The sequence below is a fragment of the Hemitrygon akajei genome, chromosome 27 (genome assembly GCF_048418815.1).
Source record: "Hemitrygon akajei chromosome 27, sHemAka1.3, whole genome shotgun sequence".
Classification (NCBI taxonomy): domain Eukaryota; kingdom Metazoa; phylum Chordata; class Chondrichthyes; order Myliobatiformes; family Dasyatidae; genus Hemitrygon; species Hemitrygon akajei.
The window spans coordinates 32,065,037-32,353,394 of record NC_133150.1 but is presented as its reverse complement, the minus strand read 5'-3'; the positions used below and the strand labels follow the sequence as shown (position 1 = coordinate 32,353,394).

The 288,358-nt window shown below is 41.6% G+C and overlaps 2 protein-coding genes across 5 annotated transcripts in view; one reads left to right on the top strand and one right to left on the bottom strand.

Moving 5' to 3' along the window:
• Positions 1 to 86,834, top strand: part of wnt2bb (wingless-type MMTV integration site family, member 2Bb) — a 103,269-nt gene extending 16,435 nt beyond the window's left edge. The window contains exons 1-5 of one of the 2 annotated variants that reach the window (XM_073030581.1): positions 7,512 to 8,107; positions 26,241 to 26,461; positions 44,094 to 44,371; positions 56,242 to 56,506; positions 85,403 to 86,834. In XM_073030581.1, the coding sequence (XP_072886682.1) occupies positions 7,920 to 8,107; positions 26,241 to 26,461; positions 44,094 to 44,371; positions 56,242 to 56,506; positions 85,403 to 85,632 (1,182 nt within the window). In that variant the 5' untranslated portion in view covers positions 7,512 to 7,919 and the 3' untranslated portion in view covers positions 85,633 to 86,834. Of the gene's footprint in view, positions 1 to 7,511; positions 8,108 to 26,240; positions 26,462 to 44,093; positions 44,372 to 56,241; positions 56,507 to 85,402 lie in introns of those variants that run through there. The other variant, XM_073030583.1, reaches the window with a different exon arrangement.
• Positions 86,835 to 147,062: 60,228 nt separating this feature from the next.
• Positions 147,063 to 283,954, bottom strand: LOC140717236 (suppressor of tumorigenicity 7 protein homolog). 3 transcript variants are annotated; one of them, XM_073030578.1, is made up of 15 exons: positions 283,791 to 283,954; positions 237,478 to 237,560; positions 227,102 to 227,264; positions 223,766 to 223,820; positions 222,679 to 222,794; positions 218,814 to 218,892; positions 216,251 to 216,405; positions 213,685 to 213,782; positions 212,734 to 212,848; positions 211,013 to 211,085; positions 206,195 to 206,297; positions 183,822 to 183,972; positions 175,667 to 175,759; positions 165,931 to 166,070; positions 147,063 to 147,507 (listed from the first exon to the last, which is right to left on the bottom strand). In XM_073030578.1, exons 1-15 carry the CDS (start codon positions 283,942 to 283,944, stop codon positions 147,412 to 147,414), a joined length of 1,674 nt encoding a protein of 557 aa, XP_072886679.1. In that variant the 5' UTR covers positions 283,945 to 283,954; the 3' UTR covers positions 147,063 to 147,411. The 3 variants fall into 3 exon arrangements, with proteins under 3 accessions (XP_072886679.1, XP_072886681.1, XP_072886680.1); XM_073030580.1 differs by lacking the exon at positions 283,791 to 283,954 and adding an exon at positions 261,834 to 262,136; XM_073030579.1 differs by lacking the exon at positions 175,667 to 175,759.
• Between the last annotated feature and the right edge of the window lie 4,404 nt (positions 283,955 to 288,358).

Genomic DNA, 288,358 nt, shown 5'->3' with positions numbered 1-288,358 from the left:
GATTCATTTCTTTTTCCTGTAAATTTGGAGAGTTTTGCAGAGGCTACATCGGTGGCATTATTCCATTACCAAGTTTCAGAGCATATAGGAGTGCAGGCCCCTGCTATCCAGAGACCTTGAAGTTAATGCTTGGTTTGAAGGCTTGAACATCAGATACCCTTCTCTTCTTCCACTTTAAAGAAGTGCTGACTTTCTTTAAAAGGTGATTCAGTTCTCCAGATTGGGACAGCAGCTTGATTTTCCAGGCTCTCACTATGAACCCTTATTTTGGAGGACACGTGGTGTGGCAGGTTCAGGTTGACCTTGTGGGCATTAAATAGAAGGTTCATCTCTAATATTGTTCAGTAAATAAGTCAACTATGGTTTGACCTCTCAGCATGGGCAAATAAAAGTGCCACCTTCATGCTAGACTACTGACATTTGGGTGACCTTGGTTCTAGAATGAAGCTGCCGTAAACTGAATGGTTCCCCATTAAACCTTCAGAATTTATATTTTCTTACAAGGTTGTACAAACCTCAGATTAACACCACCTCTGGTGGATGGAATACACTAAGTAAATTTTCTTCCCCCAACAAGAGGAAATCTCTAAAGTTTTCTCCTGGTGTGGGTTTACTGATTTCAAAGCCCTGCCTCACTGAGTTGAACCATACTTACATCTGGAAGGACTAGAGTGGTATCATTTATCAGATCATTGGAGACTTATGTGCAACCCATAAATCTGATGACCGGTGAAATATTATTTTATTTAGGTACATCGAATCTATGGTTCCTGGCTCTTTTCTTCAGTTAGATATGGAAACACCAATGCCCATGATCGGAAAAGCCTATAAAAAGTAGTGGATATAGCCCAGTCCTTCACAGTAAAAGGTCCTCCCCAGCATTGAGCAGATCTTCAAGGAATGCTGCCACAAGAAAGCAGCATCCATCATCAAGGACCTTCACCATCCAGACCACGCTTCCTTCTCACTGCCACCATTGGGAAGGAAGTGCAGGAGCCCAAGGTCCCACAGCAGCAGCTCCAGTAACAGTTATTAACCTACAACCACCAGGCTCCTGAACCACATGAATGACTTCACTCAGCTCAACCCTGAACTGTTTCCACAACCTTTGGACTTTCAAGGACCTTGCAACCTATGTTCTCAGTATTATTTATACATTTATTTGTTTGTTCATCTGTCTTCCTATTTATTTATCACTCTCTCTCTATCTCTATCTTTCTATGTATATATCTATTTATTTATTTGCTTCTTTTTGTAATTGCACAGTTTGTCTTATTTTACACATTGGTTGTTAGTCTTTCTGTGCAGTTTTTTGCTAATTCTACTGTCTTTCTTTGTAAGAAAATGAATCTCTGGATAGTATATGGTGATATATACATACTTTGATAATAAATTTACTTTGAATTTTGAACATACACAGACATACTGTAAAGCAATGTTTGTGCGCTTACTAATATCTTTAATTCTTAAAACACATTATCTTTGAGTCACTTCTGTTTCAGAAACTTAAATTGTTATAGTGCCTTTCATGAGCTGCCTTTACAAAGCAGTTAATACCACTATCACTATCACCAGAAAATCAGTCAATCTGGTCACAGCAAACTCCCACGGAAAGTGGTGATCAGGTAATCTGATCTTTAGCAGTATTGGCTGAATAAATATTGGCTAGCGTGCTCTTCTTTAAGTTATTGCAATGGGATTTTTAAGGGTCCACCTGAGACAGTAGGCAGCAAATCAATTTAATAGCTCATATAAAAGACATCAGTCCAACAGCTCATCACCCTGTCTACATCCAGGGAGTGTTAGCCTAGAAGTCGCATGCTGATCTCAGAGGTGTGAATGCAACCCACTGAGCCACAGCTGCCAGCTTGAGAAATCTGTTAGCTGTAGCCAAGGCTGGTGGGTTACATTAGTCATAAACAGAGATTAATGATCTTCAGGGTAAGTTGCTAATTATACAGAAATATTCCTAGTATTCCACCCCCTGGTGTCTGGAAGAATACACTGCGGTTAGATTGAACAATCCTAAAACAGGTTTTGTTACGGTTCTATTCCCAGCAGACTTGACCAGCCAGGGAATAACTGCGTCCCTTTATTTGTATTCTAAGCTCGAGATCTCATAAGACTAACTCAGCAGCAGCTGTCTGCTTTGGCTGCGCCCACTCCTGCACATAATCTATCAGTTATTTGATGAAAGCTTGACATTGTTTTCAGTGCCTAGATTGTCCGTATACGTCAATCAGCTAAGTATGTCCATAGCATTAAATAGCTCAGCAATTCTATGCATCATTCATTCCCCTCTTTGGCTTTCCTTCTCAGATGGTCAGAACGTGGCGTCAATTTCATAAAATGTTACAAATAAGGATGTTAGAATCAGAATCAGGTTTAATATTACAGGCATATGTCATGAAATTTGGTGTCTCTGCAGCAGCAGTTCAATGCAATTCATGATAATAGAAAAAACTGTGAATTACAGTAAGTGTGTGTGTATAAATATATATATAAATAATAGTTGAATTAAATAAGTAGTGCAAAAATAGAAATGAAAACTTAGTGAGGTATTGTCCACGCCATAGCTTTTTTTAAGATTAGCTTTATTTGTTGCAAGTACATCAAAACATAGAGTGAAATGCGTCGGTTGGGTCAAATCAAATCAGCGAGGATTGTGCTGGGCAGCCCCCAAGTGTCACCATGATTCTGGTGCCAGCATAGCACGCCCACACCTCATTAACACTAACTGTACGTCTTTGGAATGTGGGAGGAAACCAGGGCAGCTGGTACAAACCCCTTACGGGCAGCAGCAGGAATCGAACCTGAGCTCAGAGCTGGCACTGTAACGCAATTTAGCGAACTGCTGCGCCGCCATGCCACCCACTGAGTTCTTTCTGAAAAGAAATTATATTCTTTGCCTTCGAGAGCTTGACTCATACACCGTCCCGGGTGTCCTGTACTTCCTTCACCCACAACTGAGTTACAGCCATTTTGGCTCCGGAAACTCCACTTTAAGACCATTTCCCCACCCAACCAGCTCTTCTTCTTTAAGCCCTATCCATTAAACACACCCTTATACAAGCTTTTAGTCACCCTGTCCTGTTATCTCCTTACCTGGCTTGGTTCCTTATAATACTGCCTTGGGCTGTTGTGATTTACTGGCAAGATCTTATCCTTGCTACTATGATAAAACAGCTACTTTAGCTTGGGAATCCATTGAATTGCTAAAGAACTCCTGCTCTATATCACAACGGTGATTACAAATCCGAGAGTGCATCTTCGGCTGTGAAACACTCCAGGACATCCCAATGTCAAGGAATATCTTAAAATTTGCAAGGTTTCTTTGTCATTATGGCAGTGAAAAAAAAGAAAGTATAACATCCAGTTTTATTGTACTTTTATACTGTTTGACTCTCCTGCCTGAAGCTTACATCAAGGACAATGTCTACTTAATGGATTCAACAAAACACACTGTAATTTCATAGGCAGTGCATTGGATGTGTGTTCAGCCATGTTTTTGAGAAACTGAGGTATTTTGTGCTTCCAAGGTCCTTGCAATCTGCAACAATTTCAACATTCAGATTATTAGCAGTCAAGTGGTAGAAGATAATTATATCTCTCTATTTGTTCCTCTAGATGTCAGTGTCATACAACGGCTGGCATTGTCTTTTAGGAATCAATAGAATCCTCTTGAGGGATCTGAGTATAACTTAATGCTGTGTCGGAGGAGGTCTGTATTGCCTTTGGCACAGCATTAGGCTGCTCACTTAGGCTTGAGATCCCTTGTCCTTTGTATACAGTGGGCCAAGTGGGTGCCAACAGCCATTGTTGGAAGTTACGCACAAAACCAGCACCTACCCTTTTCAGTTTAGGTTAGGAAAAACATCTGTTCAAGGCATATTGGGGAATGCAAAAGGTAGGAGGATGATCAGACCAGCAGTCTACATGATTGTTGAGAGGAGACCAGTCCAGAAGTTTGAATGATGTGGTTGAGATCAGACAGGAAATAGACTGGTGGCAATTGTGGGGTTAGAAGGGGGCAATTGAGACCTGAGATGCAGCTGGATGCGGGGGCCAGTAGTGAGGTTTGATGCTAGGGGTGAAAAGAAGTGGAGAGTTGAGATCCTCAGTGAAGGGCCTTAATAATTTATATTTCAGGTTGGCTTCCCAGTCCATCTGTGTTGCAGACACCACATTAATCTACAATAAACACAAGAAAGTCTGCAGATGCTGGAGCTCCAAAGAAACACACACAACATGGTGGAAGAACTCATCAAGTCAGACAACATCTTTGAAAATAAATGTATTCATATTACAGTGGAGTAAGGTGCATTACAAAGGCATGAGAAAGAAGTTGGCCAGAACTGATTGGAAAAGAACACTGGCAGGGATGACGGCAGAGTAGCAATGGCTGAACTTTCTGAGAGCTATTCAGAAGGCACAGGATATATATATCACAATGAGGAAGAAGTGTTCTAAAGGAAAGATGACACAACCATTGCTAACAAGAGAAGTCAAAGCCAACATAAAACCCAAAGAGAGGGCATATAATAGAGCAAAAATTAGTGGGAAATTAGAAGTTTGGGAAGCTCTTAAAAACCAACATAAGGCAACTAAAAAAGTCATTAAGAAGGTAAAAATCAATATGAAAATAAGCTAGCCAATAATATTAAAGAGGATACCAAAAGTATCTTCAGATACATAAAGTGTAAAAGTAAAGCAAGAGTAGATATCAGACCACTGGAAAACGATGCTGGAGAGGTAGTAATGGGGGACAAGGAAATGGCAGACAAACTGAATAAGTATTTTGCATCAGTCTTCACTGTGGGAGATACTAGCAGTATGGTGTAAGTTCGAGGTGTGAAAGAGCATGAAGTGTGTGAAGTTACCATAACTAGAGTGAAGGTTCTTGGGAAACTGAAAGGTCTGAAGGTAGATAAGTCACCTGGTCCAGATGATGTACACACCAGAGTTCTGAAAGAGGTGGCTGAAGAGATTGTGGAGGAATTAGTAATGATCCTTCAAGAATCACTAGATTCTGGAATGGTTCTGAAAAATGGGAAAATTGCAAATGTCACTCCACTCTTCAAGAAGGAAGACAGGCAGAAGAAAGGAAACTATAGGCCAGTGAGTCTGACCTCAGTGGTTGGGAAGATGTTGGAGTCAATTTTTAAGGATGAGGTCTCAGAGTACTTGGAGGGACATGATAAAATAAGCTGCAGTCAGCATGGTTTCCTTACGGGAAAATTTTGCCTGAGAAATCTGTTGGAATTCGTTGAAGAAATAACAAGCAGGATAGACAAAGGAGAATTGGGAGATGTTATATACTTGGATTTTCAGAAGGCCCCTGTCAAGGTGCCACACATGAGGCTGCTTAACAAACTATGTGCTATGGTATTACAGGAGATATTCTAGCCTGGATAAATCAGTGTCTGTTTGGCAGGAGACAAAGAGAGGGAATAAAGGGAGCTTTTTCTGACTGACTGCCAGTGACTAGTGGCGTTCCACAGGAGTCTGTGTTGGGACCGATTCTTTTTACGTTATTGTCAATGATTGAGTGATGGAATTGATGACTTTGCAGACATCATGAAGACTGGTGGAGGGCAGGTTGTTTTGAGGAAGTAGGGAGGTGGCAAGAAGGCAGATTAGGAGAATCTGCAAAGAAATAGCAGATTGAATACAATGTTGCACTTTGGTAGAAGAAATGAAAGGGCTGACTATCTTCTAAATGGAAAGAAAATACAAAAAACTGAGGTATAAAGGGACTTGAGAATCCTTGTGCAGGGTTCCATAAAGGTTAATTTGCAGGTTGAGTCTGCGGTGAGGAAGGCAAATGCAATGTTAGCATTCATTTCAAGAGGACTAGAATATAAAAGCAACAATGTAATGTTGAGACCTTATAAAGCTTTGGTGAGGCCTCTCTTAGGGTATTGTGAGCAGATTTGGGCCCTTATCTTAGAAAGGATGTGCAAAAACTGCAGAGGGTTCAAAGGAGGTTCACAAAAATGATTCCAGGATTCATGTGATGTGTCACACAAAGAACATTTGATGGCTCTGGGCTCTGGGCCTGTATTCACTAGAATTCAGAAGAAAGAGGGGTGACCTCATTGAAACCTATCGAATGGTGAAAGGCCTGATGGAGTGGATGTAGAGAGGATGTTTCCTGAGCCTCAGCTGCATCTGTGGGTTGGAAAGAATCATTGACGTTTTAGAACAAATACTGGATTATCAGTCTAGATGCTGAGCTTTGACCCGAAATGTTGACAATTCCTTTCCACCCACGGATGCTGCTCGACCCGCTGAGTTTTTCCTGCAGGTAGTTTGTTGCTCAGTTTCCACTATCTGCTTCCTCTCATGGCCCAGTGAAACACTGGAGTGACAGGAAACAGCCAAAAAAATTGTTGTTGTCATGACTCAAGTCTGGAAAACATCACTTTTCAAATGCATTAGACTGATAAAACAGCGCTCTGTGACGGAATTTCTAAGCAGGTGTCTGCCGCCTTCTTTGGATGGGAAGAATCCCATGTCACTGTTTCGAAGGAGAACAGAGGAATTCCCCTGTATCCTGGATGATAGTTATCCCTCAGCCAATGTCACTAAACAAAAACAGACCAGTAACCAGATTGTGCTTACTTTTGGGAACCCGTAGTCCCAAATTGTGTGTCATGTTTATTATAATGTAGTTTAGAAGTACTTCATTAGTCTGTAAAACACTTCGTGACATCCTGAGGTCATCTGATATTAAATGTAAGACTTTTAAATGTATGGAATTTTAAAAAATTAATGCCACATTGTTGGTTAGCAACTTTAACAAGTAATGTTTGTAATCATATAGTAGACAAAAATCAATGGGTCATATGACCCAGGTTTGGCAGTTTACTAGTTGGTATTTGATTACTATAAGCCTTTGTACATCTCCTGAACTTGTGTGTGTGTCTGTATGCTTGTGTGTAGCATCTGTGTATGGCTGTGTGAGGGGAAAGTATGAGGGAGTGTGAATGTGAGTGCTTGTCTGTAGGAAAGTGTATGTGTGCTTTTGTATCTCTGTGTGTGTGTGTGTGTGTGCAAGTATGTTATGTATACCTCTGTCCCTTGTATGTATGCATGTTGTGTGTGTATGTGTGTGCATGTGGTCATGCGTGCATGAGCTTGTGAGTGCATGCATGCGCACATGTGTGTGTGCATATTTATGTGCATGTGTGTGAGTGTGTGGCTATGCATCTGTGTATGTGTATGCGTGAGTTTGTGTGTGTCTGTGCATCTGTGTGTGTGTATGCGTGAGTGTGTCTGTGAATGTGTGAGTTTGTGTGTGTGTGTGTGTGTGTGTGTGTGTGTGTACGAGTGTGTGTATGTGTGTGTGTGTGTGTGTACGAGTGTGTGTATGTGTGTGTGTGTGTGTGTGTGTGTGTGTGTGTGTGTGACAGAGAGAGCGTGTGTGATTCTGCTCCAGCAGGTGGGGATGTGGTGCCTTTTGGAAGCTGCAGTTGAGCCCTGGTGTCAGTAAGTGAATAACCAGTCGACAACCGAGAGTGCCAGGACTCCTCTGTCTCACAGCACTGTTATTGGCTTGATCCAATAGGAGAGCAACGGAGACGGTTACTCCACAGCAGACCTGATCGAGGTGCTCCCAGTCCCCAGACAGCAAGAGCGCAAAGAGAGAAAGAGAGAGGAGAGTGGCAGAGAGCAAAGGAGAAAGCTTTCAGTTAAAACCAACCATCACCCGTCTCAGCTTTGACTTTACAAAGGGAATTTACAGATTAATTTGAGATGACACGGTTCAGGATGAAAACGCAGCCAAATTGGAAGATGGATTTAAGATGCTAGACAAAAACATGACCATTGACAACTAGAAGACACTGTGGAAGTATTGTCTGCGCACAAACCTTGTCAATTTTCTGCAAGACTGCCTTTCAATTTTTTAAAACACAATGTCCGGGCTGGGCAGAGCTGAAGAGTCTGGACTGTACTGTAAAGCATCCCATATCTCAGGCACGGAAGGTATAAAACAGATTAACAGGACAACCGGCAGCAATGGGACTAAAACCTGCTCCAGACTTTATCTTGCCTTTATATTAATACTACTCACATTGACACCACGAGTGGACTCTTCCTGGTGGTAAGTCTAATTCATTCAAATTCATCAACAGAGTCCTCTTTCACTTTTTTTTTAAGTTGACAGGTTTACAGGTAGACATTCCTATTACTGTAAAATGATCTCTGCATTATTAAAACTACTTCGAGGCACGAGTAAAGATGCCAAAGAGATCTGAATGGCTGATCCCAGACAGAGAAGTTTTACCTATAAAGACTGAATGGCTTAAGACTTGTCTTGACTGTGACCTGACAGAGTTCTTTAAAATTTATGAAAGGTCTCGACAGAGCAGACATGGAGATGTTTGCGTTTGTGGAGAAGAGCACCGCAAGAAATTGTGATTACAACAAGCTTTTCACTGATGAAACCAATGCAGAATTCTAAAATAACATCCTTACCAAATTTTTGGTCAAAGACATAAAACTTGCCAGTAAGGAGTTGTGGTGCATTACCTTTACGGGGAAGTCAGATATGTAAAGAGAAAGGAACTGATGATGATGATTTGTTGAAGTGCGGAAAGTTCTTTCATACAAAGTTTAAATAGAATAATTGATTCTCTTCCACTCTGATCCATGAACTCATAAACACTACCTCACTGTCTCTTTTGTTCTCTTTATTTATTTATTTATTGTTTGTTTGTTTATCTGTTTATATATTTATTATCTATTCATCAATCCATCTATTTATTCATTTATCCAATTAATTAATTAATTTTATTGTTATTTGTTAGGCCTGCACTGCACTGCTGCCACAAAAAGCAAATTTAACAAAGTAAGTCAGTGACAATAATTTTGATCCTGATTTAGACTGAACCAATTGGCCTGACCTCATGCTGTTAACTCAGGTGATTCTCTATAATGTTTCCAACTCATTGTTCAAAAATATTTTGATCCTCTGTCCACTGTGCTCAGCCCAGTGACATCTCAGGACAAAACCATAAATAGCCAATCTTTGACTGGGGACACGGTGCCTGATTCTCCTCATCCTCCTGAGCTTTTTTTTTCATGGTTTAGTCAGTAGCACGCTTGCCTCTGAATCGGGTCATGGGTTCAAGTGGCACTACTGAGACTCGACTGCATCAGCTGTGTTGATATGCCCAGTGCCATTCTGAGGGAGAGCTCTTCTGTTAGAGGTGCTGTCTATCTAATGCGTTGTAAAATGTAAATCCATTTGCCCTCTACATAAAAGAGCTCTGTTTTGAAGAAGCACAGGTAATTTCCTATAGATTCTTGCCCAATATTTCCTATAGATTCCTTCCCAATATCCTCACCCGGCATTCTTTAAATTTGATTGGATGATTATTTTCATATTGCTGTTTGTGGCAGCATGTCTGTACTGTTGGGCTTTGGGAGAGAGCTATGGTAATAAGGTTAAAACCCACACAAAGTTCTGGAAGAACTCTACGGAGACAAAAAAAAAATACAGGCAACGTTTTGGCCTGAAACATCAACTCTTTCTCACTCTCCATAGACGCTGCCTGACCTGCTGAGTTCCTCCAACATTTTGTATGTGTTGCTCTGGATTTCCAGCATCTGCAGAATCTCTTGTGTTTAAGTCTGTAGCCCACAATTTGTGGCCCCCAATGATTCCCTCACTTGCATAAATTAGAGTGTACACTGTTCACCCAGTAAGTGGACTTCCATTCCACACTTGCTCCTCGAGAGAGATCTTTCATTTCCAACACTTTTTTCTTTACTTTGAATTTGATTGTTTTAGCATTTTTCTTGGTTGGACCCTCTCCCCTCAACTGTTCCAATAGCACCAGGCTGTAGAGATTCCTCCTCCTCTCTGACTCACAGGAACACTCTCGTGCTCCTTATTCCTGATGACTCCCAGCATGCAAAAGTCCATCCACGAATACATTCAGTGGCCAATTTATTAAATAACTCATGTACTTAACAAAGTGGCCAGCGAGTGTACGTTCATGGTCTTCTGCTGCTGTATCCCAGCCACTTCAGGGTTCAACATGCTGTGCATTCAGAGATGCTCTTCCGCACACCACTATGGTAACTGTAAAGGGTTTCTTATGTTACTGCATATGTTAATCAAAATGGCTTCTTTGTTAAGTAAAAGTAGGGATACTTCTTTGTTATGGTAACTGGTGAGAGAGTGCTTTCTCTCGCAGCTTGTTTGGGTTATGATTACTGATAATGAGAATTGTATTCATTTGTTAACCAATGGGGATAGATGTTATTCTTTCTTGTGGGTGAGCTGTAGTTTTGCGGATTTTTGAGGAGTTGGAGAGGAGATTGCGAGGAAGGTGGACGGTGCTGGAGGCACTCTGGTTGATCACCGAGGGTGGTCCTAGGCACGTGGGTCATGGAGATCGGAGAAGATCGAATAGTGGACCGAAGACTTAGATGGTTGAGCTCCAACGATTGTGCACTAATTGACTGAACCCTGATAAATTCTGGCACCTTTTCTTTCACATATATTTTATTGCTATTAATAACTTAGTTCTAGTAAGATTTATAAAGTGTATTCTGCAAATGTACATGGTGTTCAGTTTGATATTGTGTGTGCGAGTTTGTATTAGTGTGCATTTCACAGCATTCATATATACGGGAGGCGCGATTTGGCGGGTGGATAAATTTTCCCCTAGACATACACCAGTCGATTGCATGAGCGTTACATTTGTGGGGGCTCATCCGGGATTGAATTTTCATTGAGCTGTGTAAATTGTGCATGTTTACTAGTGCAGAGATGGAACGAGATAAGATTGTGAACTGGTGTTAGTTAGAGAACGTACCGGTGAATTATGCATGTGTGTTAAGCGGGGTGGATTTCTGCATTTCGGAAGGTGCATTAGTGCGGGGGTTGAGTTTGGTCAAAGGTATGGGGCAGATAGAACTGGTGGCTAGAAGGTGCAGTAAAGAGGTGGAGACTAGCTGGGTGTTGGTTCATATGAGTGCTGACGTCATGACGTTGGACCTGCCAGTGACAGTCAGCATCCTGGGGGAGGCGAGGCCGTGGGGCCTCCACACCCTTCCAGAGGACAAAGGTGAGGAGACACCGGAGGAGGAGCTAGATGTGACCCCAGGGGAGGTGCCAGTAACCAGTAAGGGGGGGTCGGAGTGGGAAGGCTTGGCCAGGCCCCACCCCCTAGCTAGAGGGGAGGCCTCTGAGCTGGCCGCCGCCCTTAACTCCCTGGTGGGAGTGGCCGAGAGGCCACGGCCGAAGCTGGGGGCTTTCTCCGGAGCCACTCCTACTCCAGACGGGGAGGTTGGCTATGATACCTGGATCGAAAACATGTCCCTGTTGTTAGAGTCGTGGCCAGTCTCAGATAAGGAAAAGAGACAGTGATTGATGGGAAGTTTGAGGGGCGCGGCAGCCAGAGTAGTCCGGGAGCTGAAAGCTGAACAGCCCTTGGCTTTATTGGCGGAGTATTTAGAAGCTTTGGAGGGAGCTTTTGGGATGTCCGGGGATCCCTGGCTGCTTTTAGCAGAGTTTCACCACAAGGAGCAAGGGAGGTGGGTCAAACAATGTTATTGCCAAAACCTAATGAAATAGAAATTTTAATTCAAAAAGGAAAAATTTAAAAATTTATTTCTTGTATGTATAGTTTGATTCAAAAGCAGGCAATTAAACAAGGAATTCATAAGCCAAGACAAAAATGGGAAACTGATTTGAATATTAAAATTGAAGAAACAAATTGGTCAAGACTATGTCTTGACAGTATGACAAATCCAACAAATGTCTGGCTAAGACTAGTGCAATATAATTTTTTACATCAATTATATATTACACCACAAAAAATAAATAAATTAAACCCAAATTTATCTGATCAATGCTTCCAATGTAATCAAGAAATTGGTACTTTTTTACACTCTACTTGGTCTTGTTTTAAAATTCAATCTTTTTGGACAAATTTAAGAGTTTTACTGGAACAAATTATTGGAATACCACTTCCACATAATCAACATTATTTTTACTAGGCGATATTGAAGGGATAAAATCGAAATCCAATTTGAATAAATATCAGAAAGAATTCATAAAAATTGCATTGGCAGTAGCCAGAAAGGCTATTGCAGTTACTTGGAAATCGGATTCATACTTAAGTATAGATTGTTGGAAGAATGAAATTTTTAGCTGCATTTCACTTGAAAAAATTACTTATAATTTAAGAGATAAATATGAAATATTTCTGAAAATTTGGTGCCCTTATTTACAAAAGATAGGATTAAATATATAGGTGCTCCGAAGATAAAATTATTGGTTATCTGGGGAAAGAAATAAATATACATATTAAAGCTATTATGAATTCCATGGAGCATGTGGGGATCTTCCGATATCCAAGCATTCTTTCTTTCTTTCTTTTTTCTTCTTTTTTTTTCTATAGGGATATGTTAGGGGGGAGGGGTTAAGGGGAGGGGGGAAGGGTTGATAATTTTTTTTCTTTCTGTAATCTATTTGAAAATTCAATGAAAAAAATTTATATAAAAAAAGGAGCAAGGGAGGGGGGAAGAGCTCTTAGAATACATATTTTGGCTGGAGAGAATGCTTACTGGGTTGCGGTGCCAGGGAGTAGTGAAGGCAGATAAAATGGCGAGAGTGAGGATGAGTCAGATATTTAGTAGTTCCCTGGAGGAGGACAAGGTGACGTGGAGTCTCCAGCAGTCCTATAAAAAGAGCCCCCCTCCATCATTCAGGCAGCTGATTAGAGAGGTGTGGGAGGTGTGGGCCGAAAAAGGGGCTCGGGCCACGGGGAGTGATCCTCAGCAGTACAGAAAGTGATGGCTGGGTTGAGGACCGAGAAACCCAAGGGGTCCCAGGGGAGTAGGGACCCCCCCATTTGAGGGGATAGACAGGGAGAGTACCCTCTTCAGGGGACGACCCACGCAGTGGGCTGGGAGTGGCAGGTGTCCCGGGAGAGGGGGGGCTGCGGGTAGCGTGTGCTATAACTATGGGAAAGGGCCATTTCCAGTGGGAATGTGAGCAGCCAGGGGTGTGCTACAGCTGTGGGGAAGAGGGACACTTTCGGTGGGATTGTGAGAGACAAGGCATCCTGTGGAGGGCAAGCCCCCAGGTGACTAAGAAGGGAGAGGTGTCGGAAAACTTAGGAGAGACTCAGTGAGGGAACGGACTGGAGTCTTTGGAGGAACACGTTCCCAGAAATCAGCCAGGGGACCAGCCTTTATATTGGCTGGGCTGGGGGACCCCGTTCCAGCGTGTGCCTACGGATAGAGGGAGTTTATGCAAAAGCCATCCTCGACACAGGATCGCAGGTTCCTTATTGTACCGGTCATTCTACAACAAATATCTAAAGCACTTGCCCGTAACCCCATTTGAGGCACTGGAGATTTGGGGTGTGAGCGAGTGTGATTATCCGTACGATGGGTACCTGTCAGTGAGATTGGAGTTCTTGGAGGGCGATGTGGGAGTGTCTGAAGCCATTGAGACGTTGGTGTTGGTTTGTCCGGACCCGGTGGAAACGGCTGGCGCTGCCCTTCTGGTGGGGACTAACTCCCCTCTTGTGCGATGGCTCCTGGGAGCCTGTAAGGAGAAGGCGGGGTAGACCCTCTCAGTACACCCAGTGTTTTGAGTAGTGTTCAAAGAAGTGGGTGACACCCAAGGGCTGGATCCTGAGTGCAAACGAGGGACGGTGTGGTGTACTCAGGTGAGGCCTAAAGTGATACGGCCAGGGGAGGTGGCACTAGTGATGGGGACCCCCAGATTCCCCGGAGTGCCCTGTTAGTAGACGCCCCGGAAGATCTCGAGGGGGAGACACGATTTCTGGTGAGGGTGCTGGTGAGGCCCAAAGTGCAGAGGCCAGCGGTGGTACATGCGAGGCAGATAGCCGTGAGTGTCAGAAATCGCCTTTAAGAGAGGGATGCCGTTGGCACATTTGTTCCCGGTAATGGTAATATCCATCGCCCCTGTGAGGCCCACTAAGGGGGAAGGATTGGAAAACAATTGGAAAGCTAATCACTGAGGCCTTTAACTTTGGGGAATCTCCTTTGCCGCCGGAGTGGAAACGCGGGCTGGTGGGAGAAGATGTTGAAGCTGGAAGATGTTTTTTCTCTTGGCGAGTGGGTTGCTCCAAGAGCACTCGCCATACCATCCGAGTGACTGAGGACACCCTGTTCAGAGAGAGGTCACGGCGACTTGCCCCTGCACATGTGGAAGACGTGCGGCAGCACTTGTGCACGTTGAAGGAAGCTGGAATCATCACTGAGTCCCAAAGCCCCTATGCATCCCCAATAGTAGTGGCCTGGAAGAAGAACAGACGGGTACGCATGTGTGTGGACTATAGGACTTTGAACCGGCGCACTGTCCCTGACCAGTATACCGTCCCGAAGGTCAAGGACGTGCTGGCCTGTCTGACTGGAGCGAAGTGGTTTAGTGTGCTGGACTTGAGGAGTGGATATTACCAGATCCCGATGAGTGAGGCCGATGAAGAGAAGACGACCTTTATATGCCCACTGGGGTTCTTTCAGTTCGAACGAATGCCCCAAGGCATATCGGGGGCCCCAGCCACCTTCCAGAGGCTCATGGAGAGGACTGTGGGGGATATGAACCTGCTCAAGGTGTTGGTGTATCTGGATGATCTGATAGTGTTTGGATCTACTTTGGAGGTACTTTGGAGGAACATGAGGAGAGGCTGTTGAAGGTGTTCAGCCGGCTTAAGGAGGAAGGGTTGAAACTTTCCCTGGACAAATGCCAGTTCTGTAAGCCGTCGGTCAGCTATGTTGGCCACATAATTTTGCGAGAAGGAGTGGCTACTGATCCGGCTAAGATAGACACAGTGACCACCTAGCCGAGACCCCAGAAGGTTTTTGGGGTTCTGTGGGTGTTACCGGCGATTCGTGAAAGGATACGCTAAAATGAGTCACCCGTTGACCCAGCTATTGTGTGGCTATCCACCTGTGGGAAAGAAAAGGAAGGGGGACCGGGGGCAAGACGCAGGAGGATACTGGAACCCGGCAGACTCTTTTGGATTGAGATGGGATGATCAATGTGAGGAAGCGTTCCAATCTCTGGAAAGAGCGCTGACCCAGGCCCCGGTGTTGGCTTTTGCTGATCCCCAGAAGCTGTATATGCTGCACATTGATGCCAGCCAAGAGGGTCTAGGGGCTGTCCTGTACCAGGAACAGGGCAATGAATTGAGACCAGTGGCGTTTGTCAGCTGAAGCTTGTCGCCATCTGAGAGAAACTATCCCACTCACAAGTTGGAGTTCCTGGCACTGAAATGGGCGGTGGTGGACAAGTTGAGCGGCTATCTATATGGGGCCAAGTTTGAGGTGAGAACAGATAACAATCCTCTCACTTATATCCTGACTTCAGCGAAACTGGATACCACAGGCCATTGGTGGTTGGCAGCTTTGTCAGTATATGATTTCAGCCTGAAGTACTGGCCAGGAAGCAGGAATGTCGATGCGGATGCTTTTTCATGGCGGAAGCAAGGGGAACCGGAGACAGACAAGGAGTGGGAGAGCATTCCTGCCCTTGGAGTGAAAACCATGTGTCAGTTTGCTATCACCGTGAAGGCCAAGGAAAAGGGGAGGCCGGAGTGAGCAGTGGACCCATTGGGGGCTTCTGATGACGCCCTGCCCCTGGTTTACTGTGACCTGACTGCACTGAAGACTAAACAGTTGCCGAAACTAAGTCCGGGGGAAGTGGCAGCTGCTCAGTGAAATGATCCGAGTATTGGCACTGTGTGGTGGGCGGTGGAGAACGGGGATGTGGCGTGGACAGAGAAGACAAAACACGCTTCAGTGCCTCCGTTATTAAAGGAATGGCCTCGGTTAAAGTTGAAGAACCAAGTCTTGTACCGGGTCACGTCACCCCCGGACCACCCCCGGCGTTGGCAGCTGGTCATGCCTGAGAAATGTCGGAAGACTGTGCTCCAGGCACTGCATGATGATTCCGGGCACTTGGGGGTGGAAAAGACCTATGGGTTACTCAACGACCGGTTCTACTGGCCCCGGATGAGGGGGGAGGTTGAAGAATGCTGTAAGAAGTGCAGTCGTTGTATCAGGAGGAAGACCCTGCCTGCGCCGACGGCTCCTTTGTCACTCTTGCAGAGTGCGGGACCCCTGGACCTGGTGTGTATGGATTTCCTGTCTATTGAGCCAGACACCACCAACACCGCGAATGTCTTAGTCATCACTGATCACTACACTCAATATGCTCAGGCATTTCCCACTAAGGATAAGAAAGTGACTACCGTGGCGAAGGTGTTATGGGAGAAGTATTTTGTTCATTTTGGCCTTCCCAGGCGAATCCATAGTGATCAGGGACGGGACTTCGAGAGCCGGCTTATCCATGAATTACTGGGTATGCTTGGGGTTGCAAAATCCAGGACCACACCTTATCACTGGCAGGGTGATCCTCAGCCCGAGAGGTTTAACCGGACCCTGTTGGATATGCTCGGAACTCTGGAGATTGGTCAGAAAAGTAAGTGGAGTCGGCACATCGGGCAATTGGTTCACTGTTACAATTGTACTCGCAATGACGCTACAGGGTACTCGCCTTATTATCTGATGTTCGGGCGAGAAGTGAGGTTGCCCATTGACTTGTGTTTTGGGACTGAGGTGGGTGAATTACCTTCGAAGCCAAATCTGAAGTATGTGTCCGATATGAGGAGAGAGTTGAAAAGGGCGTACGAGTTGGCCTAGGCGGCGGCCACCAAGCAGAATCAGAGGAATAAGAGGAGGTATGATCAGAAAGTGAAGTTCGCTCAACTATTGCCGGGAGACCGGGTCCTTATACGGAGTTTAGGACTCCCTGGTAAGCACAAGTTGGCGGATCGATGGGCGGCCACCCCCTATGTAATAGAGAGCCAGATGCCGAATCTACCTGTTTACCGAGTGAAACCCGAGGATGGGAAGGGGCCTGTCAAGGTACTCCATCAGAACCACCTGTTGCCCCTGGGTCAACAAGTGCAGGTGGATAAAGAGCCCGAGTGGGAGGTTACGCCTAGTACGAGGACTCTGTGAGGGCACGGGGCGAGGGGAGAGCCCACTGCGGAAGAGACGGGACGGGTCCTCACCCCGGAAAGGGATACTGCTTCAGACGACGATGATCAGATGTGTGGCACCTGTTTCCATTCGCTAATTCCCCAGTACCAGAAGAAGAGGCTCCTGGCCCTTCCCCCACTGAGTTAGGTGAGAGGAGGGAGGGTGTTGAGGGGCAGACTGAGGAGGGGCAGACTGAGATACAGCCGGCATTGGGGGGAGAGAGGGTGGAACCCGAACACGAGACAGAGGGCTCCCAGATGAAGAGGGATCCCAGTGAGGGAGAGGATGAGGGTCCGACAGGTAGACCCGGGGTGTCCTTCGTGGTGTCTGAGCTGGAAGGGTCGGCAGAGGAGGTATAGAGGTCTCAGAGAAGTAGGCACCCCCCCCGGAGCGATTGACATATGCAGCGCCGGGAGAACCAAGTGTGATCTCTACCACCCTGGGAAGTTACATCACTGCTTTCTGCACCTGGGTTGGGTTTTGTGTTTTGCAAGAAGCATTGGACCGAAGACTTCGATGGTTGAGCTCCAACGATGTGCACTAATTGACTGAACCCTGATAAGTTCTGGCGCCTTTTCTTTCTTTTCTTCCATATATATATTGTATCACTATTAATCACTTAGTTCTAGTAAGATTTATAAAGTGTATTCTGTAAACGTACATGGTGTGCAGTTTGATATTGTGTGTGCGAGTTACGGGAGGCGCGGTTTGGCGGGTGGACGTATACGGGAGGCGTGGTTTGGCGGGTGGACAAATTTTCCCCTAGATGTACACCAGCCGATTGCGACAGTGTTACATAACAAGTGGTTATTTCAGTTACCGTTGCCTTCTTGAAGATAAATATGCCACCTGGACCAGCTGGACTACACCCCAGGATTCTGAAATAGGTAGCTGAAGAGATTATGGAGGCATTAATAAAGATCTTTCAAGAATCACCAGATTCAGGAATAGTTCCTGGGGAATGGAAAATTGTAAATATCACTCCACTCTTTAAGAAGGGAGGGAGGCAGAAGGAAGGAAATTATAGGCCAGTTAGTCTAAGCTCCATGGTTGGAAAGATGTTGTGGTCCATTGTTAAGGATAAAGTTTCAGGGTACTTGGAGCCACATGATAAATTAGGCCAAAATCAGCATGGCTTCTTTCAGAGGAAATTTTGCTTGACAAATCTGTTGGAATTCCTTAAGGAAATAATAAGCAGGATAGACAAGGTGCCACTCATAACAAGATAAGAGTCTGTGGTGTTACAGGAAAGATACTAACATGGAGAGAAGATAGGCTGACTGACAGGAGGTAGAAAGTGGAAATAAAGGGAGCTTTTTCTGGTTGTGAGACAATTTCTTTTTATGTTTTATGCCAATGATTTGGATGATGGACTTGATGGCTTTGAGACTAAGTTTGCTGATTATACGAAGATAGGTGGAGGGGTAGGTAGTGTTGAGGACTCAGGGAGTCTGCGGAAGGACTTAGACAGATTGGAAGGATGGGCAAAAAAGTGGCAGATGGACTAAAGTGTGGGGAAGTGTATAGAAAGGCACTTTGTTAGAAGGAATAAAGGCATAGACTATTTTCTAAATGGGGAGAAAATTTTTTAAAAATCAGAGATGCAAACAGACTTGAGAGTCCTTGGCCAGGAATCCCTAAATGGGTTCCTGCCAGGCACCTCTATGCCGCCACCCAGCTAGCAAGAATTACCTGCCACTCATTTCCAAGTCATTACCTGCAGCCTATTTAAACCCAGCTCTCATCCACAACCCTTGTTCACTCACTTGAACCAGCCAGCTTCAATCAGTTGCTCTTAGACTTCATTTACCTTGTTGCACTAAGTATTTTGGGGCCCCTTTTGGCTTCTTATGTTTCAGTTTATTAATGACATTATCACTCACCACTAAATCATCTCCGCTGCATTGTTTTGTCAGGCCCTTGCAGGGTGGAGTCAGTGGTAAGGAAGGCAAATGCAATGTTAGCATTTATTTTGGGGGGGCTAGAATATGAAAGCCAGGATGTAATGCTGAGACTTTATAAGGCATTGGTCAGACCAGACTTGAATTTTTGTGAGCAATTTTGGGCTCTTATTTGAGAAAAGATTTGTTGGCATTTGAGTGTCCAGAGGAAGTTCACAAGGATGATCTGGGGAATGAAAGGGTTAACATTTCAGGAGTGTGTGATGGTTCTAGGCCTGTGCTTGGAGTTTAGAAGAATGAGGGGAAACTTCTTGAAACCTTTCCAATTTTCAAAGTTCTGGATGGTGGATGTAGAAAAGGATGCTTCCTTTAGCAGGGGGAGTCTGGGACTAGAGGGCACAGCCTCAGAATAGTGATGTCCATTTAGATGAGGATGAATTTATTTAGCCACAGGGTAGTGAATTTGAGGAATTCATTGCCACAAATGGCTGTGGAGGCCAAGCCATTGGGTATAATTAAAGCAGAGTTTGGTAGAGTCTTGCTTAGTCAGGGCATCAAATGTTATGGGGTTAAGGCAGGAGAATGGGGTTGAGAGGATAATAAATCAGCCATAACGGAATGGAGGAGAAGACTCAATGGGCTGAATGACTTAGTTCTTATCCTACGTTTTATGGTTTTAACATATTTCATCAACCTACTATTGCACTTCACCTTAAGTTTCTTAAAGTGCATATAATCACCAAAGCTACCACGTTCGTTTGACTTCATCTGCTTTACTTTATGCTGTATTGCCTTATTTCATTTTCCAAACGCTACTATGGTCAAGATTCTGATAGTTAAAGCAACAGGAAAATTCTTTTAATTAAAGAATATATTCAAACCCTCAAGGGTTCCTGCTCGTAGGCTAGTTTAGGATTATCAATGACACAGCCCTTAAGTGCCCTTGATGTCCTTCTGTTTGTGTATAATGCAGTATCCATATAACCTACACCCATGATAGGTGATTAACTTTCGGGTCATTTCAGAGATAACCCAGGCTCTGATATTGTTGATAGTTTCTGACCGTCAAATGCTTGGAGATCCCTTAAGCTGCATTGTCAGTCCTTCCTTCTCAAACCGTTAAGAAATCTCAACACTTTTCATTTATGCTCAAGCTGCTTTAATAGAGATGACAATTCTGGAAGTTTAATTTTATCTTCACTTTATCTGATTAAGTTTGTGTGTGTGTGATAAACCATGAAAACAGAATATAATACATACTCCAAAGTAATTTATAATAACTTACTATTATTATAAGTTATAGTCTACAAGGCTATGTCCATGTGTCAGAACTTCCATTGTTGGGGAATCATTTAAAGTCTGTATGTTGGGATTATTAAAAACATTTAAGATGCATTATATGTTTAAAATTATTCTTAGGAAGGGAGTTAATCCTGTACCTGATGGTCATAACATCTGCCTTTCCATAATGAGAGGGTTTGTTATGTTGAGAACATATTACACATTCCATATTTAGGCTTATTTTACATGCTGTCCTTGGTACAGTTGCTGTTTAGAATTTGTATGCATCAGTTATACTGGGTATCAATTTAGAATATTACATGTTGTACTTAAGGGCTAGGGTTTACAAGCTACACTTTGTTGCCACTTTATTAGGTACCTTCTTTACCCAATAAAGTGGCCACTTGGTGTATATTCATGGTCTTCTGCTGCTGTAGCCCATCCACTTTAAAGTTCGACGTGTTGTGCATTCAGAGATGCTCTTCTGCACAGCACCATTGTAAAGTGTGGTTATTTGAGTTACTGTCACCTTTCTGTCACTTTGAACCAGTCTGGCCATTCTCTTCTGACCTCTCTCATTAGCAAGGCATTTTCGCCCAGAGAACTGCAGCTCACCGGATTTTTTAATGTTTCTTTTTTGCACCATTCTCTGTAAACTCTAGAGTCTATTGTGCATGAAAATCCTTGAAGATCAGCAGTTTTTGAGATACTCAAACTGCCCCATCTGGCACCAACAATCATTCCACAGTCAGAATCACTTAGATCAGATTTCTTCCCCATTCTCCTGTTTGGTTTAAACAACAAATGAACCTCTTGACCATGTCTGCATGCTTTTATACATAGAGTTGCTGCATGCATTAACGAGGAGGTGGACCTAATCAAGTAGTAACAGGGTGTATTTTGACTGATATTAGAAAGAAGGAAAATGGGACTACCACATATGGAGCGGTTAGATAAAGCCAGCTATTAGTGAACAGTAGTTTTGGGAACTCGAAATGCTTTAGCACAGCACAATGTTTTTATCGATGCAGTGAGCTTCAAAGAAAGAGAAAAGCTTGTTGATGTGGCTAGTGGTCCAGAATATGGGTGAATTTCAAGGCAAGTATTTCTTCATTCAGAGTGTTCTCAATCTTTGAAATACACTGCTCACAATGTCTGGAGATAATCAGTTGTTTCAAGCATATTCAGAGTGGAGACTGATAGATTCTCATAAAAACATAGGAAGCAAGGAGAAGATAGTTGTGAGGGAAAAGACTGACCAAAATCTTAAGATTAACATAAAGTTAGTTTTATTTATCACTTGTACTTTCAAACATACAGTAAAATGTGTTTTTTTGGCCAAATCTTTGCATATATTTAAGGCAAGGCTTCATAGGTTCTTGATTGGACAGGGCATGAAGGGATGTGGGGAGAAGGCTGGATATGGGGACTGAGAGGAAAAATGGACCAGCCATGATAAAATAGTGGAGCAGACTCAATGGGCCAAATAGCCTAATTCTGATCCAATATCTTATGGTCTCTGGGTCTGCATCAAATCAAATCAGTTTGCTTTGTGCTGGGCGGCCCTCAAGAGCCGCCACGATTCCAGCTCCGGCATTGCATGCCCACAACTTGTACATCTTTGGAATGTGGGAGGAAACCTGGAATGCCTGGAGAAAACCCAGGCAGTCACTGGGAGAACGTACAAACTCCTTACCGACAGCAGCAGGAATTGAACTCCAGTCCTACGGCTAGCAGAGTAATAGCATTACATTAACCGCTACACTGCGGTTACCAAACGTCGGAGAAAGGTTTGAGTTCATTCTCATTCCTTCATCTCATCTTTAGTCTGGGACATTATGACAGGTTGAGCACTGGAGCTGTTTATTATCCTTCCTGGAAAGTTAATATCTTTCGTGAATTTGAAGTTTATGACCTTTGATTTTCAAAAATTTATTATACTAGATTTGGCATTTTTATTGCTAGAATTGTTGATAGTGGGGAGGCTATTCTTCAACCACAGAGCAACATTGGATCATTTAGTACAATAGTCAGAAAAATAGCAGATGAAATGTAATCATAAAAATAAGGGCTGATACGTTTTGGGAGGACTAATAAGGAGAGCAACTATAGGACCTGAAGTACTGAGGAACAGAGGGACTTATCCATGGTTACTGAAGGCTGCACAGGTAAATAACCGACTCACTCAACAAAACTGTCTTGTCCAAAAGCTCCCTTCTGGAAAGCACTATGGTCTATTCTAACAAAAAGTTCATGCAATCTTAAACGTTTCTTCCCTCAGCCGGTTAATCTGATCAACCATTCCAGCTACCCCTCCCCCGTTCCCCTCTATTACCTCAGTCACAGTACTGCATTGTAAACACTTAAAGCCAGTTTTATAAAGCTGTTTACATTTTAAGTACATGATGGTATTTATGTACTTATGCCCATTTTGTTCCATTTCCATATGTTATTTTCTAACTTTATATAATTCTCAATTCTTTATGATTGGTGAATATTGTTGGTTTCTTTTCTTCCATGTCATGCCTACACACCATAACAAATTCCTGACACATAGAACATAGATCAGTACAGCACAGGTACAGGCCATTCAGCCTACAATATTGTGCTGAACTAAACTAATCTTTTCTACCTACACAATGTCCATTTCCTTCTAATTCCCTCACATTCATGAGACTATCTACAGGTCTCTTAAAACTCCCTATCAAATCTGCCTCTGCCACCATCCCAGACTCCCACCACTCTGTGTAAAAACTTGCTCCTCACATCTCCTTGGAAATTACCCCCTCTCACCTTAAGTACATGCCCTCTGGTATTCGACCTTTCAATTATGGGAAAAAGAAATTATCTGTCGACTCTATCTATCCCTCTCTCAATCTAACAAGCCTCTGTCAGATCTCCCCTCAGCCTCCACCACTCCAGAGTAAACAACCCAAGTTTGTCCAACCTCTCATCTTAGCACTTGCCCTCTAATCCAGGCAACGTCCTGGAAAACATCTTCTGTATTCTCTCCAAAGTTTGACATCCTTTCTACAATGGGACAACTAGAACTGCATGAAATGAAATGTATATGGGGAATAAAGTTAATTTTTGATCCTAAGGTAGTTAAAGAGGCATGCGGAATGTTTGCCTTCATTAAGTAGGGCAGGGAGATTGTGATACAGCTACATAAATTATTAGTTGGGTTTTAGCTGAAGTACAGTGTGCACTCCTTGCCCCTCCTGTAGAAGGGGTGTGATTCTGTTGGAGGGGTACAAAGGAGATGCTCCAGTGTATTGCTTGGAATTGAGAGTCTCATTTATGAGGAGAGACAGGATCGGCCGGGTAGATCCTTGGAGGCATTTGTTGTTTCCAAAATTACAAGAGACGTGGATAGGATGAGATAGTGAGAAACATTTGCCTTGCCAGAGGTGCCAAGGACGGAGCTCTTGGGTTTAGAGTAAGTGCTGAGAATGTTCGAGAGGATCTGAGGAAGGACTTTTTCTTAACCCAGAAGACAGTTGGAATCAGAAGCTGTAGAGATGGTTACGTGGCATCTGGTGCAGCTGTGGGGATCGAAGTGGTAGTTCTGATGCTAGTGGAGGAACTAGGCTAACATAGACTCCTTCCACCTTGCTCTCCATCCACCGAACGAGAATTGATCTTTCCTGAAGGTATCTGAATTGTGAACCTGAGCAAGGAGCTTGGAAGAATGGTCCTAGTTTCTAATCTCAGCATTGGCTTTAATCAGATGCGGCACATTAGGTAGCAAGGAAGAAATAAGGCTGTTAGGGTTGAGCAGCAAACTGATAGAAATTATACAAAATGATGAGGGACATAAACAGGATAGGTTGTTTCTTTATGGAATTGTCAAATATCAGAAAGCATGGGTCTTCTAAGGTGAGAAGGGAGGAGTTTGCAAGGCATTGTTTTTTTACACAGAGAATGATAATTGCCTGGAATGCATTGTGAGGGGTGACATAGAAGCAGATGTGATTCCTATGTGTAAGAGGCATTTAGACATATGAACCAGCAGAGCATAGAGAGATACAGACAGATGGGATTTGATCGATTGGTGTTGTGATTGGCACAGGTATAGTGGCGTAAAGATCATGTTCATGGGCTGTACTATTCAATGCTCCATGATAACATTCTCATACTGCATCGCCTCTGCTGGGGGCAGGAAGGGGTTGGGGGGGGGGGGGGGTAGGAATCAGAGCTTGTTAACTTTTACCTAAAAGGAGGCATGAGAGATGAAAGTAGAAATCAGTAAACAAGAGCTTAAGAACTTTAAAATGGCAAGTGTTCCCTGGTAACAGCAGAGATCAATGGGTCAAGATGCATTAACCACCCCCACATCCTAAACTGCCTGTGTAATGGGCAGTTACTTCATTATCAACATCCTTTATTTGTCTGTTGAATATAAACATTTAACCAAGTGTTTTATCACAGTTTAGTTCTCCCTGAAACTAAAAACATTTTAGCAGAAGGTAAACCTTCTGATAAGAAGGTTTAGCCCTGGTACAGGTGGGAGTTACAAGTGCCAGTGATTCTCCAGGTCACCGGGGTTGGAGCCAAGAGGTCGAGGCCCGAAGGTCAAACCCGTGATTGGCTAGTCCAGATGCTGGTGAGGTCCAAGGGCAAAACCAAAGGTCAAAGTCCAGAGCACTGAGAATCCAGATGTAGAAGCCTAAATGTTGAAGACCAAAGGAGTCACCGGGTCAGAAGACAATGTAAGTTTGAAAGTTGAAGCTCAAAAGGTCAAGCTTGTGTTCGGAGAGCAAGGAATCTGAGCCTGAAGGTCAGGCCAGTGATTGGCGAGTCTTTGGAGGAAGCCCGGAGTTGGAGGTCCAACAGGGCCAAGTACTGGAGGGCTGAAGGTGGCCTGTCATAGGCTTGGAGACCTGCTTGTGTGTGAAAGGGACTTGCTTTCCTCGTGCTGTCTTGTTTTGTTTTGTTGCTGTTGCTATGTACGTTGCTGGTACCAGAGTGTGTGGTGACACTTGTGGGCTGGCCCCACACGCAGACAGCATTTCACTGGCTGTTTTCACCTACTGTACATGTGATAAATAAACCTTAATCAGAAGATTAAATGACTAAATAAATGGAACTCTAAATTGTGAAGGACTTAGACAGAGGAAATAAGAAGAATCCTTTCCAAATCAGAGCTTTCACTCGTCAGATATTTGACAGAAGGACCCGGGAAGTACTGAAGAGTGATTGATCTGGAATGCATGTCGAAAGTAAATTAGATTGTGTAGAAAGTTACACAGTAGAACTAAATAAATACTTACCAAAAGACATTTTGTAGGGGAAAGTGTTTGAGATTATTTATTCCATTAGTAATACTTCTCTCTCTCGTCGGGAAAAGAACTCTAGAACATGGAACAGTACAGCGCAGAAGAGGCCATTCAGCCCACAATGTTGTGCCGAATCAGATAAAAAGTAAATCAAAAACAAATTAACAATAATCCCTCCTACCTACACCATAACTATATCCCTCTATCTTCCTTACCTCTATGTGCCTATCCAAACACCTCTTAAAAGCCTCTACCACTATACCAGGAAGCGCATTCCAGGCACCCACCACTCTGAGTAAAAAACTTACCCCTCACATCCCCTTTGAACCTACCCCCTCTCACCTTCAATGTATGCCCTCTGGTATTAGATATTTTGACCCTGGGAAACAGATACTCCCTGTCTACTCTACCGATGCCTCTCATGATCTTGTAAACCTCTATCAGATCTCCTCTTAGCCTCTGACGATCCAGAGAAAACAACCCAAGTTTATCCAGCCTCACATGTCCTCTAAACCAGGCAGCATCCAGGTAAACCTCTTCTGCACCCTCTCTGAAGCCTTAACATCCTTCCTATAGTGGGTGACCAGACTTAATAATATTTCTAAGCTTCTGGAATCCACATGATGGATCAAAGAACTTACTTCATGCTTGTGTGATCCCAAACAATTTACTTGAAACTGTATTTGTGATAGTTTACTATGTGGATGCGATCTGATTGAGCTGATCTCTCCCACAGGTACATTGGGGCCCTGGGAGCCCGTGTGATCTGTGACAACATCCCTGGACTGGTGAACAAGCAACGGCAGCTCTGCCAGAAGCATCCCGATATCATGCAGTCAATAGGGGAAGGAGCCAAGGAGTGGATCCGGGAATGTCAGCACCAATTCCGGCACCACAGGTGGAACTGTAGCACCCTGGCCCGGGACCACACTGTATTTGGCAAAGTAATGTTACGTAGTAAGTTTTTTTTTAAAGAAACTTTCCTGGTTTAAAATGGTAAGGAAGTGAAACAACAGAAGGACTCCATAGCCGAATTGAAAAGGGATGCACATGCCAATTTAATGTGTTGCTTTATCCCATTTGATCTCATACGCACATTTACATAATGGTGTCAATAAGAGATAATGAGTTCCAATTGTAAATTTCTACTAGAGTTTTAATAATCAGGGTAGCTGCTAACCCTCAGAATTTTTATGGAGCCTCAAAGATGCTGAAGTATCTGCAAAAGAAAATCAAGTGGCTTTATAAACTGAATGTGCTTATTTAATTTCTTTGAGCATGATATGAATTGTATGCGGTGGATTAAAAGGCCATTTGTCTGTCAGTCAAGAAAAATGAAAGGATAAAAATATCCATTAATTTTCAAATGCCTAAGAGGCAGGAATTCTAGTGATGAAATCTTCAATCTTCATTGGAATCCATTGGATCATAAGATATAGGAGCAGAAGTAGGCCATTCGGGCCGTTGAGTCTGCTCTGCCATTCAATCATGGGCTGATCCAATTCTTCCAGTCATCCCCACTCCCCTGCCTTCACCCCATACCCCTTGTAGTGAGGTAGTGTTCACAAATTCAATGTCCATTCAGAAATTGGACAGCAGAGGGGAAGAAGCTATTCCTGAATCATTAAGTGCGTGCCTTCAGGGACATGTACCTCATTCCTGATGGTAACAATGAGACGAGGGCATGTCCTGGGTGACGTCGGTCCTTAATGATGGACGTCGCATGCTTGAGGCATCTCCTTTTGAAGGTGTCCTGGATGCTGGGGAGGTTAGTGCCCCTAATGGAGCCTGACTGAGTTTACAACTTTCTGCAGCTTGTTTCAATGGAAATGACTTGCAAATTTTTGGGAATTTGGAAGTCTTACTCTTTGTGCTTCAAGTAATTTGTCTTCTATGATAAGATGATTAGATTGTGCGCATTCAAAGCTGAGGAACACATTAATTATATAATTATCATGAATGCTTTGGAGCATTAAGGAAGGAATCTCTGCTCTATCATAGATGCTTTCTTACGATACCAAACCATAGTCTGAGTGTTCAGGTGGATGTAAAACATTCTATGGTATTAATTTAGAAAGGACAGAGTTCATCTGTTACCAGAACTGACTTTGTGATCACTCAGCTTGTTATTCTCTGGAACTGTCAAATGAATAACTGGAGGAAAATATAAATAAATACTTTACATCAAGATCATATCTGCTAAATGTTTTGAGGCAAATTATAACAATATTAAAAATGTTGTTATGCATCAGAATAGCTAGTATTTAAATAAAAATATTAATGCTGATGAAGTTTACAATGTGCTTGCTCATGTTAGCAGAATCTGACATTGAACCAAAGGAATTGGCATGAGGGTGTTTGAAAAGCTGTGTCAAAGTAGTTGCTTGAGATTAAGTTATTTGCTAAGGTTTGACTGGATCTCTAAGGAGGAATTGATTGCAGTACGATGTCCACGTCGAATGCTTGGAGCTACCTATCAAAGACGAACTTCGGAGTAAAAGAGCATCAGAGAGAGACTATCAAGGTCATAGGCCCTAGCTACATGAAGGCTTAACTGGTGGAACAAGGCAAATGTCCTCAGGGGGCAGGATGTGTAGGGAAGGAAGTTCCTGGGAGGGTTACAGGTGCCAGAGGGGAGATTCTGTAGAATGGATAGAAGTTACAGAGTTATGGATCAAGAAGCAAGACCATTCTGGTTACCATTAAAAAAATGTCAGTGATGCTATGAGAAGGAGAAGCAGAACCAAGATTAGTGACTCTACTTTACATCTCAGTTTACATCAAAGTGGGTGTCTAATTTTAAAGTTCCCCATGTCATGTGAAGGAAGAATTGATGGAACTTCAAAAGTAATTCATTATTTTTGAACACAATGGCATGTCCAGAGGAAGTGAAGGAAGTTACGTCAATGTACGAAGTAAAATTATTCGGATCTTCTAATGTGAATTTGTCCTGTAACCAAGGGGCTGGACCCCGTGCCAGCCCCAGAGACTGTAACCAACTGCGGGGCTGTTCATTCCACACACTGCCACAGACCTCCTGCAGTTAGAGGCACATTGCACAGATCCTTGGCTAGAATTGCTGTCTGTGCATTTTAAGTGCGGCAGCAAGAGCCAGCATTCTGCAGTATGTCAGCTTTCCTGACAAATCGCTGGGTGTTTAGTACTCGCCATCAAGCCAGTTCCTGGAAACTACTTTTGGAAAGATAACATCGTGAATTAAAGAGATCACACACACACACACACACACACACACACACACACACACACACACACACACACACACACACACACACACTCACACACACACACACACACACACACACACACACACACACACACACACACACACACACACACACACACACACACACACACACACACACACACACACTTTATTCATTATCGACGTATACAACTCTGAAACTTTTCTTCTCCAGATAGCCTCCAAAGCAAGAAAGAGAAGAATGGGAGCACAATCATCAACCTCCAAAACACCCCCCTCCCCACACAAAGAAATGAACGAAAATGGAACAGGCACACCGACTCCCAAATCCCCCGCCCTGCACACGAAAAGTGCACACATACTAAATATGCACTTTAGAAACTTGGTGGAATTTTCTGATTCATAACTGAGAAAGCAGAGCAAAGACCTCCACTTTGTCAAATGATCAGCGGGGAAGTATTAAAATGTTATTTTCAAAGGAAATTTCTTTATCTGGAGAATGGTGGAGCAAGGGGACTAAAGAAATAATGCTAAAGTGAGTATTTGAGAAATTAATGTGAGAGTATTTAATAGGAAGCTAGATAACAAAAGGGAAGAGAATGGATGAAAAGTTATTTTGACTGTCACACACACAAACTGCTGAAGGAACTCAGCAGGTCAGGCAGCATCTATGGAGAGGAATAAACAGTCAACGTTTCAGGCTGAAACCATTCAGCAGGCCCAGTGAGTGTGTTTATGAAATCTTGCTAAGCACTAATCAGCCTTTGTATATGCTATGTTACAGTAGTGACTTCACACAAGTAGTTCTTTATAAGTGTAAAAGACTTGAGTACAATGGCATGAACGGCACTATATAAATGAAAATCTTCGTTGTTTAGACCTTAAAGGGATCATGTTGCTTTCCAGAGGAAAGTCCAGAGACACAAAATGTTGGTTCCATGCATGGGTAAGTCCAGTGGAAAAAAACACCAAGAATGCCTCGTCAGTACTGTTTTGATCAACAACTGTAGTTTCATCACTGAGTAAACAGATCTGAACAGGGTAAGAGAGAGAATACATGCTTTGCAAGCGCTCAGGCAGAGGGCTCATCTCCTAAAGTCACTGGTTGGAGCATGCCTTTGTGTCGAGATGTGTAAACAGTAATAAGAGATGTAAATATTTCCAGAGGCAAACTGGTGAAAAGTCAAACAGAGATAATTCAAGCAGTAACTGGCTGAAGTGATTTGCATAGGACCCAGTCAGAAACCAAGAAGGAAAAGGCTTTTTAATGCTACCCCAGTGTTACTCCCCACTTTATATTTCTTTAAGGGTTGCTATGGCCAAGCACAGTGACATCTAAATCAGGCAAAATGGAAGTCTCAGATGAATCGAATCAAGTTGTTCAAAATGATAAAGGGAGTCGATAGTATAGATGATTTCCTCTCTGAGTGAAACTCACTCAAGGGACTACGAAAATGGATTTCCCAGGATTGAAATCACCAAGCACTTTCTTCAGAGAACGAGGTTTGGGAACCTGCAGCTCCCTCTTTCAGGTGGCTGTGCATGTTGGAGTCAGTCAGAATTTTCCAGCCTGGCATTTTTGCTTAAGTGGATATCTAAAGATATAATTCACAATCAGGTTTAATGTCACTAACATATGCCATGGAATTTGTTGTTTTGAAGCAGCAGTACAGTGCAATACATCAAAAATACTATGAAACAATAACAAACAGATAACATTTTTAATTGTTAAGTAATGCAAGAAGAGAGCAAAAATACTGAAGTGGTGTTCATGGGTTGGTTCATTGTCCATTCAGAAGTCTGGTGGTGGAGAGGAACAGGCCGTTCCTGTAACGTTGACAGTGTCCCTCCGGACTCCTGTCCCTCCTCTCTGATTCAATTGAAGAATGCTTAGAGCTTGTTCAAAAGGTGACTCTGACAGGAAGTGATAAGGTAGTGGTGGTGGGGTGGTTAGAGGGTGGAGGTGTTGATCAGCTTTACTGCTTGGAGAAGTTAACTGTTTTTGAGTCTGGTGGCTCTGGCATGGATGGTATGTCGTCTCCTCCCTGATGGGAGTGGGTCAAAGAGTCCTTGAGCAGGGAAGGTGGGATCATTCATTACATTACTGGCTTATTTCTGGTACCTTTCCGTACATATGTCATTGAAGGGAGGGGTGGAGGTGGTAGTAGGGTGGTGCTGGTGATGCATAGGGCAGCTTTGACTATCCGTTGCAGTGCTGTTTCCGTACCATGCAGAATTACAGTACGTTCCAATACTCGCTACTGCGCATTTGTAAAAAGACGTCAGTATGAAAGTGCATCATCTCACTTCCTTCAGTCTCCTCAGAAAGTAGAGATGCCGGTGAGCTTTCTTGATTGCGTAGGATGTGCTCCGGGACCATGAGAGGTTGTACGAGATGTGCACTCCCAGGAGTTTGAAACCAATGTAAAGGGTGGTGTGAGTGCTGAGAGTTCTCCTGAAGTTGGTAACCATCTCCTTTATCTTGTTAACATTGCGGAAGAGGTTATTTGCCTGGTACCAGGCCTCGCGCTCTTCCAGATCCTCTCTGTAGGCCATCTCATTGTTGGCGATGGTAGGAAAAAGAAGTGGTTTAAAATTCAGGTTCTTGTGTTCAATCCGCCCAGAGCCCCATCCCTCCCTCCCTCTCTGTAACATCCCCTTGCCTTGCAAATTTCCAAGTGCTCTTTTTTCCTCCAATCCTCTCTCCTGTCATAGAACATAGAACAATACAGCTCAACACAGGCTATTTGGCCCACAATGTTGTGTTGAACTAGTTAAACCAATGACTTCTAACTAATCTAATCCCTCGTCCCCACACATTGACCATATCCCTCCCTTCTCTGCATATTCATGAACTTTTCCTTCAATTCACTCTCCCTACACTAGTGGCCTTCCCTATAGTTGCCAGGACTCTAATTCCTGAATTTCCCTCACTAATTTATCAATCTCTGTTCCTTAGAAAACAGCTTAAATTTTGTTCATAACACATACAGTAAATGCAATTGGGATATGTTTTTCTCTACATTCATTGTACATTAATTCAATCCATTCATTAGCACCATTCACATGTCCTCTCCTGAAGGGTTTGAGAGGATATTACACAGAGCCCACTCCTTCTGTGTTTGTTGGTGGTGGGGTTCCAGACAGTGAAAAAGTGCCCTTAGGAAATGCCTTTTTAATCACTCCAACCCAATTTTGGCTAATGTACAACAAGCCTCCAGTTTGGGGAATCAGAAGCACCTACACTGACTATAAGTTGTATGTCTCAACCTACATAGAGTTATAGAGTCATAGAGCATTACAGCACAGAAACAGGCCTTTAAGTATACCTAGTCTGTGCCAAATTGTTATTCTGCCTCATCCCATTGACCTGTACCTGGGCCAAAGCCCTCCAGACACCTTCCTATCCATGTACCTATTGAAAATTCTCTTAAATTTTGCAATCAAACGTACAGTACATCCACCACTTCCTCCGGCAGCTGGTTCCACAATTGCACCACCCACTGAGTGAAGATGTTTCCCCTTCAGATTCTCCTTAAATATTTCACCTTTCATGTAGTACCTATGACCTCTAATTTTAGTCTCACCCAACATCAGTGGAAAAAGCCTTCTTGCATTTACCCTTCATGATTTTGTGTAGTACCTTCTATAAAGATCTTCCCTCATTCTCCTACGCTCCAGGGAATAAAGTCCTAACCTATTTAGCCTTTCCCTATAATTCAGGTCCTCAAGAACTGTCAACATCTTGCAAATTTTCTCTTTTTCAATCTTATTTTTCCAATCCAACCGTTGCCTGGAAGGGGTTTGTATGTTCTCCCCGTGACTGCGTGGGTTTCCTCCGGGTGCTCCGGTTTCCTCCCACAGTCTAAAGGTGTACCGGTTGGTAGGTTAATTGGTCATTGTAAATTGTCCCGTGATTTGCACGGATTAAATCGCAGAGTATGGGCAGTACGGCTCGAAGAGCTGCAGGGGCCTAATTCCAATAAATAATTAAATAAATGTATTTTCTGTAGGTAGGTGACTAGAACTACACACATCTCTTCTGCATTCCAATATATTATTACCTGAGAGAAACCTACCCACATATTTAAATGAAGCAATACTGTATTTAATTCCACAGACTGACCACGTTCCCACTCAATGACTGACTCTGTGGAATAAGTTTGAGTTTACTCTCCTTGATTGGTCAATGAACACAGGTACTGAGAATAAGTGACAATTTCTGGGTGAGAGAAACCTGTGGCCTCATAATGAAGGTTCCTTGCAAACAAAAAGTCTTTTGTCATTTCACTGTCGACAGCATCTCTACTTTCTTAGAGGTTTAAATTTTACAAACTTTACAACTCCTCCCTCGGAGTGTCAGATACCCTGAGCCAATAGGCTGGTCCTGGACTTATTTCCACTTGGCAATTTTACTTATTATTATTATTTAATTATTTATGGTTTTATATTGCTATATTTCTACACTATTCTTGGTTGGTGCGACTGTAACAAAACCCAATTTCCCTCGGGATCAATAAAGTATGTCTGTCTGTCTGGTTAGATTTGCCATGTCACCAAAAACTTTGATAAAGTTCTATAAATGCACAGTAGAGAGTATTCTAACTGGTTGCATCATGGACTGGTATGGAATCATCAATGCCCAGGAATAGAGAAAAAATCTGGTGAATATAGCCCAATCCATCACAGAAATCACCCTTCTCAGCACTGAGCACATTGACATGGAGTACTGCAAGCATCATCCATCATCAAGGACCCCCACCACCCAGGCCATGCTGTCTTCCCACTACCACCATCGGGCAGGAGGTACAGGAGCCTTAGATCCCACACCACCAGGTTCAGGAACAGTTATTACCCTACAACTATCAGCCTCCTGGATCACTGTAGGCAACCTCACTCACCACAACACTGAACTGATTCCACAACCTACAGACTTACTTTCAAGGACTCTACAACTCGTGTCCTTGTTTTTTTTAAATTTGTTATTTGCAAAATTTGTCTTTTGCACATTGGTTGTTTGTCAGAGTGCATTTATAGTTTTTCATAAATTCTATTGTGTTTCTTTATTTTCCTATAAATGCCTGTAGGAAAATGAATCTCAGGGTAGTATATGGTGACAAAGTTTGATGCCAAATTTACTTTTACATTAGCTATGTTGTCACACACAAGTGTAGAACAGCGAACTAAGTGAGGTATCGACAGGAGTCTGATAACACATTCAGAGGAAAAATGCTCTAAGTTCAAAGTTTATTAACAAAGTACATGTACGTCCCCACATACTACCCTGAGGTTCATTTTCTTGCAAACATTCACAGTAGAACAAAGAAATGCAATAGAATCAATGAAAAATTACACACAAACATAAACAAACGATCAATATGCAAAAGACAAACTGTGCAAATACAAAAAAAATAGACAGATAGATATATAGATCATAACTCTAACTCTAATTTTGGGGACATGAGTCGTAGAGACCTTGAAAGTGTGTCTGCAGTTTGTGAGGTGAAGGAAGTTATCTATGCTGGTTCAGGCGCCTAATGGTTGTAGGGTAGTAGCTGTTCCTAAACCTGGTGGGGTGGACCCAAGGCTCTGGTACCTCCTTCCCAATGGCAGTAGTGAGAAAAGAGCATGGCCTGGATGGTAGGAGCCCTTAATGATGGAAGCTGCTTTCTTACAGCAGCACTCCTTCTAAGTGCGCTCTGTGCCTTCAAAAGAAAATTCCCGTAGAACACAAACATAAAATAAAATTGGACAGAAGACCTGTTGTTTTCCATATGATGCAAAATAAGTTACTGTTTCATTGAAAGGCTTTTACATTAGGAATACAAGGTGATAAGAGAAAGGGGAAAGGGAAGATGTTAAAAAGGCAGTTTTTGCTGGTTCTGCGGCTAACACATGGAAACAAACACGTGGCAGCTACAGTATAGGATAGAAGCGGCAACTGAGAAGGTGATTCACTCCCTGAACGTTAACTCCTTTCGTCACCGATGCACCATGGGTGCAGAGGGCGCCATCTATAAATCTACTGCAGCAACCTCCCGGAACTTATTACTCAGTAACAACGCAGGAGGTGGGACCCTACCCAGGGCCCGTTTCAGGTTCACACTCAAGTCACCGCATCATAAGCACAAGAGATCCTGCAGATGCTGGAAATCCAGGACAACACACAAAAAGCGGGAGGAACGCAGCAGGCCAGGCAACATCTAGACAGGAAGAAACAGTCAATGTTTCGGGCCGAGGCCCTTTGTCAGGACTACCACATCACCCTGACTTGGGACAATTTTTTTCCTCCTTCATTGCCCTTAGGACTAAATCCTGGAATTCCTGACTGACTGCGGGAATATCCTCTCCAGATGATGTTCAATGGTTCAGCAAGGTGGCTCATGGATACTTTTGCAAATGCAATTAAGGATGGACAACAAATATCAGCCTTTTCCAGCGATCCTGCACATAAAGAGAGTGAATAAGGCAGAAAAGACGGTGAGAGGGGAACTGGGTGAAATTATAGTGTTAGCACAGTGCAGCAAAGCCCAGAATGCGATGTGAAATCAGAGCGTGACATAGCATGCCTCGCGGTGAATGAGGCACTGCCACAGATTTACTGCTGTTTACGTTTCCATGTTAACAGTTAGATGCCTTCAATAAATTATGTAAGTGCAGCTTGACACCCTTCATGAGAAAATAAATGGTAAAGCTCTGTGTGTGGGAAAAATGGTAAGAAATTAAATGTCCCTAATGCCCCAGTTTAAGTGCTGGTTAAAACAAATGCTATTAAACATTTCTGTTTATAGGCCCTTGTAGCGATGTGCTACACACGGTGCTGAAATAAGGACACGCAGTCGGTAAGACGTTTCGAGACTAGTTTATTCAAACTTCGCGGCGCTGGCATTTAATCCCTAGCGCCCACCCTCTCCGGGCGGAAATGACGTCAGAGGTGCATTACCAAAGTCTCCCCCCCCCCCGCGCGCTGGCTATTTGTGAGCCGGTTCACCCGCGCAGAAAGTGGGCCGCCACATAACCCCTCCCCCCCCCCAGAACCGGCGATACACCCCCCAATGTCCACAGTCTGGATCAGCCTCTGTGCCGCGGTGCCTGAACCTCGACCGGCTGCGCCAAGTCCACATAGGCTGGTTTGAGTCGGTCCACCGTGAAAACCTCCTCGCTCCCCCCCAATGTCCAGAACGTACGTGGACCCGTTGTTGTTGATCACCTTGAACGGCCCCTCGTACGGCCGCTGTAATGGTGCCCGGTGTCCACCTCTTCGTACAAACACAAACTTACAGTTTTGCAGGTCTTTGGGTACGTAGCTCGGGGTCTGTCCGTGCTGTGAAGTCGGTACGGGGGCCAGGTTGCCGAGCCTTTCGCGTAGTCTGTCCAGGACTGCTGCGGGTTCTTGCTCTTGCCCCCTTGGGGCTGGTATGAACTCTCCCAGAACGGCCAGGGGTGCGCCGTACACCAACTCAGCTGACGAGGCGTGCAGATCCTCTTTGGGCGCTGTACGAATTCCAAGCAGGACCCAGGGAAGCTCGTCCACCCAGTTAGGTCCTCTCAGGCGGGCCATGAGAGCCGACTTCAAGTGACGGTGGAAGCGTTCCACTAGTCCGACTGTGGGTGGTAGGCAGTTGTGTGGTGTAGCTGCATTCCCAACAGGCTGGCCACAGCCGACCACAGGCTGGAGGTGAACTGGGTGCCTCTGTCGGAGGTAATGTGGGCCGGTACCCCGAAACGTGCTACCCAGGTTGCGATCAGTGCTCGGGCGCAGGAATTGGCAGATGTGTCGGTGAGCGGGTCCGCCTCTGGCCACCTTGTGAACCGGTCTACCATAGTTAGGAGGTACCGCGCTCCTCAGGACACTGGTAGGGGGCCCACGATATCCACATGAATGTGGTCGAACCTCCGGTGGGTGGGTTCAAACTGCTGCAGCGGGGCTTTAGTGTGCCGCTGCACCTTGGCTGTTTGGCACTGCACGCACGTTCTGGCCCATTCACTGACCTGCTTGCGAAGTCCGTGCCACGTGAACTTGCTGGAGACCATCCGGACGGTTGTCCTGATAGACGGGTGCGCCAAACCATGTATGAAGTCGAAAACTCGCCGCCTCCAGGCTGCCGGGACGATGGGGCGAGGTTGGCCGGTAGCCACAACACACAGGAGGGTCCTATCGCCTGGACCTACGAGAAAGTCCTGCAGCTGCAAGCCCGAGACTGTGGTCCTGTAGCTGGGCATCTCGTCGTCTGCCTGCTGCGCCTCCGCCAGTGCTGCACAGTCCACCCCCAGGGACAGGGCCTGGACAGCTGGTCTGGAGAGTGCGTCCGCCACGACGTTGTCCTTTCCCGAGACATGCTGGATGTCCGCCGTGTACTCGGAGATGTAGGACGGATGTCGCTGCTGGCGAGCCAACCAGGGATCAGACACCTTCGTGAACACGAAGGTCAATGGTTTGTGGACGGTGAACGCGGTGAACAGCCTGCCTTCTAAGAAGTACCTGAAATGCCGGATTGCCAGATACAGTGCCAACAGCTCCCGGTCGAAGGCACTGTACTTGAGTTTGGGTGGTCGTAGGTGCTTGCTGAAGAACGCCAGGGGTTGCCAGTGCCCCTCGATGAGCTGCTCCAGCACCCCACCAACTGCTGTGTTGGATGTGTCCACCGTGAGGGCAGTCGGAACGTCCGTTCTGGGGTGCACCAGCATCGCGGCATCTGCCAAGGCTTCCTTGGCTTTAACGAAAGTGGCCGCGGCCTCCTCGTCGCAAGTAATGTCCTTGCCTTTACCCAACATCAGGGTGTACAAAGGGTACATGATACAGGCCGCTGAGGGGAGGAAACGGTGGTAGAAGTTCACCATACCAATGAACTCCTGCAGGCCTTTGACCGTGTTGGGCCAGGCAAAGTGACGGATCGCGTCTACCTTGGCGGGCAGAGGTGTTGCCCCGTCTTTGGTAAACCTGTGGCCCAGGAAGTCAATGGTATCGAGACCGAACTGGCAGTTGGCCGGGTTGATCGTGAGGCTGAAATCACTCAGGCGGGAGTAGAGCTGGCGGAAGTGGGACAGATGCTCCTGACGACAACTGCTGGCTAAAAGGATGTCACCCAAATAGATGAACGCAAAGTCCAGGTCGCATCCCACTGCGTCCATTAGCCGCTGGAACGTCTGTGCGGCATTCTTCAGGCTGAACGGCATTCGGAGGAACTCAAACAGGCCGAACGGGGTGATAAATGCTGTTTTGGGGATGTCTTCAGTGTGCACCGGGATTTGATGGTATCTCCGGATGAGGTCTACTTTGGAAAAGATTCTTGCCCCGTGCAGGTTTGCTGCAAAGTCCTGTATGTGCGGCACGGGGTAGCGGTCTGGAGTGGTAGCCTCGTTCAGTCTGCAGTAGTCACCGCATGGTCTCCAACCCCTGGCTGCTTTGGGCACCATGTACAGGGGGGAGGCCCATGGACTGTCGGACCTCCGTACGATCCCCAATTCCTCCATCCTCTTGAACTCCTCCTTTGCCAGGCAGAGCTTTTCCGGGGGGAGCCTTCATGCGTGGGCGTGGAGGGGTGGTCCCTTGGTCGGGATGTGGTGCTGAACCCCGTGTCTGGGCATGGCTGCCGTGAACTGCAGTGCCAGAATCGATGGAAAGTCCGCCAGGATTCTGGTGAATTCGTTGTCCGACAGTGTGATGGAGTCCAGGTGTGGGGCCGGCAACTTGGCTTCACCCAGGGAGAATGTCTGGAAAGTCTCGGCATGTACCAGTCTTTTCCCTTGCAAGTCGACCAGCAGGCTGTGAGCTCGCAAGAAGTCCGCCCCCAGGAGTGGTTGGGCCACGGCGTCCAGTGTGAAGTCCCACGTGAACTGGCTGGTGCCAAACTGCAGCTACACTGTGCAGGTGCCGTAGGTCCGTATCGTGCTGCTGTTTGCAGCCCTCAGTGTGGGTCCTGGCTTCCTGTTGCGGGTGTCGTACCGTGTCGGGGGCAAGATGCTGATCTCCGCTCCAGTGTCGACCAAGAAGCGGCGTCTCGACTGTTTGTCCCAGACGTACAAGAGGCTGTCCTGGTGGCCAGCCGCCATAGTCATCAGCGGCAGCTGGCCCTGGCCCTGGCCCTTGCAGGGTGGGCGACAACGGCGGGCTTTTGTGCCCCACTGCTGGTGGTAGAAACACCACTGTTCACTGGCCTCCTCACTCCTGCCTCTGTGTTGTGTGCGCCCCCCTGCCGGGCCTGGTCTGGTCCGCTGTTGGGTACGTGGCCTGGTAATCTGACTGACGGATGCCACGCTCTCCCTCTTGTCTTTCCACAGCACGTCTGCCCGGGCCGCCACCTTCCGGAGGTTGCTGAAATCTGCGTCGGCCAGCAGCAGATGTATGTCGTCAGGCAGTCGCTCTAGGAATGCTTACTCGAACATGAGGCAGGGCTTGTGTCCGTCAGCCAGGGACAGCATCTCGTTCATCAATGCTGACGGCAGTCTGTCTCCCAAACTGTCCAGGTGAAGCAGGCGGGCACCCCGCTCACACCATGAGAGGCCAAAGGTCTCAATGAGCAGCGCTTTGAATGCTTCATATTTGCCTTCTTCCGGGGGCGACTGTATGAAATCTGCAACCTGGGCGGCCGTCTCCTGGTCGAGGGTGCTCACCACGTGATAGTAATGCATGAAATCAGAAGATATCTGCCGAATCTGGAACTGGGCTTCTGCTTGGCTAAACCACACGCGTGGTCGCAGCGTCCAGAAAGTCGGCAGTTTTAGCGAAACTGCGTGAACAGATGAAGAGTCGGTCATCTTTGGTCCAAATCCCGTTTGGACCATCGGGGTCACCAATGTAGCGATGTGCTACACACAGCGCTGAAATAACGACACGCAGTCGGTAAGTCGTTTCGAGACTAGTTTATTCAAACTTCGCGGCACTGGCATTTAATCCCTAGCGCCCACCCTCTCCGGGCGGAAATGACGTCAGGGGTGCATTACCAAAGTCTCACCCCGCGCGCTGGCTATTTGTGAGCCGGTTTGCCTGCGCAGAAAGTGGGTCACCACACCCTTGTAATTCCAGTGTTAAATATTAAATTGCACCTTACTGTTTCTATGCTGGAAGATCTTGAATCTATAGCTGTGTTTAAAGCAAGCACTGGAGTCAGGATAATAGAATAAATAATCCAGATTAGCATTCAAATCCAGCCACGGAAACTGTGGAACTTAACTTCAGTTAATAACGTAAAGATCAGTTTTATTTGTCAGATATACAATGAAACATCAAAACTTACTGTGTCATGGGTCATTTGCACCAACGACCAACCCAGTCTGAGGACGTGCTGGAGGGAGACTGCAAGTGTTGCCATGTTTCCGATGTCAGTGTAGCATGCCCACAACTTACTAACCCTAACCTGTTCGCCTTTGGAATGTGGGAGGAAACCAGAGCACCCAGAGGAAACCACATAGGCATGGGGTGAAAGTACAAACTCCTTACAGACAGCTGGGGGAAATTGAACCTGAGTCACTGGCGCTATCATAGTGTTACTAACTGCTTTCCTACAGTGCCACCCATGGCACTTAAGAAGTAGCAACCCACACAAAACGCTGGTGGAACGCAGCAGGCCAGGCAGCATCTATAGGAAGAAGTAATGTCGACATTTCAAGCTGAGACCCTTCGTCAGGACTAACTGAAAGAAGAGAACATCGCTTCTTTCAGTTAGTCCTGACAAAGGATCTCAGCCCGAAACATCAACTGTACTTCTTCCTATAGATGCCGTCTGGCCTGCTGCGTTCCACCAGCGTTTTGTGTGTGTTGCTTGAATTTCCAGCATCTGCAGATTTCCTTGAGTCGTATACTTAAGAAGTAGTTTACTTCAAAGCTAATCATATGAAAAATGTTTTTTTAAAAAACACAATTGATTCATTAATGTTTTTCCGAAGAGAGAACCTGCTCTTAGTCTATTCTAGGAGTTCAAACGGATCAATGTAGTTAATTCTGCGATGGCTGACAAGATCAAGATCAAGGGATAGGCAATGGACATTGGCCTTGTCAGTAATGACTCAAATCCTGAAATGCAAATAAATAATAATGAGTTGCGTTACAGGTTTCTTTATCTCTCTGATCAGGAATAATTGGTCAAGGCCTTTGATGTTCAGTTTTCTGGCTTCTGTTGTGGTCAATATTTTTGTGATTTTGAAAACACTGTTGAAATCATTGCAGGTCAGGTTTAAATAGATAGAAGGAACCGTATCCCTTCTTCTGGTGTTAGCCACCTTTTTTAGGCCTAATGGCTTTGTCCTCCAGCCCTGTGAAAAGGAGACAGTACGATTGTGGTTAATGAGAACAAGAAAACGGCTTCACAGTGGCCATAACCTTGCAGAGTAATCCATCTATCCCCGTGAAAGTTTCACTTCCCTCCCTGTCAGAGGCTCTTTGGCAGCGCCTCTGAAATCCCTGACCTCTACCACAAAGAAGTGCAAGTGCAGCAGGTGCAAGGAAATATCATCACATCTAAAATAAAAACAGAGAATACTGCAAATACTCAATAGGTCAGATGGCACCCGTGGAGAAAGAAACAGTTAACGTTACAGGTTGATGACCTTTAAGACCATAATAAGACCTAAGAGTAGAATTAGGCCATTCAGCCCATCAGGTCTGTTCTGCCATTCCACTTAGTTGATTTCTTACCCTCTCAACTCCATTCTGCCTTCTCCCCATAACTTGCGACTTTCTGATTACTTAAGAATCTATCAACCTCCACCTTAAATATCCCCAATGCTCAGCTCTATGTGGCAAAGAATTCCACTGTTTCACCACCCTCTGGCTAAAGAAATTTTCCCTCTTCTCTGTTCTACATGGACATCCCTCAGTTCTGAGTCTGTGCCCTCTGGTCCTGGACGCGCCACCATATGAAACATTCTCTCCACATCCACTCTATCCAGACCTTTCAATATTCAATAGGTTTCAATGAGGTCTGCTCTCATCCTGTTAAACTCTAATGAGTACCAGCCCAGAGCCAAACATTCCTCAAATGTTAACCCTTTCATTACTGGGATCATTCTTGTAAACCTCCTCTGGGCCCTCGCCAACACATCCTTTCACATCTGTCAGCACATCCTTTCTTAGATAAGGGGCCCAAAACTGCTCTCAATACTCCAAGTGCTACCAGACCAATGCCTTATAAAGCCTTAGCATTACATCCTCGCTTTTGTGTTCCAGTTCTCTTAAAATAGATGCTAACATTGCATTTGCCTTCCTTACCACTGATTCAACCTACAAGTTAACCTTCAGGGAGTCCTGCACAAGGACTCACAAGTCCCTCTGCACATCAGATTTTTTAATTTTCTTCCCATTTATAATATAGTCCACATCTTTATTCCTTCTGCCAAAGCAAATCAACATGCATTTCCCTATACTATATTCCACCAGCCATTTCTTTGTACATTCCTCCAGTGTCCACATCCTTCTGTAGTTTCCCTGCTTCCTCAACACTAACTGTCCTTCTACTTATCTTCATATTGTCTACAAACTTGGCCACAAAACGATCAATTCCTTCAACCAAATCATTAACATCTAACGTGAAAAGAAGCAGTCCCAACACCGACCCATGTGGCACTACACGAGTCACCAGCAGCCAACCAGAAAAGGTCCCATTTCAATTATCTTCTTAACTCCAAGTGGAGTCATCGGGACGCCATCGTGACGGCATTTTTTTTTTAGAGGGCTTTCTTGTCTTTACAAGGCTGAGTTGCTAGCTTGATGCTCAACCCAGCACGGATGGAAAGTGTGCAAGGGAGCCAGATGGATTTGAATTCGGGAGCCTTCGCTCCGAAGTCCAGCGCTGACTACACCACCAGCTGGCTTCCCGTCCTCTGAGCCACTGAATATTTTGACATTGAGAAAGAGTCCCAGAATTCCCTACCTAACAGCACTGTGAATCATCTCACAAGTTGGGATGGTTCATTCTTTTGGATTATCTATAAGAACTGATGTCTTATCTCCAGTATGACTCATGATCCATATTGGCACAGAGGCATGGCTACCTAGTTGAAAATTACCGTCTTCCATAAAGAATGTTGTGTTTATAGTCTATTCTTGTCTCTTTACTTAGAGATGCAACAACACAAAAGAGCCCTGCCAACACTAAACCCAGGAGCGGGCAAAGACAATCCAGCAACTTAATCTTACACCACAATTCAAATAGATCAAGGCTGTTCTAGGCCTCCACATAGTTTCCCTGCCTTGGTTATAACCCACAAAGCAAAAAAATTAAAACAAAAACTAGGGAAGAAATACACAGCAGGTCAAACACCATTTGTAAAAGAAGAAAGGGAGTTAATATTTCAAGTCCTTAATCTTCCAAGTGTTCATTTTCCCTGGTCATAGTGTCATAAAGCATGGAAACAGTTTAATGTTTTGAAGTTACGAAACATATTACTGACCATGGTGTCTACTAAAGTGGTCCCACTTGCCCGCGTTTGGCCAATAATTTAATAACATTTACAAACGTAAAAGGCATTTGGATGTTAGAGTATATTCTGGATTTAGGGTGCATGGCAAAATATTAACTTCAGCAGCTAACTTCAGTAAACAATCTTTAGACCTAAATGTGGACTGTAGATTAAATTTAAGATGTAGTTCTGGACAGGTTCCTAGGGGTGTGATCAGCAGTTAATTGAAAAACTGGACTATAATGATTTAACATTCATTTTGGGTGTCTATAGTATGAGTGCAAAGGAGGAGGTATGAAACTTATATGCAATTCGAAGGAAGCATTGTAGATATATTGTAAATATAGAATTGTCCTTTGATCTTTAACATATAAAATGTCATGTAATGTTGGGTTGGATAGGCCTCTTCCTCTGAAAGGGTCTCAGTACCATTCCTGCTGTGTTTCCTTTTGTCGAATAGAAGACTACTTCATATCTACAAGCCGAGTCTCTCCAGTGACTTTGTTCACATTACGACATTAGATTGGAGGGGTTTAAAGGGATATGGAGCCAACCGAGAAACAAAGCCTCTTCTGGGATTGCTTCATTATCCCAACAGTTGCAGCTTCCTGGTGTAATGACAGATTGGTGTTGCTATAATTCTTCATCTTCTCACTTTTTACTTTTGCACATTTAGAAGTAGCCTGATCATCACTGGTCTACCAAGGCTTATTTACACTGTAACCAGCTGGATCAGATCATCTGACAAATGGCAGAAGTTCAAGAAGTCCCTCCAACATCTTCTCAAGGACTGCCAGGGATAGATAATACATGCTGACCTTGTTAGTGCTGCTCATATCTGTGAATAAAATAAAAGATAACAAGCCAGGTCTAATTGTTCCTCTGTCTTGCTGTACAGGAAGAAGGCATGGTTAATTGCTACAGTCTAAATCTAACATTGTTCTCACTATTTCCTCCTGTCCGCTTCAGGTAGCCGGGAGGCTGCTTTTGTCTATGCCATATCCTCTGCTGGGGTTGTGTATGCCATCACACGAGCCTGTAGCCAAGGGGATCTGAATACCTGCGGCTGTGACCCACGGAAGAGGGGCAAGGCCCGCGACCTGAGAGGGGAATTCGACTGGGGAGGCTGCAGCGACAACATAAACTATGGAATAAAGTTTTCCAAAGCCTTTGTGGATGCCAAGGAGAAGAAGGAGAAAGACGCCAGGGCACTGATGAATCTCCACAATAATCGATGCGGCAGGACGGTGAGTAGGTGATGAGCAAAGCCACGAAGCAACGTTAGCAGAACCAGTATTGGAACAATTCTAATATTGTGCTTAAATCCAGAGAAAAGTAGCACTGTGGCCCTGTGGTCTACTCGGCCAGTCTAATGATTGAAGGAGCCAGCTAGAGATTTATAATTTGTCAACCATTCAGCAAAAGTCTGTTTTCTTTTTCAGACCTTAACTCTTTCCCCATTTATTGCTGTGTTTTGTGGTACAAGCAAGTTAGTTATTAATGGAAGAGCAATCCTTGAAGTAATGAGATTAATAATTGATAGGAAAGAACTAATTATTAAGCAAATGGATTCATTATTGAGGAAAAGCTATTAGCTATCAGTAAAAATATATTAATTATTTAGAGTAATTTAGTAATTTAGAGTTAGATAGAGCTCTTATAGATAGCGGGGTCAAGGGATATGGGGAGAGGGCAGGAACGGGGTACTGATTGTGTATGATCAGCCATGATCACAGTGAATGGCGGTGCTGGCTAGAAGGGCCGAATGGCCTACTCCTGCACCTACTGTCTATTGTCTATTGTCTATTGTCCATTGTCATGATCTTAATTATTGATGGGTAGCTATTAGTTATTGATAGCAAGGCTTTATTTATTCAGAGAAGATTTAACTATTGATATAAGATTTAATTATTGAAGATAATTAATTATTGAGATAAGGCATGATTTAAAAGTTAGTTTTTTATGGAAAAACTATAAATGAACAACAGCATAAATAATTGATGTAATTAACATTATTAGAAGGTGAACTAGTATCATTTAATAGTTATTAGTATTCAGACTAATTATTTATTGATATCACGGCAATTAATTATCTGAAAGGTAAAATGCCATTGCTATAAAGAAAATAGCTATTAATATTTATTAGTTACAGATATACTGTAAGTGCATCCCTTAATGAGATAAAAGCATTATTTGCTGTTGGAAACACCAATCTGCAAATAATTTTCAAATCCAAGCTGAGACTGCATGTTGAATCATCGTTGCCTTCTTGTCCCAGTTTATCTCCCGTCTGTGTCTAATTTTCTTCTAATTGAAGGTTTCCTCCCTCAAGAGTTACACAATTAACATCAGATCAGATCAGATCTCTTATACTTGGCTAGTCCTATCTGTGTCATTGGTGCAATAGTGACAACGTATTTACACTCAATTTCCTTCACTTCCCACAGATGAATGTTCCCATTCTCCAACTGAACGCATATTGATAAAAAGGTTTGCTTACACGGTTTAATCATGATAGATTGTAAAAAGCTTGTTTGATTCCCCAGAGAATAAATAGCTGTAAAGTGATCATGTATTGAACATGATAGAGCCAAGACAAGGAGGGAGAGAAAACTTTTATGGGAATCCATTATATAATGAAACTTGACCAGCCCAACAGATACAATGGACAACCAATTACAAGGCACAAATCAGAAGCTTGATTGAATACTCTATTTGCCAGCATGACCACAGTTCCAACAGTACCTGTTATAATTGGCACCTTTAGGGGACACCTGATCAACTGTTAAGAGCCAAAAATTTAGCATTGCCTGATATGAAAACACCACTGCCCATGAAGGGGAAAGCCCACAAAAAGTAGTGGATACGGCCGAGACCACTGCAGGAAAAGTCCTTCTGACCATTGAGCATATCTACCCGGAGTGCTGCCACTAGAAGGCAGCATCCATCAGCAAGGTCCCCCACCGTCCAGACCGTGCTCTCTTCTCGCTGCTGCCGTCAGGAAAGAGTTACAGGAGCCTCAGGATGCACGCCACCAAGTTCAGGAAGTTATTACTCTTTAGCCATCAGGCTGCTGAACCAGCGTGGATAACTTCACTCACCTCAACACTAATTCCACAACTATGAACTAATTTTCAAGGACTCTACAGTCCATATTCTCAGCATTATTTATCTTCTACTTATTTATTATTTTTTTCTATTAGCACAGCGTGTCGCATTTTGCACATTGACTGTTTGGCAGTGTCTGTGTAGGGTTTCATTGATTCTATTGTATTTCTTTGTAGTATTGTGAATGCCTGCAAGAAAATTAATCCCAGGGTAGCATATGGGGACATAAACACACAGTGGCCACTTTATTAGATCACCTGTACATGTGCTCGTTCATGCAGTTCGTGCAATCTAATCAGCCGATCATGTGACAGAATCTCAATCCATAAAAGCATGCAGACATGGTCAAGAGGTTCAGTTGTTGTTCAGACCAAATATCAGAATGGAGAAGAAATGTGATCCAAGCAATATTGACTGTGGTGCCAGACGGGGTGGTTTGAGTTTCTCAGAAACTGCTGATCTCCTGGGATTTTCACGCTTAACAGTCCCTAGAGTTTACAGAAAATGGTGCAAAAAAAAAACATGCATTGAGCAAACTCGAGGAAATCTGCAGATGCTGGAAATTCAAGCAACACACACTAAAAATGCTGGTGGAACGCAGCAGGCCAGGCAGCATCTATAGGAAGAAGCGCTGTCGACATTTCGGGCCGAGACCGTTCAGCGCTGTTGACGTTTCGGGTCTCGGCCTGAAACGTCAACAGCGCTTCTCTCTATAGACGCTGCCTAGCCTGCTGCGTTCCACCAGCATTTTTTGTGTGTGTTACATGCATTGAGCGGCAGTTCTGTGGGTGAAAATATCTTGTTAATGAGAGAGGTCAAAAGAGAATGGCCAGACTGGTTCAAGTCGACAGAAAGATGACAGTAACTCAAATAATGACACTACAGTGGTGTGCAGGAGAGCATCTCTAAACGTACAACACGTCGAACTTTGAAGTGGATGGGCTGCAGTAGCCAAAAACTACGAGCATACACTCAGTGGTCGCTTTGTTCAGTACAGGAGGTAACTAATAAAGTGGCCAGTGAGTGTACGTATTTCGACAATAAACTTTCTTTGACTTTCTTTAGGGATATGTGCAAAGCTATGGAGAACAGTTATGACCTCAATAAACAGAGGGAGTAAATAGCCCCCTCCTGTTGCTGCACTACTTTGCCGAGAGACTTTGCCTGCCAATCCTTTAACATTTTGTCATTTAACAAGAGACAAAAATAGCATTTAACAGAATTAAAAGAAAAACAGCTGTTGATTTCTGTATCAGGCAACGCGCCAATAGAGTGAGATTGGTATCAGATGCAGAGGAGACAACAGACACATGTTCAAAACATGCAAAGGAAACACAACCCTCAAGGGGTTAATAACTTTTAAATCAATTTGCATCAGTTATCACAGTGAACAGTATTTCATCAGCAGTTTTATAGTGTAGGCCGTATATAAAATACTCAAATTAGTCTCAAAGGAAATATAAAGATATATTTCACTCACTCCGCTGTCCTGTTTGATTGTTTTATGCATTATTTTCAGGTAGTTGTTTTAAACTGGTGAAATATAACTCTAATAGATAGGGAAAGGCCTCCTTTCTGTTCCCCACATGGTCAGTTGTGAATTAATAACCAGGATCTGAATAAAAAGGCGACTATAGCCCATCAAAAGAGATGACTTCCTCTTTCATCCCTAATGATTTTTCTAGCAGAGATGGTGGGAAGGGGAAAGATGGCTGAAGCTGCAGGTTGGACTATTAGGGCCCCTAAAAATCATAAAGAAACTGCAGATGTTTTGAATCTGGAATAAAAATGCTGGAGAAATCCAGCAGGTCAGGTGGCATCCGTGGAAAGAGAAACATCATTGATCTCTGAGATTGAAGTTATAAGGCAAAGGTGTAATTGGGAGTTCAGCTAGCTTTTATTGAAGAAAGGTGAAACCACAAACCCTTTCATTCCTGGGATCATTCTAGTGAACATCCTCTAGACCAGCTCATTGTTTTTTTCAGATAAGAGGTCCAAAATTGCTCACAATACACCAAGTCCAGTCTGACCAATGCATTATAAAGCCTCACCATTACATCCTAGCTTTGGTATTCCAGCGCTCTCAAAATAAATGCTAACATTACATTTGCCTTGCGTACCATCAACTCAACCTGCAAGTTATCCTTTGAGGAGTCATATATTGGAACTCTTGGGAGACCCTCTACAGCCGTGATTTTTGAACGTTCTCCCCATTTACAAAATAGCCCACACCTTTATTCCTTCTCCCAAAGTGTATGACCATGCAGTTCCCCACATTATTTTGCACCTGCCACTCTTTTACCCATTCCCCAAAAATGTCAAAGTCCTTCTGCAACAGAAATTGTCCACCCCCTCCCCATCATCGTATAGTCCGCAGCTGTGGTCACAAAGCTGCCAATTCCGTAATCCAAATCATTGACATACAAAACATAAAGAGGCAGTCGCAACACCGCCCTGTGGCACACCACTAGCCACTTGCAGCCAGTCTCCTTTATTCCACTCATTGCCACCTGCCAGTCAGCCAATCTTCCGCCCATTCTACTACCTTTCCCATAATACCATGGGCTCCTATTTTGTTAAGCAGCCTCATGGGTGGGATCTTATCAAAGATCTTCAAAAAACCCAAACAAACGACAGCACCGACTCTCCTTTCTCTATCCTGTCTGTTATCTCCTCAAAGAATTCCAGCAGATTTGTCAGGCAAGATTCACTTTTAGAAAACCATGCTGACTTTGGCCTACTTTATTGTGTGCCTCCAAGTACCCCAAAACCTCATTCTTAATAATAAACTCCAACATCTTTCCAACCACTGAAGTCAGGCTAACTAACGTATAACACTGGACAAAGATTTTGTTTCCTGAATACTTCTGGGTGTATGTTATGGTATTTGGGCTGCTGATCATGAAAATCACCATGACATTTTGCTATCATGCATCTTTTTTTTGAAATCACCTATATTTTTAAATTTCAATTCATAATTCAAGTCAATTAAAATGTTGCCCACAATGTAAGCTGAAAAGTTTTCTATCTTGTCCAGGCATGCCAGGGCATGCTTAGGATGGATGAGTGCTGAATGGCAGGATAGATTTTGGAAAAACTAGGAGTCTGGAGGAGGCATACAAAGATATCATGATGCATGGGCCAAGAATGTAAAACGACACTGATACAGATACAAGTTTTGAACCCGTTATGTTAAGTGAGCCTCATCTGATTACTCAATCTGAGTTAAATGACCTGGTCAGAGCCTTGGGTTTGTTGAAGGCAAAAGAAGAATTATTGGGTTCAGGACTGCAAGGATGGAATCTGTTGTCATCGTCGTCATCATTAGGTTGCATCTGGAAATTCCAGTTGGCGGACGATTTCCCTCCACACCGCTCTGACATATTGGGAAATCATGTACATGGCAGGTTACAGCAGCGGTTTGCCTTTGCCTTCTGCCGGCTGAGTTTAAAGAGATCACCAGTTTTAAAGAGCGCCTTGTCGTGCTCTTAGCTCTCCACCAGTGCCTGTTGGCCTGCCTTCTTGACCATTAGACCATTTATCGATCTCCTCCACTCGACCCGCCATGGCCAGAATTCACACGCTGGGACAGACAAATCCCCTACCTCACCAAGGGTCGAAGACCTGTCAGCTACCCTCACCTGGTTTGGCCCGTCTGCCGAGACAGTTTACGGGGGTGTGGCTGCCGCGCGTGCTACAGCTACTTGGAGCCACAGGTGAGAGCCGAGCACCAGGTGGAGACCAAAGGCGGGTGAGCTGCCCTGAAAAGGGCACGGCCGGCCCCCCACCCTAGACACCCCATGCACCCCAATCTGTTGTCACCAGACACAAAACCTCCTGTGAAGGATTTTGATATTTGTGACAGATGTTTCCCAGAACAAGTGATGCCAAGATTGAGGAAGGCATTTTTGGTCCACAAATCAAGCAGGTCATCTTTGACAGGCAATTTGAAGAACTTCTAATGGCACCAGAGAAAATGGCATGGAAGGTATTCAAGGATGTTGCTGAAAATTTTCTTGGCAGCTACAGAGCACTAAACTACATGCAGCAGGTTGACAACTTGCTTCACGCATACAAAACCATGAAGCGCAACAAGTCACTGAAGATTCATTTCCTGCATTCCATTTAGACTCTTCCCTGCAAACCATGGCACTCCCAGAGAAGAGCATGGTGAAAAGTTTCACCAGGGCATTGCAGTCACGGAAAAACGGTATCAGGGCAACTGGAATCCATTATTGAACACTTAAGCGAGAAGCCTCAGACACTGAGTACAAATGAAAATCATCAATAAAACATTTTAGTTGAACTATTGCAAAGCGTCTGCACCATTATACAATTAAGAGCATTATATTCAATAAAAGTTAATTTCTTGTTTTTCCAAATTCTTACGCGATACAAGTAGTCTGTAATTATTTGTGTTCAGCTTCAAGCTATCATAAACAAAGAAAATTCTAAGGAAGCAACACTTCTGAAAAAAAATCTGTTGCCTGCTGTAATTTCCTTTCTTCCGCCTCCCTCATTTCATAAAGAGTGAAGTGACGTTTGTAATTTTCCAGGAACCATTCCAGAATCTAGTGATTCTTGAAAGATTATTACTTATGCCTCCACAATCTCTTCAGCTACCTCTTTCGGAACCCTGGGGTGAACTCCATCTGGGTCAAAGTGACTGATCTATCTTCAGACTTTACAACTTCCCAAGCACCTTCTCCTTAGTAATAGCAACCCCTCTCTCTCTCCTCACAATTACAACCTGCAAAGTAACTGACACCAATAACCCGATACAAGCATAGGCAGAAGCAGTCCTAGAAATGCTGGGCTACAAGATGAAATAAAGTGAAGAGCACTGTTATAATTCTTCTCCGCTCCCCATAAATGATGATTAGAAGCCAAGTTGAAATTCACAAGGGTGGAGGTCGACAGATTAACTGAGTTGTAGAAAGGTGGAAAGACCAAAGACTCATCTCAGTTACTAAGGAAGTACAGTGATATGCTCATAGCTGAAGCCCTGGAAACTACCCAGCAACAGTTAACAGCTCTGGATACCAAACTAGAGAGGGGCACTAAGGATGCAGAAGCCAAACGAATAAATGCTTTCTTCTCCAAGGAACCAGGAAAAGTATTCACGCCGTTCCAGAGCAACAGCATGCCATACCTGAACCAACCAAAACAGCAACTGAGGGGTACTGGAAGAGTATACGGGGGAAAGAAACACCACATAACACCAGTGCCCAGTGGCTGAAAGACCTACAAGCAAGCCTCTACACCCTCTCAGAGGAAGAGCCAGTCACCATCACTGCAGGAGATGTTCAGCGATGGGTAGTACGTATGAAGAACTGGACATCACCAGGGCCTGATATGATCCACACCTACTGGCTGAAGAAACTAACAACATTATATACATGGCTAGCATCTCAAATGAACCAGCTGCTTGAAGAATGCTCCCATCTTGACTGGTTAACTCAAGGGAGGAGAGTACTCATAATGAAGGACCCTCACAAAGGAGCAACACCATCAAACTACCGGCCTATAACCTGCCGTCAACAACATGGAAGCTCCTATCAGGCATCATAGCCACCAAGCTGAAGAAACGTGTGTAAATTCCTGAGCCCTGCTCAGAGGGGGATTGGTAATGGAACCAGAGGCTCCAAGCAACAACTACTGATAGACAAAGCAGTCATGCGAGACTCCAAGACCAGGCAAACCAACCAAAACACAGCCTGGATCAGCTACCAGAAAGCATAAGACTCAAAGCCCCACACATGGATCCTGGAATGCCTGTCTCTGTACAAAGTCAACAACACACTAAGGACCTTCATCAAGAACTCCGTGGGCTGTTGGAGGATAATGCTAGAAGTTAGCTCTAAGCCAATAGCACAAGTGTGATCAGATGTGGATTATACCAGGGTGATGCACCATCCCCACTGCTGTTCTGCATAGGCTTGAACCCCCTCAGCCAGATCATCTCAACGAGTGGACATGGGGACAGGTTCTAGAGAGGAGAGACCATCACTCACCTCCTGCACATGGATGACATCAAGGTGTATGCCAGAAAAGAAAGAGACTTTGACTCACTAATCCACCTGACAAGGGTGTACAGCAGAGACACTGGGATGCCGTTTGGACTGGAAAAGTACAGCCAGATGGTAATGAAAAAGAGGCAAATTCATCAAGACTGAAGGAGTAGAGTCACCTGAAGGCCTCATACCAGATGTACAGGACAGCTACAGATACCTGGGGATCCTGCAGGCGCACGGAAGCCACAATGAGGACACAAGGAAAGCTGCAACATCCAAGTACCTCCAAAGAGTGAAGCAGGTCCTAAAAAGCCAGCAGAATGGGAAGAACAAGATCAGAGCAAATCAACACATTCACCCTACCACTCATCAGATACCCAGTTGCAATAGTGTGCTGGCCTAGGAACAAACTAGAAACCACTGACATCAAGACCCGGAAATTACTAACAGTGCATGGAGGATTCCACCCGTAGTCCAATGTCGAGCGACTGTACACCCGCCAGAATCAAGGAGGACGGGGACTTGGAAGTGACAAGGCTACAGTCCTGGAAGAAATGCAAAACATCCATGAGGATGTTAGCAAGATGGCCCCTAAGGACGACCTGTTAGGAAAATACCTCAGACAGCAGGCAGGGAATTTGGAAATGTTATGCTGCTGGCATTTTGGACAGCAGTGAAGGTCCTCCATCTCTGGCAGTGTTCAGGGCTTCTTTCATCACGTCAGTAGCTTCCTCTTGGTTTTCACTACTGTCAGTCATGCAAGTCCCGGGTGGAGACTCAGGAATACCGTCGCACTCAGATGTAGAAGGATCCTTCATTGCTGTTTCCGTAACAGTTTTGTTTGACCAGTCAGGGTTGTTAGCCCTGAGCTGAACCCCTAAACCTGGAGGAATGGTGGACCACTCTTAGTCTGTCCTCTACCCTTTGACCTGTTTGGCATGGGTGACCCTACCAAGAGCCAAAGCATAAAGCCCTGACTCCAGCCAACATAGCTCTCGGGGTCATTGAGGCACACAAGCCTCCAAACCATGACAAGGTTGAGGTCCTCTTGGAAGTTGTCTCTCTTTTTCTTTTTATATATGAAAAAAATTATATTATCTTTTATATTATTGACTAGCTTACCTTCGCAATTCATCTTTTCTCTTTTTATGGCTTTTTTAATTGTCTTCTCTTGGTTTTTAAAAGTCTCCCAGTCTTCTACCTTCCCACTAATTGTTGCAATATTTTTCTTTTGCTTTCATGTCGTCCCTGGTCAGCCACAGTCAGTCTCATCCTCCCTTTAGAATACTTATTCATTTTTGGCATGTATCTTTCCTGCACCTTCTGAATTTCCCCCAGAAACACCAGCCATTGTTCTTCTGCCATCATCCCTGCCAGTGTCCCCTTACACCTCCTCTCTCATGCCTGTGTAATTCCCTTTACTCCACTGCGACACTGATACATCTGATTTTAGCTTCTCCTTCTCAAGCTGCAGGGTGAATTCTATTATATTATGATCACTGCCTCCGAAAGGTTCCTTTACTTTAAGCTTCCTAATCAAACCCGAGTCATGACCTAACACCCAATCCAAAATTACCATTCCCCTGTTGCCATGGTAAACACTGGCAATGACTGAACTCAGATGCGGAAGAATGGCAGACTCTGTCATGGTGAGTGTTGGCAATGACTCAACCCAAGTGTGGAGGAACATCAGATTCTGTCATGGTGAGCCCAGGCAAATGACTGAACTGAGGTGTGAAGGAATGGTGGATTTCAGTGTAGAGACAGAAACAAAAAACATAGGAATACCATCAGAGCATCGGTGAAACGACTGAGCAACACCACAAGACAAATATCTAAACCCAAAGATTCTGCGATCAGCGCTAAACAAAAGCCCACATAAAATCATAGAAAGTGGAAAACCCGTGCCAGTCACAATTAACTTGACAAGATTAAACAGAAAGCACATGAGCTTAACGACTCTAGTTAAGACAATTAGTAAACGGAGGTGCTCGAACAACTGAGAAACCCAAAGCTCTATGACACGCCACCAGAGGCCCACAGAGTTCATAACACCTATACGGTAGTTTATGCTTACCCAGGTCCTGGGCCTAGTCCCATCTGCCTGCACCCAGACCATTGCCCTTCATATCCCTCTTGGATTTAAATTTCTCTCAAATTCCACTGGCAGCTGATTCCACTCGCTCCTCCCTCTGAGTGAAGAAGATTCCCCCTCAGATTCTCACACCTGCTCCACTGTGGCTACTCATTTAACTCAATACCATTTTTATACAGCAAACCCTTATCCTTTGATTCCCTTCATAGGTAAAATTCTATTCCTCAGAAAATCTGTTATTTTAGAAACATTTATAGAAGGGTGAATATTAGGCATGATATCATAGATAATTCCCTGCTGTTCTTTGAAATGCTCCTGTGGGATCTTTCCTACCCACTTGAGAGACCAGTATTAGTTCTAAGTCTGACCCTAAAGTCAGCACTTCCTGTATTACAGCACCTGACAGCAGTGCATTAGGGGGACCAGAATGACATATGCATTCAAATATCTCGAATGAGACCTGAAATCACAACTTCCTGATACAGAAAAAAGAATGTTAGTCTGATATATGACATACTGACACATGATGTATACTGGAAATGGAGTCAGCGTGGCAAAGAGCAGTTGCTTAAGTTGTCCTCGGGCATTTTTGGTTGATGTTCAACTGGAGAAGAGTTCAAAAAGTGAGATTAGTGCAAAAAATCTACCTTAACACAAGCAGTACTTGATAGTTTCACAACACAGATGGTAAAGCCACAAGAAGCCAAAAAATTGCAGGTATTGGAAATCTAATATAAAGACCAAAAATTGAACCACTCAGCAAATCAGTCACAGCTGGACATGTCCTCTAACCCTAACTTTCACAGTTTTTACCTTCCTTTGTGTGCGTTCTCATTGCTAACTGCCCCCATTTCATAGTTCCTTTTCATCTCCTTCTAACTGCCCCATTAACCAATCCCCCACTGCAACTTACTCCCCTGACCTCAATATCAGCCTGTTTATTCCTCTCCATAGATGCTGACTGACTTGCTGAGTTCCTCCAGAATTTTGCTTGTGTTGCTCGATATCAGAGATATTGCCTTTGTCCTATCCAATGCTATCCCCCACCCCACCTTCTCGGCAAACTAAAACTAACTTGTTTTCTCTCTTTCCAAGTTCTGATGCAACCTGAAATTTTAACTACAGGTACTGCAGACCTAATGAGGATTTCCCGTGTTTCTGTTTATTTATTATTAATACAATTGCTCAGATGTTCTACCTGTTATAGAATTCATTCGCCTCTTGTCCATTTGATTTCAATTGGACAGGAATGAGATGGGATCTACAATGCATTGTGATCTGATCCCCAGTCCATCACTCTGGAAGGCTGGCTGAAAGTTATTCCCAATACTACTTGTCCTGTTCTTGATTGCAGTACTTACTACCCAAATTATACTGCTGGCATTTAGGGCAGCGATAAAGGTTCTCAATCTCTGGCCATGTTCAGGGCTTCTTTCATCAAGTCAGTAGCTTCTTCTTGGTTTTTGAAGCCAGTCATGCAAGTCCTGAATGGAGATTCAGGAATACCGTCGCACTCAGACGTAAAAGGATTCCTTGTTGCTGTTTCCGTAACAGTTTTGTTTGACCAGTCAGGGTTGCTAGCCCTGAGTTGAACCCCCAAACCTGGAGGACCGGTGGGCCACTCTTAGTTTGTCCTCTACCCTTTGACCTATTTGACATGGGTGACCTACCAGGAGCCAAAGCATAAAGCCTTGGGACATTAAGACACACAAGCCTGCAAACCCAGTGACAAGGTTGTGGTCCCCTCAGAGGATTAGTGATATATTTAGAGTAAAGTTCCACTTACATTGTCCTACCAAACACCTGGACAGGCCCACCTGTTAAAATAATGTACTCTTGAAAGTTATTTAAGTTGATGAGAGGTTCATTGTTATAATTCTGACCATCTTCTCCCTCATAGGCTGTAAAGCGATTCATGAAGCTCGAGTGTAAATGCCATGGAGTCAGTGGTTCCTGTACACTGCGGACTTGTTGGTTAGCCATGTCGGACTTTAGGAAAACTGGAGATTACCTGAGGAAAAAATATAACCTGGCAATCCAAGTTACTATGAACCAGGATGGGACAGGTTTCACTGTCACCAACAGGCACTCGGGCAGGCTGATCAAAAACGAGCTGGTGTACTTCGAAAACTCACCCGATTACTGTGTCATGGACAAGGCAGCAGGTAAGACCTGGACTGTAAACACAAAGGGTTCTGCGGATGATGGAAAACTTGAGTAACATAAACAAAAGGGGAAGGAACTCAGCAAGTCAGGCAGGACATGGGGGGGTGGGGGGGACTACGTGTCTGATGAAGGGTCTTGGCCCAAACTGTGAACTGTTTATTCCCTCCACAGATGCTGACTGACTAATGCGAGTTCCCCCAGTATTCTGTGTTTATAAGTCAGACAGCATCTATGGAGGGGGAATAAGGGTCTGATGAAAGGTCTGAACCCAAAACATTGACTTTTTATTCCCCACCATAGATGCTGCCTGATTTGCTGAGTTCTTCTAGCATTTCGTATGCATATGGTGCTCAGGTTCTAATCTGTGTCACCACTGGAGGGGCAGATGCCAGGCATGAACTAGAGCCTTGACATCATGGGGAAGAGCAGCAGCTGATGGAGATGAATGCAGAAAGAATAGAGATGAGACCAGGGGCATGTAGTGCTTATTATGAGGCAACTGTCTAGAGAGCATGGCAAAGCTGAAGACAGACCTTATTGCCAGAAACTGAAAGGAATGAAAATTGTAAAGATGATAAATACTGAAATCCAGGAGTAGAAGCAGTGGAGAAATATCATTGGTGAGAGAAGGTGGAGGAAGGCTAAGAGCAACAGTGACGAGGGTAATGAGAGCCAATTGTTGAATCAATGGTCAAAGTCATACCATTAAAGACTTACCCAAGGCAATGCATTCATCTAAGTCACTCAGAAAACTTCAATGCTGCAATGAAATGGAAATGAAATTGCAAAGGAAGGAACGGTGCAATCAAGCATCTTAACTGGTCAGATTCGAGGTGACTAGATTTCGAGAGAGAAGGACCCAGGGTGTATGTTTACCAGAAGGAATGAATGTTATTTTATATTCACATAGCTTCAGGCCCTTTTCAATCACCTCCTTTCCCCTTTGGCCATTTGTCATGAAAGCTACACTCAACCTCAATACACAGGAAGCCAATTATATACATTAAGAAAGTCTTCTTGCCTTTCTGTCAAGTCACCAATAGATATCTATGACTATAGAGATGACGGTGCCTGCTGCCAGTGAACACACTGGACTTTAACACCAGACATTGCTGAGAGGGGGTACACCCCTCCACTTGCTGTCCTCTTCTAGAGGAGAATGGGGTAGTGACCCATGTAGTTTGTCTCCCCGGCATCAACAAGATCACAGTGAACAGGGCACTGAAATACAATCCCAGCACATGTTAAAATTATACGGGACTTGAGAGTGATGATATTCATGAAATCACAGGTCCCAAGTGCTTCACAGCCAGAATTGCCTTTAAAAAAAAGTACCAGTGTTGGGGAATATAGCAATCTGACTAAACACAATAAGATCCCACAATCAATGCGATGATGAATTGATAAATAGTTTAGTTCATTTTGCAATAAGTGCCTCCCGTAACCAGCAAATCACAGCAGCTGCCATACAAGTGGGCACACCTTTTTAATCATGGCTGTTTCCTAATGCCATTTCAACTGCCCATCCTGTGTCCATTATACATCCATTGGTGTGATTGGTCTCATTTGCTGTTACCATTGAAGCTTGCTGCTGGAGGAAGTGGTTGAGGGAGATGCATAAACAACTTTTAAAAGGTACTTGGACAGGTATATGGATAAGAATTTTAGGAGAAGTAGGCAGCATTTATTTGTCTTCAAATTTCCAATTATCAGGTTTATTGTTACAGACGTATACAGAGCCTATAAAAAACATTCACCCCTCACCCCCAGAAGTTTTCATATTTTATTGTTTTACAACATTGAATCACTGTGGATTTAATTTAGATTTTTGACACTGATTAACAGAAAAGACTCTCTTGGGTCAAAGTGAAAACAGATTTCTACAAATTGGTGTAAATTTATTACAATTATTAAACACAAAATAATGGATTGCATAATTACTCACCCCCTTCAAGTCAGTAATTTAGTAGATGCACCTTTGGCAGCAATTAGAACGTTGAGTCTGTGTGGATAGGTCTCTATCAGCTTTGCACACCTGGACACTGTAATTTTTCCCTCCCATACTTCTTTACAAAGCTGCTCAAACTCTGTCAGATTGCATGGGGTTAATGAGCGAACAGCTCTTTTCAAGTCCAGCCACAAATTCGCAATTGGATTGAGATCTGGACTCTGACTTGGCCACTCCAGGTCATTAACTTCATTGTTTTTAAGCCATTCCAGTCATTGCCATTGCCTTGCTGGAAAACAAACCTTCTCCCAAGTTGCAGTTCTCTTGCAGACAGCATCAGGTTTTCCTCCAGGATTTCCCTTTATTCTGCTGCATTTATTTTACCCTCTACCTTCACAAACCCTCCAAGACTTGCTGCAGCGAAGCATCGCCACAGCATGAGACAGCCACCACTATGCTTCACGGTAAGGATGGTGTGTTTTAGATGATGTGCAATTAGTCTGATAAGCCAAAAAGCTCAATTTTGGTTTCATCAAACCATAGAACCTTCTTCCAGCTGACTTCAGTGTCTCCCGCATGCCTTCTGGCAAACTCTAGTAGAGATTTCATGTGAGGTTTTTTCAACAGTGGCTTTCACTTTGCCACTCTCCCATAAAGCTGTGCCTGGTTAAACAGCCAGGCAACAGTTGTTGTATGCACAGTCTCTCCCATCTCAGCCACTGAATATTGTAACTCCTCCAGAGATGTCATAGGTATCTTGGTGACTTCCCTCGCTAGTCCCCTTCTTGCATGGTCACTCAGTTCCTGAGGATGGCCTGCTCTAGGCAGATTTACAGCTGTGCCATATTCTTTCCATTTCTTGATGATTGACTTCACTCCGGGGATATTTAGTGAGATGGAAATTTTCTTGTATCCATCTTATCCACCTCCTGACTTGTGCTTTTCAATAACCTTTTTTGTGGAGTTGCTTGGAGTGTTCTTTTGTCTTCATGGTGTTGTTTTTGCCTGGATACAGACTCACCAGTAGTTGAACCTTCCAGATACCAGTGCATATTTACTACAATCAATTGAAACACCTTAAATGCACACACATGATCGCCATTTAACTTATTATGTGACTTCTAAAACCAACTGGCTGCACCAGTGATGATTTTGTGTGTCATATTATAGTGAGTAAATACTTATGCAATCAATTACAATGTGGTTTATATTTGTAATTAATTTGGATTACTGTGTAGAGATCTGTTTTCACTTTTACATGAATGTTGATCAGTGTCAAAAAGGCCAAATTAAGTCCACTGTGATTCAATGTTGTAAACAATAAGACATGAAAACTTCCAAGAGGGGTGAATACTTTTTATAGGCATTGTATATGAATTTTTTTGTTTTGTGGTAACTCAGAGTCATCGACTAGATGGTGCCAAGTTTGGGTGTATTATCTGTGCTTTAGCAATTAGCAACAAATATATGCAAAACATTAACAACATACAATGAGTCAAAACAAGAATTATAAAATAAATAGTGCAAAAAGAGACCAAAATAGTGAGGTAGTGTTCATATGTTGATGAACTGTTCAGAAATCTGACGGTGGAGGAGAAGAAGCAATTCCTAAAACGCTGAGTGCGTGTCTTCAGACTCTGATATCTCCTCCTTAATGGTACTAAAGAGAAGAAGGTGCAAGGGGTCCTTAATGATGGGTGTCACTTTCTTGTGGTACCGTCTTTTGGTGTCCTTGAGGATGCGGAGAATTGTGCCCATGATAGAGCTGGCTGAATCTACAACGTTATGAAGCCTCTTGTCATCCTGTGCATTGGCATTTCCATATTAGATGGTGGTGCGACCGGTTAGGATCAACATTTAAAAGATACTTGGATAGGAGGGTTGGAAGGAGAAGTAGATTGTCTTTCTTTGTCTTTAAATTTCTTCACAACTTTTATCCCCTTTTACCTCATTTATAATTGCAAAGTTCAAAGTACATTTATTATCAAAGTATGTATGCTGTCTACAACCCTGAGATTCATCTTCCAAAAGACAGTCATGAGAAAAAGAAAGCAAAGAAAACAACAAGCATGCAAAAAAAAAGAACCAATAGCACAAATGGCAAAAAAACCCTCAAACCACGGAATCTGTGAAACATCGTCTAGGAATGTTCAGCTTAGTTCAGTACATTTCTACTCAGCACTGTGTCATTCATTGACTGGAGGCTGCAGAGCCAGTCTGCTCCGATCCAAATTGCACAAAATAGCAATAAAAAATGGGGTAACCAGAAACACATCATAACATACAGAGCCCAATCCACAAACTGCATTGATTAAACCTTGTCCAAGACCCTGGCACCATCCTCTGGCAGCATCAAGCGAGATGGAGAGAGAGACCGATCAAACGCAGGCACCTTCCTCTGGGAGCAGTGAGCAAGAGTGAAAGGGAGACGGCCTCATTCGGACACCCTCCTCAAGCAGCAGGGATTGAGAGCAAGAGAGAGAGAGCCCGGTCGAACGCAGGCACCTTCCTCTGGCAGTAGTCAGTGAGAGGGAGAGAGAGACCAGTCAAACACAGGCAGACAGCAGTGAACACACGAACACACACTTGCCTACTGCTCTCGTCCACACTGGTTTAAAATGCCTTGTTTGGCAAAATTGGTGAGAAATGGAGTCGATCGTGGGCTCACGCCCCACCTCCAGGCCGCACGCTCCACTCTAAACCTCTCCGAACTCCCCCTTAGACAGCAAAGCACCATATCACTCACCCAATCGGCCCAAAAACACACCTTCAAAATGTAAATCCCAGATTCCATTAATAACTGAATCATATTTAAATGAAGAGGAAGAAGGGAAAAAGGAAGTAGTTTTGTGAACTGTCTGAAGAAAGTCACTTTTGGTCTCATTGTTCACTGGTGCCATCTTCTTTACCTCTTTGTTCCTCTTTTTTAAGTACTTTACTACAGTGAGCAAATTAAAATCACCATAGGACTGTTTGAGACATTGGCAAAATGAGTAAGTAAGAGAATAAAAGAGTGAACACTGAGCACTGCATGATAAATCCGAGGAGGGGGCAGCAAGGATTGTTATCATTGCAGAAGTTACCACACATGTTCAGTGCTGAGAAACGTATGGGCCTGTCTCTATGACAACTGGGCAGAATCCAAAATAGAAACTGGATATGCAGGAAAACACCAAACTGGTCAGGCTGCATCTGTGGTGAGGAAATTAGAGTTAATGTTTGAAAGCAGATATCTTCCTTCAGAAACATAAATGGAGATTTAACTAACATTAAACATGGATAGAATCAGGGAAGGGGGAGATTGGTTACAGGAGCACCCAAATGGGGATGGAGGTGTCAAGAATTTAAAAAAAGGGATGATAGTCCCAACACAAAAGTGGGTCGTGATAAGGCAAAGAAATGATGGATCCAGAATGTGTATAAATGGTTATAGAAACACTGCTTACAGAGAATAGCAGCAAGGGTTATCATCTGAGCCCACATTCCCCTGGCAAATTCCCCACAGAACACAGCAGCTGAAATCTGGTCTCACTGACTCTGCTTCAACTACCGGCTTCTTGGATAGAAAGTACTCTAAATGGACCGAGTGCGGTCAGATCAGGGCCGTCCGATCAAGGCTGAAGCCGAACAGTTGCAGCTAATTAATGCTCTCCTGGCTTAAGAGTCTTTGATTTAGTAGGCGTTGAATGAAATCCTTCTGCTCCCAAGCTGCAGGTCTCCCTGAGAATTAAAGATAGGGCAAAAAGTTAAACATAATTTGGAAATGCTTCCGCAAATTAAATACATTCTGTGCTCTCTTTCCAAACGCAACAGTAACTGAAGTTCACAATGCATGAAGCATGATTATGTTTCTGTGGTAAGGTTGGGCATGTTACACAACGACAATGACCTTGCAGCTGCTATGATACATCTCCAGGACCTTAATAAATCCTAGCAACACGCCATAGCAACAGCGTATGTCAGATCCCATCACTGGACTCTGTCAAGTTAAACTCAACATCCAAACAGAACTTGCAATGAAAAGCTTTTACATATCATTTTGGATTTTCCATCTAAAACTGGAGGATTAATCATATTTAATTAAACCAAATAATATTTCAGATTGTTAAGTCTAAAACTGTGCAGCTGGAAAGACTAATTGAGGTAACAGTGCTAAGTCTGAGTGTGCAGGCAGTATTTCAGTGATTACCAGACGCATGAAAAGGAATCCCACCGTATTACTTAAAAGATGTACAAAAAAATTCTCCCTGGTCTCCTGGCCATCATTTATTCCCCTATCAACAATTAAAATTAGAATCTTTAAACAATAAAACCAATGCTGTTGGGATCTTGCTGAGTATTATAGCCTATTACAAACCCAACAATGGTGACTGTACCTCATTGGATCTGAAGAGCTTTGTTCGTGATTGAGTTCTTACAGAAGTTCGAAGTAAATTTATTATCAAAGTATGTACACCAAGTGGTCTTCTCCTGCTGTGGCCCATCCACTTCAATGTTCGATGTGTTGTGCGTTCAGAGATGCTCTTCTGCACACCACTGTTGTAACTCGTGGTTATTTGGGTTACTGTTGCTTTCCTGTCTGTTTGAACCAGTATTTTCCACTGAGCTCTCGCATCAATAAGGTGTTTTCACCCAGAGAACTGCTGCTCACTGGATGTTTTGTTTTGTTTTGTACACCATTCAGAGCCACCTCTTTCTCCCTTGTTAGGGAGAGAGAGAGAGCCTGTGGTATGTCGAATGCCGGGTGAACGAGTAGTCTTTGGGGTAACTGCAAGTCTGTGTCTTTGCTGTTGCTTTGCTCATGCTTGAGTGCTCGGTGGTGGGTGCTGATGCTTTTTTTTTGCCGGTGGGGGGAGGAGGGATTGTTGCTTGTTGCCGCTTACGCATGGGAGGGACATTGGGGTTCTAACATTTAACTGTCATTCATTCTTTGGGGCACTTTTCAGTTTTTGTGGATGGTTGTGAAGAAAAAACATTTCAGGATGTATATTGTATACATTTCTCTGACATTAAATATACCTTTGAAACCATTCTCTGTAAACTCTAGAGACTGTTGTGCGTGAAAATCCCAGAAGGTTAGCAGTTACTCAAACCAACCTGTCTGGCACCAACAATAATTCCACAGTCAAAGTCACTTAGATCATGTTTCTTCCCCATTCTGATCTTTGTTCTGAACAACAACTGAACCTCTTGACCATATCTGCATGTTGTTATGTATTGATTTTCTGCCACATGATTGGCTGAATAGATATTTTCATTAACAAGCAAGTGTAATGCAACCAAAAGCATATAATAACAAATAAAATTAACTGAATAATCTTACTTATTAATTAACTTTATAATACCCTGTAGGTCATCCTTTCTGCACATAAGAGACTGGAGGATATAAAGTGAAAATACACCATAGTTTTCTGATGTTGGGAAACAATAATCTATGGAAGGAGACTATTTAAATTCAGAGCACAGACTTACATGGATCAAATTACTTGAAGATTTGTAGGAAAAGTATGCAGGAAAGATAAAACTGAGAGACACTAGAGAGTCTTTAAAATCTTCTAACCTTCTAACCTCCAATTGGAAAATGTCTTCTCTGGATTTATTTTCCATTCCAATGAAACGTACAATTTGCGATGCCACTTTCGGGTAGAGTAAAGGAAGATCCCACTAAGCATGATTGGTTTAAATAATGAAAATAGAGCAAAAGTTGTTTCTATTCACAGATGTTTGAGGGCCAGGAGTCATATATTTAAAGTGAGGGATTATTAACATGGGTAGATGTAAGGAAAACTGTTTTACACAGAGAGAAACCCAATTAATTTTTGGGCCTTAAAAAAGGCACAAGACTGAATAGTCTTTAGGGTTACGAGGAAAGAGCAGGCAAAGGGGACTGACAAGATTGCTTTGCTGGGAGTCAACTTAAAATCGATGGAGTGAACAGCCTCCTTGTGACCTGTACATAGTTCTCTGATTCTGTGGCGTCACCAATTACCGGCTAGGATTTTTTGTGAAATGATGAGGGAGATGTAAAGTAACTGAAGGAAATCAAAGAGGGAGAGCTGGGAGAGATCCAGGCTGTACTTTTACTTAAAGGGCTGTGTTTGGAGAACAGAGGACAATGCTAGAGAAGAAGGAATTGTTATCGATGTCAGTGGGCATTGAGCCATGGAGAAGTAGTTGAGTGACAGGTTATTGCACACTCTATGGATCTAGGCCAGATTTAGCCCTTATTTGAACAGGTCATGTGTACTAAAGCCGGGATTGGTTTTCAAACTTCTTAGTCATTAGAAAGTTCAGCACAGAGGAAACTTTCCCTTTATATTTCCCCCACTAATCCTGAGTTGGTGTCCCTTTGTTACTAATTCATGAACCAGAGCAAATAATCATATTATTATGTTACCATAGCTTATCCATCTAAAGGAATGGATTTTTAAGAGGGGTTTAATAAAGAAACTGTTCCTAGTGGCCCGAGGATCAATAACCTGATGACACAAATTAAAGATAATCTCCAAAAGAACCCAAGGGGAAATGAAGAGAATTCTTTCAATGTAATGTTATGATCTGGCGTGTTCTGCCTGAGAATGTAAATTTAAAAGGTGCATTGGATATAAATGCAAAAGGTAAACTTTTTCAGGGCCTTGCATGTGGGGCTATTAGATCGTTCTTTCAGAGTCAACCCAGCGCTGTCTGACAAAATGAATAATGTATTTATCCTCTCAAATTTTTTATTAAGTCTTAATGTTCATCCCTTAACCATAACTTTATGCACAGAAGTGATTTGGGGAAAATATCTTTGCTGTATTTTTACGTGATAGTGTTTGCGTATGTAAAATTAAGACAACACAAGGGTAGAAGGTGGAAACTAAGCTTTGATCAAATAATAAGCTATGAAACTTCCTGAGCAATCGCTAAGCTGCTCACTCCCACTGTGCTGTTAGATTCCAGCCATGAATAGGGAGCTAAGTACAAAGTGGAAGACTTAAAGCGAAGTCAGGCAAGACAGAGTTCACCTCATTTTAAAATGAAATCCAGCAATGGAATGGTTAGTTCACTTTTAGCAGAGGAATATAGAAAGTAGTTAGGAGTATAGTTATCTATGTATGTCAAACAACTATTGTGCTAGAGAAATCAGGACATTCAGGTATTTTTAATTAAAGGAAGGTTTTATTGGTAAAGTAAGTTTGATAATTTGTTGCCATACATTTTAACTTTCCAGGTGACACAACTATGCAGCAATTTATTACTAGTATTTTAAGTATTTTCTTAGTCCACTTTTAAAATATTGAAGATTTACACATACAAAAGTTTGAAGGTAGAAATAAGATCGTGTTTTTAGAGCCTGCATTGTGTGATGAGATCGCTAGGTTCCGGGAATTATAGGCACATCATCACACATAGGTCTGAAGGGCTGATAACAGCACTAGTCAAACCAGACAACTAATGAACCAGAGAATTTATCAGTTCTAGGTATAATGTACTGAATGTCAACTGATGTTTTGTAATATTTTATACATTGTAATCTTGCTTTTAAACACTTGTGACTCCTGCTTGAAGATAACTGTATCTGTTCTACAGATTACAGTGTTGGCGTCATAAAATCAGATTCTCTAAAGATCTAAATAAGAGGATCAGAGTACTTGCACCTCAATCAGAAAATCTACACCAGTAGATAAGAGCGCGTGTGCTCCCAGATCAGGGCACCAGCGCCTTTACATCAGGGCACTGGAGCCCTTAGATCAGACCATCTGAACCCCAAGCTTAGAACATCTTCCCTAGACCAGAGAGTGTGCAGCACCGTATCTCGGTCACCACACGCCAAATTCTGAGCATGTACTCAGGACACCAGCGTTTCTAGATTAGTGCATCTGAACCTTCAATTCAGGGCATTTCAAACCCGAGTTCGGAACACTTCTTTGCCTAAATCAGGTCACCTATTTCCTGTGCTCCTACCCAGCTAGGTAAAAGGATTTTCTCCTCTAGATCAGAACTATCTGCACTCCGGCTGAAGGCACCTGCAACCCAAGGTCAAAGTACTTCCAGCGGCCAATCAGAACACCACTCGGGTGCGCGGTCATGCAGTCAGTAGAGCCGCTGCCTTGTAGTGCTAGAGACTCAGATTTGATCCTGGCTTTTGGTGCTGCCCGTGTGGAGTTTGCATATTTTCCCTGTGACTCTGTGGGGGTTTTCTCTACTGTCTCTGGTTTCTGTTTGCTGCCCATAGACAAATGAAATGGTTCAAAGTTCAAAAGTTCAAAGAAATGTATGATCAAAGTTCATATATGCCACCATATACTCTCCTGAGATTAATTTTCTTGTGGGCATTCACAGTGAAGACAAAGAAACATTAAAAAATCAATGAAAAACTGCTCACAGCAGACAGGCAGACAGACATTGAAAAGACAACAAATTGTGCAAATACAGGAACAAAAATGATGATAATAAATCCATAAATAATACATATCAAGAACATGCATTTTAGAATACTTGAAATTGAGTCCATAGGTTGTAGAAACAATTCATGATTAGGCTGAGTGAATTTACTCCCTCTGGTTCAAGAGCCTGATGGTTGAGGGATAATAACTGGTTTTGAACTTGGTGGTGTGGACCTGTGGCTTCTGAACCTCCCAACAAGCTCACATTTTATTGCCCCCACCTCACCATGTCCCTTTGGTTCTATCATTTGCATTCCCAGATCGGAACCTCTGTACCATAGATCAGGTGTTTCTTCCCTATCCCACCTCGCCCAACGCTAAATCTAAACAATCCGTAACTTAAAACAGAACATCTTCTTCCATATTAGACTGTCGATTCTTCGAGATCAACAAAGCTGCACAACTGCTTCAGTGCTTGTCCCTTCCTAGATACAAGGAGTTGTCCCACTAGATCAGACCATGATCTCCCCACAATGCACCTGCATGACTAGGCTCACCTGAGGTCCTCACCTAGATACAGGAGTTGTCCCACTAGATCAGGACTTGATCTCCTCACAATGCACCCGCACTACTACGCTCTGATGAGGTCCTCACCTAGATACAGGAGGTGTTCCATTAAACCAGAACTTGATCTCCTCACAATGCACCCACACCACTGGGCTCAGATGAGGTCCTCACCTGGATACAAGGAGTTATCTCACTAGATCAGAACAGGAGCACCCCACAGTGCATCTGCACCATCTGATGAGGTCCTCACCTAGATCAGAGCAACTACACTGCTGAATCTGAGCATCTGAGCCCACAGCCCAGAGTATCTGCACCCCCGTGATTCCTACAGTCCCCCTCCTCTAGAACTGTGAACCTGCACCCAGATCAGAGGGGCTGGGGTCTGCTTCCCTGCTTCACATTATCTGATCCCCTGGATCGGACCATCGCCACTCCTAGATCAAAGTTCTTAATCCTTTTCCATCAGTGCAACTTCGTCCTTCAGCCAGAAGATCTACTCCACTGGTTCAAAGCACCAGCTCCACTCAATCATATCATTGTTTGCCCCACTGCCATCCATGCTAAGACCTGTGTGAATGCTCCTATCAGTTAGAGCATCTCAATCTAGCGCAATTGAGTTACTCTAACCGATGGAAGCATTCATTAGTTGAATGCTCCCATTCAATCTCTGATTAGTGTAATGCTACTACAGACAGTGACCCCGGTTTAATTCCACCACTATCTGCAAGGAGTTTCTACATTCTCCCCGTGACCACATGGATTTCCTCCGGGTGCTCCGTTTCCACCCTAATTCCAAAGATGCATGTGTTAGTAGGTTCATTGGTCACATTGATGTAATTAGATGCCTCAGGCTCTTTAGAGATAGCATGCTGTATCTCTAAAGATAACTAAAATAAAATAATCCTCTTTATAAGAGTTTCTACTACACAAGAACAAAAAGAGTGGTGTGTGGCCAAGTGGTTAAGGCGTTGGACTAGCGATCTGAAGGTCATGAGTTCGAGCCCCAGCCAAGGCAGCGTGTTGTGTCCTTGAGCAAGACACACTGCTCCAGTCCACCCAGCTGAAAATGGGTACCAGCAAAATGCTGGGGGTTAACCTCGCGATAGACTGGTGTCTTATCTGGGGGGGGTGGGGGAGTCTCGTACTCTCAGTTGCTTCATGCCACGGAAACCGATATAAGCACCGGCCTGATGAGACTATAAGGCTCAGGACAGACTTTAACTTTAACTCTAAGAACAAAAAAATATATATTTCCTTAGATTATAGGAGAATGAGGTGAACTTGTAGAGGTGTATAAAATCAAAGTGTATAAAAGGATGAACACACATGGATTTACCCCCAGTAAAGTGGAAAGTGGAACTAAAACCTAGTAAACTAGAAGGCATAGGTCTAAGGTGAGAGGTTAAAGATTTAAAAGTGAGGGGCAATTTCATGCAAAGGGCGGTGCATAATTGGAAAGAGCTGCCATTTAGGAGTTGAGGCAGGTACAGTGCAACACTTAAAAGATATTTGGATAAATACATGGAAGGGAGGGGTAAGAGGGAAATGGGCCAAATGCAGGTAAATACTGCCAGCTTGGTGGGCACCATGGTTGGCATGAATAAATTGGGCCAAAGAACCTTGAAGTCAGCAGCATTTTTCTGTCTTTAAATTTCTTCCCTAGAAAAAGGCACCCACACCCCAGATCAAGATATCGAAAGCATCAAAGAACGTAAACCTTTCGAGCAAAGTATCTGTAAATGTTGATCACAGAGCGTGCTCCCTTCAGTAAGAACACTCTAGATTAGATCATTGCTCCAACAGATCAGATTATCTATTCCCATGGATCAAAGCAGTGATACCCTTAGTAGTTGCATCCTAACATCAGGGCATTAGAACACAAAGTCTTCACCTGTAGGACAGAGAATCTGTACTCTGGATCAGAAAGTCTGGTTACAGATATCAGAGCATCTTCTCTCCTAGATGAGAACATTTGTTCCCCTTAGACTTTTGTCACTGCTCATCTAGCTTGATACAACTGTCTGCCTAGATCAGCTAATGTGTTTCTCTGTATCACAGTATCTGAACTTCTAGTGCCGAGCAATTGCAGCCTTAGATCAGAGTTTCTGCAAAATATGTATCCCGTCGATAAGACCACCGCTCCACAAGCTCTAAGTTTCTCCACTCCTTGATCGACCTGGAGACCCTCACAAGATCTCCTCAGCTTATCCCTGTATCAGAACATCAACTACACTTGATAGGAAGATGCGAACCCCTTAAAACAGAGAATCTTCTCCCTCAAATCCAAGAAATTACACCTTCACATCAGAGTAGCTGATTCCAAAGTTCACAGTGCATGCAGCCCTAGATCAGAATATTTGTATACTGACAGCAAGATATGTGCTCCTCAAGATGAAAGCATCTTCATCCTAACTCAGAGCATCTGTACATCAAGAGCAGTCCCTTCTCCATTATATCACAGTATCAGTGACACATGACCACATCATCTCCTCACCTAGCGTGAATCATTTTCATTGAGCCGTGCAGAATGGAAACAGGCACTTTGGTTCAACTGGTCCATGCTGACAAAGATTCCCATCTACACTAGTCCCATTTGCCCATGTTTGGCCAACATCCCCCTCAGCCTGGGGTTCATGGACACCTTGCTTAATGGTGTTAGTCCATGCACAAAAAAAGGTTGGGATCCCCTTCTCTAAACCTTTCCAATCTTTGTACCTGTCCACGTGTCTTTTTAAAAGTTGCTAATGTTGCCTCAACCATTTCCTCTGTTATCTCATTCCGTATGCTGAGCTCTGGCTGAAAAAGCTGGCCATATGGTTCTTATTAAATCTCTCAAGTCTCACCATAAGCCTTCTAGTTCATGATGCCCCAACCCTGGAAAAAAAAAGACCGTGCACACAAAAAGACTGGACATTTACATCATATTTACTTACGTCAGAATCTTTGCTCCCCGCCCCCCCCCCCACCCCGGGACACTTCCATCGGCAGACGAAAGAATCTGCACCCTAAAATCAGACAATGTCCTTGATCTGATAAAAGCATGTAAATGTGTGGATCAGAGCGCCCATTGGTTAGAGAACCCACTCATCTTTGTCAGATTGACTGATCTTCTACATTGAAGTGTTTGCTGTCTTCAAGAAGACCAACTGAACCTCTCGATCAAACCAAATGCTCGCATATATACGAGCAACAGCATCTCTGATTCAGAGCATCTTTGCCTCAAAGTCAGAGCGCATCATGTCATTAAATAGAATATCTGTCCTCATAAATTATAGCATCACAAATTACAAACATACTCTAAGGGAGTTGCACAGGGACCGTTTATAATCCGATGGACTCTCACAGTTGTCTGGACCATACCTCGTCCCACCCCGCTACTTGTAAAAACACCATCCCCTTCTCTCAATTCCTCCGTCTCCACCGCATCTGCTCTCAGGATGAGGCTTCCCTTCTTCCACCATCAGCGTTGCCCTCAACTGCATCTCTTCCATTTCACGCAAGTCTGCTCTTAACTCATCCTCCCGCCACACTACCAGGGATAGGGTTCCTCTTGTCCTCACCAACCACCCCACCAGCCTCCGCATCCAGCACGTCATTCTCTGAAACTTCCACCACCTCCAACTGGATCCCACCACCAAACACATCTTTCCCTCCCCACAACTTTCTGCTTTCTTCAGGGATCGCTCCCTAAGCAACTCCCATGTCTGTTTGTCCCTCCCCACAGATCTCCCTCCTGGCACTTATCCTTGCAAATGGAACAAGTGTGACACCTGCTCCCTCACCACCATTCACAGCTCCAAACAGCCCTTCCAGGTGAGACAACACTTCACCTGTGAGTTTGTGTTCAGTGCTCCCGGTGTGGTCTCTTGTATATTGGTGAGACCCGACGTAGATTGGGAGACCTCTTCGCCCAGCATCTACAGTCTGTCCGTCAGAAAAAGCAGGATCTCCTAGTGCCCACCCATTTTAATTACACTTCCCACTCCCATTTCGATATGTCCATCCATGGCCTCCTGCACTGTCGGGATAAGGCCACCCTTAGGTTGAGAAACAACACCTTATCTTCCATTTGGGTAGCCTCCAACATGTTGGCATGAACATCGATTTCTCAAATTTCCAGTAATGCCTCCCCTTCACTATTTCCCATCTCCTTTTCCTCTCTCATGTTATCTTCTTGTCTGCCCATCGCCTCCCTCTGGTGCTCCTCGCCACCCTTTTTTTCTTTCTTCAATAGCCTTCTGTCTTTTTCACCAATCAACTTCCTAGCTCTTTGCTTCATTTCTCCCCCTCTATGTTTCACCTATCGCCTGATGTTTCTCTCTCCCCTCCCCCCATCTTTCATATCTGCTCACTAGCTGTTTTCTCCAGTTCTGCTGAAGGGTTTTGGCCCAAAACATCGACTGTACTTTTTTCCATAGATGCTTCCTGGCCTGCTGAGTTCCTTCAGCATTTTGTGTGTGTTGCTGAAGATTGTTTAATGTCATTTCCTATACAGGAATGTAAGGAGAACAAAATATTTGGTCCTCTGAATCCGATGCAGCACAAAAAAAACACAAAAGGTGAAGAACACTATAAAATAATAAACAATAAATATAAATAAATATGATACCTTATGTACATAGATTAATTGTATGGCCATAAATTGATGCTCGGTTGTACGTAAGGTAGCAGACGTGAGATAATAAAGTAATGGTGGAGTTTGTGGGTAGAGGTGTTGATCAGTCTTGCTGCTTTGGGAAAGTAGCTGTTTTTGAGTCGGGTAGTCTGGGCATAGATGCTAAGTAGCCCCCTTCCATGATGGGAGTGGGAGAAACAATTGATTCCATTGCAAGGGATCTGGCATGCAAATGATGGGTGGATCTCCAATCAAGTTGTAGTTGTCTCATCCAATCACACCCCCACAAGGCTGGCCCTCCTGTTTTTACCACATACAAGATCAATGTGATTTGTTGGTTGTTGTATTTCATTTAAAAAATGTCATTCCAACAGGATTTATCTTTTTTTCCAGTGTAAGTTTTTGGTTAGATATCCGGAGGCTTCAGTTGAGTATCTTTAAAATGCCATTCAAATTCATTTTGTGGAATGACTGAAACAGCTGAACCAGTGCCTAATTCCATTTTAATTCATTTGCCGTTTACTTCTGGTGTAAGCCATATTGTTTATCTATTGCTAGTTTTCCTATTTTAAATCTCAAGCCTACTCAGTCCTGTGTCACTCTCATCATTATCAGATTTTTCATGAGGAGTGCGCAGATTACAATTTATTTTGAAGCTGCAACTTGAACTATTATGTTTTTCTTTTCTCTTAAATGTGCGGTTCAATTGCATCTCTAGCTGCTGTTTCCATTGATATAGCAATTTCAACTGGTCTTTTAAATGTAAGTTGTGCTTCTGTTTGGAAGCCAATTTTGACTGCTTCCTTGTAAGATTCCACAAACTAAATAATTTCTCACTGCATTAAGACCATATTTACCAAATTGCCAATGTTCAATCTCTACAATTCAGCCACGTACAATGAAATGGACTCCGCTTCCTTTTGATTCTGTTAGTGAAACCTAAAGCATTCTACAGTTACCAATGGTTTTGGTTCTAAATGTTCCTGCATCGCTTTCACGATATCAGCATAGCTCATTTCTGCTTGTTTCGTTGGAGCAGTTAAATTCTGAAGCTGTATGCTTTAAAACCCAATACATTCAAGAAACTTGGTATTTGTTTCTCTTTGGCTATTTCATTTGCTTCAAAATACTGTTCAATTAGATCACTATACATGAGTCAGTTATCCATTGGGCAACTGAACCGTCTATCTTTCTGATATAGCCAGCCATTTCTGCTCATTTTTTTGTCATTATCATCTGGTACTCAGTTTATGAACCCGTGAATTCTTCCATTTTCTGCCTTTTTTTAACTCAAGCATCTCTGCACGTGGTGTGCTTTGCTTTTATTTACGTGCCATTCCTCGCTGACTTTCAACAGGTTGGGTAGCCGTCTTGAGTTCATTTTAAAAATACTTCGTCACCACTGTTATGTTTTGTAACCTCAAAGCATTACACTTATCCAAAGGAAATCAAGAGAGCTGAGAGATGCAAGGCTTAAGTTAGTTCTTTAAGCGATGTGTGCATGTATCACATGGTATTGTGATGACGTATTTCAATTCACACAATCTGTGCATCTGTAGATTGTTGTGAATATGTTGTGCATTCAGAGATGTTCTTCTGCATCCATTGTTCTAGTGCTTGGTTACTTGAGCTACTAGAATCATAGAAAAATACAGCACAGAAACAGGCCCTTTGGCCCATCTATTCCATGCCAAACCCATTTAAACTGCCTACTCCCATCAACCTGCACCCAGCCCATAGTCCTCCATACCCCTACCTTCCATGTGGCTAGCCAAACTTCTCTTAAACATTGAAATCAAGATTGCATGCACCACCTCCACTGGCACCTCATTCCACACCCTCATGATCCTCTGAGTGGAGAAGTTTCCCCTCATGTTCCCCTTAAACTTTTCACTTTTTTCACCTTTCACCCTTAACCCATGACCTCTGGCTGTAGTCACACCCAACCTCAGCGGAAAAAACCTGCTTGTACTTACCGTATCATAATTTTGTACACCTCTATCAAATCTCCTCTCATTTCTAAGGAATAAAGTCCTAACCTTTTAATCTTTCCTTATAACTCAAGCTCTCTAGACTCGGAGGAGACTGAAAATCGGGCCAAGTGGTGGAATAGCAGATTGTGTATTGCTCACTCTTTCTCTGGGATTTCTATGTACTGATGAAGGAAACTTTCCTAAACTCAGTTGACAAATTTTATCCTATCTAGTCCTTTTACGGTATGGCAGTCCCAATCAATATGTGGAAAGTTAAAATCACCTATTATAATAAACTTATGTTTCTTGCTACTGTTTGCGATCTCAGTACAAATTTGTTTCTCTAAATCCCATTGGATGCTTTTTTTGTTTTTCGCACCATTCTCTGTAAACGCTGAGATACTCAAACCACTCTGTCTGATATCAACCATCATTCCACAGTCAAAGTCACTTAGATCACATTTCTTCTCCATTCTTATGTTTGGTCTGAACAATAACTGAAAATCTTGACCATAACTGCATTATTTTATGCATTGAGTTGCTGCCATTTTGAGGAAATAACAAGCAGGATAGAGAAAGAACAGTAAGTGGATTTTCAGGTCTTTGACAAGATACCGTGCATGAGGCTGCTAAACAATATAAGAGCCCTTAGTATTACAAGGCAGATACTAGCATGGATAGAAGATTGGCTAACTGGCAGGAGGCAAAGACTTTGAATAAAGGAAGCCTTTACTGGTTGGTTGCTGGCGACTAGTGAATATACAGTTTGGTAGAACGGACAAAGAAGTGACAGTTGGAATGTAGTGTAGGGAAGTGAATGGTCGTGCACCTTGGTAGAAGGGATAAAGACGTAGACTATTTTCTAATATTCAGAAACTATTGGCGCAAAGGGACTTGGGAGTCCTCATGCAGAATTCTCTTAAGGTTAATTTACAAGTTGAGACAGTGGTAGGGAAAGCAAATGCAAAGTTAGCATTCATCTCAAGGGGACTAGAATATAAAAGCAAGGTTGTAATGCTGAAGCTTTATAAGGCATTGGGCAGCTCACACCTGGAGTATTGTGAGCAGTTTCGGGCCCCTTTCATCCAAGAAAAGATGTGCTGGAATTGGAAAGGGTCCAGAGGAGATTCTCAAGAATTCTCCCAGGAATGTAACAGTTAATGTAAAAGAAGCATTTGATGGCTCTGGACCTGTACATGCTGGAGGTTAGAAGAATGAGGGCAGATCTCATTGAAACCTATCAAATTTTGAAAGGTTGGGATAGAGTGGATGTAGAGAGGATGTTTCCTACAGTAGGGAAGACTAGGACCAGAGGGCACTGCCTCAGAATAGAGGAGCATCCTTTTAGAACAGAGATGAGGAGACATTTCTTTAGCAAGGTGGTGGTGAATCTGTGGAATCCATTGCCAGAGACAATCTGAGGTTGCAAGGTTCTTGATTAGTCAGAGCATCAAATGTTATGGGAAGACAGCAGAAATATTGGGTTGAGGGGCACAATAAATGAGCCATGTTGGAATGATGGAGCAGACTTGATGGGCCAAATGACCTATTTCTGTTCCTATGTGTTATGGTCTTATGACATGGTCTTACACAATGACATCAAAGTAGTAACAAGACAACAGAATTTAGAATATAGTGTTGTAGTTATAAAGAAAACAAATAGACAAATAAAGTGCAAGGGCCATGACTGGTAGGTTTGAAGATCAAGAGTTCGTCTTTTAGCATTTAAAAGGTCCGTTTAAATACCTGATAACAGTAGCATAGAATCTGCCCTTTAGTTTGCTGATACATGCTCTCGGGCTTTTGTATCTTCTGTCTGACACGGGAGAAGAGAGATTGACCAAGGTGGGAAACATCCTTGATTATGTTCACTTCCTTCCTGAGACAGTGGGAAGTGTAGACAGAGTGAGTGAAGGGGAGGTTGGTTTGTACGATGGACTGGGCTACATTCACATCTCTCTGCAATTTCTTGTTGCCTTGGTATTCCAGGTTAAAATTGACAGTCAAGGTGTCATGGGGTATGGGGAGAGAGGGCGGCAAAATTTGGATTACCCTCGATGTTACTGAATGACAGAGGTGGATCAAAGAGTTGATTGGCCTGCATTTGGTCCTGTTTCTTATCTTCATGTGTTCTTATCTACACACCTAGATCAGAGCATCAGCCAGAAATTACTGGAACGCTGAAGAATTTGTGTTAGAATTATTGAGACCTACACTTCTATCTGCTTGATCGGTTCCATTCACGGCATCTGGCGTGTAACCTTTGTAATTTACTGGTTTTTATGATAAATTGGCACAAGTGCAAGAATTGGAGTCATTATGTTCACAGGACCACCGTGGGGAGCGTTTGGTATATCAAACAATTCCATCAGGGTTTGCAGGCTTTGAATGTAAAGCACCTTCTCAAGAGTGGCCCACATAGAGGCAACTGATCAATTCAAGTGTTAGATCAAAGATTTTACATCAGACAGAAATGCACTCAGCTCCAGATGTTGACTTTCTCATGTTCAAGTTTAAACACATGTTGCTTCAATTTGGAAAATGAGCTTTCAGAAAACATAAAAATGGGAGTCTGTGTGAATATTCAGAAATAGCCAACGAGTGCGCGAGGAAGAACAAAGCACGATATGAAAAAGAGTCTCTGCTCCCAGCAAACCTAGTCCTCCTACATGTGTCTCCATCCAGGGCTCTGCTCAGGCACTTTAATAGGTGACATAGGTTCTGGTTGGGAGATTCAAATGGCCAACAGCCAGCAATCCGTTTAGTTTATACCTGGCCCTGACTTTCTTTCCACACCATTAAATACATTGACAATTTGCTTTTGCGGAAAATTTATCGAACCTTACCATCTCAATTTTACAGTCCAGATCAATTACTTTCCATTAACAACACTTTCTAAAATGTCAACAGTATGGAGGAACCTTTACATCTGCAATCACTCCGATCGCTATCCCATTCCCAACCGTTCAACACAACATTAACTACAATCACCTCTTTAGATTTGATTAAAATCCTATTTGTACTTTCTCTTCATGTTACTTGGTTTCAGTCTTGAGTTCTTTAATTCTGCCCTCAAGTCACAATTAAATAAAAGTGAAGGGGAGAGTGTGAGGTTGATCTACTCTCAGTGGCCACTTTATTAGGTACACCTGCTCGTTAATGCAAATATCAAATCAGCCAATCATGTGGCAGCCACTCGATGCATTAAAGCATGCAGACATGGTCAAAAGGTTCAGTTGTTGTTCAGAGCAAATAACAGAATGGGTAAGAAATGTGATTTAAGTGACTTTGACCATGGAATGGTTGTCGGTGCCAGATGGGGTGATTTGAGTATCTCAGAAACTGCCAATCTCCTTGGACTTTCATGCTCAACTGTCTCTATAGTTTACAGAGAATGGTGCAAAAAAGCAAATAAAGATGTCCAGTGAGCAGCATACCTGTGGGTGAAAAAATGGCGTGTTAATGAGAGAGGTTGGAGGAGAATGGCCAGATTGGTTCAAGCTGACAGAATGACAGCAGAAACTCAAATAACCACGCATTATGACAGTGGTGTGCAGAAAACCATCTCTGAATGCACAAGTCAAACTTTGGAATGGATGGGCTACAGCAGCAGACCATGAGCTGCCTAATAAGATGACCACTGAGTGTATGTAAAAGAAGAATGGTTTTGAAATTTGTTCTTGAATCTGGAGCAGACTGCTGGTGGAATATTTCTTAGCTTGTGCATGCACCAGTTTTCCATTTGTAATAGCACTTAAAGGCAGCACAATAGCATAACAGTTAGTGTAACACTTTACAGTGCCAGTGCTTGGGTTTCAATTCTCACCCCTCTCTGTAAGGAGTTCTCCCCATGACTATGTAGGTTTCCTTTGGGTGCTCCGGTTTCCTCCCACATTCTGAAGATGTGCAGATCAGGATTGGTAAGTTGTGGGCATGCTATGTTGGCACTACAAGCATGGCAACAGATGCGGACGGACCCCAGCACATCCTCAGACTGTGTTAGTCGTTGACTTAAATGATGCATTTCACTGTATGTTTCAATGTTTCGATGTACGTGTGACAAAGAAAGCTAGTCTTTGTTTTATCTTTCTTTAGTTAATTAAAACAGAACATATGCATGATACTTAGACATAGAAACATATTAAATAGAGGCAAGAACAGGAAATTCAGCCCTTCTGACCTCTACCATTTTTTAGTATTATTGTGGCTAATTTCATGCCACATTCTGGTTCTCACTCCACACCCCTTAATGCCTTTTATGTCCAGAAATTTATCAATTTCCTTCTTAAATATATTCAGTGACTTGATTTCCATCACCTTCCATTAGGGAGAAAAATCCATATTGAAGAACTTTCTATCCATCTTGAGTTAAAGATTTCTAGTTCTAGATGCCCAGTTAGGGGAGACATCATCCCCCCCATCTAGCATGGCAATCTCTGTTACAATGGTGTTCTTCCCCGTGAGATCTTTTCTCCCATTCTTCAAAATTCTAGTGATTACAGGCATTGTTGATCTTATCATTCCTCACATGACAATCCCGTCAATCCAGGAATCAATCAGGTGAACAATCATTTCTCTCCCTCTATGGCAGAGGTTCTTAACCTGGAGTCCATGAACACCTAGAGGGCCTGTGAATAGATTCTAAGGGGTCCGCAAACTTCCATGGTTTTTCTGTATTTCCACAAACTTGGATGGGAAAATAATTACATCTTTATTTTCACTAACCTCTAAGTGAAATTTTGAATTTTCTTCCATTATAAATGTAGTTAACAAACCACAGAAGCATTAGCAGTACCTGTGACTTTGTCAGCAATAGAAACCACACATACTTTCATATCACATTACAGTTCAAAGGTTTAAAGCTTCATTTCAATATCAAAGTATTTACAGAATACATCTCGGAGATTCGTCTTCTCCAGATAGCCATCAAATACAGAAAAACCATGGAAGTTGGTGAAAGAAAGGACATCAACCCCACCCCCCACATCAAAAAGAAAAAGAAACAAAACTAGCAAACCCCAAACCCCCAAACCTCCCACACAAGCAAAAACGGCAACAGTTGTTACAAATATCTCAAAATATCGCTTACGACATGCTCAAGACTACTTCAAAATTATGGTAGTTATTAGTCACGTCGCTAGATTAAACTCATCACAATCTCTGTCTGCAGACGCTCGTGCGATGTAGCTGGCCAACTGTCAGGCAGCCCTGTAATTGAACGTCCGACATGACGTGTGTGTCACTTTGTTAAAGACCACCCCACAGTTTAAGGTTCTTGTTCAAGCGAAGCAACAACAGCCTCCACACTGATATGGCTTTAAAAGATCAATTTTTATTTTAACTTACCTATATTTTAAGTGTATAGTCTTGCTCTTTAATTTGTTAATAAAGAAGCATATACTGTATATGACTATCACAAATTAGTTAAAAATATTTTGATAACTGTATTTCAACATAATTGGTTTCTTTTGTAACCCTGGGTATTTTACTTTATGTATTTAAATTCATTATTTTGAAGTTGGACTGCCGAAGGGTTCCAAGGCATAAAAATGGTTAAGAACCCCTACACGATGGCAAGTATGTCCTTCTTAAGTGAGGAGGTCAATACTGCACAATATACTTCAAGCATGGTCTTATCGAAATCCAGAATAATTGTAGTCAGTCTCCCTTATTCATTTACTCTTGTAAATGTACAGTATATTAACCATTCAATGTATTGAGACCCTTATGATGAAGGGTATTCAGCCCACCACATTGGCTCTGTTTCTCTTCCAACAGATGCATCCTGACCCACTGAGCATTTCCAGCCTTTTCTGGTTTATTGTATCCACTATGTCATTTGCCTTCTTAACTTTCTTCTGCAAATTCATGTTTCCTTTCATGACTGGTATAGGACACTCGGATTCCTTTATACCTGCCACCATTTAAGTAATATTCTGCCTGTTTATACTTCCTGCCAAAGTGAGGAATTTCAAGTTTATGTATCTTATACCGCATTAGTCAAGTGTTTACCCATTCACTCAAGTTCAAGATTAATTGTTATTCAACCATACATGAATATGCCGGCTGGTGGTGTAGTGGCATCCTCACCGGACTTCTGGGTCCTGGGTGGTCCTGGGTTCGAATCCGGCCGTCTCCTTGCACGCTTTCTATCCTGCTGGGTTGAGCCCAAGCTAGCAACTCGGCCTCATCAAAAACAGACAAGCTTGCTGCCTGAGGTGCCACAAGGCGTGGGAAGGAACAAAACACATGAATACCCATGAATACAGCCAAATGAAACAGCATTTGTACAGACCAAAGGTGCAAAACACAGTACCAACAGTCAGACATAACATAAGGCACATATAGCACATATAAGAGAGCAGAAAACATACAGAGCAGAAAAAAAAGTTGTCTAAATCACTTTGAAGGCCCCAATCCTATGTGCATTAACTCTTAACGTGGGCCCTTTGAAAATGTAAAAACACCATTTCCATTGTTTTTTCTGTATCTGTTCTTTCAGTTACACCCTCAGAAATCACCAGCAGGTAGTATTGCATAAATCCATATCAATTTTGTCTAACCCATTTGATATTTGCTTGGTATTAGGCTCCTGAACCACCCCTACATAGAAATGCTTCCACAACACATGGACTCACTTTCACAGACTCTACAAATCATGTTCTCAATATTTTTTTTTTTTGTAGTTGCACAATTTGTTGTCTTTAGCAGATTGGCTGTTTGTCCATCTTCATCTGTGTGCAGTTTTTCAATTGATTCTATTGTGTTTCTTTGTATTTACTGGTAATGCTCACAAGAAAATGAATCTCAAGGTAGTATATGGTGACATATATGTACTTTGATAATAAATTTACTCTAAACTTTGATCACAACCTTTAAAATAGACATTATAATTTTCCTTACAACTGATGTCGAGGTAACCATTTTCTTTTTTCCTGATCTCTTCTCACTATTCACAATACTACATTGCTGGATATACAATTTAGAATATGTCATCTGAAATTAATAGAGCCCCTTGGCCTTGCTCTTGAATCAGATCATCAAGATTTCATTGGAATTCACTACTGTAAGAAATAATTTCTTCATACCAACCTCAAAGCATCCAATTTGAAACATCTCAGAGTGGCACAGTAGCGTAGTGGTTAGGTTAACACTTTACAGCACTTGTTGTAGGATGGAGGTTCAATTCCCATTGCTGTCTATAAAGAGTTCAGACATTCTCCCTGCAACCGTGTTGGTTTCCACTGGGTGCTCCGGGTTTCCTCTCACATCCCAAAGATGTACGAGTTCAGGTTAGTAAGTTGCGAACATGCTATGTTAACGCCGGAAGCATGGCGGGACTTGCGGGCTGCCCCCAGCACATTCTTGGTGCAAACGATGCATCTTCTGTAAGTTTCGATGCTTTGATGTACATGTGACAGATCAAGCTAATCTTCCACCTTTATCCGGTTTCATCACCCTTCTGAACTCACGCAATCTATCCTCAAACTTTGTATCTTTCTTTTGAAGCTCCAAAGTCCATATATCCCTCACAAAGAGCTTTCATTGTTAAAACTGAGCCCAGTCCTCCAGGTTCATTCTGCCCCATGAAAATGTTCTAATATTAAACTCAATGGTAAATCCTTCTTTCTTACCTGGTTTCTATTAGGTAAAACTGTGAAGACTGGAGATGCGCTATCTTTAGGAGCAGCAGTTCCCAGTCTTTTTTATGCCATGGGTCCCTACCATTAACCAAGGGGTCCATGGGCCCCAGATTGGGAACCCCTGTTTAGGGGGTATGATTAGGAAGAATGTCAATGTGAAAGTGTTGACATAATTAAATGAACAATTTATGAGATACAAAAGGATATTTGAAATGGAGATACTGTAGATATAATAATCAAATAGTAGGTGAATGAGGGGGGATTAGTTATGGGAGACGTAGCCTTTCTTGATCCTCCAATGTCATATACTTTCGTGTTCTGATTACATTTAGATCCCAGAGAAATGTTTTGCTAAGTACTATTCAGCCTTGACTAATTGCCAATGATGTTCCTGTGGATTGATGTTTAACAGAAAGTTTGCCATCCATATCAATGTTCAGTTATGCCCATACTGAAGAGCTTATGAAGTGTGGATACTGCAGGTCTACAGCACGGTATATTAACTTCAATGTTCTCTGCCTGTTTCTGTATCAGTAAATAAGACTCTTGCTCGGAATTACGGGGACTCAAGTATCCCCTCTCGAAAACTGGAGACAAATCCTGACCAACGGCAGTAACAAATGAGTTGCCTTTTTCAGTAATTAAACAGCTATCACATCTGTCCTCTCAGGTGAGAGTAAATCATCCCACAGAACTATTTCAAAGAAGGACAGTCCAGTTATCTATGGTGTTGTATCCCTCGGCTAAATTTAGTAGAGTAAATGGTCTGGTCATTATCAAGTTGCTGCTTGTGGACACTTGCAGTGCCAAATCAGTACCACACTTCCCTACATAACAATAGCGACTATTTAACTGGCTATTACCTCAACACGGGCTGCATACTGAGCCCATTGCTCTCACGTGGCTGCTGGGCCAAACACCCAAGCTAACACATTGTCAAGTTCACCAATGACGTGACGGTGGTGGGACCCATCACCAACAATGTTGAGACAGCCCACATACAGATGAGTTGGAAGAGCTTGTGGCCTGGTGTCAGGAAAATAACCTCTTCCTTAATGTCAACATGACAAAGCAGATAGTTATGGACTTCAGGAGAAGTCACACTGCCGTTTACATCTGGGCGACAGCAGTTTCAAACTCCTTGGAGTGCACATCATGCATAATCGCTCATAGTCCCTGAACACAGTCAAGAAGGCTCACCACACCTCTACTTTCTGATGAAGCTGAAGAGAGCTGGAGTTTGCACATCCATACTCACGTCATTCTACAGGTGCATACTAGAGTGCACCCCGACATGCTCGTCGCTGCTTGGTATGGAAACTGCACTGTGGCAGACAGGAAGGCTCGACAATGGGCAGTCAAAACTGTCCAATGCATCACAGGCAATGACCTACCTACCATCAAGGACATATGTACAGAAAGGTGCTGGAAAAGAGCCAGTAACATCATGAAGGATCCCACCCACCCTGTTCATGGACTGTTTCTTCCACTCACACCAAGGCCATCAGACTCAAGAACAGTTACTTTTCCCAAGCACTAAGAATAATCAACACCTCCACCCATTAACTCCACCATGACTTTATTATTTCCCACCGTTTTATCAATTCCTAGGAACTTTCGCGCTATTCTAGTGGTGGCTGGTATTGCAGTTTTCTGAAGATTTCCACAAATAATGCTGTGTAAGCCTAATCATTTAAAGCAATTGTGCAGTGACTTTGGGGTGATACCTGTTGTAGATATTACCAATGGGTCAGTCTATATACCCTGTTCATGTCCCATAGTCATTCCATTTCCTCTTTTAACAGCATATTTCTAGTGCTTTTGGCAAACGCATAATTCTCTGAAACTTCCACCACCTCCAACTGGATCCCACCACTAAACACATCTTTCCTTTCCTCCACCTCCCCTTCCCCCACTTTCTGCTTTCCACGGGGATCACTCCCTATGCGACTCCCTTGTCCATTCGTCCCTCCCTACAGATCTCCCTCCTGGCACTTATCCTTGCAGGCGGAACAAGTGCTACACCTCCTCCTTCACTACCATTTACAGCCCCAAACAGTGAGACTTCACCTCTGAGTCTGTTGGGATCATATACTGTGTTCGCTGCTCCCAGTGCGGCCTCCTGTATATCGGTGATACCCAACGAAGATTGGGGGACCGCTTCGCCATGCATCACAGCAGCATCTCCTGGTGACCACCCATTTTAATTCCACTTCTCATTCCTATTCCGATATGTCCTTCCATGGCCCCCTCCACTGTCGGGATAAGGCCACCCTTAGGTTGGAGGAACGACACCTTATATTTCATTTGGAAAGCCTCCAATCTGATGGCATGACCATCGATTCCTCAAACTTCCAGTAATACCCCCCCCTCCTTCACCATTTCCTATCCCCTTGTCCCTCTCTCATGTTATCTCCTTGCCTGCCCATCACTTCCCTCTAGTGCTCTCCCACCACCCCACTTTTTTCTTTCTTCCATGGCCTTCTGTCTCTTTCACCAATCAACTTCCTAGTTCTCTACTTCATCCCTCCCCCTCCCAAGTTTCACCGATCACCTAGCGTTTCTCTCTCCCTTCCCCCCACCTTTCAAAATTACACCTCAGCTTTTTTTCTCCAGTCCTGCCAAAGGGTTTTGGTCTGAAACTTCGACAGTATTTTTTTCCCATAGATGCTGCGTAGCCTGCTGAGTTCCTCCAGCATTTTGTGTGTGTTGTTCAGATTTCCAACATCCGCAGATCTCCTCTTGCTGTCTATCTATTTTATTGATTTCTGAATGTTGTGTGTGCTTGGAATGGCTATATCGTAAGTTCTTTACTGTTTATCCTTTAATATTTTATCTGGATGATTATTATGGATTGTCCTAACTGTAGTAATAGATCGGCCATAATATAATTTGTAGGCCTCTGACTGTAAAACTAGATCAGGCTTCTATTTATAGTAAGGTGTGGTGTCTTTTATGAGTTTGTATTTTAAAGCAACATCTTGGAGGATGATCTTCGCCACTTGATTGTGCCTGTGTACGTAAACAGATTGAGTTAAACTGCTGCAGGATCCTGTAATGTGTTGGATTGTTTCTGGTTTCTTCTGGCATTTCCTGTATTTATGGTCTTGAATTTGTTGGTCTTTTATTTTGTGTTAGCCACCTGGTCCTGCATTGTCACCTCTGTTCCTGCGAAGAGGTCTCCAACTCTGAGCCAGTCATTCGATGCGTCCTTGTCGACATCTAGTCTGCTCAGATCGTGGAGATGTCTTCCATGGAGGGCCATGTTGTTCCATTGGTTAACTTTTTCTTCTTTGGTGATATATCCTTCACTAAAATTCTTTTCGGGGTTGTGCTTTCATTTTAGTTTAGTGCTCTGTACTTCTTATCAGAATTCCAAATGCTTGCATGAAGTGCTGAATCCTGTTTTAGTTGATGAAAATATATCCTTAAAAGTTTTGTGTTGTATAGATTTATTATTATTACTACTATTGTTTTTATTTGCACAGCTTGTTTTCTTTTGCAAATTGGTTGTCAGTCTTTGTTGTTTTTCACTGAATGCCTGCAAGAAAATGAATCTTGGGCAGTGTATGGAGACATATACATACCTTGATAATAAAGTTACTTTGAATTTTGAATAATAAACTTGTACCATACCAATACCAGCTCCTCTATTTATAATAGAAATTCTGCAAAAGGGCTGGTTAGGAGTAACAGTAGTAGTGTGATACCAGTGCAATATAGCGTCTACCTCATTAAGACCTGCCCTCTAACGATCTAATCTTCACTGTCGTTTTCCAGGATCTCTGGGCACGGCTGGGCGAGTGTGCAACAAGTCCTCCCGTGGCACGGACGGTTGTGAGGTGATGTGCTGCGGCCGGGGCTACGACACGACGCGGGTCGCGCGCGTTACCAAGTGCGAGTGCAAGTTCCACTGGTGCTGCGCAGTCAAGTGCAAGGAGTGCCAAGAGACAGTTGACTTCCACACCTGCAAAGCACCGAAACGCGCCGAGTGGCTGGATCAGACTTGATGGCGGCGAGCAGCGCCGCCTCAACTGTGCGTGGAAGCGCGTGGCGTTTTGGGAGTTGTAGTTTAGCTGCATGGCTTGTCATTTTTTTCATTACAGTAATACTCTGCAAAGCACCAAAGTGGACTACACCTCCCAGGGGACCATTTTGAAACCATTGGACACGTTCAGTAAATCACCGCATATTCCTTATGAATGGGGGGAATGGCAGTCTAAGAGTAAATCCGATACAATTTGCGATACTATTTTAAGCGGAACGGTGCAACTGCCATTGAATGAGAGACTTTATAAAGTGAAGACCGTGGCCTCTATAGCTGTCGTAATGAGGACCGCCCTGTAGCATCCGCTGCATGCGACTAATATCTCCAGTCCGGTATTTCTTATTTTTTATTATTGGTATGTCAATGCCTTATTATTAAGTGGACAAGCTGCTGACTGCTCCTTAAGATTATTCAGAGGGATGTGAAGCTGTACCAGAAAACAAGGGCCTGCACTTTCTAAAGGCAGTTGTATAACTGTATTAACAAGACAACCTGCACTATGGACTTTAGCTACGTGGGGATAGCAGAGAGTGGGTGTGAGAGACAGCGGGAGAGAAAGAGACTTGCTGGGATATGACTATCTGTTGATTTGAATTCACGTCAGGAGCTACAGCCTTCAACTGTAAAGGGATGCCTGTGAAGACATTAGGGAATGAGGTTCAGCTCCGGCTTACTGCTGTTGGTTTCAATAGTGCAAACTCACCTGTACTTTTTTATGGTTAAATATTTTATAAAATATTGTTATAATTCTTACACTGCTACTGGTATGTTAATGTTTGGCAGACTTCAAGTGCTGTTTCTGCAGTCTAAGTTGATGCAAAAACTTGCATAATACACTGTACTGTACATTTCAATCACCCCACCTAAGTATCTTGTTTGTAATTCCACCAAGAAATGTTTTTTTCTAATTAAAATGAGAGAAAAAAATTGGGATGGACCCCCTGTTCTGATTATTTAAAATTCTGTGAGCCCTTGTAGGTTAGTCAAGGGAATGAACTTTAATACCAAGTGAGCCACATGAATGAAATAACAGAAGACATTTTCACAGAATGACTGTTGAAAACCTGAAACCTTCTCCCCCAGTGGTAGCCCGTAACCATCTGGCTGGAGTGATGGATCAGGAAGAAGATGCTAACTTCATTCCCACCAAAAAAAAACCCCTAATACTGTGCAAGACCTGGACTTTCAGAGAATGGCTGGAAGTACACAGGATTATTATTATTATTATTATTATTATTATTATTATTAATATCTAATCATTTTCATTTTCAAAGCTGGTTTCTCATAAAGAGGTCAGCAAGTACCATGAACTTGCCTCAAACATTGCTGTTGTCTGTTTCTTTCTTGCATTTCTGTGTAAATTTCAAGTTTGGTGCTTTATTGTGTATTTTTTTTATATGTTGTGTGCCATACTCTACCAGAACCTCGGTGACCACTTTTTTTTTCAAGTTGGTTGTCTTGGAGGGAAGATTCTGTGAGTGGTCCCCCAACTCCTTCTCACAGCACTGTTGTTTTTTTTTACGAGGGCGAGTTGCAAGCTCAACACTCAACCTGGCATGGATGGGAAGTGTGTCCGACTGGATTCAAACTCAGGAATCTTCGCTTCGGAGTCTGGCACTGATGTCACTGCGCCACCAGCCGGCCCATTATTATGTATATATTCTGTATAAAGATGGAGCTGCATATTTAATGGGTTCTGTCTTTGGGTGAAGCATCTAAAGGAGATCTTGGGGTGAAATGGTTTAATTAAAGGATTCTGAATTGGAATAATACTCTTCTCTGTTAGTATTAGGTAGGTGGCCCACTCCAAAGTTTCGTTGGAATGACCATACCAACCTTGGAAAGTAAGCCTGGCTTTTATACCACTGACATTCTGATTCCGAGGACACTGCTGCTGAGGTAATGCATCTTTTTGAAGTACAAGTTCACGGCCATGAATTTGGCCTTGCTCCTATATCATTTCATGATAGCACATCAAGGAGGTTTCCATTCCACTGGTGGGAGGCTGAATATAAATGATAGTGCTGGTGTGAACTTACCAAGTCTAAACACAATACAGAACCTATTAAATACACAGCTCCACTCAATATAGAATCTGACTCTTGTGTACTGATTTAAACCTGACACAGGGTGACAAGGATTTTTGCTGACGATGAACAATATAGTTATTCTGTCCGAAGGTAATTGAACCGAACATTGTCTCTATAATGCTACATAAAAATGCCAGTGGGTTGCCAGAGAAAGAGTAATTGCAGAGTGACTACAATTCTGAGGGTTCAGTGTCAGGAAGGATTGGATAAATAGAGAGCATCATGTCACTGGAAGAGAGATGATTAAGCTTGGTACTGAATAACTCTTTAACATAGCAGAGATGTTCAAAGTAAATTTACTCTACTACCTTGAGATTCATTTTCTTGCAGGCATTTACAGGATATAAAGAAATACAATAGAATTTATGATAAAGGATGACAAACAGCCATTGTACAAAAGAAGACAAATGTGCAAATAATAAATTAAAAAATACTGGGAGCATGACTTGTGGAGTCCTTGAAAGGGAGTCCATTGGTTGAGGAATCAGTGCAGTGTGGGGTGAGTGAAGTTATCCACTCTGGTTCAGGAGCCCAATATCAAGCAACTATCAAATGGACTAGACAAAATTGACATGGATTTCTGCAATATGATCTGGTGATTTTTGAAGATGTAACTGAAAGAACCCATACAGGAAAAACTAGTGCATATGGTGTTTTTTAAGAGGCCCATGATAAAGTCCCACATAAGACACAACCAATGTGTAAAAAGAAGGAAAATTCTGCAAATAAAAATAAGTGATACTGAGAACATGAGTTGTAGAGTCTTTGAAAGTGAGCGCACCGGTGATGGAGTAAGTTCATTGTTGAGGTGAGTGAAGTTACCCGCACTGGTTCAGAAGCTTGATGATTGTCGGCAATAACTGTTCCTGAACCAGATGGTGCAGGACCTAAGGCTCCTGAACCTCCTGCCTGATGGTAGTAGCGAGAAGAGAGCATGGATAATGGGGGGCTCTTGATGGTGGATGCTACTTTCTTGTGGGAGAACTCTGTGTAAGTGTGCTGAATAATGGGGAGGGCTTTGTCTGTGATGGACTGGGCTGTATTCACGACTTACTGTAGAATCTTCCATTTAATGGATGAGGGGGAACTGGTTCTCATTGTGATGGAATCCAGAGCCAGTGGTATTTAAATAATTAGTCACTGAGAATCAAATTTTAAAAGGGGTAAATTTCTTAATGCAGGAATTATTGAAGCAGAGAGCTTGATGTAGTTATGAGAGAAAAGTCAAGAGAAGGGCAGGATGAAGAGATAGAATTAGAGTGGGAAGAAGCGCGTCTGGAGTATAAACATTGGTGGAGACTAGTTGGACAAAATGTCCTGTTCCGTCCACAACAAAAACATAAAATTCTACAAACAATCTCTATGTCAAGTAGTGTCTGTGGAGACAGAAAGAGGGTTAACATGTCAGGCCAATGATCATTCATCAGATTGGGAAGTTGGAGAGATTTAATCATTTTTTAATTAAGCACAGAGCCAAGGAAAAGGTCAGGATGAGAGAGAAGGGAACAAAAGGGAAGATCTGGGATGAAATGATAAATGTAATTCTGTCCCACATTAAAAGTGCAGCAGGGGCTGAAACTGAAGTGCAGGCACGGTGGTAGGTGGTTGTTGTGACTGGAACCCAGTTGGAGATGAAGAAGCCTGTGGGCTTCTCATTCATTACTCTGGAGCACTCGTCTGTTGCTGATGGGGTCACGGTACAGAGGCACGTGCATTGTTTCAGACCACCCAGCATACATTACAACTTCTATTCTGGCTGCCTCGAGGAAAAATTCCTCCATCCATTCGCCCCTGGGCAGTGAAGGAGATTGTGGGGGGGTGAAAGGTTGTCTTTCTCGTCACTTTAACCCCAAACAGCTCTACGTTCTCCCTTCGCATCTCCCCAACACAATTACTATCGGCAGCAACACTCACCTCTGCTGTCCCCAACACAAAGCCACAATCATTTCTCCTGCTTATCCGTTCATTGTCTTTACACTGTGAGTGTTACCACTGTGTTCTTGGTAACAGTATCCCTGTCAGGTACTGCGATAGCAAAGGTTTCGTTCTGAAAACTTCTTATGACAGAGTAGTGTGACTGAAGAAAAGAGGGAGGATAATTCACAAACAGAAGTGAACTACATGTTATTGTAGAAATGATAGAAACCGCATCTGTATCTTTTTAATCATTTTAATTTCTTCTCTTTTTCCCTTATAACTTTCAATAGTTTTCTTTCATTATTTTAAGTGGCCCTGGCACACCCGTTTTTCTTTCCCAAGTTATGGGTTGGCAGAGATGTCTGCCTTTCAAGGAAAAGGAAACATTTATTGCCTAACACAGGTGGCTCCTTGAGACCGCACTTGGAGAATTTGACCGGTTTTGGGCCCTCTATCTCAGAAAGGATGTGCTGTCATTGGATAGGGTCCAGAGGAGGTCCACGAGAATGATACCAGGAATGAAAAGGTTAACGTATGAGGAGCATTTCTTTAGCCAGAGAGTGGTGAATCTGTGGAATCCTTTGCCATAGGCAGCTGTGGAGGCCAAGTCTTCATGTATATTTAAGGCAGAGACTGATAGATTCTCAATTGGTCAGGGCATGAAGGGATATGAGGAGAAGGCAGGAGACTGGGACGCAGAGGAAAACTGGATCAGCCATGATGAAATAGTAGAGCATACTTGATGGGCCAAATGGCCTAATTCTGCTCTTGTGTGTTATGGTTTTATTTGATGGCTCTGGGCCTGTACTTGCTGTAGTTTAGAGTAATGGATGGGGAATCTCATTTGAAAGCTACTGAATATTGGAAGGCCTAGACAGAGTAGACGTGGAGAGGATGTTTCATATAGTGGGGGAGACTAGGACCAGAGGGCACAGCCTCAGAATAGAGGGAATTTCATGCAGAATGGAGAGGAAGAAGAATTTAATTAGCCAGATGGTGGTGAATCTGTGGAATTCATTGTCACAGATGGTTGTGGAGTGTACTTAAAGTGGAGGTTGATTAGTCTGCAATTAGAAAGGGCGTCAAATATTATGGGGAGAAGGCAGAAGAATGGGGTTAAGATGGATAATAAATCAGCCATGATGGAATGGTGGAGCAGACTCAATGGGCCGAATGGCCTAATTCCGCTCCTATGTCTTATGATCTAAGTGTTGGTTGGCATGTCATTGTAAAGGACATTTGGAGGTCAATCACACAGCTGTGGAACTAGAGTCACTTATAGGCTATACCAAACTGGAGCATTAGGGCCCCTTTTTAAATCAGATCTTAACCTGAGTTTAACATCTGGCAGCACGGTAGCGCAGTGGCTAGCATAACGCTTTTCAGTGTCAGCAGTAAGATCGGGTTCAATTCCTGCATGTACGTTCTCCCTGTGACTGCGTGGGTTTCCTCTGGGCACTCCAGTTTACTCAAAAGATGTGTGAATTATGGTTAGTAAGTCGTGCGCAAGCTATGTTGGCACCAGAAGCATAGCTACACTTGCAGGCTGCCCCTGGCACATATTTTGACTGTGTTGGTTGTGGACACAAGTGCCACATGTTACTGTGTGCTTTGATGTTTCAATGCACGTACGACAAATAAAGCTCATCTTTGTCTTTAACATCTAAGGATTTGAATTAAACCCAGAAAATGCTGGAAACACTCAGCAGTTTATGGAAAGAGATCCAGTTAATGCTTAGGTGAAGGCCCTTCATCAGAACTGTGTGTTCTCAACATTTTCTGTCTTTATTTCAGACTTCCGGCATCTGCTATTTCTTTTATTTTTCATTTAAGAATTTAAATTCATATTGTTTGCATTAGTCAAGATTTGATTGATGATGCTGTATCACAACAAAGCAACGCTGCACAGTTCTCCCGGTTTCTTAATTGTTTCCTTTGCCAAAACCAATTCTTCTTGAAGTCTTCTGTGCAACACAAAATGTCCAATTAACTCCACTCAGACTTATTTTAAAAAAAGTGGAGAGAAAAGTTTCTTGGCCTAACCATTTTTCATTCTGTAATTATATCTGATAAGAGGCTGTTTTAATAGATCTTTTTCTGACAAAGTGTAGTTGGAACTTTTTCTCAGTTTATCACAGGACAGGCAAATAAAATAACCAAGTGTGAAATTGTCAGTCTTGTTAACTAATATAAAGTTCCAGATTAGGAGAGACTTTCTCCAATAGAATCCAATGGGAAGCCGAAGTCATTGCTTTGAACTACAGCTTGGAGCTTCATTATCTATCCTTCCTTCCCCCTTCTCTGACAGACACTAAGCAAAATTTTCAGTACATTGGTAAAGTGCTTGAAGCCCAGATATCCTTCCGACCACATAACTGTGTTATCACAAAGGCTGCTCACTTCATCTCCATACCATGCCCAATTTCAGCCTCTTCCTCGGTTCAAGTGCTGCTGAAACCCCGCCCACCCCCATCCATAGCCTTGATCTTTGCTGCCCGCACGTTAACTGTTCACTCATTACTTCCGTGTGACAATAGACAATAGACAATAGGTGCAGGAGTAGGCCATTTGGCCCTTCTAGCCAGCACCGCCATTCACTGTGATCATGGCTGACCATACACAATCAGTACCCCATTCCTGCCCTCTCCCAATATCCCTTGACCCCACTATCTATAAGAGCTCTATCTAACTCTCTCTTGAATGCATCCAGAGACTTGGCCTCCACTGCCTTCTGGGGCAGAGCATTCCACACATCCACCACTCTCTGGGTGAAAAAGTTTTTCCGCATCTCAGTTCTAAATGGCCTACCCCTTATTCTTAAACTGTGGCCTCTAGTTCTGGACTCACCCATCAGCGGGAACATGCTTCCTGCCTCCAGTGTGTCCAATCCCTTAATAATCTTACATGTTTCAATCAGATCCCCTCTCATCCTTCTAAGTGCACAGAATTACACTCAGGTTGGAGGAGCAGCACCTTATATTCTGTCTGAGTAGCCTCCAACCTGATGGCATGAACATTGATTTCTCGAACTTCTGGTAATTACCCACCCCTCCTCTTCTCCTTCGCCATTCCCCATCCTTGCTCTCCTCACACTCCTTCTCTTCTTACTTGCCCATCACCTCCCTCTGGTGCTCCTCCCCCTTCCCTTTCTTCCATAGTCTTCGGTCCTCTCCAATCAGATTCCTGTTTCTCCAGCTCTTTATATCTTCCACCAATCAATTTCCCAGCTCTTTACTTCACTCCCTCCCCACCTCCACCTCTCCCCTCCCCCTGTTTCACATCTCGCCTGTCACCTTGTACTTCTTCCTCCACTCTCCCCACTTATTCTGACTTCTTCCCCCTTCCTTCCCAGTCCTGATGAAAGGTCTTGGCCCGAAACATCGACTATTTATTCCCATCCATAGATCCTGCCTGACCTGCTGAACTCCTCCAACACATTGTGTGTAATGCTCTAGATTTCCAGCATCTGCAGTACCTCTTGTGTCTATAAAATCACCGTCCTTACTTTCAAATCCGTACCTTTGTCCTTCTTTCTCTTGTGGATCCTTCCACATCCTGGTAATACTCTAACCTTTGTGTACCAGCATTGGCCCTCTGGCATCCTGATTTTAATCACTGTCAAGGCTTCTATCGTTAGGCCATGTGTAGAAATCCCAAAACCTTGTTGATCAGCCCTTCACCTCGAAAGTTCTGGAAACCTGCCTCTTGCATCAAGCTTTGTTTAAAACATCTGCACCTGTGGCTTGAAGGTTAAACTATTTTGGGAATTATTCCTCTGAAGTGCCTTGGGAAAGTTTCCTAAGCATAAACCATTGTATGTACTCTTGTCTACTTTATTAGGTATACCTCGATAATGCAAATATCTAATCAGCCAATCATGTGGCAGCAATTCAATGCTTAAAAGCATTCAGACGTGCTCATGAGGTTCAGTTGTTGTGCAGACCAAACATCAGAATGGAGAAAAATTGTGATCTAAGTGACTTCGACTGTGGAGTGATTGTTGGTGCCAGACAGGGTGGTTAGAGTATATTAAAAGTTGCTGTTCTCCTGGGATTGTCATGCACAACAGTCTCTAGAGTTTACAGAGAATGGTGTGAGAAACAAAAAGACATCCAGTGATCCAGTGAGTGGCAGCTCCGCGAGCAAAATCCTTTATCACTGAGGGAGGTCAGAGCAGAATGATCAGTCTACTTCAAGCTGACAGGAAGGGGACAATAGCTCAAATAAACACGCATTATAATAACGGTGTCCAGAAGAGCATCTATGAACGCACAACACGTTGAACCTTGATGCAGATAGGCTACAGCAGCTGAAGACCAACGAACACACTCTCAGTGGCAACTTTATTAGGTACAGGAGGTGCCTAATAAAGTGTAAATACCAACTGCTGATTTTGAGAGGAAGAAATGTTGAGATTGGGAATTGTGATATGGGGATGATTTTTTTTGAATTGAAAGACCAACTGCTGAAGGAACTCAGCAGGCCAAGCTACATCTTAGGAGGGAGGTGGACAGACAGCGTTTTGGGGCTCATCTTGACTACAGCAGTAGACATCACAGAGGAGTAGTATTGAGAGAGGGTCTCACAGAACAACTATCAAAGTGAGCAGAAAACTTCTTAAAAGTGGGCATCCGGTCCAAATGAAGGGTCTTGACCTGAAATATCAACCATCGATGCTCCATAGATTCTACCTGACCCAGCAGTTTGTCTTGTGCTCTTTTGCTTCAGGTTCCAGCATCTGTGGTCTCTTGTAGCTCCAGTAATTTTTTGATAGCTGTTGAACTTGGACAAGGCAATTGCTCCTGAATCAGCCCAGTTTGATTCGAAAAATAACGGTACATCAGATGTCCGCTTCACACTGGAGCTTATCTGGTTAATGCAACCTCTTCCTATCCAGCTATTTGGATCACTCCACCAGACACTTGGACAATAAAAGCAATAGCACTTGTACTTAAGTTTGTATTTTCTTTTCTCAAACACAAGGTTCAACATTGGATCTTGTATTTGAGGACAAATCTACATTTACAGTTATTTGTCTGGCAAAAGATCATTGTATTAAATATTTTAAAAACTTTCGTCACAGCAAAGAGCAATTTGGACCTTCCAACAGTACATCACAGGATTAACAAGGTGTGAAATGGTCAGTCTCGTGATTTAACTCATCGACATAAAAGTAGATGGACAGAAACCTCTTCCAAACAAAAAGGTTTAACTCTGAACCCCTTCTCCATCAGTAGGAGAGAAGTTGAAGCCCCCTCTCAGCAAAGAAGGCAATTCGTCATAGAATGAGAGGAGTAGAACATCGCAAATACTTTCACACTTTCACAAGTGGTTAAAGGGATTTAATAGCAGTTGAGGTTTCTGCCACATCTACAGAGCAGATATTAAAGACGCGGACAGAGGTTTACTTGTCCAGGTGTTCTGATGAGGAAAATGTATCCAATCCAACCTCATCCCTACCCCCCTCAATTGAACATTGTTACTGCCTGACTTAAGTGAGTCAAAGTCCAACTAAATCTAGTATCAAAGTATGTGCATGTCATCAAATACTACCCTGAGGTTCATTTCCTTGCAGGCATCTACAGGAAAATAAAGAAATTCAATAGAATTTATGAAAAACTATACATGAGGACTGAGAGACAACCAGAAGACTAGCGTAGCTGGAATGTAGATTTGCATACTGCAATCACAGATGTAGATCAGATAGTCAGATTATGTAAACTTGGACGAATGATGAGCACTAAATAATATAAGTTGTTATGTGAGCATGGCAGTAGCAACCTTTGACAGATTACTCATCACACCCAAAGCAAAGCAACATATCAATGATTGGGTTACATTGGATCACTCTGAATCAGAATCAGATTTATTCTCACTGACTTTAGTCTAGAAATTTGTTGTTTGTGACGGCAGTACAGTGCAGACATAACAAATTATTATAAGTTACATTAAATATCTTCGGCTGTCCATCGATTTTCGATGATGACTGAGGCCTGGGCAGGGTTGTATGGAAGACCGGCAGTTGCCCATGCTGCAAGTCTCCCCTCTCCACATCACCGATGTTGTCCAAGGGAAGGGCACTAGGACCCATACAGTTTGGCACCGGTGTCGTCGCAGAGCAATGTGTGGATAAGTGCCTTGCTCAAGGACACAACACGCTGCCTCAGCTGAGGCTCGAACTAGCGACCTTCAGATCACTAGACCAATGCCTTAGCCACTTGGCCACGCGCCAACACTTACAATAAATAATAAATAGTGCAAAAGAGGAACAGCAATGTAATGTTCACGGACCATTCAGAAATCTGATGGCAGAGGGGAAGAAGCTGTTCCTAAGACAATGAGTGTGTGTCTTCAGGCTCCTGTACCTCCTGCCTGTTGGTAGTGACAAGAAGAGGGCACGTCCTAGGTGGTGAGTGTCCTGCCACCTTCTTGAGGCAGCACCTTTTGAAGGGCTCCTTCATGGCGTGGAAGCTTGTGCCAATGGAGGAGGGGGCTGAGCCTACAACTCTCTGAAGCCTCTTACGATTGGGGCATCTATACCAATGGTGATGCAACTAGTACAAATGTTCTCCACAGTATATCTGTAGAAATTTGGTAAAGAATCAAATCTCTTCTGTATATTAAAGTCGTCTATTTTCCAGTAAATTGGATTTATCCAATAATTTTAATTCTGGGAATTTGGAATACTGGCTAATCAAAATTGGTTAATTTTCAATTAGGGTCGGTGGACAGTGTCTGGTGTAATTGGAGCAGACTAGTGCGACACACAGCAGGATGGTAATCTAATTATGGCTTATACGTAGATGAACAGGTACTGGGGAGAAAGCTCTAGACGGAACAGGTTCATGGAGTTTATAATAATAACCTCAACATTTCATTCTGTCTCTTCAAAGTACCAGGTTCTTCACAGATGTGTTATGCGGAGAGTTAAGAGGACCAATGACAAGAAGACTTGTGTGTTTGGTTGTTTAGCAGTGGGGGGGGGGAGGAAGAAGTAGTTTGGAGACGGAATTCACAGGCTTCGGGCCTGGACTGTCAAAGGCTCGTGCCCCAATGCTTCAGCAACTGGGGGGGGGGGGAGCTTTGAAAAGACACCAGAAACGGTGCAGTGGACGGCTTAGAGGGACAGCTGGTTGAGCTGCTGACTCACAGTTGTGGTAGTCCAGGTTCAATCCTGACCTCTGGCGCCATCTCTGTGGATTGTCACATTCTCCCCGTGGCTGTGGTCATTTCCTCGTTGGGTGCTGTTCTCCCCTTCCCTAAAAATATGTGGGCCGTACAATAAATGAGCCACTGTAAATTTCCCATTTTATGTTGACGGGTTAAAGTCGAGGTGAAGAATGAGGAGAATAGGATCAGTGTAGGCCAGAGGTTCCCAACTCTTTTTTTTATGCCATGGACCCCTACCATTAACTGAGGGGTCCTTGGACCTCAGGTTGGGAATCTCTGGTATAGGCCGAGTGTAGCTTGACATTGACTGTCAGTGATTGGATTTGGTCGATCTGAAGAAGTTATAGGGAAAGGTTGAATAGGTTAGGACTTTATTCCCATGAGAATGAAGGGAAATTTGATAGGGGTATTCAAAATCATAGATCGGGTAAATGTTAGCAGGCTTTTTCCACTGAGGTTGGGTGAGACTAGAATTATTATTACTAGAAATGGGTGAGACTATAGGTCATGGGCTAAGGGTGAAAGGTGAAATATCTAATGGGAACCTGAGGAGAAACTTCTTCACTCAGAGAGTGGTGAGAGTGTGGATCCAGCTGCCGGCAGAAGTGATGGATGTGGGTTCAATTTCAACATTTAAGAGAAATTTAGGTAGGGGTATGGAGGGCTACTAGGTCGTTGGGATTAGGCAGAATAATAGTTTGGCATGGACCAGATACATCTGAAGGAGCTGTTTCTCTACTGTAGTACTCTATGACTCTAAAGCAGGGGGTTCCCAACCTGAGGTCCATGGACCCCTCGGTTAATGGTAGGGGTCCATGGCATAAAAAAGGTTGGGAACTCACGCTCTAAAGGGTCTGTTTCTGTCTATGACTCAGGAGCCTGAAATTCTCTGGGGATTGTGGACCAGCAAGGAGTTACAGAGATGAAGCCACTGAATATTTGCAATACAACGATTTGAATTTTAAGGCCAAGAATTACCTGAACTGACTGCTTTCTGCAATTCAGTGAGCAAGTTTTAAAAATGATAAGCAAACACCTTGGGTACAGAGGTGTCATTGACACCAATTTAAACTGTAACCACAGGAGTCAACCCTTCAAGGAGATTCTTAAAGCGGCATGATTTTAAGGTGATTGGAGGGAAGTACAGGGGGTATATCAGAGGTTTTTTTTTACTCAAAGACTGTTGGGTGTGTGGAACACCCTGCTAAGGGAGGTAGTAGACTCAGATATATTAGTTAGGCACATGGATGATAGAAAAAATGAAGGGTTATATGGGAAAGACTAGCCGCCCAGTGGTGTAGTGACATCTGCAACGGACTTGAAGGCGAATGGTCATGAGTTCGATTCCAGCCAGCTCCTTGCACACTTTCCATCCATGCTGGATTGAGCGTCAAGCTAGCAAGTTGGCCTCGTAAAAAAATAGTCAAATGCTACAGAAATGGCAGAAATGCCACCCGATGTGCCACAAGGCATGAAAAGGAACAACAATGTGAGAAAGAGGAGCTAGATTGATTTTGGAGGAGATTAAACATCGGCACAGCAACATGGGTCGAAGGGCTTGTACTGTGCTGTAGTGTTTTATGTTCTATGAGGAATGGGGTAAAAAAAAAGAGATGAAATTGGTAGATAACGATTTAACAAAAAAAGAACAGTTGTTTTGTAACATCTCTGCCATTCATGATGTGTCTTCAGTCAATCGCGCCTCAATTAAGATTAACGCTGATGTTTAAGATGGCTCCTCAGTTACCTTCTTGTCCAGGTCTGTTCATTTACCGGAGGAAGATGGGATGGGGATGATATGGGGAAGGTGACAAGCTGGGAGTCAAAGCTTGACAAAAGATGTCAGCAGTAAAAATGCACCATATGCTTTGCCCCGAGGTGTTTCATCCAAAACCTGAGTGCGTCTATGTTGTCACCCAGAGGCAGAAAGGTAACTGACAGAGTTTCTCAAACTTGCTCCCTTTCCCATCCTCCAGTGGCAGGCAGGCAGCTTGCTAACGAGGACAAGTGATGAGAAGCACACTGTCGGCGAGTCAGATCTCTGCTGACGGTTGCAGTAGCTGAAGGGGGTAGCCATGAAACGGGATCCTCTGCAATTCACCTGCACTTCACAAACCTCTGCATCTGCCCCCCACTCACCTGAAAGAAATCCATTAATTGCAGCTTCCCGAGGTTAACCCTCAGTCAGGCCAAAACAAACACAAACACAGACAGCCTGAACCTCCTTAGGGTACAACATCCTACCTTGATGTCGTTTATTCAGATGGCCACTTACTACAATCAGGAATGCGCAGCCTGAAATGGCAGTGGAAGAAAATCCATTACCACCTTTCTAAAGAGAGGTGGGTAAACATACAACCTCAAGTGAAAGCATGGTGGTGGAGTGAGGCCAGCAGGCAAACTTGCTCAGAGAGCAGGAATATGCATAGTGGTCAAAATGGCCTCATTCTGGGAAGTGATTCTATGACCAGTTATATTTTTTCACTCATCGTGGTCCTAAATAGTTCTCCTGACTAAGGAGTGGTCCGTATCTTCTTATCCTGGCTTCTTCCCCCTTCCTTTCCAGTTCTGATGAAGGGTCTTGGCCCAAAACATTGACAGTTTATTCCCCTCCATAGGTAATGTCTGTCCTGCTGAGTTCCTCCAGCACTCCGTGTGTTCGTGCGTGATGCTAAGGGGTGAGCTGAATGTACTGAAGGGCTGTGTCCTTTTGCTTCTCTGTACTAATGTCCAAAGTAGGACTCATCAAGGCATTCTCGAACCTCTTTGTTCGAACTATTCCATGAAGTTTCATTAACTGGCTGCCCACACCCACAGTCTGTGATTCTGTCACTCGCAAGGTTCCCTTTTAGCTTGTAGTACCGTCCTACAGCTAATTAAGAGATCCCTCGTTCCCAACTGGATGATGGTGATGCAGTCCACCACTTGGGTGTTGCATTTGGGATGTTTACCACCAACAGGATGGTCCATCCCAATCCCTTTGCCTCAAAGCAGAGATACCACACTCACTGACCCTAGTTGCTCAGGAGACCAAGAAACCAAATGCTAATGAGCCACAGGTAGACACACTTCACTTCTAGGTTCCGGAACACATTTGCTTATTGACAGCACACCTGCATGTTGAAGTACAGCCTTTCCTTAGTCCACCCACCCTCTAGTGACTCTGCTTCCATCCCAGTAACGTTTGGCTCTCCCAGTTGTGTTAGGAACTTGAGATAGTTGAATGAAAGTTGGAGGAAAGCCATAGCAACCTTAAACAGAATTGCAGAATTACAGGTGTGAGATGGCGACTCTGTGGTAGGATGGACATCTTGGACTTACTTTCAAGGACTCTACAGCTCATATTCTCAGTATTATTTATTTACGCATTTTTTATTTGCACATTTGTCTTCTTTTGCACATTGGTTACTTGTCTGTCTTTGCGTGTCATTTTTCATTGATTCTAATCTATTTCTCTGTTCTGCTGTCAATGCCTGCAAGAAAATTAATCTCAAGGTAGTATATGTTAACATTTACATACTTTGGTAAATTTATTTTGAACTTAAAATAATGGGCCAGTGTTGAAGTGCTGAGCTGGAGACAAAATCTCCAGCATTAATCCACTTAGGGTTGACTTCCATAGCTTCAGCCCTTGGAGAAACCATGCACGCATTGCTCTAAACTGGCAGTCCCACCTGTACTATAAAGGTGACAATGTGAAGAATTGGAATGGAGGTCCATTGCTCTAAGAGACCGCTTCTTCCGGAACAGAGATGGGAACTGGAGACCATTGGCAGGAATAGAACTTGCAGCTGTTTAACAGCTGATTCTATTGGCAGTCATTGATGTAGGAAAAAATTGTTTTGGTCATCACATTTGGGGCATTGTATGATCTGGAATAAAGATTATTTCTCTCAATAAATGTACAAAAGACGCCTATGGACTTTGAGCAGCCTGGGTCTCTGTTAATTGGAGCCCTGGTGAATGAGATTGAACAAACGATCTCTGGATTCAGACAATAACGGATGGAGCCAACTTGTCAGACAGTCCCCAGATAGGTTGTTGGCTTCACACCGTGCCCAGCGGATGCTTGCTTCTGTTGTGCGCTTTGCCGCAGAGCATCAGAAGGCAGGCCGACCAATAATGGCTCTTGTCTGGATCTTGAACCCCCTTCGAGGTGCCGGGGGAGTTGAAAGAAGGCCGCAGGTTCACAAGCACTTGCAAAGTGGAACATTTCCCATTTTCCGCCTCAGTTCCCAATCTCATCACTGCTCTCCACCTTTGACATTCCTCACTTAAATCGGCAGAGACAGGGGAAGAGTATATTCCAGCAGGAGATTATTGCAGTACTGGAAGTAATATAAAAAAAACTCCCTGAGTAGCAACTCTGGACAAATCTGAAAGTTTAAAGCAAATGTCTATACCATGAGAGAAGGAAATAAAAATTTTATATCCCATTACACTCAATGTTGAAAGCTTCAAATTAACAGGTTTTGCAAGTGTCTCCTTTAATCCCTCAAAATGAAGCTGGTAACTGTGTAAAATGAACCACATTTCTAAATAAATTGAAGCAGATAAAATTTCTCCAGCATGTTTCAGATAAATGGAGAGAGAAACACGATGCACAAAAAACAAAAAAATATTCACTGAACATCTTGCTGCCAGGTTTTCTTGTTGTATTTGGAGTTGAGTTTGGTCTCATTGTAGTCCATTTCTGGAGAGGGGAAGAGAAAGGGGAATGCATTTTTTGCATTCCACATGAGTGCAGAGAGGCAGGTTTTGTGGAACAAAATCTGAAAGCTATTACGGCATGGAAGGAGGCCGTTTGCTCCATCAAGTCCAGTTGCACATAAAACATGGAGTCATAGAATCACGCAGCATGGGAATAAGTCCTTTGGCTCACTGAGCCCATGTTGACCATTGAGCACCCATATACACTTATCCCATAGTAGTCCAATTTTTATCTTTCACACCTTTTCAACAGTTCCCCTCAAAATGTTACCACTCACCTACAGATTAGGGCCACTTTGCAATGAACCTACCAACACGCACGTCTCTGGGATGTGGGGGAAAACAGGATCACCCAGAGGAATCCCCAATGGTTAGAGGGAAAACATACAAATGACATCATAAGCAGCACCAGAGGTCAGGATTGAAGGTGGGCCCCTGACGTAGCCAAGTAGTGACTCTACTACCTGCAGCTTCATGGGACATCTCCACTTCCTTCTGCAATGCTTCTATCTCTAACAAAGTGCATAAACAGGAGAGCATCTGAATCCCACTGCCTTTCCGGGGAATGTGCCTATCTGTTTGATTGACCATTCCTACAAACATTGACAGTCATAAAACACACTGCAAGATGACGAAAAGTTTTCCACCTCTCTTCCTCTGCTGGTTTTGCCCTTCACTTTCAATCTGCACCCTCTAGTCCCTGAACTAGCTGCCAGTGGAATTACCTACCTAAATGCCAGATGTTGTTGTACACTGAAAGCAAAATATTGCAGATGTAATAAATCTGACATACATTAAATCCATTAGGGACATGTAAGAAACTCTCAGATAAGCACATGGATAATAGAAAAATAAAAGGGTATGTTGGAGAGAGGAGTTTGATTGATCTGAGAGTAGGTTATGAGGACACAACATCATGCATCAAAGGGCTTATACTGTGCTGTGGTGTTCAGTTATATGAAGTTTAAAAAACCAATTTTGTAAGTACACTCCCAACAAATTCCCTTTCTGTTGTCTTCACTGCAATGGAAACCTCATATCTTCATTCTAACCTTGTTGTAAGTTCTCCCATCGTTGGAACTATTCGAGTTGGGTTTTTGGCACCCTCATGGGACCTTCACATGACCCCCCCCCCCCAAAAAGTGAAATGGCTACAACTGAACTCATCCCTCCCAGTTATAGCTCATATTATGGCCAGGCTTCAGCAATATAACTTTGGCTGGTGAGATTGCATATGATGAAGTCTTAGAACATAGGATGTGAAGTGATTGCCCCAGTTCACCAGATAGACGAAAGAGAACGTCATTATTATGTGCCATGTCGTATGACGTGGGTGATAATGGTCTTCCTTCTGTACCAAGCGAGAGATCGTTACCTGTGGGGAAGACCATCTTCATGCTGTTGATCTATCAATGATCATGATTATCCTCGGCAAATTTTTCTACAGAAATGGTTTGCCTTTTCCTTCCTTTACGGAGTGTCTTTACAAGACAGGTGACCGCAGCCATTATCAGTGCTCCTCTGAGATTGTCTGCCTGGCGTCAGTGGTCGCATATCCAGGATACAGCCATCCACCACCTGCGTCATGTGACCCTGATCGGAGGGTGGGAGTCTATACGGGCTACACCTTCCCCAAGGGTGACCTGCAGGGTAATGAAGGGAAAGAGCATCGTACACCTCCTTTGGTAGAGAAATATCTCCACTCTGCCACCCAAAGGGAATATCACATCATCATAAAAGCATCTGAGGCACTCTCCTGAATGCAGGCCAGTGACAAGAGATGTGCCTCAGGGATTGGCGCTGCGTCCCCTGTTGTTTGTCAAGTATATCGATAACAACTTGGATGAGAACTTAGGTGGCATGTTTAGGAAGTTGGCAGATGACAGTGAGGAAGGTCCCCTAAAGTTACAACAGGATCTAGATCAACTGGAAAAATGGGCAAAGGAGTGGCAGATGGAATTTAACTCAGACAGTGTCAAGTGATGTGTTTTGGCAAATTAAACCAGGACAGAATTTGCACTGTAAACAGGGCCCTGGCTAGTGTTGTTGAACAGAGAGGCCTAGGGATGCAACTGAATAGATTCCTGAAACTGTCAGCATAGAAAGACAAAGGAGTGAAGAAGCTGCCTTCATCAGCTAGGGCACTGAAAACATGAGTTGGAGTGCCATGCTATAAACACAAGACATTCTGCGGATGCTGGAAATCCACAAAATCTGGACGAAATCAGCAAGTCAGGCAGCATCTATGGAGGGGAATAAATAGTCGATGTTTCGAGCGTGATCCTTCATCAGGACTGAAGGGCCTGGACTCAGGACTCTTCATGATCATATTACAGCTATATTTGGCTGTATGTGACCACACCTGGAATATTGTGCATAGTTCTGGAGGCCATACTGTATGTAAGAATGGATGTGATTAAACTAGGGTGCAGAAAAGTTTCCCATAGATGTTGCTGAGACTAAAAGGCTTGAATTATGAGAGACTGGATAGGCTGGGACTAGGACTATTTTCCCTGGAGGAAGAGGCTGAGGGATGATTTTACGGAGGTATATAAAGTCATGAAGGACTTGGGTAAGTCTTTTTTCAAGGGTAGTGGAGTCTAAAACTAGAGGGCACAGGTTTAAGGAGTGAGGTAGAGAGCAGTAGCTACAAGTCAGAGGAGGTGGTAGAGGCAGGAACAATTATGTTTAAAAAAGCATTTGGATGGTTTTCAATGGGAACAATTTAGAGGAATATAGGTTAAATGCAGGTACATAGGATTAGCTCAGGAAGGCAGGTTGGTCAGTGTGGATGAGTCAGTCTAAAGGTCCTCTTTAACTCTAGCGGTATCATCAGACTGGGTTTGGCATTGAACTTAAGAAAAAGATATATTTCATTAGGAGTTTGAGGAGATTTGGCATGTCACTGAAGACGTTTGTAAATTTCTCCGGATAGATCGTGGAGAGCATTCTAACTGACTGCATCACTGTCTAGTATAGGGGAGACACTGCACAGGAGCAAGATAAGCTGCAGAAAGGTGTGAACTCAATGAATTCCATCATAGGCACGAGCCTCTCTAACCTCCATCTCATCTTCGAGGAACAATGCCTCAAAAAGGCGGCATCCATCATTAAGGATACCCATCACCCCAGGAATTGCTCTCTCTCTATTGCTACCATCAGGGAAGAGGTACAGGAGCCAGAAGGTTTGCACTTAACCCATGAACACTACTTAACTACTGTACTTGTTTTACACTAATATAAATGTATATATAAAACTGTAATTCAGTTTTTATTATTTTGTATTGTAATGTACTGTTCCCACAAAACAACAAATTTCACAACAGTATATTAAACCTGGGTCTGATTCAGTCTAACTCTGGTAAAGCCATCCCCACCAATGAGCACACGTACAGGGAGCGCTGCCACAAGAAAGCAGCATCCATCTTGAAGGACCCCCACGATCTGGGCCATGCTCTCTTCTCACTGCAGCCGTCAGGAAGGAGGTACAGGAGCTTTGAGTCCCACGCCATCAGGCTCAGGAACAGTTATTACCCCTCAGCCAACAGGCTACTGAACCAGTGTGGACAGCTTCACTCACCTCAACACTGAACACAACCCATGGCCTCACTTTCAAGGATTCTACAGCACACATTCTTTGTATTATTTATTTGCCATTATTATTATTGTACTTCCACAGATTGTCTTCTTTTACCAATTGGTTTGTCAGTCTTTGTATTTAGTTTTTTTTTAATTGTACTTCTTTGCTCTACTGTGAATGGCTGCAAGAAAATGAATCTCAGGGTTGGATATGGTGACATATACTTTGACTTTGGCAGACATGGGCTGCCCCCAGCACAATCCTTGGACTGTGATGGTCATTGACACAAACAATGCATTTCACCAGGAAATCTGCAGATGCTGGAAATTCAAACACACACAAAATGCTGGTGGAACACAGCAGGCCAGACAGCATCTATAGGAGAAGCACTGTCGACGCTTCGGGCCGAATCCTGATGAGGGGGTCTCAGCCCGAAACGTCGACAGCACTTCTCCCTATAGATGCTGCCCGGCCTGCTGTGTTCCACCAGCATTTTGTGTGTGTTCAATGCATTTCACTGTGTGTTTCGATGTTTTGTTGAACGCGTGACAAATAAAGCTAATCTAAATCTAATACATGCCAAAGCTCTTGTAATTCTATGAGGGTGTTGCTGGAAAGGCCAGCTTTCACTGCCCATCCCTATTTACCTCTGATTTACCTCTCAAAGGCACTTAAAGTCAATCTCACTAGTGTTCAGAGGGTTGAGAGGAGGTTCACAAAGATGATTCTGGGAATGAAAGTTATCATACGAGGAACATTTGCTAGCTCTTAGAAGGATGATGGGGATCTCATTGAAACCTTTCAAATGTTGAAAGGCCTAGACAGAGTAGAAGTGGAAAGAATATTTACTATGCTGGGGGAGTCTAGGACAGAGGGGGGTCCGTTTAAAACAGAGATGTGGAAACAATTCTATAGCCACAGGGTGGGGAATTTGTGAAATTTATTAGACAGGTAGCTGTAGAGGCCAAGTCGTTGGGTATGTTTAAGGCCGAGCTTGATAGGACACAGCTTCAAAGGTTACAGGGAGTGGGGCTGAAGAGGGGAAAAAAGGATCAGCCATGATTGAATGGCAGAGCACACTGGATGGACCAAATGGCCTAATTCTGCTGTTATGTCATATGGTCTTATAATGTGTCTGGACCCATATATAACTCAGATAGGTCCTGGCAGGTAGCCTTCCCTGAGAGACACAAATGAACAAGGTGGATTTTTACAACAACCTGTTGGGTTTAAGGTAATCATTTCTAATCCCAGTTTTTCATCCCAAATATACTTAATTACTTGGTGGGACTGAAACTTGTTTTTGTAAATCAGTAATCCTTGGTCAAAGTAGTAAGTTTTGGGAAGTATTTTAAAGGAGTAAAGTGTATTAGTGAGGATGGAAAGATTTATGGACAGAATTCCATTCATAGGGTCCAGACAGATAATTCAAACCTCAGTCAGTGGTGCAAATGCTGAAAGACCCAGATTTATGGGAGCAGGCAAGCTTTGGAGATCTCGGAGTGAGGTATAACAGAAGGCGAAAGATTTGCTCAAAAAATGGATGAGCTTGTTGGTCTGTTGCAGTTCCGGGCTAATTCTCATGCGATAGAGAGTGTAAAGGTCTTCAGGATGAGTTGCGTCCAAGCCAACAGACTTCAGTTTGTTAATTAATGCAGAATGTTTCCCTCCGCCTCAAAATTATCCTCTGCTGCTGCAGAACAGCCATAAATTCAGTCCAAATCAGTCTAGCGGAACAGTCTCAGGGACAAGCAGCACCTCCTGGCAATTTCATATTTCAAAACTGATTACAATTTTGACAGTCACAATTTTGGCACCACTAAAGCTCAGAGAAAGCTTGCGATATTAGGAAGACTTTGAACCTTCCCCCACCCCCAACCCCACGTGTAAACTTGAAGGCCTTTGCGGGTGTGAAAGAAGATTGATTTTACATTGCTTTTTTAAAAAGCCTTACCCTGAGTTATTCTGTCAATTAATTTTTTTTTTGGTTCAGTAACCTGCGAAGCCTCGACTGCAGTTTCCAATGCAGCTTATCACATTTTGTGTGGTGAGGTTTCGCCTAATCCATTGATTACAGTGACATCATGGCTTCTTCATCCTGTTCCTCCACCTCTGCTTAACTCAAGACCTGGTTAAGCCGGACTCAGGTTAAGCACACATACTTACAAATATCCCTGCACCCTCAAACCTTCCATACAACACCCATCTCTAGGCCGCCTTCCAATGTGAGGATAACACTTCTTTTCTCTTGCAACTTTGATTCTTCACCATATCCTAAAATCTGCATATCTTCTACATACGTGACACGAAGGTTGGAGGTGTGGTGGATATTGCAGAAGGCCATCATAGGATACAATTGGACAATGATAGGATGCAGAGCTTGGCTGAGAAATGACAAATGGAATTCAACCTGAAAAAGAGTGAAGTGATGCACTTTGGAATGCTGAATTTTGGATGGCAGGATTCTTAGCAGTGTGAAGGAACAGAGGGATCTTGGGGTTCATGTCCATAGAATTGGATGATTAAGGAGTTGTATAGTGTGTTGGCACTTATTAGTCAGGGGATTAAGTTCAAGAACCGGGAGATAATTTTGCAGATCTATAAAACTTTGGTTCGACCACACTTGGAGTATTGCGTCAGTTCTGGTGGCCTCACTTTCAGAAGGATGTGGAAGCTTTAGAGAGGAAACTTCTATACTCGAAAACTTCTACAGATGTACCGTGGAGAACACTCTGACAGGCCACAACACTGTCTGGTATAGTGGGGTGGGGGGGGGGGGGGGGTTTTGCTAATGCATGGGATTGAACGAAGCTACAGAAAGTTGTAAAATTAATCAGCTCCATCTTGGGTACTAGTCTCTGTAGTATCCAAGACATCCTCAAAAAGCAGTGCCTCAGAAAGGCAGCGTCCATTATTAAGAATCTCCATCACCCAGGACATGTCCTCTTCTCATTGTTACTGTCAGGAAGAAGGTTCAGAAGCCTGAAGACACACACTCAGTGGTTCAAGAACAGATTCTTCCCCTCTGCCATTCGATTCCAAAATGGACACTGAACCCCACTTTTTTTTGTTTTTATTTTATTTCTGTTTTTGCACTATTTTTAATTTAACCATTTAATATACATATATATACTCACTGTAATTGACTTTTTTTTCTCTCTATGTTAACAGGTATTGCTTTGTACTGCTGCCACTAAGTTAACAAATTTCACAACATCTGCTGGTGATATTAAAACTGATTCTGATTCTGAGGATGGAAAGGAGATATACCAGGATGCAGGCAAAGAGGAAAGATGAAGAGTAGCTTTGCCTGGATTAGAGGACATGTCTGATATGGAAAGACCATAAGTCATAGGAGCAGAATGAGCATACTTGGCCCATTGAGTCTATTCCACCATTCCATGATGGCTGATTTATTCCTCTCAACCCCATTCTCCCAGTAACTTTAAATGCCTTGACTAATCAAGAACCTATCAACTTTGTTTTAAATATACTCAATAACTTGGCCTCTAAGGGCATCTATGACAATGAATTGCACAAATTCACCACCCTCTGGCTTCTCGTCTCTGTTCTAAATGGACGTTCCTTCATTCTGAGGCTGTGCCCTCTGGTCCTAGACTCCCCCACCATAGGAAACATCCTTTCCACATACACACTTTCTAGGTCAGTAGTTCTCAATGTGGGCCATTTCATAGGGGTCACAAGTAAAACAACAAGAAACTGGGGGCCACAAGAATTTCTGAGAAGGATATGGTAAGTTTATTGTTTTAATGAAATATTACTAAAACATGTAAATAAAAAAGAAATGAATATACTGCATGTAATTTAGTGGGAACCCTGAATGAAATGAATGGGAAAGCATGCTAGATAATGCAAATGAGGCCTTAGCCTGGAGTAGGAGGTGGCACACCAATCATTATCTCTGCCCGTTTGACCATGCACAAATCACTGTTCCCACCCTGCATTGTGGCCCTCGGAGCCCGCTCCACATCCACCCCTAAACCATTGATCACACAGTGAGCAGGTGGGTGTGACCCAGCAAGATTCCCTGCAGTGTGCTCCAGCAGCTAGTAATTATGATTACTTTCCTTTTATATGGATAATTACATATTAATAAGGAACCATCCACATCTAATTCCAACTGTAGTTGGAAGAAGGCTTCCAACTGAGGCTGTCAGAAGTTGACTGGTTTTCCATATCAAACCTCTTATCAGAAGGGGATTAATATGGGAAGTTTGGCATGGCTGGTGTGGTAGTAATCTCATTAAAACAGTTATGAATATCACGAGCAAACTGCAGACTGGGCAGGGTTGTCTTCAGCAAGGCAATCAGCAAGTACGCAGCAGGAGGCTGGTTCTGTGGGCCTTCCACTGACCCATGCATGTTATAACATTTATAAAACATGACAGGAAGCCTGCAGTTAATGCAGTGGCATTATCCTCCAGAAATGGCTAAGCTGCAGAGAGGTGAGAACTTGTAAAGTCTCCCACAACATCATCACCACTACACTACAACTTTCATTAAACCCCTGATACTTATCATATTTTGAAAGGAAGTTCAATTCACTTTATGAGTACATGCTCTTTGTTGCCGCATAGAGTTTGCATTTACAGTACTGTGCAAAAGTTTTAGCACATGTAAAAAAAATCTCTGTAAAGCGAAAATGCTTTCAAAAGTTATGGAAAGTTTCTAAATATCAAAGAAATGACTATGAAGAGCAGTAAACAGTAAAGGAAACTAAATCAAATCAATGTTCAACGTGACCAGTCTTTACCTTTAAAACTGTATCAACTCTCTGGCGTGCAATTTTATAAGAAAATTGACTGGTGGGTCTTTCCGAGCATCTCAGAGAACTTGCCGCAGTTCTTCTGCAGGCTGTGGCTGTCTCACTTGCTTCTGCTCTCCAAGTAACCCCAGACAGCTTCAACGGCGTTGAGATCAACAGAGCCCGTAGCATCTGTTGCAGAACTCCTTGTTCTTCTTCCTGCTGAAGATAGTTCTTTGTGACCTTGACCATGTGTTTGGGATCATTGTCCTGCTGCAGAATAAAGTTGGGACCAATCAGACGCCTTCCTGATGGTATTGCGCGATGGACGTACTTCTCAGCATTGAGGATTCCACTAATTCTGACCAGATCACCAACTCCATTTGCAGGAATTCAGCCCTCAAACCTGCGGGGAAACTCCACTGTGCTTAACTATTGCCTGCATGTAGCACTCTCCAGCTCTTTGACAGACAAACTGCCTCTTGCTTGAGCCAAGAATTTCAAATTTTGATTTGTCAGTCCAGAGCACTTAACCCCAGTCCTTGTATATTTTATGCGTAGGTGACTCTATTGGAGAAATGGACTTTGGGCAGCATCTGTTCCGGGAAGAGCACTTCTGACGAGACTCCTCTGGACTGTAGAGGGGTGTACTTGGGTTCCAGTGGTTTCTGTGAATTCAAAGCTGATAGCAGTGCTGGACTTCCGATTTAGAAGAGACATCAGTTTGATGTATTTCTCGTCTGCTGCACTCAATTTCCATGGCTGAGCGCTGCATTTCTGGTTGTCAACCTTGCCTGTTTCTTTGTGCTTCTTCAGGGCTACAGTACATACCTGCAAAAAAAATCAAGTTTTTATTTGAAAAGTGGTCGGTAACATAATACGTTACATACTTTCTTTAACAAAATACAAACGTTTTTCTTTTTTAACACTTTTTTGTAAAATGAATGTTTGAAAATCTAAATTTGCTCTATTTTACTGACACACTCATTCAGAAGACAAAAAATAAATATCTAAAGCAAAATTTACATTTAAAAAATCCTAGGATTTTGCACAGTACTGTATAATAGCATTTTTTAAAAAATATATTTATGACATGTATTTAAGAACTGCCTAAAAACATGAGAAAATCTGCAGATACTGGAAATCCCAAGCAACACACACAAAATGCTGGAGTAATTTTGCTGACCTGCTGAGTTCCTCCAGCATTTTGTGTGAACTGCCTAAAAAGCTAGTTTTATTTTTACATGTATATAAAATACTGATACCTTTTCATGTGAGATTATACTTATTATAATTCTTTGACGTTTGCTAATTTTCTATAGAGCCTTCTCACAGAATTGTATTGTTGTTACTGTTGATATCACTCAACACACACACACACACACACACACACACACACACACACACACACACACACACACACACACACACACACACACACACACACACACACACACACACACATACACACACACACACACACTTTTTTCTCACCCCTTATGGGCAGTGTGTATGTGTATTTTCCTTTCAATTTCGGGTCCTCTACCAGAGGCGCAGTGTCCTTGCTGTTCCTAGTAACGGGCTTTCTTGACCGAGATCTCAGATGTTTTTCCTGGGATTTGTTGGAGCCACTCTCCCAGTCCAGAGTCACAACTCCAAGAGCTCCTATCACCACTAGGATTACTTTGGCTTTAACCTTCCAGATCCTTTCTATCTGCTCGTTCAAGCCCTGGTACTTCTCCAGCTTCTCAGATTCTCTCTTCCTGATGTTGCTGTCATTCGGGATTGCCACATCAATTACTATTGCTTTCTTCTGTTCCTTCTGTCTGGTTGGTTGGCCATTTCCTGCTTATCAGTCTGTATTTGGAAGACCCACAGGATCTTAGCTCTGTCATTCTCCATTATCTTCTCGGGCATTTCCCATTTGGACTTGGGAGTGTCCAATCCATACCCAGCAAAGATGTTCCTGTATATAATTCCTACAACTTGGTCAGCGTATGCTGTCCTTGCCTGCATCTTGCACCCTGCTACTATGAGCTGGATGGTATCAGCGGATTCCTTGCACAGTCTGAATCGTGGGTCTTGTCTGGTGTGATGGACCCCTGCTTCTATTGCCCTTGTGCTCAGCACCTGTTCTTGTGTAGCCATGAGCAGTGCCTCTGGGCTGTCCCTCAGCCCTGTCATTTCTAGTCATTGGTAGGACTTCCCTCTGTCGGCCACCTCTGATATCTGGTGATGGTACAGCCTGTGCAGAGGCTTGTCCTGCCATGGCCTCTGGTCCTCTGGCTCTGTTTCACTCACTTCCATTTCTATACCCTCCACCTGCTCTCTGAGGTATTCTGCTAGCAGGTCATCCTTTATTTTTTAGATCAGGTTATCCATGGCTGTTACAGCAAAGAAAGAATGTCAGCAATATTACATTGAGTATTACATTGAGGTTTTATTCCATTCCAAAGGGCAAAAGGATGCCACCATGTCAAATTTGTATGGCAACATTTCATATGAAAGCATGCGGCCATGTAAGCTGAAGAAGCACTTGGAGATAGCACAAATGCAGAAGATACTGGATTACTTTTAAAAACTACACGATAATTTTCAATCCAGGCAGACAGTAAAGCAAATGTTCTGTGAAACAGGTTTACTTGCATCCTATGAGATTTCAAACTTAATTGCAAAAGCTGGTGAGCCACAAAATATATAGGAGAGTCATTGACTCTGCCTGCTATTTCTGCTGTAATTTCTATTGTCATGAATAAGAGTGCATGTGAAACTATGCAAGGCATCCCTTCGAGAAGCTCATCGGTATCAAGGCATATTAATGAAATGTCAGATGACGTGGAAAATTAGTTACGCGACTACAAGTTAAGAAGTTTCCCCTGGAAATTGATGAAAGCACACTGCGTGATAATGAAGCCTTTCTGATGACATATGATAGGTTTTGAAGGATGATTGGGCCAGCAAGGAATGGTTTTCACTTAAAAGCCTCAGACAGATACCAATGGTGGAGCTATAGTAGCTTGTGCATCTGTTAGTACTGCTTCTATGCTACGAAGATACAGAGGATTCATTGCTCCTTTTAAAAATGCTGTGCCTGAAGCTTTTGGAATACACTGTGTCATCCATCATCAGCATTTGGTTCCAAAAACAAATCGGGAGGATGCTTGCACGATACTCCTGCTGTTGTAATCATGGCTATCAACTTCATCAAATCAAATGCTCTTCAAGATCAACAACTTTGTGAGGAACATGAAGAAGATCTTGAATGGCTATTAATGCATACCGAGGTACGATGGTTATTGAAAGGTAATTGTCTTAATCCCTTTATTACATTTTGGGTTAGTACTGTGGCATTTCTAAGTGATGTGCAGCTTGGAGAGCAAGTTGTTGATATACTTGAAAAGCTAAATTTCGTACTCAAGTAGTTGCAAGAGGAAAGCCACTGTCTCATATGTGAAGAGGATATTGCTGCTTTCCTTGGAAAATTCGAGCATTTCAGCAGCTATATTATGCAAGTTCCATCACTGGCCACTCTTAAACCAGAATTGCAAGATGATGATCTGATTGTAAATCTTGATTATTTGAAACAACTGTACACCAATATGGAAGCAACACACACAAAATGCTGGTGGAACGCAGCAGGCCAGGCAGCATCTATAGGGAGAAGTGCTGTTGACGTTTTGGGCCGAGACTCTTTGTCAGGACTAACTGAAAGGAAAGATATCTTCACAGTCTCACTAACTTGTATACCAACTGCCCCATCCTCAGCCCTATCACTCCACTCCCCACACTCCTGCCAGTTTAGTTTAGATCTTCCCAACAGCTGTAGCAATCCTGCCTGCAAGGATTTCGGTTTCCCCACAAGTTCATGCGTTACCTCTCATTTTCGTACACGTTATACCTTCCACAGAAGAGATCCCAATGATCCAGAATTCTGAAACCCTGCCCCCACCCCCACCGCACCACTTCCTCTGCTACTCATTCATCTGCACTACCATCGTATTCCCGCCCTAACTATCACGTGGTACTGGGACTAATCCAGATAGTACCACCTTGAAGGTCCTGCCCTTCAGCTTCTTTTCTAACTCCCTGTACTGATCGTGCAGGACCTCTTCCTTCCTTTCTACCTACCATATATCATTGGTGTCAATGTGAACCAACACCTCTAGCTAGTCACCTCCCTCTTGAGAATCTTGTGCAGCCACTCTGAGACATCCTGCACCTCAGTACCTGGGAGACAACACACCATCTTGACTTCCGTTTCACATCCACCGAATCTCCCGTCTGCACCCTAACTAAACTGGAGAGCAAATGTTTTTGGAAGTATTGCTTCCTTGGAAATTTTTTTTTATGGTTATGTTAGACCACTTGAAGCTGAACATAAATATAATTTCAGACTACTTGTTTCATGCAGGAATTTGGAAAAACAAGAAATTAACTTTTATTGAATTTAATGCGTTTAATTGCAGAACGGTGCTGGTGCTTTGCAATAGTTCAACCAAAGCTGGAAATGTTCTGTTGATGATTTTTGTTTGTACTCAGCGGCTGAGGTTTCTTGCTCAAGTGTCCTACTATGATGATGATGGCTGGTTCTTTGCTTGTGAAGATCAGGAGGGAAGAAGAGTCATCAGGAGCGACAGCATGGTCGTTGGGTGACTGCAGAGGCCAATTCTGGATCTGCAGACTCTGGAACAGTAGGGACGCGGGAACTGCTTGATACAGGTGCTTGGGTAGTAGGATCCTTCCTGCGTCTCCTCTTCTCTTCAGCAGTCGCTCTTTTGGATTCCTCAAAATTCTTGGCTGCTCCAACAATAATCAGCCACCATTGATGGATTCCAGTTGCCATGACCACAATGTCCCTGCGAAACCTTTCACCGTGACCGCAATGTCCCAGCGAAACCTGGGATGATAGTATTGAATGCCAAGCAGTAGTCAATAAAGAGCATCCTGATACATGCATATTTACCATCCAAATGTTCCACCATTGTGTGAAGAGCCAATGAGATGGCATCTGCTGTGGACCTGTTGCTCGAGTAGGCAAATTGGCATTGGAGTGGGTCATAGTTGCTTCTCAGGCAGGAGTTGATATGCTTCTTCACCAACCTCTCAGAACGCTTCATCACTCTGGATGTAAGTGCTACTGGACGAAAGTCATTGAAGTAGCCTACCATGTTCTTCTTAGGTACTGGTATAAGTGAAGTCTGCTTGAAGCAGTTGAGTACCTCAGAATGCTAAGGAGAGAAGTTAAAGGTCTCATTGAACACCCCAGCCAGTTGATTAGCACAGGTCTTTAGTACTTGACCGGGTATCCCGTTTGGGCTGGATGCTCTTTGTAGGTTCACCATCCTGAAGGATGCTCACAGGTTGGCCTCAGAGGCTGAAATCACAGGATTTTTGGGGGCTGTGGGAGTTTGTGATGGTTCTTCCATGTTTTGATGGTTAAACTGAGCATAAAAGGTATTGAGCTCATCTGGAAGTGAAGCCCTGTTGTTGCCTACTACGCTGCTTGATTTTACTTTATAAGAGGTGATAGCATTCAAGCCCTGCCACAACTGTCGAGCATCCTTTGTTGGTTCAAGTTTAGTCTGGAATTGCCACTTCACCCATAAGATGGTTTTCCGGTGATTATACCTGGACCTCGTGTAACTTTCTTGGTTACCAGACTTCAGTGCCTCTGACCAGGCCCTTAGCAGTTTGCAGATCACATGGTTCAGGCAGGGCTTCTGGTTGGGGAAGACTCTGAATGATGTAGTGGGGACACACTTGTCTACAACTGTTTCAATCAAGTCTGTGTCAACTATGGTGTATTCATTCAGATCCACAGATGAGTCCTTAACCAAGTCACCAACTCAAAGTTGTTCCATAGCTGTTCCTCCGCCTGTCGCGACCACCTCTTTGTTGTCCTAATCTCCGGAACTTTGTTCTTTAGCCTCTGCCTGTATGCAGGTAGAAGGACAGCCAAGTGATCAGATCTACTAAAGTGTGGTCTGGGCATGGAATGGTAGGTGTTCCTAATTTTAATATAACAGTAGTCCTTTGTGCACGGACCTCTGGTGCTACAGGTAATATGCTGATGGGAAATGAGCAGGAATTTCTCCACACAAGCCTGGTTGAAGTCCCCAGCTATGATTTGAAACCTTTCAGGATACACTGGTTCTTGTTTAGAGACAGCATCATGCGGTATCTCAAGCGCTTGATGATAGTTTGTCCGCTGGCGATACGTTAACTGCGGTCAGATTTTTACACAGAAGTGGTGGGTGCGCGGAACAGCCTGCCAGGGATGGTGGTAGAGGCAGATACATTAAGAACATTCGAGAGGCTTTTAGATCAGCACATGGATGAAAGAAAAATGAAAAGATATATGGGAGGGAAAGGTTAGATTAATCATGGAGTAGGCTAAGAGATCGGCACAACGTCGCGGGTGAAAGAGCCTGCACTGTGCTGTCGTGTTCTGTGTTTTGTGCTGCATATCTGAATCTCTCTATCCGGTAATATTCAATCCTTTCTATAATGGAGTGCCTAACAACTCAGCATAATTTTGCAGATCCAATCTAAGAATGCACTGATTATGGGCTCACATTTCCCCTGATATGAACCCCACTTTCCTACTTTCACGAATGACTGGTCTTTATCACTCCAATCACTTTCAAGGCAACAATGGTAACTGAACAACCACATTCTTTCCTTAACCACCATGGAACGCGATGTACGACTTCAAATGCATAATTTCATTCTTTGTTCTTACTTCCAATACCAACATGATTGTGTATAAAACGGAGTCAGCCATTTACATATAAACAAGAAAAAACAGGGGGGAAAAGGTCAAAGAAACTGCCAACCTAGAACAAAAACAGAAAATGCTGGAAATACTCAGCAGGCCGGGCCATGTCCGTCACGTTCTGACAAAGGGCCTCCAGACTGAAACATTGACTTTGCCTCTCTTCCTGCAGATGCAGCCAGGCCTGCAGCGAAGAAATGGAGGTTATCTGGCAACTCAAAAGCCTACTCCATCATTTAGTTAGTTGGTCAATATCTTAACTCCATCTGCCTATGTTAGTTCCAGCCCAGTGATGTTAACATTTCAGGAGTGGGTAAGAATGGAAATCATTTCCTGTTCTATATACACACCTGTTGATTACTCTTCTGTTTTATTTTCCTCAAGGAGTTTGTTCACTCAGCTCTAGCAAAGTATTTGTTAAACTGTTCTGAAATTTCAAAATAAAATGTGTTGGTGTGGCCAAACCTGGAATATTGTGTACAGTTCTGGAGGATGTACTATATGATAGGTGCAATTTATTTGTGTAAAAAATGGGAGACATTGAAAATAGTTAGCAGGTCAGACAGCTTCTGCGAAGAGAAAAAGAGATAATATTTCCAGTCAATATTCAGAATAAGAATCAGGTTTGTTATCACTTTTATATGTGATGAAATTTGTTTTGTGGCACCAGGGCAGCACAATGCATAAAATATACCGGTACTATCAATTTATAAAAAGAAATATTCATTGCCAATTCAGAAATCTGATTGTGGAGGGGAAAGAACCTGTTCCTAAAATGTCAAGAGTGTGTCTTCAGGCTGCAATACCTCCTCACTGAAGGCAGTCACAAAAGAGCATGCCCTGGATGGTGGGGTCCTTAATGGTGGATGCTGTCTTTCTGAGGTATCACCTTTTGAAGGTGTCCTCTGATTGATGGTGGAAGGGGCACCTGCTTCTTTCTTTTCAGTTGCTGCCTGACCAGGTGGGACTTTGTTATTTATTTAAGATTTCCAACATTCTGGTTGGCGTTTGCCCTGTAGATGATTCTTTTCGCAGCTGCTTTGCCGTCTTGGGGCACCATCTTGTAGCCTGGCTGTTCAAGATTGTGATCACAAATCACATTTTCCCAAAATGTTAGTGTCAGTCGTGAATTTGTGGCTCCTCAGAGTCATTTGGAACCTCTAATGATGAGGCTGTAGATTATTTAGGGAAGAGTTTCACTACAAGTGGAGCAATGGCATCACTGTGGAGTTGAGATATTGATCAATTCTTGCCAAGTAGAACAGATAGCCTGAGTTGCTGGCTCCAATCTACTGCTCATTTGCATTGGCTCCTTGGTCATTATACATTTTATTTGCCTTTCCTGTGCTCTAAATGAACCCTTATTTTCAGGTAACAGTATTTACCCTCATCCTCTCATCTTTAATGGACTTGCTTTGAACCTCTAGGATGAGTTTGCTTAGTGCATCATGGTACATGAACCTACTGATTGTCAGTACTATAGTGCTACTTCTGTAACCATGCTTTACGCAGACTAACTGGGCCTTTTTCTTATACATAGCAGAAAAGGGCATAATTGCTTCTGCTGTCCAAGTTGCATGCCATCTTGGACAATGTCTCCCATCCACTCCATAATGTACTGGTTAGGCACAGGAGTACATTCAGCCAGAACTCATTCCACCGAGAATCAACACTGAGCGTCATAGGAAGTCATTCCTGCCTGTGGCCATCAAACTTTACAACTCCTCCCTCGGAGTGTCAGACACCCTGAGCCAATAGGCTGGTCCTGGACTTATTTCCACTTGGCATAATTTACTTGTTATTATTTAATTATTTCTGGTTTTATTTTGCTATATTTCTACTGTATTCTTGGTTGGTGCAACTGTAACGAAACCCAATTTCCCTCGGGATCAATAAAGTATGTCTGTCTGTCTGAAATATTTAAACTTATTAAATATTAAATACATTAAACCCTGGCACAATTTTAAACAACAGCACCATGACATGGGTATTTATTATTCAGGCAATCTTTTAATAAAACAGATTGTCCTGAAGAAGGGTCTCAGCCCAAAACATTTCCATAGGTTCTGCCTGACCTGCTGAGTTCCCCCAGCGTTTTGTGAGAGTTGGTTTGGATTTCCAGCATCTGCAGATTTTCTTGTGCTTATTATTTTCAATTTGTTTCTCATGGTAACCGTCTGGACACGAATTGGCCGCTGCATTTCAGAAAAAAGTAATATTTCATTGGCTGGGAAACACCTTGGCCTCAAAGACACACACAATACATATCCAAGTCCACCTTGACACCGGGTCACACACTGACGAAGTGATACAACACGGAATCTTGTCCATGCTGACAAAGATGGCTACCTGAGCCTGCATTTGTCCATATCCCTCTAAACCAGGGGCGTTCAACCATTTTTATGCCATGGACCAATACCATTAAGCAAGGACCCCAGTTTGGGAATCCCTGCTCTAAACTTTTCCTATCCAGAAACCTGTCCAAATGATTTCTAAACATTGCAATTGTACCCATCTCTACCATTCCTTCTGACAGCTTTATTTATTTTGCTTATTTGTATATTTATTATTGTAACCTCTAGTAATTTTATATGTATTGCGCTGTACTGCCGCTGCAAAACAACAAATTTCATTGCATAGTCAGGTTTATCACTGGTATGATTCTGATTCTGGTATAAATGACGAACAACAGGGAGCGCAGCATTGATCACTGCAGCACACACTGGTCACAGGCCTCCCTTCTGATTAAAAAAAACTCTCCACTACCACCTTTGAACCCCTTCCACCAAGTCAATTTTATGGCCAACTGGCTACCTCACCCTATATCCCAATTAAATCACCTTCCAGACAGGTTTACTCTGCAGGAGCTTTTCAAGTGCCTTGCTAAAATCCATGTGGATGATGTCTTCCACCCTGTCCTTGTCAATATGATCACTCTTCCCAAAGTGCTTCCCCCGCCACCCACTGACACTCCAGTTACTTGCCCAGCCTCATTTCCCAATATCATTTCAAGTGTTGTCCCCTCTCTAGTAAGAGCAATAACACATTGCTTGAGAAATATTTCTTGGACACACCTAACAATTTTATTGGAACCCAGTGTATTCTTTAGGAGCAGTTTTTTAACAAACTTAGACAGACACTTGATTTTTCAACTCTTCAACCTTGGCTCGTGGTCCAATAATAGGGATTATTATATAATAGGAATAGTAGGGATTATGCCATCAGAACTGAGGGAGTGGCAAGTTGTTAAAGGTGCATCCTTTGCAGACTAACACCCAGGGCAATGGATGAATGAAGAGCAGTGTTTAAAGGCAGAGAGTATTGTTGTTACAATCATGGTTTTTAAGGTAGGTAGCTGTCAGATGATTGGTTTTAGCATTTCCCTACAGGGGTAACATTTTAAACATACCGTACTTTATTGGTTGTGAGCTGACTTGGAAGGCTATATAATTGTAAATTGTCCAGTGATTAGGTTAGAGTTAACCAGGGTTGCTGGGACAACGTGACTCGAAGGACAAGACGGGCCTACTGCAGACTATATCACTAAATCAAGGACCAGGGGGCACAGCCTCTGAATACAAGGACGCCCTTTTAGACCAGAGATGAGAAGAAATTTCTTCAGCCAGCGGGTGGTGAATCCCATGGAATTCATTGCCACAGACTGTCATGGAGGTCAAGATGTTGGATATATTTAAAGTGGAGGTTCATGGTAAGGGCATCAAAGGCTACGGGGAGAAAGCAGGAGAATGGGTTGAGAGGGATAATAAATTAGCCATGATGGAATAGCCTAATTCTGTCCCTATGTCTGATGGGACTTCCCCCACCGTCAAAAAACAAAATCAAAAACCAAACTGCGGAAGCTGGAAATCTGACATAAGAAACAAAGTATGTGTGAGGCAGAAAACAGCTCAGGCAGTATCAATGGAAAGAGAAACAATGCTAATGTTTCAGGTCTAAGACCATTCACTTTCCTTAGATGTTGACTGACCTGCTGGGTGTTTTATTTGGAATTTCCCTTGTCTGTGAAAGATCAATTCTTTAAATTCAGTCCCTCATCTGATTTTGAGATTCTCGCTAAAATCTGCTGCTTTCACCTGACCTCGCTCTTTAATCTTCACTTCAGCACAGAAGTATCTGAAGTTTGTGCTGCCCTGAGGCCATGAGAAGTGCTCTTTCAATGCAACCTCTCCTGCCTTTGTATGGTTATTCATCGCCACCTTTGATTTGTCCAACATTAGTCAGCAAACTTAAATATGACATTGGAGCTAGACCTAGCCACATGAACATAGGTATAAAGTGACTAGTGCAAGCTTACAGCCTTGTGGTGTACCTGATGCTGATGATGGCGGTGATTTTGGAGGTGGTGCTCTTGCCAATCTGTACTGACTGGGGTCTGCAAGTGAGGAGATCAAGAATGCTGTTGCATGGGGAAGTATCAAGGCCCAGTCTTAGAACTTAGTGATGAGTTCGAGGGGTTGATAGTGTTTAATGCTGAGCTGTAGTCAATAAAGCACATCCTGCTGAGCTCTTGAACCGATGTGGATAACTACACTTAGCACAGCTCTGAACTGACTCTTCAGCCTACAGACTCATTTTCAATGACTCTTTGCAACTCATGTTCTCAGGATTTATTTTTTATTTGCACAATTTGTCTTTCGCACATTGTTAATTTGTCAGTCTTTGTTAATAGATAGTTTTCATAATTTCTATTATATTTCTTTACTTTCCTGCAAATGCCTACAAGAAAATGAATCACAAAGTAGCATATGGTAACATATACTCAAGTGGCCTCTTTATTATATGTCTGTACACCTGTTCGTTAATGCAAATAACTAATCAGCCAATCATGTGGCAGCAACTCAATGCATAAAAGCATGCAGATTTGGTCAAGAGGTTCATTTGTTGTTCAGACCAAACATCAGAATGGGGAAGAAATGTGATCTAAGTGACTTTGACCACGGAATGAATGATTGCTGGTGTCAGACAGGGTGGTTTGAGTATCTGAGAAACTGCTGATCTGGGATTTTCAGGCACAACAGTCTCCAGAGTTTACAGAGAATGGTGCAGGAAAAAAAACATCCAGTGAGTGGCAGTTCCGTGGGTGAAAACACATTATCAATGAGAGGTCAGAGGAGAATGGCCAGACTTGTTCAAGCTGACAGGAAGGCAACAGTAACTCAATAACCACGTTACAACAGTGGTGTGCAGAAGAGCATCCCTGAATGCACAACAAGTTTAATGTTGAAGTGGATGGGCTACAGCAGCAGTAGACCATGAATGTATACTGAGTGGCCACTGAGTGAGGTACAAGAGGTACCTAATAAAGTGGCCACCAAGTGTACACTTACTTTGATAATAAACTTTACTTTGAACTTTTGGCATTATTAGAGGCAGGTTATTGCCAGCCATTCCACTGAATAAGCTAATTAAAATAAATGAGTGAAACACAGGAGACAAGCTTTGAGTTTAGCAAGCAGATGTCAGGATAATGGAGGAGGGGTTGTGTTGTGATATTAAAAATAATGCAGCAGCTTATCTCTCTACACTTGACCTAACCTAGTACTAGCAGTGTCAGTGCATACAGGGTGGCATTAACTAAAATAGCTCCTCACATTACTATTCTTGTGCATTTTGAGCTCCTCAAATGACTGGCAGTGGTGCTAAAAAGGTCATGTACAATATTCTCCCCAAAGTGTTCACCCCTTCCCCAATATCTTCTGCCCACACACCCTCCACAAACTGTACTTTTCCATCACATATATTTCCAATACAGGATTTCTAAACATTAGAATATTTCTAAATATTTGCTAAACAATACCAGTTCATATTAGTCCATTCTGGTCTCACCAGTTAATTTATCATATTACAGAATTCATCACCAATTGTAATTTTTGATTTAGTGTAAAATTTCACTGCATATTTTGGGAAAGTTGCCTCATTTGAATGATTTTGCCAAAGCTGAGACAATAATGCTGTTGTTACAATTGCTCACTGTATCTGGGTCTCACGGATGATATCAATGATAGGATTTCTGGTGCCTATGACATCAGTGTTGGACTGGGCTTGGTCTAGCCCAGTTACAGTTATAGAGCCCTTGCACTCTATAAACCAGTCTTTGGTCAAATGCCATCTCTGGTACCCAATAAAGTGACTACTGAGTGTATATTTGCAGTCACCTGCTGCGGTAGCCCACCCACTTCGAGGTTCTACATGTTGTACATTCAAAGATGCTCTTCCGCACACCACTGTTGTAATGTGTGGTTATTTAAGCTACTGGCAGCTTGAACCGGTCTGTCCATTTCTCTCTGACCTCTCTCATTAATAGGGCATTTTCATCCACGGAACTACTGCTCTACCGATGTTTTTTTTTTGTTTTTCACACCATTCTCTGTAAACTCTAGAAAAGTTGTGGGTGAAAATCCCAGGAGATCATCAGTTTCTGAGATATTCAAACCACCCCATCTAGCAGCAACAATCATTCAATGGTCAAAGTCACTTAGATCACAATTCTTCCTAATTCTGATGTTTGGTCTGAACAACAACCAGACCCCCTCGACCACATCTGCATGCTTTTATGCATTGAGTTGCTGTCACATGATTGACTGATTAGATATTTGCATTAATGAGGTATACCTAATAAAGAGGCCACTTGGTGCATTATTTTCCCTTTGACCCAGAATGTTGGGTATTCAATATCATCAGATTGTGAGGACACTCAGTCCTCGTTTATTGTCATTTAGTAATGCATGCATTAAGAAATGATACAATGTTCCTCCAGTATGATATCACAAAAACACAAGACAGACCAAGACTAACTTACAAAAACCACAGAATTATAACATATAGTTACAACAGTGCAAAGCAATGCTGTAATTTGACACGGGCAGACCAGGGACACGGTAAAAAAAAGTCTCAAAGTCCTCGATAGCTCATCATCTCAGGTAGATGGTAGAAGGAAGAAAAACTCTTCCTCCCATGAACCTCCAGCGCCGCAAATCTTCCCGATGCAGCCTCTGGAAGCATCCGACCACAGCCAACTCTGAGTCCGTCCGAAAAACTTCAAGCCTCCGAGCAGACCTCCGACACCGAGCACCATCTCTGCCGGGCGCTTCGACTCCGGCCCCGGCCGCCAAGCAACAGACAAAGCCGAGGATTCGGGGCCTCCCTCTCCGGAGATTTCTCGATCACACAGTAGCAGCGGCAGCAAAACAGGCATGTCCGAAGTTTCACCAGATGTTCCTCCGTGCTTCTCACGTCCGTCCCCATCAAATCAGGATTGTGCTTGGCCCCTACTTACAGATAACAGATATTCATTCCTGGAGTGGCCGCTGCGTGCTGCCGTCGCGTCGCCATTTTCTCGAAAATGTCCAACCTAAACCTTCTTCAGCAATCCTAAAGGAGCAGTAAATGCCTACTTGTTTTTCCAGGAAAGGTAGTTAACTGGGGCTCTGTCTAGAATCTTGGATGGGCATGAATAACCTGTGCTGTTATTTGCAGGAAGAGCATCAAAATATCCCTGGTTTAATCGTCCACTGACATCACCAAAACAAGTTATCCATTTTATTGTATCCTGCTTGAGAGAATTAGTGCATAAATTACCAGCTTTCTAATCTCTATTGACGTTTTCTGTCTGACACTTCCTTCGCTAAATGTGCTTTGGATGTTTAGATAAAAACAAAAGCTCATATCTGCATTTTATGGAGAGGAAACTTCAGCAGATACTGTATCTGTTTTATGAGTCTTCATTGCCAACCTGTTGTGCACTTGCTGGGATAGAGTGCCCATGTAAAATTATAAGGGGATTTTTATTCTGCATCTGCCCCCACCTCCAAGGGCGAAGGTGGGAAACTGGTCATCCTTTCTGTGTTCTCTTTCCCTTTTGTTCTACAAAAGTATACTTATATATGGCATCATTTGTTTATTTTTTATTTTATTGAGTCACAGCTCATAACTGGCACTTCCAGTCCTTCGAGCCAGCAGTCCCATGATTTAATCCTAGCCTAATCACGGGATGATTTACAATGAGCAATTAACCTACCAACCAGTACATCTTTGGACTGTGGGAAGGTACCGGAGTTCCCAGAGGAAACACAAGCAGTCACGGGAAGAATGTACAAACTTCTTGCGTGCAGCAGCGGGAATCGAACCAGGTTGCTTGTGCTGTAAAGCATTGTGTGGTAAAGCACTACGCTCCCGTGCCACCCCATTTAACATGCAAACGACTGCTTTTCACTGTACCTCAGTGCATTTGATGATAGTAAGTCAATTATCGATCTTTCAACAGAACAGCAGCAGTGATTCAAGCCAGCTCTCTGCGCTCTCAGAAGGGCAACTCAAAAAATGCCACCTAAATGTTTGCTTACCACAGATGCCCAAACCTCTTTAAATGGCTGCATCAACATTTGGTGTGTGGGTGTGTGGGGAGCTGTGCACAAGATCAAAGTAAAATGGAACAGAAACTTGTAAAACTAGTCAGCTCCGTCATGGGTACTAGCCTCCGTATTATCCAGGACATCTTCAAGGACCGATATCATTAAGGACCCCCCACCACCCAGGGAATATCTCCCTCTCATTGTTGCTGCCGGGAAGGAGGTATAGAAACCTGAAGGCACACACTCAGTGATTCAGGAACAGCTTCTTCCCCTCTGCCATCTGATTTCTGAATGGACGTCGAACACTACCTCACTACATTTTTTAAACTTATCTATTTAAGAGACATATAAAATGTATATAAGAGAGATATATATAAAATATTTACTGTAATTCAGTTTTTTCCTATATATATTGATCATGTATTTCATTATACTGCCATCGTAAAGTTAAATGAATTACATGATGTATGCCAGTGTTATTAAACCCGATTCAGATTCTGAATGACACAAATAAAATCCAGTGAAAAGCTATGTAGGTTTTTAAGACAAAACAGTAGCTTAATGCCTACCAATAATGAAGCTAGCTTTTGCTGTAAACGAAAAGTGGTACTTGAGAACATCATAAATCAAAACCTTTCGAGCTTTTCTCTCATATCCCACATCTGGTGAGCTGTTTGCAAACTGGACAGGTAAGACTCGGCAAGGGAGTGTGAGCGGGGAGTAGAGGGAAGGGCTGTGCACATTTTTTTTCATGATCAGAGACAAATATGCAGCGAGTATCACCACAGCGTTACAACATGCGAGAGTAATTTGTAAAGTTCACAGCAGCAGCGGCATAATTAGCAAAGCCAGGAATGGCCAGGAACCACACGGGTGAGCAGATCACAAACCATCCCCTCGAGCAAAATTGCCAAGTGGGAGAAAGCCACACGTTTCCCATAAAGCATAAGGTACCCAGCGTGTTAGTAATCAGCTTGTTATGTGGCCCCATGACCCCTTTAGACCATTTGAAAATAGGGAACACATCGTACCCTGGCTCTTATCACTTAAAGTGATGTGTTTGAAAAACTAATAAGGCAACCAGTTCAATTCAAATCTCCAACCTACACAGGTCCTTAAAAGCGAAAGAAACTACTGTATGATGTATTTCCACTCACTCACATTCTTCTAATGGCTTTTGCTTTTATAGACATCTTATTTGAAACACCTACATAAAACAAATATGTTTGAGATATTTGATCTTCGAAAGAAAGCTACAGTGCATCTGTTTTATGGTGCGAACGTACTGTCAGCTCTCGATACACATTCCCTTAGCTTGTTGGCACCTGGCCATGGGATTGAATGTTGTGCAATCGTGTTCCTGAGTTGACCCATCCATTTACGAAACTAATTGAATTTAGAAGGAATTATAGTTCCACATAGGATCCAAGATAGGCAGATGGGTTGCCAGAATGAATTTGGTTCATTTTTTTTTTACCATAATTCTGTCAGGAAGATTCTGCTGATTTGAATCAATCAATGTTGATGATTTGAAATTGTGTTTTCCATGGATTTGGCTTTATAATTTTTATGTTGAACAGAAAAACATTATTCAGTGCATCGTATCATCAGAGATCCCCCTCATCCAAGCCGTGCCGTCTTCTTGTAGCTATCATCTGACAGGAGCTACAGAAGCCTGAAGTCCCACACCACCAGGTTCAAGAACAGCTACATACCTTCAACCAATGAGTCTGAAACGGACCTGCACAAACCTAATCACCACCTCAGCTTAGCAACACCATGGACATTTTGATAATCTTGCTCTGCAATTGGATTTACTTTTTTGTGGTAATTGTGCCCTTTCATGTAAAAATTGGGTGTGATTTATGTTAAATTTATGTTTTTTTCTTATGGATGTTGCTTTTCTGATGTTACATGCCTGTGATGCAGGTTTCTCAATGCACCGGTGCCAAGCTGTATGGGTCCTAATGCCCTTCCCTTGGACAACATCGGTGGCGTGGAGAGGGGAAGGCTTGCAGCTTGGGCAACTGCCGGTCTCCCATACAACCCTGCCCAGGCCTGCACCCTGGAAACTTTCCAAGGTGCAAATCCATGGTCTATCGAGACTAATGGAGGCCTACCTACCTACATGCATAAGACAATACACTCAACCTTCTCTTGGCAACTGAGTTATACACCTTACCTCCAAGTTCGTGCAGGTAGTTTTATAGCTGTTTGTTCAACCATTCTTTCAAGCAAAGTATTCCCGATTGCCAGCACCTCAGGATGGAAAATAATTCCCATTTTACTTCTAATCTGGCTTAACTATTACACTAAATCCATATTGTCTCACTATTGGCCAGCAGGAGTTGTCACAATCATGAGAAAATGTGCAGAAGCTGGAAATCCAAAACAATGCACACACACACACACACACACACACACACACACACACACACACACACACACACACACACACACACACACACACACACACACACACACACACACACACACCCCACCCCACCCCACCTCACCCCACCCCCCACCTGAAGGAACTCAGCAGCATCTATGGAAAAGAGTAAACAGTCAATGTTTCAGTCTGAAACCCTTCAACAGGTTCAACTGGAAAGAAAGATGAGAAGCCAGAGTAAGAAGGTGGGGGAGGAGAGGAAGAAGCACATGGTAGCAGATGATAGGTAAAACTGGGAGAGGGGGTGGGGGTGAAGTAAAGAGCTGGGAAGTTGATTGGTGAAGGAGATAAAGGGCTAGAGGAGGGCAAATCCGACAGGAGAGGATAGACGAACGTGGAAAAAAGGGAAGGAGGAGGAGGAGCAGAGGGAGGTGATGGGCGGGTAAGAAAGTAAGCTGAGGAGGAGAAACAGGAATGGGGAATGGTGGAAGTGGGGGGGGGGTGCAATTACCAGAAATTCAAGAAATTGTTGTTCATGCCATCAAGTTGGAGGCTACCCAGATGGAATACAAGGTGTTGCTCCTCCAACCTACGATGTAGCAAAGTGACCACTGGAGCCTAATCTACCATCCATGTCACTGATGGCCATTCTGATGGTGGCCTCTTCGCAAGAATTCCCAACTCCCTTGTAGATCAAAAAGCTACCTTGCCAGGGGAATCTTAATCAGCTGAGTAAGTGGGCCAAGGAATGGCAAATGGAGTTTAATTCAAGGACCTTGAAGTACAAGTTTGTGGCTCACTGAAAGCAGAGTCACAAGTAGACAGGGTGGTGAATGTGACTTACACAAGTCAGGGCACTGACTATAAAAGTTGGGAGATCATGGGGTAGTTGGTCAGGCTACACTTGGAGTCTTGTGTTAAGTTTTTGGCCACCCTGCTATAGTAATAATGTTAATTAAACTGGAAAGAGAGCAAAAAAACATTTACAAGGGTGTTTCCAGGACTTGAGGGACTGAGTTTTATGAGGAGGGTGGACAGTTTAGAATTTTATCTCCCGGAGTGCAGGAGATTGAGAGGTGATCTTATAAAGGATCATGAAGATCCTAGACAGGGTGAAGGCACTCTGTCTTTTTTGCAGGGTTGGAAAATTGTGAACTAAAGAGAATAGATTTAAGGTGAGTGAAGAAAGATTAAATAGGAACTTGAGGGGTAAATTTTTTGTGGTATGTATGTGAAATGAGCTTTCAGAGGAAGTAACACACACAAAATGCTGGTGGAACGCAGCAGGCCAGACAGCACGTATAGGGAGAAGAGTTGTCGACGTTTCAGGCCGGGACCCTTGTCTCGGTCCGAAACGTCGACGACACTTCTCCCTATAGATGCTGCCTGGCCTGCTGCGTTCCACCAGCATTTTGAGTGTGTTACTTGAATTTCCAGCATCTGCAGATTTCCTCGTGTTTGCCTTTCAGAGGAAGTAGTTGAGGTAGGTACAATAACACATTTTAAAAAAGCACTTGGACAAGTACATGGAATGGAAAGCTTTAGAACATTATGGACCAAATGCGGGCAGATGAGACTAACTTACATGGGGCTTCATGGTCGACTTGGATAATTGGGCCTTAGGGTCTGTTTCTGTGCTGTATAACTTTATGACTCTGATTCAAGTGTTACAGCTCTCTGAGATGGAGAATTTCAAATATCCTTGATCCTACCAGAGATGAAGTTCTCCTGATCTCAATCTTAGTTTAAAAACCTCTATTCTGAACCCTTAATTTCCCCCAACATTTATCTTGTCAATTTAATTTGCATTTCAAGAAAAGGTCCACTTGCTGATAAAGCACTCTAGTCCTTTCCTTATCTGCCCACCCCTACCCCACTCCATGTCAGAGTTTGCTTCCTACTGGCTAAAGTTTCTTCTCAAAGCATTCTAAGAATACTCTAATTCCCTGCCATCTTAAATGACTTGGAACTTTCAAAGTAAATTCATTTTCGAGTACATATATTACCATATTTGATATTGAGAATAATCTCCTTACAGGCATTTACTGGGGAAAATTAGAAATACAATAGAAGGCAGAGGGTGGTTGTAGATGGCCGTTGACCAATGGTGTTCTGCAGGGATCTGTTCTAGGACCCGTGCTCCTTGTGATTTTTATAAGTGACTTGGATGAGGAAGTAGAAGGGTGTGTTAGTAAGTTTGCAGATGGCACGAAGGTTAGCGGAGTTGCTGTAGGCTGCAACAGAACATTGACAGGATGTCGAGCTGGGCTGAGAAGAGTCAGGCTTAGTGCAACCTAGAAAGGTGTAAAGTGATTCACTTTGGAAGGTCAAATTTGATGGCAGAATACAGGGTTTATGGCAGTATTCTTAGCAATGTAGGGGAACAGAGAGATCTTGGAGTCCATGTTCATTGGTCCTTCAAAGTTGCCATGCAAGTTGATATGGTTGTTAAAAAGGCAGATGATGGATTGGCCTTCATTAGTAGAGGGACTGAGTTCAACAGCCATGAAGTAATGTTGCAGCTCTATAAAACTCGGGTTAGACCACACTTTGAATATTGTGTTCAGTTCAGGTCACATTGTAATAGGAAGGATGTGGAAGTTTTAGAAAGGGTGCAGAGGAGATTTAACAGAATGCTGCCTGGAATAGAGAACATATCTTTGGAGAATAGGTTGAGCAAGCTAGGGCTCTTCTCTTTGGAGTGAAGGAGGATGAGAGATGACTTGATAGAGGTGAACAAGTTGGCGGCATAGATCGTGTAGATCCCCAGAAACTTTTTCCCAGGGTGGAAATGGAATATAACTTTTAAGGTAATTGGGAGAGAGTATGAGGATTGTCAGAGGAAAGTTTCTTACACAAAGAGTGGTGGGTACATGGAACATTTTGCCAGGGGTAGTGGTAGAGGCAGATACATTAGGGGCATATAAGAAACTCTTAGAAAGGCACATGGATGATGGAAAAATTGAGGTCTCTGTAGGATGGAAGGGTTAGATTGTTCTTAGAATATATTAAAAGGTCAGCACAGCATCAGGGACTGAAGAACCTATACTGTGCTGTAATGTTCCATGTTCAAATTTACAAAATAAAAATAAAAATACATAGACTGACAAATAAACTATTGGAAAAGATGACAAACTGTGCCAACAAAATATAAGTCTGAGGATCCTTGAAAGTGAGTACGTAGGTCATGGAATCAGTTCAGAGTAGTGGTGATTGGAGTTAATCAGGAGCCTGATTGATATAGTGTAATAACTGTTCCTGAACCCGGTGGTGTGTTTGGGTTCTGGGTGATATGGAAACACTCTGTGGTTACTTGTGCTTGTGTGGGGCTAGTTCCTGGTGGATGAAGAACGATGGAGTCGTTCAATGGGTCAGGCTACTTTAAGAAGAAAAAGGAGAAGCTCGTTAACAGGTTGGACCGAAGACCTTTTGCATGTGGAAGGTGATTATAATTGTGAGGGATAGGTTGAAGGGGTAACAACCCAGGCCCCTTGCACAGCACAGCCAAGCTTTACTTTCCAGTCATTCCACTCCGCTAGGATAACCTGCATACGCTGACAGTATCTCCCATTTCAATAGGTGGAAAAGACCAGATCCGGGGTGTCTGAACCGTCCATTAGAAAGCCATGGCATGAGACAGAAAGTTCCCCAACAACAATTTACCTGTAGTCATCACCAAATTTGCGCCAATATTTTCCATTGATGGCTGTGCTTTTTGGTTGTCCCAAAGCTTAACTCTGGAATTCCCTCCCTAACTTGCACAGTTCTGCTTTTTATCATCTCATTTAGTGCTGTTAATGAAGCTAATTTAATAGACACTCGTTCTCATATATGTCTCAGTTCAAAGTTTAATAATGAAATGTCTTGGGAACTGTGCAGAGCTGGTGCGACACAAAATAAGCTGCTGTTCACATAACCCTGTCCCATTTCAGTGCAGTCAAGTATAATAATCATTGCCAGCCATTTATTAGTTACACAGTCTGTTTTGATCCTGTGTGATGTACATTATCGACCCAACCAAACAGCAGATATATCTCTCTCAGCACCCTAGGACATAGGAGCAGAATTGGGACATTTGGCCTCTTGAATCTGCTATGCTGTTTGATCATGGCTGATATAATTTCTCTCAACCCCATTCTCCTACCTTTCCCCTGTAAACTTTGATGCCCTTTCTAATCAACAACATATCAATGTCCACTTTAAATATACCCAATGACTCGGCCTTCGGAGCCAATTCATTGGGTATATTTCTTTAGACAGAGGGCAGTGAATCTGTGACAATGAATTCCTCGAATTCGTCACCCTCTAGCTAAAGAAATTCCTCCTTATCTCTGATCTAAAGGAAGATCCTTCTATTCCGAGGCTACGCCCTCTGGTCGCAGACTCTCCCACTATAGGAAACATCCTATCCATGACCACTCTATTCAGGTCACAACCTTCTAAACTCCAGTGCGTTCAGGCCCAGAACCATCAAATGCTCCTCATATATTAACCCTTTCTTTCTTGGGATCATTTTTGTCAACATTCTCTGGGCCTTCTCCAATGCCAGCACATTCTTCCTTTGACAAGGGGCTCAAAACTGCTCACAATACTTTAAACGTGGTCTGACTAATGTCTTATCAAACCTCAGCACCATCAGCTTACTATCATGGGTAGGAGAATTATGAAAGACCACAATCAAAGATAAAAGAGCAAGGAGAAGACAGACCAGAGATCAGCAAAACATTAAGCAGTTTGGCCATATTTCACTGCAAGTTGTTTATTAAAGGGGTAGCAGTGAAATAGATTCAGTTTCTATCAATACATAGAATGCACTTGACAACATTGCATGAGAAGTCAGTGGAGAAATTACAGACTGAGGATGCCCAGTCAGCATGGATGAAGAGATAATCTAACAGCAGACATTGAAAGGGAGACTGTCCCATCTATTATGGCCTTATTTAGTTGATAAAGCCAAACTGGAAGCAGCACCACTATGTCGAAAGAAATGAGGGAGGTTAGGTGAAAATGGGTAAGTTTAACGTGAAGTAACAGAAAAGTTAAGAATTTTTTTTAAAACTGGAAATGCATTCCCACTACATTAGAGAAAATCCTTAAAAATAACTTCAGAGCCAAAGGAAAACTACGTAGAATGCAAAAGCAGAAAGTTCATGGTGACCCTGTATAAAGTCAACATAGCCATTAAAGCCAATGTCTTATAAAGCTTCAGCTTACTATCATGGGTAGGTGAATTACGTAAGAACACAATCAAAGATAAAAGAACAAGGAGTGGATCGGAGATCAGCAAAACACGAAGCAGGTTGGCGTATTTCACTGCAAGTTGTTGATAAAGGGATTAGCATCACAGAGTACTGTTCACGGTTTGGATCCCTCACTAGAGTAAGTGATAGATAAGCTTTTGATAGGAAGGACAAGTTGTTTACCTGGAGGAGGTGACTGGGTATGAGGGGTCGGAGCTACTGTATGAGAAAGGCATGAACATACCAAGCGCAAGAGATTCTGCAGCTACTGGAAATCCAGAACAACACACACAAAGTGGTGGAGGAACCCAGCAGGTCTGGCAGCATCTATGGAGAGGAATAAAAAGCTGATGTTTCAGGCCGAGACCCTTCACCTGAGCATACAAATGTGGTATTCTCTCAGACTGGCACCGAGAGAAAGATAGATTTTTGACAGATATGTTAAAAAGAACACATAAGCAGTGGGGTGGATATACATTTCTACAAAAGGAGGTGTAAGGCGCTCCTTCCCTTTGTCATTTTTCAGCAAGGTGTAGCACCTACTTAGCCCCCCCAGTCAGGGTTACATGAAGCCATGGGACCAGGTGGTGGGTTTTCATATGAGCAGCTGGTGCATCACAAGTCCTGGCTGTGCGACCACTGATGCCAGGCAAACAATCTCTGAAGAGTATTGACAACGGCTGGGGTCACCCATCTTGTAAAGACACTGCCCAGAAGAGAAGGCAATGGCAAACCACTTATGTAGAAAAATTTGCCAAGAACAATCGAAGACCATGATCCCCCATACCATACAAGATGGTACATAATGATAACAATGATTCAAAAGAATATAAAGGCAGAAGGCAAGTTCCATTCTCTCTCAGCAGATTAATGATTAACTGCTTGCTGATCTTTTGATTTTGCCTTGCAAAACTGGTGGCTGAATTGATTTGACTTGTAATACAACACTGAGAAAATAATAACTGCAACCATCTCTACGTGCTAACATGGGAATAGATCATCATACTCCCTCAAGGGACTGAGTCACTTACAGTGCCTGTAATACGTGTGAGCTTCTCATTCATCCAAAGAACCCTGGCATTAAGGACTTGTGCTGAAAGTGATCTGGTTAGTTGCTGCATCCATGTCATTGCAGATGAATGCAAAGCCGGACAATGCACGGCCGGGAACTTTCCATTTATAACCCTGCACATCAGTCCTGGAGCTCGCCCAATCCACAAAAGCATTTGAGCTGCATATTATGAGGCTTTGTTTAAAACTAAATGAGCACAACAGGCCAATTAATCACAACAGTGCTTTGACAAATAAGGGTTAACAGGCATCTGTCAAACCCAACACTTGTGGGAAAAGTACAGCATAAATATAGGGCAGTAAATTGTTTCTAAATACAGATGACCCCAGTTCGCATCACCCCTGGTTGAAAGGCATCAGCTGTCACATGACAAAAATGCATTTATATATCAAAAGCAGAGACTCACACTTCTCATGTCAAATGCCTTTTGCCATTCCACATTCAAATGCCACCTTTTCTTCAGTAATGCTGTAGGTAAAGATACAAATATGTAATATTCTGTGATGTCTTCAGCTTTTCCTTGGTCTTCAAAATTACTTCCACTCCACAATCCATTTGTAGAGTTAGTGCGACCACTCGAGTCGAATACGATGTTCTCCAAAGGGGTTGTCCATTGGTGGAACCTCCAGTGGTTGTAGAGACCAATCAGGGATCCACATACTCTGAGGTGCAGTGGGCAAAAGGAAGTGGTGCCTGTGGTTGGTGGTTGGGTCTTCAGGTTGTTCAGTCTCTCCTTTTGCAGCTTCCGCTTGTTCTCTGTGGCACGGCAGAGGTCGTTCTCATGTAGTGCAGCCTCTTCTTGAACAGATTTACTCCAGGTGCATCCACTGAGCGCAATGTCTTCCCAGTCTTTAGATGTCGTGTTTGAGTTTCTCCAGACTGATTTTGATGTTTTCTTTGAAGTGTTTCCTTTGCCCACCAGGGGTTCTCTGATCTTCATTCAGCTGGGAGTAAAGTACCTGATGTGAGTTACGCACCCAAATGACAAGATTTATCCATCAGAGTTGGATACAGTCCATCTATATCCATAAGACATAGGAGCAGAATTAGGTCATACAGCCCATCGTATCTGCTCTATTATTACATCATGGCTGATTTATTATACCTCTCAACCCCGTTTTTCTGCCTTCTATCTGCAACTTTTGACAAACTTACTAATCAAGAACCTATGAACCTCCACTTAAAATATACTCAATGACGGCCTCCATGGAAATGAATTCCAGATGTACTATCCTTTGGATAAAGAAATTCCTCCTTACTTCCATTCTACTGGGATGTTCTTCTATTCTGAGGCTGTGACCACTGGTCCTATATTTCCCCACTGTAGGAAAAATCCTCTCTATGCCCACTCTATCTAGGCTTTTCAATATTCAGTAGGTTTCATTGAGATCCCCCCTCACTTTTAGATAAGTTGAACTACTATTTTCTGTAGCAATGCACATTTGCTTCTATTGAATTTTACATTGTGTTCTTATTTAGTACTATGAAAAGGTTTTAGGTATATATATATATATATATATATATCTCTCTCTCTAAGACTTTTTGCACAGTACTCTATTTGTCAACATGTGAGCGGGTTTGTAAATCTGGTGGGAGCAAAGGATGTTAGTTATGCTGAAAGTGCAGCGCCATGGGACAATGTGGGAAAGTTGCTAGAGAAGGAATGCCAGGGCCTGAGGGTGGCACTGGTACAGTCACAACCAGCCCTGAGCCACCAGGCAAGGTCATTTGATTCAAAACAATTGATCTTTACAGAATGTCCTTCTGGTGTTTTCCGCTCCTTCCCCTCCAGCTTCCCCTTTTCCAAAACAGGATTCTCCCTTCCCTGCCTCCTTCCCACTCTCAGTCCTCAATAGTGACCCATATCAGAATCAGGTTTATCATCACACGTCATGAAATTTGTTAGGTTTTTTTTTGCGGCAGCATTACAGTGCAATGTAAGAGTCTTGGGCGCCCTACCAATATACATGTCCCTAAGACTTTTGAACAGTAATGTAGCTACACAAGCTTTGCCCAATATTTGAAGGATTTTTCTTTGTGCTATTAACACAATCTTGTGTGTGCAGATGATGATCTCTACCTTGTAGCATCATATTTCATATTAATCTCTCTGTATCTAGCCTGTCGATCCCTGCCAGAGCTTTGTAGCTTTCGGTTAGATCTCCTCTCATTCTTCTAAGGTCTGGTGAATACCAATCCAACTACAACTCATTTTCTCAGTATTATTCACTTTTATTTGCACTATTTGTCTTGTTTTGCACATTTGTTGTTTGGCAGTCTTTACGTAGATGTTCATAATTTCTATTGTATTTATTTTCCTATAAATGCCTGCAAAACTATATTTCTCAAGGTAGCTTATACATACTTTGACAATAATCTATTTTGACTTCTAAGTTACAGTCTAGACAATCTCTCATCATACAAAAGATCCATCATCCCTTTCATCAGCCCAATTGGCCTTTGGGACTTTCACAGGTATGTCCTTTCTTAGCTAAGGGGACAAAATGCAATAATAACCCAGGTATGGTTTTACCATACCAAGTGTAAGAAGATACTGTGTTTACCTTTGAACTGTATTTAAAAACACTTAGAACGAGGGCCAAGAGACTATTTGCCTTCCTAATCATTGCTACTTCATGTAGAGGGTCATCAGATTCCTTGTACATCAACTTCTCCAATCTATCACTATTAAAATAATCCAGGATGGCAGAGTGGAGATATGCCTCTACCAAAGGAGGGGCAAGGCGCTCTTTCCCTCTGTGAGCCTGCAGGTCACTCTTGAAAAGATGTGGTACCTGCATAGCATGAGAGCAGGTGATGGATGGTTGTATCACAAGTCCTGGTTATGCGACCACTGACAGCAGGCAGACAATCTCTGAAGAGTATTGATAATGGCTGGGGTCACCTGTTAAGCAAGGATACTGCCCAGAAGAAACATTCTTCTGTAGAAAAATTTGCCAAGAACAATCATGGTTATGGGAAGACCATGTTCGCCCACGTCATACGACACGGCACATAATGATGATTATGCTGCTCTTCACTTTTTTCCCCCCTACTGAGACCCAAACCAATTGACAAAGATGAAGACAATTTCTTTTTTTTTTAAATGGCAGAGGCTGAGGCTTGCAAACTTTAGTCTAAAAGTTTGATAATGGCAAAAACTATAAAGCAGATTGGATGCCTGAAAAGTAGGCTGTGGGGTGTGGGCGTGGTGGGAGAGCACAGGAGCAGCACTAACTGGATTGTCAGGTCCAAGAAAAGAGGATGGGTTATCCCAATTGATACCAAATAATCATGATTAATGTATGTCAATGGGACTAGGCAGAATTATATCTTCAAATAACGTCCCACCTCAATGCATCACGAGAGGGCACAGTTATGGCTAACACGAGAAGGCATGGATTTAAGGTGTTTGGAAGTAGGTATAGAGGAGATGTCAGGGGTAGGTTGTTTTTTTTAAAAAACGCAGAGAGTGGTGAGTGCGTGGAATGGATTGTCAGCGACGATGGAGGCGGATACAACAGGGTCTTTTAAGAGATTCCTGGATAGGTACATGGAGCTTAGAAAAATAGAGGGGTATGGGTAACCATAGGTAATTTCTGAAGTAAGTACGCATTTGGCACAGCATTGGTTTTCTATGTTTCTATGCATCACTATGCCTGCACTACCACTGCAGAGATCATGGAGTTCCTTACCTAATAGCACTGGCAGCACCTTCACTTTGTGACATGTAATGGTTAAAAGTGACTGATCACCATCTTCTCAAGGGTAAATAATGATCAATAATAGCCAACCATGCTTGTGGCACTCACATTAGTAGATGAACACAGCATCAACCAAATGCTTGGGTCTTCAGCGTCTAACCCTCACAGTCCAAAGAAAGATGTAAAACCTGTCTCTTTTGTTGAAAGCACTTACTATTTAGTGAACATTTACAAAATAAAGTTATTCCATTCCCTGTTGAGTGAGCTGAAGGGACAGTTTTCTTTTATCCCTGACTTGCATTTGAGGTAACCATGTGGTCTGGAGAAGAGTCGATCAGCGGCTGTAAACGAACATGAAGACCCAAAGGATATAATTTATGCCCCACAAATGAACTGACCGGATAACTCATGACCACTGAAGCTGTGTGAGACTTACATTTGGAGCCGTGAGGAATATAAATCACATCTCAAGGGACTTCATAATGTATTCTATTTTACCATATTAATTTTTAACATCTGCTATATAGATTGTTATTTTACTGGAACTCTTATTCTTCTGCAAATTGGTTCCAGTAAAGCTGGAAGAATTGCAAGTACTGGTCTGTCAATGGTTCCTGTCACAGTGAGTACTTATCAGCCTCAGGTTCTCCTACAATATGACCACTAATCTGTTAATGGTTTCTCTGTAATGCAAGCACTAATTGCCCTACAGTTCCTCTGTTTTGCCGGTATTGAACTGTGATGGTTCTCCTATAAAACGAAGGCTGATTATTCCAAGGTTCTCTCACTAAGCAATTACAGACTGGTCCATTTATGCTTTTACCATAACAATGTACTGATCTTTTACTCCCCTGCATTTAACAACATAAGAAACAGGAGCAGCAGACCATCTGGTCCCTTGAGCCTGATCTGCCAATCAGCAGATCCTCAAACTACATTCCCAATCTCTTAATTCCCTTTGTATCCAAAAATCTATTATCCTCAGCCTTGAATATACTCAATGACTGAGCATTTTCTGACATGGGGCATTCTTTTGGTAAAGAAATTGTACATAAACAGTCAACTCATCCAAGATACCCCCTACATTGTAGATTTTCTGGCAGGTGAAACAACTCACCTGTACCCACCAGGTCAAAAGCATATTTCAATGAGGAAAACCTCATTCTTCTGAAATGTAGAGATTGTAAACATAGGATCCTCTTCATCTGATAACCCACCCTGCCCAATTCCAGGAATCAATCTAAGAAAACTTTACAACAAGTTCCTTAGGCAAATATTGCCACTTTCAGCACGGAGGTCAAAATTTCATACAGTGTTTCACATATATTCACACCAGAGCCATGGACAAATGCAGAAAGTCTTCCTTGTTCTTAGACTTCAATATATCATTTAAAAAAACACATACCCCATTGTTATCTCAATAACATGTAATATTTTCATTGTATCTGTGATTTGACTAAAATGCATTCACTCTGAATACCAATATTTAATAACCCGTCACCATCTTAAAAAGATGTTTCTTCTTTACTTCCTACCCAAGGTTAGTAATGATATTTTCCGAGATTATACTCCATCTGCCACCTTCTTTTGACTCATATTATTTTGCATATATTTTGTGTCCCCCTCAGTTAACTTTTCTACATAGCTTTGAACTGTCAAAAAACTTGGAGATCTTAAGTGCAGTCTCTTCATTTAAGTCTTTATGTTATAGCCAGCTGAAGGCTCTGCACTCATCTTTCTGGCACTAGATCTCAACAATTTATAAACCTGAAAAAGGCATTATCATCACTGCCCATTGACTTCAGGGAGGGGAATGGAGTACACAACCCAGTCTGCATCAACTGTGCTGAGGTTAGATTTCCAATATACTTTCAATGGTATCTAATGTGAAGGAAAGTTATTCCCACCCCTCCAAATCCCAGGTGGTGGTGTTTGAGAGCTTCATGTTCCTAGACAGAAATATCACCAACAATTTGTCCTGACGCGGCCATGTAAATGCTATGGCCAAGAAAGCACACCAGTGCCTCTACTTGCTCAGAATTCTAATGAAATACGACACGTTCCTGATTACCCTCACAACTTTTTACAGATGCAGCATAGAAGTATCCTATCCAGATGCATCACTGCTCAGCCAAGAACCCAAGTAGCTGTAGAGAGTTGTGAACCCAGCCCAATACTCAAACCATCCTATCCTCCACTGACTCTGTCTACACTTACCCCTTGCTTTAGGAAAGCAGCCAACATAATCAAGGACACCATGCACCCAGTCATTCTCTCTTCTCTCCCTCCCATTGGGCAGAAGATTGAGAATATGTACCACCAGGCTCAAGAACAATTTCTACTCCGCTCTAATTACTCTTGGAGCAGGCTTCTTATAATCTAAAATATCTCAATCTACATTGCCATAGTCCTTGCAGTTTATCTGTCTGCCTGCACTATACTTCCTCTGTAACATTGTATTGTGTATTCTGTTCTGTTTTTCTTTTTTATTACCATGATGTACTTACATATGGCACAATCTGTCTGGATGGCATGCAAACAATGCTTTTGACTGACTCTCGGTACACGTGACAAAAAAATTACTAATTAGCATTTTCTGAGGAGTCGTCAATCCAAGCTAATATATTACTCTACCCACACCACAAGTAACTTTCCATGTGTCACATTATCAAATAATGTCTGAAAATCACCCTTTCTTTTTAATCTACTGTACAAGCAAATGACATATTTAGTGGCAGGAATTCCCTATCATGTTGACTGACTAATCATATTTGTCAGTCTGCTTCTACCACTGTAGTGTAGTGGTTAGAACACTTTACAGTACCAGTGACCCAGGTTCAATTCCTGCCGCTGTCTATAAGTAGTTTGTACATTCACCCCGTAACTGCGTGGGTTTCCTCTGGGTGCTCTGGTTTCCTCCCACGGTCCAAAGATGTACCAGTTGCTTAGTTAATTAGTCATAGTAAATTGTCCCATAATTAGGTTAGGGTTAAATCGGGGGTTGCTGGGTGGTGTGGCAACTCTGTAGTCAATACTTTGATTTATGAAGGCCAATGTGTCAAAAAATTGTTTACTACCCTGTCTATCTGTGATGCCATTTCCAAGGAATTATGGATCTGTATTCCCAGCTCCCTCTGTTCTATGAAAATCCTCAGTGCCCTACTATTCACTGTGCAAGTGCTACCCTGGTTTGACCTCCCAAAGTGGAATACCTCACACCTAAATTCCATCTGCTATTTTTCAGCCCATTTTTCCAGCTGGTACAGATCCCACTGCAAGCCTTGATAGCCTTCCTCATTGTCCACTACGCTCCCAATCTTGGTGCTATCCACAAATTTATCAAATAAAAAGATCAAAAGTACATCAAAGAAACTTATGGAAAGGTACATTTTAAATTATAGCCATCTTAGTAGTTGAATAGTCAAGCTGATGAATATACACCTTTACAGGCCATACAATGACACAAAATATTTCACAAATGCCAGGAAACAAGGATGGGAACATAACTATAGCAGAGAAGAGGGTGGATGTCCTTTGGGTAGAAATAAGGCATGTTAGAGGTAGGAAGCTCTGAACATCTGTTGGAAAGGGCTAGTCATAAAGAATCTTAATCGGAACAGATGCAGTTGTTACAGTCGAGTTCAAATTACCATGGAACAATTGGGCAATATTCACGGGCAATGGGAACAAAGTATGACATTGAGCACAGTATCACATTGTTAACAAGCCATTATGATTTGGTTGTTTGTTGATACTAGTTTCCTTTAGGATCTTGAATTTAAGTCAGTAATACAGATTGGATCAGATCCCAGTGCCATTTGTTTCAAGATTATCTTTGTGTGCGTCTTGACCACCATTTAATTTCTAACCTTTGTCTGCCAGTTTAATACTTCCAAAAATGAAATACAGTCAGTTGTCACTTTATTGGGTATCTCCTGTATTTGATAAAGCGGACACTGAGTGAGTGAGTGTGGTCTTCTGCTTCTGCAGCCCATCCACTTCATGGTTTGATGTGTGTTTACAGATGGTCTTCTGCACACCACTGTTGCAATGTTTGGTTATTTGATTTCCTGTCAGCTTGAACCAGTCCGCCATTCTCCCTTGACCTCCCTCATTAACAAGGCATTTTAGCCCAAAGAGCTGCTGCTCACTTTTTGCTTTTGTGCCCGTTGTGCATGAAAATCCCGGGAGATCAACAGTTTCTGAGATATTCAAACCACCCCATCAGGCACCAACAATCACTTAAGTCAGTCACTTTTCTACCCTATTCTGATGTCTAGGCTGAACAACTGAACCTCTTGATCATGTTTGCATGTTGAGTTTCTGCCACATGATTGGCTGATTTGATATTTGCATTAACAAAATGTACAGGTGTAAAGTTAAACAGTGTGACAAACATTTAAGGACAGAATCCAAGCTAAATGTGTGTTAGTAATAAAACAGAGGAATTGGAAGTGTTGAACAATGAATGACCAGATAATATCTAACACAAGAGATCCTGCAGATGCTGGAAATCTTGAGGATCACACACAAAATACTGATGGAACTCAGCAGGTCAGGCAACATCTATGGAGGGAAATGAGCTGTTGGCATTTTGGACTGAGCCCCTTTATTAGGACTGGAAATAAAGGAGAAAAAAGAACAGAATAATATGGGGGAGGAGAAAGAGCACAACTTTGGTTCTGAGACAATAATGGCCAAGTCAGTGTAAAGCAGTGCATTAAAGTTAATTGGGCCATCAGCTAGTAAGGGCAGCTGCTTATTTGGGCTAACTCTTTAAAAAGAAAAAAACTAATCTAGAACCCAGGATTCTCTTCATTTATTTTGGATACTATGCCATTTAATTGGGACAGAAAACTGTTGTCAATCAGTTTCTAACTAGCATCAGCAGCGTGCACCTGACATGGCCGTTAGATATCACACCATACTTAGAGTGAATCATTTGTAAATTCCATCATATTGCATGTGCTTGTGTTCAAAAAATATTTTTGTCACTGATAGTTGGTGAGAAATAATCAGCAAGACAATTCAGAAGAGTTTTGCTCACTTCATTTTCAAGCATTCAGGCTTGGAGATGACAGATACAGCCAGGAGAGAAAATGAAACAATTTCATGACTACAAAGAATTTAAAGGTATCGTCAATCATCTTGAATGTTACAATGAAAATGAAGATTTGGAAGATGCAATCGTCAGAAGTATTGTATGATGGCAGTCCAGTATCTGCACTAGGTATCTGTGCTCATTTCTGTTCATTTATAAACAATCAAAAGAACAAGGTAAGTACACTGTAATAATTCCTCCATGGATAACTGTTAAGAACTAATAGTTTTATAGTACTGTAGTACTACAAAACTAGTGTTCTAATTTGTTCTTTTTTTCATTTAAATATAGAATTTGTTACTTAGTTGAACGGTAATTTGTCTTTTTTTTACATACCTTTTTAAATATCTCCATGAAACTTTGGCTAATTGGTGCAGCTGCTTTACTGGCCCAAAATGTACTAGCCCTGATGTGACCCAATTAACTGGAATTCAGTATCAGGTTTAATATCACCAGCATATGTCATGAGATTTGTTAATTTTGGGCAGCATTACAATGTAATACATGATAATAGAGAGAAAAAGAATAAATAAATATATATTATATATATTCAATTAAATAAGTAGTGCAAAAAAGTAGTGAGGAAGTGTTCATGGGTTCAATGTCCATTCACTTTATATGTGTCATGGGGGACAGGAAGCTGGACCCAAGTGCAGGATGCAGGTACTGAAGTACTAGGGGCAGGACGGGAACAACTAAACGATAGACAAGATGTGGTGATCGTGGTGTGCGTGAGGGACATGACGTTCAAGGTGATTCTGGGGTTCCGGGACAGTCTTAGAGTTCAGGCAAGGCAGGATCCCGGAGTTCAGGCAGGGTCTAGTTCACTGGGCAGGCCGCATAACTCCTGGACAGGGCCCGGACCTCCCAGCCAGGAACACGGGGGCCCGAGCAGGTTGTGAGGCACAACCCATCAGCAGCAAGGGATGGAAAGGGGCAGAGTCCCCCGCCGGGCAACGGCAGTCCGGCCAGGCTTGCCCGACAGAGGCAAGGGATAGGAAGGGAACTAGGTCCAGGGTGACTGCCAGACTTACTCGAAGAACTCGTCTTTAACGAGGGGAACTCCAAGCCAGGGCAACCAGAGGAACAGGATAAGCAGGACAACCAAGACAGGCAGGACGACGACGACATTCCCCCCCCCCCCCCCACTCAGTCCCAGAGCCCCCTATATACACCGCCAGCCGATGGGCATCAGGTGTGCCTCCTTGAGTCTAAACAAGCCACGATGATCCACAGGTGCGACTAACTGGGCTCAAGGGTGAAAGGAGGGACGGCTACAAGACCCGGAGTCCGGAGTCCGCGGACCAGATCTAGACCCGGAATGCGAGCTCCGGACCGGACCATAACAATGTGTGTTTTCTTTTTAAAGTGCCATTGGATTTTTGACTTTGCCTTGATTATCAAAGTGAAAAATAAACTAATGCAGCTGGAAAATAAGAGTACAGAATTAAAACCAAGATAATGTAATATTACTTTACCTAGTTGCACACGTAAATAATATGTGAAGTGATACTAAGAGGGAACATAACAAAAAAAACCAGATCAGCAACATGAGAATTAAATTACAACATCACCACATCTGAAAATGGAGCATTAATCCAGATGTTGTTGAAGTATTTGAAGAGGTACCTAAAATAGATTCATGCCTCTGACTTAAAGAATACTACCAACTAAACTATAGCAGACAATTCTTACCATTGATTTCTACTATCCAATGCAGTACACTTCAAAGAGGGAGGGATGGAGCACATTTGGATAGGGAAAGAATATTGGTTGATAGATCCAGAATGTGTAACAGAGTTGGAATGATGTGGGTTACAACAGAACTCTGATAAATCATGTGATTTTATAGCAAAGTATATGTGCACTTCGCTGGATGCAGATAAAAGCTGGATAATTTCTTTAGAAAAATAGAGCAGAGTTGCATTATTCAGATACATTATTTTTTCCACAAAGTGCAAGCAACATCATGCAGATTATTTTCAAGGAGTTGATCCTCATCACTTAGAACATAGTTTTGAACTTCCAAACCATCATTACTTAATAATCAAATCCCTAGTACACATCCGTAACAAATAAGAGGGTTAATTTCACCAATTTCCAAACCTGAAGTAGGGGCGAATAAATATAGAAGCACAGAAAATCCAGACCCAGCCCTGATATGCCCGCCTTTAATTTCAACAAATCGGATTTTCTTTTGGGTGTGGCAACAAAGGGATGGAGTACAGGTAGCACATTTGTTCTGAGGAAATAAGCCAGTTACTAAATCTATTAATAAAGACGAACGATGTGTTTCTGCAAGCTTTACAATTTCAAGAATCCAGATGAATGACAATAGGTATGAAGGTCCATGTCAATGATTTGGGTGCATACTGCATCAAAAGAACACTTCCCTGCAATAACCAACCTCATCTTTTAAGCTACTCATGATATATCATACCCCCACTTTCACCTCCCCCATATGTTCCCTGGCACTTTCGGCTGATGCCAAGCTGCCTGCTGTTTTCAGGTGGGAAACATGTTATCAATATCTTAGCAGCAAGGCCCTTAGTTGAACATGCAGGAAGCCTTTAGCTTTTGTATTTTCTCTATAAACCTCTTCACCAACCCCTCATCTCAAATTCAAATTAATAATAAACTATAGGAATCTAGAGATAGATAAGAACAAACCCATTGCAAAACCGCATGTGGCTCATTGCTTTCTAACAGGCTGTTATGAGGGAACATTTCAGTTTTGGAAAGAAAATTTAATCAAAGAGCCCCTTCACTGCCTGCCCCATTATTTAATAATGTCATGGTATCAAATTCCTTGTTCTCCATAAACCTCAGCTTCCCAAGAGTTTATAGAGCTATCTTCTCTCAGCCTTGAATGTATACAACATATGCAGCATCCACATCTGTCTGGGATTGAGGAATCCATGGATTCACAAAGCTCTGAAAGGAGGAATTCCCAATTCATCTCCATATTAAATGGGCAATTCATTCTTCTAAAATTATGCCTCACATTATAATTTACTGTAGAGAGTAAATTACCCTATCAGTACCAATTATCAAGTACCTCGGAATCTTCTGTTTCAGTAAGATTACCCCTCCTTCTTCAAAACTTCTAAGTCAGTATAGGCCAACTTGTTCAATCTTTCCTCATCAACCGATTCTTTCATCCCAGCAATCAATCTAGTATGCCCACTTGAACTGCTTCCAAAACAACTATATTCCTTTCTAAAGAACAAGTTGAAACCATACCTGCTACCCAAGTGTGGGCCTCCTTCTATGACTGTGGCAAAACAACTTTTCAACCTGTAAGAACTAATATACAGTGGCCACTTCTTAAAGGTAAACCTGCACATTAATGCAACTATCTAATCAGCCAATCATGTGGCAGCAACTTGATGCATAAAAGCATGCTGACATGGTCAAGAGGTTCAGATATTGTTCAGACCAAACATCTGAATGGGGAAGAAATGCAATCAAAGTGACTGAGCATGGAATGCTTGTTGGTGCCAGACAGGATGGTTTGAGTATCTCAGAAATTACTGATCTCCTGGGATTTTCACGCACAACAGTCTCTAGAGTTTACACAGAATGGTGTGAAAGCCCAAAACATCCAGTGAGCAGCAGCTCTTTGGGTGAAGATGCCTTGTTAATGGGAGAAGTCAGAGGACAGTGGTCAGACTGGTTCAAGCTGACAGGAAGGCAATAGTAACTCAAGTAAACATGCATTATAACAGAGGTGTGCAGAGGAGCATTTCTGAAGGCAAAACATGTTGAATCTTGACGTGGATGCAGAACACCATGGATCTACACTCAGTGGCCACTTTATTAGGTTCAGGAGATACATAATGATTGCCCACTGAGAGTATGTGTCAACTAGACTATTCCCTTCATAAAATTTATTCAATTTGCTTAACAGTAATAAAATTTTCCGAATATTCTGCAACTACACCCTTAGTGAGAAAAGGCATTCTTCATTTGATTATCACAGAATCTTAGACTACTTAAGGCAGTTGTTTGGTCCGTGGCATTTATCCTGGTCCATTGGCTTGGGATGTTATATTCAAATTGTTCTGCTCGACAACTCCAGGTAACTTCAATGAATAAAAGGTAACACCAGAGACTGCAGGTGCTGGAATCCAAAAAGGACAAAGTGCTAGAGGAACTCAATTTGATTTTGTTTCAATTAATCAAATCCTACACACTTTCTAATACTAAGTAGGACAGAGAAAGTTAAATTCAATTGTAACGTCGGACAAAAAGTGACAGCCTCAAGATCCGAATTGGTATCAAGAAAATTATTGTAAAAAAATATTGATCAACAGTTGGAATAAACTTCCAGAGAATGTTGTCCAGGTGAAAATCTTGGAATTATTGAAGATATAATCAGATCTGGAGTAAGGGCACAACAGAAATTCATTGGAAAGATAAAATAAGATAGACTGAATATCTAAGTTATTTATAATCTTTATGACTTCATGATTTAAAAAAAAACAGGGTTCAGGCACACAGAGACATTGCACAAATTTAACTTTATTTTTTTCTCCTTTTGATTTTCTGTCCATCTCTCCACTTGTGAGAAAAAACTGAATTTCTCCTCAGTTCTTTGATAAAAGGTTAATGTACCCAGACCTGGCAAAAGTAACAGTGTCTCGACTTGCAGTAGTAGCTTTCTCCTTGGCTTCTCCCTTCCTATGCCTCAGCCTGGCCAGTGTTCTGTTGCAACTGACAGATCCACAGAGCAAGGTTGGGATGGGGGTGGGGTGGAGGGGGAGGGGAGCAGGAGGGTGGGGGTAGTTGTGGTGTTGCTGGATTAGGGGGAGAAAGGAAGAGCTGGATCTGTTTATTATGAACTATTTCTGTCAGATTCGGGTCAGCAGGTGCCAGAAGCTGGAGGGTAAGACACTCTCGATCTTCTCCATCACAAAGTTGAAGGGTGCAAAGAGTGTACTGAAGAACTGTAAGACATTAAACAGTAAGGAAATGGAGATTAGAGGCATGATTCACATACAGAAGCAGAGTTATAAAACCACAAAACCTCTCGTAGACATGTCATTCCATACTTCTGAGGGAAGCATCAAATTTATTTGCTAAAAAATCAGCTCCAGATTGTCAAATGACAATGAAAAACTGCATAATTACTGTTCTGCTATGAATCTGCAGCAAACATAACCATTATAAAAATAATGTCAGTCTATAACAAACTGAGATACAAGCAGTGCAAGGTTAATGGAACATTTTTGTTCTGACTATCAATATTATATTGGACACAAGGATCAAAAGCATTAACCTTGCTGTACTCTAATAGCACAATTATAAAATTGACCAGAAACTATAAGCTGATCTGCTTAGTGTAATTTTCTTTGCACAAAAGACCTTCTTGGCAGGAGGCTTAAATTATTCCTTTTCATTTAAGATTATCGGATGCTGTGACAGGGGAAGATGAACGGTAGGTTTCTAAATTAAAGTATTGAACTGCCAATGAAGAAAAATTATCCGGATTCTTTTAGGTTCCAGGGTCAGGTTAGATACCATATGCAGGTTGTTGGTCATAAAGCTTTTTTAGTGAATGAAATGTTGCAAATAAGAAAAAAAATCTTTCTTATGGAGTTAAGCAAGGATATTCACAATATTAGCAAATAATTTGTTATTCAGCTGTGGGTCAGTTCAACACATCACTAAATTCCTCTGTTCCTGATTCGCCATTAGCAATGAAAATTTGAGTATGGAGTGTGAGATGAGTTACTGATGTGCTGGAATGTAAAGCCAGCTCCTCATTATGAAAATTGGATTGCATTTCAAAACAAAAAAATAGACTTTGCCAGAAAAGCTTGGCCCCTGGTCACAACTGGTAACCTTCATGATAACGTACCCTCCTGATCCACTTTCTAGAGCCTTTTGGATTTTCAAATTTACACTTTCTATAACTGGTTTGTATCAATGCTGTTTAAGACAGAAAAATTAAGTAGCAGTGAAAAATGAACTAGGAGTGTGGTCTGCAACTTTAACATTGAAATTGTCTGAGACAGAATATTTGAGTAGCTTCTCTCTAGATCAAGTTCAATGTAAATTGTTTTTCAAGTGCCCTGAAACAGTGGCAGGAAAATACACCAGTCTTTGGTTTATTTAAAATATTCACCATGCTTTGGCATTAAGTTAAAAGGAGTGTATGTTTTGTGCAAGTTTTGATGAAGGCTGAAGAATGTGGCATGATCCGACTAGTCTCCCTCCTCACAACCTCCAGGAGTTAATTCATCCATACTTTGAACAATACCAAAATTCACACCAAGCTCTGTCACCTCATCACTAATTCTTGTTGAATGTCTTTTGATTCACATAACAAAATGAATTGAATCAACTTCATTTCTTATATCCTTCACATACATGAGGAGTAAAAATCTTTATGTTACATCTCCATCTGAATGTGCAATTTATAGTAATTTGTAGTAAATAGTATATACAACAGAACAATCAATATACCTTAGAAAATACAATTGTGTCAGCGTGAATTAAATGATGAATTTGTGGTAATGAAGTTGATCAACAAAGCCCAATGTATTTGTATATAAAATTCTGGCCTAATCTGACCAGAGCTTGAGTATTTTTTATATTGAACCCGAATCCAAAACACATGGTCAAGTTCTGCGGGCTTAGTTTGGGGACATGGACTCCAATCTACACCGAGTAAATAATGGAAAAGATATACAAAATAGTCAGGCAGTGATTACAGAGGAACAAGAGACTATGCAGATACTGAAAATTTTGAGCAGCCCACACAACATGCTGGCAGAACTCAGCATGTCAGGTAGCATCTATGGAGTTGACACATCTTGATGAAGGGTCTTAGCCTGAAATGTTGATAGTTTACTTTCCTCCATAGAAGCTGCCTAACTTCCCGAGTTCCTCCAGCATTCTGTGTGTTACTCGTAGCTCTGATTAACAGCTTACTTTATTTCACTATTGGAGTGTAAAGCCAACTCCTCTTTATGAAAATTGGTTTGTATTTCAAAACAAAAATTAGATTTTGCCAGAAGAGCTTGGCCCTTCATTACAGCCGACGACCTTCATGATAACATGTCCTCCTGATCCACTTTCTAGAGCCTTTTGGATTTAAGATTCACACTTTCTATAATGGTTTTTTCATCAATGTTGTTCAATGACAGAAAAGTTAAATAGCAGTGAATACAAAGGAATACAACTCACAGATATGAACTAAAACTGTAAAATCTCCAAAAAAAATTAACTGAACATGCCAGAATATCACAGAATATTAGGTGTTATCGTTATTAATACTCAACTCTGTTTTAATTCACTCCCTTTAGATGTTACACAGCTTGCAACTAAATTTTGTAGTGCATCAGATGGGCTGAAAGAGAGTGAAAGAAATGGAGTGGAGAGGGAACACAGGAACTGAGGCCCTGAAGGGTGGACTAGGAGAACAGGAACCAGAGCCCCAGAAAGTGGGAAATGAGCATGGCAGCAAACCCGTAGCACGTTACTTGGTGAGCTACATGCTGAACCACTGGGATTTTAGAATAGTAAGCTGTGCATTATGCACAGGTCGTGAACTTTAAAGCCGAGCACAAGTTGGTATGAAGAACATTATGTCGTGGGAAGTGAAGATAGAGAAGAAAGTATTTCAAAGGAAATGTAGATAATTTTTTCAAGGTGAGGAGGTGTGAGAATGATTTTAAATTGTTCTGAAGTAGATCAGAGAATATCACAGCACTGTAAAAGGCCCTACAGCCCACAATATTGTGCCGACCTTTTAACTGACTCTAAGATCAATCTAAAACTTCTCTCCTACATAGCCCTCCATTTTTCTATCATCATGTGCTGATCTAAGAGTTTCCTAAATGCCCCTAATATTGAACGTAGAACATAACTTAGTTTCAATTGGAATTCTTCTTAAACAGTAACAACTTTATTCATTAGGCTGAAATGCATGTAACAGCTTTGTTTGAGACAGATACATTATGAAACATAAGGAGATGTGTGATAGTCAGCATGAGTTAAACCAGTGTCCAGAAACAGCAGAAACCCTTTGATCTCCCTGGCAGGTCTGTAACTGAATCTCACTCCTAAACAAACTCTTGTTACACATCCATATGGAACTCCTGGTGTATCAGAAAGAAAGTGGAAGTGAACAGTCAATGTCCAAATCCAATCTCACAGCACAGTGGAGATAGTTTCTGCTTTCCTCAGCTCTTCAGGTTGTACAAGGGAGATCCTAACATCAAAATGTTGTAAAAAAAAAATACTCACTTCAAATCTTCCAACATTTCGGTCAAACGTGGAAAAAATATGAAAGCACAGCCACACTGGCTAGAGGTCAGGCTGCCCCTCTAAACTTAGTTGCCAGAGAAGAATGGCACTTGTAAGAGAGGCTACTGTGACGCAACAGTAACTGGAAACAACTGGCTGCAACTGGAAACAAACTACATAATCTCCAAGACCTTGCACAAAAAGAGCGTTTATGGAAGAGCGGCAAGGAAGAAGCCCTAGCTAAAAAAACAGGCATGTCCTTGCCCATAAAGACTTAGCAAAGTATTACTTAAAAGATACTGTAAAGATGTGGAAGAAGGTCTTACAATTGGATGAGATTAAAGTGGAACTTTTTGGCCTCAATACTAAGTGGTTCCTGTGGCATAAATCTAATACTGTGCATCAGCCAGGTAACACCATCCCTGCTGTAATGTATGCTGGTAGTCCATCATGCTATGGGGATGCTTTTCAGCAGCAGGGACTGGAAATATAGTCAGGATTGGTGAGAAGATGAATGCTGCTAAATACAGATAGATCCTGGATAAAAATCTGCTTGCCTCTGCCTCTGCCACACGGCTTTAGACCATCTAAACAATATAAACACCTACATTAGGATGCTGTTCATCAACTATAGCTCAGCATTTAATACCATCATTCCCACAATCCTGATAGAGAAGTTGCAGAATCTTGGCCTCTGTACCTCTTCCGCAATTGGATCTTTCACTTCCTAACTGGAAGACCACAATCTGTGTGGATTGGTGATAACATATCCTCCTTGCTGACTATCAACACTGGCACACCTTAGGGGTGTGTGCTTAGCACACTGCTCTACTCTCTATATACACAACTATAAATTTGCTGACGATACAACCATTGTTGGTAGAATCTCAGGTGGTGACGAGAGGGCGTACAGGAGTGAGATATGCCAACTAGTGGAATGGTGCCGCAGCAAAAACATTGCACTCAATGTCAGTAAGATGAAAGAGCTGATTGTGGACTTCAGGAAGGGTAAGACGAAGGAACACATGCCAATCCTCAGAGGGATCAGAAGTGGAGAGAGTGAGCAGCTTCAAGTTCCTGGGTGTCAAGATCTCTGAGGATCTAACCTGGTCCCAACATATTGATGTAGTCATAAAGAAGGCAACACAGCGGCTATACTTTATTAGGAGTTTGAAGAGATTTGGCATGTCAACAAATACACTCAAAATCTTCTATAGTTGGACCATGCATCACTGTCTGGTATGGAGGGGCTACTGCAGAGGACCGAAAGAAGCTGCAGAAGGTTGCAAATCTAGTCAGCTCCATCTTCGGCACTAGCCTACAAAGCACCCAGGACATCTTTGGGAGCAGTGTCTTAGAAAGACAGCGTTCATTATTAAGCACCCCCACCACCCAAGGCATGCCCTTTTCTCACTGTTACCATCAGGTAGGAGGTACAGAAGCCTGCACACACTCAGCAATTCAGGAATAGCTTTTTCCCCCTCTGCCATCCGATTCCTAAATGGACAGAAGCTTTGGACACTACCTCACTTTTTTAAAATATACAGTATTTCTGTTTTTGCACTTTTTAAAAAATCTACTCAATATACGCAATTGATTTACTTATTTACTATTATCATTATTTATTATTTTTTCTCTCTGGAAGATTATGTATTGCATTAAACTGCTGCTGCTAAGTTAACAAATTTCACATCACATGCCGGTGATAATAAACCTGATTCCAATTCTGATTCTGAAGTTTTAAACTGGGGAGGAGGTTTATCTTTCAGCAGGACAATGACCCAAAGCACCTGCCAAAAGTGGATAAAAATGGAGAAACTGAAGTCCTTGATTGGCCCAATCAGAATCCCGACTTTAACACGATCAAGATTGCTGTTCACTGCAGCTTCCCAACTTAACCTGGCATAGATTGAGCAATGTTGCAAGGAGGAATAGCCAAATCTTCCTGAATCATATTTTGCAAAGCTAGTAGAAACTTATCCAAAAAGACTACCGGCTGTAATACCTGCAAGAGGTGATTCAATTAAGTACTGAGCAAAGGGGAATGAATACTTTTGAACTGCTGACATTTCAATTTTTGAATTTTTAGTTTTTCATGCTTTAAAATTTTCCCTGTTTTTTTTTGGTTTCTACTGCGAAAAAAGGAGCATGTGAATTACAAATAAAAATTCTCAGTTAAATTTATCAAAATTCCTGGCTGTATTACTCATTTATATAAACAAAGGGTTGAGGCTGAATACTTTTAGAAGGCACTGTTTATCAGTGATAATTAACCAGATTGTTTCCAGGTTGATTCTGAAGATGAGGGGATTAGTTTACAAGGACAGATTGAGACCCTGGGAGTATACTCACTGGAATTCTTTAGAATGTGAGGGGATCTTAGAAAAATCTACAAGGTTATGAAAAGGGTAGATGAGAAACCTCTCATCTTTAAATTCCTCAGTGTTTTCATTTCAGAGGCTCTGTCTTGGGTTCTGCACATAAGTGCCATTACGAAGAAAGCATGGTCTTCAAGAAAGTGAATCTCAGGGTTGTGGGTGGTAACATACATGTACTTTGATCAGAAATTTAACGTGAACCTGAACTTTGAGATTAAGGCAGGGAGGTTGTTCCCACCAATAGATGAGACTAGAACTAGGGGACAAAGCCTCAAAATTTAAGGGAGTAGATTTAGGATGAAGATGAAGAGGAAATTGCTCTTCCCAGAGAGTTCTCTGCCTGGAGTAAGTGTCGAGGCTACCTCATTAAATGTATTGAGTACATGATTAGATTTTTGCATTGATGGGGAAGTAAGGGTTATGGGAACAGGTAGGTGGAGCGGAGTCCACCTGCAGATCAACAATGATCTTAATGAATGCCGAAGAAAATTTGACAGGCCTCATGGACAATTCCTGCTCCCATTTCCTGTTCTTACAGGAAACCCGCAGTAAGAGCTTTGCTTCAACTTAGCAGCAGCATTAGGATTTGAAAATACAATCTTTGATCAAGCCTCACCCAAGAGAGTGATCATGTACTTTAAAGTAAATGCTCTTGTAAGGAGTCCAAATGGTAGCAATCAAGAGGATGACTGAGCACTTATCAGGTGTCCAAAATTAGGGACTATTAAATCTAAAAATAAATCAGGAGAAACCTCTTGATTCAAAAAGTGAGAGAGCATGGAACTTTCTATGACATGCAGTGGATGTGGCAGGTCATAAATACAGATAAGCAAAGGGAAAGATAGGTAATTGTGTGGGAGAATGAGGTATTGAAAGATGTACTGATAGGATTACATGAAATCATATCAGGCTTCCCATGAGGTGGCGCAGCATGGCAACAGCGGCCTTTCAGACCTGGTGTTACTTTAATTTAATTTTCTAATTTAAGTTTGATACACAATTTTTGATTAGGGCACATGGATAACAGAGCAACTATCTACCATCGCCAGATACTACTACAATACAGAGATTGCCCAAAAACAAACCTTCACGAAGATCTGCTGGTTAAATTACGTGACCTTGGATTGCTGAGGGGAGCAGGCCTACAATCCTCGGAGTCGCCTGATGCTGGTGGCCGGAGATGGAGACGTTGTAAGCGATGTGTGAGGAAGCGGAAGCAAGGCAAGCAGGCAGGGGTCCATGCCAGGCAAAAAGCAAACCCTAGCCGGCTGGCTCTCCCGTCCATTCTGCTCTCCAATGTCCACTCCCTGGACAATAAATTGGACTACATCTGACTCCAACGAAATACTCAGTGGGAGTACAGAGTCTGCTGTGCGTATGTTTTTATAGAAACATGGCTCACTGATGGAATTTCAGATGCCACCGTTCAACTGGACAGGCTCGCCCTGTTTCGTGCAGACAGGGACATTGCTCTTCCCAGTAAGACTCGCGGTGGTGACTTGTGTGCTTACATCAACACGGAATGGTGTAAGAACTCTACTGGTCTCCAGATACTGCTCATCGTTAGTGGAGTTTGTGGCAGTTCGATGCAGACCATTTTATTTGCCACGGGAATTCACCTCTGTCCTTATATTCGGTGTGTACATTCCCCCCAGTACTAATGCTAAGGAGAAGCTCTGTGAACTGTACGGGGCTATTAGCGAACTGCAGAACGCACACCCTGATGGATTGTTTATTGTCGCCGGTGATTTTAACCACGCGAACCTTAAGTCAGTGCTCCCCAAATTCCATCAGTATGTGGACTTTGCAACGAGGGGGGAGAACGTGTTGGATCTGGTTTACACAAACATCCCATACGCGCACCGGGCACAGCCCCGCCCCCACCTTCGTTACTCAGACCACATCTCTGTTATGCTAATCCCAGGATACAGACTGCTCACCAGACGCTCCAGACCAGTTCAGAAGCAGGTGAAAACCTGGCTAGCAGGAGCCATCTCTGCTCTTCAAGACTGCTTTAAGCACACTGACTGGCACACGTTCAGGGAGGCTGCAACTGATGGCGACTCTACCAACTTAGAGGAGTACACAACATCTGTGACCAGCTACATCAGCAAGTGCATTGATGATGTTACTCTGTCCAAGACTATCACTATACGTGCTAACCAGAAGCCATGGATGACCACGGAGGTGCGTGCGTTGCTGAGGTCCCGCGACTCCGCCTTCAGAGCAGGCGACAAGGCAGCCCTAACAACAGCAAGGGCCAAACTGTCCAGGCCATCACAGGGGCAAAGCGTGCATACGTCCAGTGAATCTGCAGCCACTTCCAGGACAGTGGCGACACGTGCCGCATGTGGAAGGGCATCCAGGACATCACCAATTACAGGACATCACCTGACTCTGCCGGTGATGCATCCCTCCCAGATGTGCTGAATAACTTCTATGCCTGTTTTGAGGCGGAAAATGACATGATGGCGAGGAAGTCCACCCCTCCTACAAATGGCCAGGTGCTGTGTCTCACCGTGGCCGATATGAAAAGAACCCTGTGCAGGGTCAACCCACGGAAGGCTGCTGGACCAGACAACATCCCTGGTAGAGTGCTCAGAGGATGTGCAGACCAGCTAGCAGATGTTCTAACTGACATCTTCAACATCTTCCTGAGCAGCAACACCGTTCCAACATGTTTCAAGGCCACCACCATCGTCCCCATGCCAAAGTCATCTTCAGTGTCCTGCCTAAATGACTACCATCCCGTTGCACTCACATCCATCATCATGAAGTGTTTCGAGAAGCTCGTCATGAGGCATATCAAGACCCTGCTGCCCCCTCACTGGACCCCCTGCAGTTTTCATACCGTCCCAACCATTCAACAGATGACACCACTGCCATCACCCTCCACCTGGCCCTAACCCACCTGGACAAAAAAGACATGTATGTTCAAATGCTGTTCATAGACTTCAGTTCAGCATTCAACACAATCATCCCTCAGAAACTGATTGGAAAGCTGAGCCTGCTGGGCCTGAACACCGCCCTCTGCAACTGGATCCTAGACTTCCTGATTGGGAGACCTCAGTCATTCCGGATCAGGAGCAGCCTCTCCAACATCATCACACTGAGCATGGGGGCTCCCCAGGATTGTGTGCTCAGTCCACTGCTGTTCACTCTGCTGACCCATGACTGTGCTGCAACACACAGCTTGAATCACATAATCAAGTTTGCTGATGACACGACCGTGGTGAGTCTCATCAGCAAGAACGATGAGTCAGCTTACAGAGAGGAGGTGCAGCGGCTAATGAACTGGTGCAGAGCCAACAACCTGTCTCTGAATGTGAACAAAAGAGATGGCTGTTGACTTCAGGAGGGCAAGGAGTGACCCTTCCCGCTGAACATCGATGGCTCCTCGGTAGAGATTGTTAAGAGCACCAAATTTCTCGGTGTTCACCTGGCGGAGAATCTCACCTGGTCCCTCAACACCAGCTCCACAGCAAAGAAAGCCCAGCGGCATCTCTACTTTCTGCGAAGGCTGAGCAAAGTCCATCTCCCACCCCCCCATCCTCATCACATCCTACAGGGGTTGTATTGAGAGCATCCTGAACAGCTGCATCACTGCCTGGTTTGGAAATTACACCATCTCAGATCGCAAGACCCTGCAGTAGATAGTGAGGTCAGCTGAGAAGATCATCAGGGTCTCTCTTCCCGCCATTATGGACATTTACACTACACGCTGCATCCGCAAAGCAAACAGCATTATGAAGGACCCCACGCACCCCTCACACAAAATCTTCTCCCTCCTGCCATCTGGGAAAAGGCACTGAAGCATTCGGGCTCTCACGACCAGACTATGTAACAGTTTCTTCCCCCAAGCTATCAGACTCCTCAATACCCAGAGCCTGGACTGACACCTTACTGCCCTATTGTCTTGTTTATTATTTACTGTAATGCTTGCACTGTTTTGTGCACTTTATGCAGTCCCGGGTAGGTCTGTAGTCTAGTGTAGTTTTTTTCTGTGTTGTGTTTTTTACGTAATTCAGTCTAGTTTTTGTACTGTGTCACGTAACACCATGGTCCTGAAAAAAACGTCGTCTCATTTTTACTATGTACTGTACCAGCAGTTATGGTCGAAATGACAATAAAAAGTGACTTAACTTGAATAGTATGCAAAGATACGGAGTCATAAACAGTGGCAGGGGTCTATGGTGTAACATGGTTACTTTTGCTTTCATGAGGATAAGCAGCAATATTTGTGAAGGGGTAAAAATATACATTGAAATGATCTTCACTACTCAGGAAGGGTTAACTGCGCTCTGCCGTTTTGTTTCATTGCTGTGTGACAACTGCAAAACATGCTTCAGGTGTGCTTTTGAATTGCAGATCACTGCTAGTCTGACTAGTTTGCATTAATTCCAATGAGTCTGATTGCACCTTAGGGAAAAGAAGATTAAAATGAGAGTTCGGCCTATTTGGAAATTAATTAATTTGTAACTAAAACACCAACAAAAGTAAGACTTTCTGTGAAATGGCCCTTGATAATGCCTTGCCTGAAATATAGGTGTTAGTAAAGCATATTGATCTCAGTCAAGAAGAACTGCTATTCTAAGACTTAGTCTTAACCAACAAGCTGTATTTATGTATTAACGTATTAAAGCATTAACGTATTAAGTAACCCAAAATATTACACAGCAGCCTTATCAGACAGTACTCTGTACTGAGCCAGACAAGGAAATATTAAATCTGTGGCTTAAAGCTTGGTCACATAGCTATGTTATGCGGACTGTCTCAAAGGCGGAAAAAGAGTCAAAAGAACGAGAGCTTTAAGGAAGGGAATTCCAGAGCATGGGTCCTTGGCCATTGAAGCCACAGCCTTCAAAGAGAGAGTAATTAAAATCAGCGATGCATACGAAGCTAGCATTGGCAGAACAGTTATTTCGGAAGGTTGTAAGGGGTTCCAGAACTAGGGAGGCAAAGCCTTGGAGCGATCTGAAATTCTACATGCGACTTAACAGGGAGGTTAATGTGGGTCAATGCGTACAGGAGCAATGAGTGAAACAAGCTTAGTGTATGTTACATAAAGGCAGTGTTTTGGATGAAGTTAAACTTTACGATGGCTGGTCAATGGGTATTCAGGCAGGAATTTGTTAGAACTGTTGGGTTTAGCAGTTACAAAGGCACAAATGAAAATTTCAGCCAAAGAGCACCCTTTATTGAAAGAATTACTCATTGACATGCCCTGAACTTGAACCTCATTGAGGATGCAGTGCCCAGACCATGAGCTCATAGAATGGTGCAACAATAAATTGCAGAAGATGGACTATGTCAACCTTTTGTTGCAGCTATCCAAATTGCAGTGTCAGTTATCCTATTAAACCAGTATTTACACCTGAAATATTTGTCCCTTGAAAAATGCAAACAAAATTGAGAATTGCCAGAAAAAAACTCTATGGAGAAAATAGACAAGACTTATAAAAGCTAAGCAATTGAAATAAGATTGGAAGAGTGCAGGGATGTTGGCAGGACTTAAGGACATGGGTTAAAGGGAAAGGTTGAATAGGTTTGGACATTACTCCCCAGAACTTAGAAGATTGAGGGGATATTTGATTAGAGGTATACAAAATTATGAGCAGTATAGATAGGGTAAATGCAAGCAGGCTTTTTCAACTGGTTGGGTGAGACTACAACTAAAGGGTATGGATTAAGGTTGAAAGGTGAAATGTTTAAGAGGCAACATGAGAGGGAACTTCTTCACTTACAGACCATAAGGCATAGGAGGTGAATTAGGTCATCTGGCCCATCGAGGCTGCTCCACTATTCCATCATGGCTGATTTATTATCCCTCTCAACCCCATTGTCCTGCCTTCCTCCTCTAACCTTTGATGCCCTGATTAATCAAGAATCTATCAACCTCCTTCCTTAAATATACCCATTGCCTTGGTCTGCACAGCTGTCTGTGGCAATACATTTCACAGATTCACCACCCTCTAGCTAAAGAAATTTTTTACTCATCTCTGTTCTACGAGGAAGTCCCTCTATTCTGAAGCTGTCCTCTGGTCCTTGACTCTCCCACTATAGGAAACATCCTCTCCATATCCACTCTATCTTGGCCTTTCATTAGGCAGACAGACAGACATACTTTATTGATCCTGAGGGAAATTGGGTTTCGTTACAGCCACACCAACCAAGGATAGTGTAGAAATTTAGCAATATAAAACCATAAATAATTAAATAATAATAAGTAAATAATGCCAAGTGGAAATTAGTCCAGGACCAGCCTATTGGCTCAGGGTGTCTGACACTCCGAGGGAGGAGTTGTAAAGTTTGATGGCCACAGGCAGGAATGACTTCCTATGACGCTCAGTGTTGCATCTCGGTGGAATGAGTCTCTGGCTGAATGTACTCCTGTGCCTAATCAGCACACTATGGAGTGGATGGGAGTCATTGTCCTAGATGGCATGCAACTTGGACAGCATCCTCTTTTCAGACACCACTGTTAGAGAGTCCAGTTCCACCCCCACAAAATCACTGGCCTTATGAATGAGTTTGTTGATTCTGTTGGTGTCTGCTACCCTCAGCCTGCTGCCCCATCACACAACAGCAAACATGATAGCACTGGCCACCACAGCCTCGTAGAACATCCTCAGCATCATCCGGCAGATGTTAAAGGATCTCAGTCTCCTCAGGAAATAGAGACGGCTCTGACCCTTCTTGGAGACAGCCTCAGTATTCTTTGACCAGTCCAGTTTATTGTCAATTCATATCCCCAGGTATTTGTAATCCTCCACCATGTCCATACTGACCCCCAGATGGAAACAGGGGTCACCGGTTCCTTAGCCCTCCTCAGGTCCACCACCAGCTCCTTAGTCTTTTTCACATTAAGCTGCAGATGATTCTGCTCGCACCATGTGACAAAGTTTCCCACCTTAGCCCTGTACTCAGCCTCATCTCCCTTGCTGATACATCCAACTATGGCAGAGTCATCAGAAAACTTCTGAAGATTGCAAGACTCTGTGCAGTAGTTGAAGTCCGAGGTGTAGATGGTGAAGAGAAAGGGAGACAGGACAGTCCCCTGTGGAGCCCCAGTGCTGCTGACCACTGTCTGACACAGTGTTGCAAGCACAAGTACTGTGGTCTGCCAGTCAGGTAATCAATAATCGATGACACCAGGGAAGCATCCACCTGCATCACTGTCAGCTTCTCACCCAGCTGAGTAGGGTGGATGTTGTTGAATGCACTGGGGAAGTAAGAAAACATGACCCTCACAGTGCTCGCCGGCTTCTCTAGGAGGGCGTAGACACAGTTCAGCAGGTAGATGATGGCATCCTCAACTCTTAATTGGGGTTGGTGGGCGAACTGGAGGGGGTCCAAGTGTGGCCTAAACATAGGCCGGAGCTGCTCTAGAACAAGTCTCTCCAGGGTCTTCATGATGTGGGCGGTCAATACCACCGGTCTGTAGTCATTGGAGCCACTGGGGCGCGGCGTCTTCGGTACAGGTACGAGGCAGGATGTCTTCCACAGCACAGGAACCCTCTGGAGACTCAGGCTCAGGTTGAAGACATGATGAAGTACTCCACATAACTGGGGTATGTGATAGGTTTCAATTAGATACCCCTCATTCTTCTGAACTCCAGTGTGTGCAGGCCCAAAGACATCAAACACTCCTCATATGTTAACCCACACCTGGTACCATTCTGGTGAACCTTCTCTGGCCTATCTCCAATGCCAGCATATCTTTTCTTAGATAAGGGGTCTGGAATTACTCACAATACTACATGCAGTCTAACCAATGCCTTATAAAGCCTCAGCATTACATCTAGCTTTTATAGAAAGAATAAAAGCTAGAATACAAAAGTGCATGACCGTGCATTTCCCTACACTATATTCCATCTGCTATGCCCTTGCCCATTTCTGCAATCAGCAGACACTGCTTCCCCTACACTATTTGCCCTTTCACCTATCCTCATATCGTCCACAAACTTGGCCATAAGGCCATAAATTCCTTCATCTGAATCAATGACATATAACATGAAAAGAAGCGCTCCCAACACCGTCCCCTGTGGAACATCACTAGTCACAGGCAGTCAACCAGAAAAGGCCTACTTTATTCCGTCTTTACCTCCTGCCAGTCAGCCAATCTTCTATCCACGCTAGTATCTTTCCAGTAATGCCACAGGCTCTTATCTTGTTAAGCAGCCTCATGTGAGGCAAAGTTCTTCTGAAAATCCAAATAATTAACATTCACTGACTCTCCTTTGTCTATTCAACAGATCTGTCAGGCAAAATTTCCCCTTAAGGAAACCATGCTGACTTTGGACTATTTATCATGAGTCTCCAAGTATCCTGAAGCCTCATCCTTAATAACAGACGCCAATATCTTTCTATCCATTCAAATCGGGTCAACTGGCCTGTAATTTGCTTTTGTCTGCCTCCCTCCCTTAACAAGTGGAGTGACATTTGCAATTTTCCAGTCCCCAAGAATCATTCCCGAATCTAGTTATTCTTGAAAGATCATTACTAATGCCACCACGATCAGAGGGTGGTGAGAGTGTGAAATGAGTTTCCAGCACAGGTTCAATTTCAAAAATGATGAGCAATTTGAATGGGTACATGGATGGGAGGGTTACGGAGGGCCATGGACTGAGTACAGGTCAACAGGACTAGATGGGCTGAAGTACCTGGTACAGTGTTGTAGTGTTCTATGATTTTATGACTAATTTCATTATGCACTCAATGGCCACTTTATTAGGTACACCTGTACATTAATGCAAATATCTAATCAGCCAATCATATGACAGTAACTTAATGCTTAAAAGCATGCAAACATGGTCAAGGGGGTTGAGTTGGGGAAAAAATGTCATCCAAGTGACTGATCATGGAACGATTGTTGGTGCCAGATGGGGTGGTTTGAGTATTTCACTCACAACAATCTCTAAGGTTTACAGAGAGTAATGTGAGAGCGGCTGTTCTTATTATTGAGAGAGGTCAGAGGGGAATGGCCAGACTGGTTCACGTGTTGAAGCCATCAGGAAGGCGACAGTAACTCAAATAACCACACTTAACAACAGTGATGTGCAGAAGAGCATCTCTGAACATACAACACATCAAACCTTCAAGTGGATGGGCTTCAGCAACAGAAGAGACACATATTTCCAGTCCTGTACCTAATAAAGTGGCCACTGAGGTTATACTACAGTAATTATCCAACTGTAATGGGATTCATACTTAAAATAAACAGATGGCTGTGGCGATCCACTTTCTGCGCAGGTGAACCAGCTCACAAATAACCAGTGCGCGGGGGGAGACTTTGGTAATGCACCTCTGACGTCATTTCCGCCTGGAGAGGGCGGGCGCTAGGGATCAAATGCCAGTGCTGCGAAGTTTGAATAAACTAGTCTCCAAACGACTTACCGACTGCGTGTCGTTATTTCAGCGCTGTGTGTAGCACATCGCTACATGGCCTTACTTAAACCTGTTCACGTGCTGGTACACTAACTTACCAGCTCTATCACAGTTGCTTCATCCGAAGCATTCTTTTGTACAGAAATATGTACTTATATTTAACAGAACTTAACTGTTAATGGCACAGTGCAAAGGAGGCCATTGTTTTCCCATTAATCACAGAAGGCCTTGACCTAAAGAGTGCAGGGACAAACCAATTATTTTATGCTGCATTATGTGCGGTAATGTCATTCCACAAAACACACTTGCAAAAGGCAGTGGGAGTTTACATGATTCTGGTTCCTGCTCCCGACACCGCTCTGGTTAGTTTCACACTGGCTAACTAGTGGAGTCAGCACATTCTAGAAACTTCTCTTCCTCTTCACCCACCCTCCCACCCCCTTTGGATTGCAGGACTCAGCTATTAACCACCGCTGCCACCTTGCTCTTAATACTCCTTGTGAAGACAGAAGATTTATTAGAGAATTACCAAGAGCCACACATACACTGACCCTCTGTTTTATTTCACACTGCAATTCACATTACAACATACTGTACACTGAACATTGCTAAAATATTGGCATCTATACTAAATGTAAACTCAATGGTATCTTCTTGCTGTTAATACTGTGAAATGCTGGCTACTGCTTTAACATATAAAGCAGTACCTTAATTGATTTTTTTTTGCTAACAATCCACATCAAACTCCCAGCAAGCTCCAGAACGACAACCCATGCCTCCAACCGCCAGTCATTTATTCTTACCCATGTATACACTTCCATGACCGAGTCTTATACGAGTTAACTGGCTATACCCAGCCACACAAAACAATCCACCCTGACCCACCACAAGAATAAAATACAAAAATGAGTAATTTCACAACCAAAAGATCATAAAGCAGCTTTGTAACCATATCATATCTAGGTGTGAATGGTAGTAGACAATTAAATATATGTTTCAGGGTTTATTCCAATTTTCCAATATATTCCCATGTTCCAATGTATTCCCATCTTCAAGATGCCAACTCACCTCTTAAACATGCTTTCTTTTCCAAGATCACAGCTTATCCAAAAGTATTTTCTCCAGCCTAAACCCTTCAATTTTCTTATCGAAATCAATCAATCAATCCTAGTTGATACACTCATAGCAGAGCAACTGAGATAGGGAGTTCCAAACATCCAAAAATCCAAAGGATCTTCTTTCTATTTCTGAACCAAATGGCCAAACATTTAGCCTCAGACTGCAGCACCCTGGTTCTACGCTGCACAGATGTAGCAAGATACGACTATTCTAGACAGAAAGTGAATTTTTTAAAAATTCAGATACAATGCAGAAAAGGCCCTCCCAGCCACGCCACCCAGCAATCCCCAATTTAATCTGAGCCCAATCACGGGACAATGGCCAATTAATCTGCCTTTGGACTGTGGGAGGAAACTGGAGCACCTGGAAGAAACCCACACAATCACAGGGAGAATGTACAAACTCCTTACAGGCAGCAGTGGGAATTGAACCCAGGTCTATGAAATCACAGAAAATCTAATAATTAAAGTAATGAACAAGCAATTCAACTTGATAATGACCCTGGGAAGTGTGACCAATAGAACCATATTTTATAAATTAAAGAAAAGCTTATTATACAATAAAGCAGTAGCCAACATCTCACGGTATTAAACAGCAATGAGTTTACATTTAGTGTGGAAGCAGTCAATATTTTGGCAATCCATAAACACAAGAAATTCTGCTATGCTGAAAATTTTGAGCAACTCACACAAAATGTTGGAGGAACTCAGCAACTCAGGCAACATCTGTGGGACTTATTCCCCTCAATGGATGCTACATGACTTACTGAGTTTCTCCAGCATTTTGTGTGTGTGACTCAAATTTTGGTCAATATTCAGTGCATGCTGTAATGTGCTTTGTAGGGTGAAATAAAACAGAGGGCTAATGCATGTGTGGCTTCTGATAATTCCATAATTCTGATGGGGGAGACTTGGGAGATGGAAACTGAAACATCTAGATTCATTAGATTTTCAATCTAATACCAGAATTCTTTGCAAGATGTGGAGTGAAAACTCAGGAGTTAAAAACGAGATTCTGCAGATGCTCAGGAAGAATCTTGAGCAATGCACACAAATGTTGGATGATCTCAGCAAGTCATGCAGCATCTACAGAGGACAATAAATAGTCTACATTTCAAGCCAAGACCCTTCATCAGGACCAGGTCAGTCAAAATGTCGACTATTTATTCTACTCTATCGACACTGCCTGACTTTAAAGCTCAAAGTAAATTTATTATCAAGGAATGTATATGTTACCATATACTACCTTTAGATTCATTTTCCTTGTAGGCATTCACCGTAGAACAAAAACACAATAGAATCAATGAAAGTGCAGGAGAAACTTGGCAAACTTCAGTGTATCTTACCTCAGCCCTGAATTGATCACTGTACACAACCTCTGCCTCTATAACTCATGTTCTTAGTATTACATATTACCATCATCATTATGTGCCATGTTGTATGAAGTGGGCAACCATAGTCTATGACGATGACTGTTCTTGGCAAATTTTTCTACAGAAGTGGTTTGCCATTGCCTTCTTCTGGGCAGTATCTTTTTAAGATAGGTGACTCCGGCCATTATTAAGACTCTTCAGAGATTGTCTGCCTGGCATCAATGGTTGCAAAACCAGGACCAGTGATATGCACCGGCTGCTCATACGACCATCAACCACCTGCTCCCATGGCTTCACATGACCCTGATCAGGGTCTAAGCGGGTGCTACACCTTACCCATGGGTGACCTGCAGGCTAGCAGAGGGAAGGAGCACCTTACACCTCCTTGCCACCCAAATTTACTTATGTATTTATTATTATATTTTTTGTATTTGCACAGTCTGACTTCTTTTGCACATTGGTTGCTTGTCTGTCTTTGTCTGTAGTTTTTCATTGATTCTACACTATCAATATACTTAGTGTTAAGTTCAATTTTGATCAATAGCAGAGACAACACCAAGAGTGCAACAGCCTCTTCTTTTTCAAAAATTACAGAAGTTAAAATATTACCTTTACTTTTCCCTTTCAGAGGCGGGTAGATCTCCTGTTAGTTTGGTGCAAGGGTTCCCAACCTTTTTTATCCTTGGACCAATACCATTGATCAGGGGTCCATGAACCCCAGGTTGGGAACCCCTGGATTAGTGATTTAAATTTCCTATATGATTTCAGCTCTGTTTTCCACGTTTTGCTTCAGAAAATAGGTATGCTCACAAGCAAGATGTTAAGGATAAACAGCTGGACGCTCAGGTAGGAGTACTTACAGCTTTAGCAAAGACCCCCATAAGTTCTGGAAACTGGTGTGTGAGAAGTGCCAACATGGCAGTGAATGAACACAGCCCTGCTGTGAACAGGATGAAGAACGGGAGCTCCTTCTTTGGATACACTGAAACTTCATGGAAAGCTGAGGAGATGGAAGGAAAGCAAAAACAGTCATTCATTTAAGAAATACATTTCAATTTGTTTCTTTGACTAACGTATTCTCTTTATAAACAAAGACACCTGGTCATAGGGCTGAGTTACATTGAGAAGGCTCATTTATTGCCCATTTGTAGTGAAACCTAAGGATGGAACGACTCAGAATCAGATTTATTGTCACTAATTTATATAATGTGAAATGTGTTTGTCATAGGAGGACAGTGAAGAGACACCAAATTAAGTAAGTTACAAAAATAAATAAAAAGTTCAAAAAGTAAGGATGAATGAGGTAATAATCATGGACTTTGGAAATCTGATGGCAGAGGGATGAAGTGTTTCTGAATCACTGAGTGGGGGGGTTTCAAGTTCTTGTATCTCCTCATTGAACTAGTTTAGTCCTTGGGATGATGACTAGCAAGTACAACTCACCAACAATCACGAAATATAAAATTACTTCAGCTTACAACCATTCTTCCATCCATGCCTGGAACAGGGCTCCTCAATGGCCTACTTCTGGCCTAATGTCCTTTAGACTTGGAAAACTATTACCCTTTCAAAAATTTGCTCATAACCTAACACTGGGAGCTTTGGTAACATGCTGTAAATCTACAATGCCCTTTTTTCAAGGCCAATTAATTCTTTTAGAACCATACACAAAATACCAGATGTACTCAGGACTTTGCAAAATGGTAACAAAACATCATGCAGCAACTCATAAATGCTGGAGGAACTCAGGAAGTTAGGCAGCATTAATGGAGGGAAATAAACTGCCAGTGTTTTGGGCTGAGACCCTCCATCAGGACTGAAAGAATGAGGATAGAAGCATGGATAAAACGGTAGGGAGAGGGGGAGTGTGAGGAGCATGCACAGGCAGGTGGTGATGGGTGAATTCTATTGAGAGGGTTTGGTAGATAGGTGGAGTGGGGGTGGAATAGGAAGGATGTGAGAAGCTCAGAGATGACAGGTAGAAGCGATAAAGGGCTGAAGAAGATGCAATCTGATAGAAGACATTGGACCACAGAATAAAGGAAAGGAAGTGGGGAACCAGTTAGAGGTAGGTGTGGGTGATGTGCAGGTTGTGAGGCTCCTGTACTTTATTTACTAATCCTCTAGTTATAAAGGCTAGCACTCTATCATCATTATTCAATAATCTGTAAGCACAGTCACTAATAAAGAATATTGGTGGCCTAGATTATTCGTCAGCCACTTGCAAAGTAATACACACAAAAAGCTGGAGGAACTCAGCAGGCCAGGCTGCATCCATGGGAAACAGTAAACAATCGACTTTGAGCCGAGGCCCTTCATCAGGACTGGAGAGGAAGGGGAGAAGTCAGAGTTTGCAAGTGAGGCTGGGAGGGAAGCAGTACAAGATGGTAGGTGATAGCTGAAACCAGGAGAAGGGGAGAGGAATAAAGTAAAGAGCTGGGAAGTTGACTAGTGAAAGAGATAAAGCGCTGGAGAAGGTGGGGGGAAATCGGATAGGAGAGGACAGAAAACAGTGGAAGAAAGGAAAGGGGAGGAGCAACAGAGGGAGGAGGGAGGTGATGGATGGGTAAGGAGATGAGGTGAGAGATGAAAACAGGAATGGGGAATGGTGAAGGGAGGGGGGTGGGGGGAGGAATACAAGTACCAGAAGTTCGAATAGTCAATGTTCATGCCATCAGGTTGGAGGCTACCCAGATGGAATACAAGGTGTTGCACCCCCAACCTGAGTGTGGCCTCAAAGAATTAGAGGAGGCCATGGACTGCCATGTCTGAATCGGAATGGGAAGTAAAATTAAAATGAGTGGCCACCAGGAGATCCCACTCTTTGTGGCAAAGGGAGTGAAGGTGCTCGGCCACCCATTTCAATTCTACTTCCCATTCCCATTCTGACATGTCAGTCCATGTTCTCCATGCACTAATCCTACAATAATCCGGTTTTGTTTTCATTCTCCCCACATTTTCTCAACTCCTATATTCTATCACTCACCCACACAGTAGGGGTGATTTATAGCAGCCAATTAACATACTAACCTGCACATCTTTGGGATATGGGAGGAAACTCGAGCACCTGGAGGAAACCCATGTGGTCACAGAGAGTGCGTGCAAATCGCTACAGATCAGAGTTGAACTAAGGTCCCTGCTACAGTGAAGCAGCAACTCCATTAGCTCTAAATCAGATCACTGTACTAAATTTTCTGCCATAAATCATTTCTCAATGTAAGCACAAAACAGCTCCTGGTGTAAGCCGCAGTCATGTTCTGGTCTGCGGTACTACCATATCATAATCAGAATCTCCCTGTAGATTGCTATGATGGGAACACAATCAAATAGGAACAAATTGTTTCCATTCCTTTACCCTCTAAACAATATGCCACACACACCTGAAATTTTGACCTGAATCTTATCTTCCAGATGCCTATGAACTGATTATTTATGTCCAAGACTATTGGATTTCTTTTGACTGCTTAATTTTTCTTGATTGCATGAAAGTATCATCTCATAATCTCTGATAAAAATTATAAATTACCTTCAAACCATTTTTCTTTTCCATTTCTGGTTCAGATATTTTCAGAGGAAATACTGAATATAATAGTGGGATATAATTTCAAAGTCCACAATCAGGTTTAATTGTTCTAACTGCTTTCTGGCAAATAGACAGATCTGTGGGGCAGGGAGATTGCACCTGGGAGGTGGGTGAGGGAATAATAGGGTGTGATGTAGATCACATGGCTGATAGACTGGGGCAAGACAGAGGGCAAGGGCAAAGCCTGGAGAAATAAATTGGTATGGGGTAGTTTGGTCCAAATGAGGAAGGGTCATACAATTCAAACTGAGGGTGCACAGGGAAGGAAGGGATGGTCTTGTGTGTTTTGGGGAATGGGACTGTAGTCATTCAATTTAATATGCAGCAACAAACATTAAAGTATTTAAATCAAATCTAGTTTAAATTTTGAAACCTCCTCAACACATGCTTTATTGTTTGAGCCTCTTTACTTTCACTGGCTTATGTTCTCTTTTTTCCTTTCACCCCATCCTTTCTTTCTTGACACCCTTCTGGAGCCAAGTTCAACAGTGAGCAACAAAGTGACTGTCTAGATCCTTAACAGAAATAGGCTACTTAGCTACTCAAAGAAAATGACAAGCCATTAAAAACACATTAATCCAAGATTACTTAATTTTCAGATCATCAAGGTTTCTGACAGAGTCTTAATGGGAGAGCATAAACCATAGCATGTATAAATGATTAGATGTTTCCTGCCTTACTGCATTAACTTAGATGTTCAATGGCAGTAAAGGCTTGATATGATATACAAATGCAGGTTATTTCCGTTACAGTTCGAGGCTGGTGTGTTAATAATTGACCGCAGTAATCAATATTGAAAATGAATGTAAAATGTTGAGACCCACAACACCATATCACATAGTACCAACCCAGGAAGGCTTTGGTATATTATTATTAAATTTAAAAAAATAAAAACAATGCCCATTGGAATTTAACTAGAGATGTTTGGGGCAACACAAAATAGGAAGAACAAGAATAATAGAAGCCATTACAGGAATAGTGAAGCAGAGACTTGGGATTGAGATCCATGAATTTAAGTAAGTTGAGCTGATTGAGTTGCAAACATAAACCAAATTGGCTCTAGGATTTTTATTAAAAGGTATAAAGTACAGAGGTGAAGTGTTTTGGTTATTAGGAGAGACCACCAGAGAAATGGGGCCACCATTCTTCCTTGTAGAAATGCAAGCAGGCTTTTTCCACAGAGGCTAGAGGAGAGAAAAAACCAGAGGACATGGGTTAAAGGGGGAAGTTTAAAGGGAACGATGGGGGGGGGGGGGTCTTCTTCACACAGAGAGTGGTGGGAGTGTGGAATGAGCTGCCAGATGAAGTGGTAAATATGGGTTCACTTTTAACATTCAAGAAAACCTTGGACAGGTACATGGATGAGAAGTGTACGGAGGGGTATGGGCCAGGTGCAGGTCAGTGGGACTAGGCAGAAAAATGGTTCGACACAGCCAAGAAGGGCCAAAAGGCCTGTTTCTGTGCTGTAATGTTCTATGGTTCTACGTATGGAAAAATAAAGAGCTGATCAAATATAAATTTTCAGAATTATGGGGAGTTTAATAAGTAAAATTAAAAAATAAACTCCCTGTGCCTGTCAACAGCAATAAAGTGAACAGAAAACTTAAATTTTTATATTTTTTTGGGATATGTAAATCGAGGCCTAAGACAATGGAAATGTTTAAATAGGAATGGGGGATAAATTGCAGCTAAGGAAATAATTCTTTCAGTAAACTACCATAGGCACAAGAGACAGTGCTTATACAATGCTGCAAGATAAAGTATTGTGAGCTATGGTGATGAGGTAGTGGTTTATATTAAACAGGAAAGGACATCATGAGGCATTTATACACCTCTCCCTAATGAGAAAAATGTATCTAAACTACTGGCCTGCATTTCATTTTCAGTGGTTAAAATGGCTACACAGTCAAGAAAAATAAATGACAGAAAGATTAACATTAAGTTTTCTTTTACATATTTGTCTATGGTTGTATTTTTTTTTAATGTAGGTTTTAGAAATGGGGGCAGTGTTCAGGATGCCACAATTTACTTTCAAAGAAATAAATCTTCTTTTAGCCATCATGGTTAGAATGTGGATATCCATGGCATGTAACAAAGATGTGTTTAAGGGGAAACAATGAAAGTGTAAAAGAGAGAGAGGAAAAGATGTGGTGAGGCAGTGAGATGAAGTTTGTTGAGAGGAGGAGCTTTTGAAACAAGGATCAAAGGAGTCAAATAGCCACTTTCTGAGCGTTGAATTATACATTAGTTGATGGTGTTTTTGTTTGATATGAAGAAGTTCATAAGCATTTTCCATTGAACTTCAAGATACTGCTGCTGCACTTTCATTCTCAATCAGTAAGCAGATTCCAAAAATATTCTAAGGAATGAGATTAAATTCTTAATCAAGTGACCGTATGGCTCAATGTCTTGGGAAGGAATTCACTTTTTGCTAGCCAGTCACCATTTCAAAATAAAAAAAATACAACCACCCAACATGTTTTTTTGTAGATGGCTCTGAAAATCATACACACACACACACTCAACCACAGTATACAAGCAGCAAGAGCTGAGCCAACTGTTTGAATAAAAACAAATATAACCTTTGAACACCAAGGCAATAGCAAATACATTGTATGGTTAATACAGAAAGTACCCCTGATCTTTCCTGTAGTGTGTACCTGTGCCCTGAAGCATTTCCTTTACAAACTGAAGCAGAGCACCCAGCTCCAGGACTGATAAGGCACAGTTTCTAAACTTCATAATAATACATTAAGCATTTAAAATAACTTGGGTCTTACAAAGGCACCCCCCACTCTGAATTCTACCTCACTCATTTAGTGATTAAAATGTTCACTTAGCTGAAGACAATTTTACATTGATTTATTCAACAGTAAAACCAAAAACCTTTTTACTGCTGCAGTATGCCAAGAATTTTCAACATGAATTGTCTCAACATTTTTTTTTTTACTTAATTACTAAAGAAAAATTCAAAGCTAAAGCTTTAGATATGATCGTGGAAACTACATTTATCAGTCATTTCTTCCGAACTTGATAAACTTTAACTTAGAACAATTTCAAACCTCTACTGTGTGTCCTTTCATGCAGGACAGCCCAGAACAAGGGAGAAGTGGACCAGAAGCCAAGAGAGAGGGGAAAAGTAAAGATGTGCACTTAAAGGCAAGGCTGAAGAGAAATCTTGTTGAATTCTGAGGAGATGTAAAAGTGGGGGAAGTTAGGATGGACTTGGGGGCACATTGTTTAAATGTGTACTGGAGTTGATGAATGAAGGTGTAATTCTAAAATGGACGCTGGAACAAAGACACCAAAGACATATGTACAAACAGTACTGTGCAAAAGTCCTAAGCACGTGTATATACTGCCCTAGACTTTTGCCGCAAAAAAAAACATGACATATGTGAGTGATGATAAACCCGATTCTGATATGGGTTCTATTGTGGACTGAGAGTGGGAAGGAGGCAGAGAGAGGGGAATTATGGTTGGGAAAAGGGGAAGGGAGAGGGGAGGAAACGTAAAGCACCAGAGAGATATTCAGTAATGATCAAAAAACCAAATTTTGGAATCAAATTACTTGCTTGGTACCTCAGGGCTGGGTGTGTCTGCACCTGCACCACCCATTTGCTCCTGACCTCCTTCTCTGCCACCTGTCCCACTACCCACCCACAGCACTCCAGCCTTGCCATTCCCAACATCCTTTGCTCCAGCCAGATTTATAAACTCAATTTCCACTCCACATTGACAAGAAGTCTTAGGCACCCTAGCTATATATATGTGCCTGAAACTTTTGCACAGTACTTTGTTGTATATGGGTTCTGAAGGTTATTACTAAAGTACGTGGGATCTAGGTTAAATGTATAAAGTAAAAGACCACGAGTCATAAAGCTCTGAAATAGGCCCTTTGGCCCATCAAATTTACGCTGATCATCCAGCAACTATTCACAATATCCTACATTCATCCTAGTTTTTATTGTCGCCACATTCTCGTCACCTCCCCTGAGATACTACCACTAACCTACCCACTAGCGGCAATTTAATATTACCCAATTAACTTACCAAACCACACATCTTTAGTATGTGCAAGGAAACCAAAATGGTCACAGGGAGAATGTGCAAATTCCACAGTCAGCACCCAGCGTCAAGACTGAACCTGGGTTTCCGGCTTTGTGAGGCATTCACTGAGACGCCCACTTTGTGGCAAATCAAGAAACAGGGATTTAAGACAAACAGGAGTTGTTTAGTTAGAAAACTCTTCCTCAACACTACAGGTAGATACAGTCAATACTTATCAAGGGTAGATTGCAAAGCAGGGTTAAGATTAAAGTCAGATTATTATATTAAATGGAAGAACAGAAAGTAACCTAATTTTTATGTTCATTGTGTCAAGCTCAGGACACTGTGGAACAGGAAAAATGTGAAAGCTTTAGACAAAATAGAAAAGAGATTTACCAAAACAATTCCAGGGATGAAGGAGTATACGGATAGAGAAGATGGAATCATTGTCCTCAGAAAAGGGGGGGGGGGGGGGGATATTGTGAGATCTGGTAGAGCTATCTTAAAATCATGGAAGGTGTATATCAGAGTGGTGAAGAAGTGTTCCCATTGAAGGAAGGGTCAAATCTAGGCACAGTCAATGAAAGCGAGTAGCCTGGAATACACTGCCGGGATAGTATGAGATAACTAGTGTGAATCTAAGTAATTATCCAAAAGGAAAGAATTTACAGGGCTAAGAAAAGGAAACTAGTTGAATTACTCTAACATACAGCCAGTGAAGACTCAACAGGCTAAATGGCTTACTTCCATGCTATGACCATTCTGAGATTTTGAGGGCACGTGCTGAAGCAGAATTTAGAACATTCAGAAAGAAATTCCATTTGTGCACTGATTAAATCTGTATAGACTTGTTAATTATTTTTCAATGGAGTAACCAAAAGAGGCACAATGGGGGAAAATGCGGCAGATATGGGATATGTGGACTTGGAAAAGGTGTATGATAAAGTTCTGTATAATAGGCTTTTAATTAAGATTGAAGTCAATGGAATAAAAGGGAATGGAGGAGCATGTCCACAGAGTAAAGGGAACTATAAGAACATGGACGGAAGATTGGCTTAGTGATAGTAAACAGAGAAACAGAGTGAATCTTTTAGGACTGGAGGAAAGTGTAGAGAGTGGAATGCTCTTAGATTTGATAAAGAGATCACTGCTTTTCTCCATCTATAATAATGACATGGACTTGGGTGTACAGGACAAAATAGGAATCTGGAAATGATACAGAAAATGGAGGTGTTGACTTCAAGGGAATACAACAGTATTGAACAGGCTGATAAGTAACATATGAATTTTAATGCTGAGAAATGCAAACGGCTACATTTTAATTGGAGAATGAGAAGAAACAATATAAGCTAAAGGGCAACGTTCGAAAGAAGGTACAAGAACAGAGCTATCTGTGGGTATGTGTGCATAGTTTACTGGAAGTAGGGGGAAAAGAGGTTGAGAAAGCTGTTGAAAAAGTCCAAGGAACCCAGGGAAAATGCACAAGGCCCAGATAATTTTTAATGTCCAATAATTTAGCATTGTATCCCACAGTTTTGGAAAGATGCAAGGTCAGAGAGGACACAGAAGGGAATATGTAAAACTTTAACAATATTGATATCAATGCCATTTAATATCTTGGCTTGATTATATTCTCAACACAACATTAATCTTTAATTTCCTTGTTTTTCCAATTATCTAACTAATCTGCCTTAAAAATATTCCAAGATTCCTACTTCTGCCTTCAAGGAGGAGATTTCCAAAGACTTGTAAATATTTAGTAACAGCTGCCTTAGGAGGTAATGGAGGCAGATACTATTACAATATTTAAAAGGCATTTGGACAGGAAAGGTATGGAAGGATAAGAACAAAGGCAAAATAACTTAAAATGACATGAGAAAAAAATTATGAAGTGGTTAAAGTTTAGAATGCACTGTTGGGATGGTGGTGAAGACAGATTTAATTGCTACGTTCCAGAATAACTGGTAAAGATGGAAAGGAAAGAATTAGCATGGCTATGAGAAGAATGTGGGAGCAGAACTAGCAAAAATCAGAATCAGAATCAGGTTTAGTATCGCCAGCATATGTTGTGAAATTCGTTGTTTTGTGGCAACAGTACAGACTCAATGGATCTAACAGCCTCCCTCCATGCTAGGACCATAATATGACATAGTGCAGCACTACAGTATTCATTTACTTTCCAGCCAATGAATTACTTTTTAAGTGTACTCTGGTAAACTGGGCAAACAATTTGCACATAGCAAGTGTGTGTAAAAGAAGAATGAGCAGTGAATCTGCATATTTTTGGTTCATAAATAAGACACTGCAGATACTAAGAATCTGAAGTTAAAAAATAGAAGATGCAAGAAATCTTCCACTGGCGTCTGTGGAGGGAGGGAAGACGTTTCTATTTCAGGTCATCATCTCAAGATATTAGCTCAGTTTCTCTTTCACTAATACTACTTTTCTGTGTTTTTATTTGTGGCATTGGTAAAAGATTAAATCCTGTTCAAGTTGCAGGGGAATACCCCCTATAATTTATAATGTCCAGCCAGTTTTTTTTTGTTCACTGATTAAGACAATTCCAACATCATCTAAAGAAAAAGGGCCACAGTTTGATACCCTCTATGTGTTTAGCATAGATCATATGCTGAGTGCTAAGGAAAAGAATGAGGGGATTGTGAAAGTTTGCAAAAAAAAAGAACAAATTTTATAAGATTTTAGATAGAATGGAGTTTGTAGAGAATAGAAGCAGCTAAGGAAACTTTGGAAAGTTAAACCATGAGACGAGCAAGTTATGAATTGGGGTTTCAGCAGTGATGAAGCTGAGAAAGGTGCAGGTGAAGGTGAAGAAGGAACAAAATAACATTTCATTACTTTATTAAAGCTCGACTTTTATTTAAAACTCTATTCAAGGTTCTGCTAAATTAGACAGAAAAGCAACAATCTTCATCAAGGTATAAAGGTTGAATCATAAAACGTACATGGCAATAACTCTCGGTCTGCTGTTTCTGTGCAGCTGGGATATGGATAGAAAAGATGACCTTTCTCCAAGGGATATGGGATCATTCGAAAAGCTGAAAGCAGAACAGTAACACAGATAAGATATACAGTATTCAGTATAATAAACTACAGATGTTTATTCACTGCCACAATCTCCAGTGTGAATGTTTCTCTTCTGTGAGATTCTGGGTATTAGTGATCAGAGTTTGAAAAAAAAAGGGTCTGGTTTTACATAACTGACCCTCAGATGAGGTAAACTTGACATAGGCCATGTGTGTTTGTGAATAATTGATCATACAGTGTCTACACAATTTGATGTAATCAAGAAACCAATCACAATACCAAAGTCAGTTATTGCACACATTAATTTTATCTTGCTCATACTATCCTGTAGACTTACAGTGAAACAGAGCAGTGTGGTGTACAGCAAGAAGATTTCCAGTCTACAAGATACTTTAAATTAGTTTCAGGATTTCACATGCCACACTGAACAGCTGATTGAAGAAATCACCACAGGCAAACAGTTGATCTGAGAGTAAAGAATGAAAAGCAATGCTTTCAGCCAACTATCTTAGAATGGACAGAGCGGGCTCATTTTCATCTCCCCCTCCAGTGAGAGCAACTCATGGTTATCCATGGCATCTTGAAACCCACCCTGTGGAATATACACTGCATGGAGGAGATAGAGGAAAATGGATAGTTAGAATTAGAATGATGTAGGGCAAGAGAGCCATTATTAAAATAGATGACAGAAAGTAGGGACTACACACACACACACACACACACACCCTCGCCCCCCACACCATACAGAGATTTAAATGTGATGGTGTGGATGCTATATAAACAAAAGAATACAAAATTGTACTTTGAGTAGTAATGGCCACATCAGTTTCCGAATGTAACAATCGATTAGATGCATTTACTCTCTAATTGCAGCACACAGATCTGGTTCCAGAAGTTTGCACGCAGACCAAATTATCTAGGCTATGTGGTCAACAGGTAAGAGTACACAGAGCTGGAGATAATGTATTGACATAGATTGAGAGCTGATTATTGACAGAAAGAATGAGAATAAAAGGATCTTTCTCAAGTTGTCAGGTTGTAACTAGTGGGTACCACAGGAATTGGTGCTTATAACCCAGCTAGTCAGAATCAACAATTTGTTGAGGGGAGCAGGTTATATTTTTCCAGATTTGTTGACACAAAACCAAGTGTGACAGAGAATAGGAAGGAGTTATAAAGAGGCTTCTGGAGAAAGGTCTTCCACAATCACACTATTTCTCCACTCTCACTATTTTAATAGCAAAAGTTCATATATTTGACTAATCGGCCAACTTCTACTAACTACAGATAAGGATGCAAGTTTCACACCATGAAATCTGAGCAGTTTGCACTGTTTGTAAAGTCAGAGCTCCGATTCACGTGAACAGAAAAGAGTTGTGAAAGAATGCTACCTTGTTTTAAGAAGCACACTTTCCTGGACTCATGTTCCCACAAGGTTCTCATATTAGGATTTATGCACCAGATTTGACAGTACATCTGTGTGGAGAATTCAGACTTTTAATAAGATTTTAGCATTTGCACCCAATGCTTTACATTGTTGAGGCATTAATATGTGCAGAAAGCAGGACAAGGGCACAATCAGTGCTTCCTCTCAGTGTAATTCCAGCTAGCCACCTCTCAACTAAATGTTCTGCAAGCTGCATACAACTCAGTATTAATTTTTGGATAATTTCCCCAAGAGAAAACTTGGGACATCTGCTATGTTGAATTGTTCCCACCATCTCATGTTCTGTGTCCGGTTAGGTATTTAACATGAAAGAAAATCTTCCCAGTCCACCAAACTTGGAAAAATTATAAATCATACGTATTAGCTTACAGCCCACTCCAGAGAAAACTGAACAGCACAGAAGCTAGGAAAGAACTTAGATTTTTGATATGTACATGATGTCTTGTCCACGAGTCTCATCCAAAAACCTTGGGCATTATCAGAGACAAGACTCTCTTACATTAGTCACAATTCACTAAAAATGGTCAGAAAGTCAAAACAAAGGCCAGCTTATCTTGAAATTCTATTCCAGAGTACTGCTCTGGCTTATGATCCTGCAGGTGCCACACAAGAGTATCAATGCTGCCACAATGGCAGTGACAGGGATCCTTAAGCTCATTCCAACACAGTAGATACTTGGTCAAGCTCACATTTGCTCTGCCTGTCATTCACTGTGATGTCAATATCATCCACAAGATTAAAAAAAAGGGTTGCAGGTAACATCAGCCTCCCTTTCCTTAATGAATTACAAAATACCATTACACTGTTTAAAGTCCTAGGAAACTACTGCTATGTCCATACCATGGCATATCCATTAAGGCCTAGCATAGAAACACCAATGCTCAGGAATGGTAAAATCTACAGGATGTGATAGATACAACCCAGTCTATCACAGATAAATCTTTCCCCACTATTGAGCACATTTACAAAGAGCACTGCCACAAAAAAGCAGCGTCCATCAAGGACCCCCACCATCCAAGCCATGCTTTCTTCTCGCAACTACCATCAGGCAGAAGGTATAGGAACCTTGGGTCCACACCACCAAGTTCGGGAACAATTATTAATATCCACCAACCATAACTTCATTCAACTGAATTAATTCCATAACCTACAGACACACTTTCAAGGACTCTAAAATTTATGTTCTCAGTATTATTTATCTATTTATTTTATTTGCACAACTTGCACATTGGTTGTCAGTCATTGTTTATGTATAGTTTTTCAGAAATTCTATTGTATTTCATTATTTTCATGTAAATATCTGCAAGAAAAGGAATTGCACAATAGTATATGGTGACATACACGTATTTGATAATAAATTTAGTCTTCAACTTTGCTGTGAACAAATCCTCACTGATCTATCAGAGGCTCCTCTGACACAATGAACTACCCAGAATTAACTTTGCATTTTGGGTCATTGAACATCTTTTGTTTGTGAGGTAGATGGCCATGCCATCTCTGGTCAGTGCACTTTGGCCATGACTTCCACATTGTAATACAAAAATCACATCATTAAGATCCATTGCAGAGGCAATACACTTCTGCACTCGGCATAGGGAAGCCATTGAGTGGAGATGCCTTGATGTCCAGGAAAGACTTTTCCAATCAAGTGAACACTGATGATTAGCTACAGTGAGGTTTAAGAGAACAGAGGCAGTGAGAGAAATTTTTATAAAAGTAGATCCTTGATCATGAGGTAGGCTAACTGAACGGACTTTCCCCTAATGGAAGGAAGGAAGGAAAAAGGAATGTATAATATACAGGTGTCCCCCACTTCATCAATGCTCGCTATACGCCACTTCGTTTTTACAAAGGACCTACATTAGTAACCTGTTTTCACATTACAAAGAGGAATTTCGATTTTACGAAAATTTTTCCCATATAAGTTAATGGTTCTTCAGTTTACGCCATTTCGGCTTAAGAAAGGTTTCATAGGAACGCTCTACCTTTGTGGGGGGGGGGAGAACACCTGTATTGAAATTCAGACAAAGCATGGGATGAGGTTTGCAAGCATCTGGTTGCAGAGGTACAGAGAACAAAACTATAGCAAGATTGAAGTATAATTACTCCGTCTTTGAAGAACTAGGGAAACAGAATCTACTATATGTCATAAAACAAGAGATCACTTTAAGATGCTCCCTACCAATTGACTTTGTACATTTTCTCTACTAAGGCCTGGATTACATGCAACTCCATATGGGAAATAAAAAAGGAGGTTCTTGGGAACAGGGAGGGAAGAGATTTAAGTACTTGATTCCAGACCATGGAGTGTAGTAGGCTAAATTGCAAAAAGAAAAGACAGGAAGTGGATTCTGATTCACTGCTTTAGGGGAAGAAGAGGGAATGTCTAATATATAGGAACAATGAGAAAGGGTAGAAAAAGGACTGCAAATATGTACAAGGGCAACTAACAATCAAATCTTTTCTCAAGTAAATCCCAGTGAAGCTTTATTACCAGCAGTTTTTCATGGAGAAAACATACAGATTTAAAATTTCCTTAATAAACTGGTCAGATTGTACAAATGCAATGTTCTACCACTGAATATGTACAAATTCCAACTAATTCATGTGTACATAACAAAAGTCTAACAAACGCAGTCCACATACATTGCATCTCTTAGCACATACTAAAATCCTCCCAATAAAACTAATCTATTCTAAAGAAATAGCTCTAGATTTTTTTAAAACAGCAGTTGATTATCAGTAATTAGGATTAAGAAGAAAAGGCAATGAAATTTACATTCTAAAAATAAAGTCTCCCCATCCTCCAAGGCAATCACCCACCCACCCATCCCCAACCAGCTAAAGTTACCTTCAATCAAGGTTTGGAGGCCCATGTTTACAGTGCCCTTGGGCTTTGTGTACAGGAAGGAAATAGAAGTGTGTTTATGTGGCGAAGAGTGGATCGGTACTGATGGGACTGCCTGAGCAATAGTGATTTATGATTATTTGTTTACAAGAAAGGGGATAAGGTGAATATTTGGAGAGACAATATAAAAACAGTTTAGGTATATTATCACAGCTCTTCCCCTCCTCCAGGGGAAATTTTAGAATTTTTAAAATGTTTAACATGAATATTCTTTCAGTTGATATTTCTTTTCCCAGATCCATTCCCTTTCTGATGACTTAATAAACTTAAGGTTGACAAAACAAGTGTAATAAGATCCAATTTTATTTTCAGTGGAGGTGGTTTTGTTAGTCCCCAGGCCAATAATTATCCTTTAGTCACCATCACTAAAGTAGCTTATCTGCTCATTTCTGTATGTGGAACCAAGATGTACAGAGATTAACCACTGTTTCCCACAATAACTTCTCTTCAGAAGTGCCACATTGCTTGTGAGACATCCTGGGGTTATGAAAGACTGAATATAAATGCAATTACATTCTTCTTAAATTCTGGTTGTTTGCACATACGCAAATCAGTGTAATAGATCCCATGGAATTATTCAATCAAAAAGGGACTAAAAGTTCCCTCAGCGAACTGACCAAAATCATTTCACTTATTGTCCTGCCAATACCACCAGCTGAATTAATTCATCCCTGTTTGGGGATTCTGCTATTTCCAAAAATGACTGTCAAGATTCTCTACAGGATAATGGTTAATGGACTTTGACATAATTATTCATGTGATGCACTTTGACATTAGTGACACAATACAAAAAAAGTTTGCTAATAATTTTTTTCTATGCTACGTGATCAGAAGATAACAGTTTATGGTTAAAAAGCTTTTCTCTGCAAAGTATTGACAGAGTTTTATCCAGGGAACATTTCATGTTACATATTTTTTTTAAATCATTACTTGTTCACTGTATCCATCATCAATAAGGTTGGCAATTATAAAAAGGGGGGCTATCTTAAAAATATTCCACTTCAAAAAATGAAAAGAGCAACATTTAGACCAAGTAAGGCAAGGGTGATGGGTTTCTTTCCTAAAGGATACTAGTGCATCATTTTTTAAAGCAGGAATCAGTTAATTGTGCAAACACCAGCTATGTATTCCATTGCTATTAAATAACTACAAATTCACTCAATGGTACTCTGGATAATTGCCCAGGCATTAATTCAACAACATAGCCACTTCATTTCATCTCTTTTGTTCCTGATCACAGGCGATCAGTCCCAGTGGCAGTCTGTTCAGAGGTGTCAGACAGGGATGTATGTAATCCCTGCCTTGGCAATGGGGTGCATTTACTCAGGTATCCAAGGTTCACAAGGCAGGATGGGATAAAAAGCTTCCCTTCATGCACGCATCTTACATCAGTTCTCCTCTTCCAGCAATGCGATAGAAGCCATAACACCACATCAGAAAAAAAATGTGCAACAATATTCAATAAACCAAGCACTAGAAAGTGATCACTGAAGTTGCTGGTTTGTCATAAAACTCAACTGATTCACAAGTCCCTCCCCAATAATCTCCCTCCTGGCAGATATCCCTGCAAGCAGCGGAAGTGCTACACCTCCGCCCTCACCTCCATTCAGTGTCCCAAATGGTCCTTCCAAGTGAGGCAACACCTCATCTGCTAATCTGCTGGGGTCATCTACAGCATCCAGTGCTCTCGATGTGACCTCCTCTACATGGCTGAGATCCGATATAGATTGGGGACTGCTTGTCTCCATCAGCAAAAGACCATTTCTCGGTGGCCAACCATTTCAACTGCAATCCCCATTCACATTCTGACATGTCGGTCCATGACCTCCACTTCTGCCATGATGAAACTACTCTCAGGTTGGAGGAGCAACACCTCATATTCTGTCTAGGTCGCATCCAACCTGATGGCATGAACATCGATTTACCCAACTTAAATTAAACTTGCTTTCTGCCTCCCCCGGTGTCCCTCCAACTTCCCTTTCTCCTGTGGTTCACTCGCCTCTTCCATCAGATTTCTTCCCCAGCTCCTTTACTTTTTCCATCTATTACCTCCCAGTACTTACTTCATCCTTCCCTCCCCCATCCACATGGCTTCACTCATCACCTTCTAGTTCGTATCCCTTCCCCTCCCTTCACCTTCTTATTCTGGCATCTTCCCCCTTCTTTTCCAGTCCCTGAAATGCCAACTGTTCATTCATTTCCATAGACGCTGCCTGACCTGCTTGAGTTCCTCCAACATTTTGTGTGTGTTGCTCTGGATTTGCAGCATCCGCAGAATCTCTTGTGTTTTAAGTTTCAGAAGTTGCCAGGAAAAATAATATTCAATCCTCTCAGGTACAAGAGTAATCCTGTTCTGAGTAATTACTCTTAAATTCTTCCAAGTAGGTGAATAATAAAAACTAGCTTAATCCAGTCACCCATTCAAAATTGAAAGCCTCGACTTTGTCGATTTACCATTTCATGATATCAACTGTTGGAGTGGTTACAGTTTCTAGACGTACTGCTGCTATCAAACTTCTGTGGCTCATTTGCGGGTAAGTGAGACTTACACATCTCACTTTCCTTTTTAAATACAATTAGATTTGAAACCTGTCAAATGCGAAGTGAGATGTATGCAAGGTTTCCTATATTTGAATCTTATTCTATGTCTATTACAAAAGATGTGCATGGTGACCGATGATAGAGATTAAAACTACCATCTATGAATAATAAAGGGTGGGTCAGCTAAGATGAGGCCATGGGAGACTGGAAATGTCCAATATTTAGAAGGGGTGAAAGTATAACAAGAATAAGTTAGTAACAGTACAGAAGTTGCAATAGCACCATCCATACGGTCAGTTCCAAGCTCATCGAAATCAACAAGCAAATTGCATCTATGTATTCAGTACCCAATTTATTTGGTACACCTGCTCATAAATAAAAATATCTAATCAGTCAATCATGTGCAAACAACTCAATGCATAAAAGCATGTAGACATCGTCAAGAGGTTCAGCTGTCATTCAGACCAAACTTCAAAATGGGGAAAAAATGTGATCCAAATGATTTTGACTGTGGAATGATTTTTGGTGCCAGATGGGGTAGTTTGAGCACCTCAGAAACTGCTGATCTCCTGGAATCCTCACACACAACAGTCTCTAGAATTTATACAGAATGATGCAAGGAGCAATAAACTTTCAGTGAGTGGCAGTTCTGTGGGTGAAAATGCCTTTCAATGAGAAAAGTCAGGAGAATGGCCAGACTGGTTCAAGCTGACATGAAAGTGACAGTAACTCAAATATAATGTGTCACAACAGAAGAGCATCTTTGAACACACAACACATTGATCCTTAGAGCAGATGGGCTGCAGCAGCAGAAGACCAGACCAAATTCTACTCCTGTACCTAATAGAGTTGCCACTGGGTGTTTATTGCGGTTCAAGTGCCAATAGCCAGGAAGGTGGGAACCAAGAGTAAACTACTAACTCACTTCTCTAACCAAAAGAAGGTCTTAAGTCTCGATCAAGATTATCTCCTAACCTACAAATCTCCGCATAAAGAATCACATGCTGGAAAATAATCACACCAGGCAGGTTTAGAAAGCAGAGAAACCCTTTGCATTCAGTTAATCTTCATTACAAAAACAGCATGAGACTCGTCGTGCTCAGACGATCCAATTAAACAAGATCACTTGAAAATCACACTGAATTAGTTTTGGCACAAACCGCAAAAGGATACTTACTGCCTTCCCATGTGCAGTGCAATAGGTTAAGGGCTCCCTCCACTCTCTTCCAGTGCTGAAGGTGAAAGAAAGCATATGCTATTGCTTCACTGTCTCCCCGCTTCAGAATGTGTTCCGGTGGCAAAATTAAACTTTTCATTTCTAGTAAATACTATGGAAAAATAAAGAACAGAAGAATTGATAAGCAGTAATAAATAAAAGCAATATCAAACTAAACATCTTTAGATGTACTGAAATAGAGGGAATAACTTTCAAAGACAGGAGAGGGAGAACTTCAGAAGATCTGAACGTTAAAAGATTATTTTCACCAAATTTCACACAAAACTTACAAAGTACTAAACTTCATTATGGATGTTTTGGACAATTATTACACTTCTATGGTACAATTGCAATTTTATTACAGTGAAAAATTAACACCTACAATTTTGAACCAATATAATTAGCTTTGTCACATGTACATCGAAACATTAAAACATACAGTGAAATATAATCATTTTGCATCAACAACCACAGTACAAGGATTGCGCTGGGGTAGCCCACAAGTGTCGTCACTCTTCCAATGCCAACATAGCATGCCAACAACTCATTAAACCTAACATTCATCTTTGGGATGTGAGAAAAAACCGGAGTACCCGAAAGAAGTTCACGTGGTCATGGGGAGAACGTACAAACCACTTACAGATAGCAGCAGGAATTGAACCCCTACTGGTGATTGCTGGTGTGGTAAAGAGATTGTGCAAACAGCTACACCACCATGTCACCATACTCCTTCACCCTCTCTGGTTTTCTAATTTTTCCAATATGGTCACTTTTCCAGATCTGTATTTTGCCATTTTTCATCGCTCCCTTGTTCCTCACATCATTCCATGTATCCATCGAGGTTCTGGGTTGCTACCAAGGACTGTATTATGTAAAGATACAGTACCAGTACAGTAATCACTAAAACATTTACTTCATCTTGCAAAGCACACAGAGAACAGTAGTAATATGAATGTATTGAATGTCTTAATAACTTAATTTATACTACATCAGTTTAGATAATGACAAAATCCTACTGCCAATGGATAAAAGTAAAAAATCAAACTTTTACTTCGTACGGGCAGTGGTTCCACTTTCCATCTAAACTGAACTCTCATGAATATATCAAAAGGTATATTTGGGTCAGCAATTTCCTTACTACTGCAAAACTAAGATACGCAACTTTGCAATATTAAACATATGGGCACAATGTGGTTAGGCAAACTGCACTAAAATTAAAGCATAAATTGTGCAAAATTCATGTGACACCTACACAGAGTATTATTAAAATTACAGCATGGCATTGTACTCTGTGTGCCAGTCCTACAGAATGCAGCAGCTCACTTACAGCTTTTTGATTTCTGCTGCTGGCATGTTTAATGCTGTGATCTTCCCTCCATCACCCATGCATTTCATTGGAAAACTATGCCAATTTCACGGGTTAACCTTAATAGTCCCTGTGGCAGAGTACAATCTTCCAACCCATCTCTACCTCCATCCTCCCCCCATCCCCCCCCCCCTTGTTCAACCTGCCCCATCTCCTTACCTGTCACTACATCACCAGCAGCCAGCGTCTCCCACTCCATCCCACCTGCCCATCAGCCCTCTCCTCATCTGATTCTAACTATCACCTACCAGCACCTGCCTCACCATGAACTCTCACCTCCTATACTGGCCAACTCTCCTCTATATTCTCAGAACTGATGCAGGGTCTTGACTTGAAACATTGATTATCCCTCTGCCACCAGGTGCTGCTAGCCCCACGAGTTTCCCCCAGTAGTTTGTTTTTTTTGCTCCAGATTACAGCATCTGTCATCTGAATCTCTATACTGGCTGCCCGAATAAATTTTTAAGTTTTAATAATATTTTAATCTGTCACCAAGTCCCAAGGTTCATTGTTTGGATCCTCACCTATGGACTGCTTTGCCATTATAGTCTCTCAATTGGCAGCATCTTTGAGAAGGTGGCACTGTGCAGCATTAGAGGAGGAAGTGCAAGGGAGAAATAGAGCTTGAAAGTGAATTTGCATTTATATAATACACTATGCTTCCTGTGAGACTTCCAAGCACTTTAGAGCCAATTAACTACTTTGAAGTTCAGTCAGTACTATAGTGTAGAAAGCATAACAGCAAATTCTCGCAGAACAAAATTCCACTAAATTGCAATGAGATAAATTGTCACAAATCTTGTTTTAGCTCCATTGACTGACAGATAAACATTGGTCAGGACATTAGGAGAGTCCTCTATTCTTCAAAACTTAGTACTACAAAATCATCCTGACCTCCTGGAGTGCAGCATTCTCTTGACAAAATGAAGTTGGATAAATATTAAAAAGTGAAAATTATGTGGGTGTTATGGGGAAATGTGGGCAAGGTAGACAAGTGAACTATCTAACTAGGTATTTTTTTCTTCAAAAAGAGTTGGCACACAGCTGGGAAAATATTTATTCCTCCGTTACATTTTTTATCACTTTGGTCAACTCAAAACACTTTGCATCCAATAAAATACTTCTAATGTACTACAAAGGAAGTAATATGTATGAACTGAAACCCCTTCTTTTGTAATGTACTTGTTTATGCTTCTTTCTGACATTACCATCAATTCTAATGCTGCAGAGAAGGATTACATCCTCAAGTTTCTTTGGTTGATGGCCAATAGCCATGCTCCTCTGACTTTAGAGCTGAGGTTAACAATGTTTTAACATTTATAATAGGTACCATTTTTCAGACTGTAAAGCCAGATACTACTACACTTTAGAGTTGCTTTTATGGCACCAAACTTTGAAAATCTGAAGATTAAAGGAGGTTTGTTGCCAAATAAATAGTTAACTATCATATTATGTATCAAACCTGTTTCAAAGATTAAAGAAAGCAAACTTCCACATTTTCCATGTGCTTATCTAAAAGCCTCTTTTATGCCTCTATCATATCTATCTCCTTTGCTTTGGGTTGTGTAGGTTGGGTCATGATATCAGTTGAATAATCTAAACTGACAGCTTTGAGTACGCAAGATGGATCATCCAACTAAAATATTAACTCCTTTTCTCTTTCCACAGATGTGGCCTGACTCAGTGATTATTTCCTGCAAATTTCTTTTATTTTAGATTTCCAGAATCTGCTCTTTTATTTTTATGTATTTGTTGAATGCACTGGCATTTCTCTTTCAGCATTCTGATGAAGGGCCTTTGACCTGATAAGCTAACATTGTTTCTCTTCATATAGCTGCAGCTTGACCTGTAGTGTATTTCCACCAATTCTGTTTTTACTTTTTTTACTTCGCACTTCTCAGCATTTGCAATATTTTTTGATTTTTGACTAATGCATCTTGTTTTGGAAAATGTCACAAGCGATAGGATTATTTACTAATCCGTTTTTCACACTGAGAGGTTTCCAGATTCATTTTCTGAAGGAATGCACTCAAGGTTTTTTAGACCCCCTTTAGATAAAGTAGATTTACTGCCTCAGTAAATTCCCTTGGAGCATTAAGTCTTACACTCAGGTGGCTAATACTGACGCTAATCCTTGCTAATCCCTCTTCAGTCTGTTTTACAGAGCAAGGATCACTGACGGACATTTAAGTTGTTGTGGGAAACCCTGCCTGAATGCCTGACCTCTGGTCTGACTCCTCACCCGCTTCCCAGTGCTTGTGGCTTTGACTGCATTATGCCGTTTTCTTGAGAACGGAAGCCAAAAATAAAACCTCATATTTGCTTAATTAGGCTCAACAATATACAGCACCCTGGCAAGGGGGTTAAGGACTATTTATGAAAATATATTAGACCACTCAAAAAAATGCACTTTAATTGCTGAATTATTAATGCTATAAGAATGCCAATTTTACAGTTACTGATTTAATCAGAAACAAAAGCATCCACTGAGATCACAAGATAAAGGGGCTCCAAATGGAAACATTTAAAAGTTTTGCAATATTATGCGTATACATTTTAAGAAAAAAATTAAACTTCTCCCTCGTAAGCTCTTTTCTCCCTAAAGGCACAGTGGGCGAGGAGTAAGACACTATCTGAGCGTTTATGACCAAAGATGTGCAGTGCTTGATCAGTCATGCACGCAGTACCAATTTCACTCTGCAATTAGCTTTCTCTGCTAACACTGTATTGAGAGACGGGCACACACTGGGATAAACACAGACCCTTCAAGGTTACAGTCATTCATATCTACTTAATGAAACAGCTGTATTTGTCAAAGATTAGACACTCAAATCCATGCTCTGACTCTCAAGGCTGCTGCTTCCCTGCTATATACCTTATTACCACAGATGTCTAAAACCAAGAGGGGCTCCCAAAGGGCATATCTCATGACCTCCTACATACTGTGTTATTTTCACATCCTTGAAAAGTCAGTGATAAACAGACACATAGGTTAGGGGAAAAGAACAAAGCTCTGAGAAAACACTGACTGAGATACTGTGTCAATGACTTGTGCTCTTTGCCTGAATGTGTGCAGTAAGCTCACTAATTACTCGCTCCCTTTACTACTTCCTTTTTATTTTGCTATTCTACCAGTTTAGGTTGGTAAGGGGCAAGGGGAGGTGCAGAAGCAAAGGACTGGTCTTCGTCAGCTGTATAAGATCAACAAGATGTTTTACAGTGCCCAGTTTTGATTTTCAATTAATTAGCAGTATCAAGTACAAATCAGATTTTATTATTGCACGGTCGCTTCAAATCATCAGCAGTTTCATCACATTACAAGATGACAATCAGGGCTAAAGGAGCTAGACACAAGCACTCAGTCCAGGCAACTTATTATAAAAAGATTATGAAGCTACTTAAGAAGCTGCAAAAAGATTGACATGGATAATATGACAACTGAAAGAACATACTCATCAAAAAGATTGAATACACAGCGGCTCTTTTCTCTAGGAAAGAGAGAGTTGAGGTTTTTAAAGGTTTTGATACGATAAATGTACAAAAATGTTGTCTTTGGATGTTATCTAAATCAGGGTGATCAATAATCCAAATGGAATTCAGAAGAGAATTGTTTTTACCCACAGCATCATGAGAATATGGAATGTGTTACCATATGGAATAACTTAAATGAATAGCAATAGGAAATTTGAAAAATACTCTCGGAAGAATTAAGAACTGCACACTGATTGGGGTTAAATAAAGATGATATTTGCATGGACCACAGCCCAGTTGGGCTGAACAACAGTATGTCCCCATGGGTAGACTATGAAAATGTAGGGTGGTCCACAGAGCTGCTGCCAACAGGAAAGAATATAACAAAACACTTATTAAAAATTTGAAAAAGCTACCCTCAGATTGAAAAAGACTTTTAAATTAGTTCATTATTATTCTGGCCCCACTATTGAGTGTAGTATTGAACATACATTTTCCTACTGTCCTTCAGAAGGACATGATTAACAACCACTTTGATCCTGCAGCCCATCTGGTAAAGGTATTCCCACTGAGATTTAAAGGGAACTTTCAATTGACGGTGATCCCCTATTGCTGTTCTGATAAGGTGCAAGGCACTGCATGGAAAGAAAGCTCATTTGCATGAATAATCCTGATGAAGGGTCTTGCCCCAAAACATTGACTGTTTATTCTTTTCCATAGATGCTACCTGGCCTGCTGAGTTCCTTCAGCATTTTCTGTGTGTTCCCTTGCAATGACAGTAAAGGAATAAACATTTCCCCAATTGTGTTTCCCAAGTGCTTCATTAGAGTGATGATAATCATGCTAATAGCCTCAATCTAAGAGTGGTTCAGATAGGTAAAAAATGGATAATTCCACTTAACAATTACCTATCATCTCCCTAAAATTCAGATTTGTTCAGTGGACATTGAGTGATAATAAACTCTGAAGGTTCCAAATTTCATTTGCTGGCTGTTCTGAGTTCAATTGGGCCAACAGGATAATGTCATAAATGGTTACAGCACTTTTGGATTTTCCAAAGGAAGGAAAATCAGATGTAATGTTCACCCTCCACTCACTTCACGCAAACATCGTCGAGGAATGATCTTGTTTCGATTCTGGATGTTGTCAAACTAGGTATTGGAAACTGCTGGTTATACTATTGAACTAAACTAGAGAATACATGTACCAATCACACCATATTAGATCTCGAATTTCAATCATGTTTACAAACAGAATTTTAATCTGTTTTACATCCTAAACCAACATCTATGACTCAGAACAGTATCCTCTGATCTCCAATTGGTATGGAATCGGGGCAACTGGTCATGTCCAATAAGCGCAGATCTTGGACCTTCACATCCTCCAAAGAGACAATCAACATTAGTGTTATACCCAGCAACAAGCTGACACCCGAAAGAAAGCTTAGTCTAAGGGTTTCCACCTTGAACTTGCCGGAGTTAGGACCTATGATCTACCAGCTTTTTACAACCACCCCTATGCAAATGCAACTGGATCCTCTACTTCCTAACCGGAAAACCACAGTCTGTGCAGATTGGTGATAAAATATTTTCCTCACTGATGATCAACACTGGCGCACCTCAAGGGTGTGTGCTTAGCCCACTGCTCTACTCTCTATATACACGACTGTGTGGCTAGGCATAGCTCAGATACCATCTATAAATTTGATAACAATACAACCATTGCTGGTAGAATCTCAGGTGGGGACAAGTATGGGATGGGATACGCCAACTAGTGGAATGGTGCTGCAACAACAACCTGGCACTCAACATCAGTAAAACGAAAGAGCTGATTGTGGACTTCAGGAAGGGTAAGACGAAGGAACACATACCAATCCTCATAGAGGGATCAGAAATGGAGAGATTGAGCAGCTTCAAGTTCCTGGATGTCAAGATCCTTGAGGATCTAACCTGGTCCCAACGTATCGATGTAGTTATAAAGAAGGCAAGACAGCGGCTATACTTTATTAGGAGTTTGAAGAAATTTGGCATGTCAACAAATACACTCAAAAACTTCTATAGTTGTGCTGTGGAGAGCATTCTGACAGGCTTCATCGCTGTTTGGTATGGAGGGGCTATTGCACAGAAGGTTGTAAATCTAGTCAGCTCCACCTTGGGCACTAGCTTACAAAGTACCCAGGACATCTTTAGGGACCGGTGTCTTAGAAATGCAGTGTCCATTATGAAGGACCTCTAGCACCCAGGGCATGCCCTTTTCTCACTGTTACTATCAGGTAGGAGGTACAGAAGCCTGAAGGCACACACTCAGCGATTCAGGAACAGCTTCTTCCCCTCTGCCATCCGATTCCTAAATGGACATTGAAGCTTTGGACACTACCTCACTATTTAAAAAATATATACAGTATTTCAGTTTTTGCATTTTTTAAAAATCTATTCAATTGATTTGCTTGTTTACTTATTATTATTATGTTTTATTTATTATTTTTTTCTCTCTGCTAGATTATGTATTGCATTGAACTGCTGCTGCTAAGTTAACAAATTTCACGTTACATGCTGGTGATAATAAATATGATTCTGATGGACATACCCTAGTGCACAATTTGAAACATTTTTTTCTCATGCAGCATTCTCCTTCCAAAGAGCAGAAAGCAGTCCATAAAAATAAAATGTCAACACATACAAACAAGCTGGATGAACTCAGCAGGTCGGGCAGCATCCGTTGACTGCTCATTTCAACAGATGCTGCCTGACCTGCTGAGTTCATCCAGCTAGTTTGTATGTGTTGATTTGACCACAGCATCTGCAGCATACTTTGTGTTTATAAAGTGTGTTTGCAGATCAGAGTAGGAAACAAGTCACAGGAAAATTAATGTGCAACTTCGACTTACTAGTATCGATCAGTAATGCACAAGACAGAACCATTTAATGAAAACTCAAGGAAAAATTGTGTAGGACTTTGCATGGTCGAATATATTAGGAAAGGCCTGACAACCATAGATTCTTTGGCTACTTGGCACAATGCTCTTATTTAGCCCCAGGAGCTTCTGGGGAAAACAAGGGTTCTTTAAATCTTTCTTTACAAATTAGAACTAGGAAGAGTACCAATGTAAAAACTCTTTGTTTGCATGTTATTTTAGCAACAGAACCAAACAGAAAAGTCAAGAGTTATAAAATTAAAATATCCCAGATGTGTTCCAATATGGGTTTACCCAAGTTCGGAGTTCAGCAAAATAACTAAAGAGAAAAATGCACAAGTTAGAACTATTTAATGGAAACCCTGAAGAGAAATTCTGCAGGACTTTGTGTGGTGTAATTCATTAAGAATGGATCGAGTTTGACAAGTTTGAATCCTCTGGCTATTTGGCTCACTGCTCTCACTTGAGCACAGGAGCTGAGGAAACATGGACCCTCAAATCTCAGTCTCTGAATTTGGATCAGATGTAGAAGCAATGCAAAAATTGGAGCCATGACTGAGTAAGTAGATTCAATGGAATTTTTGACTCACCATTTTAAAATCTAATGATTATCAAATCATTATAAATTTTGTGGTATACTGTATTTCTAATTTTTTTGAAGCTCATTCCACAAGGATGAGCAGATGTCTGCTTTAAATTGGCAGATGATCTCCTTTCATATTCCCCAAATGCACAGAAGCCTTCCATTTCTTCAAACTTAATGTGCGTCAAAGCTAATGGCACCTTCTGGTGCTAATGCAGTCAGCAGGACCATTCAAACAAACTATTGAAAAAGTAGTACTACCAACATCAGTTAGGTTTTCCCCTCTCTGGAAAGCAACTTGGTCACTTTTCTTTTCATCTGCTACCATGATGTCTAACACACATCACAATCATTTTTTGGCATCATAGAATATTTCAGCTCAGCTGCAGACCATTTACCCCTCATACTTGTGTCAGCTTCTGGAAAGAGTCTTCCCCAATTAGTCTCGGCTTCCTACATCCCAACCAACTTCTGATCCACGCAATGATCCTGTAATTTTTTCCCCCCCTTTGAGAATTTATCCACTTCCCTTTAGAAAGTTTTTACGGAATATGTCTTCTTTTCAGTCAATGCAATCATGATCATAACAACCTATCACATAAAAGGAATCTCCCTCTGGCTCTTTTACCAGTAATGGTTTGAGAAGATTGATGTTATTTAAGAGGCAGCACTGAAATAAACAGGTTAGGGTCACCAAGAAAGCTGTAGAAAGAAGAGAGCAAACAACAGTCAGCCAATGGGACACCAACATTCACTGAGCGAAGTAGAACTTCAAGACTAACTCACACACAACACATGCTGCACCAAATGTTCATTTCCGATTTTGAACTGCATATTAGAACACTATGAGGATAACTACTTAATGTACTTCTGCTTTCCTGCAGAACCAAAAAGACAATTATAACATTAAAATTTCTATACATTTACCTATTGCTGTTTTATGTAAATCTTACATTCAACAAAAACAATCAAGCACTAGATAGAATTATTGAAAAGCAATTGTGCAGTATTTTGCACGGTGTAACTTTAAAGCTGATGGACTATGCCTGTGTAACACAAGCTAAAGCTGGAAGCTATTAGTAGCTGGATGGATAAAGATCAAATAATTCTCTTTAGACCAATTTGCTGTTGGTTATTGAGCAAGTGGTGGAGGAGGGGTGTGGTAAGGGGTGGGGAGCAGAGTCCACATTAGGCTGAGGCACAGGTGCTGGCAGCCCTATTGATGTTGAGCCCCAGCTCCTGCTGTGGCTACTACACAGCAGATTACACCAGCCGCTCCAAAAATAAGGCACATCATGTAAAAGGATTTGTGACTGGCAATGAGTACCAGAGGGGAAAAAAAATTAACACTGAAATGAATAGCTGATTCGAATAATATCATGAAAGCAGTAATGCTTTCTTGAAACAGTTTCACAGCTGGATTAACTAAGCACCTCGTAAGCATGTGGTGACAAAATCCCTTTCATTGGGTACAGTTGCACTGGTGTGGTATTTTTTCTGTTTGTTGCACAAGTCTTTGGAAACATCCAGCTCAATCCAACCTATCCTTTATGCAGAAGCTATTCCTAAATTAGCAACAGGGCTAAAAGGCCAGTTCCGAGATTCCAGACAAAGAAATTTTTATGTACCTCAGTTTTAGATAATCATGTCCCCTCATTCAAGACTCTCTCACTAATGAAAATATCTCAGTGCCTACTCTGTCATACCCCTTTAGGATCAGTAAGATCACCCAGTATTCTTTTAAACTCCAGACCAACCTGATTAGCTTAGATAGATAGATAATCCTCTCATCCCAGCTATCAGCCTTTTGAATCTCTTTTGGACTGCTTCTATTGCTAATATATCCTTAGTATCAGCACCATCTCCACGAAGGATATTCTTAAAAGGCGATTCCTCAAGGAGACAGCATTCATCATAAATGACCCTCACCATCCAAGACACATACTCACCATTTTAGGAACAGCTTCTTCCCCACCACCACCACAGTTCTGAGTGGTTCATGAACCCACGTCCACTATTTTACTCACTTTGCGCATTATTTATTAATCATTCTTATTGTAATTTATCGGATTTTTATAAAAATAATTGTACTGCTGCTGCAAAACAACAAACTGCAAAACCCGATTCTGAGGTAGGAGGCCTGAAACGGTGTGTGGTACTTGAGGTGCAACTGCAAAGGAACTTCCCTATTTCTAGAATCCAGCTCTTGCAATAAAGGGCGATGCTATTTGCCCTCGTAACTACTTGCATACCTGCCAGCTAACGTTTTTTTTGAGATTCATGTACAAGAACAGCTAGGTCCCTCTATATTTCACTCCTCAGACTCTTAGCAATGAGATAATGATCTATTTTTTGATTCTCACATCAAAGTGCATGACCTCACACTTTCCCCACTCACTCATGCATAACCACCTTACTCAATATACACTCAGTGGCCACTTTATTGGGTACAGGAGTGGAACCCAGTGTGCTCTTCTGCAGCTGTAGCCCATCTGCTTCCAGGTTTGATGCTGTGCATTCAGAGATGCTCTTCTACATACCACTGTTGCAACAAAAGGTTATTCAAGTTATTGTTGCCTGCCTGTCAGTTTGAACCAGTCTGGCCATTCTCCTCTGACCTCTCTCATTAACAAGGCGTTTTCACCCACTGAACTGCAGCTCACTAGACTTTTTTTTTTGTTTCTGCACCATTCCCTGTAAACCAGAGACTTCTGTGCAAGAAAATTCCAAAAGATCAGCAGTTTCTTAGATACTCAAACCACCCTGTCTGGCACCAACAATCATTCCACGGTCAAAGTCACTTAGATCACATTTCTTCCCCATTCTGATGTTTGGTCTTAATGGCAACTAAACTGCTTGACCATGTCTGCATGCTTTCAAGCACTGAGTTGCTGCCACAATTGCCTGATTAGGTATTTACAATACTAAGCAAGGGTACAGGTGTACCTAATACAGAGGCCACTGAGGGTAAATGACAATTGTAACAGATCTTCTGCCTTTTACTAGAAACAACTGAAGATAATCCTTCAAAGGACAAGGCACCTGCCTCTGGAGTTATCCAACATGGTAGACATAGATTCTTCATCCAACAGTTCAATATAACTAGAGTTGATATCCTAAATTAAATCAAAAATTTTTTTTGAGCCTTTGCCTCCTAAAACTGTTTTGAATATCTTAACTTGTAACATTGTATAAAGTATAATTGAATTAATGGATTAATTATTCCAGTGACTGCAGAAAGTTAGTCCAGAAAAATTTATATACATAAAAGGAGGCCAGTCAGCTCAAACATCCCCGTTTAACATTTTTCCTTGGGAAATTCAAAACCAATCCCAAGAAGCCTGTATCTTCCTCAGATTTCAAATATTTATCTACTTTTCCCATAGGGAGGGGTGTGAAGGGCAATGCAGTACTGAGTCAGCTCTGTAATAATCCATAAAAAAAAAATCACACAGTGTACTCTTCAGGGAAAAGTACTTCAATTTTTAATGCAATAACCTTTAAAGTAATCCTGTTCAGTTAGAAAACAAAATCAACTTCCATACAGCAAATCTTTGCTATAGTCTGCAGCTGGAAACTACTCAACACAATGAATTTTCTTTGCTGAATTTACCCCACTTTAAAATCCAGAAGAATCTGCATCTCATCCTGATTGGTTTCAATTGGGACACGTGGAACACTATAGACACAAGAGGTATGAGGTAGTGAAGATGCCAGAAATCTAGAGCAACACACACAACGTGCTGGAGGAGCTCAGGAGGTCAGGCAGCATCTATGGATGGAAATAAACAGTCAACATTTCAGGCTGAGACCACTTATCAGAACACTGATGACTTGGTTCTGAATAGTTCAAATAAGTTGCAATTACCACCTTTTCACTTTTATAAATAACTACAGAATCTAATCTACTTTAAAACATCAGCAAGATGCTACATATAAATACAAGCCTGGTAAAGTATTTCATCCTCACTATAGACAAGAGAAATAGTTTGTGTTTCATTAGTATATATTCCTATTGCCCAAACTTTCTTACACTGCAGTCTAAATGAGTTTGTTTTTTTGATTTTGTGCCAACAGTAAGGCCGAGCCAATTCCATGTACTGACAGCTGGCGTCCACTCTAATGAGCTACTGCCGCCAAGAAGAAAAAAAAAATCAGAATTAAAACAACACGTAATAAACAACAAAAGATATGACAGAGCAACTCCAAGCCAATAATCCAGCGGAAGGGATCAAGTGGCCGTCCATGACAAAATTGGAATGGCTTGATTAGATTACGCAGCAGTAATCATTCCCATGTATCCCATTATTGTATGCAATTCCCCTGAGGAAAGTGTATTTTGAGCATTTTATAAATAACAGCAATAATATTGCTAAGAATAATTATTATTTCTATAAATTCTGTTTTAGGAACAGATTTTTAACATGCAGATGCAATTTTATGGAAAACAGGTTGAAGCTATAATGAGAAATTTAAAGCTGGTTCATGGAGAGTTCAATTTCTACTCTCTGTGCTTTGAGGATGTCTCACCATAACCCAGCTCCACCAACAAAAGTAAAATGCATTTTATACATATGCCTCCTACAAATAAAAAAAATACAAAAAAATTTACTGTCTCAAGGTTTGCATTTTTAATTAGTTCAATGATATGTTCTCTTATCTTGTGGAAGCTCTCCAAACCACACTCAATCAGCCAAAATCCTTGCTTAAGCAGCCTGATGCTGAACTTAGCTGCACACTTCTAAAGTGTATCTAGCAATACAAATATCATACAAGGGTAGGACATGCACCATGAATGAATGATAGGGCCCTATGGAGCACTGAGGAACAAAGTGATCTTGATGTACAAGGCCTAATATCTCTGAAAGTGGCATTTTATACAGGCTGCCAACATAGCATACTGGATGCTTGACTTCATCGATCAGGGGTTTAGGAAGCAAGAGCTGGGAGGTCTCAGTACAACTTCAGAAAATGTTACTTAGACCACAGCTGGAAGACTACATGCAATTCTGAATGCCAAAGTACAGGGAGATGTGATTGCTCTGGAGCGAGTGCAGAGGAGATTCACTAGGATGTTGCCCAGGATGGAACACATCAGTCATGAGGAAAGTCTGGGTGGGCTGACCTTGTAATCTTGAAGGACAGGAAACTGAAGGGGGACCTAGCAACGAGATACAAGAATCAAAAGAGGTGCAGACAGGCAGAGATGAATTGAAGTTTTTTTTCCTCTATGGCAGAATTTTTTCCCTCCAATGAAAGGAAATCAAAGACTAGAGCGCATAGATTCAAAGTGAGAGAGGGGAAAGATTTAAAAAGGGACCCGAGGGGCAACTTCTTCACACAAGGGTGGTGGATATATGGAATGAACTGTGGACGTGCTTGAGACAAGTGAAGTAACAACATTTAAATAACATTTGGACGGGTACATGGGTATGAAAGGTTGTGGGATATGGACCAAAGGAGGACAAATGCAAATAGCTTAGGTGAGCATCTTGGTCATGTGAAAGGGTCTGTTACCATGCTGTGTTGCTTTAATGCTCTAAATGTCCAAGACCAGAAGGCATCAGTTTAAGTTGAGGAGCAAGAGGTGTAGAAGGGATCTGAGCAATATTTTTTTTTACTCAGAGGGTGGATGGAATCTGGAACATATTGTCTGAGGGAATGGTGTGGGCAGACTTTCAAAGTTCAAGAAGCACCACTTGAATTGTCAAGGCACAGAAGGCTACAGACTAATTGCTGGTAATTGGATTAAGTTCACAATGAATTTCATGGTCAGACTAGACAGGTTGGGCCAAGGTGCATCTTTCAGAGTTGCTTCAGCGTAACCCACATATTAAAAACCTTTACATTAAATTATCAGCCTCACTCTTCGGCTTCTGAATGTTGGATGCCCTCAAATTTGCCTGTTCTGACAGAATAGAGTTTTCTAAATTGAATCCTACACACAAGCATTTAAAGTTCCCCCCTCCCCAAAGTGAGATAAAAGTTCTAGATGCATCACCATAGTTAAAAGCTTTCATAAACCTGACTTTTTTTTCTACAGAAACAGTAAAGGTCCAAGCAATGCATAGCAGGGCAATTAATACCAAAGTTTTAGATTAGACAAATAGCTCAAGGCTGACACCTGCTGGACTATATCAAAATCTTTAGTAATATTGCTAAATGATACTAGAGCTTTTGTACATGACTAGTTCCTTTTAAAAACTGTTTTCTGCTCATACCTACACACTTAATTAACGCTTTACAAAAATCAATCTATCGGACACATTTTATATAATCCTGATGGCTAAGTTAATATCTGGGTTTTAAGGTTACATTACTTGAACAAGTTACATTGACTGTATTCCCATTTACTAAATCTGTGAATAAAGAGTGATCATACAGAGAAAATTAAAGTAATACAAAGCTGGTAGGATACTTCCTCTGCTGAGAGCCTTGAACATACATAGCATAGATTTACTATTAGAGTAGGTTTGTTCAGAGGTGATATGGGTATAGGATGGGGTGTATGTGAAGAAGTATTTACATATTCAGAACAATATGAATTTACATGTCACCCTTTCTCATCAAAATAGTATTAAGGTTGCAAATTAATTACAGAAATTCTAAACAGAGACCGGTAATTTTTTTGGATAGGGTATTATAGGTTATAGAATCAAAATAGGTAAAAATTGGGGTACAGATAAGCAATAATCAATACAAATGGCAGTATAAACTGAAAGATGAACAGGCTTTACTTTACTTTATTGTCATCAAACAATTGATACTAGAGCGTACAATCATCACAGCAATATTTGATTCTGCGCTTCGCGCTCCCTGAAGTACAAATCGAAGTAAATATAATAAAAATTTAAATTATAAATCATAATTAGAAAATAGAAAAGGGAAAGTAAGGTAGTGCAAGTCAGGTCCGGATATTTGGAAGGTACGGCCCAGATCCGGGTCAGGATCCATTCAGCAGGCTCCTCTATTTCCTATATTCTTTAGTGACAAAGCAATGAAGCCTACAGTAAGATTTGTTCATTCGTTGTGTGCCGTGTCATATGACATGGGTAATCATGGTCCCAGAAATGGTTTGTCATCGCCTTCTTCTGGGCAAGACAGGTGACCCAGCCACTATCAATACTCAGAGACTGTCTGCCAGGTACCAGTGGTCATGTAACCAGGAAGTGTGATATGCACCAGCTTTTCATACGACTGTCCACCACCTGTTCCTATGGCTTCATGTGACCCTGTTTGGGGGGCTAGGCAGGTACTACACCTTGCCCAAGGTGAAATGCAGGCTAGTGAAGGGAAGGAATGCCCAACACCTCCTTTGGTATGGATGCATCTCCACCCCCCCCGCCCCCATAAGATTATTTCCATATTTAAGGCAGAAGGCAAGAGTTAAAAGAACCAGTTAAAAGTTACAGCAGTGTTTATTTGGGGGGCAACTTAGCCACTGAATATATTGATTTCCTATAAAGGGTAGAACCGTGATTTTCCTATACATTTTTAACATTCTCTGAGTGGTCAGTTTTTAAATGCCCATGCTTAATTACCCTGAAGGTGGTGGTTATAAATCATCTTCAACTAAGGTGTCCTTCCAGGGAAGATAATTCTGTTACATAGAGTTCCAAGATTTACATCTATAATTGGTAACCCCAAGACTATGTTCTGAATATGCATGGCTGAACTACAAGTAGATGAAGAATGAAATGCCATTTTACAGAACGTTTGCCACAACTCAGAAGATACCAGAGCATTTAATAGCAATAAAGTAACTTAGTTTTATATAGGTCAATACAACATCATGGCCTGTACTGTGCTGAACTGTTCTATCAGTCTAACATATCCCTTCTACACAGCCCATTACCCTCTATTTTTCTTTAATCCATGTGCATATCTAAGAGTCTCTTAAATGTCCCTATCGTATTAGCATCTTCCACCACGTGCCTGATAAATCTCCTAAACTTTCCTTCTTTTGAGGTATGGTCACAGTTGTAAAGGAGCAATGGATAATGTGTGCACAACAAACTCCACAAGCAGCACTGTGATTGTGACTAAATAATCTTCATTTTGAGTCATATTAATTGAAGTTTAAACATTGACCTGGACAACTGAGAAGAACTATATCTAGTTAGTAGCTTGGTGTAATGTCATATCTAAAAGAAGTCAGAGTGCAGAATTCTTTTTCCTCAACGGAAGGACAAAATTCAGTTTTTGTTCTGGCAGGAGGTTTAAATCCAAACTTTCTAACTCAGAACAATGAGTTAATGATTTAGACCGCAGTCTGTTGGGATGGTGTAAACAGAATCCAGTGGAGCTTTTAAGAAGAAAATGAAAGGCATGAGTGAAAATAATATGCAGCGATGTGTAGAAAGAAGAGGAGCAAGGGACTAATTTAATGCTCTGACAGGAGCAGTACAAAGTGAGTAGGCAGACTGACCTTCTCTTCTGCCTTTACAGTTCTATGATTCAGAGGTTGTACCCAGAGAATCAAAGGTCACACAATAGACTATTTAAAACAGTACAAAGGTGAACTGATAATTATCAAAGAGTGAGTCAACATACAGTTCAGAAGATTCATAGTTTGATTCTAAAGCTATGTTGAGAGAAGTTACTTTAAAAGAAGCATTGGTGAATGTGCTCCAAGGTTTCAAAAAGATTGAGTCAGGAAGGCGGGGGAAAGATAAAGATAACAATATGGTTATCTTTGAGGAGGAATGGAGAAATGTCATATGCCATTAGTGAGGAAGTCAATAATAGCAGGAATCTAATGCCAAAAAGATCAGTCTCCAATGGTGCACATTAATATATAAAAATTGCACTATTCAAACAAAAATAACAACTTAAAAATTAGCTTTATCACATGTACATTGAGATATACAGTGAAACCAGTATACATACAAATCAAATCAGTGAGAACTGTGCTGAGCAGCCTTCGTGTGTCGGCATGCTTCTGGTGTCAACGTAGAATGCACATAACTCATTAACCATAAATGTAGTCCTTAGATGTGGAAGGAAACCAGAGTACCCAGGATCATGAGAAGATACAAACTCCTTATAGATAGCAGCAAGAATTGAACCCTGATCTTACAGCTGGTGCTAACCGCTGATGTCCTGTCCCACTTTACTTTTGGCTCATTGGATGAAATAGAGGAAAATACAGAACCCAGAATTTAAGTAGAAGAGGTTACAATCTTCATTATGCATTGAGTGAATGTGTACAGGGTCTCCAAAGAGATCTGAAAACAAGATGGAGAAGCATGAATCAACCCAACTGAACATGGGGGACTCTTTTGGACTTTGTCATGTTCATACTTCAGCAAACTCAACACACAAAAGAAAACTATGGTTAAACACTTCATCTCATGTCAGTTCCCTCATCTTAATTTATGTGAAAGCCCTGTACTTCAGAACCTTGTTCCCACAATGTACCAACATGGCCCAGTGCCATGAATATTACTCCTTCACGCAAAAGTTAGCCATGGTTTCAGGGTTACAAATCAAAACAAATGATATTTCTTGACATGGAATGCACAGGATTTTATCTAGGGTTAAATAAGCTTAAACACTACCCATCTGTACTGCTGAAAGAACTTGATTCAATCCATACTCTAACTAATTTTGAAAAACAAAGACTTTGAACACTGCCTAATGTTGAGGTACTTTTGAAATGTTGATCACGCACAAGCAGCAGGTACAAATTCACCAACTTCACTTGGGGCAAAATTTGGAAAGAGAAGTCAGATACAAGAACAGCACACATGGATCTTCAATCAGAAATAATGTGGGAATTTTCAAATCCCATAAGAACGAGTTTCAATCATGGGGGCAACAGGGCTCCAAAACATGACCAAGGAGAGTTGCACAAGCAAATTTTTCCTAGGAGAAGAGTTCATCACAACCTAGTAACCCTGTGGGAAAATACATATGCATGAACTGTCAGCAGAGAACACACAAGTTATTGTATGATTGAGTGCTTCACTCACAGTAATATACAATTTTACCAAATTAAAAGGTAGCTAGAGAAATTTATTTACAGAAAAAAAAATACCAGAAAGGAGATGAGAGATTTGGAAAAGCTTGGTATAACAGAGAACTGCAGTGCGTTGGGGCTCCAACAGAGAGAGTGGCAGACCACACTAGACAGGATAGTTTGACTTTGTTTCTATAATGGTCAATTAGGAAGTTGGAAGGGCCTTCACAATGTCAGAACTTAATAAACAGAAGGTGAAAATTCTACCAAAAAGGTAGAAATTTTTCATCTTGGGTTTACTACTGCTCAAATGTTATGTCACTGCAATCTTTGAAATTAGGGCTCACACACCCAATGCCTGATCATTAATATATAATCAGGGCTCTAATAACAACCCCTGTCAACGCTAATGAAAATTTTCTTCCAGTCTGAAAAGAAACAGTGCACCATTACACTGGCTCTACTTTTTTTCTTCTGTTAAATTCAAGAGCTTTCATTTATTTGGCTACTTCCATGCAGTAAAATATCACAAACAACTCTACAGATCAAATAAAAGTAAACTTTAGGAGAATTGACTAAGTTTTCTCAATTTGTTAGAGTAAATGAAGGAAGTGAGGTGAAAAGGTTCAAGGAGGAAATAGAAAACACAAAAATTTTCAATTCTGTCTCCATTCCAATCATCAGCAAATCTTCAGAAGTAGATTCTGAAAAGCTTCCTTTGTTCTTTCATTTATCTCATAATACTCATTAGGAAATGCTGAAAAAACTTGTGTAACTAAAAAATATTACATCCATTTCAAAATCATTTTTACATAAATTTGAACAATCCACAAGTTCTCAACTGTTGCTAAAACATTTTTTTAAATCTGGATGCTAAGGAACGAAAATGTGATTAAAATTCCAATTTGTTCTAACAGAATTAACCTATATTTTAAATTGAGTTCAATGACAATTTTGATTAATGACTACCTTTTCCTCCATTTTAATTGCTCCTTGCAGAACATGTTGTTCCTATCTGAAGTAAAAGCCTTATTTGAAAACTCCCTGTTCTTTCCCTAAGGCTTCATACTTTAATATGCAGGGCAGAATGGGAATAAAAAGCAGTACAATGCTTGCATGAGCCATTGTCAAGAATTATCCTTTAAGTGCAGCTTACCCGTTACCTTGGGTACTCTCCGCAGACTTGTACATTAATGCCTAAATGCTTTCATTAATAATCATAATTCAAAACAGCAACACTAAATGGATATCAAACAGGTATGTTGAAGTGAAGTACCATATGGTCCAATGATTTTTTTTGTTGCACTTTGTGAAATTTCCAAATATTATTAAACTGAGATTGCCTATTATTGCAAAGTATTCCCAGAACAAATAGGAAAAACATAAAAAAGACAAAAAAAATCTAAAAAAGTGTTTTTGTATTTAAACACAAATGTGATTTTATATTGAAATATATGCTCAGTGGCCACTTTATTAGGTACACCTGCTCATCAATGAAATATCTAATCAGCCAACTATGTGGCTGCAACTCAATGCAAAACTACCTGTAAAAAAAATTACAAATTTTGGTTTTCACTCTTTCCTAGGTCATGACACTAATAACAGACTAGTGGATTGAATATACGCGATTTTAACTGGTAATGAATATGCTATGACCCAGGCTACTGTGGGAGGGAGGGAGAAAATTGCTGAGCCTCTGGCAATGTTCTTTGAATCATCAATGGGGACGGGAGAGGTTCCAGAGGATTGGAGGGTTGCGGATGTTGTTTCTTTATTCAAGAAAGGGAGCAGAGATAGCCCAGGAAATTATAGACCACTGAGTCTTACTTCAGTGGTTGGTAAGTTGAGGAGAAGATCCTGAGAGGCAGGATTTATGAACATTTGGAGAGGCATAATATGATTAGGAATAGTCAGCATGGCTTTGTCAAGGGCAGGTTGTGCCTCATGAGCCTGATTCAACTTTTTGAGGATGTGACTAACACATTGATGAAGGAAGAGCAATAGATGTAGCGAATATGGATTTCAGCAAGACATCTGATAAGGTACCCCATGCAAGGCTTATTGAGAAAGTAAGGAAGCATGGGATCCAAGGGAGCATTGCTTTGTGGATCCAGAACTGGCTTGCCCACAGAAGGCAAAGAGTGGTTGTACATAGGTCATTTTCTGCATGGAGGTCGATGATCAGTGGAGTGCCTCAGGGATCTGTTCCGGGACCCTTACTCTTTGTGATTTTTATAAATGACCTAGATGAGGAAGTGGAGGGATGGGTTAATAAGTTTGCTGATGACACAAAGGTTGGAGGTGTTGAGGATAGTGTGGAGGGCTGTCAGAGGTTACAGCGGGACATTGACAGGATGCAAAGCTGGGCTGAGAAGTGGCAGATGGAGTTCAACCCAGTTAAGTGTGAAGTGGTTCATTTTGGTAGGTCAAATATGATGGCAGAATACAATATTAATGGCAAGACTCTTGGCAGTGTGGAGGATCAGAGGGATCTTGGGGTCCGAGTCCATAGGACGATCAAAGCAGCTGTGCAGGTTGACACTGTGGTTAAGAAGGCATATGGTGTATTGGCCTTCATTGATCGTGGAATTGAATTTAGGAGTCAAGAGGTAATGTTGCAGCCATATAGGACCCTAGTCAGACCCCACTTGGGGTACTGTGTTCAGTTCTGGTCACCTCACTACAGGAAGGATGTGGAAGCCATAGAAAGGGTTCAGAGGAGATTTAGAAGGATGTTGCCTGGATTGGGGAGCATGCCTTATGAAAATTGGTTCAGTGAACTCAGCCTTTTCTCCTTGGAGCAATGGAGGATGAGAGGTGACCTGATAGAGGTGTACAAGATGATGATGATGATGATAGGCATTGATCATGTGGATAGTCAGAGGATTTTTCCCCAGAGCTGAAGTGGTTGCCACAAGAGGACACAGGTTTAAGGTGCAAACACGAGGAAATCTGCAGATGCTGGAAATTCAAACAACAACACACACAAAATGCTGGTGGAACACAGCAGGCCAGGTAGCATCTATAGAAGCACTGTCGACGTTTCGGGCCGAGACGTCAACAGTGCTTCTCCCTATAGATGCTGCCTGGCCTGCTGTGTTCCACCAGCATTTTGTGTGTGTTGTTGTACAGGTTTAAGGTGTTCGGGAGTAGGTACAGAGGAGATGTCAGGGGTAAGTTTTTTTTTACTCAGAGTGGTGAGTGTGTGGAATGGGCTACCGGCAAAGGTGGTGGAGGCAGATACAATAGCGTTTTTTTAAACAGACTTTTAGATAGGTACATGGAGCTTAGAAAAATAGAGGGCTATGGGTAAGCCTAGTAATTTCTAAGGTAGGGATATGTTCGGCACAACTTTGTGGGCCGAAGGGCCTGTATTGTGCTGTAGGTTTTCTATGTTTCTATGTCCAAATGTCCAAAAGCTAAATTCTGACTAAACATTACTAAGTCATATCTGTAAACTATTCCCCACTTAACATTCACAATTAATTGGAAGTGTATAGAGTATTCTTAAAACAAAATATCAGTGCCAAATTAATGAAAGATACCAATCCTATTCTATTTACTGGTGAGCATTCATTTTACATCACCTTGCTGAACTAATATAGCACAGACAAAGATTACATCACTCAGAGCTTGCAAATGATCTTAATTCAATTGCCCATCAATTTCATTTTGAAAGCCCCATTTGACACTGCCACGTTACTAAACAACTGAATGTAAAAGAAAGCACGAAGATCTTGTAAACAGCAGAGTAATTAATGACAATCTATATTGGGGCAGTTGGGGTAGGACAAAAGAATAGTGGAAAAATTGAGAGAACTCATTTGCCTTTGCAGAGCAAGAGAACAAATGATTCTACCTGAATAGGCAAATAAGGACCCCATTTTAACATTTCATTTTGAAAAATTCCTTTATTTTTCAGAGCAGTATGAAATCTCTGGAGTGCATCTTGAATCCACATTCGAACTCTGCAGCGGGCATGTATTGTCTGCTCAAGTTATCTGAGTTAGTGGAACCGAATGGTATCTGTCACGCTTACCTTTGGCACATGTGGGTTAAACTCCACTGCTCTGTGTATTGCTTCCACAGCATTCATTTCTGCTGTGCTGAGTCCTCGCCGAGAGGCTGCCTCTGGTGAGAACCTGTTATCAGACAAGCAAAACGAAGTGTAAAGTTGAGCTATTCAAACATCAGAAATTTAAAATGCAAATTCCTCCATTCCATAAACATCTCATTCTTTTATGAGAAAGTCCAGGGTTCTTTATAAAAGAAAGCAAAGGGCGGTTTCCTGAAAGTTATGAAGGAGTCTGATATGCTACGCATAGCAAAGACATTTACACTTGTGAAGCTGTTGAATACCAACAGCCATAAATATACAGTGGTTACTAGAAAATCTAACAGGAAATGTAGGATATATTTCTTTATCCAGTGGGTGGTTAGAATGTGGTTGTTAACATCTGAAACAGGATTTGAAATAATCATGCAAATGCACTTAAGTGGAAGCTAGTAAATATGAAAAATAATTAAAAATTATATTGATGGAATTGTGTGAACCTGGTTTATATGAAACAAACATAAACAATTGAGCAAAATATCCTATTACTTGTATTTCAAATTTTTTGCAATTCCATGCAACACCTTTGTCGACCAGTATGCAAGCCAAGAGCTAAGCCTGGGCTTCATTAAACTGAACATTTCACAAATGACCTGGAACAATTGCATCCCAAAAGCAAGTGATAATTTTACAAGATCTGGAAACAAGGAGAGTGACAACAAACAGATGCCTTTGCTGACATGCAATTAAGCAATACAAGCGATTACCTCAGCATTACCAAACACAATCCTATGCCACCTATAAATTTTACTGTTACATATCCTGTTTTACTGGCATTCTTTGCTATCATGAAACATGGTTGTGTCTAATATTTGTTAAGACCAGACTTCTGTAATACATCTTGAATGCCATTTAAAAAATACTCGTTCTGGCATGTGCACTCTAATGGTAGGGTCATACGTACTGACTATCTAGAATCCATTAAGGTTCAAAATTCTTTAATGTCATTTCCAGTACACAAGTACAAAGGAGAACAAAATAATTGTTACTCCGGATCAAGCAGCATAAAAAATCCATTAAGATAAAAAACACAACAATAAATAATTGCTTAAAATAACTTGTATACATAGACTAACTGCATGTCCATAAAGTGACACTGGGCACAAGAGCGTCTGTACATAAAGGTGACTCACAGGAAATGATAAAATAGTACTGGTTGGAGTTATGGAGGAGTGGGTTAGCAGGTGGAGGTGTTGATTAGCCTTACTGCTTGGGGAAAGTACAGAGTTATAAGTGCACACTGCAAACCTTCTTCCCTTTTGAAGAATAATAAGCAATTACATTTTTTACAACAACCTACAGGTAACTTCTAGGATTTCATTATAAACTGGCAACGGTCCACAAGTTAAGTTACTAATTGTATTCAGTTTTACTGTCTGCAACAGGCAAAGATTAGAACACATCAGCTGGAAGCTGACACTCAACCATTTCTGCCTGAACTTCATTGAACTGGGAACAGAACTACAACATTAGTTGCCAGTCAGCATTGAACTCAATGTAGGACTGCCTTAGGGACTCCAGCTCCAGAATTTTCTCCTCGGGGTTTACTCCCGAAGCCTTCCCCACGAGTGGGTATCACAGCAAGGCAGCAGAGGTTTGAGATCAGAGTTTTCCTTCTAGATGAGCTGCCAACCACAGCTGCCAAGCCCCATCTGCCCGAAGTAACTGGTTTCATGGTGCCAGTAACCTGCCTTTGCCCCTTCTCCTGTCAGTAGAAACAATTCTATCAGGCCACATGTGAAGGCCAGGAGACTTTAAAAAGGTGCAACCTAAATTTAAAAGGTTGTTGAAATTTCAACTGCATAGTGATATGATCAGAAGATGATCATATACAGTGATAGAATGAGGACCCTATTAATCAATAACACAATTTTAGGCATCATTGCCTTCATGCTTTATGGAGGTATATGAACTCTGCCAAAATTTTGCCCAACACAGGCGGATGAAAATTGCCTTTTACTTAACAAATACAGATTGCCATATTAGCTAGACATAAATCCACAATAAAGCCTTGGAGAGAAATGTTGCAATGGTTGGTGTTCTACTAAAATATTGATCAAGTTATCCAAGTATGATAATCGTATTATTAGCAATGTAACCCAAGACAACCTGTACTATATGGGTTCAGGTAATAAAAGAACAAGTGTGTTTGAAAAACAACGTGACCTTGGGAAAAAACTGTGATAAAAATTCTTCATCTATTTTGCAGCATGGAGACTTGATTGAGGGATTTTCACTGCCTATGTTTGGGATTACAGATATTCACAGCCTTAGTACAGGCTGGAACCTAACCAAAGAGTGAGATAATTTAAATACAGAGTAAATGAATCTGATGTATTACTGTCTAAAATAGAGTCTAGCATCCATGGATTTATAAGGAGTATAAAAACACAAAATAACATTGAAGATTATTATGATGAGAGATAAACTGACCAACTGATAACCAGAATGAGTTAAGCATAGCTAAGGTCTACATTAAGGACTGTGCAAGGTTATATTCACATGAGCCACTACCCACAAGTCTAAATATATCTTGAATTTACTGTCACTCATCATCAGGGCCTGTAATATAATTTCAGCTTTTCCAAAACAAGCCTAGAAAATAGACATCACCTGTCCTAATCATCTTCAACATCACTTTAATTACTCTGTCATGATTACTGAGCTATTGTCTATTACAAATCAAATGTAAAATCCTTGCCTTTGACTATAAATCAAATCTCTAGCTTTGCACTGAATCCGAACATTAGAGCTTGTTCCCCTAAATTTTCTGACTGCAAACTTCTGCCTCCTGTGTCTCATCATCCTTTTGCTCTGTCAGTCGTAATTCACTGCAATAACCCCAGTGTGACCTTCTATCTCAAATTTATTTTCATCCTTTAAAACATCTTTTATAACAATTCCAGAGATCAATCCAAACGCAATTATTCTCTGCATGTAATATTTCTTTGTACAGTCAGTGGTATGCTTTAAAACATGATAGAATTGTGATACAGTATACACAATAAGAAACTCCCAGGTATATGTTAAGAACTAAATCAAGGTGTTGGTTGGTTTTAAACAGCTGAGAAACATGTAAATTTGGATGATTTGTGTTCCAATACACGACCCACACAAAGTTCATCAAACTGCAGATTCTAGATTTGTCAGTTAAAAGGTGACAGATGGGTGGAAACAAGATGTCAATCAATAACTTAAACATCATAATTAGCAACAAAAATGTGCCAATGGTTTTCATAATTTTCTGAATCTTATGAATCAACACCTTTCTGCTACAAAGCATATCATACAGATAACTACAATTCCTGCTTTTCGGGCTCCTTTTCACTACTAGAATTGTTCCCAGTGCATTTTATAGTTGTTTAACAATGATTTAGAAATTAATATATGCAGAGGATAACGCTGATAGAACAGTGTAGTCATTCACCTCATAGGTGGTAACAAAAAAAAATTAACAGTTATGTCACATTTTCTATTCATGCAACACCATGTTAATATTTAACATATACATGAATATATAGGTAACATTTGCAATTCTGATTATTTAGGGGATATAGACAAGGTCAGAAACTGTGAAAGAGAGCACCAGTTATTAATAGCCAACACCCAAGAGCTAACAGTGTACAATGGCCTTGAAATGGGTCCAAGTCATTTATACTACATGGGCATTCTGAAAAGTTTCTCAGCTTTGCATTCATCTATTAATTCTACTGCGGTACTTTGCATGAAATCAGTGACATATTGCACTGCATGACATTGAGCACTCTCAAGATTGTAACAGTTAAAAAGGTTTAATACAAAAGGAACAGTCCACAAGACCTCTACTACAACTCAGATCATGACAAATATGTATCATAATCAATGCTCAAAGCCAGCTCAAAGAATAATACAATGCACAACTATTTTAATACCATTTGAAAACTACATTATTAATTTCTCATCATGTTCTTTATGGAAAGAGAGCACACAAAACATTTAATATAGTAGTTATATTCACCATAAAAACATTATTTCATTCAGCTGCTAAATTATGCATTCTTTTAGTCTCACTAGGCTAATTGAAGAGAAATAAATTAAGAGATTGCAGATATCGAATCTGTAACATTTTACGTTGCTGAACGTAGCACACAGAACCTTCCTCAAATGCTCAGAGTGATATTGTCCTGATAAGGTTTATCGGGGTTTGCTTGATTAAATGAAATCAAGGCAGAGGCTAAAGTCAAAATTTTAATTAAGATTTTAAAAATTAGATTTTATATATAGCAACATAAAAAATGCTGGAGGGATTCAGCAGGTCTTCAGGACCTGAAAGTCTCGACCCCAAACGTCAACTGTTTATTCATTTCCACAGATGCTGCCTGACCTGCTGAGTTCCTCCAGCATTTTGTGTGTGTTGCTCTGGATTTCCAGCACCTAGATATTCTCTTGTATTTAAATAAAACTGGCAGGTTCAGAAAGAAAAACCAAAAGAACTAAATCTTTGCACATAAGATATGTTTAAGTTGGTAACCTTACTTACTTATTCTGTTGTTCAGGGGTAGTCATAATTTCCAGGAATACCACTTTTGGGTAGATACAGGACTGTGCAAAAGTCTTAGGCATCCATATATGTGCCCAAGACTTTTGCACAGTACTGTAGCTTAAAAATATATTTCTAAAATCTCTCATAGGCAGCGAGCATGACTTCTTAGGGCATTGCAGCAGTGGAAGAGATTACAGGGATAGGGAAAATTAGGTACTCACTTGTCTGAAACAGCTCGTGCTTTTAGCAGTGCGGCTGTATAGCATATAGTTGCTGACTTTGGCAAGCTAATATCTGCAATCAAAGAAAAGATAAGTCAGGGTGCATATTCTATACAGGAAGATATTCAGCTTTATCACAACAAAGTCCATGTAAGTGAGCTACCAATAACTCCCTGGACTCAGTTTCCCATACAAACCATCTGAAACCGTGTCGCAAAACTCATATCAATTACTTGAACGTCCACCAATAAAGCTACTTAGGTAAAAACTAACTGTGGTTTTGTAATTTTCTTTAAACTGCCACACTAATCCAAAGACAAAATGTCTATTTTGCTGCAGTTCATAAGGCTATTTCACCCTGACAAAATAAATCCAAGAATGCATGCAAAGGGATTAGCCTCAAACAACAGAACCAAATACTGTACTGACAATGATAGCATCTGTAAAACAGATCAATACAAGCTGACAATGCTTAGTATATTTCTTCAATGAGGAAGGTATTGAAGAAACAAATTAAGATAGGATTTTTGCAAGATACAGGTCTTCTCTGCAGTTAAAAGCAACTTTTCAAAATAGTTGAAAACAGTTTGAAAATAAACTGAATCATGAAGATTTCTGTGAGGTTTTTAATTTGATTTTAGATAAACAGTACAGAACAGGCCCTCCCAGAAAAACAAACTGCACCACCCAGCAACCTATTTAACCTTAGCCTAATCACAGGACAATTTACAATGACCAAATAACCTACTAACCAGTATGTCTTAGGATTGTGGGAGGAAATCAGAGCACTCTTGAGGAAACCCACACACTCACAACAAGCATGTGCAAACTTCTTATGGACGGCATTGGAATTGAACTCCAGACTCCAACGCCCTGAGCTGTGATTACATCATACTACTGTTGGGAGGTAGCAGACAGATAAGGGATAAAGGAAATGTTCTCCCATAGGCAGGGTGTAGCAAGCCCTGATCTCTTCAGACTATACTCTGTACTCAGCATTTAACCATGTACATTTATTATTTGCATAAAGTTGTGTACTCAATTTAACAAGTGACTGTTCAATACTATGGTACAGTGCACACAGGGTCAGGAAGTTAAAGAACAGACCTGGCAAATGGGCAAAACTGTAGTAGACTATGATTAATAAGAAAAAAACATTAGGACTATGAGCAAAGGACACCTAGATGGAGGGTTATACAGGAAGGAAGGGTTAGACTGATCTTAGAGTAGGTTAAAAGGCTGGCACAACATCAAGGGCTAAAGGGCCTACACTGTGCTGAAAAGTTTTATGTTCTATGTTCATACTGAACAGTGGTTCCCAACCTTGGATCCACAGACACCCTTGTCTGATGTATTGGGCTATGGCATCAAAGAGGTCGGAGACCCCTGAGAAGATGCCCTTTTCTCCTATTGTAACGCAAATGTAACTACCTAAAAGGTGTCCTTTGCTCATACTTCTGATGTGGTTAAAGCTGCATTACAATGAAAGAAGTGCAATCACTTGAAGGCAATCTGCTGAAGAAATTCTTTGATATCAGCAGATGAGTTTCAGAATGTTCTCTACAACGAGCGTGAAGGAAAACAATAGTGTGTTTGGAAAAAAAGCACTTCACAAGGTGAACAATAAGCTCTGGTACTGAAGAAAAACAAATGCAAACACATGGTAATGAACAGACTTCAAGTTTTATAATTACACTTTTGCATTAATTTTAGCTACTTACCATCGTATTTGGCCAAGACCACCTGTACATCAGCATATGCCTGAAGCTCCAAAAGAGCTTCTAATAAATTTTCATGGATATTCAACATACTAAGGAGTGGAAACTCTTTCATTAACTGCAAAAGAATGTGGTAAATAGAATTGATTATCAAATGCCATGTAATGAAAATAACAAAGCTAATCATTTAATATTGTGTCTACATCCATGTTATGTAAGATTGTGTGCACTAATCTTATTTGAATGGTTTATCAGTAAGTTATCCAGGTTCTCTCCACACAGAAAGGAAAATCTGACAATCTGGTTAACATCATGGAGACGAATCCTTCCTTTCCATGTATGAACAGACTGCCCTGTAAAAGGCTGATAATGTGTAGAAAACTTAGCAATATGTTGTAAATAAAAGATATGCATGCGTTCATAAAAGCATCTCAACTATTATTGGTAAGCCTTTATATTAAACCTGTGTAAAGATGAGGTAAGATCAATTCTATCTACTGGAATTTATCACTGACAGAGTGATTTGATGTTCATCAGTTGTAGTGCCTTTTAAATCCTTGGGCCACCAGGTTGCAGGTGTAGCTAGGGAGATGTATGCTTTCTCACCTGTTTCAGTGTTAGTAAGGGTATGGGGATAGCTATTCATTCTTCAAATAGCCAAGGGACCTTAATATTTCTATCAAATTAGTGCACTGGGTTCTCCCAATACAAAGAGACCACTCACCAACGCTGTTTCAACAGAACCACCCAAACCCAAGCACAAGATATCCCAAAACAGCAGACAAGTGGGAATGCATTTAACTCAAGTTCACCTTGAAATTAAAACTTAGGGCCACAGTAAGGCTATATAAGAGATTTAAGGTAAGCTTGACCGTTACAAGTGAAAGACACAGATGATGCTGAGATGCAGCTGTTTCTGCAGCTCTGTGAAGAAAATATTGCCTTGTTACGTACATCTCTCATTAGTTTCACTGCTTCTCGTATTCTTCCCAGTTTTCTCGCACACATTGCAAGCCTTCGTTTGATGTAAACTAAGACATTTGTGTCTCGCCCTGACAAAAAAAGATGGAGTTCTTATTAAAGTTCACATCTTAAAATGAAAGTAAATTATTAATGTCAGATGACCATATGAAAATCAGCTTCAACCTTCAATTAAATGGTACAAGGAATCTTCGTCTGGTATTACAATTAAATTTTGTAATTCTAATCCTGGATTTCAAATCTATTCTTGGCCTGGGCCCCTCTTTAGCTCAGTAGCTTCCTCCGTTCTTGCAAACTACTAAGTCTTTACTACTCTAATCATTACGATTAAAATCACTCCACCTTTGCCAGTCAAGCCTTCAGTTATCCCAGCCTAATTTATCAAATTTCCTCTCAAAGATTTATTTCATTTATTTAGAGATTCAGCATGGAACAGGCCCTTCTGGTTCAACGAGCTGCATGACCTAGTAACCCATCTATCTCACCCTAGCCTTATCACAGGACAATCTGCAATGACTAATTAACCTAATAACTGGTACTTCTTCAGACTGTGGGAGGAAACTGATGCACCCGGAGGAAACCTACATGGTCACAGGGACGTATATTCCCTACAGATAGCGCTGAAACTGAGCCTTGAATTCCGATGCCCTGAGCTTAATAGTGATTTGCTAACCACTACACTACCGTAGCACCCCTATGACATTAGACTTAGTTATTTAAGTTGCTTGGGAAAGCCTCTCTCTGATCAAACCTTAGGTTGCTCATCCCATAATCTTTTAATGTGTATTGTCATAGGCCAAGTCATGGGTGGTGCTGAATCAGCATATAGGAAGGAGATTGATAATCTGGCTGACTGGTGCCACAACAACCTCTCACTCAATATCAGCAAGACCAAGCAGCCGATTATTGATTTCAGGAGGAAGAAACCAGAGGTTCATGAGCCAGTCCTCAGAGGATCAAAGGTAGAGAGGGTCAGCAACTTTAAATTCCTTGTTATCATCATTTCGCAGGACCTGTCCTGGGCCCAGCATGTAAGTGAAATTACGAATAAAGTACAGCAGTGCCTCTACTAGGAGCTTGTGAAGATTCAACATGACATCTAAAACTTAGACAAACTTCTATAGATGTGTACTGGAGAGTATAATGACTGGCTGCTTCACAGCCTGGTATAGAAACATCAATGCCCTTGAATGGAAAATCCTACAAAAAGTAGTGGATACAACCCAGGCCATCATGGGTAAAGCCCTCCCCACCACTGAGCACATCTACATGCAGTACTGATACAGAAAAGCAGCATCTATCATCAGGGATGCCAACTACCCAAGTTATACTCTCTTCTTGCACCTGCCATCAGAAAGGTGGTATAGGAGCCTCAGGATTCACATCACCAGGTTCAGAAGCAGTTATTACCCTTCAACCATCAGGTTCTTGAACCAAAGGGGATAGATAACTTAACTCAACTTCATTGAAATATTCCCACAACTTATCGACTCTTATTTTCCCTTTCTTTTGTATTTGCAGTTTGTTGTCTTTTGCACATTGGTTGAACACCCTAACAGATGTGGTCTTTCATTGATTGTTATGATCATTATTCAATTATGGATTTATTGTGTATGCCTGCAAGAAAATGAATCTCAGGGTTGTGTATGGGGACATATACATGTTCTTTGATAATAAGTTTACTTTGAACTTTGCTACAAGTTCTATGAAAACCTTTGGTTATTTCATTCAGCTACTCAAGCAATGTAAGCACAAGGAGCGGTTGTTAATATTGTAACGGTGTAAACTTGTCACACTTGGTTTTCTTCGGAATGATGCCTGCTGATCTCCAAAGAGTTCAATTCTCTGACCACTCTATTACAACCCTCAGTGGAATCAAAATGTACAAACTTACAGTAATTAAATCACATTCAAAATATTGCACAAATGCAGTTAAGAAACATCAGTACATATTGTTCTTTTATCAAGTCTACGTAAACCATAAGAACCAAAATGTTACAAATCAAAGAACCACACTGAAACATTTTCCAATGTAACTTCACACTTCCACACATCTCGAATGACACTGTCTAACACAGTAGAACGACAAAGCCTAGATGCTGTAGCGACAAACAAAATGTTAGAAGAACTCTGGGTCCCAACTCTGTCCCCACTCCTTTCCCCCATCTGGTACAATTGGCCTTAAATCTTAAACCCCTCTCCAGTCCACAAACCAGCTCAGACTCTGTCTCATCTTCCCCTTTCTCCTCTTTATTCTGACCATCTCACCTTTCCGCACTCACCCTGATAAGAGTTTTGACCCAAGATGTCAACAATTCCTTTGCTCCCACAGATGCAGCTCAATTTGTTGAATTGCTCCAGTTTTTCATTTCCAATGGCAGTTTTTCTTTCATTGCTTGTCAATAAAACTATTATATTCCTTTAGGATACTGCAACTCACTGTGAAATGCTGGCACAAGTAGGGAAGTGTTGCAGAAGCTTCCCTTAATGTATTTATACAGCAACACATCAAAAGTTATGGCATAGTTAGGGAGCTTACTGTGCTGTGCCTCTTGTTGTGGACCATGGTGCTGAAGCTGCTGGCTCCTCCTGTAGCACACCTCCCCAGCTTTCAGTGCCTGCTTAAATAGTTTCTCAGCTTCAAGTATTGTTGTTGTTTCCTCCTCGGCCAGGAGAACATATGCAGTGGCACACCTAGGTGGAAAAAAAACAATCGACACACTATAGTCGGCCTATATATCAGTTTACAATTGTGCACATCAAACTTTTTAAAAATTTAGCTAGTTTATCCTTGCAACACATTCACTTGAGTTGAGATGGAGGTGATTAAAAACTCAATAGTTTCATCTTGCCCTGAAGGATACAACTGTGACCTAAAGTGAATACCCCTACAGTCCTGACGAAGGGTCTCGGCCCAAAACGTCAACTGTTTACTCTTCTCCATAGATGTTGCCTGGCCTACTGAGTTCCTCCAGCATTTTGTATGTATTACTTTGATTTCCAGCATCTGTAGATTTTCCCAAATTTGTGATACCCCTACAGTAGTTATTTCTCGAAAAACTAATATTTCGAGAGCTATAACGCAACATAAGAATGAAGGCCATTGGACTCAATGTGCATATGTTAACTCCTTGAAAGAATTATCCAATTAAGTTCACACGTTTTATTACTTTTGCCTACAGATGACACCCTTTCAAATATTTCCCCACCATCTGTTATGCCAAAGAGAAAGGCCATTTGGCCCATTAATTTAATGCCAGTTCACATGGCCATTCAATCAGTCCTATTTATTTCCAGAAATTAGTGCCCAGGGACAGGATTGAACCAAGATTACCGGAGCTCTGCATCAACAGTACTAATTGCTGTCCCATCCTGCCACCTTTTAAAAAGAGCTGAAAGCAGATACCCTAAATTCCCTTCTCATGTGCAGGGGTCCTTACAAAATATAATAAATTAATAAACATAAACTAACTTTCTGGATGTGGCTTGAAATAAATGAAGAAAGAGGATTATAATACCTTAGTTTAATTTTCTAATTAGGATAAGCTAACTTACAAAATGCAATCACTTCAGAGACAGGCTTTGGAAATTGTGCAAAACTAATGCCATCCTGACACTATAACCTTTTTAAAATTTAAGTCAACTAAAGGGGCTTTCCCTCAATCCTCATAAATACTGAGGATGAAAGAACTGCATGAATGACATTAAACAGGCTGAATCTTGATTTTGTTTTGGATCAGTGAAGCTATTTAGCTGACATGCAGGGCATCTTAAATTCATTGGATGAAACTTTTCAGCAGTTCAAATCCACAGAAATGTCACACTCCTTTCTGTATCTGTTTTTCCAATTAGAGCAAAACATGTAATTCACCTTCACAAATAAATAACTTAAAAAATGACCTTAAAGGTTTGAAGTTATGAGATGAGTAGGGATACTGATTGAGTGCAATGTGACCATTACCATAGTAAAACATTTGTGGGCCAAGAGTCAGAGATGCTCTACAACTTGTCCAAGATCCTTATTTATCTTGCATAAAGGCATACCATGGTCAGAACTCCTGATGCAGCATCCCATTCATATTCTAATCCAAAGCCTGCAAAGTAAAGCGTCCTCATTTCACAGCAAAGAACCTCATCCAATTAAAGCTTTTCTTCTAAAACTCAATTTTTGGAAACCCATGCTTGTCATTATTACATTTGAGAATTTCAATTCTTCTGGCTATAAATTCAATAGCATCCCAATAGGACAGGAGACTAACAATGGCTTTGGTCAGAGGGCAAAGCTTCAGGTGTTACAAATGGGTGTGGCCCTTTCTCCAGGATCAATATGGAAACTGCTGATCCTGTCCAGAGGGTAGAAGATACTAGGATAAAAGTTGGTCTTTACAGGATGCAGGATAATTTCCCTTTTTATATCTTTTTATTCACATCACCAAAGATTCTTCTTATCAGTGGCCATTACCACTTTGCTTGCACTCTTTATTGCTTTTATATTAAGGTCATTTTTATACGATGTACTTAGAGCAAAATGTTACATTTTTTTAATAAGAAGGCTGCAGAATTTGGAGTCAGGGTTACATCCAGTGCTTTCCATTTTTGCTGCGTTCACTATGTCAATTTCACATCTTTTATCAGACTCTGTGTTCCACCAGTTACACTCCTTTAAGTATTACAACATAAAGGACATTCACTTATCACACCTTCAGGATCTCTGAAAGCTATACGAATTAGACCCACCTTGTTCTTTATCAGCATTTTTATGTAGATCCTTCCAGCCACCACAGAAACAGTCAAATAAGAAAATGCAACCTAAAACCCATATACCTTTATGCTACAAGTGATTTCCAGTGTAAACTGAGCACCTTTTTAATGCACTATTCAACTTACTGAACTTTCCTCGGGAATACATTATTAATACAACTTTTGAGCAATTTACAGTTTCCCCATTTCAAAAGTCATACACTTGGTAGCAATCCCACTTAATAAGATTTAAATGCAACATTCATAAATGAAAAAGAAAAATGGGTTCAACAGTCAAGTGTATCAAAAAGCTTCAAGAGTTTGATGTAGACAACACAGGAAGAGTGTGTAATTGAACATACTCATTGTTTAATTCCAATGCTTGATATGCTGCCTTCATTCTAGCTTGAGCATTCCTCTCTCGCCAAGCTTTCTGCATCACTGTTAAGAAAAACAAATGTCAATAAAATGTTTATTTACATCTGACACTCACCAGCATTGCAAAAGAAAAACTGGACAGGGAGAAAAAAAATATCACATTATCTAAGCCCGCATTTGATTAGAAAATCATTAATTCTTTCCAGCTAGAAAAGACAGATGTTCTAAGATGGATAGATACAACTCAATAGAAAGGAATTTAAAAATTAATACTATTAAAACAAAGATTCATGCTGCATTGCCAACAGCCACATGATCCCAAGGATACAAGGTTAGAATGTTACACATGGCATCTTAAAAATGCCATCTGACACATCAATAGAAAGATGCCCGTCTAATGCTTCTTCACATGAAACATGGCAGATGTTGAAGAAGCATCAAAATGTCTACTCCATCAGCTTTTGTTTGGTGAAAATCTGGACTGTTGCAGTAATTAAGCACTCAAGTCAAGGCATTCCCAAATCCCTGGTTTGAGCTAAATCTGCTGTCATCAGAAGGGTAGCACATAATCAAGTTGGGCTCAGAGTTCCATACTCAAATGCAAAGGCAAGCCACAACCCGGTAGGTCTGACCTTTCTAATTTTGACTTCTGGCATTTCATGTTTAGTGGATGGAAAATAATTTAACCAATGCATGGCAATAGAACTGAACAGACATAAATGTCCAACACTGAGCATTTATTTTACACTTTGTTTTCCTACTGAAACCATCAACGTCAATAACCCAAAACAACTACGGTCTCACATCAGTGGCCCTGCAGTGACTACAAAGGAAGGATGCAATTATTGTACTGCCTGGTGACAGGTAATTTCAACTGAAACAACCGACTGAGGGCTTTATACTAGAATATTTTAAAATAAAGTACTGACCAATTTGTCACTGTTGAAGGTGCAGTCCTTTGTTACACCCATGTCCTACCTACTTAATCTCAACTATTTGCAAAACTGTCATGAAAATGTTGGGAAAAAGCTGCAAGGGCTTACTCAATATTTTTTCTAAAGTCTGTAATTAAAGCAGATGGGCATTTCTATTTGTGTAATTTTCCATTGTCCATGTTCCCAATTCCAAATAATGACTATAGCTCAGAACTAACCAATTGTCTTAAAGCATTTTGGGATGGCCCATCATAAAAGGTGCTTTGCAAATACAAGTTCCAAAACCACAAGTGACATTTAGAACAGTATGCATCAATTGGAGAAAAGATAGTAATGTTCATGTTAGCACTGTGCTAAATAAAATGGACTACAAGTACAGTGAACTTCCTATAGAAATCTGTCAAATGGAAGAACGTGGATTCATTGCATGACCAATGCAGAAAGGTCTGATCTGAATGAAGTTGCAAGTGCAATCTCTATGGAGAATCATGCTCAAGAAATTAACATTTATTTGTCTTTCAACAGATGTTGCTCAACTTGTTGAACCATCAATACTTTGGTTTTATGTTTATCTCATGGTGAAAAGGAGCAGTAGGCCCTCAGATCCTTCCCACAGATGCCAAAGTACCTGTAGATGAAAACACTTCAGGAAACAGGAACAATATGAAAATAATGGAAGGAAACTCTGACACTAATTATAAAATAATGCTCTGCACATGTACTTCAAGAAATATCTTACCACCATTACAGTGATTTATTGGGGGGGAAAAAAAACACACTGCTGTCCCAAGAGGCTTCTTCCCTCTTCTGTCTTGAATTGACTATATGCAAACAGTGCTCTTTTTTCCTGAAGGTACCAGTATTCACAGAAGCATTTCAGCAGTGTGCCACAAGATCATTGCCCCTGTTATGAATGTGCCACAACTCTGAGGGGCCAAAGGGTACAAAGTCGCCCTCTCCTTTTTGAGGATCGCAAGATCGCTATTAATTCGGGTCTGGGACCCAGGAAATGAGAGAGAATCCACAAGGTTTTGGAATGTGTCCTGGCCTCAGCGAAAACAACACCCCTGATAACGGCTATTGTCTCTTGGAGACAGAATTGTGTATTGAGTACTGTACTATTCATTGAAGCCCCTCAGGGGATGACCAGAGTGGGCTGGTTGAGGGATTGCATCATCCCAACCTGACTGACATCTAAGACCCCGTGAGTAAGGATAAAAGAGGGTCTGGGGAACAACCCCTCTAGACGCACCAGGAGAAACGCTGGAAAGCCAGTGACAGCGTTTTATAGCGAACGCCGGTGAGGGCCCGTGTACGTCCTCCCTTGCCAGGGTAGCGGGCTCATCACGGAAGAACGGCTTAGCTAAAGGAGAGGCCACACCAACGGGACTTCTGACAGATCGAAATCATAAAAAGGAAAGCCGGCAAGTTTCTAAAAATCTCTCTCTCTCCAACAAAAGGCTGCAGCCTGCATGAACTGAGTGACCTTTATATTTCCATCAGACAATACATTATCCCCTAGACAACGATAGAGCTTATTTCTTATTGATTATTATTATACCCGCACTTTAAATTTAGTATTGACGACGTATATTACCTGTATATTTGCATTGATATTATTTTTGTGTATTTTTACCAATAAATACTGTTAAAAATAGTATCATCAGACTTCGACGGACCTCTCTATCTTTGCTGGTAAGTGACCCAGTTACGGGGTTCGTAACACCCCTTAGAAGGCATCATCATCCAATCCATTTTCACCTGCCAGATTGCTAGTTACAAATTCAGGCTTACCAATCCAAAGTAGAGACAAACATCTGCCGAATTTTCAACTGCCTAATCACTGAGGCCTCGTGCACTGCAGAGCATAAATGCTAACTCACAGCAGACACTGGGAAGTTATATCTTCTTGCAAAGATTTATAATGCAAGAAGCAGAAATACAATTTACACTAGTGATAGGCCATTAGATGGTTTCATTTACTATCCAATTAAGTCTTCACCATGAATGAAATAGAATCAGCTAACATTGATGGGAAACAGAGCATACCAAGGAGAAAACTAGATTTAAAACTGAAAGATATATCTGATATAGTTGTTAAACAGAAAAAGGGTGCAAATTTCACTCTACTTCATAAAAGAATCTGCTAAATTTCCAAAATGTAAGGTAAACTAGCAGAAAAGCAACTCAAAGCCTAGGTATATCCCCCCCTAGGGCATACAAGGAATTTGATTGAAACAGCATCTCCTAAGGAGCGATAACTAACACCAGGGTGCTGGTTAGAAAATGGGACACGAAACAATGTTTATTTAATAAAAAACTAGGCCAAACCCTTTCAAATTTCACCTGGCAGTTTGACTTCTTACTGCTAAAAAATTTAAAATGCCCTCAATCATAAAGCTCCAGTGAACTGAATGTAATTGGAATGGGGATGTTAACAAAAGAATGTAATAACAAGTTAATCCAACAGGAACCGAGCCTCGTAATTACATACCCGAAAGCTTTGATAACCTCCATTAAGTGTGCTTGTGCATTGTAATACCTTAAGAATATGTTTATACTGTAGCTATCTGAACTCAGCAGTCACAGGGTCTGATTCGCAATGAATTTCTCGTGTGAAAAGCATGCCAGCACAGGTAGGCATAGCTAGATTAAAATACAGGGATTTTGAAAACCCCAGACTCTCACAAATTAAGTAATCATGTCTTGCATGACACCAATCACACCCAACCAACTCCTAGCACATTCTTAAAACAAAACTAAGTTAAATGTCTTAATTCAGACTCAGATGGGCTGAATGGCCAAATTCTGCTCTGAAGTCCATGTCTTATGTTTCACAAAAGATACCTTACAGTGACAGCATTACTGCATCCAAATGCTATCGGATTTCTGTTAGCTTGTACTTCAGACTCACCTGCATCTGCGGGTCTGGCATGATCTGTATCACACGTAAAAAATGTCTGATGATCCTGTGCAGACAGATTCATATCATAATATGTCAAAGGCTCTCTTCCTGTGACCCATGTGTATCTTAAGAAGAAACAAAATAAATTGGATTATCAAAGAGTAAATCCACAAAATAATGCTGTGATTGGGCTGCAGTCAGAAATGTGTCAGCTTCATTCACACATCTGGCTGAAGCCCAAATGCATCAAAATGTATGGACACACAAGAGACTGAAGATGCTAGAATCTGAAGCAAAAAAATTAAGCTGCAGGAGGAACTCAGCAGGAATCAGGTACAATTACTAGTATAAGAGATCGTTACACTGACAAGGATTACACAAATACAGTTCCAATATGGGCAAATAGGATTAGCGTTTTAGGTAAAAACCATGGGCATTGACATGATGGGCTGAACAGCCATTTTGTGGGTTGCAGTATTCCATCACTCTATGCCCATATTCATGTGTACAACATATTAATCCAAAGTTACTGTCAAAATAATTAACGCCTTTGATACAGTGTCAATTAATGTACTTTTTGAGTTGTGCAACATTTCTGTTAAAAACCAAAAGAAAGATTCATTTGCCTATTTGTCAAATTCATACATACATGGCTGAGATACAACACAGGCAAGGAGTAAAATTACCACAAATCAAATCCACCAAATATTCCCAGATGCCAGATCCAACAAGAGTAAATATGGAGTAAAGCTCCCTTTATACCATCTCAAGCACTGACATGGTAGATGACACATTTCAGGCTTTGAATAAATTCCCAAACACACTAAACATTACTATTTGTTGGCTGCAAAGCAAAGAATCCATAACAGCAAGAAGTGGCGCTTTCGATCATAACGTAGGCACATAGTGGCGGCAATAGGTTTAAGATTCTAAGTGAAGTATCTGTATGACCTTGGGGCCCCAATAGCGTGAACTACAGAAACCATTGTAGAAGTTTCAACAGTTTTGTTTTCAGTGAAGAGAAAGCATTGCAACTTCTCTCATACACACATACACATTTTGCATTAAACATCATTTTTAGTCAATATTGACATACCTGTTGTACTCAGCTCCTCTAAATAGGTTCAGTGGGTTTCTCCATACCTTACATTCTGCCAGGACAAATTTTCAAACATTAATTAATGGCAAAAGAATGGACAAGAATTTTATCTAAAATGTCTGTAGATAAATGCATTTCTTAACAAGACCCTAGTAGGGACTGATTGGTGCAGCAGAGTGTTAAGACGCCTTTCACCTCTTCAACCTGAGTTGAAATAACTTTAATGAATGAACAGAGGAAATAAAACATCTATCAGGTGGCTGTTAAAGTCTAGAGTAAACTAAATCTAACCAAAGTGTTTTTCAATAAGACCAATTGTATTTGTATGCAAGCTGCCCGTATATTCACAAAATTTCCCCAGGTTAACATGAGTATGATGTCCAATGATGACAATGATTCAAAGGGGGATTTGTGCCAGAGAATAAGAACTCCAAAAACGAATCTTGAAACCTGCATGAGGAGAAGTGGGAGACAGGAATAACTAAATGCTTGATCAAAGAGAAAGGTTTCATGAAAATAGAAGTGTTCAGGAGGGAATTTTACTTCTTTGTTTGTGCCATGTGGACATTGCTGTCAATACCAGAATTTTTTTGGCCATGTTTCATTAACTCTTAACTGTCTTTTCAGTGTTGTGGCATTCTCACAGGTGATGCTGGAATCACATGTATGCCAGACCGGATTTAGGACCACAAATCTCTTGCCATTGGTAAAGCAGATGGAATTTTATAGCAACTAGTAGCTTTGTGTCTCCATTGATATTATCTTTATTAATTACTTGCAATTAAATTCTCTAAGTTGTTATCTGAAATCTAGCCCAATAAAGTACCCACCGTGCTACCCCACATAAACAGTGCCAAGTGAAAATACAATTAGTAAAGATGAAGATAGGGTCAGGTTTTGGTGAGATTGATGCTATGGTTAACCATAAGGAAATAAATTTTAGGATTCAAGAGTCTTAGTTCTCCAGTCCTAACTTTGCCTGCTCATGATTAATGAGACTGTGTCAGTCCCTGAATGGGACAGTGAATGTGAGGACATTGCTAGCTGTAGCCAACAATTACAAACTCATTCAGGAGGCAGCTAGTTCAAGAACTTAAAAAATAACACATTAGTACAAAAAGAGATTAAATGTAATGATCAAAACAGATTAGATTGAAGGTTGATAATCAAACTAAATATCAAAATGGAAATTACAAAAACTCTCCAGCACTGATAGTGCTCAAATTTGACAATAGTGGCCAAAGATGGAAGACATGGATGTCTATTTTGCTTCTTTTATTCTCTGAGTTATGACCATGCAAAAATTAATGGTTAATAGTTAATTTATCTCAAAAGCAGATTAATGCTTAGATTTATACATTAAAGTATAGTGAGCCTCACATCAAGACCGCTCCATCTGCCAAAAGTAGAATTTCCCAGTGGTCAACCGTTTCAATTCCTATCCCCATTCCAGTTCTGACACTTTGTTCCATGGTCTCCTCTTTTACCATGACGAGGCCACTCTCAGGGTGGAGGAACAACACCTCATATTCCATTGAGGTAGCCTCCAACCTGATGGCATAAGCATCAATTTCTCCTTCTGGTAGTTTTTTTCCTCATCCTTCACTCTTCTTCTATCCCACACTCTGGCCTCTTACCTCTTTTCCTCACCTGCCTATCACCTTCCCCGGTGCCCTCCTTCCCTTTCTCCCATTGCCTATAACAGTGGTCTCCAACCACCAGGCCGCGAGGAAACGATATGATCTGGCGGTATGAAGCAATACGAGTCAGCTGCACTGGGGACCACTGGCCTATAAAACCGCAAGATATAGGAGCAGAATTAGGCCATGTGGCCCATCAAGCCTGCTGTGCCTTTTCATCACTGCTGATCCACGTTCCTACTCAGCCCCAATTTCCTGCTTTCTGCCCGTTTCCTTTCAGCCCTGACTAATTGGGAATCTATCAACCTCTGCCTTAAATATACCCAAATGATTTGGCCTCCACAGGTGCCTTTGGCAACAAACAGTCCACTGTCCTATCAGATTCCTTCATCTCCAGCTCTTTACCTTTCCATCCCACCTGGCTTCACCAATCACCTTTCAGCTAGTACTCCCTTTCCAGTCCTGAAGAAGTGTCTCAGCCAAAACATCGACTGTTTATTCATTTCCATAGAGGCTGCCTGACCTGCTGAGTTCCTCAAGGATTTTGTGTGCTGCTCTGGATTTCCAGCGCCTGCAGAATCTCGTGTCCATGTCTAACCAATCCTCAATCTATGGACATTTATTTAAAGTGTTAAAAAGGGAATTGGAGGCAGAACATGATTTTTGTTTCCTTGTGCATGTCATGTAACTGAAGAGACAGTTAACAGTTAATCAGACTGGTGGGGCTGGAGTCACACATTTGCCAGACTTATCTATTTGCAATACTACACAAGCAGTGCTGTGATGAAATGTGTCTTGCTCCACTCATGCACTTCCCGGTCTACTTCCACAAAGTAATGCACTCTGCCAATTGTTCCTTCTCACCTGCAAATGTCCTGCCATAGCTCTGGATTTCCAAGCCTCTCCACTTCCCAGCTATCCTAATATCCTACACCGAAGTGCCCTGCTGCAACATCAGCATGAGATAACGATCCTAGTAAATGAAGTGCTGGGCTTCAGCAGCTTCTCATAATCCCCAACTCATTTATAGCATATAGAACAGAGGAAATTACCTCATGTGTTCTATGTTAAAATTTACATGTATGGGTAAACGGATAAAGTTGCAGTTGAAAAATGTGCTGTTCCAGGGTCTGTTAATTAACAGTCTCATGCAGCACATGGAACAAACAAATGTACAACAACCTTTTAGCATGCTTAGAGAGTCAAATTATATCCAGGATCCAAAGCACTGAGGAATTTTTTTATATAATGAATTACCTACTATAAGCTACAAAATAATTTTTCTAAGGGCTCTTAATGCAGCAGATTATTATAGTGGGTCGAGAATCTGACCTCAAGTTTCATTAAGGGGACAGGAAAAGAGTATGATTTTAACTAGATTTATTAATATAAACCTGTCCGAGACTGTAACATATAGGCAATTCTATGCTGGCACTCCCAACATGCAGGGACGATTTCATAATGAAATTCCCAATAAACAGGATGATTCTACAAATAGCATTCCCAATATACAGGAATGATACAAAAACATTTAGTAAAGTGATACGATTCCATTATGGCATTCCCAATGCAGGATTTTCCTTTTGAGATTCCAACAGAAGGTGATATTCTAAGGATATTTCCTGTATCAGGCTCAGGTTCTTCTCAATTTATAAAACTGTTCTTTGTTACACAAAAATAATCAAGTATTTACCTGAAACATTTTGCCTGTTCGACTCAGCTTCTCCATTGCTGGCAGTAAAGTTAATCGTAGGCGTGTTATTATCCACTGCGCCAAGAAGTGGCCGCAAATGGCTCACAGAGACCTGCTCAATGAAGGACGTGCCGTATTTCCGAAAATACCACCATTCAAAAATCTGAAACAGTAAATCAGACATACAGAGGCAGAGAATTTATTAGACTGCTAATCCTCTTGCACATTTTTAGCCACGTGACTTTACTTGGTGTCAGCTGTGACTCAGTTGGTTACTCTGTCATTTTGGGGTTAAAAAATCATGGGTACAATTACACAATACTGGAGTACCCTCCAGTGTAATCTCAACAATTACAGCGTTGTTGCAGGTGCAATCTTTCAGCTGATAAGTTAAACCTCTTTGTTCTCATTGGTGAGCACAGCAAAGATAAGCATGTGATTCTTCACTGGTGCATTTACCTCCCAATCACTTGCCCTCTTTTATTGCATCTCCCTCCATTAGGACTGTGCAAGAAACAGAGAATCTTTGAAATTTAGTCACAGTCTTGAGGTTGTAAGATATTCTATGTAAATACATGTGTTTTGGGGTTCAGAGAATCAGGTTTAATATTACCGGCATATGTCGTGAAATTCGTTAACTTTACGGCAGCAATACAATGAAATACATAAATATAGAGAAAAAACTGAATGACAGTATAATGTATAATATTTAGTTATTAGGCACATTAATATAAGTAGTGCGAAAAAAACAAAAATTAAAAAAAGGTAGTGAGGTAGCATTCATGGGTTATTCATAAATGTCCATTTAGAAATCAGATGGCAGAGAAGAAGCCATTCCTGAATCATGGAGTGTGTGCCTTCAGGCTTCTGTACCTCCTTCCTGATGGAAGAGGGCATGTCCTGGGTTATGGGGGACCTTACCGATGGACACTGCCTTCCCAAGGCAGCACTCCCTGAAAATGTATTGGTTATACTGTATCAGTTTTCTTTCAGTCAGGAAAAGGAGTCTGATGCCATACATTTACTCATTTCTCAGCAATTCCCAGGCTTACTGTAACTCAAGAATGAGTCTTTCCAGTGAAATAGAATAAAAGGTATTTTAATTCAGCCTGCAGCATCATACATACAACTGAGGAACACATATCAATCCTCATAGAGGGATCAGAAGTGGAGAGAGTGAGAAACTTCAAGTTCTTGGGTGTCAAGATCTCTGAGGATCTAACCTGGTCCCAACATATCAATGTAGTTATAAAGAAGGCAAGACAACGGCTATACTTCATTAGTAGTTTGAAGATTTTTAGCATGTCAATAAATACACTCAACTTCTACAGATGTACCGTGGAGAGCATTCTGACAAGCTACGTGACTGCCTGGTATGGGGGGGGGAGGAGGAGGGGGCTACTACACATGACTGGAAGAAGCTGCAGAAGGTTAGAAGTCTAGTCGACTCCATCTTGGGTACTAGCCTACAAAGTACCCAGGACATCTTCAGGAAGTGGTGTCTCAGAAAGGCAGCGTCCATTATTAAGGACCTCCAGCACCCAGGGCATGCCTTTTCTCACTGTTACCATCAGGTAGGAGGCACAGAAGCCTGAAGGCACACACGCAGCGATTCAGTTACAGCTTCTTCCCCTCTGCCATCCAATTCCTAAATGGACATTGAACCCTTAGACACTATCTCACTTTTTAAATATATAGTATTTCTGTTTTTTGAACTTTTTAAAATCTATTCAATACATGTATACTATAATTGATTTACTTATTTATTATTATTTTAGAACCATGGAACATTATAGCACAAAAACAAGCCTTTTGGCCCTTCTTGGCTGTGCCAAACCATTTTCCTGCCTAGTCCCACTGACCTGCACCTAGATCATATCCCTCCATACCCCTCTCATCCATGTACCTGTCAAAGTTTTTCTTAAATGTAAAAAGCGAGCCTGCATTCACCACTTCAACTGGCAGCTCATTCCACACTACCACTACTCCCTGTGTGAACAAGCTCCCCCTAATGTTCCCTTTAAACTTTTCCCTTTTCACCCTTAACCCATGTCCTCTGGTTTTTTTCTCCCCTAGCCTCAATGGAAAAAGCCTGCTTGCATTCACTCTATCTAAACCCATCATAATTTTACACACCTCTATCAAATCTCCCCTCATTCTTCTACATTCCAGGGAATAAAGTCCTAACCTATTCAACCTTTCACTGTAACCCAGTCCTGGCAACATCCTTGTAAACCTTCTCTGCACTCTTTCAACCTTATTAATATCCTTCCTGTAATTAGGTGACCAAAACTGCACACAATACTCCAAATTCGGTCTCACCAATGTCTTATACAACCGCAGCATAACATTCCAACTCTTATACTCAATACTTTGATGTATAAAGGCCAATGTGCCAAAAGCTCTCTTTACAACCCTAACTACCTATGACGCCACTTTTAGGGAATTATGTATCTGTATCCCAGATCCCTCTGTTCTACTACACTTCTCAGTGTCTTATCACTTACCTTGTATGTTCTACCTTGGTTTGTCCTTCCAAAGTGCAATACCTCACACTTGTCTGCATTAAACTCCATCTGCCATTTGTCAGCCCATTTTTCCAGCTGATCCAAATCTCTTTGCAAGCTTTGAAAACCCTCCTCACTGTCCACTACATCTCCAATCTTTGTATAATCAGCAAATTTGCTCATCCAATTTACCACATTATCGTCCAGTTCACTGATATAGATTACAAATAATAATGGACCCAGCACTGATCCTTGAGGCACACCACTAGTCAGAGGCCTTCACTCAGAGAAGCAATCCTCCACTACCACTCTCTGGCTTCTCCCATTGAGCCAATGTCTAATCCAATTTACTACCTCACCATGTATACCTAGCGACTGAATCTTCCTAACTAACCTCCCATGTAGGACCTTGTCAAAGGCCTTACTGAAGTTCATGTAGACAACATCCATTGCCTTCCTTTCATCCACTTTCCTGGTAACCTCCTCGAAAATCTCTAATAGATTTGTTAAACATGACTACCACGCACAAAGCCATGCTGACTTTTTCTAACAAGTCCCTGTCTATCCAAATACTTGTAAATCCTATCTCTTAGTACTCGTTCCAATAACTTACCTACTACTGACATCAAACTTACCCGCCTATAATTTCCCAGATTACTTTTAGAGCCTTTTTTTAAATAACGGAACAACATGAGCTATCCTCCAATCCTCTGGCACCTCACCCGTGGATATCGACATTTTAAATATATCTACCAGAGCCCCTGCAATTTCAACACTAGTCTCCTTTAAGGTGTCAGGTCCCAGGGATTTATCTACTCTGATTTGCCTCAAGACAGCAAGCACCTCCTCCTCTTTAATCTGTATAGGTTCCATGACCTCACTACTTGTTTGCCTTATTTCCATAAACTCCTTGCCAATTTCCTTAGCAAATACAGATGCAAAAACAAGCATTTAAGATCTCCCCCATTTCTCTTGGTTCCATACATAGCCAACCCTGACCACTCTGATATTCAAGAGGACCAATTTTATCCCTTACTATCCTTTTGCTCTTAATATACCTGTAGAAGCTCTTAGGATTACCCTTCATCTTGACTGTCAAAGCAACCTCATGTCTTCTTTTAGCCCACCCAATCTCTTTCTTAAGCATTTTCCTGCACTTTTTAATACTCCTCAAGCACCTTATTTGCTCCTTGTTGCCCATACCTGTCATATACCTCGCTCTGCTTCTTTATCAGATTTCCAATATCCCTCAAAAACCAAGGTTCCTTATTCTTATTCACTTTGCCTTTAATCCTGACAGGAACATACAAACTCTGCACTCTCAAAAATTCTCCTTTGAAGGCCTCCCACTTACCAATCACATCCTTGCCGGAGAACAACCTGTCCCAATCCACACTTTTTAGATCCTTTCTTATTTCTTCAAATTTGGCCTTGTTCTAGTTTAGTAGATTATTTTGTTTTCTCTTCTATATTATGTCTTGCATTGAACTGCTACTGCTAAGTTAACAGATTTCACGCCACATGCTGTTCATAATAAACCTGATTCAGATTCTGAAACTGGAAGAATGGGCAAAAAAGTGGTAGATGGAATATAGTGTTGGGAAATGTTTGAGAATGCATTTCGGCAAAAGGAATAATAGTGCAGACTATTATCTAAATGTGAAGGTTCAAACATCAAAGGTTCAAAGGGACTTAGGAGTCCTCGTGCAAGACTCCCAGAAGATTAATTCACAGGTTGACACTGTGGCCCAGAAGGCAAAAGCAATGTTGGCATTCATTTCAAGGGGAACAGAGTTCAAAAGCAAGGAAATAATACTGAGGCTTTATAAGACACTGGTCAGTCTGCACTTGGAGTATTGTCAACAGTTTTGGGCCACATATCCTAGAAACGATATGTTGTCATTGGAAAGAGTCCAGAGGAGGTTCACAAGGATAATTCCAGGAAAGAGGGGGTTACCATACAAGGAGTGTTTGGCAGCTTTGGGCCTGTACTCACTGGAATTTCGAAGAATGCAGGGTGGGAGGGATTTCATTGAAACTTACCGAATGAAAGGACTAGATAAGGTGGATGTGGAGACGACGTGTCCTATGATGGGAGTATCCAGAACTAGAGGGCACAGCCTCAAAATTGAGAGGCGACCTTTTAGAACAGAGGCAAGCAGGAATTTTTTTTTTAAGCCAGAGAATAGTGAATCTGAAATGCTCTGCCACAGACTGCAGTGGAGGCCAAGTCAATGGATATATTTGAAGTGAAAGTTGACAGTTTCCTAATCAGTCAGGGTATCAAAGGATATGGCAAGATGGCAGGTGTATCTGGTTGAGTGGGATCAAGGATCAGCGATGATGGAATGGCAGAGCATACTTGATGGGCTGAATGGCCTAATTCTGCTCTTATGTCTTATGGCCTTATCGTCCTTTTACCAGCTTACAAACAGGGTAGGTTGAATTATACGGAGCTCCGTGCAGAGGATGGACCACAGATAACTCCCGCTCCATGAAGTCTGATTCACCAGGAGCTCAATGTTGTCTCATGCTATAACAATTCATGACTGTAACATGCAGGGATTCATATGGTGGATGTGCAGCTTCGTCATGTGGTGTCCCTGAGCTGGTTCCAATACGTCCTGAAGAACCCAACATAAAAATTCCCAGCCAACAGCCGAGGCTCAGACCTCATCCTGCGGCTTTTCCCGTCAAATCATCTATCATCATGATTTGAACAAAGTTTTTTTATATAAAATGTTGTCAAAAAGTTTATTAATTAAAAAGGTAATGTTTTCGTGCTAGGAGCAATCAGTCAATGCATGCTTTGTGATGACTTTATGCATGATTTGAAAATGTATTTGTAATGGAAGTGCACAGGCTGTGGCAAGCTGCTTTGTGGTGAAGCGTGCAGACCGTGTAACAGAGGTCTTGTATTCTCTGCTTCACAACCCACAGGCAACAGGCGCCTCTCACTGGCTGACTTGATGTGTGCAAAAAAAAAGGTCACTCTGAAGAAAATAAAAATCTCACTTAGAAACTTACTTGACACTGGGAATAAAAAGGAACCCAACTTTTATTAAACCCAAATTGAAACAGAGAACTGCTCATTTGCAAATCAGTCCTGACACAAATGGAGTCATGTTGCTACAATGCTCCTTAAAGCCATGTACAACTCAGAGGCACTATAATCCAACAGTTCAGCAGATTTTCAATTCATCAGCTCAGTGTTGCCAACTATAAATAATAATAGTGATCAATAAGTAGAAGTTAACATTGTACCAACCTGTAATAAGTATATAAAAGACCATCAGAAAAAAAAACAGGAACTTGTTTCTGGGTAGCAACATTAACAGGGCAAAATACTTTTTAATAGGGAGATGTAAATGCTCAGTCATTGAACATATTCAATATAGTGATGAATAGCTGGTTACAAACAGAATGAAGGGATGTAGTAAAATATGATTTTTTTAAAAACAAGAGACTCTGCTGATTTTGGAAGTCCAGAGCAACATACACCAAAAGCAAGAACTCAACAGGTTAGGCAGCATCCATGGATTCGACGATTCGGGCCAAGACCCTTCATCACGATCCTTTTTATTGGTGGACTAGACTAAGGAGCAGCTACAATCTACTCTTGCTCCTAGTTCTTGGGTTAGAATCAATGAGACAAAATTGGGCACTGATCTACACAAACAGTTATCAGTACCAGTGACCAAGGCAGATTAATGACCAAGTTAGAAGAGTATTCTAGAACTTGATTCCTTAAGGTTGTTATAGCCGAGGGTTGTAGTTCGGGTAAGTTCCCACGTCCTAATAAATACTCCCAATGCATGCATTTCAAAGAGTCTCTGACAACCAAGTCCAGCTCTTGGTCTTTATGTGTAGTTTCTACTGTCAGGAGAAAGGGCAAAGGTGGGTTACTGGTGCCTTAAAACCAGTAGCTTCGGGCAGATGGGGCTTGTTGGTCATATTTTGACAGTTCATTTAGGAGAAAGAAATCTCTGATCTCAAATCTCTGCTGCCTTGCAGCTATACTCACTCATGGGCAAGGCTTCAGGAGTAACCCCTGAGGAAAAATCTAGAGCTGGAGTCCCGAAGGCAGTTCTACGTTGAGTTCAATGCTGACAGGCAAGTCCTGATGGTCTTATGGTCCTGTAACACTGCTGGCACCTAACTGTATTGAGTCTCTGCTATTTTTTGTGTTCATCAGTTGCATGGAGAAGGGGAGCCTGCTACATGGGCAACAGCTTGCTCTCCTTATCGTATTACGTTGGCTTGCATATCACAAGGACATCTGGGTTGCAACAGCCATGGTTGACCCCAACCAACGGAAGCCCCTAGAAAATGGGGTCTAAGTTATGAAGGCACGTGAACTAAGGATACAGAGATAAAGACTGGGGACAAAGAAGGAGGAGGTACTTAAGTTTGCAGAAATCTAAAGGTGATAGAATAGGTGCAGTTTGCAAAGACAGAAGGGTCCAGCCAGTGAGGGACAAGGACAAGGATGAGAATATCAAGACCAAGGCACTGCCAGAATGGAAGCCACAGTAGGTCATCACACACAGGATGAATAGAAATGGGTGCAAGTTGGGAAATGGACAGCAGTGCTTAAAGAATAACATTTTCAGCTGGAAAATTTGATAAGGCTACACCAAGGCTGAGTTAGGATAAATGATGGTTCTAATTCATGATTCATCAGTGGTTACATTGTGATCTGAAAATGAAGCTAAACAAGAATGTTTGCACTTGCAAAAGGCACCAAACAGGTGGCTAAATCAAACAAAGAACTGCCAGAGCAAATGTATAAAAGTAGGTGGTAAAACTTGGGAAACTGAGCTGATGAGCAACTGGGAAAAATAGTAGAGGCTTCATAAAAGGCTTCTAGTAGAGGAAATGTGCTTGTGAAACCAAAAATCAAAGGATCTTCTGCTAAATTTACAAAACAGCATTTTCTGGTGTTCTTAAATAATGGCCTAATGCCTTACGATTAAACAAAGTTGCAATAAATTTCTGAGTGAACATTCAGATAAAAAAAGGCCACGCAAGTCAGCAATGTTATCAGTTAAAAAAAGCAATTGGACTCCAGTCTCCACCAATAAAACTGAGCCCTTCTAATGACATTAGCAAGACATCAGCCTTCCTCTATGAAATAAACTACTTAATTCCATGTTACTGATTCGTAGCCAGCTTAGCTGTGGCAAGGAATATCTAGCATTTATACTAGTGTCTATTCAGCCAAGCATCCAGCTCCAAGGAACATCCGGTCTCAAGATTATGAATGGAAAATTGAACAAAAGCAGAATCAAGATATGAATTTCTCCACACACTTCATCCATATAGGTGTTTACACATACCTCTACGTTCACATATTTAGAAAGACTGCATGGGCAACATAGCAAAAAAATCCAGATCGTCACTTTTAAGCTAATTAATGAGATCATGGTTATTACTGTCAAGAATGGAATGTAACACCTTTTTCCTCAGATACCATCAAGGTGACAGGGCCTTCTTACACCCTGTGTGATAATACATAGGACTGCACAACGTTGTCAGGTAATTAGATCCATTAAGTGAACCAATAATGATAAAGGAACAGCCATGTATTGCCACACTGGGACTGTATGAGACTTTATGGAACAGAAATGATTAGTTATTTTCTCTGTGCATATCCTGACTTTACAAAGGTTGTGCATAGGACAATAGAGGAAAGTTCTGTTGAATATATCTTGACAAGTCGCTGGAAAACATCCAATTGGCAGGTAATACTGCCCCAGGGTAGAAACAAGTAAACAAAATCTTGATCAAACAGGAGATTTTAATGAGCACCTTAAAAGAGGGAGGGGGAGCAGAATTTCGGAGCCTTGGGCTGTAGCAGTTAACAACTCAGCTAAAGTTAATTGCATTTACCCTATGTATGTAGGCAGCTATCCGGGGGTAGCCTGCAAGAATAAAGAAGGAACAAAGGGCATTCAAAGTTCCAGTCACTCTTGTAAAATTATTACTGCTTACAGTGGGAACAAAGCTTACAGATGAACGTGCGGCAGTAAGCACGTCAATGTATTTGCAGAGTTAAAACAGAGCAACCTACACAAGGTCAGGCGTCCCCGCTACTGTTCACCTGCAGAACATGCTCATGTTGGCTTTTCTGGAAAGACCACCACAGAAAAATTTCACTGATCAGACTCAGAAACTCTTCCATAATCCGTAAGACAAGCAACATTCCAGTTCCTCAACTGATGTCTTCAATGCGATTAGTTTCATCAATATCAATTGCAGCGAGCATTTTCCGAGTTGGGGATGAGGAATGAATAACCATGGGGTAAAGATTGAGTGCATGCTATTTGGAAGAGAATGGAACAAGCTTTGTAATGTAGATAATGTGGCGATAGCTGATGCAGACATTAACTTTAGACTGTTTAAGAAAGGAAAAAGGAAAGTGGTGATGTTGAAAGGACAGGATGGATTAACTCGATTAGAACTTTGTCTAAGCAAAGAGTAAATGGAGCTATGGAGCTAGTGTTTCCCAATTGCAAATACACTGAACCTCTGAATAACACAGAATTGAAACAAGGCACAGAATAAGCCATTGTCCTTGTTCTATTGCTTACTTTCACACCCCTTTATTCCCAACTTTTTCCTCAGATGCCTCTGTTCATTTTTACATAAACATATAAACAGTTTACATCTGTATAAAAGCTCTCCTCCACTTATCCCTGCCATGGGCCTAAATGCTACACTGCCTGTACATCTCCTCCCTCACCTCCATTCAGGGCCCCAAACAGTCCTTCCAATTCACCTGCAAATCTGCTGGGGTCTTCTATTGTGTCCGGTGCTCCCTATGTGGCATCCTCTATATCGGAGAGACCTGCCAAAAATTGGGGGACCGCTTCATTGAGCGCCTCCACAACATCTGCCACAAGTCGGGACTTAATATTAGCCAAATATTTTAATTCCGATTCCCATTCTGGTGTGTTAATCCATGGCCTCCTCTTGTGCCAAGATGAGGCCACCCTCAGGCTGGAGGAGCAATACCTTATATTCCGTCTGGGTAGTCTCCAACCTAATGGTATGAATCTCGATTTCTCCTTCCAGTGAACAAACTTCTTTCTCTCAGTCCCTTCCTTCATTCCCCACTCTGACCCTTCATTTCTTCCCATATGCCTAATATATCCCCCTGGGGACCTTCCTCCTTTGTTCTCCTACTGTTCACTCTTCTGTCCTATCAGATTCTTTCTTCTCCAGCTCTTTATCTTTCCCACCCACCTGGCTTCACCCATCACCTTCTAGCTAACCTCTTTGCCCTCCCCCCACCTTTTTATTCTGGCATTTTCCCCCTTCCTTCTCAGTTCTGAAGAAGGGGCTCAGCTTGAAACTCTTTTCCATAGATGCTGCCCAACCTGCTGAGTTCCTCCAGCATTTAGTGTGCATTGCTTTGGATTTCCAACATCTGCAGCCTTGTGATTCAAAAGTCCTGGTGATCTCAGCATCCAATGTCATTTGAAGGAAAACGTTACCAACGGCAACACTTTCATATGATAAGAGATCATTTTGGTTTCACACACAGATTCGTTTTAACCTTTCTTCACTGAGTTTTCCTGGGAATGCTGCTGAATATTTTTAAGGTTTTAATCAATTCATACAGATAAAGGCAATGCCTTAAATGCTATCATAAACACAAGATAATCTACAAGCTGTCAACTACTTTGAAAATGGAAAAGACATTAATTAAAGGAAACCAAGATATTTTACTTGAATCTTCTAATAGAGATTTTCCTCCCTGGGAATCCCAGTGGGTGCACAGTCTGTGTACAGCAATCTGGTGCAGAATTACCGTATGATAGGAGGAAACAGATTTTGCTTTTAAATAATGGATTTAATACTTACTAATATGAGTCCTGATATGAGTGAAGATGTCCCTGTTAATGCCACATAGAACTTCGGAGTCAATGTGTTGAGAAATGCAGTTACTGAAATGAACAAGAATAATTTATAGGTAAACAAATTTCAAAAACAACGCAAGCACAAGAAAAATTGCAAATCATTTCTTCAGTTTAGCAGGCAGACAAAGGCAAAAATCAAACTGCTGGATAAACTCAGTGGATCAGGCAGCATCTGTAAGGAAATGGAAAGCCAACATTTCACTCATCTGGACTTAAAAGATAGTGGGGGGGGGGGAATAGCTGGTACTTATTATCGATTTAATATTTCTTATTCATTCTGTCCAGTTGTTCTTAACTTCATAAATAAGATTGAGAATTATCCTGGTCAGTCATGGTTTAATGAGCAGTATTTTTGTCGTAAGATACATTCACATTCCCACTTAACACAAGACATAGGAACAAAATTAGGCCATTTTGCCGATCAAGTATGACCATTATGGCTGCCTTACCATCCCTCTCAACCTCACATTCCTGTCTTCTCCCTGTAACCTTTGACACCCTTACTGATCAAGAACCTATTAACCTCCACTTTATATACACACTATGACATGGCCTCCACACCACATACTTGAGCACATAATCCAAGCCAACTCTTTCAGTACCAGTACCACAAGAGTGAAACACTATCCAAACTATTCCCTCTCAAGTGAAATATTAAACGATGCATACATTTATCTGTTCACTGAAACTCCAAAATGCCGTCTGGGTCTACTCTAAGATCACCAGTGGAATTGTAGTATCCTGGCCTATCTTCACCCCTCAAACTTTGCAGTAAGCAGAAAAACAAAAAGATTCAAAATACTCAAATTTATTTATCAGATGTATGTTGAACCATACAGTGAAATGCAGTGTTTGCTTAACAACCAGCACAACCCAAGGCTGTGCTAGGGGCAGCCCATAATTATCACTGCACATTCTGATACAAACATAGCAAGCCCACAATGTTCAGCAGAACCACAGCAACAAAAGAAAGTCAGGCAAGATATACATAGAGAAACACAGAATTTGCATGCCAAATTGTTAATCTTTCAGTGTTCTGATCAAAACTCACTGACCTAAAGTATGAAATCTGCTCCTCTTTCCTATCGCTGTCTAACCCGCTAATTCAAGTAATTTTCTGGTTTTACATCAATTTACAGTAACAATACTTCTTTGCTTTACCCCTTTTGTGGCATTTTCAACATTACAAGTGGTTAAACTTCAAATCTAATACATTGACTGTGAAGCACTGAATATAAAAGTTGCAATGGCAAAAGAAATGTCATAGTAAGACTCAATGACAGTAGATTGCCATAAGGTGGCACCAGAGGGCCTTCCTAAGCTTCCATTTGCAAACTAAAAGGTACACACTCACACACTCCAGTGAAGTTTTAAACAATTTTTGGAACAAATTAAGTGACCCTTAGTGACAAGCTGCTGTACCAGCAGTTTGGAGGTCTCATATCGGGTTGGATTTACCAGCTGCGCAGGCATCTTCTGCCAGAAGGGAACAGGGGATTGCCACGTTCATTAACTACTTCTACTTCAAGTGGGAACTTGCAATTATAACATCAAACAAAACATAATTATCCTCTTCCTTTTGAACAAAATATGGACAGATTTACATTTAAGGAACACCTTTTTTTACCTTCAGCACAAATTGAAGTACTTTATGCAACAGTCTGCTGAAGGAACTCAAGTGTCAAGCTGCACCCTGGTGCAGAGATTCGACTTGAAACACTGACAATTCCTTTCCTCCTACAGATGCGACTTACCCCGCTGATTTTCTCAAGTAACGCACAAGATGCTGGAGGAACTCAGCAGGTTAAGCTATGCTGGAAAATGGGCAGTCAATGTTTCTAGTCGAGATACTTCATCTGTTCCTCCAGCAGACTGTTTCTTGCTCCAGATCACAGCATCTACAGGTCTTTCATGTCTCTTTGAAGTACCTTACAGCCAAGCTAGCATTTTTGAAGTGCTGTCACTCATTTGATGGTGGAGCAACACTACAATAACAGCAACACTGTAAGTTGGAAAGCAACTAACAATTTTAGCAAGCTTTTTACAAATAAGCAATCAAATAATGGACATTTTGTTTTTAGTGAAACTGCAAGACAAATGTTAGCCAAGGTAATGGGGAAAATTCTCCAGCTCTCCTGTAAATTCTCCAGCTCTCCTTTGCAACAAAGGTGGCTGCATCTTATAGTCTGATTAGATGTGGTATCCAAAAGACACATAAACTCTTCTCAGGGTTCCAGCCGGGTACAGGTGTTGATTTTAACCAACATCTCAATGACAAACTCCACCATCTTCATTAGGGATGCCTAGGCACGTCTAGTCTGAAGGTACATATACCCTCATCATCTGTTCCTCCTAATTGGTTAGCCTTCAACCATTCAGGTTTCTGCTGTCCCATTTTCTTTACAATGATATTCCAGTTCTTACTTAAAGCGAGACCTTCGACTTTGTAAAATTCTTATTCTCTAGACTTATTTTAATGGCTTCTTCAGCAGGCAGTCCCAAAAGCCATTGGCACTGCCAATAGTTTTGTGGCAAAGTCAATCCTGTGGCCATTGCATATGCAACGTTCTGCTACCACCGATTTCTCCAGGTAATCCAAACTGATACACCTCCTATGCTCCTTGATGTGGGTTTCCACCCTGTACCCCATCTGGCCGATATTCGCTGTTGTACATTCACAGGGAACCCTATAAACGCCAGCTGTCCTGAGTCCTAGGCCATCTTTGACCCACTTAAACTGGGATTTGAGCTTGCTTACCAGGTTTGTGGATGGTATTAATCTGGCAAATCTTCAGGATCATGGCAATCCTTCCAGAACCCATGGAAATATAGGGAAGACAGGCGGTAGCAACTGGTTCCTCCTCATTGCTAGGTTTCTACCACTGGATACTGTGGAGGAGGCAAGGATAGAGGCCTGCTTGGCCCTTTAAAAAGGGCCTTTAAGCCAAACATTACAAAATGAGAGCAACTGGCCCTCCAGACATTTTGGCAAAACCCAGCCATCGTGATTTTACCAGCAGACAAAGAAAATGCAATGGTCCTGATATCCTCAGAGGAATATGACAGCAAAGTCCAACAAATTCTGGATGATCCCACTTACAGAGTTATACAACGAGATCCCACAGGTTTGACTGAGGGCAAGACCTTCACTTTACTGACAAAAATCCAGACTGCCAACAGACATATGCAAGCCACTCCTACCTCTGGCGTCAGTACCACCAAGACTTTACAGACTCCCTAAAGATATACAAGGAGGGTTCCCCCTATCATCAGTGCAATAGATTCTCTGACTTACTACCCTGCTAAGCATTTAACAACCATGCTGTCTCCCATTGAGGGCTCTGTCATCACAAATACAACCAACTTCGTAAAAACAATAATCAACATTCAGCTGACACCAGAGGACATAATGGTCAGTTTGAACATGGTATCCTTGTTCATGAGAGTTCCTATCAAGGACACCTCGGACCTCCTGTAGTCAGGTTTGATATGGGTACCATTGACCTTTCTGAACACACCTTCACTTCGATGTACTTCCTCTAAAGGTGAACTACAATGAACAAACAGACAGTGGGCATGGGTTGCCCTTGTCGGCAGCAATTGCTAATTTCTACATGGAGGAATTTGAGGAGAGAACACTAAGCTCAACACCCTTATGTCCCAAATGCTTCTTCAGATACATCGATGACACCTTCATAGTGTAGCCACATGGACACCAGGCATTCCCAACAGTTCCATGACCATCTGAATACTATACACCCAAACATTCAACTTAGGATGGAGATGGAGGAGAATGGTTACCTCCCGTTCCTATACATTCTAATACATCGGAAACTGGACACCAGCCTCGGACATGGAATCTATCAGAAGCCCACTCACATGGACTTCTACATCAACAATAATAGTCACTGTCATGCGTCATGTCTCACAACATAGAGCAGTTCTTTCTACTTTGATTAACCGTGCAAAAACCATTTCAGATCTGGGGAGTCTCTACAAGAAAATAAGATGATTACACCTGACTTTCCTACAGAATGGCTATAAGGCAGAGGAAATCAATCAGGCCCTTAAAAGGGCTGACAGAAAGAAAAAACTAGGAAACCCAACAACGAGGAGGGACCGATCGCTACTGCCTATCTTCCCTTATTTCCATAGTTTCTGGAAGGATCACCAGGATCCTGAAGAAATACCGCATTAATACCATATACAAGCCCACAAGGTAGCTTAAATTCCAGCTTGTGTGGGTCAAAGATTACCTTGGACTCAGGGTGACTGGTGTTTACAGGATTCCCTGTGAATGTGAAGCAGCGTATACGGCCAGCCGGGGTGCACATTGGAAACCCGCAACAAGGAGCACAGGAAGTGTATCAATTTGGGTTTCCTGGAGAAATTGGTGGTAGCAGAACACTGCATACACAATGGGCATTGGATTGACTTTGAGAGCACAAAACTATCGTGCCACACCAATGGCTTTGGAACTGCCTGGTGAAAAAGCCATTGAAATGTATACCACTGGACTAGATGCGCCTAGGCATCATCCCTGATGAAGATGGCGGAGTTTGTCATCAAAGCATCAGTTAAAAATTGACACCTGTACCCAGCTGGAAGCCCAAGAAGTCCAGCATATATACTGAGAAAGCACTTCATCTTTTTTTAATCCAAAAGGTGACAACTACAATAACATAGTGCTCCCATTGGCCCACCACAGAAATGTATTTCACGCTCTTCTGCTTTAGTCCTCACAGTGGACCACAGATCTATGTCTTTCCTACTCTGAGGCAAGAACCGAATCAAACAAATCACTGGCAGCTGGCAAAGATCTTAGTTTATATTTATAAGCTTTCATGAGAAAACGGCCAATGGCATTAATGACCTAGTGGGGTCAGACTGCAATCCATGAGGCAAAATTCCATGAGAACCACATCAGATATAGTGTTGTGATTTTTCTCATTCTTTGGCTTCTGGGATTTGAGATAGTTTGTTTGCCTGCACTATACATTTAGCTATGTCTATTTCATGATTTGTTTTTAAGTATTCAAACAGTCCAATGTAAATTAATCTTTTAAAATTAACATACGTTGATAAAGGTTTTTAGAATCAAAGTTTTTATTCCTCAAAATCATTGAGTTTAACATGTATTAAGAATCACACTTTCATGCAATACAAGTTTAATTTGTTAACTCAGATTATTCACATCATACTACTTCCAGTAACAAAACAAATTTGTGCCAAATAATACCATAACCCAGTGAGATGGCAACACCTCTGGAAAGCATCTATCATAAACTTTATCACACGACACAGCAGCTCCTAGCCAATGAGATATTGCTAGCCATTTTCTGCACAGCAAGCAGATAACACTATGCTGATTGTGTGATAGCCATTAACCATAGAGAACTTCTCTATGTTTCGATAAATAATGCCAAGGCATTGGCTATAGCCATCTGAGAAAACATATTACTACCTCCAACAGTTCTCAGTTTAATGATGCAGGTCAGCTGCTTGAGCCCAGTAGTGCATTCAATAAACCACGGATACAATACCATACTGCAAGAGTATAAAATAGTAAAATTCCTACAAATTACTAAAGGAATATTTCACCTTAATGGACTTCTTGTCAAACTATTTCACTTATAAATACAAGATATGCTGCAGGTGCTGGAAACCTTGAACAATGCACAAAATGCTGGAAGAAATCAGCAAGTCAAGCAGCATCGATGGAGGGGAATGCACAGTCAATGTTTCAAACCAAACCCCTTCATTGGAGTCTCGGCCTGAAATGTCAACTGTTTAGTCCGTCCATACATGCTACCTGACCTGCTGAGTTCCTCCAACATTGTGTATGCTACTCTTGCACTAACAACTCATGCTCTCAGCATTATTTATTTTTTTAAGTGAACATTTTAGTCTTTTTTTGCACACTGGCTGCTTGTTGGTCATTGTCTAGGTAAAGTTTTTTCATAAAATTCCATTACATTTTTTCCCCTGCAGTTGCCTGCAAGAATATTAATCCCAAAAAAGTAGTATATGATAACATTTACATAATTTGATCATAAATTTACTTTGAAATTAATATGGAACTTTAGTATGTGAATTAATTACTGCCCAAATAGATCTTCAGACATTGATAAACTGTTCTCTGCATCTACCACCTCTTCAAACTATTCTCCAGGGGAAACTCCAATACACCAAATACATTTGGTTACTGCTTCTGGATCTTGCAACATAACTACTTTATAAAATCAAATAGCATTCGAAGATGGAGTGTAGGGTATTAAAACAACTATAGATATCCTGACAAATAATATCATTTTTCATAGCTTCACTTGAGAATTACACTTGGTCTACACGTCATATGAGCAGTCCCATAGAAAATAAATCACTTACAGAAAGTTTTGAGAATGAGGAAGAAAATTCAAATACTGAATTGATAGTGGATCTCTGATGTGCATACATCTACATGTCTATAAAAAAGTTATGAATGTAAATGTCTGATTTTCTCCAATTTCTAACAACCCTCTACCAATTCACCAATCACTCCCTTCTGACCAGTAGCTAGTGGTCAGACTGAAGTAATTCTAGCAAGTTTACATTTTACTAAAGCAAGCTAGATTACCCCTTTGAGAGACTGTTTATCATGATAGGGTTTATGAGACCAGGGCAAATTACCTACTTAACTGTATACACACTCAGTGGCCACTTTATTATATTCACCTGTACACCTGCTCATTAATGTAAATATCTTAATCAGCCAATCATGTGGCAGCATTTCTGTGCTAGAAAGCATGCACACATGGTCAAGGGGTTCAGTGTTGTTCAGACCAAACTTCAAATACGGAAGAAATGTGATCCAAGTGAGTCTGACTGTGGAATGATCGCTGGTGGCAGATGGGGTGGTTTGAGTATCTCAGTAACTGCCAATCTCCTGAGATTTTCATGCGCAACAATCCATCCAACGTACAGAAAATGATGCAGAAAACAAAATACTGTGAATTGCACTTTAGTGAGCAAAAACATCTTGTTAATGTGCTAATGAGAGAGGTCAGAGAAGAAGAGCCAAGCTAGTTCAAGCTGACAGGAAGGTGACAGTAACTCAAATAAACACACATTACATCAATGGTGTACAGGACGGCACCTCTGAACAGACAATGCATCGAATTCTGAAGTGAATTGACTACAGCAGCAGAAAACCACACTGGGTTCCATTCCTATACCTAACAAAGTGGCCACTGAGTGTACAATAACCATAAGACAGTAGATCAAGGGTTTCCAACCTGGGGCCCATGGACTCCTTGGTTAATGGTAGAGATCCATGAAATGAAAGAGGATGGGAACCCTACATTAGATGGACTAGTTGACATCCTTGTAGATTTCAAAGATTCTAAACCAGCTCACAGACTTGAAAGAGGCAAATGTAATCCCCCAAACACTAAAACAAAAAGACAATATACCAGTTAGCCAGACATTATAAAACACAAGTTGTAACTGTATCTGAAATACAGTGTACATATCTGCTCTCCCTATCTGACTGCAATAGAGTGCAAAAATTTAATCAGATTGATCTCTGGGTCATCAGATTTACCATTAGAGGGGAGATTAACCAATTTGCTATATACTCAAGTTTGGAGGAATGAACGGTGAACTTACTGAGGATGGTGGGTAGTTCAGGGTGCTTCTAGCTGTGCAGTGTCTAGAACTGGGATTCAGAGACGCAAAATAAGGAATCCACAACTTAAACCAAGATGACAAGACTTTTCTCCACCCCAGAGGAAAGTGATAGCTGAGTCAGTCAGCATAGATAAAACAGAGATTGAAAGAGCTTTAGACATTAAAGGGACATGAATGAGGCACTTGGGTAAAAAGATCAGCCATAATTTTACCAAATGACAGAACAGAGATAAAGGACCAACTTGCTTACTCCTGCAGCCATTTCCCAAGTTCTTGCGCTGTTTTTTCGTGCCAAATAAGAAAAAGATGGAAGCAAAGACAGTGGCAAAAAAAAATGGAGAGTAAAAGGATCACACACAGAATGCTCGAGGAACTCAGCAGGCCAGGCAGCATCAATGGAAAAGAATACAGTTGACGTTTCAGGCCGAGACCCTTCAGCAGGACTGGGAGTGTCTTTAGTGACATACCAAGTCTACTCAAACTCCTAGAACAATACACCTCCTGATCACCAAATGAAATTCTGCCAACAGCTGCTGTGTCATCAGCAAATTTATAGATGGCATTTCAGCTGTGCCTAGCCATACAGTCATGCGAGTAGAGTAGGAGCCAGTGTTGATTGTCAGCAAGGAGATGTTCTAATCCACACAGACAGTGGTCACCTGGTCAGAAAGTCAAGGATCCCGTTGCAGTGTAAGGTACACAGGCCCAGGTTTTGGAGCTTGTTGATTTGAACTGAGGGAATGAGTGCGTAGAATACTGAGCTGTAATCAAAAAACAGCAGGCTGGCATAGGTATTACTATTGTCCAGATGATCTAAAGCCATCTCCAAGTGGAGAATCCAGTGAGTGTGTATCCACTGTAGGCCCATTGTGGCAATAGGCAAATTGCAGGAGGTCTAGGTCCTTGCTTAGGCAGGAGTTGATTTTGCCATGACCAACCTCTGTACACATTTCATCTCAGTAGATGTGAGTGCCACTGGCCAATAGTCATGAAGGCATCTCACCCTGCTCTTCTTGAGCACTGATATAGTTGTTGCCCTTTTGAAGCAGATGAGAACCTCCAACTACAGCACTGAGAGATTGAAGTTGTCCTTAATCATGAAATACAAAAGAGTAATATTGTGGCTCTAGGTAATTCCATAATAAAGGAGGCAAAGGGTATCCATTATAAACTAGATTGAGTGCCACATGGTACTGTGTTAATCTACTACCAGAGTAAAATGGATTTCTAACCAGAGGGCAAGGATGTTGGAGAGAGGAGAAAAACAGAATTATTGCGCTTTATGTTTACTATATACTCTACAATACAAATAAATCCAAAACATAATCAGTACCTTAGACAACTCCCTATTTTCCATTATAATTTCACCTACATTTGTCTCCAAGAGATCCAGTTATTTCAAAAAACCCTTTTCTTAATGCATACTAAACTTTTGCAGATTTAATTTTAATTTCCATTCAAGATATATTGCCATAGTCATCATATTTTTGTTAATCTTTGCTGCTTCCCTTAAAGCTCACAATCCTGTTAACTTTCTACATTTTTGGCAACACAATCATTTTCATTTAAATCTATTATCTTTTACATTCTCAGTTAGGAACGACTGGATCAAATTTCCTGCAATTTTTTTTTATTTCTCAATGGAATGTCCATTATTGAAAAGTTAGAGTCTTTTCTTTGAATGACTGTCATTGTGTTTTTTTTCTGGCTAACCTTTTAATCTATTTTTCAATTCTACTTCACGCAGTCCACTTCTTATACCTACATAATATATCCCAGCATAGACAATATTGGCCTTACAATCAACTTAGCATAGATAAATCAGAATGTTTTCTGAGATATAGGGATTAACTTACAAGAAGAGATTATAGGAACTAAAGCCTGTTCCTTGAATTTAGAAAGTTGAGAAGTGATTTAATTTTTTTGTTACTAAGAGGGAGACTTAACATAGATAAAGACAAAATATTTCCTCTGGCTAAGAGCCGAAGTATACAAGGCATTTCTTTCAGGAACATTTTATTAAACATTTCTAATTGCAAAGAGTGAAACAAATTTGGAATCCTCTTCTACAAATAACAATTCAGCCAGTTGTACAGCACAGAAACTACTCCAGAGCTTTTTACCCCTTTAATGCCATCTGCCAGTGCCTCCGCATCATTCCTCTGGAGTGGCAACCAGTACTACACGATATTTCTAAATGCAATCTAATCAGTTATGTAAAGTTGGAAAATAGTGCCCCAACTCCTATATTCTGTGCCTCAACCCATGAAGGCAGGCATGGCATGTGCTGCCTCTGACACCCCTCTACCAATGTTGCCACTTTCAAGGACCTATGGATTTGGACAGATTCAGATTGTGGACATGATATGTTGGTGCTGGAATGTGTGGCAACATCTGCAGACTGCCCCCAGCACATTCAAACAACGTATTTTACTGTACGTTTCGATGTACACGTGATAAATCCAAATCTAATTTCAGTTATACTTCCTGCACTGAAACAGTAATAGCATAGCAAAAGTATTTCACTGTCCAGCAAGACCTTTGGGCTGTCCAAAAACTGTGAAAGACACTCTTATCTTTCAATTTTTGTACTGGTCCATGGTGAAACTAGTTTCATAAAGTAGTAAGCATTCCTGATCCCTCAGCAGACCAAGCATCTGCAATTAGTAGCTAAATAATTCAACTGAAAAGTAGAAGTCTGGGTTTGCCCTTCACACATACTGACTGATCTGCCATGCAGTCCTATCAATTTGCTTTTACAGATGATCATCGTACAAGCTCACACATGATGAATGGTCATTGGAGTGAGGTCCCAGGGAGAAGTGGATACAGTAATGGCCATTGGACGACACTCAATCAAGTGGTGCATCTTTAGGATAAATGAGGAGAAAATAAATCAGACCTCTAGAATATAACATTAAAGAAAATGGCCAATGGTGCGATCCATTTGCTGGAGTATTATCTGGTTATTCTATTTCCCCCATTCTTCCCCATAGTATTCAAAATTCAAATTGGTAATAAGAAACATTCATAAAGTTAAACCTTTTTGATTCAGTTACTAACTTCAAAAAACCATTTAAAATATGCTCTCACATAAAGAATCCTAATTTTTCTAATCTCTTCTCATGGTAAAAAAATCAAATCCACATTATTGTCTGCTGTACTTTTCCCAACCCTTAATCTTGTCAGTGAAGAAAGACAATCAAACCTGGATGGAATATTTTAAATTAGGACTTAAGCAATGATTGGACCAAAACTGTTATTGCCTGACTGTTTTGTCTCCTGTAACCCCACTTGGAAACCTCAGACCCTATTAGCGTTGATCATCAACCTGATTTTAAATTTGTAAATATATAGACTATCTCCAGCTTACAAATACAGGACTTATGGGCAGTTCCTGTCGTATTATTAAGTTTTAAAAAACTTGGGTACAACAGAATGTCTTTTATTCTTCTCTCTACTTTTAGTAAGTATTTTTCTCATTAGTCTTTTGATGCCATTCATTACAATACAACAAGTTGTCATACTAAGTAATTTTTGTACATCCTCTGACTTACGGACAAGATCAATTTAAGGCCATTTATAAAAATAGAATCCATTTGTTATCTATGGATGGCATGTAAAAGGAAGATACTGTATTCCCCTTTTGCCCTTAAATTCTACTCCCACCAACAACAATTCAGATCTCGGTACTAACCCAGTTAACTCCCATCACCAAATCAATCCAGGTTTCATGTTGCTGAACAATTAAAGTTGAATATCATATGACATATTATTGACACACCCAACAAACAATATAGCGAAAATAGATTGACATCCAGGCAGTAGCAAGTGAGACAGCGACATCTTGCAGGGTGAAGTCATTTGAAAACAGCAAGTCTTGTTGGCAGTGAGTCATTGTTTGAAGTAGCGAGTGAGACAGCAACATTTTGCAGGGCAGAAGCCATTTGAAAATAGCAAGTCTCATTGGGAGGGAGTCTTACTTGAGCTAATAAAAAGGAAGGTGTAAGCAGAGTGGCTATAGTCTAAGAGTTAGACCAGTGGTCAGGCTTTGGCAAGAACAATGAGAGGTCAAGGGTGCTTCTTCAGAAGAGCAGGCTCTGTCAGTAACTTGACTCGGTATCTTTTTTACAGGGCAGGGCACCTCTACAGCCCATACCTCCAATCTCATCTCATTGACTGGAACACATGACTCCAAATAGCTTTTGTAGAAGGCATTACCCCAGAGATTTACAAACTTTTTCCAACAAATACATGCATTATTGGATCATTTTTCTCAGTAAGTATTTATTTAATTGGGTTCTCTTTATCTAGTGTTAGGACGCGTGAATATCTGATCACATTAAGACATATTTATGCAGAAATAGAGCAAATTCTAAAGGGGTCACAAACTTACTAGCGCCACTGTATAGTGTAGGGAAGTGTTGGTCATGCACTTTGGTAGAAAGAATAAGGTATAGATTCTTTTCTAAGCAAGGAGAAAATTGAAAATTCAGGAGGTGCAAAGGGACTTGAGAGAACTTATGCAGGCTTCCACAAAAGTTAACTTGCAGGTTGAGTTGAAGGAACGGAAAGCAAATGCAATGTTAGCATTCATTTCGAGGAGGACTAGAATACAAGAGCAAGAATGTGATGCTGAGGCTTTATAAGCCATTGGTCATACTGTACAGGAGTATCGTGAGCAGTTTTGGACTCCATCTAAGATGTGCTGGCACTGGAGAGGGTTCACAGGAGGTTCACAAGAATGACTCCAGGATTGAAGGGGTTAAGGTATGCAGAGCATTTGATGGCTTTGTGCCTGTAATCGCTGGAGTTTAGAAGAAAAAGGGAGGGAGCTCACTGAAAGCTATTGAATATTGCAAGGCCAAGAGAGAGTAGATGTGGTAAGAATGTTTCCTTTAGTGAGCAAGTGATCAGAGGGCATAGCCTCAGAATAGAGGGATATGTATTTAAAAACAGAGATAAGGAGAAATTTCTTAAGCCAGAGTTCATTGCCACAGATGGCTTTGGAGACCTGATCATGGAGTATATTTAAAGTGGAAGTTGATAGATCCTTGATTAGTCAGGGCTTCAAAGATTATGGTCAGAAGATGGGAGAATGGGGTTGAGAGGGATAATAAATCAGCCACGATGAAATAGTGGAGCAGGCTTGATGGATCAAATGGCCTAATTCTGTTCCTAAGTCTTATGGTCCAATTATAATACCTGTCCCAGTAGTTTGGTTGAATTAGTAGGTATTGTTAATTTCTCTGGAAATTACTAACTAGACTGAATACCATTCAGGAATATATTGCTTCATGTAGGAATACAGCACTGCAAGGCATTTTGTTGCATTAGTATACAATACTTCATAATTTCATTTCACAGTACGACTAAACAAAACTTAAATTTATGTATCAGCTTTTGTGATGTGGAAATGTCTAAGCACCTAACTGCAATGTCATACTTACTGATTGTTACTAATGACACAAAGTTTGTTTCGTTCCCTACAATACAGTATTGCAAATAAACAGTATGACGTTACATTGTGCTTTCATGTACAGTATTGCATGAAGTCAATATGCACACCAGTACAACAATGGCTGGAGTCTGCAAGCTTCAAGGCATTTTGCCCCACTATATGATGAACTGAGACCAAGGCTATGGGCTTGCTCTGGGATTCAGATCCATGGACTTAATTTGGTTTAGAATGCTATTGCTTATTTTTATTGTTTACATGGTGTTTTGTTCCCTCTTTCCCTGCACATTGGGGGTTGCTCTTCTTTTTAAATTGGGTTCTTTCGAGTTTCCTGCTTTGTGGCTGTTTTGGAGCAGATGAATCACAAGGTTGTACAATTTCTACATACTTTGATAATAAGTTTATAGTCAAAGGGTTCAAAGTACATAAACACAATAGAGCAAGGGGCTTCGACAAGCCAGGGCAATATTACATAATGTTGTGAGATATGATAAACGACTTCAATACTGTGTGGTGAATAACAAAAAAAAAATACAACAATGGACAGTGTTATACATACTACTACATTACTGCATTATGTGCAATACATACCAATGTTTTAATACACAATGTCATGAAATACCCTTCCAAACTGTATGGTGTTGTAATACATTGCTGCCAGAAGGTTGTGAACACCAACATTTTCTCTATTTCTGCATTAAATATGACCTAAAATGTGATCAGATCTCCACGCAAGTCCTAAAAATAAAGAGAACCCAATAACAGAAAAAAAACATTAAACTTGTTCACTTATTTAATGAGAAAAATGATCCAATATTACATGCATTTGTTGGAAAAAGTATGTGAACCTCTCTGGGATAATGCCTTCCACCAAAGCTATTTGGAGTCAGGTATTCCAATCAATGAGATGAGATTGGTGTGGGTTGTAGAAGTGCTCTGCTCTGTAAAATGACGCACAAAGTCAGGTTACTTGACAGAGCCTGCTCTTTCAAGAAAGATCTGATTCTGTGCACCATTCCTCAATCAAAACAACTTTCAGAGGTCCTTAGAAGATTTGTAGAGATGCATGAAGCTGGAAAGGCTACAAAAGCAAAAGGCAACAAACTTTCTAGCACTACTTTATATGGAAGTAACAAACTGCATACTGTGGTGATATATCTCCGTAAATTGATGCACCATACCAATTTATACATGTTGTATGAATATCACCACATATTGTACTCTGACACAGCAGAAATTTGCACTTCAATACATTCTCGAAAGGAAACTGCACACTGGTGTCATATGCCAAATATCGTGTTACATGATGTAAATCAGTCAACCACTTTTTCACATCCAGTCAGCGCATGTAGAGAATCTGCTGGTGACATTCGTACAAATTCCCTAGTACCAAACAAAAGCCTGGTCCGTCAGAAAAAGAACATCAAGCTAGTTAAGGAAATAACACAGGCATACGCTGCAGTAAAATTCAAAACACATATAGATTACCATTTGTAACCCTGGGATTCATTTGCTTGCAGGCAATCCTAGCAAATACAAAAAATGCAATGACAGACAGCACCCAACAGGACAAACAACAAGTGTGCAAAAGACAACAAACTGTGTAAATGTAAAGAGAAAGTAATAATAATAATGATAAATAAATAAGCAATAAATAAATATCTATAACATCAGATAGAGTACTTGAAAGCGAGTCACATAGATTGTGGGAACAGTTCAGAGATGGGGCAAGTGAAGTTCAGTGAGATTACTCCCCCTGGTTCAACAGCTTGACAGCTGAGGGGTAATAACTGTTCCTAAAACTGGTGGTGTGTGTCCTAAGGCTCCTGTACTTTACTCCTGAAGCGAGAAGAAATCATGGCCTGGATACTGGGGATTCTTGATGATGGATGCTGCCTTCCTGCAACAGTGCACCATGCAGATATGCTCAATGGTGGGGAGGGCTTTACCCATGATGGACTGGACCATATCCACTACTTTTTGTTGGCTTTTCCATTCAAGGGCATTGGTGTTTCCATACCAGGTCGTCATGCAACCTGTTAATATACTCTCTGCCACACATCTACAGACGTTTGTCAAATATTTACTTGACGTGCCAAATCTTCACTAACTTCCAAGAGATACTGCCATGCTTTCTCCATAATAACCCCCTGGCACTGGGCCCAGGAATGATCCTCTGAAATTATAACACCTAGGAATTTAAAATTACTGACCCTCTCCACCTCTGATCCCCCAGTGATCAGTTTCTTCCTCCTGAAATCAATAATCATCAACTTTGTCTTGCTGACATTCAGGCAGATTTTCATTCTTCCTACTATATGCTGATTCGTCACCACTTATCATTCAGCCAATAGTGAGTGTTGTCAGCAAACTTAAATATACCATTGGAGCTGTGCTTAACCTCAGTCATAGCATCAAGGGAGTACAGCAGATTACTAAGCACACAGCATTGTGGTGTACCTTTGCTGATGGGCAATGGGGTCTGGAAGTGAGTAAATTGAGAATCCAGTTGCACAAGGACACATTGAGGACTAGGTCTTGAAGCTCATTGATGGGGTGATAGTATTGAATGTTGAGCTGTAGTCAATGAAGAGCATACTGATATATGCATCTTTGCAATCCAGATGTTCCATAGCTCAGTGAAGAGCCAATGAAATGGCAACTGCTGTTGATCTGTTGTGATGGTAGGCGAATTGGAGCAGATCCAAATTGACACACACACACACACACACACACACACACACACACACACACACACACACACACACACACACACACACACACACACACACACACACACACACACACACACACACACACACACACACACACACACACACACACACACACACACACACACACACACACACACACACACACACACACACACACACACACACACACACACACACACACACACACACACACACACACACACACACACACACACACACACACACACACACACACACACACACACACACACACACACACACACACACACACACACACACACACACACACACACACACACACACACACACACACACACACAAACACAAACAAAGATGAGGGATAGTCACTGAGACAGGTTACCACATTCTTCTTAGGCACTGGTATAACTGAAGTCTGCTTGAAGCAGGTGCGCATCTCAAACTACCAAAAGGAGAGTTAAAGATATTGGTGAACACTCCAGCCAGTTGATCAGCCCAGGTCTTTAGTATTTGGCCAGGTACCCCATCCAGGCCAGATGCTTTACATGGGTTCACCCTCCTATAGGATTCTCTCACATCAGCCTCAGAAACTGCTATCACAAGGTCATCAGGGGGCTGTGGAGTTCATGAAGGGGTCTCCATGTTTTGACAGTCAATAGAACACAAAAGGTATTGAGCTCATCTGGGAGCAAAGGCTTGTTGTCACCCATGTTGCTTGGTTTCACTCTATGGGGGCCTGCCATTCAAGCCTTGCCACAGCTGTCGAGCACCCTTCAAGTTTGGTCTGGAATTGTCACTTTGGACGCGACATGGTTTTCTGGAGATTGTACTTGGCCTTCCTGTATTTTGCTTGGTTGCCAGACCTGAATACTGATCTGATCCTCAGCAGACTATGCCATCTCCTGGTTCATCCTGGGCTTATAACTGAGGAAGACTCCAAATGATTTTGTGGGGGGACACCCATCTACAACTGTTTTTATAAAGTCTGTGACAACCATGGTGTATTCATTCAGATCCTCCAATGAATCATTGAACATGGTTCAGTCCACCAAATCGAAGCAATCCCATAGCCACTCCTCTACCCCCATGACCAACTCTTTATTATCCACATCTTTGGAGCCCTGCTCTTTAGCCTCTGCCTGTACAGGTAGGAGGAATACAGCCAAGTGATCAGATTCCCGAAATGGTAGGCATTCCTAATCGTAGTATAGCAGTGGTTGAGTATGTTGGGACCCTTGGTGCTGTTGATGATAACTGGGCAGAGATTTTTTTCAGACAAGCTGGATTGAGGTCCCAGACAATGATTTGAAAGGTGTCGGAATAGGATGTTTCTTGTTTGCTGGTGGCAGCACTCAGTACCTCAAGTGCCTGCTTAATATCGGCCTTTGTCGGCATATAAACTGTGGTCAAGATCACAGAAGAGAACTCTTTGGGTAAGTAAAATGATTGGCAATTATTAGATATTCCAGGTCTGGGGAACCAGAGAATGACAAAACCACTGCATCCAAACACCACAAAGAATTTATCATGAAACACAGACCACCCACATTTTTCCTTCTCCAGTGAGCTCAGTGTATCGAGAAGTCCTCTGGTCTGATCACCAAATCCAGTACGTCCAGAGTGAGCTATGTGTTCCAGAAACATAGAAGGCAGCAATTCCTTATTTCCCTCTGATACAACAATCTTGCCCTTAGGTCTTCAATCTTGTTCTCCAGCAACTGAACATTTGCTTAAAAAGATGCTGGGTAGAGGAACTTTCATTCCCCAGCACGTCAGTCTGACTTGGAGTCCTCCTCTCCTCCCTCTCTTTCAGCCACAGTGATGTACCTTCATCCGCTTAAAGAAGCTCTACCTGCATGGTTGAGAGTTAAAGGGTGATTTATAATTTTGCGTCGCATCTATGCCGTAGGTACCGCGTACCCTACACCGTACCTACGCCATAAGGTGATGTGCAACTCCCCAAAAAAAGTTAACTCACATGTCGCAGCGACACAGACCGCAACAACTGTGATTGATCCGCTTGGTAGCATCGCATTTCCTCCTACGTATTTACGGTTGCTTCTTCTCCACCCTGTCTGTACACCGATGTGAAATAGCTGAAACAAATCATCAAATCTACCTGCTGACATGCGAAAATGTTTGAAATGCATTTTCTCGTCCACGTCTCTCACAAAGAGACTCACAGTGTCATAGAAACCCCACTGCCAACTACCGTTTTGGCGCACACCAACACATGCTCGCATAGAGCGACGCAGAAGTGAAAATCGGGGCTACAGCGTAGGCTGAGGTGTAGCTCGTACGCACAAGTATAAATCAGCTTTAAGTCCACCAAATTCTCGAGAAGATTATGAAATTGTTAATTCATTAAGATGGTTCATAAGTATTTTACTTACTAAAAGAAAATTACAGGCTGTAGAATGCAGTGAGAGCGGCTCAGAAGTTGTTTTCTAAGCTGCTCGCAAAACGACACTGTGGTTCACCAGCACCATATTTTTGCATTAAGGCAATGCAGTGTTTTGGGAAATCAACAAAATCAAGTACAGAAAACATGAATCTCACAGCTTTGCACTCTTAGAGGCCAAGGTCCTGATTAATACCTGAGCATTAAATACCTGTAGTCTATGACAATAATAGAAAAAAAACGTGTATCTCCATTGCACCTTCTCAAACCTTGGGACATCTTAACATGCTTTATGGTTAAAGATTTTCATACCGTAGGTCATGAATATAGGGAATATGGGAGCTAACCTGCACACTGAACTCAGACAAACAGAAAATTGATAATGACCAGACAGCTTGTATTTGATATCAGAAGGAATTTTATTGCCCTCCTTTATAACACTACCATGGTGTTTTTTTTCCCCCACATCCACCTATGAGAATACACAGAATTGTCATTTAACAGTCCATCAGAAAGAGGTCACATCTGCAGGTTTCAAAATGGACACATTTATTTCTGTTCTTCAGCGTTAATTTTTATTTAGCGATACAGGGCAGAATTGGCCATTCCAGCCCTTTGAGCCATGCTGCCCCAGCAGCAAGCAACAAACCCTACTGACCCTAACCTAACCACAGGACAATTTACAATGACCAATTAATCTACCAGGTACGTCTTTGGACTTGGGCAGGACACCGAAGGAACCAAAGAAAACCCAAGCATTCCACGGGAAAGACATACAGGGACTCCTTACAGAATGGCGTCAGAATTCAATTCCGAACTCTGGAATCTGAACCCTGGAACTCTGAACTCTGCTACTGTGGCAGTCACAGGAGTGGGAACTGAAACTGTGACCTTTTAACTCAAAAGCAAAGAAAGTTACAAGGTCTGGGCTAACCATCAAACACCTATTTATGTTAATCCTACATAAATCCTATTTTGTTCTCAATATCCTATCCTCCCCTTTAGTAGAACTTTTCCACTAAAGGCACCGTTCAATTCCTAAATTCCATTCTTCTCTGATGAAGAACACAAGCAGTCAAAAAAAGACCTGATTACTGTTTCAGATCATGGGGGGGGGAAGAAGAGAGGGGATTTCCCAATACACTTCTTTTTAAGTCAGCTAATTGGATACATCATTCAAGCATGTTATTATCATTTCTCCTTTTTGATGATAAATTTTAAAACTTCAAAGCACCAAATAACTAATCTACAGAATCCCTCAATTAAACTTAAAGGCTTTGAATATGTATACAGAATCTCAAAACTCTACAACCATTCCAATGACATCATGTACAATTTTATGCTGCCAGCAAATAAACCAGTGATATTAACTCAACTCCTGCTGCCAATTGAAAACTGCATTTTTATTATTTTGCCTAACATAATGCAAAGAACAGTGGATGCAAAGTGGAAAAACTTTCAATTCTACAGTTTTGTCAAGTGCAACAAGGTGAATCATGCAAATGAGCCAAGTCAATGTACCGCATCCTGAAACACTTAAATACAATCAAGATATAGACAAAATTAGCATTTCTCTAATGTGCATCAACACCTCATCTATTAGTACAGGGGTTCCCATCCTATAGTCCATGGACTCCTTGATTAATGCTATTGGTCCATGGTATATATATATAAAAAAAGGTTGGGAATCCCTGTATCTAGTGCATCAATTTAGGACTTGCCAGACTCTTAAAGGACGCCATCTTAAGTAACAAATTGGGATAACTTTGTCAAGGGAATCACATGAACAATGTTCCAATTATCAAAATACTATGCCAAGAATTCGATCATCGCTCTCTCTTCCTTGGAAAGGGAGTAAAACTCTTTAGAATGAAGATGTAAAAAAATATTGACCTGTGTGAATTTTGATAATAAATTTACTTTGAACTTTGAACAGTTACTTGGAGCCACAGATGAGAGCGGAACGTCCAGCGGGGAACAAAGGTGAGTGAGCTGCCCTGGAATGGACATGACAAGCCCCTTCACCATAGGTGCTACCCCTCCCTGGACACCCCATACACCCATTTAAGAGGCACTTGGACAGATATGTGGATAAGAAAGGTTTCGAGGGATATGGACCAAACACAGGCAAGTGGAACTAGCTCAGATGGGAATTGTGGTCAGCATGGACAAATTGGGTCAAACAGCCTGTTTCCACACTGTGTAACTCTAACTACGGCAACCAAACACATAACCTACCAATATTTGTATTATCAATTTTATGTTCACATTTATCATGAACACTTCCCATATAAATTTGTCACACTATAGCTACACTCCTTTCTCTTCCCCAGTAGGTGATGAAATGTCACCTCTTGTGGAAGTCATATCACAGATCAATTTAAGCGCAAAGATTTAGGACAGAATGAATTTAAAAATCACAGGCATTTTATGATCCAATTACCTCTCCAATCTTGCTCCATTCTCAACATCATACAAGATTAATTATCATACAAACCAAGAAAATGAAGAGGCATAGTTCATCCTCAGAAAATCTTTTGATGTTCTTATACCAGCAATGACCAAGAGCCTAAATGCTGGAACTTTTCAGCCCCTAGTTGTTCTTTGAAAAATCTCTTTAACAACTGCATCATCTTTCTCCAACATTATGTTATCTATTATGTAATTACACCTTTGGAGAAAATGCTGTTCAAAAAGTTGTAAAAACAGGCTATTGTTGCACCTATTCACCAACAGATTATGCTAATTTAATATCTGGACTGAGACACCCTTTATCATGTTCATTAACACTGGGTGATACTCTTTATCCTAGCTCATGGTTGCAGTTGGCAGGTAAAGAGGCTGGCTCATGGAGTTGAAAAGATTTGCCTTTTATTCCCTTTCATATAAACCATTGTTTTCTTTAATCTTGTTGGACCCTTAATCCTTAATGGGAAGATTTTATTCCAGCATCAGTTCGGAAACCACCAAAATCCTATGCAACAGAGGTTGGTAACAACTCACAGAAAAGGGGAAATAAAACTTTGAACAATAAATGATTGCCAACTAGAAACACAAATGTGTGATCACAGAAAAAGCTCGCTCTCACACATTTATAACAACTCTGCAATCAGTTTGCAGAGCAAAACTAATTGTCATCATTACATTTTCTCCTTTAGTAAACAAAGTTCACTTTTATTCATAATTCTGAATTGAATAGATACCGCTTAATAATGATATGCCAAACGAAATACTAGAAAAAAGTTTTTCATGCACTCAATCATATCAAAAGTATTGGTTGCTGCAACCGCCATTAACTGTTCTGCATTTGGAATGAGTAAAACATCTTTCATCAGGAATAATACATTACAATAGAGTGAAGCATGATTGGCTATGAATGATTTCACCCCCCTACCCCGCCCCCAACACCACCCCCAAGTTTGCATACACGTTTTAAACTGTGGCCAGACTAAATAGTATCAAGAAAGTGATTTCTTAGATTTAATGGAAAAATACAGTGGATAAAATCAATTAGACAAAATTCCAAGGCATGCTGCAATGTCATGTAGTCCACTAATTTTCTGCAACAATTTTTAAACCTTCAGCCACGACAGTCCCACTGGTGTACTACACCATCAGTTGATACTTTGACAGTACTATCATTGAACAGCTTACACATTATTATATAGTAATACCATCATGCATTAAATGTTAAGGGACAACTTACAAATTTCACCTAGTCTTGAAGGTGTATGTGTACAGATAAATTTTGAAGACAGATCCTATGAGGTACCATGAATCACAAACACATGTTATGTGTTTCATGGTATCACATGCTAACTGCCTTCAAAATGGAAGAAAATTTCAGAACCACCTAAACAAGTGACTGGAGAACTAATAAAAAAAAGTGCAAGTAACTTCATATGAATATCAGTTCTCTTAAATGTCACTGCAGGGGTCAACAGCAGTTTTACAGATTTTATGGAGGGAACTGTGTATCTATTTTTCCTGCCAGCATACTTGGCTCTCCCTCTGAAATTCTTGCAAACAGATAACTTCCAGTGTTATCAATTACATGTAATTGTCATCTCAAGAAACCGTTTTTCATGTAGAACATAGGACAACACTGTACAGACCCTTTGGCCAACCGTATTGTGTCGACCTTTTAACCTACTCGCAGATCAATCTAACGCTTTCCTCCGCAACCCCCTCCATTTTACTTTCATCCATATGCTTACCTCGGGAATCTCTTAATGTCCCTAATGTATTTGCCTCTACTACCACTCTGGCATTGCAATCCACCTGCCCACCACTCTTAAAAAAAACTGACATTCTCCTATACTTCCCTCCAATCATCTTAAAATTATGCCATTTCCACCCTGAGAAAAAGACACTGACTGTCTACTCTATCAATGCCTCATCATATTCTACACCTCTAAGTCACCCCTCGTCCTTCTCTCCAAAGAGAAACATCCTTTCTTGGTCAACCTTTCTTCACATTATCTCTAATCCAGGAAGCATCCTGGTCAATCTCCACTGCACCCTCCATGAAGCTTCCACATCCTTGCTACGATGAGGCAACCAGAACTGAACACAATATTCCAAATGTAGTCTCACTAGGGTTTTATAGACCTGCAACATTACCTCATGGTCATGAGCTCGATCCCTGACTAATGAAGGCCAACACACCTCTAAGCCTTCTCAAGCACTCTATTAATTTACGTGACAACTTTTGAGGGATCTATGGATGTTGACCCCATCCATACATCCCTCCACACTACTAAGAATCCTGCCATTAAGTCTGCCTTCAAGTTTGACCTTCCAAAGTGTATCACTTCACGCTTTTCTGGACTAAACTCCATCTGCCACTTCTCAGCCCAGCTCTAAATCCTGTCAATGTCCTGTCGTAACCTACAACCACCATCTAAACTATCCACAATGCCACCATTCTTTGTTTCATCTGCAAACTTACTAACCCACTCATCCATTTCAGCATCCTAGTCATTTATAAAAATCACAGAACACATCCACTGGTCACCGACCTCCAGGTAGAAAATGCTCCATCTACTATCACCCTCTGCCTTCTGTGGGTGAGCCAATTCTGAATCCACGCAGCCAAGTCTCCCTGGATCTCAAGCCTCCAGACTTTCAGAATGAACCTTCCATGAGAAACCTTGTCACCTTACTAAAATCCATATACATCATGTTCACTTCTCTACCTTCATCAATGTACATGTCAATGTGGGATAAAATTTCAAGATACAACACAAAGATAACAAAAAAAAAACACCCTGGAGTTGATCATTTTCAAGGTGGTGATCAGATCACCATGCAATGTTTCCCTATCTAAAAAGAACTTAAATTTGTAACCATGCTCTTCTTGTCCACAGGGTATACCATCATTTTTTTTAGCACAGCAGGTTTTTTTTTTATTTTCAGGTTTAAAGCCAATCAAGTACTTTTACACTAGTCATTAATGTAAGGAAATAACGTAATAATACAGAAGTAAAAAAAGTAATAAATGATACTACATCAACCTCCCCTCTTGTAAATTTTGCACTTTCCCCCCCTTCTGATCTCACCATTCTTTTTCCCTTCAAGGAGCAGTCCAATAAGTGACCTTACTCCTTTTATAGAAATCCTTTTTGCCACACTGCAGCAGACACCCTGCATTATTTCCATTCGTTTCTGCCAAGCTTTCGAAGGGAGGGAACAAAGATCGGCAACTACGAGACCAGCGTTTAACCACATAACTGCCAAACCCGGTTTAAATTTCAATAAACCTTAACGGTGTGCCACAAAATGGAAGCTATTCGGCCATGGATAGGGACGGCTCGAGTCTAAAACACTCTGTCGGAGCTGTACAAGAGATAAGCACATGGCTTGCACATTTTCCTGGTTCTATCTCGGTCAGCTCAAAATGAGCCCATTTTGAAATAGACGCCACTGTGTAAAATAAAAATTACACAACTCGTTTATTTAATATATGCCTTCAGTCGCTGAGATTGCTCACTTAATAAAATAAAACTGCATTAAACGAATGTAAAGGAAAGGCTCCGTATTCGACGGCCAATACCTACAGGAAGAATCAGCGTTGAACATGTCTGGATCAGGGACGTCTTTCACTTTTCAAAAACCATCCGGCCGGAAGCTACAGCCGAGGGGAGAGAAGGGAAAAAAATCGCCTTTATGCGAGACACCTTCTTTCTGTGCCACAGAAGCCTCCAGATCTTTCACGCAGGCATAGGACTCTGGCGTCACACTTCTGAATAGCAATTTAAGAAAACCGAGCGAGATTGGACAAAGACTGCGAGAGAGGGAGGGAGAGAAATGACTTCTTTGCCATCCCACTTTTCAAGAGGCAGAGCCAAAAGTTCAGAGACTCCGTCTAACCTCGCTGCCAGAGAGAGAGAGAGGAGTGTCTGACAAAGCAAGCCAAGGGAGTGACACGTATAGCGAAGCATTATCTGATATAGAAAGGGAAACAGTGTTGTGTAGACAAGCCCATGACATTAAAACGCACAAGTGGGAGGAAAGGACGCTGGAGCCACATTTACTATTTGAATCACACGAATGGCAGACTGTCCATTAGAATTGCTAATGCTGATTAAAGAGACCCTGTCAAATACTAAGATTCCAAGGTACGAGTCATACTTGGAGATGCCCTAAGTAGCCAGACAAATGCTCAACTGGTCAAATTCCCTCATTTAAGAACCTGCACAGAATGCTGATGAGGTCTCATTTTGAATACTGTATTCAAGTTTGACCACCCTATTATCGGAATAATAGATTTAGGAGAATGTTGCTGGGATGCAAGGCACCGAGTTTTGAAGAGAAGTTGAGCAGACTAGGACATCGGAGAATAAAGGGCGATGTTATAGAGGGGTATAAAATCATGAGTGGTATCGATAAGGTGGCACTCGGTTTTTTTCCCAGATTTGTGAAATCCAGAACTAGAGGACATGGTTTATGGCGAGCAGGGAGAGATTTTATAGGAACCCAAAGGGCAACTTTTTCCACCCAGAAGATGGTCATGTATGGAATCTGCTGCCAGATGAAGTTGTTCAGACAGGTACATTAAAAATACTTAAAAGACACTTGGACAAATAAATTGAGAGGAAAGGCTTCAAGGGATATGAGCAAAATCCAGACAAATAGGGCTAACTTAGAGGGGTGTCCTGGTCAGCATGGAGCAGTTGAAACAAAGAGCCTTTTTCCATGTTATACAACTGCTTGACAAGAGTGATCAACTGGAAAAAATCCTATAATTTAAAAAAAATTAATTAAATGTCCCTGCCATATTCTCCAATCTACAAACAGCCCGTCTCTGAAAATAAGTGGTCTCTCATCCGAGATATGGTTCTGATAAATTTCTATTTCTCCTAGATTTTTTTTAAATCTGGGAATACCAAATTGTGGTTTTGACAGTACTGCTGGCACCTAGACTAGATCTTTGAATTTATCAGCAAAGATTCTAAAATCAGTATAAATTCCTGAATTACAACATGTATCCCACAGACTTCATTAAGAAAGCCTGCATTTGCCATCCTTGCTGCTCTTGAGATCCACTTGGCACTGGGCCTCAGGGCACAATCAATACCAGAATCTGACAATGATTATACATCTTAGATGCAGTAATAAGATACATTAGGATGAGAGACCCAGGGACCTTCAGGTTCAATCTACACTTACGGTGCCCCAGACCAGATCCATAACCAGCTCAAAGCCCAGGTGTCCTGCACAAGTGAGCCAAAGTCAGATATTGTACAGACCAGAATATGACATTGCTAGGTGCATGATTGGAGAACTATAGAGGAGCACTGGAGGTGAACAGCAAGAACTATGGCATGTCTTTAAAATGTCAGTATCTGGTTATGTACTTAAAATAAAGCATGTTTCTCATGAGTGGCTCTCATAGGAAATTAGAATTGTAAATTTGGCCCTTCCTATGAAAAAGCAAAGCACTGCTGATAATCACTATGAAAATACATGTGAATCTTTCCTGATGGGACATACCACAGGCCGAGATGCCAGACCCCTGAATAGGAATAGTCAGCCCATATCTGTCTCTGTTCATACACAAAGAATACCCACATAGGCAGGCAACATTTGATAAGTCTTTTACCAATATCATTATCATTACAAAAGGAAGAAGAAAACAAAATTTGAGGGAAATGAACCAATCCCATTTTCTTTACTTAATTTAAAATTATCATGTAGATCAACAGCTAGAAACATTTTCTAAAGTTATCTTCTTTTGCAGCTGTTGATTTCATGACAGACAGCTGACAGCAAAAAGCACACCAATTAGTTAATGCATGATCTGACAATCAGATTTTGGTTACTGTGACATAGATACTGATAATGTTCTAGAAGATAACATACAACAAATTACCAAGAACCAGCAATTTTTAGTTAGACCCACGAAGTACGATCTACTTGAATTTTAAATGCATTCAAACCCTGTAATTCGACACATCAATGGTTCCTCAGCAGTGGCTGCTTTACTTGAAGCAATATCAAAGTTAATTAAATTTAGAATTAGTGGTGACTGTTAATTTCACATGTAGAGCTGATCATGGAACCCACAAACGTATACATGCAGGGTTATCAGTCAGACCTTCTACTGAATCAAGCTGACTCATTGCATTGACCTCTCTATTGTACTCTCAAGTCTAGGAGTCCTGCAACTTGATCTGCTCCAAATATATTTTTTTAAATATGCAACATTCTTGGCACTCATCATTCCTTGTGGCATATTGGAAATTTTTTTTAAATTCCTTATTGTCCACTGGAAGACTTTCATGGAGGCCCCATGTGCCACCTAGGCACTAAGAGTTCAGACGACGACGATTATCCACAATTTGAAATTGTTAACATTACCCCTCCATCACAAAAATCTACCCACATTCATTCCATGATCAAGTTTAAAATTAAAATAAATAAGAATTTATTTTAAAAATGGAATGCAAGCAAGTAGAACATTTATGATAGTCTAAATTGCTAACCCCAGGATTAAACCAACGTGCGGTTATACAGATGTTTGTGTGATATGTTTATAGTTGTTAGCATTAATCATGATTTGACTGAGGGATACAAAAGTCTAATATCACGTTGAAACAAATCTAGGAATGGGACATAAAATTTATGTGTGCCAATGTTGAACACAACAGGACAAAGTCTTCAGGCTGGACTTCACATTACCATTGCTCATCATCACCCTCACCAATAGTGTGTAAACTTAATGCCCTTCCTCCATACAAGTGAACAGCAAATCTAACAGTCAGTTCATCAGCAAGAGCCTTCTACTTCCCTGTACAAAACATTGCCCAGATTTATGTCTATCAAACTTCTGTTAGTGAATTTATGTTTGTACATTGCTTACTATTTGATATCAATTGACCAGTGCCCCATTCAAATTATACCCGCTTGAGTCCAGACTGAGATTTGGTCAACATCTCAAGATTCACTAATCACAATTTACATTTCTTCTCCCAGAACATTATCTAAGTTCTTACAATTTTAAGATATCCCCCTAGGGTATAAAATGGATCATCATGGGTGCCTCTGCTTTCATTACAAGCTTCCACCATTGTTCTCTGAAGTTCTTTCTATTCTCTTTACCTTGACCATCTCTTCTAGCCTTCAATAATATCTCAAAGAATAACCTTTAGTCAGTCCCTAACTCTAATATTTAATATTGCAAGACACAGTCTTTCAAACATCTATACCAAAAGTTGCCAGAAATTTTTCATTCTGTTTCCTTCTCCTGATCTTCTGAGAGTGCTATCTTGCTGCTCTTTCTAAATGTACCCTATATTTCTATATCTATTGGTGCTGATGTTCTGTAATCTCCAGCATGTGCTCTAAAGTCTATTAGTATCAATTGCGACTGTTACAAGACTTAGTGCACGCTTGAGAAATAGAACTTCATCCTCCATTTGTGTGTGTTGCAGCCTCCAGGACTCAGTTTTATATTACAAAATTTCAGATAACTCACTTTCTCTCTCAAACTAGCCATTTCCATTGCACATCATCCATCTTTATGTGATATTAACTCCATTTTTCTTTGTGTAACAGCACAGTCTGACCTGCTGGGCATTTTGCAATAGTCTACATCCCTTTTTCTGCATTATCATTTTGTAACAGCCATCTTTAACTGTTGACTTCTCCTTATCCCATAACAATCGCAACCAACTTCATCACCAATATTCCCCTTTGTCCTAGCCATCCATGCCAGTCTCATCCACAACTACAACTAACTTGATTTTTCTTTCTCATTTCCAATGAAGGGTCTTTGACCGAAAACATTGTTTCTCTATCCACAGTTGCTACCTGGCCATGTTTCCGGTATTTTCTGATACCTAAGGTTTATTTATTGACTAACTACCACATTGTACTCAGTATTTACTTACTTTGCTAGATGACCTTTCATTGGTAAACAAACTTGTGAACATAAGTAGCTAATGAAAACAGATCAGAGAAATCTTGCCCACTTTAAGCCTCTATTCAATTGATCTATATCAAAACTGGAGTCATCTGCATTTACATTGCACCCATCTTGTTTTAAACACAAGAATTTGACTCACTGCCAACTGCATGAAGTAAGTTTATAGCTGGCATGTGCAAACACAGCTACAATTTGTCCACGAGGTCTGATAAACACAAATCAGCTGGATGACCTTTAATTATTTTGGTAGCCAGGAAAATGGAAAGATTCTTTGATGTTTCCCTCACAAATAGTGTCATTGAATCTTTAACATTTCTTCCAACAGAAAATGGACCTATATCTTCATCCATGCACCATAATGGCATATTAGTGTTTTGTCAGGCTCAAAAGGAATCTTATACTGTCTGCCTCCATAATCTGATAAGGCCACTTCTGCACCATCCCACCCACCTTTTAATATTGCTTTTCAAAGCTTTATTATTGCAAAGATTCCTAATGTCTATCATTTCCACCAACTTAGCAATTATATTAACAAATCACAATACTCAACAGATAGTCCTAGAAATTATATTAGCATACTCCATTTATTTTCCTTCATAGATATGCTCCCTTTGCTGCACAAAACTGAACACTGCATACTAGTTTTATTTTCAAAATAGCCAGAGTCCAAGTTATTCCCATCTGGGAACCACTCTAAGTTACTTTTCTTGGTTATCAAGTAGAATTTTATATTTGGTCAAAAAATTCAAACTGTTTCTTTAAAACAGAGCTTCCTCCACACAAACCTCAAAAGATCTCACTTTTTCTGTTTGCCTTGTTTACCAACTGCCCCATCCTCTGCACAATCACCCTGGTTCCACCTCCCTGCGAAATAAACATACAAGGTTGAGAAAGGACAAAGTACAGAAGGCCACAGAAATATGTACAATAAAAAGAAAGCCAGGGAGATAAAGGAAATGTTTGAAAGACAAGAATCTTAGTACCTTCAGCATGATAAAACTGTCCAGAAGAGCTCCACAAACACATCAACAAACTAAATTTGACATCATAAGTTACTATATAATATGGCAAGCAAAAGTCTGAAAGAGCACGGTAAAGGAAGGGAAAAAAAAGCAGAACTGGATAAGGTTTTAGTATGAGACACAGTAGGAATCTTAAAAATTGACATTTTTAAAAATTATTCCAGGGACACTATTAATTGCCATTTCTTGAGCATCCTGAGAAGATGGTGATCCATTGTCTTCTTAAATAGGAAAATCAAAGTTTTGAATGGATTCAAAAATCAGCCGAGTTGAAAGGCCAAAAATTGGCCAGGAATAACACGGGTTGGAAATAATAAAGGCATGTAGAAGGATTTAAGCCTATGGACAGAAAGACAGACATACTTTATTGATCCCGAGGGAAATTGGGTTTCGTTACAGCCGCACCAACCAAGAATAATGAATAAATATAGCAATATAAAACCATAAATAATTAAGTAATAAGTTAATCGTGCCAAGTGGAAATAAGTCCAGGACCAGCCTATTGGCTCAGGGTGTCTGACACTCCGAGGGAGGAGTTGTAAAGTTTGATGGCCACAGGTAGGAATGACTTCCTATGACGCTCAGTGTTACATCTCAGTGGACTGAGTTCTGGCTGAATGTACTCCTGTGCCTAACCAGTACATTATGGAGTGGATGGAGTCATTGTCCATGATGGCATGCAACTTGGACAGCATCCTCTTTTCAGACACCACCGTCAGAGAGTCCAGTAATTCACATTACAATGGGAGAATCAGGATGGTTTCATGATTGAGAGAATATAGATTTTTTAATTTTTCAAATGTGATCTCATTAGTAGAGAGTTAACTTCAAAATGACCTATTCTGACTACATGTACCTATTCAACAGCTCAGTGATCTCTACCTTCAAGTAACACACCCATACACTAGTATATTGCTATGCTTTTTTTTACAAAAGCAATTATGGAAGATAGTGTTAACATCCAAAAAAAATGATAAAAATATAAATTATCCTTTCTGAATACAATTACCTTTTTCAGTGGCCACTTCATTAGGTACCTCATGTACCTGTACTAATAAAGTGGCCACTGAGTGTACACTCATGGTTTTCTGCTGCTGTAACACATCCACTTCAAGGTTCAACATGTTATTCGTTCAAAGATGCTCTTTTGCACATCACTGCAGTAACAGGTGGTTATTTGAGTTACTGTCACATTCCTGTCAGCATGAAGCAGTCTGACCATTCTCCGCTGACATCTCTGATTTACAAGGCATTTTCCCCCACAGAGCTGCACTAAGTGTTTTTTAGTTTTTCGCACCATTCTCTGTAAACTCTACAGACTGCTGAGTGTGCAAATCCCAGGAGATCAGCAGTTTTTGATATACTCAAATCACACCATCCAGCACCAACAATCATTCAACAGTCAAAGTCACTTCAGTCACAATACTTCTCCATTCTGTTGTCTGCTCTGAACAACAACTGATTTCTTGAGCATGTCTGCATGCTTTTATGGACTGAGTCACTGCCACATGATTGGCTGATTAAATATTTGCATCAAGAAACAGGTGTAACTAATAAAGTGACCACTAAGTATATTTGTAACTAGCCTTAGCAAACTGATACAGGACTTTGTGATATGGTGCAACTCAAACTACCTGCGTCTCAATGTCACCAAGACCAAGGAGATGGTGGTGGACTTTAGGAGATCTAGGCCTCATATGGAGCCAGTGATCATTAATGGAGAATGTGTGGAGCAGGTTAAGACCTACAAGTATCTGGGAGTACAGTTGGACGAGAAGCTAGACTGGACTGCCAACACAGATGCCTTGTGCAGGAAGGCACAGAGTCGACTGTACTTCCTTAGAAGGTTGGCGTCATTCAATGTCTGCAGTGAGATGCTGAAGATGTTCTATAGGTCAGTTGTTGAGAGCGCCCTCTTCTTTGTGGTGGCGTGTTGGGGAGGAAGCATTAAGAAGAAGGACGCCTCACGTCTTAATAAGCTGATAAGGAAGGCGGGCTCTGTCGTGGGCAAAGTACTGGAGAGTTTAACATCGGTAGCTGAGCGAAGGGCGCTGAGTAGGCTACGGTCAATTATGGAAAACCCTGAACATCCTCTACATAGCACCATCCAGAGACAGAGAAGCAGTTTCAGCGACAGGTTACTGTCGATGCAATGCTCCTCAGACAGGATGAAGAGGTCAATACTCCCCAATGCCATTAGGCTTTACAATTCAACTGCCAGGACTTAAGAACTTTTTTTAAAGCTATTATTAATGCTTTTTGAGTTAGTGATTTAGATGCATATCATATTATTACTGAGTTAAGTATTGTATGTAATGAGTTTTTGCTACAACAAGTGTATGGGACATTGGAAAAAATGTTGAATTTCCCCATGGGGATGAATAAAGTATCTATCTATCTATCTATCTATCAAATGATCCCAGGAAAGCTTGGCTTTCCCAAGCACTGTCAATGGATTTACTAATGTCAAAAATCTACATACAGAATAGTAAACTGTAAATTGGTTTATTGCTTATCTGCCATGGATCAGTGTTTTCCAGCAGTGTCTGTCACGAGCCAGCTGTTGCCACTCATTGACCTCGATATTTTTTAAAATTTATTCATTTTACCTGATATGGACATCACAACTAAGTCAGCATTTATTGCCCATACCTAGTTGCCCTCGAGAAGGTGGTGATGAGCTTGCCTTCTCAAACCGCAGCACTCCCTGAGCAGTAGGTACACCCACAGTGCTGTTGAGAGGGGGGCAGGAGGAAAATTAGGAATTCCATGATTTCAACCCAGCAATAATGAAGGAATAGCAATATGTTTCCAAGTCAGGATGGTGAGTGATTTAGAGGGGTTTTCCAAGTGGTGGTGTTCCCAGGTATCTGCTCTTCTCATCCCCCTAAGATGGTAGTGGTCATGGGTCTGGAAGATGCTGCCTTAGGAACTTTGATGTGTTTTTGCAGTACATCTTGTAGATAGTACACACTACTGCAACTATTTGTCAATGGTGGAGGGATAAGATGCTCATGGAAGGGGTACCAATCAAATGGGCTGCCTTGTACTGGATGGTGTCAAACTTTTTGAGCAATCATGGAGCTGCACTCATCCAGGCGAGTGGCAAGTATTCCATTACACTCCAGACCCGAGCCTTGTAGATGGCGGACAGGCTTTGAGGAGTCAGGTGGTGAGTTGCACACTGCAGGATTCCTAGCCTTTGACCTGTTCTGGTAGCCACAGTGTTTATATGGCTAGACCAGTACAGTTTTCTGTCAATAGTAACCCCCAGGATGGTGACAGGAGGGGGCTCAGAGATGGTGATGCCACTGGTTGATAAGAAACAATGGTTAGAGCCTCTCTTGTTGGAGATGATCATTGCCTGGCGTGGCTTGCAATGGCTGGAATGTTACTTGCCACTTGTCAGCCCAGGCCTGGATATTGTTTAGGTCCTGCTGCATTTGGGTATGAACTGCTTCACGATCTGAGGAGACATGAATGATGCAGAACATTGTGCAGTCATCTGCAAACATCCACACTTCCGACCTTATGACGGAAGGAGGGTCACTGATGAAGCAACTGAAGATGGTTGGTCCTAGGACACTTCACTGAGGAAGTCCTGCAGTGATGTCCTGAGGATGAGATGATTGACCTCCAACCACCACAACCATCTTCCTTTGTGTCATTTGCCTAAGAAAGCTGCTGCTTATGTTGGTCTCTGTACTTCCTGCACAGGACATCACAATCTCTCTTGCCCTGAGAGAGTTCTCCATAGAGTATTGCTTTCGTTAACCTGGAGTTGTCCATGTGAGACAGGTGGCCTGGCCAGCGGAGCTGCCTGAGCAGCAAGGTGGCTTCAATGCTTGGAAGCTGAGCCTTCTCCAGCACCTCATTGTTGGAGACACAATTCTGCCAGCTGATACCTATGATAGAGTGGAGGCAGTGTTGATGGAAGTGCACAAGCAACCGGATTTGTTTGCGGTACAAGAACCAGGCTTCTGAGCCTGACAGAATCCCTGTACACCTGGATTTCTGTGGACAGACGCAGCTGGTGGTTGTTCCACATTTCTGGAGATGCATGAGGGCACTGCTAGCTTTAGCAAGTTGATTGTCAACATCTTTTACTAGCATGGAGTTGTTGGAGATGTTGTCCAGGTAGGTGAACTGCTCAACCACGGTGAGAGGGTGGTCATCAATGGTGATCCAAGGTAGGCTGTAAACACCACGAGAGCGCATTTTGATGGAGGACCATTGTTTTCTTCAGACTGACCGTTACCTGAAAGCCCTTGCTGCCTTGGCGAACTGTGACTGCAGCCTGTAGTGTGTCCTCTGTGTGCATGAGAAGAGCACAGTCATCTGCATATAGCAGCTCGAGAATAGGATATTGCATGGTTTTTGCTCATGCGAAAAGGCGGCCAGTCTCAAACAGTATGCAAGTCAACATATTGATGACATGTCATATGATGCTGAAGAGGTTTTGTTCGATAAACTGAAAAACAACAGCTTCTCTATCCAGGTTGATGAGCCAACATATTTCACCAATAAATGTCTTGTTGTAACATTTGTAAATAATGGTGAAATTCAAGAAAACTTTTTCTGTTGCAAAGAGCTGCCTGAAACAAGTAAAGACCAAGATATATTTAATGTTTTGTCTTCATACCTGGAAACAAAAGGTCTGTCTTGGAAGAACTGTGTTGGCCTCTGTACTGATGGTGCCCCATCAATGGTTGGTGCCATGAGAGGTTTCATTTCTCTTGCTAAAAAAAAAGAAAATCCTGACGTGTCACAACACACTGCTTTCTTCACAGATTGGTGCTGATGTCAAAAACTCTTGGAGATTAAATGAAAGAAGTTCTGGATTATGCTATAAAAATGGTTAACTTTAATAAACAAAGACCAGTTCACTCGAGAATGTTTTTTTAAAAACTGTAAACCTGGACAAAGAGAACCAATCTACTGCTACACATAGAAATCCAGTGGCTTAGCAAAGGAAGAGTTCTCAACAGGATGTCTGAGCTGAAAGGTAAATTACAGGGGTATGTTCAAGAAAATTGTAGGCCAGATTTTGCTGAGTGCTTTGAAGATGAAGAACGACTGCAGAAACTAGTTTACTTAGCAAACATTTTTCATCATATAAACCAGTTGAACAAGTCTCTGCAAGGCCCTGGAGAAAATGTTTTGACTTCAAGTGACAAAATTCTTGGATTTTAAAGGAAACTGAATATTTGGGGGGGGGGAATAAATCAGGTTGAAGAAGGAAATCTAGAAAGGTTTCCACTGCTGCTTGGGCTTGCGAGTGAGAACAGATCAAAAAGCCTCAAGTCTTATTGAAAACCACCTAGAAGAACTGCAAATCTCAATCGAACAGTATTTTTCCTCTCTTTCAGCACAAGTGCACGACTGGGTGAGGGACTCTTTCTCTGAATCTTCTGCTCAGCCTGAGAACTTGACTTTGAGAGAACTTAGTGAGATGTAGTCTGATTGTGCACTCAAGATTTTCTGACCTGCCGCTGAACAAGTTCTGAATTTCTGTGAAAGAAGAGTATCTTGCCATTCATAAGAAAGCAATGAACATTTTGTAGCAATTTTCAACTTCAACAAGCATCAAGAGCAAGGTTGAAGGTGAAATCCATGTGTGCTTATCTCAAGTTTGACACAGAATTGAGTATCTGTGGAGCAAAAACAAGCACCTGTTTCACATGCTAGGCCTATTCATGTGATCATGTCAATTTGTAAGAAAATGTCTTTTCAAAGTCCTGTATAAAGTTGTGTCTTAAGCTATATTTTCATTCATATTGCTTTGGCTTACAGTTTTTAGTAACTTTACTATTAAACATTGTCAATAAATTTTCATGCAATAAATAGCATTAATCAAAATAAATTTACAACCTTTATTTAAATTAAATCTAATGAGCCTAACTGTAGAAAAATTAAAGCAACACACACAAAATGCTGTGTGTTGCTTGAATTTCCAGCATCTGCAGATTTCCTCGTGTTTGCGTTAGAAAAATTAAATCCCATTTCGGCTAAAGCCAGAAATTTACTATGTTTGCCTTGTGAGTTTTTAAAATTTATGAAAGGGAAGGGAAGATTAATTTCAAGTAAGGAAAGATAAGTTTAACTGCCTGTTCTCCACCCCCCACCCCCCCCCCCCCACAAGATAGGTTGGCTAAAAATGCAGTCTCTACTCGAAAGAGCATTGAGAATTATTTTTGGATTATTATATCTACAACTTATCGATCATGCTAACGTACCATGAGCTGTAGATATAATTTTTTTTTAATATATACTACAAAGGGCTTCCCTGAGACCTGAAAAATATTTCACGGGTCCTCTAGGGCAAAAAGGTTGAAAAAGGCTGGTTTAAATAATGACCACAACAAAATCAAGACCAGTTAAATGAAATTCTGTGCAGTATGGAGAATCCAGAATCAATACTTGAGTTGTTCCTTTGTCTGTGAAACATTTCTCTACTGCTTGTAGCAAGAGGTTTGCGCAAAACTGAATTCGCTGGAACTCAAATATAAGCATAACCAAATTTTATAATGTGGTCCTAATCAATTTCTATAGCAACTAATGCTATTTAAAAACTGTTCATTTAAAGAATGGTCTTGTGTCTAATGGCCACGCAAGTGACTGATGCTAGTTAGAAACTGTTTGGCAACAGTCTCCTGCCTTAATTAAGCAGCACAGTGTCCCACATAAACAAAGGGAATCCCAGCTATTTTCTCAATTCGTTTTTGTTCTTTAAGTCGTCTCAAATAAGCAGCCGTGTTAACTAACCGATGGCCCAATTACCGAGAATCCACTGTGTGTATAAAACAATTATATATTACGATTACTTCAGCTCCAGTGTGTTATAATGTCTTCTGAGAAATATTTCATGGAGCTGGTCAGATAATTAAATATTAAAGAGCAATTAAGATACCTTGCCAGAGAAGAAACAAGTGTGCATGAAACTGAATGAATCATGCATGCATCTTATGAATATTTCAGAACAAGAAACAAGCTGTGAAGGACCTTAATGGGTCAAGCAGCATCCGTGGAGCTAAAAGGATGGTAGACATTTCAGGTCGAAAACCAGCTTCAGGATTTTTGAATATCCTGTGCCAAGGGATACAAAATAATCAAGTCAAAGAAATAGTCAACTACAAAAATTGTCAGAAAGTAACTAAAATTCACAAGAGCAGTGCTGTTCCACCAATAAGGCTGACTGCAACCTAACCCCTTGTATAATTCTTTGTTGCTTTAATACCAGGATTAATACAAAAAACTCCAACTTATAATCAACTATCCACATTTCTATCACCCACTTTGTATATGGACATTTCCTACAAGGCCTGGTACTGATAGTTTTTAGGACAATACTTACTCCTTAACCAAGCTTACTTTTCATTAATATACACTTTGGTTGGGGGCTATGATTAAAGAGCTTACAAAACTAGCAATGAGGCTAATGGGTGGGAGAGGGGAATTTCCACGCTGTTTACAAGTGGACAAGGTAATAAATTCAAGGGGAGAATTTTCATCTAATGTATGTGGGGAGGGCAAATGTGTCAAAGAAATGCACAATAAATGGCAGGATGCTAAAGAGCATCTAAGAATAATGTTACAAACATGAAAAAGTCTGCAGATGCTGGAAGTTCAAAGCAACATCCACAAAACGCTGGAGGAGCTCAGCGGGTCAGGCAGCATCTATGGAAAGAGTACACAGCTGATGTTTTGGGCCAAGACGCTTCTCCAGAACTGCATTTTGTGTGTGTTGTAAGAATAATGTTATTTTGGAATGCACGTTGGCAGATCTCTAAAGATAAATGGAACAAAGTGAATATGGAATACCTATCATTACCAACTGAGACATTTTGGAAGATAAACACAGACAAAACATGATAGAACAATAGTAATACCACTGCTATATTGCAAGGGCTAGAGAATTATAGTTACTAGGAAAGAATGAAGGTAGGTTTAATTATGTGCAACATGGCTAGACAAGGTACCCATTTTACTTGGATATTATTTGATAACCAGAGGCAAGTCAAATAATAGAAGAATTAGAGGAAAAATACTTCACAACTTAGTATAGTGGATATTTGGATATTTCAGTATTAAAGGATGGTAACGTAGTTGGAGTCTGAAAACCCAATGCTAAAAAGGCAAAAAGAACTTGCAAAGCGTGAATCTATAATGCTTCAGACTAAAAGCCTGGAAGTAGATGTATAGATTCCTTTCTAGCCAACAAAAATAGGAATTTCCATAATATTCCTTTAAGTTACCCAAATATGTTAGAGGTTTTCAATCAAATTCTCAAAAATACAAGAAATACGACTCACCTCCCAGCCATCCTATATCCCTCTCTTTCCACTGCAATCTAAATGCTTTTTCCATCTCTCAATCCCTACACTCAAGTCCACCCCCACTGCTCTCTTCCCCTCTCCCTAACCTCACACCCAACTGCTCCAAACAATAATCCCCCACTCTTCTGTTCCCTTCCATGCTGGTACCCCCATTCCTACCACAACTTGGCCATTCCACATCATTCACTCCCAGCAGTGACTGCTGTGTGATTTGGCTCCCCTTGATTCAATTGCAACCTGAGGTCCAAAGGCCATTTGGTTCTATCTTGTCATTCAATACAAGAAAATAAAACTTTCTTAATTTAACATTACTGAATCACGAATTGCTAATATTTTTGATTTTAATATCCTATCAGAAATAAACATCTAAATAATAATCAGATTTACTTGACAATCCTCTATGGTGTCTGCAATTGCCCAATTCTGGCTTCTGTCAAATTCCTACTTTAAATTTTTCTATCAGCAGTGGCCCTGCTTTCAGTTACCTGGTCTCAAAGCTCTGAAATATTTTCCTACATAATATATATCATGTAGGAAAATACAACATGGCGTCTTGCATTATGGATTTCAAAAACAGTTTGATGGCACTTATGCAAAACTGGGACATTTTAATATATCACCGTGAGCTTTGTATTTGTACATTGTTGATGCCATTTCATAGAATTATACAACATGGGAAGATACCATTTAGTCCATTAATACAGATGAGTTATTTGTTATTTATTCTAAGTTGGTCTTTAACCAGTTTTTGTCTATGTCTATATGTTCTACTATAATTGCTTGACTTGCTTTAGTGATTCAGAATCTGCTTGTAACATTCTATTGTTATGGATACAAACTAGTATCATTGTATGGCAAGTTTCTGCTCACAAGAAGAAATAAATAATTAAAACCCAAGACAGCATTACTCACTTTTTCATCAGCCAGGATGTCTACAACTGATCAATATCCCACTGTATTGTTTGCTAGTCTTTGATACTATCCACAACACCACCAATCTTTGCATCATCTGCAAACTTACTGACCCATCCATCTATATTTTCCGCCAGGTCAATTTCAAGTTCTAGTTTACAGTCAGTCAATGTATACATGTATATAGCCAAATGAAACAATGTTGCTCTGAACCAAGGTGCACAACACAGTATATACAACTCACTCACAACACGAAGAAATATTACCACAAATAATTAACAAAAATAATAAAAGATATTCCAGAAGATTAACATTCAGCCTAGAGTGCATTTACGACACAAGTTAAAAAGAAAAACTATAAACGCACTTTGTAGGTGATGAGACCTGTATGGTGGCAGGGTGTTCAGTAGTTTCACAGCCTAGTGAAGTTTATATACATCACAAATGGCAGAGTTCCCAGTACTGATCCCTTTGGAACATCACTAATCACAGACCTGCAGTTAGAATAAGTCTCTTTGACCATTACCCTCTGTCTTCTACAGGCAAGCCAATTCTTAATCCAAATGGCCAATTCACCATGGATCCCATGCAGCTTAATCTTCTGGATGTGCCTCCCATGAAGAACCTTGTCAAACACCTTACTAAAATCCAGGTAGACAACATTCACAGCTCTACGTTCATCAATCATCCTCGTTCAATCGCGTTAGTAAGACACAACTTGTCCCACACAAAGCCATGCTGGTTCCCACTAGCAAAGCCATGGTTTTCCAAATGCTCACGAATCCCATTCCTCAGAATACTCTCCAGTAACTTCCCTACCATTGACATGAGACTCATTGGTCTATGGTTTCCAAGAGTATACCTGGTTCTGTTTTTGAATAATGAACAAAATTAATTACTCACCAGTCCACCAGGGCTTCACCTGTGGCTAGAGAACACAAACATATTGGACAAGGCCCCAGCAATCTCATCCCGTGCCTCTCCTAATAACCTGGAATATATCCCAATAGGCCTTGGGAATTTATCCACATTAATGCTCTTTAAGAGACCCAACACTATCTCCCCTTTTATCTCGAAATGCCCTAGCATATCAATATGCTCAGCACTGATCTCTCTACCCTCCATATCCTTCTCCTCAATAAGAACTGATGTAAAGTATTCATTAAAGGACTTCACCCACATCCTAAAGGGAAGAATTGCTGAGATCAAAAACTTTAACATCCAACACTTTTCAAACATCCTCTGGAGTTTGCTTTTTATTGACTACAGTTCTGCCTTAAATGCCATACTCCCCAAAATCTGACCATTAGCAACACAATCTGGGACTCAATACATCAATTTGCAACTGGATTCTGGACTTTCTTACCAATTGCACCTAGACAGTCAGAAAAGGTAAGTACAAGTCAACTTCCCTAACCCTGAACACCACTCCTTTACACTCTTTTCACCCATGGCTGTGCCTATGCCACCAACTCTACCAAATTTGCAGACAACACCACAGTGATTGGATTAATTCCAAACAACATTGAAACAGCATCGAGAGAGGAGATGCAGAAACTGTAAGAATGGCACAATAACCATTACCTTTCATTAAACAGCAAAAAAAACAAAGAAATTATTATGGACTTCAAGAAATCAAGGTAGCATGAACAAGATCCACTACTCAAATGGTGAAGCAGTGGAAAAAGTCTCCAGCTTTAAGTTCTTAGGAGTGAACATCACAGAGGAGCTCCCTTGGACCACACACACCTGCATGATAGTAGGGAAAGCTCAGCAGCACCTATACCATCTTAGGAGTTTTAGCAGATATGGAAACCACCTATAACTCACACTGTCTATGACAGGCTCACAACATTGTGATAGACTCATCCCACCCCAGTAGTCACCTGTTCAATCTCCTACCATCCGGCAGGAGAAACAGAAACCCCTCTGCATGGATATCCACACTGAAAAATATAGGGCTATGGGTAAGCCTAGTAATTTCTAAGGTAGGGACATGTTCAGCACAACTTTGTGGGCCGAAGGGACTGTGTTGTGCTATAGGTTTTCTATGTTTCTACGAAAAACACCTTTGTTCCCCAGGGCAGTCATGCAGCTGAACAAAACCCTCCCCCCATTCCCCACAGTCCATAGGCACTATGGACAATCCAAGTGCAATACATGGGCATGAGCCACATTTGGGTTTAAGTGGGCCAGCTACTTATATTTCAGAGCTTTTTTAAAAAATCCCAGGTTCAATTCTTGATGCAAGATTACATTTAGGAATTGTATTTGAAGGCATGGGCAATACTTGAATGGGGCAGCCATGGTTGCTTTTAATTTTAGAGATGTTTGTTTTTAATTCAGTCATTCTAAATAACTCAGATATTATTTTAAACTTAGTCATTGCATTTTTAGTAATTGAATTGCCAGCTTTGCACTGCATGGAGTGGCACTACAATGTTGTCAGCCTCAGCAATGACAATAAAGCTCTAACTAAATACTACAGGTCATTGAGATAAAATACAGATGGAGGTATTTTAAGTTAGAGCAGCAGCTGTTACCGCCTGTACACATCCATTTTCCGATAAGTATGCAGTCTGCCTAATGACAATGTATCTCAATCTGCCTTTATTCCAGTGATATTGCGTGCCAGTGCCTACCCATGATCCAGTGACAATGTACCCAATTTCCTAGCTGTATTTTTAGAAGCAGTGTGTACAGCAGCCCCACATACTCCAGTAAGCTTTAATCTATGTAAGTGTGGGCCAGTGACTACTTACACTCTAGTGATAGCATACAGGTGTTTCTATGACAATGCACGTCAATGCCTGACTACATCCCAATGACAATGTTCACCAGTATCTTCCCATCTTCCAGTGACAACATGTGGAACTGCCAGCCCATTTTCTTCTGGCAGTCAGCTAGTGTCTTAGTAGTTTCAGTGTATGAGTGTCTGTCTTTATTCATGTGTCAGACTGGCTACATGAGAATGAGTAGGAGATTCAAAGGTTAATTAACCTTAAACTAGCTGATTGCCACATAGTATTCTTGGATTGGAAACTTCACTATGTCTCAAGAGGAAGTAACAGCTCTATAGGTCCAACAGAAAACCCATGACCCAAAGAACAGATGATGGGTGGAAAGTACACTGGAGGTCCAGCAACTTGTTTATATCCATAGCACATGTAGATGCTTCATTGCTGCTAAGAGCAATAATGATTCATACACCTGGGGAGCCACTTACATGAAAGAAGAGAATGGAAGTGAGTGCATGAAGGACAGAGAGGCAGTCAGCATATGCTGAAAGCAACACTTGAAAACACCTCATCTTTGAATAAATGCCCTTTATTCCAAAGCAAATATCCTGTCCAGCATCTCTGACACATGATCAGAATTCATTAAGGCTACAGGCCAACTAAGAATCAAGCAGTTTCACTGCTGAGGTTCTAAAATTTGACAGAAACAAATTAAAGTCACAAATTCACAACATCTTCTTCATATCTTAGAAGGGCATCATCTTGACGGTCTTCAAGAAAAGAGACAAACATAATCATGGCAATTGCAGAAGGCTCTCTATGTGGCCCATGATAGAGAAAGTTATTATGACGATCTTCTTCAATCATCTGTCCTCATGGCAGAACAGCGACTCTCTGCTCTCTGAAGTTTGCTGAGATGACACAATGAATTTGAACTCCAACAAAAATGCAGGGACAGTATCAATCACTACATGTGGCTCATTAAAACTTTTGATTTCAACAATCCTTCACCAATTGACAGTCCACATAAATTTGTTTCCACTTTACATCTGCTTCAAGATGTGGTGTGTTCTTCACCAACAGGTCCACAGTAGACTCAAACAGTGTAGGTTAGTGTTGATCAAGACTGCATCAATATCCCAATTCTTTTAGAATTGACTTTAAAGTTCTCTTACTTATTTTTAAAGCTCTCCATGGTCTGGGACAGAAGTACATCACAGAATCACTTTTGTTTTATAATCCTGCTCAAGTTCTCAGGTCTTCCTTTGCCAGTCTCTTAAATTTAAACAGTCTTCCTCAAAATATAATTGAGAGGCCAGCATTTTTTGAACTACGCTCCAAAACTATGGAACTCAATACCTAAAACTATAAGGAATGCAGACTCAGTCGACACTTAAACACCAGCTCAAAACCTATTTATTTAACCTTGCTTTTAATAACAATTTTTTTGCCTTTTATTTTCATTTTTGCACTTAATCCCATTGTAAAGCACTTCAAACAACATCATCTGTATGAAAGTGCTCTACAAGTTAGTATCATTATTCCTCAGTCATTCTCACAATTATACAGCTCAACTCCAACAAGCTTCCTGCTCGGATGGAACTAATCTACAGGACAAATGGTAGGCTTCAACCTATTCTTCCTCCATATACGAGCCAAGACTGCCACAACTAAAGTCAATGCGCTGCACTACGTTCACGCTTAGAGGCCAAATACCAAATTAACATCCACTTCTTTACTGAAGCATTTGAGAGGAACTGCCTTCCTATTAAAATCCACAAAATTCCTACTGCCAACTTGCCATCATCCTCCAACAATAAAGTCAATGACGAGATCAGCTTCTAAACCTTGGGAGCCATGCTACAATGAAAATGTAGATGATGAAAATCATCAGTCCTTCCAATGAGTCCCATAGCCTTGCAAAGGAAAATGTGTTTCAAAATGATTACCTTGAACCTAGCCTAAAGCTTATCAGCGATCAAGCTGCCGTGATCCCAGCCCTCCTAATACTTTAAGACTACTGGAGGCACCTCATTGAAGAGGAGAGTTATCAATAACACTACCTCAACAAAACCCATTGGCAGGATAAGGATGTTGGGGGCCAACAACCCCAACAATGATGCTGCAATTACACTCAACTGGTCCCAGCGTCCATTCTATGTCACTTGCATACCTAACAACTAACAGTCAAACTGCAACGAGGCTGGAAATAGATCACTAGACGACCAAGTAAAACAATTCAAGGATGTTCTAAAAGCCTTCTCAAAAATTTGTAATATCCAAACTGACTTGTGAGAATCCCTGGCTCATGCCTTCTCGAAACAAAGGAGAAGCATTTGGGAAGGGTTGGAGGTAGGTTTAAAGTGAGCGGGGGAAGATTTAAAGAAGACCCGGTAAGGTAACACACAATAAATGCTGGAGGAGCTCAGCAGGTCAGGGAGCATTAACTGAGTGGAATACATAGGCCATGTTTCATGCAGAGACCCTTCATCAGGACTGAAAAGGAAGAAGGCAGAAAAAGAAGGTGGGGAGCAGGGAGGGTAAAGGGGAGTACTAGCTGGCAGGTTATAGGTGAAGCCAGGTGAGGAGGAAAATAAGTGGGTGGGGGATGGAGGATTAAGTGAAAAGCTGGCAGGTGAAAGAAAAGATAGGGAAGGAGGGGTGGCTCAGTGAGTCCAAACTGGTGGCCTAAAAAAATGGAGCTGGAAGCCAGATGGAACAAAAGATCGACAGAGACGGAGTCAAGTTCCCAGGAAGGACACATGGCTGTGCTATCAAACCTGGGTAAGCACATGGATGGGTTTGTGGAATGAACAGCTGGATGAAGTAGTAGCTGGATGAATCATAGGTCCTCTGAGAAAGCAAATGCATTTGTTGGTAATGCACAAAAAACCGTACATAAACAAAGATGGTCCTCACCACCACCCAAACTTTCCACTTGCCATCAACAAACCCTGTGACAAACACTGCAGACCCACTTTGGTGTCTTCACCCATCTCAGAGCACACAGACATAGGTGAGTAAGTCATTCTCAATTCTCAGTCATTAAGTGGGCCAGTGTGTTTAAGTTAATGTATGCTGTTTCAATATTAAAATGACTCTGTGCACCGCAGATGTCTACATTATATTGTACCTGTGCACCATGTCAGCTTTTAATCCAATGACAGCAAGTGCCAGTGGTTACTGAGATCCTGGAGAGAACAAATGCTAATGGCAGCATATTGCCAATGCCTGCTCAGATCCCTATGGCAACATGCATCCAGATTACAGTGGTAGCATGCACACAGTCCCTATGAAAGCAAGTGCCTGTGCATGCACAGAACAGTATTAGCCCGTGGCTGCCTAGATCTTTTTGATAGCAAGGGACAGTGCTTTCATGAGTCTGTATCAGCATGTGCCAATACCCATCTAATCCCAGCAATAGTGTGTCAGTACTCACTCAGATCACAGAGAATGTGCTAATGTGTTCCCATATCTCAGTAATAGCATATGCCAGTGCCCTTATCCCAGAGTGCGTGTCATTGTATACCAGATCCCTGTGACAGTGTGTACTACTGGATGCTCACTGACTGAGGAATCAGTAGCCATGTATACTAGTGCCAGCCAGGATCCCAGTGACAGTGCGGGCCCCTGACTGGCCCGGGGTCCCAGTGACAGTCCGTGCCCCTGCCCGGCCAGGATCCCAGTGACAGTCCGTGCCCGTGCCCCTGCCCCTGCCCGGCCCGGGGTCCCAGTGACAGTCCGTGCCCGTGCCCGTGCCCCTGCCCGGCCCGGGGTCCCAGTGACAGTCCGTGCCCGTGCCCCTGCCCCTGCCCGGCCCGGGGTCCCAGTGACAGTCCGTGCCCCTGCCCGGCCAGGATCCCAGTGACAGTCCGTGCCCGTGCCCCTGCCCCTGCCCGGCCCGGGGTCCCAGTGACAGTCCGTGCCCGTGCCCCTGCCCGGCCCGGGGTCTCAGTGACAGTCCGTGCCCGTGCCCCTGCCCCTGCCCGGCCCGGGGTCCCAGTGACAGTCCGTGCCCCTGCCCGGCCAGGATCCCAGTGACAGTCCGTGCCCCTGCCCCTGCCCGGCCCGGGGTCCCAGTGACAGTCCGTGCCCGTGCCCGTGCCCCTGCCCGGCCCGGGGTCCCAGTGACAGTCCGTGCCCGTGCCCGTGCCCCTGCCCGGCCCGGGGTCCCAGTGACAGTCCGTGCCCGTGCCCCTGCCCGGCCCGGGGTCCCAGTGACAGTCTGTGCCCCTGCCCCTGCCCGGCCCGGGGTCCCAGTGACAGTCCGTGCCCGTGCCCGTGCCCCTGCCCCTGCCCGGCCCGGGGTCCCAGTGACAGTCCGTGCCCCTACCCCTTCCCGGCCCGGGGTCCCAGTGACAGTCCGTGGCAAAACTTGCATTGGTTTCCGGGGTGGGTGAGACAATGGGCGCATCATGGGCTGCCAGCCGCTCGATTAGGGATGACACCCGGTTCCTCACGGAGACCGGTCCCCGACGCAACAAGCGGGCAGACAGGGGTGCCGGTGCCGGATGGTTCTGGCTATGTGATCCGCGGCGGGGAGGACGGGACAGGAGTGGGGATGTGTCCAGCCGCTTACCTGCGCTGAGGTTCTCGTGCAGCTTGAGCGGTGCCCGCAGGATGTAGAGGAGGCCAAACACCAAAACAAACCAGAGTGCCCACAAATAGGTCCAAGACCAACTGACGCATCGCTTCAGTCGCTCAACGAATCCAGCCGAACCCCCTTCCGCCATATTTATCCGATCGGCCTAAAGGATTGTGGGATGCAGGAGGAGTCCTCCCCAACAGGCAGCTGTGAACTTCCACGCTGTCCCGATGGGTGTGTGTGTGTGTGAACATTATGCCTTGACAAATGTCCTGATCACGTACTTTCAGACACAATGCGTCTTTTAGATCTTTCTGGTATTTAAAGTTTTAAAGGGGTGAATTGCAGTTAGGAAATTCAGACCCAGGATTGCAAAGTGATACCTGATCTAAACGCAGCACCACTTGAGCAACTTCCTCCTGACTCCTGCTCCTGTGCTAGTTCCAGCTACTAAAGCTGAATTAATTTCACTCTATTTCGACTGTCTTGACTTCTCCGAGAATATAAGTTTTATGCCCGAGCTGATGGAAGCACTCTTCGGATCTTGGATTCTTGCCGTGACACGTCATTTGGGGAAGTGTTTTCTTGAGGATGAGAATATTAACATTGAATCTCCCTTGTCGGTTCTTAGCAATCGCACAATATAGTTTAGTATTCTAGAAAGAACAGATGAAACGTGCTTATTGCTAGTATATGAATAGATGAAACTGTATGTGAATACAGGCAGGAATCGTAGAGAACTGCTAACATTATCTGGTTTAATAGGTGCTAACCAAACTGCACGAGCGCATTCGCCATATATTTAAATACACTGCTATTTACCTTTTTTGAATAGAATTATTCACCTATTTTTCATCTAGATTTATAGATTTAACCGGTTCACGCGTTCTGTTTGCTCAAGGGAACGTGTTAGTATTGAATCCGCTTGTTGATTCGGTTCTGTAGAACGCTGTGTTGTTCCTCTTCCATGGTCTCTGATTATTAAGTTTTGTTTTTTTTTGTAGGAATTATCTTTTGCTTTTGTTTTTTTTTAATCTTATTCGAGGGATGTGGTTTACGAGCAATAATTTCTTCTCTGTCGCACCCAAAGTTGTTCTACTGTTTATCTGACCTTGCTCTTCTCAGCCAGTTATGTCGGCTCCTTATCTAAGACCAAAAAATAGCACCAAAAAAACCACTGAGCAGATGCAGTGAGAAACAGCCAATGTTTAAAGTTGATGACCTTTCAGCAGTTTGGGGGAGGCAATTCGCTACACTGCTTATCAGATACATCTTGTCCATGGGATATCTGTATCCGGCTCCTCATACAGACCTCCCATGGACAAGATGTACCTGTGAGAAGCCGGATACAGACCTCCCATGGACAAGATTCACGGTTACCACAAAGGACAGGAGCAATGACACAGGGGGTTGCAATTGCACTTAGCAGCCAACTTCTCCATGGATGTAACAATGTCTATGCAAGTTTACACGTGTACGTTTTGATTTACTGCAGCTTTGATGAGAAGAGATTGAGACCTCTCGCCATTCAGAGCAGCTGCTGGTTGCAACAGGAGTGGTCTGCCGCAAAATTCTCAATACATCCGACCCACGCTATCCCAACCCAATCTTTGGCTGCATTACTAGTCATTCTGCAATGTGACTACTACTTTAACTTCATCTATAGTCCTTTGTCTTCCCCCATCACCTCTGTCACTTTTTCTAGTTTCCCCCTCCTCACCTGGTGTGGTGAACTACATATACCTGTCTGGACACGGCCCCCCTGCTGACTGCTCCTGTGACTCCTCCCACGGACCCCGGTATAAAGGCGATTGGGGACACGGCCCCGGCCTCCATCTCCAGGATGCAGTGTGGTGGTCAGTTGCTGCTTGTTCTTTCTTCCAGCCAATAAAAGCCCATATCTCGCCTCACGTCTCCAAGAGTTATTGATGGTGCATCACCTGGATCCACCAATAGTTTGTTAGCTCCTGCTCCACCCCTTCCCGGCACATTTTTTACCGGCTGGGTGGAGATACATCTCTACAAAGGAGGTGTAAGACGCTCGTTCCCTCCACTATCCTGTAGATCACCCTTGGGCAAAGTGTAGCACCTGCTTAGCCCCCTGATCAGGGTCACGTGAAGCCATGGGAGCAGGTGGTGGGTGGTCGTATGAGTAGCAGGTGCATATCACAAGTCCTTGTTATGCGACCACTGATGCCAGGCAGACAATCTCTGAAGAGTATTGATAATGGTTGAGGCCATCCATCTTGTAAAGACACTGTCCAGAAGAAGGCAAATGCAAACCACTTCTGTAGGAAAATTTGCCGGGAACAATCATGGTCATAGATCATGATCGCCAACATCATAGGACACAGCACATAATGATGATGATGATGACAATTTCCCATTTACCTTTCAGTCCAGATGAAGAGCCTTAACCGGAAACATTGACTGTCCATTTCCCTCCGTGGAAGCTGTTTGACCTGCCGAGTTCCTCCAGCACTTTGTTGCTGCAGATGCCAGCACCTGCAATCTCTTGTGTCTCCAAGTCTCTTTAACTTATTACAGTGACTTGGGGAGGCACATATATGAAAATAACTTATATGATATGGGTAAATTTACAAATTCATGAAAAATAAACATGATAACTTAAAATAACACACACCTTGCATTGTGTAGTCAACTTGCCTTTGAGTGCGGGTGTGAAACATTTGGTGCCATTTATTGCATCTGATGTTTCCAGTGCCCCCTCTATATTGTTGAGATCAAAGGCAGACTGGGGAATCACTTTGTCAAGCACTGTACACTATCTATTAAAAGCCAGGATCACCCAATGATCAGCCATTTTAATGTCACTTCCCATTCCCACAATGCCATGACCTCATCAAGTGCTAAACTGAGGATAGACACAGATTAGAGAAACAGCACCTCATATTCCACCTTGGTGGTCTCCAACCCGATGACATGAACATAAAATTCTCTAACTCCTCTCTAAACCCCTTTTTTTCCTCTTATACTGCCACCTAGTGTTAAAATGCTGGGAGGTGTCGACTGAGGGATCCATCTGCTTCAAGCAGGCTTCGTTTATACCAGTGCCGAAGAAGAACGTGGTAACCTGTCTCAATGACTATCATCCAGCAGCACTTCCATCTTTACTCCAATGAAGTGCTTTGTGGGGTTGTTGATGAAATATATCAACTCCTGCCTGAGAAGTGAATTGGATCCACTCCACTGTGCCTACTGACACAACAGGTCCACAGCAGCCATTTCATTGGCTCTTCACTCATCCCTGGGAACATCTGGACAGCAAAGATGCATACAGCTTGGCATTCAATACCATCATCCCCTTAAAACTAATCAATAAGCTTCAAGAACATGACCTCAATACTTCCTTGTGCATTTGGATCTTTGATTTCCTCTCCTGCAGACCCCTGTCAATTTGGATTGGCAACAACAGCTCCTCCACAATCTCCATCAGCACAGGTGCACCACAAGGCTGTGTGCTTAGTCCCCTGCTCTACTCGCTTTACACTTATGACTGTGAGGCTAAGCACAGCTCCAATGCCACCACTCTCATTGGCTGAATCAAAGGTGATGATGAATCAGCCTTTAGGATGGAGAATGAAAATCTGGCTGAGTGGTGCCACAACAACAACCTTTACTCAATGTCAGCAAGACCAAGGAGCTGATTATTGATTTCAGGAGGAGGAAACCAGAGGTCCATGAGCCAGCGCTCATTGGAGGATCAGAGATAGAGAGAGTCAGCAACTGTAAATTGATTATTTGAACTGTTATCATTTCAGAGGATCTGTCCTGGGCCCAACTCATAAATGCAATTATGAAGAAAGCACAGCAGTACCTCTACTTCTTTAGAAGTTTGCATGACAGCTAAAACTTTGACAAACCTCTTTAGATGTGTAGTGGCAAGTAGGTTGACTGATTGCATCATGAACTGGTATGGAAACCCCAATGCCTTTGAATGGAATATCCTACAAAAAGTAGTGGATACGGACCATGGATAAAGCCCTCCCAACCTTTGAGCACATTTACACGGAGTGCTATCACAGGAAAACATCATCCATCATCAAGGACATCCACTACCCAGGCCATGCTCTCTTCTTGCTACTGCCAACAGGAAGACAGTACCCACACAACCAGATACAAGAACATTTATTATCCCTCAGCCAATGGGCTCTTGAACCAGAAAGGTTAGCTTCACTCAGCTTCACTCACCCCAATACTGAAATGTTCCTACAACATTTGAACTCACTTTCAAGGACTCTTCATCTCATGTTCTTCAAAGGTATTGCTTATTTTATTATTATTATTATTATTATTATTATTATTATTATTATTTCTTTTTTCTTTAATATTTGAATTTGTTTTCTTTTGCACCATGGTTGTTGTCAATCCCATTGGGTGTGGTCTTCCATTGATCTCATTATGTTTCCTGGATTTACTTAGTATGCCTACAAAAATGAATCTCAGCATTGTATATGGTGACATATATGTACTTTGATAATAAGTTTAGCTTGAATTTTTAATTTTAGCTCATCGCCCCTTCTCTTTCCCCACCCTGTCTT

Excerpts from the sequence above, each read along its gene's own strand:
- LOC140717236 (XM_073030578.1), bottom strand. The coding sequence starts at position 283,944 with ATGGCGGAAGGGGGTTCGGCTGGATTCGTTGAGCGACTGAAGCGATGC. Across the intron at positions 227,265-237,477 it reads TCATATCAGGACTCATATTA|ATTTTTGAATGGTGGTATTT; the intron begins GTAAGTATTAAA and ends TTACTGTTTCAG. Across the intron at positions 166,071-175,666 it reads AGACCGAGAGTTATTGCCAT|CTTTCCATGAAGTTTCAGTG; the intron begins GTACGTTTTATG and ends CCATCTCCTCAG.